This window comes from Siphateles boraxobius, unplaced genomic scaffold, assembly GCF_051911475.1.
Source record: "Siphateles boraxobius isolate OS27281-9 unplaced genomic scaffold, OSU_SipBor_1 11, whole genome shotgun sequence".
Classification (NCBI taxonomy): domain Eukaryota; kingdom Metazoa; phylum Chordata; class Actinopteri; order Cypriniformes; family Leuciscidae; genus Siphateles; species Siphateles boraxobius.
In genome coordinates this window covers 10,569,487-10,857,844 of record NW_027508711.1, presented here as the reverse complement: position 1 = coordinate 10,857,844, position 288,358 = coordinate 10,569,487, and the positions used below count along the sequence as shown (strand labels likewise).

Sequence of the window (288,358 nt, the reverse complement as noted above, 5' to 3'; positions counted from 1 at the left end):
TGCATATTTCTGGACCTACGTGGTTCATAACAATATATCAATCAGGGCTCCATATTAAGCCTTTGCAAGTGCTATATTGTGCAACTATATTGGTCATTAACTTGTTAACTAGAGTAAAAAAGATTTTTCATTTAATTTTCCCCCCAAGGTGTGCGTGATCTTTCATATCAAATTCTAACATTTGATCAATAAATTCAATCATAAAAATAGGACACCATAGGGCTGTTAATTTACACAATACAATTACACTACAATAGCATACAATTACTCTAAAATAATGTATACTTTAATATTACAACTGCAATAAATGATCAATGAATCATTAATTCAACCGATTCGTTCAAAACGCTGTATCGTTCAGTAACCAAACACCGCTGAGTTTTGCTTTGAGAAAGCGCAATAGTTCTTCTGTGATCTTTGTTTGGAACTATTTTTGTTGATGAAATAGAACAAGAACAGTCAATATTGTGTCAAAAATGTAAGTGACTTAATATTAACTATTTGTTTATTGAACTATAAAATCAATGTAACATTTGCAGTCGTGATAATATTTGGCAATACAGCTCCCTTGGTCGTGTTATGTTGCTTGCCTTTTTATCATGTGGTATAAAGAAAAAAATCTCAACTTTTTGAATCTTTACCTCAATATGTTTCTACCTCTACGAAAGTCTCTCACAAAGAGACAGGCAGCACGAACCTCAACAGCGATTGAAATATCAATCACCATTTACACAGAATGTAATAAAATCAGAATCATTCTTGCGTTTCGATGCTTTCCTAGTTATTTTTTTGTCTCAGAAGTTTTAATAAGGAGAATACAAAATTCTCTTTCACTTGCCCCTTCAAAAAATCCACTTGTCCCGGACAAGCACACAAGCGTTAATGTCAAGCCTGTCAGCGTTAAATTTTAAGCAATTTTCATTCCTGTTTGAACATTAAACAATTTCGGTACTTTGTCGGTTCGTCACCATGGTCCTGAAGAAAAACCAGTAGTGAAAGCAGTGGCCTAGGGCACAAGTTTGACCTATCCTTCTTTAATATCTGCAAGCGAGAAGGAAAAAGGAGCGAGTGAGAGAGAAAAAGGTGGAACAGAGGAGAATCTGTTGGCTTGTTATGTCAAGAGTTATAAATGTGCTTTATAGGGCTCATTATCCAAACTAATGGGCTGGGGGTGACATCCTTGAAATGGACTTTCACAACACAATAAAGGGGCAAGAGATTGTCTCCCTCCCCTGACGAAAACTCAGGCCTCGGAATAATCCTCCCCCAATGCCTAGATTGACTGCAGGACAGATCTGTTTATGTAAATGAAGATTTATTTACTCGGAGGAACTAGCAGAGGAAGCGGAGGGTTTCCAATCAATCGTCAGCCAATGGGGTGAAGGAAAGCATTATGGGATACATTTCACAAACCGGCAACTGTAGCAGGACGCTCTTGCTCACAGGAAGCTGCTTCTGAATCAAGTGAACAAACTACGTAGTTATGAAAATTACTGTAAGGCTCAACAATGATTTTAGCCGGTCTAAGAGAGAGTAGGCCAATTGAAAAAACTTTCAGACCAATCTTTTGTTACATGATCATGTACATGTGATTTTATGCTTTAAAACTAAAACGTGTTTTTAATTCTGTGATTTCAGTTACAATTGTATAATTTATTATGACAAATTAAAAAGATGGTCTTATATAAATTGTAGAATATATACGGTATATAGTGAGAATTGTTTGTAAAGAAAAAAATATACAAAATCAACTTTTATTGTATATATTATATGTTTTTTGTCTTTACAAAAATCCTAGCTACAAATAATTCATTGTCATTTGGAATCTGAATGAAAACAAATGCATTTTAACTAAATATAAACTTATTTTATGCATACAAAAATTATGTATTTTATTTGTTGCTAAAAATAAAATGTATAATTATTTTATGGTGGGGTCTGAACTATTCCAACTGTGGGGAAGCAGAAAAAAATCTTTATTGTCGAGTCCTGGATTGGATTTTGAATGTCAATCGAAAAAAATTAAATAAATTAGGTGTTATTTTCGAAAAGGTTTCTTCAATTCGTTGTTTTCTTCTGCGCTCACTATGTAAAGAGTTTTCTATACAAGTGCATAAGTTTCTTCTGTCAGTGAGCATAAAACACTGAATATTGCTAATGATTCCGTTTCACTTGCAACCAAGGCCAGTGTCAGCTTTGTAGATCATCATAAGAGTTCATAAATCGCCTTCATAAACCACGTCAGTGGCCTCTGAACCAATCAGCGTGATAACCTTGCACCCAACGATGCATGCGTTCAAACTCATTTGAATTTTATATACTTCTCTGCAAATCTGCTTTTGTGTAGGCTAAACAGATCATATGCTGAATGACACCATGACGGATATTACAAGCAAGAAGCTTATTTGTCATGGTAAACATTGCATAAAATACACCATTGTTTTAAATCCGTGAAAGAATCTGGGCATACCAGTGTTGTTATTGTTAAAGTCAATCATATAGTCAATCATTTTATCCCTTAAAACTTACCCTTGATCAATGAAATGACATATTTAAACGTTTTTTTTCCTTGAAAAAAAAATCGTCATGCCTTAAAATAGCTTGAATGTAACTCTATACCCTTGCCTCATTTAGTATTCGCGGTTCTATGAATATGCAAATTGGCCCTGCCTCCACTCACTCACACAACTTCAGAGATCCACTGGTTGACGATCACACGTTGACGTGATTGGTTACAAAGGTAGTTTGTGACATCAGAAACACCAGCGATTTTAAACTGCATTTTCGAGACTGTCTTTGGTTCACTGCAGTTTTAAGGAGAAAATATTAATACACATGAAAATACCCATGCAATTGGTTGTAAATGCATCATTATATGACTGCTATAATATTTTTGTATTTTTTTATTTCCCTCTCTAAATTGTATTGAATTGTATATTTGGCACTACTGTTGAATGCCTGAGCCTCAACCAGTGCATTTCAATATACAAATTGTCTTTGACACTTGTCTAAATCTAAATCTAGGGTCTTCTGAGTGGTTTTTCATTTACTAAGCTTAAAGGGGCTATGTGTAGGTTTTTACTTTAAAAAATCTTTAAGACAGAGTTTTCATTTGTACATTTATGAGCCAACCATGTTGTAATAGAAAGAATGACACCTTGACTGTCCACCACGGTTGCCTCTATCAGCCTGTAGGCTCAATTGTGTGTGGAGGAGTCGGGTCCGAATTGGCGCGAAAATTCACAAAATGTGACGTCATGCGCGTTCTCGTCTACTTGGGCTTACATCCGTACGGCAGTGGCAATCGCTAGCAGTAACGTTAGTGTTTCAAATGGACTCTGCGGACGGAAAGAAGCGACCAGCCTCCAGCATAATCCAGACACCCACGGAAACTCCTTGTAAGTTAAAAAAAAAAAAAAGGAGCCTTATCTAGTGCAGCCAACGAGCGTGCGCACCGAGAACGAGCATGAGACTGGCTGCAGTTTCTCTAATGGCCACTGGTGTCAGTAACGGTTAGAAATTTCAGAACTTCAGCAATGCTCCTTTAAGGAGGGCTAGCAATGTTTCTATAACCAGATTTTGTTAATTGGCCCGACTCTCTTAGATCGGCCAGACTAATTGTTGAGCCTTGCAGTAATTTGCATAAATACGTAGTTTGTTCTCTTGATTCAGAAGCAGCTTCTAGTGAGCAAGAGCGTCCTGCTAGGTTAGGTCTGTAAAGCTTAAAACGAAAGGCTCACTCAAAAACTGTCATCATTTACTCACCCTACTTACCATACAAACCTGTATGAGTTTCTTTCTTCTGTTGAACACAAAAGAAGATATTTTAAAGAATATGGGTACTAAACAGTTGAAGGTAGCCATTGTCTCCCATAGAACTTTTTTTCCCTACTACGGAAGTCAAAGGGGTCCATCAACTGTTTGATTACCAACATTCTTCAAAATATATTCTTTTATGTTCAACAGAAGAAATAAATTCATACAGGTTTGGAACAACTTGAGGGTGAGTAAATGATGACAAAATGTTCCTTTTTGGGTGAACTATCCCTTTAAAAAAATGTCAATGGAAACCTGGAAATAGACATAGGTAGCTCTCCTTAAAGCAAATTGTAGAATAATTGCATAAAAAAAATTGTGGATGGAAACACCAAGATGTCATTGAGAATGTCCAAAATGTACATAAATATGGTGGATTAAATTTGTAGAGAAGATGTGCATAAACGACAACACATTTACAGAATAACTTCATAGGCGCGCATCAAAATTAATGAATAATCCTCTCAGATGATTGATTACTACCTCTCAGACTCTTCAAATCAAAATGTATTCATAAATTGCTTTAAAAACCACAGAGTGTACCAAAGTGCTGTACAATAAAAAAAAATAAAAAAAACATTAAAATGCAATAGAAATAACCATTATTGCTCCCAAATGTAAGGCATCTGATGCTAGTGTTTCGTCTACGCACATTAAACTGCAAATAATTTATTACATTAAAAAAAGACATCCTCTGCAGCAAGAACTTCCATTTGCATTGAAATTTTGCAGTGTTTTCCCTGGAAGTGACGATTTTCTTCTTTGGAACACGAGGCGAAAATGCTGCTTTATTTGCAAATAGATTTTCGGATATTTAGATTTTGTGCATGAATTGAATTCGCAACTTGTTTAGTCAATGTAACACATGGCTTGTATTCCTCCTTCAATGCAACTAATCTCAATAATAGTGCTGCTTGTCTTAGCAGGCACCTCCAAAAAAGGGATCTTATCGCCAGTTGAGTTCTGTTGGCGTGTGAAATGAATTTGGACAAACTAATTCGGACAAGTGATTGAGCTGCCTGTCGTGGCGGTGACAAACCGGACAGTGCTGGACAGTCTTCCGCATGGAGTGGCAGGTGGGATTTGAGGGTCTGTAATCCTCTGCTGCATTATTAATCTGGCTCTACCCTTTTCAACTTTATGTCTGTAATAAGAGCAGACATAGGGCGGTAATTTATGATGCCAGGGAAATTAAAATCATTGTTCAGCCTGCCAGACACCTTGCCAGCTTTTTTTTTTCCTTCACCTTCATGAAACTTTTTCAATGGATGATGTATGGCGCTAACCTCCAGCGCAGGGCTGACTCCACATGGGACGCCACTAGAGGAGGGCATGGATGGTCCACACTAGATGCTTTATAGACTGAGCTAAGGGTCTGACGGACACCTCGGTTTGGAGCTCCGCCAGCTCCCAAGCCAAATCCTGACCGGCCCTGGTCAGGTGAGTCTGGGTTCAATCCCAAATTTGGATGAAAGAATTCGCCTTGAAACTTCGCAGTGCTCCAGTTATATGGGGACATTGGTGGCGATCATGAAAAACTTGCAGTAAATTATCAATTAAGGTCATCTCGGTTGTTTTTCGTATGCTACGTTAAGTTGAGGAACACCTTCTGCTGGGCCGCTGAAGTAGAACTGACGTTTGGGATGGCTGACCGCATCCAGGGACAGGCGTCACATATCAAAACTAAACTGACCTCCGTCAAATGGCCTACTAAAGGGAGCGAATAAACAACCTGAAAGATTTGTTGGGAGAACAAATTGTAAAAGTTATACACTTGGTTAAAGAGTAAATATTTTCACACAGGTCAGGTAAGACCAACCGGATTTGCTGAAAGGTAGATGTTGGTAAGCAGTTGCTAGTAGGCATGTGCCGGTATCAAATTTTCATACTGCGATTAATTGAGTTTTTATCACGATATACGGTATTATCACGATAATTGAATTGCACAAGAGAAACGGATGGATTGGGGGGATGTAAAAAAAAAACAACTTGCATCACAATAGGTGTAACTGTCAAAACATTTGGTAACTAAACAGAATTTTATTAAGTTCAATGACCACATGTTACAATGTTTAGATGGTACAATGACTGGTAGGCTACTGTTTGTATTATTGCTTAACACAATTTTTACGATTTCAGTTCAAGTCTTGATTTGATTTCAATCTTGATTCAATATTGACTCATTTGGAAAAATATTAGGTAGGCTACAGTAGATAGCCTACATGTTAAGTTTTCTCAAGAAAAAATATATCTCACATAATGCTGTAAACATACAGAGAGCCCTATCAGCTGGTATTATTAAAGGTTAAAAATAACAAATTAAATATAATGCGGTTTTCATTATAATAACAATTATGTAATGACACAAGTAAAAATATAATAAATATGTAATATAGTGCACATATTTAGCAAAATACTCCTCTCTATAGCTATTTTTTCAAGTCAACAAACGTGCTGGTCATTAAATGGCTTTCCTGAGGTAAATGTAACGTTCTGTAACAATATTGTTCTCCTGCAGGTTTTATTGACCTCTTTCGGTGGTTGAAAAACATTGATTGATCGATATTATGTATGTGGCATATATACCTTTTGGTAAGTTTTTTGCACGTGTTTTGCGCAGCATATACGCAGTGTTTTTTTAAGCAGTTGATGGAAAATAAGCTAATGCGCGTTCTAAAAATCTAAAATTTTGAAGTGCCCGCGATAACAATATCGTGCATATTCATTACAGAGATTTATCGCATTACCGATTACCGGCACATGTCTAGTTGCTAGTCATAGAAGAACTGACACATACAACAGCTGCTGGTCAAGACGCTTCTTTTTCTGTAGCCAGTTACTTTTTGCATTGCAGCCGAGCAAAAACCACCTCTTAAAATATGATTTATTATTTTTCAAAACTTGGTCGGGTTTACAAAATGGCTAACATTACACATTTCCCGACTAGATTTCATTCTAATACACAACCTTTTCATCTGATTCAATTCTGTTTTCAATTTGATTCGATTAACTTTGACTAGGTTTGATTACATTTCTATTAAATTCTGATTTAACTGGGCATATTTCAGTTATAATGTCGAAATATGAAAGAAATTCCCTCTCAGCTTCTGCTGTAAATTATACAAGGACACTTCTAGCTAGGTAAATTATGAAAATATTATAGGTTTAATATTAATTATAATATAGAATTAATACTAGATTTTAATTATATTTTATAAAACATTTATTTATATATACATTTTTATGTACTGTTAACAATATTATAATTATTATATATTGTCTTTTGTTCATAAATTGGAATGCACTGGTTGCACTATGTTTTTGAAAAATAAACAGAACTATATTGTCTGCTGGTGTGGACGCTAATGTAGTTATCATTATAGTTGTTGTTCTTTGTGTGAATGGGCCTTTAATCAGAAAATATATATATATGTCTATATTTTTTTTTTTACCCATTCCTAGTCTGGAGGATATGCCCATCTACTAGTTTACGAGCAATTTATGATTTTATGATAAACGACAGGGAAATACACCTAATTTGAGCGCAGCTGCACCAGCAAGGTACGCAATAGCTTTAACACTAGTAAGCTACTGCTATCACATGTGTAAGTTTTGCGCGCTACATCCAGAGGAATCCAAGCCCCCTGGGTCATTCACCAGCAAGATGAAAGAAACTCAATATAATCGCCAAAGAGAGGGCCAAGGAATGAGAGAGGAATAAAGAGAGAGGGGAAAAAACCCAGATCTAACCTAGTTTATGACAACAATCCACCTTTGAAACTCATTAAAGGCCTTTCTGGTGGGGCCTGACGCACATTATCAGCACAGATTAATCAAGGGAGACGGGAGATGAACTCTCATTTTTTAAGAGGCAGCAACAGAGGGCTTTTTTGTCTTCAGATGAAAATCAATTAGTGGAGGTAAGGCCACGAGGAAAAAGCGGCATCACTCATCGCCGGCCCAAGTGGCAGAGTCTGCGATTTGTCTTCCGAGCTCGGCTGCTTAAGGGGGGCTGGTACCGCTGTCTCCCTGAAAATTAATTTCATATCTATATTCCAAATACACCCCCCCCCCCCCACCCCCATTCACTCATGTGCGCCATCTCTTGGCCTTGTTTTTGAGTACCCCGTACACAAATGGGCTCTGATCAGCCTTGGGATACTGGAGTGGTGTGAATCAACCGGAGGAGGAAGTTAATCTACTTATCTAATTGAATTTCTGAGTGTTATGAGTTGAAAGTTGTTGTTTTTCATCTAAATGTGTGTTGTCAAAGTGCAAGAACAGAATCAGTGGTAAACTACTTACTTGTTGGATCCCTTGTCCACAACCAGGCACTGCACTGAGTGTCGAAGACAATAAATTCCTCCAAATACGGCACACATTCTGCAAGGAGAAAAAAAAAAAAAGTAACACTTTACATACGCTTGCGTTTATTTATATGACATCCAATCTGAATGGAACTGCTAAACACCCGTAATTACAGCTGATGGCATGACATTAAAAAGGGCTGATCACACCTTGTCCACACAGAAAGGACAAAATCCAATGCATTTGACAAGGCAAAAATGTCACCAAGATCTTAAAATTTGAACCTTTACAAGTAAAGCTTTCTTGAGATTTTGTGGTGATAACATATAGCAGCTTAATTCAACTATAAACACAATGACAAAGTGATTCAAATATTCTTAAAAAGCCTGGAGACAAACTCTCTAGACAGAGAGAAACACAAAAAAAGATGAATGGACAGAGAGATAGAAGCTGAGATAAAGTAGCCAACATACTTTGTGTGATTGCACACAGTAACTATTTATAACTTGATGTCCTTTATCCTATTGCCATTTCTGCAGTTTTACGAAAGCAATATAAGCCATTAGAAGCTGATAGTTAGTGACACATTTTACATGATTACACCCTTAACCATAGAAAATTTATATATCACACACTTGGTTATTTAAATAAAATAAAGATGATTTATTTATTTTTTATGATTTATATTTGTTATTTTTTAAGAATAAATGCAGTAGAAAAAAATAAGTCTCTAATTCTCACCAACGCTGTATTTATTTGATCAAGAACGCAGTAAAACATTCGGTAAAAGTATTGTCAAATATTATTACCAGTGTTGGGGAAAGTTACTTTTAAAAGTAATGCATTACAATATTGCGTTACTCCCCCAAAAAGTAACTAAGTACGTTACTTAGTTACTTTTTATGGAAAGTAATGCGTTACATTACTTTTGCGTTACTTTTTCTCACCTGCATGGGCTTGTTTGTTTGTTTTTTAATAATAGCTAAAACAATCTATTTTTGCCAATTGTTAAGGCCCTTTCACATCAAAAGTTAAATGAATAAGCCTAAGGCTGAAGGAAATGCATATTTACTACTGTACAGTAGAGGGCGCCGCTCAAACAAACCTTTCAGCTGCTGCTGTTCTTGATTAAATAACAATAGAACACAGGAGAAGGAAGTTCAACACTCTTATTTCTAAACCTAATCTAAAGTCATTTTTGCTTATTAGTATGGTTGAATTAGATCATTGTAGGTCAGCAGCAAAGACATTGGTTAATAAAGTGAGATTAAATACATAAAGTATATTTGTGTAATTTAACATAGTTAATTATAAAACTTTTTGCACAAAATTCTGAGATTGCATTTGACTGTTTTTATTCATTTTGAGGAATACTGAATGTTTTTGTGCAAGTGAGATGAGTAAATGCATGTTCAATGCAAATGCACACAACACCTCACTTTATTTCTCTCAACATGGTGACAGGAGAGCTGTCAGTCAATAGATGTGAAAAAGTAACTAGCACTACTTATTTGAAAAAGTAACTCAGATATTTTGTTGTAAATTGAAAAAGTAATGCGTTACTTTACTAGTTACTTGAAAAAGTAATCTGATTACGTAACTCAAGTTACTTGTAATAAGTTACCCCCAACACTGATTATTACAATCATATATATTTTTTATTTTGCTTTAATATTTAAAAAAAATTATGGGCAAGAAAAAATGTTAAGCATCATTACTCCAGTCTTCAGTGTCACATGGTCCTTCAGAAATCATTCTAATATGGTGCTGAGATTAGAAAATACATTTTAAAAACAGTTGGGCTGGTTAAAAATGTTGTCGTAACCACGATACATTTTGTTTTTCAGGATGCTTTGATGAACAGAAAACTCAAAATAACCATTTATTTGAAATAGAAATGTCACATTGTTAATGTCTTTACTTTCATTTTTGATCAATTTAATATTCCCTTGTTAAATAAAAGTATTTTTAAAAGCATGGGTGTATGTATATGTATATATGTGTGTGTGTATATATATATGTGTGTGTGTATATATATGTATATATATATATATATATATATATATATATATATATATATATATATTCACATATACAAAGAAATGAAGGGTCTATAATTTTTATAGTAGATTTATTTTTAAAGGATGGAGACAGAAAATCAACCAAAGAAATCCAGAAAAAACCCACATAATAAAAAGTTTATAAATTAATTGGCATTTCAGAAAGTGCTGTCAAGTATTTGACAGAAAGTATTTGATCCCCAAGCAAAACATGACTTCGTACTTGTTGCTTCTGTTGGCAAGCACATAGGTGAGATGTTTCTTGTAGTTGATCACCAGGTTTGCAGACATCTCAGGAGGGATTTTGGTCCACTCCTGTTTTCAGATACTCTCAAAATCCTTATGGTTTCTTGGCTGTCGCTTGGCAACTCGTGGTTTCAACTCCCTCCACAGATTTCTATAGGATTAAGATAGGATTAAGGTCTGGAGACTGGCTAGGCCACTTCAAGACCTAAATGTGCTTCTTCTTGAGCCACTCCTTGGTTGTCTTGGCGGTATGTTTTGGGTCATTGTCATGCTGGACAACCCATTCACGACCCATCTTCAGTGTTCTGGCTGAGAGAAGGAAGCTCTCGTCCAAGATTTTACGGTACATGGCACTGTCAATCGGCCCCTCGATGTGGTGAACTTGTCCTATACCCTTAGCAGAGAAACAGCCCCAAAATAAATGTTTCCACCTCCGTGCTTCCCTCCAAACACAGCGAGTTAAGTTGATGCCAAAGAGCTCAATTTTGGTTTCATCTGACCACAGAACTTTCTCCCAAGCCATCTCGGAACCATTTAGATGTTCATCAGCAAACTTCAGATGGGCATGTACATGTGACTTCTTGAGCGGTGGGACCTTGATCAGGATTTCAATCTATTGCGGCGTAGTGTGTTACCAATGGTTTGCTTGGTGACTGTCATCCGAACTTCCTTGAGATCATTAACAGGCTCCTCCCGTGTGGTTCTGGGCTGATCCTTCACCTTTTTCATTATCATTCTTACCCCATCAGGTGAGATCTAGCATGGAGATCCACACTGCATCCAGATGCACCGACAGTTGTCTCCTCCTCACCAAGCTTCTTGCTGATGGTCTTGTAGCCCATTCCAGTCTTGGGCAGGTCTACAGTCTTGTCCCTGATGTCCTTTGACAGCTCTTTGGTCTTGCTCATGGTGGTGGAGAGGTTGGAATGGAAGATACAGATTCTGTGGACAGCTTTCTTTTATACACATTACGAGCTGACATTAGAAGTACTTTCTTAAAGGGACAGGACTAATCTGTGTTCCGAATGGGCACATAACCAATCTGTGGGAGGCAGAACTCTTGTTGGTTGTAGGGGATCAAATACTTATTTCACTCGATCAAATGATAATCAATTTATAACCTTCATATAATCTGTTTTTTTCTGGATTTGATATTCTGTCTCTATCCGTTAAAATAAACCAAACATTAAAATTATAGACCCTTCATTTCTCTGTAAGTGGGAAAACTTACATAATCACCAGGGGATCAAATAATTATTTTCCCCACTGTATGTATGCATGTATATATATATATATATATATATATATATATATATATATATATATATATATATATATATATTATACACACGTGTCTGTCTGTGTGTGTGTTAAAGTTTTTTTTATTCCTGTGATCAAAGCTGAATTTTCAGCATCATTACTCCTGTCTTCAGTGTCACATGATCCTTCAGAAATCATTCTAATATGCTGATTTGATGCTCAAAAAATATTCATTATTATTATCAATGTTGAAAAGAGTTGTGTACAATTTTTTTTTGCAGGATTCTTCGATGAATAAAAAGTTCAAAAGAAGAGCATTTTTTTTTAAATACAATCTTTCGTAACATTATAAATGTCTTAACTGTAACTTTTGTAACTTTTTTTGTAACTTTTTTATATAAACAGGACACAGTATATAAATATACACTGAAATAAATCCATCCACCACCATGAAGTAACATGTAACATGAAGGGCATAGGTTGGATATTAGGTCACATAAATATTGACATAGACAAAGATGGAGAGATGGAAAAGGACACTTTGCTGTTCACTCCGAGCTTAAACAAGGGAGGAAAAAAAAAAACTTCTGGCCTTGTCTGCCCAGATTAATATAGAGACATGGCATCTTAATAAAGTGCAAAGATTAAAAAAAAAAGAAAAAAGAGAGAGGCTAAATCTGCCAGCAATCATCTGGGCCCATCTCCTGTCCTCCACAGAACCTCATAGAGGCAGCAGGGAAGCCCTTTGATGTCATTAACCCTAACTGACAGACGTTTAAGCTGATATTACTCTAATTAACTGCCCGCTGTCGGCCCCAATGATGCAGTCGGGTGGAGTGCGTGGGCACTGCCATTCCCTCTCCAGGCCCCAGCACTCGCCCTGGCGACATCACTCGCCATCACGGCTAAATTAACAGTTGTGAAAATCCAGTACCCCCACAAGCCCCTGCTCTTTATAGCCTCTAAATGGCATTTCAGTTCCTATCAAGACGGGAATCAGGGGACGTGATTTTTTAATACGGTAGCAAAACAATGGAGGCCATTAATAGCCCGACGCCGTGACAGCGCGCTCACCGATGATTTATGAGTTTGTGTATAATTTGATTATGCTATTAATTCCACTGATTACAGCTGCAGCGAGTGTGGAGAAGGTCACATCCAAAATAAATCTTCGACAACTCCCTCTTTCTCGTCACCTAACACCCCCCACCCCCCCCTTTACCCCACCGACATCACCACAAAACAACTGCCTCCAACTAGTTATTTCTGTAATTAAAAAGTAATGTAACAAGAAGCACAAACAAGCTTCGGGCTCTAATGGCAACATCACGGCAGAGCTTCAAATAAATTGAACAGAGCCCCGTAAGGACGGAAGCTTTTTTCATGCCGCAGGAAATGCAATGCTATGATATCCTAGCGTTTTTAGAGATAACAGGTTGAGATAGCTATAGGCTTCAATCCATAACGAATTTCACTTTGCAAGCTATGATGTTCTACTTTGTGTTATTTATATTGATCCAGAAAAGGGATATTAAGGTACATTAAAAAAGGAAATTCCTAAAAGTTACTTGGTGCTAAGGTACGAGTCTCAATTTGTGCAAAACGTAGAGTACCGTTCAAAAGTTTACATTTAGGGAGATGAAGATACATTTACTTTCTTTTGCCCACTACTGCTATATTTATTTGATAAAAAAATACAGTAAAACAGTAATATTGTAAAATATTATTACAGCATAAAATAACTGTTTTCTATTTATTTATTTTTAATTGTAATTTATTCCTGTGATTGCAAAGATGAATGTTCAGCATCATTACTCCAATCTTCAGTGTCACATGATCCTTCAGAAATCATTCTTGTATGCGGATTTGCTGCTCAAGAAACATTTCTAATCAATGTTGAAAACAGTTGGCTAATATTTGGAAACAGTGATCATGTTTTTTCCAGATTCTTAGATGAATAGAAAGTTGAAAAGAACAGATTTTATTTGAAATAAAAATCTTTTCTAACATTATTAATGTCTTTACTGTAACTTTTGCTCAATTTAATGCAACCCTATTGAATAGTTACACTATCGATCAAAAGTTGTTTTTAAAGAAATTAATACTTCTAAGTAACAAATGATAAATTAAATATAAATTAAGAAATAAAATTAAAGACTTAATAAAGGTGGTAATTTTATTATTAATGAACTTAACCCAACTTTTATGCACAAATGCACACAGCAACTCAATCCTTCATGCACTCTTAAAGTGAAAGCTCTCTTCAAATGGATAGTGAGTTAATTAAAGGGTTAATACGCCTATCCATTTAAATTAGTACTAGACATCTAAATCCTAAAATAGGCAGTAACAATTAGACATTCCATCTTGATAATCTCAAAGTTAAAAAACAAAATGGCCTTTTGACAATTTGTTTGTTTGATGAGAAGAAGAAAAAAAAACACTCTCTTTAAACAAAAGAGCAAAACATTCTGCTCAATCTCCCAGCAGATAGTCAATAATGGGCCGGAATTGAAGCCATTAATCTAAAAGATCTTGAATGCATCCCTAGTGACCTGTTAGATCTCAGTCTATTAAACAAAGGCAAGAAAAGCTTGACTCGCTTGATTAAAGCAACACAAACACAACAACAAAAAAACCTGATGCCACATTTGGACGTGCTTCCTCCTCCTCCTCAAAAGCCAAACCAGGTTTGGGGAAAACATCTGAGCGCCCATGGGAAGCCAAAAAAAAAGAAAAAAGAGAGAGAGCGTTTTATTAGCGTTCTGTGTGTGTCGACAATAAATCCCCTTGCCTTGCAGGAGATGCTAAACAAACAAAATTACCACACGCGGCAAAGACCACTTACCTGTCAGGTTCATTGCCGGCAAATTCGCTTGTAATCTAGGGTGCTGGAAGCCGAGTGGGGGGCTAATGGTTGGCCAATAATTAAAAGAAAACAAAGCGCCATGCTGGCTGGCAGGCCTTTCTCTGCGAAAATTAAATCCTGTTTGGATCTGAATAAATTAAATGTTTATTGCTCCCCGAGAACACACGGTAAAGGGGGGCGGGGGGAAACGAATGACAGAGAGGAAACGCGGCGTGTGAGGGAATGCTGGGAAGACAATCATCGCCTCTAATTAATGCATTTCCCCGTCCTCTCAATCTGTTTCTCTTTGACTGTTGTCTGATTGGAGCGCCGTGATCGCAGGTGCAAATCATAACCTGTCACGGCCAAATGTGTTTACCGGGCTGAATGGATCACGCCGGCTCCAAAAAACATCCCAGCGTCGGAGACGGAGGAACCGGAACGGGGTGCAGAAGACGGAGGATGGCAGTCAGAGTGCCAAAGGTTATTTAGAAATTAAAAAGTCTCCGCTGTCAAAACTTGAGGGATAATGCGGGGCGAGGACGGTAAAGCATTTCATCACTATATTAGCGGAGCTGCTCGCTGATCTGTGAATAACTGAGAGAGTGAGCATTATTGAGTTTGCACCTCCATCTATCCATCTATCACCTGCAAGCAGGTATCAGCGTGATGAATGAACCCGCCTTCCCTCGCTCGTTCTCTCCGTCTGACTTTTGTCTCTCAATCCCTCGCCTTTTGTCCCCTCTGAGGTCCATCTCTTTCCATTTCTCCACAAGTTTTTTGAACTCCTGTCTTTTTTCCTTCTGCCATCTCTCTCTGTAGTGCTTCATTCCTCTAGCGGACTCACCTGTCTGCTGTGAAATTCTACAACTGGATAACTCACATTTGCGAATGGCACATGGTGCATACTTTAAAGTTAGATGAAAAGAAAATGAACCCTATGTATTTTGTAAATGCATGTCATATGGGCCTTGTTTACACAAGATGCATTTTAGTCAATCAGATCACAAGTAGACGAGGGACACATTCCAGTTTACATCTAGTGTTTAATCCGTCTCTTTTGTCCACTTTCAACCAATTCTGTCCAGATTTCTTCGAGGGGAGGGTCTATGGGCGGGTAAATGTATGAGCTGTTTCAGATCTTCTGATCTAACGGATGAAATAAGCTCACGCAATTTACATATGAATGTGAAAGGAGACAGAAACGCATATGGAGAGCAGCAGCTTTCGTTTCTGCTCTGACAGCCGCAAGACCACACCGAACACTGTGAGTGCGTGTTAGAAATCAGGAATGGTGAGAGAACATTGTGCTTGGTATGTTTTTCATCTTCCAACCAAACTTGGGTCTCCATCTGACAATGTTTAAATCCCGTCTGGGTAGTGCGCTTCCCATGATGTTTGTGCATCAGGTCATTAGGCGGAGAGTAAACGGTCTTTTGTGGCTGTTCGAATGCATTTCGACCACATGAGCATCTACACTATGAAAGCAATCCGGTCGAATGCGTTTTCGATTCCCTGTGGAAGTGGTCAAAAGCGGACAAGCTCAAAACGTTTTAGACCCCGTTTACACCTGCATTTAGTGTCATCGACCAAAACACATCCTAATACAAGGTGTAAACAGGGCCATAGGTCTAATTGTGAACAATTCACACATGTATATTAGGGGTGTCGAGATTAATCGTTTCTACGATGCATCGCGATGCAGACGAGGACGATTCGGTATCGGTTCAGTAATAGATCATAACCGATTCTAATGTACTGATGCTTTTCTGACGTTGTTTGTCGCGTATGTGCTTTGTCACGGTAGCATACACTGGCAGAGGGAGGCGAGACGCGAGCAACTACTGTAAAAGCCTACACCTAGGCACATTTCGGCTTTTATGAACAACCTGGTAAGCACGACCTGGAGAAGACACGCGCTGTGTGCGCTCATGTCACGCACAAACAGAATATGTAGGGGGTAATACATTAACTTGATAAACCACGTTAGCCATGTTCACCGCGAGCTGTTAGCGCCTGCAGAGTCTCACTGATTTAGAGTCAGCGGATGAGCTCCAGCATCACCCGAATCTACAGCCAAAAACACATCATCTACCCGCCCCGATAATGCTATCTGATTTAAGTATTCACACCCGATGGTCAAATTGCAATTATTCCCTGTTGTTAAGCGTGATTATAAATGGATGATCGTCACCTTCAACAGCGGACTCGGCGATGGTTGATGCGCATCTCTAGGGTAACATTATACACTGATGAATGAGCGCTGCTTTTAAATGAACATTTCTTTAAAACAAATTTGGAACACAAATTCAGATATTTCGAAGAATGTCCAAGCTTCTCTTTCCCATTTAATAAAACTGAATTGTCAAGCTCTTTTTTTAAATATAGTGCTTCCAGGGTACCTGCAGAGTTTTTCAACTCAAATTAAAGACTTTATATCTTTTTTTAAGACCTGCAAAAATAAACGCTGAATGTCCATATGGAACAAACCTGTACAATCTCAAAATAAGTAATTTATCTCAGGTTCTTTTAATTATTGAACAGGCTGCAGCACACATTCGAGGACTTAAAACTGCTTATCAGCAAAGCAGGGTAACTGTATATAATATACACTCAAGACATGTTATATTTAGTATTGAAATCGGTTTGTGTGCTAAAAACTATTTTTTGGAATTAGAGGTCGACCGATATTGAATTTCTCTGATACAAGAGCAACGTTTTCAAAGAAAGCAATAACCAGATTATTGTGTCAAAACTAATGAAATCTATATTGTGAATATGTTAAATAATGATCTTAGTCTTTCCATCTTGTCAGGATGAATAAACAGGATAATAAAAATTTAGAAAGAAAAAAGAAAGAAAGAAAGAATTTTGCTATAATACAGGCTGTTTAATTTTCAACTAGCCCCAAATACATCGGGAATCTTATTTTGAAATGTCCAAGCTTTACTTCAAGCTGTTCATTTAAAAATATGAGGGAGATAAAATATGCACTCCTACAACCATTAACAACATTTTACATTATAAACAATAATGGAAATACTCTCAAAATTGATCAACAGATCATAAGCAATAGCTTGGCAGTTGCATGGATTGCGAACTGCTCTGAAAGCGTGAGCCCTTAGAACGTACAACAGCTAATCAGAGTTAAACTGATTTAATTAAGTTTAAATCACATTAGACCACATCATGTTTCCTGTTTTTCCCATCCCCAAATTTAAGACTTCTTAAAAGGACAATTAAGACTTATGTATTAAGACTTTTTTATGAAATTTTAGGTTTTTTAAAGGACCATCATCGACCCTAGGTCCATATGACTTCCAAGTCTACTGAAGCAATTAAAATAGTTTTGTAGGCTACTTTTACTGGGGTTTTTTTGTTGTCATCTTGGGTCTCGAAGACCCAAACTATCCTTCACTTTCTTTATACGGAAAAGAGAAGCCAGGAAGTTCTTTTGCGTTCTACGCAAGAAAGGCATACAGGTTTGCATTGACACGAAGCTGGTTTCTTTGTCATTTGTAGCTGAACTATGATTTTATTTACTAAGCTAATTTTGCCTTTCCTTTTGTTTTAAGATGCATTTGACAACATCCATGTTGTACATCACTTTTGACGATTGAAAAGAAATAGTCCTCGATTTTAATAATGAAGTAATGGAGAGAGAAAAAGTCAGCGGCGACAACTGTTTCTTGCGTTCTCTCCACAGATGATGGACAGCTTGCAGGTGGGTTCATGCCTCAGTGCGCTAGCATGCTTATCTGAATGTCAGCAAGGGTGATTAGTGGAAAACTATGGAAATCAAAAATGCTAATTAATCTGCCTCACACACGAAGAGGCACATTAAAATTCGTAGATATCTCAGAAGAGACACATCAAGCTTAAATTGTGAGGTGGAGGGTTAAGTTGCCTTTACTTGGAATAATGATCAAATCGTATCACAGAACATGATTACATAACCTCAGATGACACAAACAAATGATGATTGAATTGACAAAAAATGAAATATTGATATCTATCTGGTGTGTTTACATTGGAAGAGACATTTGGCAATTGCTCAGCCCTCTCAATAATCGATATCACCTGATCTATTTTGGCACATTAGCTTTATAGCCGTATTGACGTAATATGTACAAAGACAGACTTATTTCTCAGAGCAGAGCTCGAACCAGAGATTGGAGTCATATGTGCATTTTAGATAAACACTCGACTGTTCTGCTTGTCTTTGGGGAGATGTTCTCTATAACCTGGCCAGACGCCAGCTCATGGTTTCTGGGATGATGGGGCTGAGGACTGCTCGTCTCTAAGTGCCACCGTTTCACAGCACTGCTCCCAGCAGACTCAAAGTGCTAAAAGCAAACACTCAGGGTCCTGCAGAGCTCTGACCCTGCTTCTAACTGCCAGCTTCGTTCCTTCCCCCTCAGAGCTGAGTGTGTGAGCTAAAACGTTACAAAAAATACACTCTAAAATCAGTTGAAAAAGACTCTAGAGTTAAAGGGATAGTTCACCCATAAATGAAAATTCTGTCAGTATTTCATCTTCAGAACACGAATTAAGATATTTTTGTGATATTTTGAAAAATATCTTAATTTGTGTTCCGAAGATGAACGAAGGTCTTACGGGGTTGGAACAACACGGGGTTGGAACAACACAATTTTCATTTATGGGTGAACTATCCCTTTAAAAAAATGGAATTGGAAAATTTGGAAGTAATTTCTTCTCTACTGTGAGGTACGTGAAATGGCTTCTCGAACTAGACAAAATGTAGGGCGGGACTTGATTTGGTCGATTTTGTTGTTTGCTATTGCTATGATGTCATGTGAGTGACCGGTTGTCCCGCCCTCACATGTCATCAGAGAAGAGATGTCGCTGCAAGAGGGAGGGGAAGTTTTTATAATTAAAATTTACAAGGGCATCTGAAAAAAATAATAATAATAAAAAATCATGCGAAAAAATTTACTACTTAAAAAAAAAGAAAAGAATGGTCACTTTTGATTTCATAGTGACTTTAAAGGGACTTTAAATAGCCCACCTTGTTGGCAGAGGCTATTTACAATAACTCCGCCCACTGACGTCTGGTTGGGCCAGACACAATTACGTAAGACGCTGGATTGTCAGCAATAGGTAAGGTGCGTGGCATAAAGTTTTGACTCAAATCGACCCGTGTTCGAATCCACCTTTTGCCGAACTCACTTTACTCCCTTTTCCCATCACATATCAAATCGGAAAGGCATTTATTTTCAATAAAAATGAAGAAAAAATTCGAAAAGTGGAAATAAAGTGTCTAACGTGTGTTTAATAATCAAGTTCATCTGTTAGGGTTAGGTGGAGGTGTAGGGAGTGTTTTATTGTCCCAATAAGCAGGCATCCATTTCATAATTTTAATAAATATAATAATTTACACTCTGCTATTATTGCATACCATTCAATGTCCAACAACACTGAGGTGCAAATAGTATCTGCCACTATTTATAAGTATAAGTAGCATCTAACTACTATTTACATTTACTGAAAATAAAATACTGCTATTTTTACATAGTGTAAATAGAATCTATTACTATTTTCACTTAGTCTAAATAGCATATCGCTAAGAAATTGCTGATTTCACTTATTCTATTCTATTGAATCTATTGCTATTTAAATGGTGTATATAGCAGGTATCGGCAAGAAAATATGGCATTTACACTAGCAAATAGCCACCACCTTTTATTATTATTTTTCACTCTCTGAATCAAATGGCCGCATTTTGTTGCTGTGCATTTAAGATGCCCTACCAAGTATAATTGAGATTCTATTTTAGTTTTTATAAACATTTTTAAAAGGTTTTATTTTTATATTTTCTGTTTTCATTTTAATTTTGGTTAAAATGTTAGTAATTTTGTTGTTTTTGTCAAGTTTTCTTATTTTTTGTCTATAGTTTTTTATTCATGTGTATTTCAGTTATAGTTATTTTAGTACATCAAGTTAAATTAAATGAAAATGAGAAATGCTACTTTGGCAACTAAAATTCTTTTTCCATATATTTAAAGGTAGCTACACTAACTTTTGGTTTAACTCTCTAGCGGTTAAAAAAAACTGCATGAATTTTGTGGAAGAACATTGTTTTGGTTCAGCTTCGACTCTGTGTCTGTGCGGGAGAGTGATTATCTTACTGCTTATAAAACATTCACTACTATGCTTAAGAGATATAAGCAGTTTAGATTTCAAGCTGACTAGCTGAAGACATTACTGTAGCGCAGAGTCGGTGCCACAGCAGATCTACTGGAGGGGCATTGGGTCATCGGCGGGGGGGGCACCGCCGTTTGAGAAATATTTTGACGCAGTGGCGACATCATAGTCCAACACAGCAGAAATCCTATAAAAACATTTAATCATAGGCGTAATTTTCAGGTGGGTCATGTCCCCACCACTTTTTGCCACAGGCTAGTGAACGCACCAGAGAGAAATGCACATTTCATACGGATTACAAAAGCAGAGAGCAGTCTGTAGTCTGTTTTCTTTCGTTTTGAATTATTCTGTTTAAAAGTAGACATGTCTGTAAGGCAAGTAGGCTAGGCTACCTTATACGCTGAGTTTCGGTTCATTTAGGCTATGAGACGAGCTCCAGTTCACGCGCCGGCGCCTCCATTTCTTATCTATCGTCTGCTATATTTACTTCTTATTTATTAAATCCAGGCAAATGGTTGATGAAACATTGATTAAAATTAAGATACAATTAATACAAAACGAAATTCAGGTTAAATAAAGGTTTTGTGCTTTCTGTTTGATGTCTCTGTGAAAGTTTTAAAGCATCTTTTAGTGCCGCTTTCAGAGCGCTCACGTCCGTAACGGAGAACACGTCTGTAACATTGTTTTTTCCTCATAAATAAAATAAAATAAAATGAATATTTTATGTACTGTGGAAACTGAGAGCCAACCCTTCTTACTTTGGTTTGCGCAGTGTAATTCACATAATCACTAAAAAATATTTTGCCCCCTAAGTTATTATTATTTTATTTTTTAAGAAATCAGAAATCTGAGCTAGCCTACTTTTGAAACTTCTCGCGCCACGGATGTAACAAATACTAATAAACAAATAATAAAAATAAATAAAACATCTCCAGTTAACTAGCAGAGCATTCATATCGTTCGTTTGTTAAATAAGAGACGATCTAGCACGCTGAAATGTGTTGTTTTTGAAATCAAGTGATCAAAGTGCTCGTTGCGCTGCGATTGGTGTGGATACAGACAGCGTTCTCTTGTGGCTTGTGCGGAGACTCTCTATTCGTTCCGGTGATATCACAAAGTTAAATGCACACAAACCCTGTTTGATATACAACCACTGATAAACATAATCGGTTTTAATGAGGAAAAAAAACTATACGAGTGGGGATTAGAACCCAGAACCTCTGACATGCTTGGCAAAAGTGCTACCACTGGACCATTGAAATACAAACAAAACGTAGTCGGATCGGATCTATTTATTTCTTCACGTAAAAATTCTCACCACCAACACATATTAGATCTCGTTAAACGACAAATTAAACACAATGTACTATTTAAATCGATTGCTGTCCCAGCCACTTTTTAAAGCAAAGTTATGCCACTATTTAATATTAAAAAAATTACTAAAAGGGATATTTTATACATATTGCAACTTATCTGTTCAATAAAATACCTTACCGACCTGTCATCTCCAAAAAGCCAAGCCAATGTTGATTCTTGTTTTATTACGAGCTCTGTCTCTCTCCTCTGTTCTGCAGTTTTTAAAACGGGCGATTCCCCAAGGGTCGAGATTTAGCTGCTCCATGTCAATATTTCTTGCCTGTTGTGACAACTAACTTATGCCACACCATACACGTGTCAAAGTAGCCGGAGAAACTTTTCTCTACTTACAGATATGACGAGACACGCATGGGCAAGTGACATATGTACGCAATTTCCCATGAAAACCATGCTAATATATCAATTTATAATATGCTTACCATGGTGAATCAGCGCAAAACAGAGAAAAACTTTTCGGCGTAAATTTTGTTAATTTTCAACAAAAATGTTTCTGTGCATTTAGTTTTAGTTAACTATTATAACCCTTATGTGAAATGACCTGATAAAGTTTTTTTCTGCTCTATTCTGTAACACCATCCTGTACAGTATACCTGCAAAAGCATTGTGGGATTTCTCCCAGGCCGTAGAGGGGGAACAGGAAGGGAGTGTTGCCGTAGCGACCCAAGCATCGCAGGAAGTGCTGCGTGGCCTTTAGTCCTTCCTCTGTGAGGGTTTGATGCGTCACCATAGCGATGGAGTGCAGGACGAAGTCTTGCAGGTTCTCAGTGAGCTTCTTGTTCTTCAGGAACTCACTAAATGGTTTCTCAGAGTAGTCTAAAATAAGGACAATTTTAAATCAGTTACAGTGTAAAAGGACAATATGACCTCCCACTAAGTCTGCCAGGGAGTAAAAGATAGACTACTAGACTGAATGATTGATTTTCAAAGAGGTTATTAAAGCATGTTGCCTAACACTGTAATAAAAGGAGCAATTTACCTTATGTCAGTGTGACTAAATATCACTACAGCTAAAGCTTTAAAGACAACATGAAACAGCACTCGATTTGGTGGGGGAGATACAGACTGGAAAAAGTAGAATTTGTCAACATATATGTGTGTAATTTGATATAGTTGTTCTTCACTATGCCATGGCAGGCCATCCAAAACATAACATTGCATAAAAAACATGAAAAAGTACATGAATAGAAGAAAGCGTTTATCACAAATTTTAAGGAACAAAAAATGCAGTTTATGTGTTTTTTTGAATTATTTGAATTTATTTTGTTGAAATTTACACTTAATTTACATGCATTTTTAAATAAAAATGTACAAATCATGATATTTATATTTGTTAAAATGTATGTGACATTGTGATTAGGGAAATGTTGTAGGGTCACTGCCATTTGATAGGATCGTTAATGTTAGGCAATGATATTATTGATTACAAATATTCCCCCCACCCACAGAGAGAATCTGAAAAACTTTTTTTCTTTAAAAAAACTGATTATGATATCTCAATATTGATTTAAATGTTGCATTCTCACAGAGATTTCTTATATAACCTGAAATCTATAGTACATGTCTGTGACAGATCTCTGATGCTCAAAGTGAATCACAGAGCTGAAGGGAAACAAACACTAGGGGTCATACCCTGGAACTCCTCTGGGTGTTGCTCAAAGTCCAGACAGAAGGTAAGAAACTTCATCAGCATGCGTTTCTCCACCACAGTCAGCTGCTTACTGGCAAACACATCCGCTCGCGAACACGGGACCTTCAGACGAGGAGCAAACAGGACAGAGCAGGTTAAAGTAGTGACTTGTGTATGTATTCATGCAAGTTTGCATAAGTCGAGTACACATATTACACACGTTACATAAACAATTGTTGCTTAAAACAGCTTACCTTTAGCCCTAAATTACTCACACAGATGGATTTTGTATTACAATGCTGCATTTAGTGGAATGAGAAACACCTTTTGCGTCAATACTCTTATCAGGTACATTAGTAAATGGAAATGGATGAATTAAGCAGGAATTCAATTTAATCATATTATTTTTGCGGTATTACTCCAATACTTTGAATCAGAATGCCTTATATCAGACCTAAAGTACAATGCACATGAGAAAAACATGAAGGATACAGAATTTTGGATTTAGACAGATAGATAGACAGACAGACAGACAGACAGACAGACAGATAGACAGATAGACATAGATAGATAGATAGATAGATAGATAGATAGATAGATAGATAGATAGATTATCATTAGAAATAAATAACATTTTAAATTTATTTTATACTGTTAGAATTATGCAAAATATCTGCTCTATACCTGCTCCACTTTTCCATTTCTACAGGTGAGGATGCGGCTGATGTTCTTGAACTCTGCGTAACGGCTCACATTAGATTTGATGAGCAGATCCACCAATGCACCACGTGAATACATCAACTTTGAAGAGGGTCAAAGAGAACACTATAAATTTCATTTCACTGCCTTCTAAGTTCATTTGAAGCTAGGTAGCCGACTGCGATCACTATGTGAGGGTGTTTTAGTAAGTCATTTTAATAGTTTGAAGCATCTATTCACAAATATAGGTGTAAACGTGAAGAGAATAATGGAGCAGTTAACTATTTCCACATCTTTATGTGTTGATGTCTTGGTATTAAAGCAGTTCTTGGTTTCCTGTTATTTGCTCTTTATTTTAAACCAATACAAACCTTGGAGACAAGGTCGATGTTGAATCTTCGTCCTTCTTTTAACAACTTTTGATATGTTATCTTCTTTTCCACCTCCACGGGTGGATCTGCTGGGCTGCTGATTGGCTGCGGCTCTTTCTCTTCCTGTGATTGGCTGGGTTCTGCAATCTCAGATGTATGCTGCTCCTGACGCTCCTCGTTCTGGGTCTTAGCATTTGATTCTGTGGCGTCATCACCTGTTAATGTGTCTTGAGCCTCTGTAGAGCCTCCTCTGGTCTCTTCTGATTCAGTCTCAGCATTCACTGGCTGAAAGCTTGTTAACGGGGTCTTAGTTTCGTCTTTCTCTTCTTCCTCACTATAAAGAACAGGAAAATTCAATTCAATTCACATTTCTTTGTATAGCACTTTTTACAATACATATCGTTTCAAAGCAGCTTTAAAGAAAATGCATGTGTCAACAGTGTCTAAGTTATGCATTTCTGAAATGTACATATACAAATCACGCAGTTAGATAATGTATTAAAGGCAGAAAACAACAAGCTCATAGAAGTATTGAATACATGTTGTTAAATGAAAATGAGTTACACAATAAAAAAAAGCTAATCAAGTAATAATAACAAGAAAAAAAAAAAGCATTTTCTTCTTGGTCTACATCCTGGCAGACATTTTAAAATATTTCTCCGGCCTTGTACACTATGTTTGTACACCATGTAGTCATATGTTTTGATCCGGAGGTTGACCCTCAGAAAAACTTTTTTTTTTTTCAGTCATCAACAATATAATTCACAATTGTTAGTGAGTAACCTCATTTCAAAACATTTAGAGTTGGTATACATTATTTGGATTTTATGAGGAATTGCATACTGCAAATGTATAGCTACAGTGTTTTTTTTTTAATTATAGTTAACTATTATTTTACTTATTATAGTTTATTATTTTACTTATTATTAGTAGCATTTATAAATTATTATTATTGCTATTCATTATAAATTATTTAAAGGTACAATATGTAGGAATTTTGCAGTAAAATATACAAAAACCACTAGGCCAATGTTATATATTTTGTTTAGTTGATTACTTACAATATCCCAAATGTTTCAAACTATTTGTAAATCGTGAGAAAATTACGATTTTAACCAAGGAAACGGGACGTGTGAGCAGGGGTGAGGAGTCGCCAGTCAATGACGTCATATCCGTGTTACCCTCGGTTTCCGCCAGGTTTGCGCTCGTACTGGCTATATTACCCATTGCGACAGACGAGGAAAACCGGGTTATGCCCGTTATGCCTAGCAGGACGCTCACGGATTTGTTCAAACATTATGGGCCATTGCAAGCAGACTTTGAGACAAAAAGAGGACTAAAACGAAGATCAGCATCTTTCGAGATGCCGAGAGCTTCACGTCCGCGACTAACTTCGACTTGACAGAGACGCGAGTGTTGCATGTACTTTATTAGACAGGTGAGCAAATGTACATAAAACTAATCAGTGTTATTTAGTTCAACATAATGAAATGTTAGAATATGATCTGTATGTTACTCTAATGTTGATCTAGCTTAGTTAGTCTCATACAGCCAACACACAACCTAACTAACAACATTCAACACACTCAAATGCGGTTTAATGTGATAGTATAACTGTTAGTGTAAGAGCGCTGCGTTACCTCAAGTTTCATTCTAATTAACTGACCTGTGTGAGTATTAATTCAGCACTTGCATGTAGTTCGGTAGAATGAAATGTCCTTATTCCTTTATATCCGCGGGACTCACGTTGTGTGTGGCGCTGGTATACGTCTAGCAATCGCGCCCTGCTTCATACCACAGTCATGTTAAAAACAATGTATTCACTCAGCCATAAAAGATCCATCAGCTTGACGATAAGATCCATACTTGCGCTTAATGCTGAATATACGTCATCATGGACGCCTTTGTTATTGTAAGAGGTTTGCGACCCCTGGTGGCGAAAATTCCTACATATTGTACCTTTAATTTATCTATTATTAATTATCTGCCACTTTAGCACCTTTTACACACAAAAAAGGTGTAGAATTTTAACTAGAAAGACTGAAATAGCATTTTCTTGTCAAACGTACTACAATAATCTTTATTTGCTACTTTGATAAATAATTATTTAGTGCACTTTAATTACTTTTACTTTAATTTGAATTAACTTAGAAGTCAAATAGTTTCTGTCATGCAGCATGTTTATTATTATTCAGACTATTATTCTGATTATATGCTACACAATACCTTAAAAGGTAAATAACCTTAAAAATGTGCATTTAAGAGACGAAACATACAGGACCTGCCATCATAAATGTGTGCATTTGGCCAATTTTGGACTGTGTGAGTTGTAAGTGAAACACAATTATTGCTAACCTGGCATAACAGAAAACTTCTAAGTTGGAAATAGAGGAGTCCACAGAGCTGAGAGGCATCACATCCTCTCCCTCATCAATCAAGCTTCGCCATATTTGCTCTGACTCTGCGATCTGTACCTCCTGCTGATTCTGAGAACACACATTATAAACCAAAATCAACCGTTGGCTAAAAAACACAAGGTGACCTACATCTTAAAACTGCTAAAAAGTAAATCAGTTTTTTTTTAAAGTTATTCGGTTAGTACAATTCTCGGTTTCACTTTATTTTAAGGTGTCTGTGTTACAGTGTAATTATACAGTGAAAAAGCTAAAATAATTACCTTATATTCCTCGATCCACGAGAGCAGGCCATTGAATGTGAAGCTTGCCCAGTTTCCAGCATAGTAGCTCCTCCTGTAAAATGAAAAAAAGTGTCATTTATTCAACGTCATTCAAGTGTTTGTGTGCATCTGCTTACATAAATCTCATTACATAGACACACTTAGCATCAAATTCCACTTCACTTGAAGGTACAAAGCAGAAACAAGAAAATAGCAAAGCAATCCATCTGAGTTTCAAGGAATCTTCCAGTCTAATATTGTCTTGAGTGGTACCTGTCCAAATGCAGAACGCTCTGTCCGACTCTGGAGCAGGCCGCCGCAATGACAGACTCGGTGAGGCCTGGGAAATGAACACAGACAGAAAGCATTGTCACTGGACCACCATTGCGTCCTCCTGCCCGTCCTCTCTCGGAATTGAATGTTGTTTCACTCCATTTGCAGAATGCGTCCCATTTCAAGCACACATCGCTGAAACAGTGAAGCAGTACGACTGCTTTTACAATTACACTGACGCAAACATAAAAGCATTAAGGCTCGCTTGAGGGATATTCACTGTAACTGCTGTGGATACATCCAGTTAGAAACACACAACTCAGCATGAGGACATCGACACAGCTAACAATACTGTAATTCATTCAAGCTTTCATCTCCCATTTCTAAGTAAAGTCAGTCACTAGGTTTTAGAATTCACACAGTAAGGGTTGAACTGTCCAGTCAATTCGTTCTGTGACCCAGCAGGTCGACTAATGGCAAAGTACACCGCCCGGCCAAAAAGAAAGTTGCTGTTAAGATTTAAATAGGCAAATGCTTAAGAGTCTAAGGCTGGAACATTATTGCGGTGATTATTATGTTTCTTGCATGTTATATGTTTGGCAGCAGTTCTTCTAACCCTAATTGATGGAGTGTGTAGCTTTTCATTTCTTAAACCACCATGTAGGAAGACACATCATGGCCATATATATATAATGATCCAATCATAAAGCATTTGCCTATTTATATCCAAAAAGCGAATTCATTTGAGAAATCAATAAATAAACTGAGGAACTGGAAAATAAATGGATAATTGTATTTAAGAATTCATTATTTGCATGAATGATCGAATTACATCCGTTTATCCACATTTATTTATTTATCCACAATCAGCACTTGATTTTTTAAAGATTTTTCAATTAATTGATCGGTTTATCAGCAGTGCAGAAACTAACGCAACTCAGCAACTAAAAATAAAAACATTAAAAATATTTTGAAATTGAAAATAATTGAAAGGAAGCTGAAAAAAATTATAGATAAAAATTACTAACTGTAAATAAAGAAACGAAATGTAACTAAAACTGAAAGAAAAATTAATTAAATCTAAATAATAAATAAATAATAATAAAAATAATAAGATAATCAGTGTATATAATAAAGATTAAAATGAACACTGAAAATAAAAATATTAATAAAAACCATAGCATATAAATAATAATAAAATAACACTGTTTCTCATTCTCAGTGGATTTAATGATTTATTAGTTGTTTTGATCAATTTCTGGTTCTTACACACAAACCAAAAATCTACTATTATAAAACTATAGAAGAACTATGGAAGTGTCATGACTGTTTTTACATGGTTAATGAAATTGCAAGCAGCACGAATCTGCAAAGACAAAGGCCGCTGATGCTGCACAGTCATTTACGGTGTAAACATTTCCCGGATAACTCGCTGACTATTACAAATAAGTACTCGTACAAGCTCTAGCTCACACACACACACACAAACACGCCAATGGATTCAAATGGTATATTTACATGATGTTTGAGCTGAAGTTTACATAGTTCGCAAAGCCGCAGTAAAAAAGGGCGAAGGAATGCGTGGGGTCCCTGAGAGCAAGATTGAGCAGCACCAGGGCTGAAAACAACTCCATTAAGGCACTGAAGCGTCCCTGTCCCTCCATCTTTCTTCTTCTTCATCTGGCCTTGCACAGCCCCATCTCACACACACAATGGAAAAGTGATTTATTCCGAGCAGGCCCGTCGTATCTTCCCCAGCACTGGCTATTTCACTGATGGAGAATCCTGGGATTCTAGACACCCACATGCTCGCCTACAGTGTGACCAAAAACCCTCGTCCAAATATAATGGCATGATATTTAATTCTCCCTTTTGACTTTCATAATGCACGTCCCTGTTTTTATTATGCCGATATAATATATATATATATATACATATATGTGTGTGTGTGTCTTGTTACAGTGAAATACACCAAATTACAGAATTAAAATTATTTGCATACAGCTAGAAACATTTACTATAAAAATGACTTGTGTAAGGGCCTCTAGTAATTAATCTTTATGGGGATTACAGTGACATTTCAAAAAGTCACCTAAACTGAAGAAACCTTGCCTAATTTTATTTATGGAAAAGTATCCCATTAACTCACTTGGCCTTTTTATACAGATGCATCTCAATTATGCACCTACCAGAACAGCAACGGTCTGAGGTGCCTCAATATATCTGTCCAGATAATACTGAAGATGTTTTTAAAAAGTGTAAATAACCTCTCGCCGCCATCTTTTAATGCCATTTATCCTATCCGGTATTGATTTTTCCACATCATGTTTGCTAAAGACAAACATTACCTGCCATAAAGTTCTGATGCCACATAGACATACAGGGCGATAAATAATAGATTTGAGCTGGCAGGACTTTGATGACCGTGCAAAGCCCAGAATGCTTTCAGCAGGAATTGTATGAAATCATAAATCACTCTTCATTTTAGAGAACATTCCAAATGGATTCTATCTCTGCACCTTGAAAGTCATTTTTCGGTTATTTATAGTCGAGGCTGAGGGAACGAGGGAGGGCTTGTGTGAGTGAGAGAGAGAGAGTGTGTGTGTGTGTGTGTGTGTGTGTCGGGGGGGGGGGGGGGGGGGGGGGGTGCAGGTCACTTCTCTTACACTCCACCCATTTATGTCACCCATCCCTTCTATCTATCTCTCACACACACACACAATATGCTGTTGTATCCTTTCATTCACGTCTGTGGGAAGTGTAAAGGTAAAGTTCAACCATAAATGAAAATTGTCATCATTTACTTATACTCCTAAAAATAAAGGTTCCAAATGTAGTTGTTTATTTGTTTGTTTTTTGCAGTGATGCTTCAGAACAATTTTGGTTCCCCAAAAAAACCTTTTCTACTATAAAACCTTTAGTAATGGAAAGGTTCCATGGATGTTAAAGTTTCTTCATGGAACCAAAGAGTGTTAAGAGTGTACCCTCCTCGTTCTGAACTTGTAAGACTTTTCTTTTGCAAGAAAAACACAAAAGTAGAAATTCAGCAAAAACTTACGAGCTGCTTTTCTTTTCAACAAAAAAGCACCATAAAAGTGGTCCATACATGTTTTGCTCTATCCCAGTTCTTCTGAAATCATATGATGCTCTTTGTGAGGAACAATAACTGAAAATTGGTCCCTATGCCATATATCTCAAATCTTATTCACGTCAGTGGCTACGTTTACATGCAACCAAATAATCCGTTAGTAATCGGATTGACGACTCAATCGGACTGAAAAGCTTTCAAGTAAACATCTTAATCGATCCCATTGAGCTCAATCCAAATGAAATTTAGAAATTAGAAATTAGAAAATCCGATCGAGAGAACATGTAAACACTTGATCGGATTGAAAATCGAAACTGAAAGCACTGGGCAAGTGCAATGATGTAGAAATAGCGTAATGACGTATGATGCACGCAACAAGCTGTTATTCCTGTTGAATAAAGTGTCATAAATGATTGTCCCGTCATTCTAAAACTCTTCTTTCCCTCAGCGTCTGTAAAGTGGAGCAGGACAACTTCCCACCAGTCATTGTTTCGGATTCTCATCCACAGACGACTGGTTTTGGGCGCGGGGAGGGGCATTTTTACCGTGTGATAAATATAAACAGCATGACACAATGGTTCATATGCTCATTGTCTCCAAATTATGACCAGAAATGGATAAATATTAAGCCTGCTGTTTAAAACAAAACAAAAAAGAACCAATGTAGGAGAATGGTTATGCGCAAACAGCGGGAAACTCTGTATATTCGTGCAGTAGTGAGTGCGGATTGGTATAATCTGCGGATCTAGTGGGTCAAGTTATAAAAATAACATTCTGATTAATTTCGGGTGGGTTGCAGGTGGATATGATAAATCATTAGTAACGAAAATATTAACTACATTCTCTAAAATATGAGCATGTCTAAAATTAATTTTTTTCCCGCCAGGTAGACAGGCACTAATTTGCACTCTCTTTAAGATATGCGCTGCGGGGGGGTCTGTTTTTTAAGCAGAAATGGAGCCGGTCCGAGAGCGAAATAAAAAAGAAGAATTAAAAACAAAAGGGAGGCAAGAAAGAAAAGTACCTTGTGGGAGAGTTTTAGTAAAGTGGTTTCAAGGGAGTAAAGCCTGTTTATGCCATTGAGAAAAAACAATTCTGTCAAATAAATTTTGTTTTAAAAGAAATGTTCATTTAAAAGCAGCGCTCATTCATCAGTGTATTAGCCTGTTACCATTAGAGATGCGCGTATCAACCGTTGCTGAGTTCGCTGTTGAAGGTGACGATCATCCATTTATCATCACGCGTAACAACACATAAAAATAATTGTAATTTGACCATCGTGTGCGGATACTTAAATAAGAGAAAATTATTGGTGCGGGTGGATGATTTGTTTTTGGCTGCGGATTCGGGTGAAGTTGAAGCTCATCCATGCATCTCTACCGTGCAGTGTCCGCATGTCAAAAAATCTATTCCGATTTGAAGCTTGTGACATATAAACGTCCATATCAACCCGATCACATGATTAGCGTACATGTAAACACTATGTTCAGGTTCAACAGTTGGTATGAATTCAGTCCGATTGAAACAAAAGTTGTGCATGTAAATGTAGCCAGTGTCCTCAATCTCAGTACCATGTGACTAATATTCTACAAAGGGTGATGAATCCTGACTATAGACAGTAGTGGCCAAAAGTGATGTCCGGAGATGGAAGGAATCAGAAACAGTTCTGTTGTTCTTTGTCTGTTCTCGTTATTTTTTTAGTGATTTCCTTTATCTTCAATGTCCGCCTGGTTCTCCCGCATGCTTGTATCTCAGTTTTTTGTTAATAAAAATCACTGCTGCACTTATATCCAGGCTCAACTCATCCTTTCTTGCAACCGCTGCTGAAAGAAGAACAGACCAAGAAAAATGATTTCCATTACACGAGAGTAGATGTTAAAACTTCATGCTGATTTGTACTCGGCTTTCGCCAAGATAATCACCAACTAAGACGTAGCTTTACAGTAACCTATGCTTCTCCATCCATTTACGCTTCTTTCCATCTGGTGACGTGAATCTTCTGTCTGGTGTTAATACAGTGTATAGCGCGTCAGCACACACAACGGCTGCAACCACAGTGCGGTCCCCCCATAACAACCCTCTGGATTGAGCGGAGTAGGGAACATCTCTAGGGTCTTCAAGTGGGCACCTTCCGTCCTCAGTGTTTCGTCGACTAGCCCACGACACCTCAAGAGGGCTCGACAGTGACTCTGGCGTCCCAGAGTCACCCCCTCCGTCCCCCACTCAACTCAGCCCAGGTTACTGACCTCTACTTCCCTCTTGCTGCTGAGACCTAACCACAATCTCACAATCTCTCCGCAACCCAACCATTCGCGCCAACCCGTTTGACTAAGGCTGTCGAGCCCCACTGGTGCGTTAATATGCAGTTTCAGTGGCAACGGTTCCGTATGGCATACTACCTACCACAAAACACATTATCTGCCCAACCACCCGTCATTCACGCAATATGCACAGGAATGTAATGACTGTAAATACTATACAACCTATACAAATAAACCAACAGTTGCTGCTGAGACCTAACCACAATCTCACAATCTCTCTGCAACCCAACCATACGCGTCAACCCGTTTGACTAAGGCTGTCGAGCCCCACTGGTGCGTTAATATGCAGTTTCAGTGGCAACGGTTCCGTATGGCATACCACCTACCGCAAAACACAATATCTGCCCAACCACCCGTCATTCGCGCAATATACACAGGAACGTAATGACTGTAAATACTATACAACCTATACAAATAAACCAACAGACCTTTCAAGTTTTCAAGAATTCTACGAAACCGTAGCATGGCGGCCTGTACACAGCCAGCTAGAATCTTTCCGTCTCAACCACAGCCAGTTGCTGCTCCTTTCTGCTGCTTCAGATAAGTTCTTTACTGTACGACGCAACTCTTGGCCACTGAATCCGACGTCTCTGAGGAACCGGGTTGTAGAGTGTGCCACAAAACCACGACAACCCACTTCCACTGGATAAACCTGGACTCTCCATCCTCGCTGTTCTGCTTCAGTGGCCAGATGAGCATACCGCAGTTTCTTCCTCTCATATGCCTCATCTACCGCATCCTCCCATGGCACTGTTAACTCTATCAGTTGAACAATGCGTGCTGATCCAGACCACAAAACAATATCTGGTCGTAGGTTAGTGGTGGCAATCTCAGGTGGAAAAATAAGCCGTTGATCAAGATCAACCAGCATCTTCCAGTCCCTAGCAGCTTCCAGTTGTCCTGGGCGAGAATTGGTGTTAGCACCTTTTCTTGGTGGTTGCTCGCCTGGGCGGAGGAATATTGTCTTCTGCGTGTAATGTTTTGCTAGAACAGGCGGCAATTTATTGGTCATACTACGCTTGCCTTCCAATGCTAAAGCCAAACATCAGATTATACAAAAGATTATAATGGATCTACCAGTCCAGCTTCTCTGCCTCACACAAGGGGATCGTTCCCTCAAGGACCATTCCTGTGAGTTTTCAAATCTGGCTCACCTGACCCACTACCCATACAATTGCCAATGCACTTTATTATGTTGGACTCAACACCTCCACTAAGGCCAAGCTGTCTGGGCATGGTCCTCGAGGAAATTTTGCAGATTATGTTGAGTGGGTGCTTGTGCGATGCGACTCACCTCTCACAGTGTGCATTGCTGAGGAGAAGACCACCAGCCCTGAGCCCACAGTGGACCCAGAGCCCAGCCAGCCTTCAGCCACACCCAATACAGATGATATGCCAGGGCCCACCGCAGACTCAGAGCCCGCACCGGACCCAAAGCCAGAAAGCAAGCTAACGCCGGAGGTCATTTTTCTCCTGGAGCCCGAGCCAATAACAGAGTCTGAACAGGTACGTAAGATTTGCTGGCACCGACGTCCATCTTTGAGTGTATTCTAGTGAACTATGATGGCATGGAGTGCAGCCTCGCCCATACACCCACTGGGTGTACTGTACCTGGTCCCAATAAAATGGTATGATGAATTGGATGATCATATCTCAAGGTCTCCAGTGGTTCTGCTCAGCTCCAAGTCTTTTGCTGCTGCTGGTTCCACCCAGCACCAAGTTTCCTTCGTTGCCCATGGTCCCAGCCAGCTTCAAGTCTCCTTCATCGCTCATGCTCCATTTTCAACACACCTGCCGTTTCTGCTGTCTGAGAAACGGGTGCACACGAGATCCCAATAGCACATGGACATGTTGCATAATCCGTTCCACTTCAGTTTATAATAGGGATTTCATAATATCGCAATGTTAACTTATAAAACAAAACGCATGAAAAAAAAAATATATATTAGGGAGTGGAAACGGCTAATAAGTGCTTCTCTGCCGCCATCTACTAGTAATAGTGGTAATTTCATCTTTTTTTATTTTTAAATAAAAGCATTTGTTTGCACGTGTTAATTCTCCTACATCTTGGAACTTTTAGATTTAAGAATTGGTAAAATCTTTGATAGATGATCATGTTCATTATGTTCCCCATGTACATGTTATAGCCTAGTTATTACAATAACTGAGTAATAACTAGGTACTAAACCTGAACCTACACCTAAACCTAACCTTAACCCATGTAGTTACAGTTACAGTACTGATAAATATAAGGTAAGTACACAAGTGCATTTACAGTGTACAGTAAGTTAAAGTGTAACCAAAATAACAATTAAACTGGATAATATTTAGAGCTTTGAAGTGCTGGAAGAAGTGTGAAGCACTTGAAAGTCCTTGAAAAGTGCTCGAATTTCACTCTCATAAGTTTTTACGAACCCTGACATGATACTGTAAAAACATTTGGTTTTTGGTTACAGTTAGCGTTCTTACATTAAATCCATGGTGAATGTTGGTGATTTGTGAACTGAAAAGCCTTTAACTTGTTCATTCATTCATTGCACAGTGTTTCCCCTGGTATCCACGTAAGCGCTGTTTGATCTGATAGCTATGGTTTGTATCAAATAATTCTGCACTGTATTTGAATGCTTCTCAATAGATCTCGCAAGTAGCGATGTTATTAATACTGTGGCAAATTTCTGTAATAACGCCGTCGCAGCAAATGAGCAACACGGTTTCTTTCCACTTTTGTTTAGTTTCTGTTTGATGTTTCTCAGATTTGAAACAGAAATGAGCAGCTCTTATCAGTTGGGAAATGTGTTGGTGGCACCAGTGTGACCTCTAACAAAATTTAGTCGCACCGGCAAAAAAAACTATCGTAAAATGAGACCATCTGGCCGCAGTCTGGAACCCTGAGACTATATACTAATTAAATGACAATGTTTTTAAATATTTTATAATCACACTAGTGACTAATCTATAAAGCAATTTCAGTTTGTTTAACTGTGCAGCCCCATTTATTTCTTTACTTTTACATTCGATTCAATTAATAATTAGCTTTTCATCAACTCAAGAATCCCATTTTGGGAAACCCTGCCATACAAGAAAGTCATACATGTTGAGCGATGAGGGTGAGTAAATGAAGATGATTCCATTTTGTCAGGTAAAGTATCAAATAAGAGTATCAAAGATATACAGAAATGAAAATGAGAAAGAAAAATCTAATTCAAAGTTGACATGAAATCAAACACTATTTAGTTTGTTACTGCACATTACTAGTCTTCTGGTGAACAATTAAACCATGCAAGTTAATACACAGAAAAAAAATATTTGTCGTGGTATAATAGGCTAGCCTATTTAATCAAAATCTGAAAATTTGCTTCCACTCTGGATTGGCGTTCCCTCTCTGATGACGTCAGTTTGATGCCCTCTATTCAATATTCCGTGTTGTGGCAGAAATGAGTCACAAAAATGCTTTTTATGCCCCCCCCCCCCCCCCCCCCCCCCCCCCAAAAAAAGGATTTTTAACTTTTTTTTAAATCATGTTCATCAATGATGTATATTCAAGTCACTGCATGAATTGCATTTTTAATGTATTTTTTTATCACGTCATGTCACTGACCAAAAAAACAACCTGCAATATTACACTATGCAGTAAAAAAAAAAAACCTAAACAAAAAAAACAGACACTGTAAATTTATGTCCACTTAAAATTAAGTCCAATGTCAACATTGGCCAAAATTAAATCAGACACAGATGTCTAACAGACAAGCATTACGTTTCAAAGGCATAAACCCGGTTACAACGATCACTGACAATCTGCAAGCAGTCTGTGACTATGACGCCCATTGGAGGTCCAACTAACAATCAATTCCACAGTAATGCTCAAGGGCCATGAGAAAATCAATCACCTGAAAAGAGCACAGGGATATCTGTGAAGGTGTTCTGTAATCACATGACTGCTAATAGAGGCTATTCAAGCTAAAGGCACATGGAGTCCAAACATGATGAATAGTTACATTAACCCAGGCTCAAAGAACGGGCCAGTGAAATGGCTGGCTTGTTTTCTTCATTGCTGCTCTATTAGCGGCAGGTGAGGGCACAGATCTGATATGAGATGAACTAAACGTGCATCTCAGTCAGGCCTGTCAGCCAATGATTGCTAAGCCTCTAATGATGCTCCACAGTAAAGAGTCGTGTACCTTCACATTGCCTGCATCTTTTAGCCTCTACAGCTGCTGTGCGAGTGCTCTGATGTGCTTCAGTGAACATTTATCATGAAATACTACTAAATGCAGTTACCTTTTGGACGTCTACCAGTTGGCAAAATATGCATTAGCGCATCTAAATGTGTGGGTACGTGTAGTGGCAGCTCCAGAAAAGAGCGTATATCTTATTGGTAGATTAGTGTTTAAATGTCACATGAAGAAAACCCTTTTTGACAAACTCACTTAAACAAAAAAAAGATTTGCGATTGAAAAAAAAGTTTAGGCAGCGGTGTGAAGAGCTAGCCTACATAGAAATACATTTTTTTTGATTCATAAAACAAATGTTGTTTGTGTGAAATTATATTCATGCATGGTGTTTTAATATGCCTTGACCTTCATCTGATCTGATGTATGTGAACTTAATAAAAGAGATTCAAAGGTGAACTTCACAAAAATGCCCAGGACACATTTTAGGACTCATTATTATATACATAAAAATAATGAATTCTATTTTTTAGGACCATTGATTTTAAGCACATTTTCAACCTACATTCTCATTGCCATCAGGATAATTTAGTTTCTCATATTATTCTTGAGAATTCTTCTTACATTTTCATTACTGCAATAATGTACTTCTTTTATAGGGCAGTCAAGCGATTAAAATGTTTAATCTAATTAATTACATGACTTGCTCATTAATCATTCTAATGAATCGCTAATTAATCGCACATTCAATTTGGCAGTGAATTTACCCCCAAAAAGATCATTTAAAGTCATCATTGTGTTAAATGAGAAAATCATCAACATTACAAAAAGTAGTATTAGAAATAAACATTTTCTTTGATTCAACATAGAATTTATTACAAAAACTTTAAGGGCTACAAGGGTCATGATTTTTTTTTTCAAAAGCTGCATCTGAATTGGTATTTAGATATATTTACAGACCAAAACAGTTTGGTTAACACCATTCTTTAAAATGTCTTCTTTTATGTTCCGCAAAAGAAAGAAAGTCATATAGCTTGGAAACAACATGAGGGTGAGTAAATGTAAATAAACAGAATTTTCTTTTTGCGCATCTAAATTGCAACGTTTTTTTTTGTTAAGGGTTTGTTTACTGTGTGTGATTCATTTAATGGAAAGCACATTCACTTCTAGTTGTCTTCGTCCTTCATTCTGCAATGTTTCAGTCTCCCACGTATGGTGGCGAGCTGTACCGCCGGAAACGATGCAAAAAATAAATAAATAAAGTGTCGACGCAAAAATATGGCGTCGACGTAATTTTGACGTCGAAGCGTCAACGTCATCGACGCGCCGCTACAGCACTAGTAATCGGTGTAAGGCTGAACCCCGTGGCCTGTAACTACCACGGCTACTATATTATGTACTCTCATAACTTCAATCCTGGTACATCTTGTCACCAATAAATCATGTTCGAATCGAAACTACAATGTAAGTGTAACGAGGTTCATTGTAATGGAAAGAAGGAGGCGGGAACCGGCGAACATTTAAACATTTTTAATCAACAAATAAAAAAAAAGGATCCGCCAGCAGCCACTCACGGACGACTCTGGCTACACAAAACACAAATAAAACACAGGCCTGTCCTCTCTCGATCATCACAGTCGTCGCTCCTCCTTTATGCTTCCGCTCCTCCGTGAGAGATGCGAGACCGGTGTTTCTCGCAGGTGTCATTCATTAACAATCACGCCACCGGCCTCGCGCCGTTCTCTCACGTCCCTCGGCCTCGTCCTGCTCGCCACAGGAAGATTTTGCCGCTGGACTGCAGGTATTAGGGGTTGCACAGACTAGTCGACTATGCCCTGACGCTTTAAGCTCGATGTCGACTAGTTGCTGATCATGGCCTATAGATGGCGCAACAGGACAAGAAATCTTTAAAGTCCACTTTTACACTATTACGACAAATAAATGGATAATCCGAGAGCGCTCAACAATATGTTAGATTATACTATCTTGATGCTCAAAATCTATCAGGTGAATGCATGTTTTAAACAGCTTATTATACAGGTAAATTAATCGCCGTTCTATACTAATGCACTGCTGCATTGTAACACACACACACATACTGTGCACAAAGCAACCCGCGTTCAAGTTTCAGCACGAGGTTCAGGCTTATTTGTTCATTAATGATATCATCAGCGACTAGTCGGTGTTAACTCAAAGTCGTTCAAATCTGAAGTCGTTCAATCCCTAGCGGATATAGAGGGGTGCAGGGATGACATCAAAACCCGGAAAAAAGAATTCACCGCTGGTTCCCTCAAGATTTTCCTATGGGGATTTATAGGATTTATTTATTCCTGCAAACTCAGCAAGCAATGGAATTCCATTTCACAGGAAGCAGGACGCGATACAAGGTTCACACTTGTGTTCCCTATACAATTACAATTATACACAGATTGCACATATGGCATCATTTTCCCTTCTGTGATGACGAGTGTAGATATCCATTTACAACATCAGTATGCTGCTGATAGGACTGTCACATAATAAAGAAATGAACAGTGCCAAGTTAAAGTGTAAAGGTTTAAGAGTCAGGACATACCTGAGCCTTTTTAGACAGTCTAAAGCTGAATAATTATTTTAAAAGTGTATGCATTTTAAAATGTGTATTCATAACTTCAATGAAACGATTCGACCAAATAATGATACCAGACAATACTAAATAATTATTAATAAATAAACTTAAATATCAATAAACTGCAGCAGTGTATTGATATTTCAGTTTACTAGTTTATTAATTATTCAATATCACAAAGCAGAGCAATGCAATGCAGAACTATATTCTGCAGATTTGTTCCTCTTCATGCTAACATTTTGAAAACTGTCATCATTTACTCACCATCATGGCGTTTGCCAACCTGTATGACTTTCTTCTGATGAACACAGAAAAGTTGGTTGTCAAACAGTTTTGGTAACCACTGACTTCCATTGTATGGACAAAAAATAATAATAATTATAGTAACATGGGCCTGTATTTGAGTCCTTAATATAGTTACGGTGGCAATCGCATTCTATAACCAAACTCAGACCTGTACATTTTCAGGACTCAGAACCACATTCTCGGAAACTGAACTGGACAACTATAGTTGTCTGTTACATCATACAGTGTCTACAGTGTGTTGCAGGTTTTCATGTGTGGTTTTGCTTTTTCAGGGAGCATTTTTTTTTTTTTGCTCACATCAGTTTTGTGTTTTATGCACGACTCAAATGCTCCGCTCTTCATTCAGATATAAAAGATTTCACGGATGAACTCTCAGCTCAATTGGACTCTGGTCCTGTCAAAAGTGATGAGGCTTTTCAGTTTTATAGATATCACCATCTTTGATATTACTTAGGTCACTGTTACTAATGTTACTGATAAGAGAAAACGGGCTTAACTCCCGTTGCATGTTCATACAGTATTCTAGGCACTACTGTGAGTTGCTGTGTGAACGGGACATTCAGAGAATCACATCTGTAAGTAAATGTGGTTGTCAATCCCAAAAACAATGTGAGAATAACCATGGGTGAGTAAATTACAGAATTTTCATTTTTGGGTAATCTATACCTTTAAGCTGCACAATAGGATTCAGGCTTTAAAAGTTTGGCATTCTATGAGTTTACATTGCCTTAGATTTACAGTATAAACTGATACTGATTTTCTACAGCCGATACAATGCAGATTATTTTTTGTTGAAGTGTCCAAAGGTGTTTTTTTTTTATTTAATAATGACTCAATAATAACCAAACAATCATTAGCCTACAAAAAATATAATGTGTAATTAATAATTTCTTCTAATTATAAAATATTTATATCATTAATTTTTTCTCATTTTCTCAAAGTTGTTTTTTTAAATTGGATGATCACAAAATTGTATTTTCCTCTTTGTTTTTGTCTAAATGTTAAGCTACACATTTCTTCACATTTTAAAATGAATGGCTGTTCGGAAAAGTAATCCAACAAATACATTCAATAAGTAATTTTTGTGAATAACATTGTTGGGTGCAAGACCCAATTGTGACCCAAATTTTATAATTAAAAATTGTGGAAAATAATATATGTAAAAACATTTTTTTTTACATTTTTAGTAAAAAATGTATTGTTAAAAATATATTGATAAAAATTATCCATATATCTCTAAAGCCGTGTTTCCACCGAAATTACCCAGAACAATTTGTCCGAGGAACTTTTTTTCCGCCCAGACCTGTTGCTTTTCCACCACAGCTTAAAGTACCATGAAGATTAGGCAAATTATTCCGGTGACGTAGGACGGCACGCACCGCAACAAATTTTTAAAAATATTAGTTGACATGAAATGCTGCGTGGCGTCAACTAATCAAAATGCGGCAGGAACTCAACCAAACAGCATGTTCAGCAACCTAAGGGGCTTTCGCACCGATAGGTCTACGAACTTAGTTCTAGGAACTAGAAAAAGTTCGTCGAGACAAACTTTAAGTTGGCTTGTGAAAGTTTGGACCAGAAAGTTCTAGGAACTAGCCACCAGGGTGGTTCCCCGAGAACTAATGGTTCACATATGAACGTTTTCCTGGTTGCATTCACACCGCCAGTAGGAACTCTGAAGTGACGTAAGCCGCGCTTATTGTTGTGACTTTATTTTGACGGCACTGAGAACGCCAGCCAGAGTCTGAGCAAACAAACAATGCTCGCATTCACCGGGTTCATTAACTGTTAACTTTATTAGATAGAACTGTTAGGCTATACATAGAAAGTAGACAGTAATGTTATTAGCGAATGCTGTGTGATTGATGTCCAGTGTTGCTAGCTGAGCAGAAATACATACATATCGCTTGGTCCCCTCAAAGTTGCGTTGGATTTTCTCCTCAGCGTAAAGGTCAAGAGACCCATCCATCACTGTTTTCCATGTTCGTAGAGTTAGTTTGGTGGAGTAAATATATAGCCTAGGCAATATACTGTTTACACAGCTTTTTTTAAAATTGTTTCTGCCAATCGGCGTAACGTCACTGGTAGTTCATATAGTGCTAGTTTAGACCCTACTCTAAAGTAGGAGCTAAATTAGTTCCTCCAAAAGGAGTTCCTACAACTAAAATCGTTTCTAGTTCCTGCGGTGCGCACACGCCAAACTCCGGGTACTTACGTCAATAGTTCTAGGAACTATGAAAATGTTCCTCCGGTCCGAAAGCCCCTAATGATATGTAGCACCGTAAGTTTCCGAAAGAGATTTCATCTATTAGCCCTTCTATTTGCTCTTTTCTAGGGGTGGGAATTGGCAAAAATGTGACGATTCGATAGTATTGCGATATTTGGGCCACGATTCAATATTATTACGATTCTTAACATATTGCGATACAGCAAGTATTGAGATTCGATTCTGCGATTTATTTGTGATTCATGTCCCCCATATTATTCAAAGGCATTACAAAAAATGAGGAAAATAAGACTGCTCAACTCACTTCAAATGTCACATTTAATTCTGTAAACATTATCTTCTACACAATAACTAAAGTGCATAAACTTAGGAGGGTAGTACTTAATAATCATTCAACCGAAATTTACCCACATTTTCGATTTGAAAGACGACGGAGCGTCGGTTGTAATAGTGAAGCCATTTTCTTTTGAATTTGCGGTTGAATGCACGACAACAAAGCACCGCAACAAGCGCCACCATGTGGATGTAATACGCAAATGTAAATGATCAGAGTTAACTGAGAAAACCAATGGAGAAATCAATATATCGATATAATTGCGTGCGCAAAATATCGCGATACTGAACAGAATGGTTTTTTCCCCCCACCACTACTCTTTTCATTGCATATCTTATATCTCTGTTATCATGAATCCCACAACAACAAACAACACAAACACAGCTCTGATCACTGCGTCCTCCATTCTCTAGTAGTTCACGTTGTTGAATGGCCCTAGAGGAACCACCCTGGTGGCTAGTTCCTAAAAGCCTTAACTCGAGTGTTTTTAAACGTCTTTATACGTCTATAAGCTCCAAGCTAATATCTTAGGTTAATATTGGGATATAACGTAAACAGTTGAAAAACATATAAGAGCTATGCATTCAGTATATATATATATATATATATATAAAAAAGTATTTGTAATACAAAAACAGATTTTTGGAGTCATCCATTGAACCTGATCAGCTCCAGACACCGCACTACACCAACTGCAGCAAAATACCCTGAAGCCTGGCGAATTTCAGTTTGCTGTTTTGTTCTTGATTATTCTATTTCACCGTGGGCCTTTGAGCCAAACAATATAAAAAAAATGAAAAGGTCCACAGGCATCTGCTCCTACCTCAGCAGAGCCTGAGTCTTGACTCTCTGGGGACAGCCGGGTCAGGTGCAGGTTCACCAGCTGACGGGGCGCAACCGACGGGAACGCAGTCCTTCACACAGTCAGAGGGTCTAGCAGGCATCATTATGAGGGCCGCAGTATTCATTAACAACTGCTCCCTGTCCATATACCCATTTGTGCCTGTATCCAGCAGCAAAAAACGGGGGTAACTAGGGAGTCTGGGACAAGCACGCTTGTCTGAGCAACCTTGACACGGAACAGAGTCTGAGCAGAAATAGTCCAAGCTGTGAGTGTCCCCGTGTCACCGGTTGCCTTGGGACCAACTGGCTCTGGTGGTTTTGCATGAGCGGAACCAGAAGTGGGCCAGATATATTCATTTGCACACCATCAATCACAGCACGAGAACGTTGCTCTTAGCAATCGCACTAACCCCTCTTTTCTTTTTTACCCATCTACCTCTCCTCCCTGTTGTGAAGAACAATACCCCGCACTGGGGAGAAACTTCATCTCCCGCTGGCTTCAGCACTGTCCTGAGGATCTGGCCTGCATATAAACACACTTCTGCGCTTTGAATCAGGACACAGGAGAGAACGAGGACAGTATCATTCCAGGGGACTTGAGCTGCACCACATAGTCCAGTAAAGTATCTGAAGCACAAACCTACAATTCACTGCTGGGTTTGAAGCAGGTCACAGAGTCAGGGTCAGCTCCAGTTCCGTTAAACTACAAACTGGTTTGTGTGCACTACTTTAAAGCACTGCTGCACTCAATCAAAGTAGGGCTAAACTCTAGACCAGGCCAGGGAATGTTAAACTAGGACTGGCCACTGTGAAACTCACTGTTCATTCTGGGTTCTGGTTTGATCACTGCAAATTCACAGATTACTGACTAATGCAGGTGTGTGAAAAACTGTAATAATATTGCTAACTTTGTCTATATTGTTTTTTTGCAGGTGTGTGTGTGTGTGTGTGTGTGTGTGTGTGTGTGTGTGTGTGTGTGTGTGTGTGTGTGTGTGTGTGTGTGTGTGTGTGTGTGTGTGTGTGTGTGTGTGTGTGTGTGTGGACGTTTTGTCCCCATAATGTAGGGTTTACCAAGCCACACCCACACACACACACACACACACACACACACACACACACACACACACACACACACACACACAGTAATCCTGTAATAACTGTATTGCCAATTGGTTTGAATAAAAAGTGTATGTAACTTAACTTACAAAAACTGACTAGGACTTCAGTCATCAGAAATTATTATCTCTTTTTAAGCTTGAGGCAACATCGTATTAAATTATCAAATTATAATTAATAATACTTAATGATAATATTATTTATCATTCGCTGTTTGCCCTAACGGGCCGTGAAGAGAAACAATAAAGTTGTTAATTAATATTTGTTTTAAATAACTGTTATAAATCATATGTGTGCATAATAATAATAATAAGAATAACCATTTGCTTTAGATTATGGAAATGTCAGATGTTTTTATATTAAACAATAGATACATTTGTTAATAAAATTATTAATAACTAATTATAATAATAATAAATTTCATTATCATTATTATTTGCCACTTGCATCAGATTTGGAGGATTTCAGATCTTTTATAAAATCAATAGACAAAAAAAAAACAAATTATTAATATTTGTAATAATAACTGTTGGAAATAACAAGTTAATAATAATAATAATAATAATTAATATTATTATTGGCATAAGGCTTAGAGAATTTCAGATGTTTTTTATATTGACAATAGACAAGACACATAAAGTTGTTATTCAAATTATTAATAGGCCTAAGTGTTAATAAAAATGAATGTTCTTATTTTTAGCAATTTGCATCAGATTTGGTGAATTTCAGATGTTTTATACAGTCACAATATAAACAATATAGACAAAGTTAGCAATATTATTACAGTTTTTCTGATTTGCTAAAACACTAAACTCCATTCTCTGAACCAAATAGCCTAAACCAATTTGTCGAATAAATCGCTATTTCTGCAAAATCTTAAACAAGTTCAGGCAGTTGAGTTAGGCACTGTTTGCAAATCTCCTGCACTCTTTTAGCAAAACTCTAAACCCATTTTCACTCATTAAAACACATATCACACTGACAAATTTGTGTCACAAAACACTAAACACAAGAGACAAAAGTCCAACACAGTTGTCATCGTCACACACAACAATTCAAAATGGTTCACTTATTTCTAATGATCTGATCAAACCAACTTTATGAAATATGAGCCAGTTTAGACACTGACTGATGATATGAACAATAGATGGAAACAATCTGAGAGGGATGAGAGGATGAGGATGAGAAAGAACAAGGTGTGGACAGTGTTGTCAAGGCTGGATGTGTCATACTAGAAGGTTTTCCCTTCGTCTGGCATGAGAGAACATTGCCTGTGATGTGGACAGAGCCAGCAGGACGACATGACTTTGAAGCAGAATCAATCTCTCATTGACCTTGATTTTGCAGTTGCAAAACTTACAGTATTTGAGTGTATCGTAACATGCTTTTCATTTAGAGTTTTATTTGACCTTTTTGGCTTTTGCAGTTGGACTGCTATATTTTTACACTATATGCATAGACATTCAATATGCCTACTATTCAATATTCAGTACAATACTACAGTATAATTGCAGTGCATACAATATATTCACCTTACTCGGTTGCAATTACTATAGTATTTTATGTAAATGCAAAAAATGTTGACTGTATACAATATAGCTAATTTTTTTCTGTAACATTCTGGATGCTGTGTTCTCCATTTGTTGATGTAGTGTCTAATGAATGATCTATTGTGCATATTTTATTGACTCGTATGTATGATCTGAAAGCATTGTTTAATTTTCAGTACCGGTAAAATGGTTTTGAAGCAATTGTTTGATCAATGGTTTTGTGAGTTTAGTTTGAAAATTTTGACTATTTTTTATAGCATGTTGAAATTGTCTCTTTTTGAGGGTGAGCAAAAACGTATTGTTTCGTGTTTGTCCCTAAATGCAAATGAGCTGCTGCTTCCGGCACAGAGGGCGGAGCTTCAAGAGCGTGAGCATGTAGTGTGTGTGTTAGCAGCTCTAATTACCTCACGCAGACTGGCACTAATATGTCAGAAACTGTTCTGCCTTTTTTGTGCCTACCAGCCGTTTGTTGTAGTCCTTAAAAAAGATATTTCTTTAAAAGCAAATATCTTCCTTTGCTTTGAACTTTAAACGTTGCAACTTTGCAGATGTTGTTTATGCTCAAACAGCAACATTACACACTAACTAAAGTTAGAAAAGAGAAATCATAATCAACCACCCCTTTAATGTTTTGAGAAAATTAGTGAAGGTTTCAAGAAAAGTGTCTTAGCAATTGTGAAAAACTGTAATATTATTAATTATAACTGTTGATACCGGTTGGAAATAACAAGTGCTCATAATAATAATAATTATTATTATTATTATTATCATTTGCATCAAGTTTGGAGGATTGCAGATGTTTTTATATTGACAAAAGACAATACACAGTTGTTATTAATATTATGGTCACACTTTAGATTAGGGTCCAATTCTCACTATTAATTATGACTTTTGCCTCAAACTCCGAATTTTAATACTTATTAATAGTTAGTAAGGTATTTGTTAAGTTTAGGTATTGAGTAGAATTAAGGGACATAGAATGTGGTCATGCAGAATAACGCTTTAATATGAGCTTTATAAGTACTAATAAACCGCCAATATATCCTAGTAATATGCATACTAATAAGCAACTAGCCTAGTTAATATTGAGCCATGCTGATATGCTTGTGCTTCAGAAAGTGTCTCTTCAAAAACGGCCAACTTAAGATTTAAGCAACGAATCAAAACAGAATGTCACTCAAGTATTATTATCCTCAGTTATAATGAAGTAACTAGACTAAGGAATGACAGTGACATAAAGAATGAACACAGTGAAGAAACACAGTGATGTCAATGTTCCTCCATCACCTTCTGCAACTCTCTGTGATTCAGCATCTCTCATTCATGACTAAGTTAGCCTTTCACACGCTATTCTGGGATTTATTTTCCTCAACCTTTCCGTTTCCATCCTATCACACATTTTAACAGTGAAATGACTGTCAAAAGAAATATATAAATGCCGTTTCTCATCGTCAAAACACACATTAGCTTTAGCGTTCATATGTCGCTGTGTCTGTAGCAAAACTCATAGACTGTCAACCCATTTTGCATAGCGAAACCGGGCACAAAATACACGTCTGGAGAGTCGACCATTAAAAATGATCATATTAACGTAGGCATTTCGTACCTGTTCCGAGAATGACAACATCAAATTGAGATGGGAGATCCTCCGCAGCCATCTTGAAACTACGCATTGTCACGTGACACGCTATAGCGTGACGTACACTTCATTTAAGCACACAGAGGCCAAAAATGTACTCAGTCTTTTTCTAAAGGAAATACTGCATATTCTAGAACAAGCATTCTCGGTTTTTGTTGACATTTTTCATTCATGTGTCCTATTCTTTGATTTCCCGTGTAGCCTATCTAACTTGGCTGAAAACCCTGCTAATTTTTACTTCTGAATAATAAATACGAAGACACTGCTCATGAATATTAAGTCGTTAAAGTGTTTATGTTTTACAACTGTAACAAAACAACTATAGCCTACTACGCAAGTAGGCAATTCTATCCAAATAAACAAATATAAAATAGTGAAGAAAGTTCAAGTACAGTATAATTTTCTTTTAATTCACAAAATGTGAACTAATTAAATATTCCATTATCTTTTTAAAAACTGGGAAGTTCAGTGTTTTAGCAGGTAGTCTCGTTAATTTTCATAAGACACCCCGAGGTAGGCTAAGGCTATTGAAAAGGGATCAGAATACTTTGGGTATGGGAAAAACGAAACTTTTTTTTTTTATTCGCCTATGACTTATGTTACCAGCTGCTGTCAACAACATAATATTGTTTCTTCAAATAGCAGTAGTTGGGAAGAGGTGTTAATGATGAGCTGTCAAAATACCCTCCTGGCTCTCACAGCCACTGACAGCCAGCTATCAAGATGATTCAAACACACACACGCACACACACACACACACACACACACACACACACACACACACACACACACACACACACACACACACACACACACACACACACACACACACACACACACACACACACACACACACCATCTAAAGACATGTAACTGTTCATTATATTAGAGATATAATATAATTAGAGATTAAAAATAATATAAATGCAAGAATACATTTAGGCCTAATGACAAAGAAATTAAAAAGAAACAGTCTAATGCAAAGTTATTTTAAAAGGTCGTTTTGAAGCTTGTGACAGCATTTGAAAGCTTGTCACATTATAATGCTGCCTTCATGTGCTATCGGAACTATCATAGCCTAAATATAGGAGTTTCAAGGAGTTTAACTAGACTTTACTTGATACCCAAATTCCCGAATGGGCGGGCCATAAACTTGAAATATTGCGGAGGGAAGAACGATTGCTGCTGTGATTTTATTAATTTTTTCCACAACAACTACATTTCTTTGTCTTGTCATTAAAGTAGTCCATATTCATTGTTTTATACACTGCGAAAATAGCCTGCATTTGACAGAAATTCCAGGATTAAGAATGGCTAATTATTTGTTCTAATTAATGACCCCTGTTTGATATATTATGATTAATTATTTGTTATTACATCATACAAGCTTATGATGATTCTGAATCTTGTTCATCGAGGCTAATGTCCACCAGCCCCACCCAACATCCATCGTCACGCTGCATCCAGAGCCCAGCCAGCCATCAACCCCAATCATGGATTACAAACCAGAGCCCACCACAGACGGGGAGCTTACGCCCGCCACGGACCCTGAGCCAGAGCCAATGCCCACTAAGGAGACTGAGCCTGCAGCCACGTCCGCCACCTAGACTGAGCCCCAAAGTGAGTCTGACCATGTGCATGAGCCGGCAACATCAGTGGCAGACTGGACATTGGTGGAGCTGGACACTGAGGAGTGCTTGATAGACTGGACAATGGAAGTAATGGTTCCCAAGCTATTCTGTACCTTCTGAACCTTCATCATCGCCGCTGGTCCTGCCCAGAATAATGCCAGTTTCATCGTCTTGTATTCAGAAGGAGTTATCCTCGCTGATCCCGTCTAATCTCCCTCTTCCACCTCCAGTTGCACCTGCATTAGTCAGCAATTCCTTCAGCCCCGCCTTCTCCCCTGACACCATGCCGTTTTGTGGTTAAGCCTCAGATCTTCCAGCACCTGCTTTGTCCAGCAAGTAGATCCCCCGGCTCCATCTCCAACTGCTTATCTCGTCACTCCGTCTTGGTCCATCGACCTGTCAGCTCCCCCTTGGCTCCTCCCTCTTTCGGCTCCAACAGAGACTGTCGTCTGTACGGCTCCACCTGGCACCCTCGTCCCTCCGGCTTCACCTTGGTCAGCTGCCACTCTGCCTGCGCCACGGAATTTCAAGCCATCCACTGCACTCCGTCTCTCCACCCCTTCGGCTCCAGTAGGCTCCACCTCTCTCCGGCTATGCCTTGGTCCTCAGTCTCACCGGCTCTGCCTCAGTTCTCAGGCACTCTGGCTTCCACCTCAGATGTTCGCCATTTCGGCTCCGCCTCGGCCTCCTGGACAATTGGTGTTGGCCATCCCCATCTGCTTTCCATCTGTGCCCTGGGCTCCACTTCCTACGGCTTCATCTTCGTTAGTTGGTCCTCGGGTGTTGTTAGCCAAATCCCCACCTTAGCTCCTCCCCCTGTCAATTCCACCATGGGCTGACAACAACCACTCTGAACCACCACCTGGCCACTCCTCCTAACTTTGCCTCCCTGGCACCTCCCACCATAATTGCCATCCTTGTTCCTTCCACTGGGGCTTCGTTTTTCACCAGTCCCTCGTCTGCTTCCTGAACCACATCCCTGGTTCCTTCCACCGGGGCTTTGTTTTTCACCGCCAGAACCACCTCCTCAGCTATTTTAAGGTGCGAGGCAGCGCCGTCCGGGAGGGGAGGGTTGTCATAGTTATGCTCAGTTTTGGTTTTGTTTAGTCACCTGTTTTCTTTTGTTCCCCATGGATATTAATTTGTTCATCACAACTGTTTATTGTGGCGAGCAAGACGAGGCCGAAGGCCGTGAGAGAACGGCGCGAGGCCGGTGGAGTGATTACTGATGAGCGACACCTGCGTAACACACTGGTCTAGTATCTCTCACGGAGGAGTGGATGCACAAAAGGAGGAGCAACGACAGTGAAATTCGAGAGAGGCCAGGCCTGGATTTATGTTGTGTGTTATTATATTTGGCAGCAGTCGTCCGTGAGGGACTGCTGCCTTTACTTTCGTTTTTGTATTTGTCCATTTATTTATTTATTAAAAGTTGTTGAACGTTCGCTGGTTCCCGCTTCCTCCTTTCCACAACATCTAACCTTGCTACATTCATCATTTAGTTCATCACCATGTGTATAAGTTCCTCAACTTCACTTATTGCACGGCACACTGTTTCAAGTTTTTGGCTTATGTTGAATAAAGACTGTCGTTATTTGTACCTTTAACGGTATATGTTTTTTTTGCTTGTTTACCCAGTCCAGTCCTGAGTCCAGATTGTTTTCTGTGGTACTGATTTTTAAGAAGTATTTCAACCCGAAACATGTAGACATGAATAGGCATCTGAAACAAACTGTGTTGTTTTTACAAAGAACATTGTAAAAGAATGTTGGTTGATGTTATAAGTTCACAGAACTTTCGCCAGTTTTTTTTCTTCCGTCAGATGATTAAACTACACATATCTCCAAAGTAAGCTTCTGAACCAATTGCTCCTAAAACAAAACAATGGACCTTTTTAGAAGCTTAAGGGGTTGCCCACTTATAATTCATATATTTCAAGAACATTCTCCTTATCTCGAGATATGCCAGAATGCACCGGAGAATATATTTCAGAGCAGCTTTGTCTATTCTCTGAATATTCCTATCTGCATGTTCCAGATGTTTCTGCGGCTTTCTTCATCGCCAGTCAAGGGTTTTGAAAAATCATCTTGTATAAGTGTGCTGTGAAGAACTCGCTTTCTATTTTCTGCATTCGGTAGATCTCTAGAACATTTTTTTGTTTGTGGTGTAGTTCATTGGTAAACAAAGAGAGATGACCATATCTCCCGAAACAGAAAGAGGCAGCACTGATAACCCTTGAGACCTTCCTTTTCCACAGCTTTCTTGACTTTAACATCACAGTCTTTGTCACTGATACTTATTTCTTAGGCCGGAATGAGGACAGGTGTTTATAGCTTCAAATAAGACAGATTGGTGACACTTGATCTTCCTTAGTCTGCTTTTTTTAAGCATGTCTTGTCCGTGCTTAAAACAACAGCGGAAAACAAGACAGATGGCTTACAACAGGAGAACTCTTTTTTCTTCTCTTGCTCGCTCTCCCTCTCTCTCATATCTGACGCACCAGGGATGCTTTTAACAAGAGAGTGTCGCAGTGTTTGTGATGGAGGGGTGTCTTCATGTCAACGGCTTGTTCTCTGGGGGATACGGCTCTTTTTTTTTAATCTGAGGGAGAAATGAAAAGCAAAACCTGTGTGGATTGAAATCATTTCGTGTTGGGTTTCATCATGTGCCATCACCCCGTATGTTCAGAGGCATTTAGTTCTGGCTGGTTTTGAAAGCAAAATCAAGGCGAAGAGCGCTACAATGCTTTCCGCAAGAATCAAGCGCTCTTTATCTTGCGAGAGCCCGCACCTTTAGTCATAGTCTTCTGTGAGTTTCTCAGGCTTTGATGCTCGCTTCTAAGAGCCAGTGGAGATAAAGTCCTCATTCACGGCTTCTGTGTTTGGAGAGTGCATCTACTTTTTTGTTGCCCGTTAATACTTTCAGGCCGGGTAAAGATGTCTCCAAGGACGGGTCCAACCATCTCCTGCTTGACTGTTGTATCGTACCAGCACTTTGGAGAGTAAATGTTGATTAAGAAGGATTAAGATTAAGATTCTGACAAGGAAAGAGTACAAAATTCATCAACAGAGTCACTGCAAGGATTACTAGACTGTATAAGTTGCAGGCTTTGCCATCAATGTTTGTTCAAAGATCTGGCATTCGTTCAGTCAGGGATTTCTAAATACTGTGGCAAAGTTTTTCATACTTAACTGCAACTTTGAAGTGGAATTCAAGGAGACTTCACAGTTGATTTCATTTCTCCCTCAGCTCTTTTTGAGGGTGGCCATCTTAGAGAGAGGTGAGCAGTGGCAAAGCAACGCACAATGACACCATCTGTCAGGCCCCTCGTAAACTCTCCAAATGAAACATCCATGAGAACATTATTGCATTATAAATCTCGCCGTAAATATAAATTAAATTAGAGATCAGTTATCAGAGTGTGTCAGTCCGTGAATGCATGGGTGATCCAGAAATGGTCTGATGAATACATATTAGTGCTGATAAAACACATGTAAATATTGTCATGCCACAAGTGCAGAGGTATAATTTTATCTTTTAACATTTTTTAATTGAAACTCTGTCAAGATAGATAGATAGATAGATAGATAGATAGATAGATAGATAGATAGATAGATAGATAGATAGATAGATAGATAGATAGATAGATAGATAGATAGATAGATAGATAGATAGATAGATAGATAGATAGATAATTATTTAAAATATTGCGACTTTACAACAAATCTCATTAATTTCTTTAAATGGTAAAGTATTACATTAAACAGTGCTTGTTAATGTCTTTATTTATGCTGATTTAAAGGGATAGTTCACCCAAAAATAAAAATGAAGTTATTATTTATTCACCCTCAAGTCTTTTAAAACCTGTATGACTTTCTTTCCTCTGTGGAACATAAAAAAAAAATTTAATTTAACTATAGTAAAAGTTATTTTTTTGTCCCTACAATGGAAGTCAACATAACCAACACCGTTTGGTTACCAAACTCAAAATATCTTCTTTTATGTTCTGCAAAAGAAAGAAAGTCACACAGGTTTGGAACAACATGAAGGTGAGTAAATGAGGACAGAATTAACATTTTTGGGTGAAAAATCACTTTAAATAAGATAAAATTTTCATGTAGCCTAATTAGAATCTAATGGGATATTTTTTAAAGAAAAAAAATCAAGAAATATAATACAACAATAAATTGTATTACAACAAAAAAATTATAATAAACAAATCAAAACAAAAAATCTTAATGCAACTAAAAAAAGCCTTCACTCGCTTTATGCAAAATAACGATATTGCATAAGGATTTTTCTTTTTGTTGGAAAACTGAGATTCATCAAAGGAGCATTTTAATAAACAAATCAGGACACCTTGAGATTCCAACAGGCACTTTACTGGACAACAGGACCCTTCTACGTAACGTTCACCATAATCGTAAGTCCACATCACTCATTCAAAGCGCTGAAGACAGCACAACCCTAGAGTTGAAAAACTGAAAGAACACATTTCAGTCAGACCTGACCGAAACAGTTAACCTCCTTTGGCCACTTTTCTCCCAGAGTAATTTTTGTTGATGGACAGTGCCGTACACACAGCCGGTGTGTCTTCGAAAGCACGAGGCTCTCACAAAAAGGTCCAGTCACCCGTGATTTGGCAGCAAGTGTGAGAAGAGTGTCCTTAAATCATCTGTGGTGGCTTTCTCGGAGAAATTAAGTACTTCGAGCATACTCAAGTGACAGCTTGTCTTTTCTTAAGTAGTATTAAAGGGTGATATTTTACGCTAAATTAAGAGTCAGGCAACTTTTTGGCACGTGTCACAGCCCAAATGGATTACTGAACTGCTGATGTATGTAGCAATCCGTTGAGTGAAAAAGATCTGGGAGTGTAATGAATTTAAAATGCTGTAATAGACATAAATATTTATCACGAGTGACAGTAAAATTAGAAACAACATTCAATTAAAATCAGTTGTAATTTATTGTTGTTATTGATTTGCGTGAGGTGTAAATGAATGCAGAAACATTTCATTACACCAAGAGGGCCTGCTGATCTGCTTTTGGCCTCAGTGTAATATTTTACATGAGCATTAAAACACAGCGCCTGTCTGAAACATGAACTCTCTTCCTCTCTGTCTCAACCTTGTCTCATCCATTCCAAAACATTCCTTTGTCTCATCCATGAATCTATTATTACCTTGTTCTTCTCTGCTTGTCTTTGGTTTCATCTTTTCTCTTCTGGTAAATCTCTTTCTCATATTGTATCTCATTGTATTGTCGCCTTTTCTCATCTTTATTCGTTACTATCTCTCCACATGTCTAATTTTTCTGTTTGTTTTTCCTGTTTTTTGATCATTTTGTCTCTTTTGGTCTTGACGCCTAGCTTGTCTCTTCTTGTGTTGTCTCATTTCATCCTTTTTTCTATTCCTCATCTCTTTTATGCTCAACTTCTCTTGTCTCTTCTTTTCTCCTCCTCTTTTCTTGACTCTTCTTTTTTCACCTTTTCTCTTCCAGTATATAGCTTCTTCTCTCGTTGTATCATACATATATGACTCCTTTCCTACTCACTTTGTCTAATCATTATCATTATCGCTCACATCACATCTCTGTATTTCTCTTTTTTTGCTTTTCTATTTTCTTAACAATGCTCAACTGGTCTCTTCTGGTTCGACTCATCTCATCTGTGCTCAACTTGTTTGTCTCCTCTTGTCTTATCTCTTCTGTTTTCATCTTTTCTTGCCTTATCTTGTCTCTTCTCATCTCATCTCATCTAGTCTCTTTTATGCTCAACATCTCATCTATGCTCATCTTGTCTTAACTCGTCTCTTCTTTTCTCATCTCTTCTCGATTTGTCTCACCAGCCTAATTCCATCTTTCCTGATCTTGACTCTTCTGTGCTTAGCTTTTCTTGTCTTGTCTCATCTGTTTTCTTCTCCTCTCTTTCTTCTTGGTCCGTCTCTTTTCTTCAAGTATATCATCTTATGACTCCTTTCCTCTCACTTTGTCTCATCGCTGACTCATCTCATCAACTCATCTTTTCTATAAGCTTGTCTTTTCTTGTCTTGTCTCACCTCTTCTTGTTTTGTTTTTTCTCTTCATATTCTCTCATTGTATGACTCCTTCCCTTTCACTTTTTCTTATCGCTGTCCATTGTTATCACTTCACATGCTTTGTGTCATTAGTGTCTCCTCTCTTCTTTGCTCAACTTTTCACTTCTTGTCTCCTCACTTCTCGATTTGTCTCACCTGTACTCTTCTATGCTCAGCTTGTTTTGTCTCGTTTCTCCTCTTTTTTGCTCGTATCCTCTTGTTTCGTCTCTTCCCTTCAAGTATATCATCTTCTTTTTTTGTGACTCCTTCCCTCTCACTTTGTCTCATCACTCTCCATTGTTATCGATTCAGGTCTTGTCATCATTTCATTGCCTCTTATCTATGCTCAGCTTGTCTTTTCTTTTCTTGTCTCGTCTCTGCTCGTCTCCTCTTGTTTCGTCTCTTCAAGTATATAATTTTCTCTCATTGTATGACTCCTGCCCTCTCACTTTGTCTCATCGATATCCATTATTATCGCTTCACATATTTAGAATAGAATCTCCTCTTTTCTATGCTCAACTTGTCTATTCTCGTGTCTTCTATGCTCAACTTGTCACATCTTGTCTCCTCTCATCTCGATTCGTCTCACCTGTACTCATCTCATCTTTCCTCTTCTTATCTCTTCTCTGCTCAGTTTGTTTTTGTCTCATTTTCCTTTTCTTTGCTGGTCTTCTCTTGTTTCGCTTCTTCTCTTCTATTATATCATCTTCTCTTATTGTATGACTCCTTCCCTCTCACTTTGTCTCAAGGTATCTGTCTCGTGTCGTCATTTCATCACCCCTCATCAATGCTCAACTTGTCTCTTCTCATCTCTTCTGTGTTTCTTCTTGCCTCATCTTTTCTATACTCTTTTGTTCACCCTGTCTTACCTCTTCTCTTCTCTTAATTTTATTGATAATATTACTTAGAAAGCTAGATTGTTTAATTGCTTGACTTTTACATTTAGATTAACAGACGTCAGCTCTTTTAGTAAGTATGTCTTATTTTATATGATTTATTACTAATTGTATTCCTATAAGATATTATATTTAGTTAAAATGTGGATTTCTCAAGTGATAAAGGCTTAAAATCTACCTAGAGTTTAATCTAGTGTTTAAATCTAATACTGCTTAGATGCACACACACACACACACACACACACATATATATATATATATATATGCTCAAAAAAATATTCTTTAAGCTAACTTAATTCAATTATGGGCAGTGGTTCCACACAAGAAAATTATTTTTTATTAACATGAATGAATTTTTTTGAATCTATATAAGGTCCTTGTGTTGTGACGACACATCTGAATGAAAAAGAATTTATGTGAATAGTAATGTCTAGGGGTGGGCGGATCGATCCTGAAGTATCGATACTTTCGATACTGACGTGGTATCGAAAAAGGATCGATCCTCACATAAAAATATCGATCCAAATGTGTTTTTTTTACCAGTAATTTTTAATAATTTAGAACGCAATTCAGTGCGTAAAAAAAGCTTCTAAGTTTAAAAATAAGCGAATGTTAGCGAATAATTGTGTATAATTATTTCTCCTAGTTATTAATTTTGTAGAATTATTTCTCCTAGTCATCTGGATACAAGACGAAACTAATCAATCACAGAGAGCGTTCGATCCTGGTGCTTCTGTCTCAGTGCGTTTGGGAAACGAAGCCTTGCTTAGATGACAGAGAAACAATCGGGAGTTATTTCGCTATAAACAAATTAAAAGTTTACATAATGGTTCAAAATGTTGACGTCAGTAAGATTTGTTTAATGAAATTAATATTTTTATTCAACAAAGGATCGATGCATTAAATTGATCGAAAGTGACAGTCAAGGGTTTTATAGGGTTTTCTTTTATAAAAAAAAAACAATTTCATATAAATGCTGTTCTTTCAACTTTGTTCATCATAATACATTTTATGCACAATTATTTGGTTTCCACAAAAACATTAAACTGTTTTGAACATTGATAATAATAAGAAATGTTTCTAGAGCAGCAAATCAGCATATTAAAATGAATTCTCATCATGAAGGATCATGAAGACAGTCACGTATTTACAGTTTTTACTGTATTTTTGATCAAATAAATGCAGAAGAGAATTAAAAATCTTACAGCCCCCAAACTTTTGAACAGTAGGCTAGTGTACATTAGTGCATTACTATAATTAGGGTAGTTTGGTAAAAGTCACTGTCTAATTACAGGCGAGTTGAGAGCACAAATCACAAAATATTTAGTGGTCTTGAAAACGTCTTCAGATTTAGCATATTAATGATGCATTCACCTCATAAATCATGACACACTGCTCTAGCACAGGAAAGTGCATGTAAGTTCAAGTGCATGCTTTTAAAATTAAAAAGTATTGGTATCGGTATCGATTTCGGCGATACTGGCCCTGTATTTACTTGGTATCGGATCGATACTGAATTTTGCAGTATCGCCCACCCCTAGAATGTCCAACCAAACCAACGGAATTGCTTCCCTGTAAATTAACCCAATTAATTTTAGTGAACATACTTTAGCTTATTTAATATTGCACTGAAAAAACATGTGTTGTAATTACGCAATTAGGTTCAGCCACAGTAATTGAACTTGTGTGAATCAGTCCACAGATTAACCAAATGCTCCACTCTTCTCCACAATGGTAACCCACTGTAATTTAAATGGTTCGAATAATTCCAATGTAATTGAACATTAAACACAATTACACACTATCAAGTCTTCTCATTTTCTCAAAAACACATTAAATAACACTTAATTTCAACATTTATTCTCTCTTAATTCAGCTATATGCAAAGCAACCTGGGAACTAAAAAGCACCGCCCACTTTCAGTTAATGCAACACAAATCATTCACGTAATCCAGCACAAATGGATTAAGTAAATTTAAAATTTACATATATTTAAGCAGATTGAACACAATCAAATTGAGTTTGGACAAAATGTATAGCAATTGTGTTGCTTAAGCTCATTTTAATGAAGCAATTTGAACAAACAGCCAAAATAAAAACGTTTCAGTACATATTAAAAGCATCCCAGAACAGACTTTCCGAAATATTAACAGAAATGAAAGACTTTGCCTTTAGATTAACTTTATATTTTCTTACCTGGCTAATATTCTAGCTCTGCCACCATGCACCTTACCACCTTCTACACACGGCGTCTTCATCCAATATGTTGGAAATCGTCACATCCGTGTTTTTTTTAATCGTGAAATTAAACCCTTTACATTATTTTTACGATTGATAATTAAGTATAGTGGAAAGTTATGCAGGTTAAGTTAATTAAATGCAATGCAATAGTGTTTTGGTGGTAAAAGAAGTATATGTGAGTTTCTTTAACAAAAAATATTTATATATATATATATACTGTATATAAAGATCTATTACACGTGTGTATAAGTGTTGAATATGCATACTGAGCATTGGGGCGGTGCTGGAGGGGTGGGTGAAGGGGGCGGTGTGTGCCTGCAGGGCCAGGTATGATAATCAGGTATTCATTAAGATTAAATATAAGACGAAGGGTTGAGGTGCGATTGAAAGCTAGGTAAAATATGTATCTAATTTTCTAGATTGCCACCTAGCTTTTTAATTTCAGCAGGTACTTGGCAGAAATTTGCATGGCATTTAGGCACTCATTACAATATTAATCTTCCCACAAAAGTTGCAAGGGCTCAAAGGTTAAGCATGATTCCTACATTCATTTTACAACGACTTTTTTTGACCTGTAAGATTCTCATTAACAAAGGTCCTCATTTGCTTCAATAAGTGGTTCATAATGAGAGCAAAGATAAAGTATTGAAAGGAAAAACGTGAATCAAATGTGTTACAATAAAAAAAATGTATTGGAGAGACTGACATTTTTACTGTAGATTTTTTATGTATACAATTTTATGCAGAATGTTGTTTTCAGAGGGTCTGTTCTTCTGTTAATATCATTGAATTAATTTATAAATGTAAAGACGGGGAAATAAACGAAGATAAAACAAACACCATTGGATGTTTGAGAAAACATACTGAAAAATAAGCAGATGTTAATTTGAAGTAAAAATAACAAGAACTCAAATGATGACAAATACCAATTATACTAGTACCATAATAACCTACTAGTAATTCTAAGCAAGCCACTTCACATGTCGCTTCAAATTAGGCCAAATGTTTAAACAGCGGAACTCTATCTACCTAAAAAGCAATGTTATAAGTGTATAACAGCAGAAGTGCTTATTCAAAGCTTAGACAGGTAATGTTAGTTCACCTCAGTTTACCTTTATGTGTTGCATGTTATACAGTTAACAGCAATAATGTTTTGAGTCTTAAAGTCAGTTTGATCACAAATAAGAAGCATAATAAGTCATTTATCTTTCATGTTGTCTAAATGATATTCTCATGCTTGTTATTGCACTGTAATTTTAAAACTGAAATGGAGACTGTCTGTGAGACCATTTAAAACATAATGCTGCAATAATACTATGGTATGGCTGGACAGACTGTGAACAACAGTATATTTAAATGTTGTTAATATTACAGCTGGATATATTAGTCGAAGAAGTCTTATGTTATAAAGGTGTAAGTACATTGTTGCTATTCAGGCCTAAAATGCCATAGCCTACTAATAGAAGTGTTTTATGGTAACTTTCAATAACTTCTACAAGGTCATTATTAAAAAGCATTTTATAAAGTTGAACGGATGTTACCAAAATGATCATTAAAAGCTAAAGAATCCGATGAAATATATATATATATATCCTAACTACCATCTGTCTAACAGCAATCTAAAAAGTTGTATTAGCTTTTGATAGTGAGAGTCCCCGCCCAATAACTTGCAGATGACCAATACTATTTGAAGGCGTGTGCCATTGCGTTCCTTATTGGCTGAAAAAGCTGTCACTCCGGGCTGTAGTGGGCTGGCTAATTGAATCGCTGAATGCGATACACTTCTATCCATCTCACTCGCGAGGAAGGTAGTTGCACATTACCGACTATCTTCAGTGGCTACCGGAGACGCATGAGAAACACCGAGTGAAAGCCGCAAAACAGTGCGAGGAGCCAGCAAAGGTGTGCTTGACTCAAAAAGTACGGAAAGGAGGAAACTTCGCATAAACTATGGCCGTATCAGCAACTCCTCCGGTGCTTTCACCGACCTCCACTCCCGGAGGCGCGAGCAGCCTGTTTCGTCCCGACTCTCTGTATTCCAGCCCAGCCGAGTCCCCGCGACTGACCAGCAGCATGATCAACTCTTTCATCACCGGCACCGGTGGCGGCGGCGGCGGCACGAACGGGAACGGGCCCGGCGGTGTCCATAATAACGAGTGTAAGATGGTGGAGGTGCACGGGGTGAAAGTGGCCTCGTTCACCGTGGACGGTCAGGAGCTCATCTGTCTCCCGCAGGTGTTCGACCTGTTCTTGAAGCACCTGGTCGGCGGACTGCACACCGTCTACACCAAGCTGAAGCGGCTGGATATATGCCCGGTGGTGTGCACGGTGGAGCAGGTGCGGATCCTGCGCGGACTCGGGGCCATTCAGCCGGGCGTGAACCGGTGCAAACTCATCACCCGAAAAGACTTCGAGGCGCTTTATAACGACTGCACCAATGCCAGGCAAGACTTATATCACATACACTTCAGATTTACACCGAGCTGTGGAATCTGATGCTCTTTTCAAGTTCATTCAGAGCTTGCGGAGTTGGAAAAGTTGGCAACACTTTATGATAACTTTCATTATTAACAACAAAAAAAGATTGAATGCACATATACATTTGAATTTATGTGGAAAAATATAAATTAGCCTACGTTTAAGACGTTTTTATTTGAATGCACGTGATCTAAATGAGTTACTTTTTAATATAGCCTAGGCTAAATATTTTCAGTTTTAATTAAAGTTATTATTAAGTGCTACTTGTAGCCTACTTTTCAAAACTAATTAAAACTCCAAAATCAAACTTTTGTCTAAAATAGGTTCCAGTCAGTTTTTATTTCTGCCAAACCACCTGCAGTTTTGTTCGTTTCGAAGCAAATAACTTTCACGAGGAAAATACAGAAGTAATAATACATCATAAAATTAACAGATTTCTCCAGAATCAAGCAATAATCTTTCTCCAAAATCTTTTTGATTCATTTTCCTCGCTTATCCAGTTTTTACGAGACTCCCTTATTGGCTTCAAACATGTTTATTGCAGCGCAAACATGGGCATTTTAGTATCTAAAAACGATTGAAATAAACTAAAAATATGAACTTGCAAGGATATAGGCCTATAAAAATGAATATCACATTTTATTAGTAGGCTATTTCATCTGCCTTTTACTACAATTTAAAATACAAGTTGGTTGGATGCACATTTTAATAAATCATTGCACTAATTGAACTGGTTAGGATTTAAGTTAGGCAAAGATTAATAAAAAAAAAAAAAAAACATCAGCAAGTATTTTTATTTTTTGTCCTAATAATATTTATAAGTTACCTTTTGCTGGAGCTGCTGGATTAAGTCTTCATTGGGACATTTTGTTAAATGACTACATTTACTCCTTAAACTTTAATGATCATTCTACGCTAAGTATTTAGAAACGTTTGGGCTTCCAATATTTGATGTTTTTGTCTTTTAATCTTCCTTATACAACGACAGCTCTTTGGACTAGGGGTCATACTTCGGTTTGCATTTCACTTTCTTCTGTCATTTGCTCCACAGAGTCAGGCTCACATAAATAGACGTCAGTATCATTGCGCTTTTGACCCATGTCATATCCATGGCCAGATATGAATTCTTGTTCGATATCTGTTTGATTCTGGATGATGTCCCACGTCTCATTTGGGATAAGATGCTATGTTGCATAAATCAATGAAGCACCTCTTCTGGATCTGTGGCTCTGTTTGGTGTGGAGATGTTATTCTTAGCTTGTTATCATGACAGATGCATTAGTGTTCTCAGGCTCCTCTAGCAATATCAGCTTGTGTGTGTGTGTGAGAGAGAGTGTGTGATTGGTGTGGTGGGACTCAAGGGAGCAGTAAATAAAGACCTTTATCATCTACTCTCAGAAAAAATGGTACAAAAGCTGTAACTGGGACGAAACCCTTTAAAAAGGTTCTAATATGTACCATTTGGTACTAATATGTAACTATGAGGTACTAATATGCACTCTTTAGACAAAAAGGTGTTCCTTTTGAAAGGGTACAGTGACAGCTTTTGTACCTTTTTTTTCTGAGAGTGTCCAAAGGCAAAAGTCTCTAATTGTATGTTAGTATGTAAACTGCACAATCTTCGCTTTTACAGTCACAATGTTGTGCATATATGTATTGTATACATACATTTGCCTTAATTTGACTTGTAAAAACACTTAAAAAATAATGTACAAATCAATGGTCTCATTTAAAAAAAAAAAGAATACAATAATAATTATATTATATTTGATATTCATATATCTAAAAGTTCAAAACTTAGTACTGCTTATCTGCAACCTCAGTAACTATATGTATTCTTCTCCATTAAGTATTTTGCATCAGGTCCAGTATTTTCAATCTCCTATTTCCATTTCTTACTTTCTCACAGGTAAAAGGTCAGGCATTGAAAATTGTTTGGAGGGAGTAGGTTCAGGAACGTGGTCTTAAATTGCACTTTTGCACAGTGAGTGTGTGTGTGGAGATGCACATGTGTGTTTAAGAGAGCGAGAGAGAGAGAGCGCATATATCCAGATGGTCATTCTGGGCAAGGTTCGGTAATTAACCTTTTAACATCCCCAGCACAACCTCCAGAAGAATCCCCCGTCACTTTATTGGGCTTTGCGCAGTTCTGAATCAATCTGCCGTGCACATCTAATTAGAAAGGAGAGCGAGGAGAAAGTGAGCGGGGGAGAGACCGTTTTACAACATTATTTTGTTTAATTTTGAGTCCAGGCAAAATGGACAATAAGAGAATGAGGTGCGGAGCGCTGCTGCGCTTTTCACTCTTCTTGTCAGATTGCAGCATACGGTCGGATAATGAAATTGCCCGAGCAATGGGCCCCCCTGAAATTGAATTTGCTCTTCGGCATCGTTGCTTTACAGTTCACCTTCGCAAGCATCGCTTTTATAGTCAGATTTAAACATCATCCACCGTCCCGTTACCAGATGGCTGAAACTAATGTGCGTGCTGGCCCCTCGCCTCCTCTCTCTCCCTCTCTCTCTCTCTCTTCTCTCTCCCTCTCCTCCTTCAGCACAGGCTCATTGGGAGAAGGGCTAAGCTGGGACAAATGGGTATCTTTTGCATCAGTTTGTATGGGACAGTCACGGCGAAACAAGAGAGGATGATCGCAAGCCCGGCTGTGTCTCAACCTATAGTGAGCTGTCTATTTAGGGGGTGTTTAAATAGGGCACATTTTTTGTATTCAAATCAGCCAGACAGAGCGCAACGAAATTAAACGGGTCACACAAACACTTACAGAACAAGATGCGACGCAGTGGCCAAGGGCATTCGTCTCATGCATGTGTATATTGACCAACAAAACTGATAGGAATGGGAATCTCAAGGAATTTTTACGATACTGAATCCGTTTCCTCTTAATGATTCCTTTACAGTTCCATTATTGCACGATTCATTTACTGTTACATTGTAAAAAAATATTGTTGGTTTAATTTAAAAAAAGTAAGTTATCTGGTTGCCTTAAAATTGAGTTAATTGAAATTAAAAATTTGAGTTAATACAATGAAGGAGATTGGTTTAATAAATACAAACTCAAAATATTATGTTATCTGAACCACATTAATTATCTAAGTTGATTTGAAGTGTGATAAATCATGAAAATAATTTTTTAAAGTGTAAAGAATACATATTTGGATGAAAGAAATCCAACTCTGAATGCATTTACTGCATTCAGCAGTCATATAATGATATCATATTACAGTTCAACAGAACAGATAAATCAGATGAATTATTGCAAAAAGTGTTTACAAAGACAATTTTTAAAAGTCTTTACACAGACGTCTTAAACGTGACAAAAATGTCAGATAGTAATTGTTCCTAGATTTTTTGAATAGCTAAAGCACGTTTTAAGTATTAACAAGCAAAAAGGAATCATAATATCATTGATTTTTTTAAATGAAAAATATAAATCACTGATTACAACAGAACTCATAGATTGTCTATCTTAACGTAATGTTGAGTTGGACATCATGAATTAACTTATCAGTTCTTCTGCGGGACTGATTCGTAAGTGTTTTTGATTAACTTAAAAGTACTTTAAGTCACACTGCTGGTGCTGCTGTGTGTTTTGATGCACTAGAAAGAACCGACTCATAAAGTCATTCGTTCTGGCTCTAGGTTTTTGATTCACTAAAAAGAACCGGCTCATCAGAATCAATTGTTCAGGAATCGGACTACACTTTTAGAGACCTATAATGCGTGTTTCGTCTTCAATTTTCACAATATTGAGCTGTTTTGAAAAAGAGTCAGTGCTTGGGCTCCGGAAAGCAAGAACGCGTCCTGTATGCACGCGCAGCAAGTTGTCCCGTTCCAAGTCAGCAGCTCAATATGCTGTCTAGGTAGGGAGCTCTCTAGATTTTCAGATAGAACCTATAAATATGCTAGGGGATCTGTAAAACTTGACTGAAGCACAGAAAGTGTCCAAATCAGCAAACGCACGCGGCACTTACGGCCCGCTTTTATGATTTCTCAGCTCGCAATTGATCTCCAGGTTTTAATGCATTCATTATTTATTAAAACGAAATTTGCAAGCTAAACATAACACTAAACTAGTTTGCACTTGGGGACTGCACTTAGGAAATTGAATGGGAATTACATTAGAGATGAACATCTGTGCTTGCTCTCCAAAGGTGGATTAGATTAGTTTAACTGTTTTTTCCCCTCTCCACCAAGTGCAAGAAAATCCAAAAATAAAAATTAGTGCAGAAAGCTCTCGTCCACTAATATTTTTGCACCGCTGACCAGAGAGTTTTTTTCATGCGAATGGAGAGAATCATAAAAAGGAGAGAAACATCCTTGCATTCATGCCAATCGCACTTTAGCTGGAATTGTCAAGTTAAATCATAAAACGCATTACTTGTTCGAAAGCCTGTCATGTTTTTTTTTCTCGTCTCTTGAAGCGATTTGCTTTTTTTAGTCATTAATTTAAAATGTGTCTAATTCCCATCTTTGCCCCAGGCGCGAGCTACCATCACACTGCGCGTCAAAGTGCTGCTTTTCAAAGATTCCCTAAAATGCACAATTTGGCACCTTTAAGAAGCATGTTCTGTAAATCAATTTGAATTAGTATCTTATTGAATCTTTTGATCGATTTTGTCTAATTTTGATGCGCGCTTAAAGTTTGAACACTAAATAAATTTGGGAACTTTAAAACAAAGACACTGACAGACACGTACTGCTGCTAATACACACAATTACCTTCGCATCCCCTGTAAGGAGTGCGCGCTCCGGTGCGTGACCGCGAGCTCCAGTTTCGTGGCGCGCGCGGACGTGCGCGCGCTCGGTCCATATGGACGGCAGCTCAGCGCCTGTGGCTTCGCCCGAGGCTGCGACGCTCAGCTCGGCCTGGGGACACGAGACACCCCGCTGTCTCATCAAATCTCCTCAGATTGTCGCTTTTCCTTCGGCACACCTTAATGTCAGCCATTAATTATACATCCACCTTTTTGGGGGGTTGTTGTTTTTGCAGATTCACTCTTTCCTTTACCCTTTCAGCACAGTAAATTATGAATTAAGACCATTTGAAACGTCAAGAGGAGCTTCAGTGTTTTTATGATGGTATGTGAACGGCTGTCATATCTCATATTCAGTTTTTAAACAGGCTATCATGATTTGAAAACTAGCAGCCTTCTCTTTTGTTTTTATTATTTTTTAAATGAAACAAACTAACATAACATCTACAATCAAAGATACAAATAAGCAGATAGCGCTGTATAACAATTTATATACATACATATTAGTGCTGTCATAAGAAGTATCGCAGGTTTCAGAAAAATATAAAAATATTAAACTGTTTCCATCATTGATAATAACTTAGTATCAAATCAGCATATTAATGATTTCTGAAGGATCGTGTGACACTGAAGACTGGAGTAATGATGCTGAAAATTCAGCTTTGCATCAAAGAAATAAATTATATTTTAATGTATATTAAAATAGTTAACCATTATTTTAAATAGCAATAATATTTCACAATATTACTGTTTTTTCCCTTGTATTTCAAATAAATGCAGGCTTGATGAGCGTAAGAGATTTCTTTCAAAAACATAAAAAAATAGTAATGTTTCCGAACTTTTGACCGGATATATGAATGTATATATGAATGTGTGTGTGTGTGTATGTATGTATATGTATATATGAATGTGTGTGAGTGTGTGTGTATAAGTAATACATTTTTGTGTATATACACATCTTTAAAATAAATACTTGTTAATAACTTGTGTACTGCTACATTCAATTGATTGATTGATTTATTGATTGATTGTGGATTAAGAGTCCACATTTTTGGGCCACCATGTAAGATGGGTGTCTAGATCTAGTTTTATTTGTAGTTGAACATATTATGTAAAGTCAATCAGGCAGCTGGTCTTCCAGACTGACTATTCTGTCCGTCTATGTCTTACTGCGAACATGCTTGAGACGTGATAGCGCTTAACTGCTGACGGGCTCTTATAAAACAACTTGTGGCCATGCGAGTTCTCATTAATGTTGGCGGGTGCCTGTTCCAAGCCACAGCGCTTTAATAACTAGTCCCATGCGTAACCAATGAATTAGAGGCAAAGCAAAGACACATGTGGTCAATTAGTGATGGAAAGGAGCTACTAGAATCTTTTTGGGCGCGGAAAATCACGAAAACAAATTAAGAAGCCTGCTACGTATGTGAATCCCCACAAATTACATATTTACATCCGCATTCATTAAGCGATGTTTGAGGAGCATTTAGAAGCCGCAATTACGAAGTTAGCTCTTAATACACAGTCTCGGTAGAGATGAGGAATAGCAGGTGTTCACTGATGTGCAGCGACGTGGGAGAGAGATATAAGAGGTTAAAACAGACAGATGGATATGGCCTGTCAAGGATCTCACAAGAGGAAAAATGACACTTTCCGCTCACCGTCCGCAGAGTTACGGCAGGAGGAGAGAAAGAGAATAGTGTCATTTTGACTTTGGGAAAGTCTCCTCCTGAGCTTAATGAAACATCTGCAGCCAGGCTATATTTATTACAGTCATGTAGAATAAAATTGATTGTCTCCTAAAATTAATTTTTGCTTTGCCTCTAGCAGTGCTTTAATGGAGGACACTAGGCCCCGCGCAAGAGTATTGTTTAATCACATTAGTATCACAGCCCTCAGGACAGCGGAGATAATTGTACAAACGAACATCGAAATATGTATCTCCAACTCTTTTGATTGAATTATGCAAATGACTTATCTCCTGCCCTTCCAAGCACTAATCATCTAATTAGGACTGATGTTTTAAATGCTTGTTTTTTTGGATGTGGATCCGGGGAGAAGCAGGAAGCAGAAAATTGAATGTGACACTGAAATCGGCAAAGTAGTTTGTACCGGAAGAGCTGGTGTCCCCCCCCCCCCCCCCCATCCCCCGCCCTTGTCTGTCGTGGCGGCGAGAAGGCGATTAGAGTCGTTTTAATAAGTATTTTAAACATAAGCCCAATCTAATCCATTTTCAGGAGTTCATCATTTTTTTCTGCCACTTTAATAGTTTGGTTTAACGCTAAGCGCTAGCTCGCGTGGAGGTGCCGGAGGGGACTAAAGCTGGTCAAAGAAGCGCTAACTAGCATCCCAATTATGCCGATTAATATTTCATGACATGTTCTGCTACACTTCCCCGTTCCTGCGAGCTGGCAGCTGTTGATCCGTTCGCACAAAGCGGTTTGCGCGGCAGAACGGAGAGGTTATGGTAATGACAGGCGAGCTCAAGTGAGTCTCGGAATCCCGTTCTGTAGGACTTGAAAGATGTGGAGATCTGAGGAGATGACAAAGTCGAGCTTTTTCCCTGCTTAGAAGAGTGTTTACAGTTGTCTCCCGCATCTGGAGGCCATAATTTGCCGCATTAACCCCCTTCTATCTAGCTTGGGCTGATGGGTTCACCTGAAGAGCACAATGCCCTGTTAGTTCCCTCAAAGGTGTCTTGCTTGGAAATGAACAGCTCAGTCTTGAAATGACCGTAGATTTGAAATGAAATGAATAGCAGCCCATGGATCTAATGATGTGTTTTATGTGCTTACATGCCTGGCAAACTTTAACATTTGGTTTAGTGTAAATTGAACATTGATGTTGTCCAATTCTGGTGATTTAAACGGGTACCACTTTCTAACTTTGTGTAAACTGTGAGAATGATTGTGAAGCATCAAACAAATCTGCTCCAGTTTTACACCGTACGCCACCGTTCTCCTACAAAAGTGTCTTCATGAATTCGTAGTTGTATTTTCAATTATTGTAAATAAAAAAGCCTAAGTATATTGTTGAAAAATATTTTTAATTGTTTTTATTAAATGAAATATATTAAATATTTAATTACTTATAGTATAATATAGCATATTTAATATATAATAATAATAATAATTAATTATTTAATTCATATTTACTATATATATATATATATATATATATATATATATATATATATTTGTTTATTTATTGTGGATATATATACTAGAGGCCAAGCAATTGAATATTTTGGAATATAAATTTAATAGAATGATAATGCATATAATGATGTAATTAATATGATTATTCAATTTTGAACAATACATAAAAATTTTGTTTTTAAAAAATGTATAAAATAATTATATTTATGTGTTATTTATTTATTTATTGTGGTAAAATAACATACAAGAGGCCAGGCATTTGTATTTTGTGGAAATTTCATGGAATATAAATTTAATATAATTATTTAAATGTACTTCTGAAATATTTAATGCATAACAATACATCATCATTATTGATTGATTGATTGATTGACTGATACAGTGCACACACAAGTGGCCATGAATATAATTATTAATGTATGAATTGTAAACACTAAATTGTGGTTTCTGTCAATGCTGACAAGTCAATCACCAGTGATTTCACTGCATTAAAAGGCTTTGACATGCTGCGAAGGCAGACTAATGTCAAGTTGTAGTCAAACGTAGGAACATCTGTTTGCTCTGGATTATTAAAAGAAGAAATGAAGATGAAAGCAAGGTGGAATGTAAGGAGAGAAAGGGTCAGGGAGGGTGTGGGTGAGTGTTTGTGTGGATGTGAGTCTCTTTCTGTGTCTGGGTTAAATCAAGAAAAGCCCTGCGTATGTGGTGACATCATGGCCGGTTTGGTGCTCTCGTCGGATCTGTAAGGGATTCATTCTGTCTCTATCTGCCCCGGGGCGGCCCAGCTCCAATTACCACCCCCACACACACCCTTCTGCGTACCGCCATCCGGAAGTCTGCAGAATAAGCCTATAAAACTTTTAAAATCCACCCAGGAGTGATGCTCTCTTCACATCATGCACATGGAAATGTAGATCATATTACAAAAAAAGCACAATTATTTTAGACAAATGCAGAGGATATGGGTACCTTATGATGGAAGATGGTTGCCAAATGTTTTATAAGTATCATGTGACCTCCACCTGTAACACGCCACATGACTTCTGTCATTCCCTGCACTGTCCTTTAACAGGTCCTGGATTTTCCTTGGGCCTACTGTAAATATACTGTCCCTATACATACACAATTACACACACACACACATATATGTATATGTGTGTGTATGTACAGTATATGTATGTATAATTTATATATATGTAATTGTGTATGTATGTGTATATGTATATAAATATAATGTGTGGGATTAAATATTGACTTATTTTAGATGACTGTTATACGTTATTTGTTTGAACATGTCTGGAACGAATGCATTGCAAAATGACAGAAACCTGTGTCTTAAAAAAATTTTTATTACAATTTTTAATATTTCAATCACTCGATTATCAGTAAAAAACTGTACATGGTTATGTAATATTTAAAAATTTTTTTTTACAAAAATAACAGCAAATGTACAGCAAACATAACTTGTGATGTTTTTAAGCACAATATAAAATGACTCATTAATGTAATGAATGATTTCAGTCACACCACCAGGTCTGCATATATGGCTTTTGAGTTCAACTCATCCAATCAGAATTAAGATATATGAAAATATATTTAATAGTGACATTTTAACTTAAAGTAAAACAGATGAGCAACCTACACCTCGTCCAAGACGACAGAAAATATTCAGTCTGCTTCAGTTTGCATTGCACTTCATTCGTCTCTGAACGAGATTCAAACATCCCTTTAATGCGAATCTTGGGCATGCTCAATAACAGTTGCGTTTATGCGTTTTCCATTCTCATGTTTTTTCTCCGATGCCCTCATAAGTATGAAGATGGTTTCCGTTAATGGCGGCCCTGGGCCTGATTGGAAACATGTTAAGCATGTGTACAGACTGTAAATTGGAACCACACCAGGAAGCAGGTTGTGTGCTTGGGTTTATTCACCATTATGATGTCCGTGTCTTAAAAGTGCCTCAGAGAGATGTATAAAGACCATACCCTAATAATAACAACTTTTACAGTCCTGTAGATTAGTAAATACAATATATGTCGCAACCTTTTTACAATCGGAGCACATATGTCATAAGTGGCTTGCATCAATCCGGAAGGTTCTTGTTTGGTGTGTTTGTTTGTATGTATGGATGGGTGGGTTAATGTTGTGGATCTTTGTATGCCTGAAACAGTGTAAATATTGTGTCTGTCAGTAGCAATGGGTGTCATTTGTGTGTGTGAGTATGTGTAGATTGGGGGGGGGGGGGGGGGGGGTGTTCCTCTGATGAAAACAATCAGGCCCTGTGTGGTTTCATTACAGGGTAATGTCTCGCCAGATTGTTACGGATAGTTAAAATGAAATGAAGTGAATTAGGGAAACAAGGGGGAGAGCATGCACAACGCTTTATTGCTTTCTTTTGAAGACACACTGACAATGATCTGCCTTCAGTTTAGTGCATGTATCAGATAACATATCAAAAACTGGCTCTGTGTATGTGTGTGTGTGTGTGTGTGTGTGTGTGTAAAGGTAAAGCTTGTGGCTCGTCTTGTGCTGCATTCTGGTCAAGTGAAGGATACTTTGTCTTTCACTTTCCTGTTTCCATCTGGACACAGGTGTGTGTGTGTGTGTGTGTGTGTGTGTGTTAAACAAATTTTCATATCAGTTCTTTCTGACTTTTGGATCATATTTGAATTATTTGATGCTAGATATTATCATCATATATTAAGGGGTTTTCAAATATTTTGATGATAAGGACCCCTCAAAAGGGACCCCCTTAAATGATATATTATAAACACATGTTGTTTGCAAAATTAAATAATCTGCTGTTATTTTGTTACCGTACTGAATTATCTGACAAAATAATGGCTGAATGAAACGGTAATATTATAAAATAAAAATCTGCTTTTATAATTTGCTTTGACAATCCTAAAAATAAATTTTGTCAAATATTTTTCTTTTTTATTATTAAAAATGTTACCCCCACTTGTACACCCTTGCCGCATTATACACCCTGAGGGTCACCGGACCCCATTTTAAAAACTCCTTGTTTAATTAATTCATATTGTAATAAATGGAAGTCAGTAAATATAAGTTCTGTTAAAATATGATTTAAATAATTAAGTGTGAAAGTTATATTAATACCTTGATGCAATTTTAATAATCGATTCATCTGTCAATTATTTTATTTGGGTAATCGCTGTCAAAATTTGGCTATTAAAAAAAAGGAGCAAATGTGTGCTATACATTAGGCCTTATTCATTAAATATGAATAGAGCAAATTTCGGTGTAAATAAAACCATTATCACATAAATTGTCGCATTTAATCTAATGGGAGAAAATAAATATGAAACTATTATATCGATTTACAGTACATGCACGTTTTTTCTGCTTGTTTTTGATGAACAACGACAAATGTGTGCAGAAAAATGTAATGAAACTTTACAAAACATGAGCACAGACCCAACTTGTAATGACATTTGCTTTGAAGTTTATTAGCAATTTTGTCTCAACTTAATTTGATCAAGTAGAGTTAAAAAAGTGTTAATGTTTTGATTTTGAGCTTACGATCAGATTAACTATAATTGAGGAGAATCTAATGGTAGTTTACTGCTTTTTTCTCTTTCTTCACTGTGCTGTAATTCAACAGTACACACACACTCTTCCTTGCTTTTCCCATGGTGCCTCAGTGTGAGATTGCAGTGTGAGGGATGGCAGGCACACCTGACCCGTCTGTTCCACAGGGGCTTATGGGTAATGGATGGGTCAGAGCTTTTTCTGATGTTTTATTGAAAGATCACCACGGCTGTCCTGGCTTTCGCCTGACTATAAATCAGGGTCCTCTGTGGCCGGCTGGACTGTCCAGAGTGTGGTTTATGTCAGCCGGGGCAGGAAGGGCCTCCGATCCCATCACTCCACCTCACCTATATCACACACACACACACACACACACACACACACACACACACACACACACACACACACACACACACACACACACACACACACACACACACACACACACACACACACACACACACACACACACACACACACACACAACCTCACCGGTGGGACCCCTTAAACAATGTGTCTGTCAGACAAACAGTACATACAGGTATCAGTCGCTATGATGCTTGCATGATATATATATTATATCAAGGTAGCATGTACAGTGTTTTTGAGTTTTTCAGCTTTTGTATCGTTTTAGCCCATGATTTCTATGTTTAGGATACTGTCAGTGTTCACAAGATATATACTGTATCAACCTGCAACCGCCAATCATTGAGATCAATAGAAATCGCTGATGAAAATGGTGTACAAGAATGCTTTTTGATTAGTCGGGTATGTGCTTTTTATATGTTAAACCTGATTTTGAACACACTTCATAGCATACACTTTTTGTAGTTTTCAACTTTCACGTTCTTTGACAGAGAACAAGATAAGATTTTTTTTTTTAATCCAACAACAGTTTTCACACTCAATGAAGATTATTTAAAGAACAACTAAATTTTTGCTTTTTAAATCTGAATAATTGATAATTAATCTGAAATTAATATTAATTGATCAATTACATTCATGTAAATTCAAGAATATAAAACTTATATGAAATGAACCAGTTCCAAATAGTAATATTCTGTTTCTAATAGTAAAGAATATAATTTTTTTCTGAAATGAATGAATGATCAGAGTTTTTAGTTTTAGCACTTGTTAAAAGACATATTGGAGCAGCTGTACAAAAATACACGCTTTTCAATCATTTAATACAATTATTATTCGAACAAGTAATCAGGAGACAAAGTGATTATTAAAGTAGTTAATTGCAGTACTAGATAGATCCATAATGTTTTAAGGATAACACTGGACCAATTGTTAAAAAAACATGCTTTTTACTAATTGCTTTGACACTTTTTGTACTTGTCTAATTGATTAATCGAACAAAAACCAGCTTAACCTGCTTATCAAAACAGTTGTTAGTTGCAGCCCTTTATCAAAGTTATACGTTTAAGAACAAATGCTATAAATTATAGGCCTACAGCATTGATATAACTGGCTCTTGTACTTGTCAGAGCTTTTTTTTCTTGATCAACTGTCGTCTTTCTGTGCTGAAAGAATCTGTAGCGTTTGTTTAGCTTGGAGTGTTGATTCAGCACAAACGCTGTGCTTTTCTCACCACTCTCCCTTAATATCGCTGTTAATGAGTAAGTTGATGTAGTTGAACGTTTAGTTAATAAATATGTCAGACTTTTACCTCTCTCTCTCCCTCCCTCCCTCCTTCCACTCCTTGTCTCTCTCTTGCAGTTTCCCAGGCTCGGCGAGAAATCGCAATTAGTTTTAGATTTACGCTACGATGACAGACAGTGGTATATAAATAGAGGTTAAACACACAATTTACATATTAATTTCATGATTCATTTAATCAATGATTTATGTGGATATAGATTGCTTTTAATCCGCCTCTCAGCGGCAACGTTTGCTCTCTCGCTCCCGCTCTTCTCCGCTCTTCGCCGAGCATGACAGAATAGAGTGCCGAGCTCTTTCTTTTCCTCCCTCTATCTCTCTCTCGCTCTGTCTCTCTTTCCTCGGAGCTGTTCAGTGGCTCGGAGTGGAATGCGAACGGAGGGGCTCCAAACTACGCTCCTAATTGGTTTAATTTTTCAGTGCGTGCACCGAACCTGACACTCGTTTACTGTGCGCCGCTGTATCTCCTTTCTCTCTCTCTCTCTTTCAGCATCTCTCTCTCTCTCTCTCACTCTCTCTCTCTCTCTCCGATCTTGCTCTCAGCTCTCTCTCTCTCTCTCTCTCTCCATTAATAAAAGGGTAATAATCGCTCCGGTTAAAGGGATGGTAATGAGAGCAGTGGTTATGGTGATTGGTGGCGGCGGTTGTGTATTCATAACAGATCTCTCATACTGAGGCAAGAAGGCTGTAATTGAGCCATGATTGAGACACATACGCTCCCCTCTGCCGCGGGACCAGTGGGAACGCCAGAGAATTGAACGAAACGCCTCTAAAGGCGCCAAGCAAGGCTAAAGTTTCAGACAATGCTACTTGCGTACAGTACGTATACAAAACTTTGAAGCAAGTACCCATGTTGGATGGTGTAGTGGTTTGGGATAAACCACTTTGAGCTTTTTTAACATTAGTTATGTTTCCATCCACCTGTTTTTATGTGAATTTTGGGATAGTATAGCACAATGCTGTATAGAAACGGCAAGATGCGTATAAATTCTAAAAATGTGGATAAAACTTATGTGCTCAATTGAGGCATATACATTTTTTTTCATCGATAAAAGGACATGCGCTATGGTGGAATGATGTATGAAAGAACGGCCACAGTGGCCTCCCCGATTGCAGCAAAAAAATTTATTACAAATTTTGCGCCAATTTCCCAGGAAGTAACGATTTTGTGCTCTTGAACACATGGGATGTTTTATTCTTTATTCGCAGATGTTTTATGCGATAATTGAATTTTAAATATTAGCTGTTTCCATCCAAAGTTGCATATATAAATTTTATGTTTTTGCCATTAAAAAAAAAAAAATGTCATATTGCACTGCCAGACCAAAAATAGTCGCTGTTTGGATTTAAATTGGCAAATGCTGGAGTCAATAATTGAATCTTTATCGAGGTGATTATGTTTCTTGCATGTTATATTTTTGGCAACAGTTCTTCTAACCCTAATGCTCCTGAGACGCATCTCTCTGTAGACAAGGGCGTGGTTAGCTGGTACCCTCTGACGTCAGAGAGAACCACAACTTCCAATAGGAAAATTCAACTGCAGTAGCCACCTTTCAACCTGAAGAGGGCAGCACTCAGACGTTTTTACACCATATATTGTAGAATTAAAACGCTTCCCAAAATGTCAAAAGATTTACTCGAATCAATGAACAGCATTTATGAAGCTCCATTCTTACAGATCATTAACTACCAAAAGTTGTTTTAGTGTTTAGTTACCCTTTAAGCTTGTTGGAAGACATATCATGGCCATATTCTAGGATGACAATGTCAAGATTCATCAGGCTCAATGGTAGACTTTACAGAGTGCTTGACTCTTTCCATCAAAATGTGCATCATTTTTTGGTCAAGATCTTGTTTTGAGAATGCAAGAGTCCAGCACTCTGTAAAGTCTTTTCCAGCACATCCCACAGACTTTCAATGAATTTAAGGTCTGGACTCGAGATGCCAATTCATGTGTGAAAATGATTCTTCATGCTCCTCCCAACCATTCTTTCACAATATGAGCCTGATGGATCTCAACATCATCATCCTGGAATATGGCAATGATGTGTCTATAGGATTAGAAGAACTGTTCCCAAAACATATAACATGATAGAGCATAATAATCACTGCAATAATGATCCAATTATAAACTCTTAAGCATTTGCCTATTTAAATCCAAACAGTGACTTTTTTTTTGGCCGGGTAGTGTAGCTAGTTGACAGAGAAATGTTGTGAGGCACATTCAAATGTAAGTCGCCTAAATGAGCACCAGTTCAATTGACATTTTGCCTCTGGCTCTGTGATCATTGGTAATGACAGATCGCCCACACTAATTGATCGTCTGATATTTGGTAATTTTGTGTATATATTTCATTTGCTGGATTAATAGTATGCAGGGAGGGCTTGTATGTCATACTTTATCACACTAAAGTCACTATAGGTGTCCGTGTACAGTTCAATCCCTCTGCAGAATCCAGTCCTCTTTAGTCATCAATCCATTTCCATTGGCTGAAAGAAGTTGTTTTAGGTGTCCTAATCTGTGCCTGATTGGAAATGTCAACCTTAACGTTTAATCATTTATGCTGTCTTACCCATGAAAGTGTAATTTATATTATATATGACAAGTCACAACCAAAACAACAAATGATCTAGTTAAAAGTTTAACTTAAATTTTTGCTTGTTAGCATACTAAACAATTAGCCTGTTAAGCTATAACATTTGGTCATGCATTCTGTTGTTGTGCACTGTAAAAAAGTTTTTAATTTTAATGTTAAGACTATAAACATGCAACCGTAATACCAGTTAATTGGTTAACGCTAAGTTCCTTTACTATAAACTGTATGGTGAAAAACAGTAATATATCTAATGGGACATTTAATCTAATTTTTACAGTAAAATACTGTAAAAATATTAGTTTTTTGAAGTGAAAAAGATCAAATCATGTTTTAAATTGATGTTCCAACTCACATTTGATAGTTTTTCATTTAAATAATTTATTATTTTGTTGTTATTATCGGTTGTCCTTATTGGTTATGTACATTACATTATGTTTATTGCATTATTTTAGTGTTTAGTGTGTCACCATGATGGTGTTTTGTAATTGTGTTTGATACTGTGCATAATTAGTATTTACCTCAGCTTTTGGAAAAGCTACTGTATCTTTGATTCTACGTGTATGTAGCACGTTATCGTGATATGAGGTTTGGAAAAGCTACTATATCTTTGATTCTACATGATGTTTGTAGCACGTTAGGGCTGCACGATATTGGGAAAAAATTACATTGCGATATTTTATTTTTCTGCGATATATATTGCGATATGAAAACAATTTCACCCAATGACTTAAATAGCTTTCTTTGGAAAGAATGAATCATCTGAATGACTGGGGTGATTTTGTAAAGGAGTAAATCTGCATAGATTCTATTAACTAATGTAGTTAACTAGAGTTTAATAAATGGAACCTTATTGTAAAGTGTTTCCGATTTGTTATATCTCGTGAGTTCAGTGTTGGACAGATAAGTTGTTTTAACCATTCATTAAAGTGAATCGGTTCAAATGAATCATTAGTTCGCGAATTGGAGGTGTCATTAACGGACCACGGCACACGTTGTGTGATTATCCCGGCAGTTAGGACATCGCACAAGATTGGTCTCAACACAGAAAACATTTCATCACTGGATAGATTTTTTTTGTTTTGTTTATTGAAAGTGTGGTTTATCTGAATTTGTGGAACGCTTTTCAGAGAATATTTTTTTTTAGCACAATTCACAACCAGCGGTAGTTCAGGAAAAAAATATATCCGAATGCTTCACCTGAAACTTCGGTCTTCCGACCTTTTACCATTGTGTATTCTCAAAGATATTCAGTCAACTCAATTCATATGCGCGAGGGAGGGTGAGAGAGCAAGACAGTTTTTAAACGGTGAGAGTGCGCGCGCGACCGGGGCTCTCTCTCTCTGCTCGTTCTCTCAGTTTTGCGCAGCAGTCAGTCATCTATCACTCACCGGTCAAATAAGGCTTTGGCGGGACAAAAATACGCTTTGGCGGTCGCCAAAAATTGTTCAATGGAGGAAGGGCATTCTGACTTTATTTTGAATTCTCGTGTTCGTTCAAGCTCAGAAATAAGAGAAAGACCACTGATCTGCCCGGCTCACAGAAAACAACGCGCAAGTTCCAGTCTTCTTACGCTTGATGTTTAAACTGACAGGACTTAAAAACACATGCAAATGATAAACTTTCACTATATGATGGTTAAACTTTGCAATTAATCCGGAGCTGCTGGCCCGTACAGATCATGAATCACGGATCAACTACTGTACGACTTAGGCCTACATCGCAACATCCTGCGATGTGACTATCGTGGATGCGCACATCGCGATATCGATGCTAAAACGACACATCGTGCAGCCCTAAATCTTGATATGACGTTCTATCTAATCAAAGGAGCTTTTTTAACCAGTTAGCGATATACTAAACTAGCAGGATAAGATTTTAGCTTGCTAACAGAAGGCTAACTGAAATCATAAAGGCATCAGCTTCGGTAATATGTGATGAGTAATTAAGAGTCAGGCACTTGCGTACCAATAAAAGTAGTCTCAGCCAGTGGAATCACTTTGGGTTCTGAAGGTGATAGAATTCTGTAGTTGATCATTAGCATAATTAATAAGTACCTTTTTCAGTTTAAATCTATATCTGTTTTCATGGCCTGTATATTCTTTAGACATACTTTAAGCATTTTGAAGTCATAATACTAGACTGAGTGTATGAATTTGGCGTAATTTTCTATATAAGTGTTACAATAACACACCCACTTTGTATAAAAGACGTTTTAACATCTGTCCCCTGGATAATGTTCACACTTTTTTCTCTTATCATATGCTACATTGAATGAAAAATATGTGCAGTACATCCAAATGACAATCACTAGAGGGAAAAAAACATGTTACTTAAGTGTTTTATCAGAGGATTCAGACAAACAGACCCTTTTTTCTAAGTCGTAAATGAAGATTAAAGCTCATGCTGGCAGAGAAGAGACAAATTGGGATGATTTATTGGAGCTGACATGGACGTGTCACTAAGGGGGGAGACCGGAATAAGAGAGAAAGAGAACGAGTGGGGGAGGAAAGGTAGAATACGAAAAGGCACGAGATAGCTGTTCATCTCGAGGAAGGTAAATAATGGTCTTTAATTATTTGCTGGCGGAGCTGTTGAAAGCTCGGGCTGATACTGTCATTGGGACGATGCAGCTGGTGTGACGTGTGGTTAGGAATGTTAAAGGTGATAATGGTGTGTGTGTGTGAGAGAGAGAGAGCACATTGAGGGAATGTATCTCTATATGCGTATGTGCGTGAATGATGGCTTTGCATGTAACAAAAACCCACTGGAATCAAGCGGCAGGTAATAGGGCTGTGTTAACCTCCATCCATTTAAGAAGAGCCCCAGGTCCATTGATTGGACGCCCATCAGCCACATATAAATCCATCAGTTCAATCAATAAATGACTCATGATTGAATTGCATCATCATTAGTGTTTATGAAACACAATCTCTCCTCATTTACCCTGAACAAAAACACTGGAAATGGACTTATTCAATTGTGACATCATGGGATATGCCAAAATCTATTGCATGCATTTTGCTTGCTTTAACTTGATTTTTAAAGTATGCCATCATCTGGGGCCAGTTGCATAAACATAGCTATTATGGTAATACTGTCTTAAGAACTTGTATGACCAACTAGCAGTTAGTTAGGGGTAATCAGACTTTCTTTTTGGTATTAAATTAAACCACATGTTTATGTAACTGACATAAAAGAAAGGAACTTGTAAAACTATTCTTATCAGTTTATGCAACTGGCTCTTGTTTGATTAAATATCACAGCAGGTATTTTTATTTTATTTTATTTTATTTTATTTCAACTATTAATTTTCTTCTCTGTGGGCCTCGAGTAAGTTCACGAAGTGTAACAGCGTAGTGCTTCTGTGTTGTACGTCACACATAGGCTCACTATTGGCAGACGCTGGTCATGCGAGTGATGCATGTTGAAATTAAAATTAATTTTCATTTTTGGGTGAACTATCGCTGGTGTCACTATGGAGCCTTATCAATGTGAAATGTCTTTCTTCAAATAAGAATTCTGAAGAATTGTACAGTCTGAAGAGCTGTACCTAATTGTTGAGAACACTCTGGAAGAAGTTCTTGTCAAATTTATGTTGACTTCCCAAAAAGTGTAAACTCTGCAGCCCTTTTAAAACTGCTCTGTTTGAAGTGAGAACTTCTGGTTCAACCAATGGCAGGAGTTTGGGATGGGATCATGGGACTATAGGAGGAAGGGCAGAAGACGTGATTGGAGTGTTTAGAAAACCGGTTCGATAACCAACATACGCTTGTGATGCTTGATGCAAATTTTACCTTCACCATGAAACAACTTCATCAGCATATTTGGATATTGTTTGTGGATTACTATATATGAGTACTTACAGTTTGCATGCTGTGAGTGTATGTTTTGTAAACTGACCACTCTGCAGAAAGAAGTACCCTCTACACCAGTGATTTTCCAGACTGGCACCAGGCATGCTGGCATGGGCGCAGACTGCGAGTCAGAAGAGAGCTGTTTGCACACCCTCACCTGCCGTAAAACCCAGCCCAAAAACCCAACCGCAGACACGACCCACCTTTTACGAGCCCCGCGCAGCTCATAACGCACACCGGCTACACATGGGGAAGCATGAGTGTGTGTGTGCAAGTGCGTGCTTTTTTGGCAAATGTGCATCCTGGGATGCTCGCACGACCGTGCTAATATCTCTCGTAACCATTTCAGCTCATTAATTTTCCCCTCAAAGTTTCCTTCAGTTGCCCCTGCGCAGGGTGTATGGTGCCTCTTTGATATTCAGAGTGTGTCGAGCCGTTTGGGTGAGGAGAGCTCTCTGAATAGACATAGCGCAGAGTTGAATAACTCTAAAAGTGGACTGATGCGTTTGGTACAGCGAAACATATGAAGTGGAGTTATCTGGTGTTAACTTTATCTGATCTGGCGTACAATCGTTTATCTCTGTGTCCTAGTCAGCAGTGTGGGAGACACTAGACCAGGGGTTCCCAAACTTTTCAGCCCACGACCCCCAAAATAAAGGTGCGAGTGATTCGCGACCCCTATATCCTCGGAGGTGGTTAAAGTATACAAACATTGCGTGAAACTGTGCACACTCACTAATAGGCATACTTACAACACAAAATAACACAACAGTCAAAACAACCATTATATTATTTTATATTAAATATTAACATCACCTAATGAGATTGGTGCATAGACGTTGGGACAGGGGGGGCACGGCCGACTCCTAAATTTACATAAGTACTAAAAAAAAATACAGTTTGTAAAAAACACACTGATGTTTATGGAAGAGGTAATAATAATCCTTTCCATTATAATTCGACACGTTTTATTCATATCAGATACACATTGTGTAAGTAACTTTAATGTTTACTCTATTCTTCCAGTTCACCAGCCAGCACTTTTAAGTATTTCGGGAGTGGATGTATTCACATGTTGTGATCCTCTCCCATTTCACCTAGGGGTTCTATTTAATTACCATTTGTTCATTTCATTCATTGCGCCTTGACACCAGTTCAAAACTGAGTCCCAAAAGTCCGCGCAAGAAGCATAACTGTACGTTCACACCGCCGCCGATTTGAGCGGCAAAGAAGCTCTGGCCGCTCTGTCGAGGACGCTTGTCAAAAAGTACGGGGAAGCTTATTGAATTGACCCTTGTTAAAGCTGGTTGACGCTTTGGTCGCTCTGATGTACCAGCATTATGTTCGAGAGAAGAGAAGTGTCACAACATGAAATGTAAACAGAAAAACAAGCAATACATTGACACTAGAAACCTTTTATAATGACAGCATTTTTATATTGCCTATTCTGCATCTCAACGCACGCATACAGCTTGCCACAAAGAACCGGCCAAAGTAAGGATTGTGCATTAAACATTTGAATTGTTTATTAATAAACTAGTGTTTTCTGTAAGTTTTCGGTTCATTTATGAGACGCGCTCCAGTTTACGCGCCGGCGCCTCCGTGTCCTAATTATGTTGTCTACTATATTTGCTTTTTATTTATTAATCCAGTCAATTTGTTGATGAAAACATTGATTAAAATGAAGATACAATTTATACAAAACAAAATTTACTTAAAACAAAACTTAAGTAGTCAGGATTTTGTCTGACCCATTCCAAATGTTTTCCGATATATGGTGACTCAAGCACTGATGGACCAAAGAGCGCGCATTGACATTTGCAGTAAAAACTTGAAATATAAATTCTCAGAATATGCATTTAATACAAATATATTGAAAGGTCTGTTTATATAGGCCTACTCCGTTAATAAAGGAGTCCGGACATTGGAAAAATATCAGTCCACAGACATGCGTTTTATATTTAATATGAGGGATATAGACATGCATGCATGCGTGACATAAAAAATCTTTAACCTTTAGGAAGCAAAATATTTTTTAGAAAATTCTACTAGACTAACGTCACTCATAAATCATGAAATTCCACACATCCACCATCTCTTGAGTTTTATTAAAAATCTTTAACTTTTAGGTAGCAAAATATTTTTTAGTTATTCTGTCAATTACACTTCTGGAAATCATCTCGCGACCCCCCCTCGCTGTCTCAAGACCCCCCGGGGGGTCGTGACCCCTACTTTGGGAACCCCTGCGCTAGACTATGCAAGCTTGCTGCATAAACTCTCTTTCGCTGCATCACAAACTTTTAAAGATGCATCAAGTTTTTTTGTTTTTTTTTAGCAAGCTGGACTTTCAGATAGGACGTGAATTGGTCTGAGATGTCTTAGGCATACCAGCATTTTTCAGGATGTCTCCAACACCAAGAAATGCATCAACTAATGTGAATGCACAAACACACATTTTTCAGCATGTCGCATACACTCACGAGAGTCTTACACATTCTCACACTTCTCAGCACAATCAGCCAGAGATGGGTCAAGTAATGTTGAATCTGCCTGATATCATGGCTTACAGATACACTCAAATCTTTCAGCATGTCGGAAACACTCAGAGATGCACCAATAAACATGAATCAGTCTCAGATCTCATACGCACACACACTTTGTCATCACGTCACAAGCACCCAGATATGCATCAGGTAACATGAATCGCTCTCTGAATTATCTCACAAACCCTTTTTCAGCATTTCACCAACAGTGAATCAAGACATTAGAATCATCTGAAATTTCACGCATACAAATAATTTTTTTTATACTGCATTTTGCAAACTGCAAAGTGATGATTAAAAGTAACGTGAAACGGTCTGAAATGTCTTGCGCATACACAAGTTTTTTCAGTACATGAAAATCATTTTCAAATGCAGCAAGTAATGTGAATGGTCTGAAATCTCTTGCATGCATCTCTTCACACACATTTTTTTACTGCATTGCAAACATCCATTGAGACTTAAAGTAACGAGAAATGGTCTGAAATGTCTTCCACTTACGCATTTATCACCATGTCACAAACACCCACTCATGCATCAGCTACCATTAATAGGTCTGAAATATCTTGCTCATAGACACAAGTTTTTCCAGTACATTGAGATGCATCGAGTGATGTGACTCATTTAAAATCTTTTGCACGCATACACATTACACACGCATTTTTCACTGTACATCAGAAACATCCAGTTATGCGTAAAGCCATGTGAATCGGTTTGAAATGTCTTACACTAACATGCTTTTCAGCATCTCACAAACAATCACAGATGCATCATATAACGTGAATCAGTCTGAAATTTCTTGCACAGACACACGTTTTTCCACAAACACTCTGAGATACGTCAAGAAACATATGAATCAATCTTCATAGCTAATGCATATGAATGCATACGTTGTGTTGAACTCACACCTTCTCGACCAACTCCAGCGCACACATACTCAGCAATTGAAGGACACCAGAGTCATAAACATATACATACGCGGCATCACTCGCTGACACATCCCTATGTACGGTATTGCATGGGAATGAAAGCGTGTGTATTTGAGCAGAAGCGCATGGTAAAATGGGCTGGTGAAGAAGCGGGTCAGGGTTAGTGTATACGCAAGGTCACGTTTAAAACACACGGGTTGGAAGGGCCCATAAATCAGCCTGCGCATAAGGCTGCCCTCCGCACTGCCTGATTTAACACCTGCGCCCAGACCTTCCTTGTCAGGCCCGGCATTCTTTATTACCCGTCTCTGCTCACTATAGCAGCAGCACAGATAGAGTTCACCTTTGAAAGAGCTGCAGTAACTCTCTCTCTCTCTCTCTCTCTCTCTCTCTCTCTCGCTGGTTTGCTATCTATCTCCTTTCTCTTTTCCTCTCTGCCCTATGGTCACAGTTCAGGGAGTGGTCAGATATGTGAAGGTAGAAGGGGAGACGGTCACGTACAGGAAATTGACCATTTAATGCTTCCTTTTTGTAAAACCGGAAATGGAATACGACTGTGCCCGCGCATGGAACACATGTGTGGTCTTGAACTGTTACTTGAAAGTTGCTGTTTAGTATCTTTTGTGTTGTTGTTTTTTTCCTTTGCAATATTGAGAAGAAAAGTTTACATTTACATTTAATCATTTAGCAGACGCTTTAATCCAAAGCGACTTACAAATGAGGAATAAAACAAGCGATTCATCGTAAAGAGGCAATAAACATCAGAAGTGCAGGTAATCAAGTTTCAGACATTGTTTAGAATTGTACACTCTAGAACAGGGAGAGATTAAGGAATAGTGAACGTATAGGGGATTTTTTTTCAGGATGCAGTGAAGTGTTTCTTGAATATTGTCAGGGATTCAGCGTTCTGAATAGGCTAGGGAAGATGTTCCACCATCCAAGAACTGTGAAGGAAAATGTTCTGGAAAGGGATTTTGGGCCTCTCAGTGAAGGTATCCCGAGGCGTCGCTTACTTACTGACCTCAGGCTTGTGGAGGAGATGTAGACTCGTAAGAGCGGGTGGAAGAACCACTGGGCAGGGCTCGTGGCCGCTCTATATGCAAGCACCAATGCGAGCTGTAACTGGTAACAAGTGCTGAGAGAGAAAGTAAGGTGTGACTTGGGCTCATTGAAACCCATTTGTGCTGCTGCGTTCTGGATCATTTGTAGAGGGGGAAGTCCAGGCAGAAGAGCTTTGCAATAGTCCAGCATAGATATGACAAGGGTCTAGTCTTGCATAGCCAGTCCTTCAGACTGACAAGGTCTAGACACCATAGCAGCTTTCATTGGCCGAGGACTGGCTAGAGGCCGTCTGACTGACCGATAATAGTTTGTTTTGTTTCTCGTCATGTTTAGGGGCGAGAAAATGTCCCTACCATAACAAACCGGTGTGTAAAACTCTTGGACGTATTTTAAAGAGTCTATGCCGCAAACTTTACATACTTCTCATACTTCTGAAAATCCAGCGTTTAGTTGATCCTGTTAAGCGCTCATTGTCACAGTTGTAAGCATGACAGCGTTCTTCTCGATGAGGGGGTTCGGCATCATGACATCTTTCTTTCCAGTCGGACCGTTAAAGAAATCCACAAACACATCTCCCGGACATCCTGTAGAATTCCAATCAGATGACAACTTTGAAAATCCTTACGTGTATCCAGTAAAGTGTGCCATATGCATCAGACGTTCAGCCAGAGATCTGTGGGCGTTTCGTCTGAGGGCTGAGGCTAGGAAGGGGCTAATCTTCCTGATGTTGTGCAGTGCAAACCTTCATGATCGTGCCGCCCTTGCAATGCGGTCTTTGAAGGTCAGCTGGTCATCAAAGATTACCCAAAGATTTCTGATGGGATTATTGTTGATGAACCTCGCTGGATGGTGAAATGATGCTGTAGAGTCAGAGTGGCAGGGAGGACGAGAGGCTCTGTATTTGCTAGGTTGAGCTGTAGGTAATGTTCTTTCATCCATGCCAAGTTGTCCACCAGGCAGTCTGAGATCCATGCAACTACCGTTGGATCATCTGGTTGGAATGAAAAGTACAGTTCAAACTGCATTTGCTCAGTTGATGACATCCTGCAGTGTGACATGCGATACTCTACGTAAAACAGTTTGAAATACCATTGTGCTAATTATGTATAATTTACCACTTATGCATGCCATTTTTCAAATATATGGAGCGCATATACAGGAAATGGTCCATTTAATGCTTCCTTTTTTAAAGCAGAATGTGAGACTGCGCATGGCATGCACGTGCAGTGTGTGGTCTTGAATGGTTATTTGAAAGTTGCTGTTATTGTTTAGTATGTTTCGCAAGTTTCTTTGCGCTCTCTAGAAGACAAGTTCAACATGCATTTCTGCAATGAGCATTTGACCTGCAATAAGACATGCAAAACTTTTTTGACAGCTTTTGCTAATTGTCTATAGTTATCATCGACCTCATACCAATTTAGACACTAAATAGAGGGCACATGCTGGAAATTGACAATGTCATTCTTCCTTTTGTAAATGGAAAGCAGACCATTGCAGTTGGCATGTTGGGTCGAGAAACTTACTGTAAAAGCGAAATCTTAAGCGATTTTAAACATGTTATTTGTGTGTCGTTAATTTGTCAAACGGCAGAAGTTTTCAGCATGTCTAAATGTATATTTATCAGGTCACCGCTTCAAGCAGTTGCAAATATCTTCCGTCTTTTTTGACAAATCAGGATCTCGGTTATAATGTATGTTAAATAATAGAGCTCACCGGAGGTCGGGTCTTTGCTCTTTTGTCATCTGTAATAGAATCTTCTTTTCCCTCATTCCTTCTGCTGTCGCCAGGCCGGAGAGGCCCGAGGGGCCCTCAGGGGGACAATGTGTAAGAGATGGACTCTGTAGCCAGAGGCCTAGAGTACAAAAATGCAAATGTAGCTTTTGATGAATGATAAAGTTGGCCATAGGATGATGGATCGTAAGAGTTAATAAGGAGATTTAAAAAAACCGCAACTGCACATGATGAGCCGAAAAACTCTTGTTCTTCATATTTATGTCTATTAAAATTACAATTTTAAACCAACACCAGTCCCTGTAATTTAAACATATTTAACAGACAATAACAGTCAAAAATTTGAAGCCTGTTTTCACAGCATTGAAATATTTCATTCCACAGCAAGCTTATGCCGCCCAGTACGCCCACAAAAGCGCTTTTGTGTGTGTGCGTGTGTGTGTTCCTCACTCGACTTGTCAGGTCCTCCCTAATAGCAGCTTTACGAATAAGTCTCAAACATCTGACCACTTTGTCATAATGCGAACGTGCTTGTCAGCAGGTCTGTGAATGTCTTACTGGATAGTTTAATTATAACGTCAGGCCGCGATACGCATTCTCCGTCGACTGACTGGCAGGTACTCGCTCCGCCCGCCGTTTCAAGACTGGGAAGAAAAAGAGAAAGTCGGTACTGTTTGATTACCGTACCTCTACGGTCCGTGGGCAACAATTGTTCTCGACGAAGCAAAATGCGAACGCTACCGTTAAAAGAACTCCGGCAAAATTCCTGTCACAGATGTAGCAGTTTCACGCCTCTCCTGTCAAGAGCCTCTCGCTTCAGTGCCGTTTCCGTCCAAAATGTAGTCCTTAGCATTGTTCGGCATTTCTTCCTCAACAATAGTTCTCAAAATGATGAGTGCTATTATTTGGCTGCTAACACTGACACATAATTGGATGGTGTCTCCCTTAATCTGAGCTGTTAGGCAACAGCGTTGTCAAAACGCTGAACAAGTTATGAGATTAATTTCCTATAGAGTATTGTGAGCTTGTCACTCACAAAGTGCTCATGAATTATTTTAGGGGCACGCAGAAAGTTTTCACGTCACCTCGAGACGAGTTCAGAAAGATTCGGCTTTCAAATAAAGTCGCTCGTTGAGGACAGTTGCCAAGCAGATTACAGTTTGTGTTTTTGGCAAATTGATTATTATAAGGTTACAAGAATGAGAGCGTTCATGTTTATCACAGTGCCTCATTTTTATATTAATCTGAAATGATGTCATTATAAAGTCAGTACATTGTCACAAGCTTAAAATGTAATTTCCAGTCCTGCTTCACACTGTAAAGTTGCTTAAACTATTGAAAAAGTAAGATTTAAATCAGCAAGCCACGAAAAGATGTAGATTTTACCACGGTTAATGGGTGTTTAGGCACAACGCAAAGAAGCAGAAAGATAAAATGCACTGTAATTAATTATGTTCAATACTAATAACCATTTCCGTTTCAAAAGGAAATATGATTGGTGCTTGCCCAAGCAAAATTCCCAAAAAACTCAACATTCAAGTTGAGTGTTTAATACTGAGGTTATGGGAATCACATGGTACCTCATGATACGATACGATGCACGATACACAATACATGGCTCTTGTTGCCGATAATATCACGCTACAGCGATTCTGCGATAATCAATATATTGCTAGACAATCCTATAATGATGCATCACGATATCGGTCAAAGTATGAAAACAATATGCCCGTGAAAAGGTTTTCTCTCTTTATTCTTACCATTTTAAGTAAATTAAACATTTTCAATGTGATCAGGGTGATAGCATTGCAAGTGGCTCTGCGTGTTCGTGGTATTAACCGTGTACTTTACTTCTACCAGGCTGTTTTTGTATATTGCGTACTCTTTGTCTGTTTTGTTTGTCCCATCAATGGTATAAAAGCCGAAGTGCGTCCAGACTTGGGACTTAAATATGGCTAGGGCATCTATTATTTTACTCACACTGCTGTCCGCCATCCCGTTAAAAACCTAATTTCTTAGGCTAGTTAACTTATGTTCACGTTTCCCTCATTCATGTGTTGAGCACCACCACAAGGAACCATGAAGTACTGTAGCGACACTGGGAGCAGGGAAATCTATTTATAGTGCCTTATTCATCCAAATATTGATATTTGGCGCCACCATATCAATTCTCATATCTCATACAACGAGAAATTGTCCTGTAGATATGTTGTCCCCTATGAGCAATAGTGTATACAGTATATATGGCCCTTTTCATATAATTACTCATTAATTGTAATTATTCTCTCATGTATTAACCAAAAGTAAACCTTTTCAGTATTATTTTTGTCAAAATCTAAATGAGCCATATTAATGCACACTCTTGTTTATTTTTGAGTGCACATAATTCCAAAGAAAATATAAATGAATTATGAAAGTATTATTATAACTTTCTCTGCCTCTAAAGTAATTTTCAACCAATATCCAAATAGCTATTTAGGTTTTGTTTTAGAAAACTCGGTAACACATTTTTTTACAGTGTCATTGTTACATGTACTTACCATAGTAATAACAGTAATTTATGCATAATTACATGCAAACCAAATCCTAATCCTATCCTAAAACCTATAGTAAGTACATGTTGTCAATTAATATTACTCAATACTTAAATATATAATTGCAATGTAACAATGACACCTTAAAAACTCTCACAATCCAGTCAATTATCCAAACGATAAAAGCATCTGCTAAATTGATAAATGCAAATGAAAATCAATTGCATGAATTTTCTCATTAAATATCCTGAAATACATCAGATTATTGAAGTTAAATTGGTGTTTTGTGCTGACTTTAAGGTATGTCAGTGTTGAACATTTAATTGACTGATGCTTGTGCAATAAATCAAAATAACATGTTTCTTTTGTGGAATGGCATGGTCTTAAAAAGATTACACACATTATCAAACCACAATTGATCATGACTGGTGTACAGCCCCTCCTCTTGGGAGTGAAGTCAATGGCAGTGCATTAAAGTATGCTAACATTTCAACTTCGATTTAATAAAGTACAATAATGCATTCAAAATTGTACTCATTCTCATCTGGCTGTTTTTCTCTCTCTTTTCTCATGCGGCGATCCACGTTCCTGCGCGTTCCCGGATTCCACACTTCAGGTAAGTCCAAACGCCGTCTCCCTGACACACTCGCCATAGAACCACAATCACACATCACAGAAATCTGATCTGAATCGACGGCCAGAGAGACTTGCAGTAAGGAATGCCGAAAGAGACACAGGCAAGGTCATGATGTCACAGCCTGAAAAATGTGCCATTGATAGGGGTTAAGAGAAATGTCCACTTCACACACACTCTTGCTCCTGAGAGGGCCGCAAACAGCGCTCCTTTTTTTAGAAAACAGGTGCTGCATCGCATTTCTCCCCTCAGGCCTCCTGCAGCAGATAATGCACGCTATGACATTTGGTCCGGCTTAATACACCTCTTTGTCACAATCGCCGGCGTAATTGTCTTCTATAGAGCGGCATGCTTTTAATTAAAGTGAGTGGTAGGCTCTGACAGAAATGATTTATTTCATGCACTCCGCTATCGGGTCGCGGGCAAGCACGCATAAGCGCAGCCACAAACACGCACGCCTCCGAGTGTGTCTCGGCGCACGGGGCAAATTAATTACAGCAAATCAAATTAAACAACGCCACCAAATCACACTGTCTATCTGTGTGTGCCGTGGCAGCCCCAACAAGAAGTTTATTAAAACGAAGCAGGAAAAACGAAGGAGAGAGTGAAGCGTGGAGGAGAAGCGGCGACGGTTGGATGGAGAGGGCGACTCAATTAGGGAATTAATGCGTCGTGTTTGAAGTACGAAAGTGGGAATATCAGCCACTGTTGTTGGGGTGTGAGAGCGAGTCCTTTTGCTCCTCTTGTCAAGTTTGGGTTCAGAGGTTAAAAAGGGTTTCGTTTGTCTGAAGCTCTCTAACAGTCTCCTTTTAGATCATCCCTAAGTCTTTGCATTTTAAATCATTTTTATTTCAGGATTAATGCCTCTTTTTTAAGGTTTAAGCAAAGTCTTTCTAAAGCAGCATTAACACAATTGATTAGAGGGCCGTACGAGATATAGTCCAGCTGAATGCACACCAAATGTTTAATCGTCTTAAGGGACCTAAATTAGCCCAGTTCCTTCCCATAGCTTTGTCTCGGATCGATCTCCGGAAAAAGAAGAACTCGCTAGATGCATTCGTTCCTTCTGACTTAAATATACCTGTTTCTGGTCATCTGTGTTCGGTGGCTGAACAATCGCGCTCTTAAACAATAGCCTTTCTTTGCTCCAACAGTGCTGTGTTTGAAAACATCCTGTTATTCGTTTCAATGTTATAAAAGTTAATTAATTGTCCCATCCTGTCTGCTTGGGAGGTAACAAAATGCACGACTCGGAAAAAGTGATTACAGTGCTGCAGAACAGCATGAAAAACAAACAGCTATCTGTCATTTGAGGTTTAGCTCTTTGTGCGGCGGCTTTTGGTGATGGCGCACGACAGCGATGGTGGAAATAATTCAATTTAAAAGAAGTAATCAAAGTCTTTGTTTGGGAAGGTAGTTTCAAAGTATTAATCTTGGAGTCAAGTCGATCGAAGACCTTAATTTGGCTGTTGTATAAATAAACAATGCTAATTTATATAATTTTTTTAGTATACCTTGTATTAAATCATAAAATAAGACTTTTGCGGCTTGTTATACAATATCCATTTAGCATGATCAATTTCATAAATCTAACATGAAACCTAAATTGCCATAGAGTTCTTATGGACTTGATAGACGTTTTAACATCTATTTTTACATCCATGAATATGTTGTTAAGTGTCTGTGACAGTTGGCTTATAACAAAATAAAATATCCAAGATAATCATTAAATTCACCATTAATGTGGGTCATTTTATTTAGATTCTCTATAATGATATTTTAAGTTTATGAATCAGTTTTTTGGTGTTAACTTATGATAATGTAAAAGTTTATGTATTATAAACTTTTATATATTACGTGTATATAAAAGTTGCGTTGTATTGAACTTCAAACACACTGTTTTACACAATTTTGTTATGAAATTTAATTTACCAAATAAACTGACACATTGTCCCAATACCCAGCTACAAAATAATTATATATTACAATAACATATTCACAAATTTGCATATCTTACAGTACTTGCTGTAAAATAAATCAAATTGTTTTAGTTATGCATTTTAAGTTCTTAAAATCATTTTCAACATTTCTACTTATGGGTGAATTACTCTTTCATATTGTATTCACCCTTATTTTGTTTTCAAAACGGTCTACGGATGTTTTTAATTCATTAGAGTTTGTCAATTACATTGTGATTGATATAAAAATGGAGGAATAAATAAGTAAATATGTAAGATAACATGCTGAACTGGACCACATTCATATTAAACATTTCTATGTAAGTTTAAATGTGCTTCTCAAATAGAGGAGAGGGAGTTATTATTATTTTCACTCCCTCATGGTGAATTTCTCTATTGTTCCTTGTTGCTCTACTGTGTGCACAAAATGAAGGATTCTCTTTTGGGCCACTCCTGTGATTTTTAATTAAATAAGGGTCATGTGTATAGTCCACCTCCCACGTTTAAAGGAATTTAATCTGGAGTCAAGACACAAGTGTGTGTATGTGTGTGTGTGTGTGTGTGCGTCCCTCAGTCTCAGCCATGTCACTCATAGCCGTGACCCACCGTACCCCAGGGCTGTGCGGGTCGGTGTGAATGGAGCCGTGTGTGTGTGTGTGTGATTGAAAGTGAGACAGACTTGCACCTGCACCCTTAATAAATGTAGTCAAGCAGCCTGGACATCTCTCTTATTCCCCCTGTGTGTGTGTGTGTGTGTGTGTGTGTGTGTGTGTGTGTGTGTGTGTGTGTGTGTGTGTGTGTGTGTGTGTGTGTGTGTGTGTGTGTGTGTGTGAGAAACAAACACACATTAGCTGATCTTTTACTGCTCTCCAACTATAACAGCCATTATATTCGAAAGGACACATTACTGGTTTAATTTTTTTTATAATTTTTTTTACTTTTGAGTGAATTACTCTTTTAGCATATTCACCCTCATCCAGTTTCAATCTGTCTTGATGTCTCTCTTTCATAGAACGCAAAAGGAGAAATTTTTAAAAATGTTCATGCTGCTCTTTTCCATACAAAGGAAGCCCCAAAAAAGACAAAATAGTACAATAAAATACCAGTAAATAGTGCACTATATTCCAAGTGTTCTGTATTTATAGAATAGCTTTTGCGACCAGATTGAAGTTTAAGATTATTTAAAACGATTATGAAACTAACTTCTTACAGATAATTTCATGAACGTTTCTATGAACTCTTAAATGCTGAGATATGTTCTATTTTTAGAAATCTTGTAGCATTGTGCAGGTGCCATAAAATTGCAGCTTTTAAAGATTTATGTTCATAACGTCGGTGTAAAGATTTAATTAAAAAGCAAAGACTACAAGATGCATGTAATTCAAACAAGGCAATTATTTCAGTTTTATGCTGACGCCTTTACCATAGAGACCCCCGTCATGTCAGACCCCCCCCAAGTACACAACTACACTCCATTTAGCCTGTAGTTTATGCTGATCAATGGTTGGCAATTACAGCTCAAACCTTTTGAAAACCTTTCAAGTGAGAGAGACACACAGAGAGAGAGGGAGAGAGACAGAGAGAGTATTATTGAAAAGTCCTGAACAAATACTGTGTAATTGGCTCGGGCCAACAGGGTAATTGGCTTGTTCAAAGTGGGGAAAAAAAGGAAAGCGTAACCCATAGAGGAGAAAGTCAGGGGAAATGTTAATATTGCACTATTGCTTAAAAATTATGATGACTTCAGCAGCAAGCAGAGGTAAGGTGAGAGTGGATGGAGTGTCGACTTCTGACAGCAGCAGGTAAATAAGCATATCATTAACAAAGGATTGTTAGCGTGTATTTTTTACTCAGGGGCTAATGTATTCAAAGAGGTGAGCGGAGTGGAGGAAGAAAGGCAGTTTTGCGCTGAAGTGTCACTATTGGAGTGGAGGAAGAAAGGACTAAGTAATATCGCGCTGAATAAGGGCTTCTGCTCTCTCCGGAGGTCAGGGCCTCCCTGGTGGCCGGGTACGAGAGTGGGGGTGGGGGTGGTTGGGGGGGCTGATAGCGGGCTGTGCCATGAAATAATTAGTTAACACTGGATAAACAAAGAGAGGCTCATATACAAACACACACAAACTTTGTACTTGCACAAAAAAACTCAGCCAGCGACACAACAAACTATCGCACAACCTTGTAGACACAGTGTAACACTGTTCAAATATATCTGAACATATTTCTGTATATATATCTTGAATTAAGATTATTATTTTTTTACCCCTCAGGCTACTATTTTCCCCTGTTTAAAGCATAAACAAAATTTTGCTACATTTTTTTTAAGTACATTTATGTGTTCAGATATTTTATTGGGCAACAAAAGAAAAATGAATTAAGAAAATCCCATATTGTATACTTTTTAAAGCTTTTTTTTTCATTTTTGTTGGTTTTTTTTGTTGTCTTTGAGCTCGGTTTTGTTAGAATTAGCAAACTTTTGGGGTCAGTTTTGTCTAAGTCAGCAAATACGCACACCCCAAACCCTCAACCACAGATTTCCTTAAGCTCCTGGTCTCTCGTCAGACCCGCACACGCATCCACACCTCTCATTCATGCATTCGAAGCCGGCTGCACGTAATAAAGAGAGAGAGAGAGAGAGAGAGAGAGAGAGAGAGAGAGAGAGAGAGAGAGAGGGAGAAAAAAGAGAGACCGGGGAGGCTGTATTAGTTTTGACCTCCTCTGGGTGAGCTGAGAAAAAGAGAGATTTGATTAAATGGATGCCCAGGAGTCATGACCCTGTCTAAACACACTGCAGCCCTCAGCATTAATCAAATAATCCTCCAGAAATGTTGACCAGCGCGACACTCCCCACCTTCCCCATGCATATACACAACCTGGGGATTTAAGAGTCTCAGTGTGCGTGTGTGTGTGTGTGCAAGTGTAAACAGCAGCCCTGGTCTAAAAAAATACCACTGATTTATGCCACCTATTTTTCACACAGTCACACCTTTCCTAAAGGAGAAGGACTCTATATTATATAAGGGGGAAATGAGGATTGAGGAGTGTTTATAGCTATCATCTCTGTAGAAACGCAAACGTCAACTCATATCTTATCTCGTGAGGGGGAAAAAGAGAGAAAGAAATATACAGAGGTAGCCTGGGATGTAACAATAGGTTCAAGATTAGGGAGCACCAATCATACAAATATTGTCTTTGAAAAATCAAGCTGCCATAAACAGATGAAACTGTTTTTTTGGGGGGGCTTATTCCCTGTTTAAAAGACACCAAATATATATATATATATGTCACCAAATATATATATATATATATATATATATATATTTGGTCCAAATATAGCCATGCATGCCACCAGCAAACCTTAAAACTGGTCGTTTTTATTGGTTATTATAGTTAATGTTGAACACCAACTTACCAGCATCCCATCCTGGTGACCAGCATCAAAAACCAAACATTTGCAGTATTTTGGCTGGTTTTGTAAGCAGCAGCAACTCAAGATAAAAGAGTCAGTGTTAGACTACATATTCTGAAAAGGAGATGGACATAGGTCATCGTGTGCTAGTCACACAATAGGAATTAGCCAGGCCAAAAATGCGTCCTGATTCTTTTCGCCACTGAGTGGCTTCTGACAATGGATGCTGTCTGCCTGCCGCAGGCCAACAGAAATTAGAGCAAAGACCAGCACTGTCAAGTGTCAGAGCGAGAGAGCCGGACCTTTTGTGATGTTTCCAGTGAGATTAGGGAAAGTGCGCTTCATTGAGACCTCGGATTTATCAGTAATTATCACGCCGCTGCTTCCACACAGACCTAAGCCTTCTGGGGGCGAATGGGGGTGGCGACTCGCTCCCTATTGCATTTTATTTTCATTAATCATAGACATGTGAAGTCTTAACTAAGCCCCCCCGATGCTGGCGGACTATTGGCATTCTCACTGACTGGACCCAAGTATGCGACACAAAAAACGGCGGGGCGGTATGCATGAGAATATTGTCTGTCCGAATAGCTGCCCGATTGGTGTGCATTCATTCTTCTTTTATTTGGAGGCAGGAGCCGAGAGAGGGGTGGGGGGGATTGGGCTGTAGTTATAAGGGCTAATGTGGTTGAATTACGAGGGAAAACCTCTGCAGCTGAAGGCCTGAGAGAGAATGGAAGTCAAGGGGAGAATAATGGCTGGTGTGACAGTCACGCCTGGGGCGATTCGTCTGTCCTCTGTGCATGCCGCTCACTAAACAGTTAAAGATTCACGAGAGGAAGATGAGCGCGTGTGTGTGTGTGTGCGTAACAGCTCCCTGGGTAATAGGACTACGGCGCAATCGCTGGAACAACAAGGTTATTCTTCAGGACGTTATTATGACATCTGTGTGCTAGTTAAACAGCTTGCGAATATGCTGATAAAACTGGGACCTAATTTACAGTGCCATAAAGCCAACTTCACCTTCAGTTATTATCTGAAAATATTTATTACGGACTGTTAAAAAGTCTGAAATTAAATGCTTTACGGCCATTTATTCACAAACGTAAAGCAAGCAGTGGCCCCCTACGGTTATTACGAGACTGCTGTTTGTTAAAAACAAACTGGAATAATATAGATAAGAGCACGGTGTGAGGGAAGGGAAATTTCTGCGCTCTTGGGTAAACACGGCTGCAGAATCAATTCTCTAATCTGTCCATTCTCTCTGATTGAGGCCCGGTGCAGGAAACGCAACGTGTTCACCCTTTCCTGTCTAACCTTTTCTCCTTTCCAGCACTCCGTTTTGAAATGTGTATATATAGAGTGAAGGCGGTTGTGAAAGTCCGAGGTCATTTATGTTTTCCTCAGCACTTTTGATCCCTTAGCAGAGGCTTGAGTACCATCTGAGAACCTCCAGCTATGTGACTTTAATACAGGAAGTAAAGGTATGTTTTACTGTAGTAGGCCAACCTGTAGACTGTAATTGCCTCGAGGGCTTCCTACGTAAATCATCCTTTTTCCACTCTTGTCATCTTTTTAAGAAACCGTAAGGCTTGGATGACTACTCCACATTATTGTCAAACTCTACAAAATTCTCTTCATCGAAGATACGGCTTAAAACACTAATTAAAAAAGAAAGTGGTGCAAATTGAAAGCGATACGAGAGATACCCCTTTGATATTTGCAGATATCAGTTAGTTCTGCCTGCATAAGCTCGCAAAAAAACAGTGCGCTGACTTCTATCTCTGTCTGACAGAGTTTCCTACGAAAGAACATAGTTTCCCCGAACGTGAACGAGGGGGAGAGCGAGACTTCTGTGAAAGACAAGAGAGATTATGCTAATCTGAGCGCTTTTTGATTCTGCGTCCCCGGAGGTTACTCCCGCATGGTTATTTACTTATCGCGCCATCCAGATAACTGGGCAAGATAATGGCCCCCACTACATATCACTGGCTTCATTTCACCACTAATCCTCTTCCCCTCCAGAGTCGATTCCTCTTTTGCCCAAGTAATGAGCTGTAAAATTTAATAATTCACGTTTTCCTCCTTGTGTTGAGTCAATCCTGAGTATGGTTTGATCGGAGAAGTCTTAAACCTGCACTGATGTCGATTGATGGGAATTGCACATTGTTTTAGGTTACAAACTGGATAGGCTTTTTACCATTTGCGAGAATTAGAACTTCTCTTGGATCTCCGTTGAAGACCTTATCGCAAGTAGAGAGTATGTTTTCTCAGCAGATCACTACTGGGTGCTTTTGTTATCAGATGTTTCCGTGTTTTGTTGTGCAGATGATAATGCAGAAGGCCAAGCCAAACTCTTGTTTGTTTTTCAAAAATGTACCTTGTGACAGCCCAGCACCAATTCAAAGTAAGGTTTGATAAGTGACTTGCACCAATGGCGCTTCAGGGGAAATACTAGTTGTTAGAAATTGTTAACTGATGGTATAGATGGTCAAGGCTCGTGGATGTATGTCGACTTGCACTAAGGCGTTGTGTACAAGGATTCTTAATTTGTGAGTTTGATTTGTACAGCCCTTTTTTGTTTGATCTTGTTGCCTGGGACCAAGAATAGCTGTTATGGTCTAATCTGACAGTGGATATCTGGCTTGTGATATATAGTTGATGTCTCTTTGAATGGTTCCTTCTGAGCGTATGGGTTCTCGTTTGTTTTCTAGTGTGATTCAGATCCTCTTTCCAGGCCCATAAACTGATTCTCGCAGAGTTGCTCAAGGCAGGGAGGAGTCATACCAAAGGATGAGAAGTTATGTTAAAAGAACTTATGTTTCGTCCTTCTATCTCGCCTCTTTTTTTTCCTCCGCTAACTTTCCTCTACCCTCACCCCAGCTGTTTAGGCTAAATGGATACCTGTAATTCATCTTTGCACTCTGTGTCGAGAGCGTTTATGTGGATTCTGAGTGTTTCTCCTTTCTCTCTCGCTCTACCCCCCTATTCTCGGCTCTCATTCCAGCTTCTGATCCCAGACAATGAAAACAATAGATGGGAGCCTCTCTTTCGCTCGTCTCTTTTCCCACACCCCACCATTCCCATTTCATGCTCTGCCTGTCGGGACTCTTTTGTGGACGGCATTAATTCCGGCCACGCTGGATAAACTTTCAGCAAAAACAATACAGTCTTGTATTTGTTTATTTATTCGTTTAGTCATCCTCCGCTCTACGACCATCTGCCTGGTGTATTAACATGCACAAAAAAGATTCTTTCTAACTTTCATTCCCATTAGTATTTACATATGATGCTCTCAGTTTGTGAACAAGGCATTTAGTCTTAGTGTTTCGACTCACAGGGTCATTTTTTGAGGGGTTGCGTAGGAAGGAGTGACATCAGTAGCTTTTGTGGTACTCGCTGTAGTCATAGAGCCGTAAATTCCACCCAGAGGTCCACCCTTGTGTTCGGATCACTCAGAGCTGAGGGAAATGGGCTGGGAAAAAGTCTGTTATCCCAGCAGTGGCAGTATAGTTACAAAAGGATGTTTATATGACAGGCCCTGTTGATATTAGATTAAAATAATGGAATTTGACCATCTTATGGAGCCATTTCTGGACTGCATTAGGGACAGATTAGATTTCTGCACAGAATACATTCTTTTTTGTTGAATGTTAAAATGTGCTAAATGCACAAAAACATAGGTGATTTTTTGTTTTGTTCTGTTAATACTTTCTCCTATTCTGTATCAATGTGCAGAGACAAGTAATTTGTTGGGTGATGGACCTGAAAATAGTAAAAAAAATACTCTTTAGGAAACCTGTTTAACTTATTATTATTATTATTATTATTAATATTATTAAGTCATGTCCCTCATATTTATATAGGCTAGTGCTTTATTCAATACAGATGATTTCAACATAGTTTAACAGTGATTCAATGATGCAAACAAAGTTCATTTTGGCTGTACAGCTGCTCAGTTCTCATCCAATAGTGTCAGTGCAGTCAAATCAATGATAGTGTTGATTATTATGATTATGATTATTATTATTATTATTATTATTACTACTACAATTTATTAAGGTCCTTTGGTCAACACTAGTGAACACAGGAATTATATACTTCACTTTTAACTTTTTTTATTATACATAGTAGCTTTTCCAGCAATAAGTTATTTGAGCAACGTGACAAACTGCTACATTACATTTTTCCTTCACATACAAACAAGCAAATTGAGAACGTTGTTAGAATTAGCACTGAGGATCATTGACAATGGTTCAGTTTGAATAGATATGGGCATAAATATATGCAAATGTATTACTGTGTGTAGGTAAAAGTTATTTAAATACAAATAAAATATTTTGTATTTTTTCACACAATCAATGTATCTGGATCTATTCTGAATGCAAAGAACATTTTGATGTGTACAACTGCTTAGAAACTTCCGTTTTCATTTCACTTACCTTTACCACCAACTTTTCTAAAAGACTGGGTTTAAGCTGTCGTCTCTGCGCCATTTATACACTTATTTCTTTCTATGTAATACTGTAGCCTATTACTTGTGGTGAACCCTACTAAATAAATCACATGTAAAACTGTGGGAACGTTTCCTGCAATCTAGCATAGAGTAGGGATGGGCAATACGACCATAAGCTTATATCGCAATATGAGTAATTCTCACAGTCTAACAATATATATCATGATATAGGCTAGTCTTTTTTTCTAAAAAAAAGGTTGTCACAATACCAACGTTTTAGATACCAGTTCTGATACCACAGCAACAACTAATACTAGGCTAACTATAAGTAAATGTCCAATTCTCAAGCAATTATTGAAAACAAGTAGTCAGTAATAAAATAATAACAAAGACACAAATGACAAGCAATATGACAAATAAATACAATAGAGCAAAGATACAAATTAAATAAAGAGCTATGGTTAATGTACGGTAGGTCTACCGAACAGAAGAAATACTAAAGAAATTGAATAAAGTAATCAAATGTAAAATAAAGCACTGCATAGTCTTCACTGAATGAATTAAACACACACTGACACTTATTAAAGCTACAAAAGTGATTCAGTCAAGAGCAATGAGTGATTTTTCTGTCTTTTGTTGTTTGTTCAACATTAACGTCACAGACAGCAGCAGTATATTAGGCTGCTGTCACTTTAAGAGCTAAGCACTGACCCAATTTATTGATTCACATCCAATTCACCCAATTGTTTACTTTTCTGACCGTTTACCTGAATACTAAGATTTTGACATATTTCTTTGTGTATTTGACTGTTTAGCCGCACACAGAAACCTGCCTATCAGTGTGTGAATACTAAATATGATTTATTTTTCACAGCATATTGCATTTTTAATAACTATTTTTAACATCACATATATATCCCGCTCTTTATTACTCATTCGTCCATATTTCTTTATCGCTCTATCGTGTCAATAACTCCTGCCCACTAAAAGCTGCATGGATATATTTGCATAACTGATACATAAACGATATAGAAAAAGTTTACACACTCTTTATATAACCATGATACTATTATATATTGTTATATTAAATAGTCCTAGCAAAAAAGAATGGTTAAACGTATTTGACTAGCTTGTTGATAAAACCAACAACAGATTAACTTTCAAGACTGACCGGCTAACACTAATTTTCCCCTTGCCAGTGTTCTTTTATTCCTTCATGTTAAAGGGATAGTTCACCCAAAAATGAAAATTCGGTCAGTATTTACTCACTCTCATGTTGTTCCAACCCCGTAAGACCTTCGTTCATCTTCGGAACACAAATTAAGATATTTTAGATTAAATCTGAGAGCTGGATCACTCCTCCATAGGCTTCCAAGGGATTGAAACTTGCCAGCCCCGAAAAGTTATTGAAGATATCGTTAAACTAGTCCAAGTGACTACAATGACTCAATCTTAAGTTAATCAAGCGATGAGAATACTTTTTGTGCGCAAAAAACAAACAAAAATAACGACTTTATTTCAACTATTCTCATCGCTTGATAAACTTAAGATTGAGCCACTGTAGTCACTTGGACTATTTTAACGATATCTTTAATAACTTTTCGGGGCTGGCAAGTTTCAATCTCTTGGAAGCCTATGGAGGAGTGATCAAGCTCTCAGATTTAATCAAAAATATCTGAATTCGTGCTCCGAATAAGAACGAAGGTCTTACGGGGTTGGAACAACATGAGGGTGAGTAATTACTGACAGAATTTTCATTTTTGGGTAAAATATCCCTTTAACTGTCTGAAAGCAAATCTGAATGACGTTTTGTTTTAAGCTTAATCGATTTAAGTAGAATCGACCATGACATCCTCACCTTTTCTTATCCCTTATTAATGCAGAAAATCCGCTCACTCAATGCTAGATGTAGCCGCTCAGCTACATGCATGAAAGTTGGAGGTGGGGGGCCTGAACTAGTTGTTACAGGAAATCAACAGCCTAATAAAGAGGTTGACTGGTATTTTATGTATTTTGAAAATACAAAAATAATAATATTCAATGTATTTAAATACAAATTACGACATTTTTTTTTCAAAGGCTTTAAAATACAACGTATTTTAAATGCCTGTATCTGAAATACTGCCCATCGCCGAGTTTGAATTACTGATTTGTTCAGATGGCTCATCATTTTCCTTAAATAAATAAATAAATAAATAAATGTATAAATAAAAGATAAAGATTCAATGACACAAGTCATCACCCAGAAACTACCTCAGCAAAATTTGTGATTTAGATAGTTTTTTGTTGTTTATCACTGTTGTCCTTTTTATATATAAAATAAACAATTTTAGTTTTGTTTTCTGTATTTAGCATGAACCTAATACAGTAGTAATAATAAATAATTTACTTGTTATACAAAGAATGTATAATTCTTAAATTCATTGTAGTTGATATTTTTTTACAACTTTTGTGTGTAGCTAACTACTTTTTCCAAAAGGATAAATTTGCCGTTGTTTAACTTTACAAGTAGCTTGTGGGATAGCAAACAATTTCAAAGCAGCTTTTCCCGACACTGTGATAAAGCGATTACCCCACTGTTTGGTCCTAACCTTTTAAGAACATTGCAAGTTATTCTGTGTTTCCATGCAGCGACTTATTCAGCATCCCGAAGCGCTGCTAAAACGCAGCTGATGGCCACCTCAATAATTCACGACTCTTTCTGTGTTTGGTCATCATTTTCATAGGTGCCTGTCTTCTGGGCTGTTTTCAACTGCTCCATCATGTTAGTATGAATAATACATGTAGTATTATTTTACATAGGTGTTAAGTTACAGAGGGGCCGTGCTGATGTCCTTGGGCTATAATAGGGTGGGACACATACAAAACAGTGACGTGCCCCAGAGGACAGGGCAATTGTCATTGATACGAGGCACACAGGTGGATGTTTTCAAGCTACTTGGAGCATTGGAAAATGCCTATGAGGCAACAGTCTTGCTTTTAGTTTGATCAGATCCGGTGCATAACGACCGCACTTTAGGTCCACTGTTGTCGCTATTTTCATAGACCCGCCAATATTGTTATTGTGACATTTTGTGTCAATTTATGACAATTTCTTTAATCGTTTCATCAAAATATATGAATGCATACATTTGTAACAATATTTATTCATCTTTGTTAACATTAGTTAATATAAATACAAGGTCAGTTCATTTTGGTTAATGTTAGCTCAGGTATATTAAATAATATTTACAGATAGTAGGCTACTTTTGGTTTTAATAATATATTAGTAAATGTTAACATTAAGTTTATTAAATGCAAGTATTTTTCATTGTTGCTTCATGCTAACTTATGAATTGACTAATGTTAACCCTTAAACGCATACCTCGGGTCTTTAGTGACCCGGGACGTCATTCACTAAAATGGAAGTTAGACATGAACCCTCTTAGTATTCCTCAGTCATATATATATATATATATATATATAAAAGGAATATCTTTTTTCCCCTTTTTTTTGTTGCAAAAATTGTATAGGGTCGTTAATATCCAGAGGTGTGTTACAGTGCAAGTATATATTTTTCTGCTGCACAGTATTTCAATCTGTTATGACTGATTAAATGCAATTCAACTTTATTTAACAAAGTGGTAATGTCTGATACACAATGATGAAGTGAAGTTTGACTCCTTGTTAACCCAGGTTGAAAACAAAAGAATAGGAAGTATCATCAGCAAAACTTGAAATGTCTCAGTGATTCTGAACGCAATCAAATATTATAGTGTCATTTTCACTTGATGGTGGATCTGGTGAAGAAGCTGTTAGTGATCAAAATATAGATTTTGAAGATGTTAAAAATGATAGTTTTGAGAATATGTTGGCGAATATGAGCCAGATGCTGAATGTACTGGGAATGAGGTCTGACGACCAGTCGCTAAATACCCGAATATGTAATTATGATTGGCGAAACATTCATGTATTTAAGGGTTTACTAATGAAATCGTATTTTAAAGTGTTACCAAATTTTGTTAAAATGATAAGATATTCAGATTAATTAATAATTAATTTAATTTATCGAACTAATCTCAATTAATTGCATGCATCAAAATGCTGGGTTGTTTCAACCCTTGTTTGGGTCAAATGTAGACAAACCCAAATTTAAACCAATGGTTGGATTTGTCCATATTTGACCCAAACAAGGGTTGAAACAACCCTGCATTTTTTAGAGTAATTATTTGCTGAAAATCCCCCAAATGTAGATAATTTAAAGATATTACAATACATGCATTATTATTATTTTTTAAAGCCCTAACATAATGTATATTTTTAATATAATAGTTACAAAATAACAAGAGAGATGCAGTCTTGGGCATTGATGTAACAGGTGTACAGTTGATCTATATCAACATCCCCTGCCTGATGTCCATCTGTCTGTCTGGTCTCTTTATTCTCCACACCGCTGTGTCCCGCTGACCCCTCCGTGGCTCTTTTCATTACTGGCATTCCAACAATGTATTTGCGTAAAAAGGAATCAATTAAATTCAAATCTTTCTGAAAGCAGGCTTTGCTAGAAAAACATGGGCCGGCCAATGTTTAGTATGTGCAGCCACTGCATCTTTTTTGAGTTTTTTTTCTTTTCTTTTTTCTTCAGCTTTGTTCCTACATGTTCAGGTTGTTATTTTCTTATCCCTTTTTTCTTATTTTCTTATTATTGTTTTTAATAAATGCAATAGAAAAAGCTTACAGTCTTAATTGCTTTAAACAAAAGCGCAGCACAGTCGGACAACAATCAACTCTATTTTCTTTTCATATCGCATCGTTGTTTTTCTTTTCCTTCTTGGCCTCATGTTCTGGGATGACCTCGGGTCGTACTTGCTGAGTAATCCATGCATGTTTGCGGACCGAAATCATTTTGTAATAAGGAAAAAAATCCCAGTAAACAGAGATGTAAAAGTTTGGCCAAGAAAGGGAGTAAGGAAATCTCAAGGCTTTCAATTTCTAGGAGTTTTCTTGCTAGCGGGACGCGGGCTAGCAGAGGGATGGGGGGCATGGAGGAAAAGGAGGGGTGTTGTTTTCCTAATCCATTTGTCCCATTCCTTTGGAAGTGTTTGCAGTCAAAACTGTCTTTGTGTTTTTGACCTGCTGAGTTTCAAAGTGAATCGAACCACATGCTTATTGTAAGGTCATCAGCAGAGCACAAGATCAGAAAAAAAAGTTCTGTTAGTTACGCGCAGTTTTTAAGGTGAAGTATGTGATTTTTGTTGCTAAAATGTGTTAAAATACTTCTTCCTCTCTTAGTTTTACATGTAGAGACATGTGATGTGGAAGTATCTGTTTGTCCAAACAATGGAAGTCAGAGTGAGTTTGAAAAGATTCGTTTGGTGATGCTAGTGGTGCGGAAATGGCACACTTCAAATTTAATTCCAAAGTAGAAATGGTTGTTACGATAGTCCTGTTTGACGAAATAATACCTGAAAGAGTGCCAGTGCAGAACATGTCAAATTACCAGGTCGTTAACTTGAAAAGACACCTCAGAAACGTCTCTCATATGCTCGGCGGCTGTCACTGTAATTTAGAACAAAGGTGTACGAATGTTAATTGATTTTCTATTTATGGTAGATGTCAAGTACTATTTATAATGAAATTTCACAAGCTAAGACTTGCGAAAAGAAGCCACGTCGAGAGCCTCGTCCTCTCCTGCAGGACCGAAGCTGTGGATTTCATTAGCAGCCTCGCACCGCTACGGTTTGATTCTTCACAGGCTCGAGGAAGTTAACGGAGTCAATGAGATATCGCTTTGTAGGGAGGGAACATGAATGGACTTCATTTCCCAGATATCCCTAGCCCAAACATTGGAGAGTGCCGTCCTCCACCCCTCTCCCCGTGTGTCCTTTCAATCACCCCTCTTAACATTTTTCCTTCTATCTATCTCTCCTTCCCTCCCTCTATCTCTCCTGTGGCTTGCGCAGATAATGAGACAATGGCGCTCCAGTGTTCTTGTAAGGCCCTGTAAACATGGAGCTGCGAGGAGTTCAAAGGATTTGTTAAATTATTGACATTTAATTGGAGGTGCTTTTGTGCCAGTCCGCAGCTCAAATGCTATTCGTCAGCCTTGGTGTCGCCATGGCAGCTAATGAGCACAACAGCCATTCAGGCAGTCAGGGGTCGAGGTAGGGGCCTCAGGGGTCTCAAATACTTTCATTGTGTCACACAAGTGCTCCTGGACACGGATGAAACGGGGAGCCATTTTCCCTTTTTTTTCTAAAGGGGAGGAAAGAAGAATGGAAGTGGTTTTAGCGATATGTTGTGACTTGAGGAGGGTAAAAGAGAAATACGATTGAATCGGACGACAGGACGATACCCAGAGGAACTTTTTATTGCTCGGGGATGTTATTGCTCTTTCATCGCTTATGAGTCTTGTTTTTGGTTCCGATTCATCAGCTGGTTCAGATGTTTCTAGCTGAATGCCTTGAGAGATATAAAATTGATGCAATTAGACCAATCTACCTTTTTATGTAACTGATTTCAAAAAGTTATGATCCGTCTTGAAGAAAAAAAATTAGATGACTAACTTTAAAAATGATTCTAAGAATATTCATTCTTATTCAACCAGCCCCATGGCGTCTCTTTCTTAATAAATTAGGAGAATTAAGCAACATTTTCGAGCTATTTTCTCTCCATTTCATTTAGTTTCGGTCTCTGAGAAATTTTATATATTATATATATATATATATATATATATATATATATATATATATATATATATATATATATATATATATATATATCTGTGTGTGTGTATATGTGTGTGTTTTTTTTTATTTTTATTAATTTTGTTTTGTCCCACTTTAAATTGTCTTTTAAGCAGGCTTTATTTTTTTTTATGACCCACTTTATATTAAGTGTCTTTAACTACTATGCATGCACTAGAACATAATTAATCTGATACAATGCACTTGTGTACATACATGATTTTTACTTTTATTTAAAAAAATACTTGTATGCCATTACATCTGTAATGAATTTCTATATTGTTGACTTACCCTTTAACCCTCCCTTAATTCTAACCAGACCACCAAACCTGTCCCTAACCTTACCCTTGACCCAACCCAATAGCAGCAAAAGTGTTTTGTACAACATGAACGCAATAAGTACATTGTAAGTACATTTTGACAAGTACATACCGGTATTAGTTAAAGACACCTGATATAAAGCTGGGACCTTATTTTAGTTTGTTTGTTTGTTTGTGCTTGTAATGGCATCATGTATCTTAAGTGTTCTTTCCAGACGAAAGTCACAGGAGGCCGTCTAGCGCACACCTTGAACACACACTCGACATCCGTCTTCAGATGCAGATCATGCACTACACTCGTCCCTCTCTGCACGCCCCCCCGTGTTCCCTTTCTGCCCCCCCGCACCACTGCCGGCCCACCATGACCTTGCGGCGAACGTCGTGCAAACGTGCCGATAATGCTGTTTACATAGTCTTTAAGTGGGATGACATTACACTGGGGCACATGGCTTGCCAACCCTTAGTGGCAGAGAAGAGCTCATTTGCATAAGCCCTGTCTATGCTAAAAAAGAAAAGAGGGATGGAAGAATGAAAAGAAGAAAACGTGTGCTCGTTTGTGTGGGGAATGAATGGTAATTGAATTGAGCCGAGGTAGAGGACAGGAACGTGAGGGCAAAGATGACGTTCTCTGCTCACCTACACTATGGCAATACGTTCAACCATCTGAGGGTCATATATACTGTATGTGATGATGAGATATGTGTGTGTGTGTGTGTGTGTATAGTCTTAATTGAATGTTTTACAAACATTGCATGCAGTATTTCAGATTTTAATCTGATATTGTATCAGTGATTGTGATAAACAATTTATAAACAAGTTAGATTCTCTTAGATTTTGTGAATTTGTTGTTTAATTTCTTAGTATTCAAGATGTTTCTGTTTACAATGCAATATCACATTGCAATACACTGTGTATGTAATTTTACAATGCGTTTGAGTCCATTCTCAACCATGTGAACTTGGCCTCTAGTAAGGCTTTTACGGTCCTTTTTTTACTAGGCATAGAGCTCTGATTCGAAGGTTTAACAGTAGAGTTATACAAGCCCTTCCATGCAAACAGCACTGTAAAGTTAAAGAACAGGTTATATTCTCAGCATCATCCTTCTGGATAGCAACGATCGAGAACCCTAATGATAAAGCTTTACGATCAAATTTAAAATCGCCACTGATATAATATTGCTTTCTCGGGCAGGGATATCCCACTGCTAACTGGCAGTGAACAAGCGGGGATGAATTAGGAACAGCCTGAGGTTTTGATGCAGTCTTGATGCAGAGCTTTCCAGTTGTTGGCCACATGTGGAACCACTCTGGTGTGTGTAAGACTCTTGCTCTGCTTTCAGTTTATGCCCTTCCTCAATGATTGATAGTTTTGAATTGGACCAAATATGTTTTAATGCATTTAAGAATTCTGGGGTTAGAGGAAGTGACAAAATGGGGCCTCACGTGTCATCACTTAGAAGACAAAAGCTTGCCGCTGTTTGCGGGTTTTACAAAAAATTTGAACTGAATACTGAATACTTGAATACTGAACACATTTAATATTTTACATTACAAATTGTATATAATGTAATTGATTACTTTTAGATTACTTTTGACCCAACTCATTCATCACATTGATTTGAATAGAATAATCTTGTAACAAATTGACATAAAAATGCAAAGAGAAGGAACTTTTTCCACTCTTTATCAGCAAAGTGAAGTGCATTAAACATATGTTAGGCTTTCTCAAACTGGGTTTTAAGTAGGAACTGCAGGGGGTTTGGAAATGGATGAAAATCTAATCTAAGAATTAATTAAATCTTAAAAAAGGTTTGCATTAAAAGAAAAATATTTAATAAAATGTATTTATTTATTTTTTAAATAAAACACTTACTGAAAATATTTTACTTTTTTATGCCATGTGCCCTCTCAATTCGTTGTGAAATCTGTGTGGGGAAATCTTTCGCCTTTTCAATTGTGAATTTCTCAATCGCATGGATTCCTATTGAAATGACTGAATTTCAGCCGCTTAAATTCACCCAACATTTAAAAAATGAAGATAAACTTATATTGAACTTTAATAATTTGATAAAATAATTATATTATAATTTTCATATTTGTTATTAATTGTTATAAATGTATATTTATATTTATAATTTTCAATAGTATCTGTAAATTATGTAAGGTATAATGTACAGTCAGTAGGTCATGTTTTCGCAACAGTGATCTTACATTTATCTCACTTATTTTACATCTACTTACCAAATAAATTGACATGAAATATTGATTTGAGATGGAATTATTTGATTAAGTGAGAAGCAAAAGTCCACAAAGTGCTCTGAGAGACATAGTGAAGAAGACTGGTTACCAGGAACAGCAGTCAGATGTACAGTTCAGTGGCAATTATGCAAAAATATTTGACCACAAAATGAAATAATTAATCCAGAGAGTTGTGTAATAAAGAGCTATGAAGTAACTACGTAAAGGGCATGTAACAGGCTCAAGCTCATGAAGGCATGATCCAAGGTTCTTCTGGCGTTTTTACAACTGAGGACACAAGTAAATAAGTTAAGTAATTAAATTATCCCATACAGAAATGTAATATAATGTCAATATATGTAAATTACATATATAATGTCAGTGCCCATGTATGTCTGCTGCCTAAATGAGAATTTATGCAAAATTCATATATATATATATATATATTTTCATGTAAGTGCCATATATTTTCCCGTATATGCACATAAATGTTAAATATATGTAAGACGCATATATGTATATATGTACTTATTTCAATGCATCAGTATCACATGCATATTTATTAAATATGTGGGATACAAATATGTATGTCACATATTTATACTTAATGTTGTCCATATATACGAGAAACCAATACTATACTGTGATATATGCAGATATATGGTAAAATATATGGATGAACTCAAATATTTTCTTCACATGTTTGGATGCATAAATGTTCATATATGTCGCAGGCATATATTGTGTTCTCAGATAAGTCAAATATATGTATAGATATGTCATGCTATTTAAAATATAAGTACATGGCCACATATTACATTTTTGTATGGGATTTTAGTTGAAAAGGTAGCCTACATTGAAACCAAACTTTTTACAGAGGCAAGAAGCAGCATACATTAATTTTAGAAGTTGCAGTTGCACTTGAATTGCAGTTTTGTAAAAAAAAAAAAATCTATATATATATATATATATATAATATAATATAATAAAAAAAAAAATTCTACGGCAACATGCTAAAGTCTGTTTCATTATGTTGCGCTCCATCTCACTGTTTATTTACGTGTGTACGCCCCCTCATACTTTTGCACATCTGCTCTCTCAACAGCATCTCTAAACTGAATTGACAGCGTAAATTCTACATCGGCCTGATTGGATACGTGAACTGGGCCGAACATCGAACATCTGGGCCTTGTGTGTATAGGAAGCTGAGGACGCCAACTCAGTTCCTCTCCCTCTTATCTAGCTATGCTCAGCGTGATAAGTTGACGTCTCGAGATCTGAAGCTTTCGAGGCGCAAAAGATCTGCCCTGTTCCTCGGCGTCGTGATACAATCTCTGTCGTTGATGGATGCCATTCTAAACGGGGTGGTTTAAGAGATGGGCGCTTCTTCTTTTTTAGCGATCCACTGTGAAGATTGCGCTGATAAGTCATTCCGCTAATTGCTATGAAATTAGTCTTTGCCATCTAAGCTGTAATTACTTCAAACTCACTTTATATTCCTCTCAAGTTTACACCTCTCGCCCACTCAAGCTCCTTCATCTCCTCACCTCCCCGTACGCCACTGAAAGTCTGACATCTCTCGCGTTCGTGCAGCTGGCCGGATTGCTGAAGCGGCACTTTGGAAACCCAGTGCACACAGCAGTCGTTGCAGCCGGGACGTTTATCGGATTGTGAGGGGGGTGCCCTTGCGGGGACAGCGGCAGCGGTGCGGGCGAGATCCTGTCGATCAATGCGGCTCTGCATTTGCATTACAGCGCACGGTTAACTACAGATCTGAGCATCGATCCCATGTGCTAAAATGCACTTTACTAAGCTAGGTGGAGAGGAACGAGAGCAGGAAAGAGGGAGCGGATCTGGATAGATGACACAAAGGCAAAGCCAGTTATAGGCTATTTTTCCGAAGGTTTCCAAATCCTTGGCGTTCTGATGTCAAAAATGGGAAACTTTAACATGACTGCTGAAGATGCATCTTTTTTTGTCAACACTTGACACATTAACAACACTAACACTTACTATTCTATATCTTTTTATTAAAAAAAGAAAAATCCTTGCTACATGTACTGTGGTAAACTAACTGGGACTAGTCATAGCAATTGCATGTTGTTGGTTTGATTTGCTTCTATTGTTCTCCTCATTTGTAAGTCGCTTTGGATAAATGTGTCTGCTAAATGATTAAATGTAAATGTAAATGATTGGCCTTTTTTACATGTCAGTTATGCCTATTGTAACGGTTCAAATTATTCACGGTTCGGTTTGTTTCACGTTTTAGGGTCACGGTTTGGTATGTGCTATGTTCTGGGAAAAAAGGACTACTGTCAAATCAAAATAGAGAAAATAAGAAAAAAATAATCTAACTACAAACAACAGCACAAATAAATACAATAGAGCAAAGATACAAATAAAATAAACAGTGCTTTTCAGGTTTTTAACAGTAGTTTTTAGGTACAGAAATTGAATAAAGTAATCAAATGTAAAAAAAAAAACATTGCATATTTAACTGTATAAAATAAAGATTAATCCGTATTAAAGTTACAAAAGCTATTCAGTCAAGTGCAGTAAGTGATTTCCTTGTCTTTTGTTGTTTGATTAACATTAAAGTCCCTGTAAAGTCAAAATGAAGTATGTGTTCTGAGTTTGTCATATCACAGAAAAATGTGTAATTAGCCACCCAGCCAAATTTGAATGATAAAGTCGGCAAGTACATAAAATAAGCTATCAAAATCTTGAAAAAAGGAGCAGTAGTCTCTGCTCTCAAACGCTGGGGGCTTGTCCGCTGGCTGTGCTGAAACCACAGCCACTCGTGGTAAAGCTGCCGTCGCCACACTCAAATGTCACCCGCTACAGCCGGAATGGATGCTCCTAGCAGCTTATTAGGTTAATTAACATTATAACATAAGCACACAAACTTACACTCATTGGTGGGGACGCACTGCCAATGATGGCACCAGTTGTTGGCGCGACGGGAGGATGAAGCCCGAGGCGGGAGATAGTCGGTTCAGCCCCATTCACCAGTAACAGCGGATTATCGGTGAATCCCAGTTGTCTCCGACGAAAGTTTATAAAACTATCCCGTGTAAAATGATCACTACAGAGGCGGGTTTTCGCGGTGATCCTCAGCTCTCCATCAAAGTGTCTCTTCACAAAATTAATCCACCTCTTCTTGATGTGATCGTTTTTAGGAAATTTAGATAAGGACACCGATCTGTTTTGTACATGATCGCATCCAGGTAGTACGCATTTCCGTGACGAAGACATAACTAGCAAACTATACGCTGTAGTAACTAATAATAGTACTGACAGTAACTCGCGATTGAGCGGCTGATGCGAATGTGCTCTATTTATATTGTTAGCGGATTGGCCAGCCTCAGTGGCTCTAGTGCGTCATCAAGTAGGGGCGTGTCCAGGAGCTCAGGGGCTCCAGTGCGTCATCGAAAAATCCGGAAAATAGCAATGGTGAAAAACGGTCTAACTCCACAATTTAGTACTTCACAGTTCACAGTCTTTGTAATATGTTTTAGCAATACATTTCTAACATTTATAATGTTTAGAATTTTTTTTAAATTGCCTTTACAGGGACTTTAAAACAGACTGCAGGAATATTAGGCTGCTGTTACTTTAAGACACAATGCATTGATGCAATACACTGATACTGCACACATGCGTTGTCTTTCCCGACTGTTTAACAATTATGAATTGCCATAAAACTGACATAATTGTTGTGTGAATTTGTCCAAGCGCAAGACTTGAAAGAACTCAATATTTGTGCTTCGGATGAGTGCACACAAAAATCTTCTCACAGCGTGCGTGGAAGTTCTCATATATGTTTGCAATAAAAACACATGCAAATGATTTTGATTTAAACACATTGTAAAATGTACTGTTCAGGTCTCACCAGCGCTGTGCGCTATCAACACGCGGGTGATGATGGCATAAGTGACTGGTCATATTAGGGCAAGGCAAATGGCACTTTTTTTGATCATCGCTGTTGTAACGTATTGGGAAGCTAGAATGTGTAGGCGTCGACAGAAACATACATTAGCGGAACTCTGTCTGTTTTACACGTTATTATTTTTAACAAACCATATTATAGATGTGTTGTCAGGTTTGAGATTAACCGCGGTGCAAGTGTGTGCCGAACCGCGGGTGGAGAACGGTACGGTCCGAATTTTTTTTTTTTTACAGAGAACCGTTAAACCCTTACTATTGTGTATTCCTAAACACCAGAAGAACTAATTCTTAGGGAATTGAAAAATTCCTAATTTATACATCCGGTGCAATTTAGCGCCAAGCGCGACTCAAGTGTGTTTTGCTAGTGTTTTCCCGACGCAGTTATCATTTTCACGTCCTGCGCCACGTTGTTTAAATAGCAAATGCGTTTTTAGTCAATCTGTTTGCCCATGGGCGTGCTGGTCTGAGGTGTGTTCAGGTGGCGCGTTGCTATTTTGAGGCAACTGAAATAGACTGCTCCTCTCGCACATGCACCTTGTTTTGTTTGCGCTAACTAGTTTGTCCACAAGGTGGCAACACTGAGCTGACCAGTTGTTTCACAGTCTAAAAAAATGCAGCCTTATGTTTTACATGGGGTGAAGAGGATTAAACAATAACAATTAAACTAAAAAGAAACTAAGACGGAACAGCAACTACAAAGTACTGGAGATTGCAACAAAAATAGACGTCTGCATTGACGAGCGCTTGTGTGAGTGGGTTAAGAGATACACGCAACTCTAGTTTAAAGGGGACGTATTATGCCCCTTTTCACAAGATGTAAAATAAGTCTCTGATGTCCCCAGAGTGTGTATGTGAAGTTTTAGCTCAAAATACCCAACAGATAATTTTCTACATCACGTTTAAATTGTCACTTTTTGAGGCTCAGAAAAACGCACGTTTTATTGTGTATCCCTTTAAATGCAAATGAGCAGCTGCTGCCGGCCCAGAGGGCGGAGCCTCACGAGCTCGCTGGACGTGTGTCAGGACAATCTCTCATCTCACGAAATGATAATATCAAAACATAAACTCTCAGTAGCCGTGTTCATTTCGATGCCCACAGATCCAGATAATATATGCTGTATGGAGACTGAACAGGTATAGACTGAGCTGAATAAACACTGAGCTGAATAAACACTGTAATGTTATAAGAAGTCCGCATTAAAGTATTATCCATAAACTCTCTCCCTCTCCCTTTCATTATTATCAACATACACAGCGAAGTACAAAAACACTAGTTACAACTAATAGTAAACAAATATTATACACACCTTTTCAGGGGGTGCTTAATAAACTGGTAAACTGTATATCCGTAAAACAACTCCTATGAACTGTAATAAAGTGCGCGCTCTCACATTCATTACTGCCATGATCAGTAACGTTAGGCCTATCGCTCCAGAAAATAAATAGAGCTATAATGTGGATTAATGCATCCAGCTACACAACACCGACAACGCTTGGGAGACATTCTCGTCAGTGCAGCAATGGCGGATGTGCACAACTCTTAACTCGCTGTGAAGTCGATCAGGGCGGTTCTATGTTAGAACGGCAGGGCCTGTCAACACTCGTGGGCGGGGCCTGTGGCAGTGTCTGTCAACACTCGTGGGCGGGGCCTGTGGCAGTGTCTGTCAACACTCGTGGGCGGGGCCTGTGGCAGTGTCTGTCAACACTCGTGGGCGGGGCCTGTGGCTTTAGTGACGTCACAAAAGCCACATTCTGAAAACAGGTCGTTGGGAGACACTGCTTATGATTTATGGGGATTTAAAAAAAGGAGTGGGTGGATTTTTAGCACTACTGGGTGGTTGTGTACACACACTGCCATCACACATTTATGTCCAAACACCATGCAAAAGTGAATTTTGCATAATAGGTCCCCTTTAAAGAAATTGTGGCTCATAAAATCTGGAGAGAAATAGCTAAACAATAGACAAGGATGAAACTTTCTACTTCACATGTGTCAAGCGCTTACGTCCGTGCACAATATCAGTATTAAGGATTCTCTGTATCCCACAATACCTCTTGACAGTTCAGACTCACTAAATTAAAGAACACTCTTGGCAGACAAGCGCCCACGCTTGCAGGACGAGGGAGGAGAACGGTCCTCACAAGATCTGTCATGCACACGTTAATGAAAAAGATTTATTCATGTTTTTAAAAGTTTTCATTAACACTGTGCAGGATTTTAATGGACGAGAATTTGTGGCTGCTTTCTGGGGCTCGATTCTGTTATTTATGATGCGTTTTTAAAAAAAAATTTAGTAAGGGTGTGGCCTTTAATTGATGCGCTGTTATCTTATTAATATGTGTATGTGCATTTCAATTGTTCAAATGCCACAAAAGAGCCACAGATAGATTTAAATAAAGCCAACGAGTGACATTTTAGCGTAAACCAATTAATCATGCCTCTGTTACCAAGTGTCATTAATTTTGATTGAAAGACTGAAAATCACTTTCATTAACTCTTTCCCCGCCAGGGTTTTTTTTTAGCCACTGCAAGCATTTTTTTCAGAATTTTCTCAACTTTCATGGCACTTTGAATTTTTTGTTGTATGAATATCTGAACATGCAATATATCAAAAGAAATCTCTGCTTTTAAACAAGAAAAAAGTCATTTTATTCTAGCTTCATGCATTCTTTTTTTTATCAACACTTGAATGTGGATTTCATTAAAAAAGCAACATTTTGAAGAAAAAGCTGAGAAAATAGTGTTTTTTTTCACGAGCATAAGCAATGCTTTTATCGCTTGTTTCTGCCTCTTTGTTTTTTTGCATGTTTTGATTGGTAGATTCTGTACTCTTATGTGCAATAGTGCCCTCTACTGTATAACAGTGAAAACATGGAAAGCTGGATAATAGCGGGGAAGCGTTGTCTCATAAATTAAGGAAAATTCCTGACTTAAGCTACGATTTATAACAGTCCTTTACGAATGTTGCCTGTCGGACTGTATGAACATGATCCCCGCTGTAAATCATATCAGTTGTCATTAACATCAGACTGTACGGCCGTCAAAATGCTTTGAAAAGGGCGTTTTACATCATCAATCCGTGACACGTTCAGTGGCGTAAGCTAAATTTAAATGCGGGATAGAAATGGTGGCTAGCAAACAAAAACAATCTCTTGCGTTCCTTTTGATCATAGCTTCTCTTGAAAAAAAACCCCTGAAAAAAAAAAAATTTCCTATATGCAAGTGTTGGCTTGTTGTTGTCTCACTAATTGCGTCATCAGGTTCGGCCCTTCTATTGGTTTTTGATTTGACGGTTGTTGTAGGAGAAGTCACACATTTGATCGCAATGGCCATTAATCGGATGTTTGTGAACATGTCAAACTAGCGATCAAAGGCTTAATTTGGCCTAGGATCTGAGGAATCTTTTAGGATTCACAAAACTTGTCTCAGACGGCCAAATCGTGGCCAAAATCGTATAGTGTGCACCCAGATTTACTGTCTTCTGTTGAGACACAAATACAGATCTTTAAATCAGGATTGTTTTCCATACACTGAAAGTGAATGGAGACTGAAGCTGTCAAGCACTGAATAACAACTTAAATTTCAGTCTATTTACATCACAAACTATTTGCATCTATTTGATTTTATTTAAATATTCACATTTTCAAAATGCCAGCATTCAAATATCTTAGAATCAGCATAAATGAATAATTGACAGACAAACAGGCATCAGATTAAGTTGATTAATTTGTTTTAAGTTGTGCAATCCAAATGGATGAAAATGTTATATGTAATTGAAATACTTGAATGTTCAATTTAGTCCTAAATATTTATTTGAATTTAACATTTCTTTTGAGTTTCACAGAAGAAAGAAAACCAAACGGATATGGAATGATATTAAAGAAGTTCAATATTTCAATGAGCTATTTCTTTAATATGATTTAAGGAGTGCGTATAGGACATGGACAGGTGCGTATAGGACATGTTTCCTAACCGTGGACCTCCTGCCTCCCATCAGGCCATAGCTAACAAAGCACCCCTGATTAAAGCACACCAAGTGCTCAGCTACCTGCACCAAAATAGACCTGCTCTGGATGTATGTGTGTGTGAGTGTTGTCTACATGAGATAAAGCCAGAGAGATTGAAAGACTGAGTTTAAATCCATCCAGAGTGTTATGTTTGACTGAGAGCCGTTACATACAAGGATATAGCGTACACCGAGTGCACGTGTTCTGCGAAGTGCACAAAACGCCTTCTGAAAGTGACTTACACACACACACACTGTTGTCTTGTGATCTTTGGCTTAATGGGGGCTGGAGTCTTTTTCATGTTTCATTGTGTGTTACTTTTACCCACAGGCTTGCTAAGTGTGTCCCCCCTCTCCGCTCCGTTTCCCCCCGCGCTCCACATTCCAGCCCCATGCACACAGCTTGTTTCCTGATATTGCACATTGTTTGGCAACTTCAAAAGGATCCATTTTAAACATGTGTCCATTTAAGACTGTACAGGAATCCATACGGTCTGGTCCGCATTACGTGGGCCTGCTTAACTGTTCACATGTGGCAGCACTAATCAGAACATACATGTATTTACAGTGCAGACAGAGCACATACCTGCGGGGTGCGTAAATAAGGACGCAAGCTGCTTTTAATAATCTGCGCATAAATGCGTCACTGTGTGATACGCCAGTGATAGAATGTGCATGTTAATTTCACAATGTAAGAAGACTTCTATGGAAATCCCTAGAAATGGTGTTATTAATGCATTATTGTAGTTCTTCCTTGATTTGACGTTAATCATAACTGTTAATAAAAACAAAATAAATGTTAAGTACATCAAAAGATTTTTATTTTTAAAGAAATTAATGCTTTTTATCAAGGATGCCTTAAATTGATCTAAATAAATCAGTAATATTGATCAGTAAATAAATATATATAGTTACAAACGATTTCTTTTTCCAAATAAATGCTGTTCTTTTATTGATCTTGATGAAAAAATATCAGTTTCCACAACTGTTTTTACATTGATAATTAGAAATGTTTGTAACACTTTAGTTTAAGGTCCAATTCTTGCAATTGACTAATTGCTTATTAGCATGCATAATATTGGCTGTTTATTAGTACTTATAAATCACATATTAAAGCTTTATTCTGCATGACCATATTCTACGTCCCTAAACTTAACAACCACCTTACTAAGCATTAATAAGCAATAATTAGGAGTTTGAGGCAAAAGTCGTAGTTAATAAATGTTTCTTAAGCACCAAATCAGCACCAATGCTGTTGCACTTAAAGAATATCAAATTAAAAACATAAAAACTAGGATTATTTTGCTTTCTGAAAATTGGTTTTGTGATGAAATTGTTTTATAGCGTACAGTACTGTAATATTTTAGTACAAGTATCCCAAAATGACTGTAAAGGATAGAAGTGCAGTGATCTACTATAGCCATGGTTGCTTGGTTAGTTCATGCAGTGGAAAAGAGGATGTTGGCCTGGTGTGTTTAACCTTTGAAGGAAGTTGACAGGCAGGCCAAACGCAGGGTCAGTTGTTAGCCCTGCTGACAGGAGACAAACTGAAGGGGCCAACATACTAAAGAGTGTGTGAGACACACAGTGTAATTGTGCCTTGGTGCAATAATGCACTTTGAGCGGTTGTGCTTTACACTCATGCATTTCAATTGAACCTGTTGTTCTTTAATTACAAGCCAACTTTATTAAGTAAAAGACTGTTCTGCAATGTGGACAAACCCCATTTTTGCTTCCTCATTAAACAGTGATATGTTCTTCATTACTCCATTTTGGATCAAAGCACCCAGTTTCACTCAAGTCCGTGCAAATAGTCATTCAACAGGAGAAACCATTAGTTTAATTGGTAAGGCCTTCAAAAGAGGAATGTTTCTAGCAAAGTGACGGCCATCCGTGGCATCTTTTGATAGGACAAAAATCCACTCTCATAGCCCACACTATTGATTTTCCACGTCTGTCACAAGCCTACATTAAATTAGAGCGGATCTGGTAGGTGTTGCTCATGAGAGCAAAGTGAAATGCTCGTAATTCAGGCACCGTGTGATCCGTCACTAGTCGGATTTCAAGTGAATCACTGCTAGTCCCTGCGTGTGTTTGCATTCAGCATTTAATGTAATTGCAACTGAACGAGCAGCTTGAGATGTAACACGTTTCAAATCATTGTTCATTCCCAACTTTGTCTGTAACCAACATTAGATGTGTTCTTCAAACATTAGCAATCGCAGAGCAATGCTAATGAGCGTTTATGGTCACTCAGGAAACGCAGGCGAGCACAGGAAATTGATCAGATGGTCATTGCCATGGTGACTGAAAATTAGTGGCATATCATGTCTAAACTTGATAGGGGTGAATTAAAAATGCATCTAGACAATGCAGTGCAAAGTATATTTCACTTATGAATGATCAAATTCAACAAAAAGAAAATAATCAAAGATTGTTGTAAGATAATTAGATGTGGTACCTTTCATTTGTAAACTAATACTTTTAACAAAAACTATAATTTGATTAAAATTACTTGTAATGTGATAGGATTTTGGGCACATAATGAACCTTTTTTGTTATAGTTGCGCTAAAAACATTAATAAACATTATTAAATGTTAAAACATTATTAAAACATTATACGTTAAAAACATTATAAAAATTTTCACCCGCTCATTTTTTAAAGGAAATGCGCGTTTTATAATAGTATCTTTTTGCTAAACGTTTCACTTTTTTCAACACCTCTTTAAATGCTCTTGTTAACTATCCAATGTTCATGCAGTTCCGTGTGTGACTTTGCATAGAGCGGATCATTTAATGCTTCACCTCCATCTCCTCAGTACAGTATGAATGGAGCTGTACACTGCTAAAAGGATCAAATGCATTTAATCAAGTCAAGCTGCTACAATCTGCCTAAAACAAAAGCAGGGTCAGGGTGACCCTCCTGAATGAGCGAAAAGCATTGCAATTCCAAATGTGTGTGAAGGGATTAATTTAGCAATTTATCAATTCGCTGCAACACTCTTTGGTATAAACAATGCGCCATGCGGTATCGGACGCCTGGCAGCTGCCTCTGGAAAAACTCAATAAGGTTACTGTGTCAACTGGGCTTGTGTGTCTTAAGCCGCTGACCTGCGACCTTTCACCTAGGACTTGTAAACAGTCCCTAATCCTGACCTTTGGCCGGCTCTGCACCCTGAAGCTTTCAGTGAGTTGAATATGGTGTCTTGTAATCTGGTAAAATCATTACGGACAATTCAGTGTCTGGAATAGAGAGTTCAAAAAGAGTCACCTCAACTTTTTTTTTTTTTTAAGGTTTGTTTCCATGGTTAAAGAAAGTGTTGGTGAATTAAAAGGTTAACAGGTTATTAGTTTCCTGCAGGTCTGAGGTGGAAATAGACTGATCAAAGTCAGACTCAGTTTTTGTCCTGCACCCTGATAGGTTAATATCTAATGATGTCATGTTTCAGAATAACATGCTCTGCCCTATGTCATACTTGGTCTACGTGAAATTAAAAGTAACCTTTTCTTTCTCTATACATGCTCCTGAACTTATGTGCACAATTCAAGTTTTCACAATATTTATTGCATGTTATTCCAATGAAAACCGGACCAAAGCACAAAAAAAAAAAAAAAAAAAAAAAAAAGCACAGGTTTGGGCGGTCGACAAAGGAAATAATAAAAAACAGAAAGAAGTCGGCGCACCTAAGCTAAAAAAAATGCAAAAAATTAATAATAAACTCACACTGGTTACGTTTGGAGCACGCAGGCTCACCGTCCAATCAATCCATGTTCCACTCAACAATATTTAAGTTTCAATAGTCAGGAATGTTAGTAATTATATAAGTAAAAGGGGTAGTAAATGCCATTTCATGTTGACTTTAATGTTCCATTTTGATGCTAGCATTTCTGTAACTCAACAGGTCTAGTGTGGCGTTAGCAATGCCAAGGTCATTGATTCCCATGGAACATGCACTGTCAATTGTCTCAGATGGAAGTTGAATGCCAAATGCATTCATAAGTTTGTATACAACCTCATGGTGCATTTAAGAGCAATGTTTTTGTCACTTCATAAGACCTTTCGGTCCCACTTTATATTAAGTGGCTTTAAGTACTATGTACTTACATCGAAAAATAAGTACAATGTATTTATTGTGTTCATGTTGTATTGTAAAACACTTTTGCTGCTTTTGAGATGTGATACGGGTAAGGTTAGGGTCAGGTGTGGTGGTATGGGTCGGTTTAAGGGTGGGTTAAGGTGTAAGGGAAGGGTCAAGAGTGTAATTACAAATGTAATTACATAAATTAATTACATCTGTAATTACATGCAGGTATTTTCAAAATATAAGTACAATGTAAAAAAATTGATGTACACAATACATCCATTGTATCAAATTATTAATTTCAATTCTAAGTACATAGTACTTAAAGCCACTTAATATATAGTGGGGCCGACCTTTCTATGGAAAATTAGCTGTTATCTAATATATTTTCTCATGAGAACTTCAGAGATATTTAATCTGTTCTAATCATGTGTGCGGAACATAGTACAGAAGTCAGAATAAAATGCCTAAACCAAAACAGTCGGGGAAAGAAGCCCATCAGCTTTCATCCCCAGTCCTCACATAGACTTGTTAAATTCGGAAAAGTCTCTGTTTGTAGGTACAAGAGCCACCGGCTCCTTGTGTTTACATCTTCCCATGACATTTTCCCTCTCTCCCCTGTTATGAAACAGATTAGGGTGCGGGTTATTAAATAAATGAAAGTAACCCTCTCTCTCTCTCTCTCTCTCTGCGCTGAGTGACAGTAATCCTCAGTGAGACGTCGAGCATCAGGGATAGAAGGTTTGTTCTGCATCTCGCTGAACCCTGTTCCTCCCGCCCCCTGCATGGATTCAGCAGGCGGGTTGATAATGTCAGAGAATTTAATCCGCATACAGCTAAGTGCCAACCCTCACTATTGTCTGAAGGCACCACTCCCCCCCCCCCCCACACACACATCATCCCGCCCGCCGGGTCCACAAAGACTCTCGGTGGAGGGGACGAGTTGTGTCGGCTAGGAAGAAAGCGGATTGCTGTCAGCTTTGGCGCTGAGAGTGGCAGAATTACGGGAAGCAGATCTAATTTAATTGAGTGGGATCTGAACCTGGATACTTGAGAGAGGATATAGGAGAAGTGTGTGTGTGTTTTTGTATGTGTCAAGGTTCAACGGGTTTTGCTATCTTGATTTGTTTGCTTTCAGTCGACCGTTAATGTAAAGTCCTGCCGTAGACAAAGAGCCCATAATCAAGTGATAGTGAGCCACAGTGAGTTTGTCTGAACACAGTCACGAGATTGCACTTGTTGCACTTAAGCTTTTGAGGCAATTTCTGTGTGTTTTTTAAACCTCAGTTATGATGGAGTGGTCCTGAATTCAGAGAGCAGAGAAATGAGAAACATTTATTCTTGTTTATAATGTTTCACTTTATTTGGTTGGATGTTTGTGTGAAAATTTGTTTTTTAATGTTAGTCATAATCTTTTGCTTTTCTCGACTAGTATGTATAGATAGACCAATTTATCAAATACTAATTTCCCAATTTTATGTTACTGCATTTGACTAATAACTCTGTCAAAGCCGATATGATCAATATAGGCAAATAGTAGCTGATATACTGTATCAGTAACTGTACATTCTTAGTGGATTGACAGTCTAAATTTCAAATATTTTTACGTTATTATAAGTGTCGTGTTTTTTTTGTATTTCTGCAAATGTATCTAATAATTAATTTGAATTATTTTGTAACTCTTTTTTATGTACACTGCTGTCCACAAGTTTGGGACAGTACGTTTTTTTATTTTTTTATTTATTTAGCAAGAATGCATTTAAGCGAACAATGAAAATATTTATAATGTTACAAAAGGTTTCTATTTCAAAGAAATGCTATTCTTTTGAACTTTCCATTTAACAAAGAATCCTTAAAAAAATGTATCACGGTTTCCACAAAAATATTAAGCAGCACAACTGTTTTCAACATCGATAAGACATTTTTCTCAAGCAGCAAATCAGCATATTAGAATGATTTCAGAAGGATCATGTGACTGTAGTAATGATGCTGAAAATTCAGCTGTGCTATTATAGGAATAAAGTATATTTTAGAATATATTAAGATAGAAAACAGTTATTTTAAATTGTAATAATATTTGAAAAGTTGATGTTGAAAAATAGACTTTATGATGTCAGACTTTTTTCCCTTCATAATGATGTCACTGATAATTCGTATTACAGAAAAGCAAAAAGGTCAGTTTTGATTTCATGTTGATTTTAAACATTCAAGACTCGCTTTGACAGAATGAAATGCAACACTTATCGAGATGGATAGAGTAAGACTGAGAAACAGGTGGAATGGAAAAAGATATCAAACTTACTTATGCTGCTTTAATACACACTCGTATCAGTCTGAGTAAAACAGACAGCGAGTGTGTGTGAGATAAGGAATCTCTGTCTGTTTTTTCTCACACACCAAAGGCCCCGACAGTCAACAGGCTGTCAGAGTGGGTCTCATTGCTGGGATGCTTTGAATCTATCACATCTTAACTTAAGCGCAGTCGGGCACATTGTGTCCGCCAGCTCAAAAGCGCATCTCTGCTGCGGGTTAAGGGGAGACTGCTGTTTATCAGAGCTGCTATATTTAAGAGCCGCACATTGAGTCGTATCTCAGTGAGCTGTCAAGTGACGACAGCCTCTCCCTCCTCTTTCCCATCCCTCTCTCTCTCTCTCTCTCTCTCTCTCTCTGTCCGTCCATTCCCCCGTGTGGTAAATCACCGGCTCATCATATGTTCAGTGAAGAGTCAATACAGATTCACAGAGATGCAAGGCAGAAAAAAGGAAGTAGCCGTGTCTAAAGAGGAAGGATTAATCTGTGAATTCAGGTGGAACAGATGTACTGATTGGTGTGTGTGCGTGTTGTGTGTGTGTGTGTGTGTGCGTGTGTGTGTGTTTATTCAAGTATATGTTCAAAATGTCCCCATAAAGATGGCAATATCCGAAATCCTTGTCGTTGTGGGGACATTTTTTGGTCCCCATGAGGAAAACAGCTTATAAATGATTTCTGAAAATGTAAAAATGCATAAAGTTTTCTGTGATGGGTAGGGTTAGGGGAGAGAATATACAGTTTGTGCAGTATAAAAACCATTATGTCTATGGAAAGACGACATACAACATGGAAACCCAATGTCTGTGTGTGTGTGTGTGTGTGTGTGTGTGTGTGTGTGTGTGTGTGTGTGTGTGTGTGTTTGTGTACTAATGATGAGGGTCAAGCACAGGTTAGGAGAATTAGATTTCTCTGTGGAGAAACATCATCAAGTCCTTTGAGTATATAGAGGACCTCTTCATTGACCCCTTACAAACCCACTTTATCACACATTTAAATGTACTTGCTCACTGTACTGGGAGATTTTAGAATTGTAGCTGCATTTTCTGCAGTTTAATTAATTGGAGAAATAGAAAAGAATACTACACTTTTTGAACACTTTAGCATTGAGAAATCCTGTTAATTTTTTTAAGAACGGTTCGATCCATCCAATTCTTTTTATTGCCGATAATCGATAAATGGTTATATCTTTATGTATGCTTGTTTGTAAAAAAAGAAAAAGAAAGAAAAAAAACCCTCTAAAATTAGTAGTATTTACATTATGCTAGAAAAAGATTTACAGTATATGAAAAAAATTAAACCAAATTAATATTCTTTATACTTTCACCACAAATATGCTATAGAAAGCAGTTTGTTTGAATAAAAAAACAAAGCTGGTTCACGTATGAATCGTTCCCGTTGGTTGCATTTTCTGTATTCATTTGCTGAATGGATTTTACTCTGGTAAAATGTGTTGAACAGACCAAGGGGCCATGGACGTGTAGAACTTTTGGAATATCGTACATACTAATTCTGTGTAAATCTACAGAGCTTTTCCATGCAGGGCCTGGGGATGTGCTGTTTAGCAGCATGTGTCAAGGCCTTGTTTGTCATTTAGAAATAAAGATCATCTCACTGGACGTCCATATTGTTATGGATATTCATACACACTGGCTCCCATGTGCAATCAAATGATGCGCTCATGTCGTACGCTTCTCGGGTTTGATTGATGGCTGAAGATAATGGCTCACAAACAAACTCTCCCTCCCCCCACCCGCTCGCCCGCCCACCATGAATAAGGCAACACCTCTCTCTCGCTCTCTCGCTCTCGGAGCAGACAGCAGGGGGGAAGACATCTGACATTTATTCAATACCATCAGTAGCTCTGTAGTGGCATTGCTGAGAGAAGGAGGGAAAAATTATGATCGGCGGTTACTTAAGCTAAAAGCTACATGGTGTCAGATGGAGGCAGCACTTAAAGAAATCCACGAGTAGAGAAATCTCTTCTTTTTTTCTGGGTCGGGTCGACACATTGCACCCTTCCCGAAATGGTTGCTTGCGCACAGCCGCACCGGGTTTTTTAATAAAAGCTTGAAGCGGAGGAATTCTCTCAGTTAATAATGCAGAACAAAAGCGACATTGTGAGGGCCGGACAGCATGTGTGTACGTGTGTATGCGTGCGAAAGAGGCCATGCCACATAGACAGGACTCTGTCGCTGTGAGCGCTTGACCTTTCTCTGGTGGCATCCCATGATGAGTCAGCATTTGGGAAAAACACACCGTTGTTTACTGTCATTAGCTAATCTTAGGTTATCTGTTGTGGCGGCCCCCTCGAAAAGAGCAATTCAAAATTTAATAATCCAAATTGGGTAAAGAGTCAGGCCTCTAATTTTCCGAATTTTCTCTAATATACTTGAGAGTTATTGTGTAGGCCTACAAACATAACAGAAGCAGGGTTAACTTACAGACACATAAACCCCAAACTCTCGGTTGATAAACCTAAAACTTTCTTAATCCCAGTGATTGGTTCCAAAAACATTCGGTCAACCCAGAGTATGTTCACGGAGAACACGCAAAGACATTCTCAACAGAGCGTCGAATCCAGGAGTCGCCATGGAAATGGTCGCTTAGAAGCGCGCCATACTACTACGATCTTTTTTTTTGGTTGAAAGACGATTTACATTCTTAGTGTATATCGCCACCTATTGGGCAGTAGTGAAATCATTTTTTAAATCTTATCTTTTAATCTTTAATCAGTTGTTATTACAGTAAACAAAAATCATTTACTCACTTTCAAGTTGTTCCAAACCAAAAATGAATTTCTTTCTTCTGTTGAACACAAAAGATGATATTTTGAAGATTGTAGGTAACCAAACAGTTTTTGGACTCCATTGACCCCATATTTTTCCCCCCCTCCATACTATGGAAGTCAAAGGGGACAAACAACTGTTTGGTTTCCAACATTCTTCAAAATATCATCTTTTGTTTTCAGCAGAAGACACTCATACAGGTTTTGAACAACTTTAGGGTGTGTAAATGATTACAGAATTTTTATTTTTGGGTGTACTATCCCTTTAATGCCATTTTTTCCATCCATCTTTGTTGTTTTTTTTCTTTGGAGACAGATTATTAAACACTTCGTTCATTCTGAAATTCAGCTAGCCAACCGGTTGGTGGTTGGAGACATTTGTCCTAATTTCTTGGCGTCACCTCGGTTGCACCGCCCTGCACTTGGCTTTCCTCAACTCTCCAGCAAAACCGCTAGTTATAGTTAAAAATAGTCTTCGTCGGACAATCGCAATCAAAATAATGGAACACAGTGTGAGACAAGCCTGTGTGGAAAAAACAGCCCTACCACGGCCAAAGCCTTTCCCAAATCAAAAGGATTGGCCTTTAATCTGAGAAATATTGGATGGCTTTATAAGAAAGAGTGATGACTGAACATGCATACCTGAAAATGTCAGGTGTGACCTTGCCTGTACTGAAATGCAGTGAAATTTAAAGGCAATACAAGCTTTACTGACAACATCTGTGGAATGATATCACAGAAAATATTAATTTAAAGTAAATTTTTCTACCTCAGTCTGTAAAAATGTGTTGACAGAAATGCACTTTAAATGGAAAGCTAAGGGACAGTCGCAGTCATAGACTTAGATTCTTTTTTTAAATTTGACCTGGAAGTTTAAAAAATAAAATAAAACATGCACGTAAAATCATTATATATATATATATATATATATATATATATATATATATATATATATATATATATACACTTCTTTCAAAAACTGTTGGATGGTGGTGTATGTCTTATGTTTTATGCTTTTATTTGACATATTTTAGATAGATGAAGTGTTAATGTAACTTTTCAGTGAATCATTTTGCTTCAGTGAATCATTTTGCTTCAGTGAATCATTTTGCTTCTGTCTGCCACATGTACTTCTGGTCCGCTCTATTGTACACTAATTAGTTTAGTTGTACAACACTGAGAGCAAAGTGCAGAATGAAATCAGCTGTAGTTGTCTGACTGTGAGAATGGAGCTTTAGTTGGTGGCAGTCTGAGACCAGACAGCTTCATGCAAAGTGTGTGTGTGCGCGTGTACGTTTGCAAGAGAAAGGATTTCAGTAGTATTGGTTGAATGCATGGACATATGGAGACTAACTCCTCTTGGGCATCAGCGGGTACCAGGAGCCCCATCATCCTCTCTGTCTGTCTCTTTCCCTCACGCTGTCTCTCTCTCTCTCTCTGTCTGTCTCTCTGAGCTGGCACACTGGAAGCTCCTCTCCCTGGGATACTCAAGCCTTTCAAACATGAGTAATTGATGAATTGTATGCAATATGCAAATGTGAATGCATAAATCTCCTGACTGACAGCTTAATTTATGTGAGCCTTTAAGAATGCAGGATTAGATTTTAATTAAATATCTTCAAAGGCACCCTGACTCGTACATTTTTCTCTTGCCTCAGCTGCCGTCTTTGTTGTTGTTTAAACCGTTTTCCATTATAATTTGGGAAATCTGATTTTGTTTTCCCTCTGTGTCCTCCCGACACCCCCTCCGGCCAAGGTCCAACCCTCGGCCATTGCGCCTTCTCGGGCTAAATTTTATTACAAACCGTTCTCGTCAAAAGAGAACAAAGCTGGATTTCTGCGAACAAACTCTTAGACACGCAAGCCCCGCCCACTCAGCCGAAAGGGGTGTGGTTTGATTCACCTACCTCGGGATTTCCATGTGGCCCCGCCCCCATCTTTTCAGCCTCATTGTCTCAGCTAGACAAGCAGGTGTCGCCTGTTCATGAATATTGAATAAGGCCGTTTAAAAGATGACAAGGGCACATTTACGAAGCTGAGAGAGAATAAAAAGTGCTTAGTAACCCAGTTTTCGCCGGTCCCCAGCAGAGCGCAATGCTGTCGCCGGGGATTTGAGCAGAGTGATTGGTTGCGACGAGCGCACTGACAGGGTTTTCTTCTCCGGCGTGTGGAACGTGCAGTAACGTGTGAATGACTTTTCACTGCCATCTGTTCCTCCAGCCCGATGGGATACGGGGAAAGAGAGAAGAGTGTATGCGCGTGTGTGATTGTATACTCACTGCTCTTCACTGTCTGCCGTGGCTGTAGGGAACGCACATGGGCATCATGCCTGCAAGTGGGAAAGGGAGATGAAAAATATTCCCATACCTGGGAATTCTCAGGGTGTGAAAGGCTCCATTACAGTCAGATTGACTAAAGCACTGAGCGGTTCACAAGGAGTCGACTGGATATATACTGACATGCGGCCTTCAGTAGACCTGCATTATAACCGGTTAATCGAGAGAAAGTCAGGACACTCTGATTATGAGTGTTTATAATGTTTTTGCTTTATAAATCCTATTCTTTTATAGTAAGAACTCGAGAAAATGTATATTGTCACCCTCAAATCATTGGATACTTATCAGTATATAATCAGTATTCAATTGTCTAAAAAGATGATATTGCTCTTACTGGTGCAGTTACGTTTTATAAACTCACATTCTGCAATTTTTTAGTTTTATTTCCAGTACTTGAAATTATGGGTACAACAGCTAGTCTATAAAATGTTTGACAACTTTTAAACAGGATACCTAAATTGTCAAAGTGCTAAATTTCATCATCAGTGCATCATCACCTAAATGCCTTTTAAAATGTATAAAAAAATTCTGTAACAGGGTCCAATTCTCACTATTAACTACTTGCTTATTAGCATGCATATTACTAGGATATTGGCTGTTTATTAGTACTTATAAAGCACATATTAATGCCTTATTCTGCATGACCATATTCTACATCCCTTAATCCCACCCAATACATAAACTTAACAACCACCTTACTAGTAAACAGTAATAATGAGTTTATTGAGGCAAAAGTTGTAGTTAATGGTGAGAATTGACCAAAACTTTACTTCATTTTGGTGGCAAACATCTCACAGCAAAGTAGCTGAACATTATAAAGCCATATTATATAATTCTGTATTAAGTGCAGAATGTTCACTTCATTTAGAGAGTATTTCCTTTCACTAAGGAGATTTTCCATTTTCATAATCAATAAAAGTGATTGAGAATTAGCTGTAAGTATCAGTCAGGAATGTGCACTCTTCTATTCGAGAAAATTGTATAAATCTTGTATTTCTTGTACTTTAGATTTTTATTTAATAACTAAAAACTCATTAAATGCATTTACATGTACACCAAAATGCTGCTAACAATTAAAAATCTCATTATAAAAGCCATACAATGCAAACATGAACTAAAACCATGAGGTTGTGAAATCGTTGGATTTTCCTCTTTTTATGTCAAAACGTTGGGGAAGTGCAGAACTAAATCAACGCAAGTTCTCAAATGGTCAAAAATGTGCTGATAAGGTTTTGCTCTAACAGTTTATGACCTTTAACAGAACACAGTTCATGACACTTGCTTGACCTTACGTTGTTATGTTTCTAGGCAAAATCAGTGTAAGATCATGCAATATTCTTTTTGCTATTTATCTGTAAATATACTTTGAATCCAAATTTTGTTGATCTAAGTAGTTCTCAGTTGCAGCACTACGTCAGTACTATATCCTTCTCTGTAGTAATCATACCAAGTCACATATTTCCATACAATTAGAATTCCAGTACTTTTTCTGGAACATTGTGTCAAGTACATGACGACTACCTTTCCAAAAGTGCTCTTGAAAATGAAAGGATGGGTTTTATATAAGGGAAGCACCTGTCACAAGTGAGGAAAGAACTGCTCGGCCTCTAACAATACCCAGTCAAAGTGGAGCTAAATAAGAAAATAGCTTTAAGAGTCCCGCGGGAGTCAAGTGCCTGTTCACGCACAATCGCCTGACTGCAGACTTCTAACGACTCCAGCATGTTGGCTTGGATCTTGTATTTCGGGCACGCCTCGATTAGGAATGCTTAAGTGAGTCAGATGCTCTAAATGAGAGAAAAAAAACTCTTCTTGTTCTTCAACACACGTCGACGTAGAGCTTTAAAGGAAATGGTTTTCCACCTCATTTTAAGCACGACCGGAAGCGTCTGCTATTCTTTTCACTGATGTGCGATTTCAAGTTAGTAGCTGACCGTCTTCAAAGGCGGGATCTTTTGACATTAAGCTGATTTTTCTTCCTGCACTTCATTGACCTCATGGGATCGTTTGCTGCCCCGCCATGCTGTTTTCTAATTTTCTTTCCTCAAAGGAAACGGAGTCGTGTTATCGGAACACTGAGATAATTGATTGTTTTCCAATGTGGCTTTTGTCAAAATGATGTAAACACCAACTTTAAAACAAATCCGGGCCTTTGTGCACAAAGATATTTTTAAATAAATCAATGTTATTTGCAACCTTTAATAGTTTTCTCTCTCACCTGTGGCCTTGTAATTAGCATTAAGCTCTACTCAGACCACAGGAATTTTTACATCTTTACCGATTGTGAAATCTAGTTGCATCACGCACATAAGGAGAATCTTCACACATCATCTTCAAATCTCAATCCTGCACACATCACACACTACAAGATATTCTTAAGATTGTCCCCTCAGATTTAGCCCCTCAAGTGATCTCACGGGTACGCGGATATAAACAAAATGGATACTGTGTCGCGGCAACTTGCTGTACATTATAAAGGCAGTTGTGCCACATTTCGACCACGGACCACTGGACCCGTACAGCTGTTTGTTGTTTCGCGGTCGCCATTTAAAAAGTTCAATTACTTCCATCTCCTTGTAGACTTGTCTCTCATGGGCTATTAAAGTTTTAATATAATCATAGTCGTAATCATCCCGTAATCATTTAAAATCCTAAATATCAAACATGTCTGATATCGTCGGGGTGGCCCAGACGTGTCCGTGAACAGATCAGGAGGTTTGAGATTTGATCTGTAAACACCTCACATTACCAGATAATCCGATGGGCCGAACATCGGAACCGACCAATGCCCTGGACACGTTTTTTCTCTCTCTCATGACGTCACCCGTAGGTTTCTGAAGACCATTTTTGAAGCCTGAAGTCGCCGTCTTGGCAGCACGTCACTCCCTGATAACCGAAAATGGGTGTGGCGTAGCTAATCCCGAAAAAGAGGCGGGATTAGCTACGGTGACGTGGCGGCTAACAGACAGCAGACAAACGGCTAGTAGTGACAGCAGTGGAAATCCACCTGTCATTCAAGTGGCCACACCCTTAATTATGCAGAACTTGAAGGCTTAATACAATTTTAACGGATGAGTTATAAAAAAAATTCACCCAAAGAATTTCATCTATATAGACCAAAACCACTTTTTGTACCAGGTTGTAAACACATTGTTTTCTGCTGTAAAGTGAGAAAGTGAGATTGACACTCTTTTGGAGCCTGTCTCTAGCGGCCAATCGATGAATTGCAGTTTAAGTCACTTTCATGTTGGATTCACGAGAGAGACCGTAAGGTTGCCGCTTGGTCATGTCTCGATCCCCCACTATTTTCTCTGTCAATAAAATCGCATGCATAAAAAGTATGTGTCACTGATAAAAGTCAAACAAAACGAGACTGTAAAGTAGTTTGTCAAACTCTCCCAAAATCAAAGACTCCATTAATTTAATCTGCACTGGAGAGGAATTGTGGTCTGGCAAACTGTGCTGACGGTTTTTTGTTTGTTTGTTTTTTAACAGTACAGTTAACTCCATCGACTGCTCTCCACTTACAGGCACTACAACAGCTAAAGTGATTCATGTTGATTGCCTCTCTTTTCCACCACGCTTCACTGTTCATAGTTTTTAATTAGATTAGTAATGTGATGGTCCAAAGTGATTCGCATTCGCCACAGACCTTGACAAGCTTGTCAACAGATCAGTGAGTCAAACTTAAATATCTTGGAGCAGGAAAGAGAGGAAGGGCCCATGTGGTGACGTATGGACACCTGAAGGGATCGTTTGAAGTTTACCATTGATTCACTTGACTTGTAGTAAAGATACTGTTTATTGACATTGTTTTACTGCAGTATTGCTTCAAGTCTGAAATGAAAGTACTTAATAATACGTATAAGTGCACTACTAATCTTGAATCTGAGAGTGGTGAAAGTACAGTTTAGTCCTGGGGTTGAAACTTCATGCCAAATAACCCCGAATATGACGACAAATATAAAGCATATTTTGCAAACCCACCAAAAACATCGAAGGCATGTGACTTTCAACAGGTAAAAGTAGGCTACTTTCAATGAAAGGTCCTATATATTAGGTATACATTGCGTAATAATAACAGATTATTTATATTTATAACGGATTATAATAATAATATATATTATTATTATTGCCACAGTTTGAGGTGGGTCTATACTATGTTGAAGTAAACAATATGAACTGGAACATGTCTTTCTGAACATGCGTCTGATGATGTTGTATTAAAACGTCCATTGTAGAGGGTTGCCTTGCAATGCCCGTGCGCTTTGACGTGTTCATGACCTGTTCATTCTGTGAAGGTCTAAACGAAGCGGAATTTGGCTCGCACTTCTGTGATCAAAGCTGACTTTTCCCGCTTACATATAGAAAGACTTACACTTATATTAGTTATGAATGGGAGAAAGTGCAACGTGTAATATGCCAAAATAAGTCCTGCCTTCTGAATGAAAGAACCGCCTGCTAAATGATAGTCATTGCATCACTGCAGCTGGCGTTAGAAGCTTGGCTATGATCAGTTTAGTGGTGATTCTTCTCTGGTTTGTGTTTGTTAGCGCTGCAGTATTAATAAAATGACGAAGAAGACTTGCTGCTTGATGTTCTTGGACTTGATCCAATGATATGCAGCAGTTGAATTAGCATTTTGCTTTTCTGGCTTATTTTGCTCTGCCAGCACCCTTGCGCAGGGTTCGAACTGTCATGTACCTGTCTCTTTGATAGCCCCTCTCACAATGAAGTGTGAGAGATAAGTGTGTGTGTGTTTGTGTTTTGTGTTGAATAATTTGTCAAGCGTGTTGTACGTTAGCGGCACATGTTTCTAAGACTGTGCTTGTTCATGCATCTATCATGACAGACAATGATATATAACCGTATGTTTGTTGGTTTGATGTGTGTGTGTGTGTGTGTGTGTGTGTATAAATTGTAGTAACTTGATTCTGCTTTGAAAGAAGGCTCTTTCCTTTTCATTGTTCTGTCTGAAGAAACTGAATTTTCCATAAAATCCCACTTACAGCATTTATTATAAGGCTCATTGACATGAAAGTTTCTGCGATAAAGATAACGAAAAATCTTCAAATGTATTCAAATGTACTCTTTGTATTCATATTGATTTTAAGAAATGCATTACAAGAACAGTTTCAATTTAATGAGTCCAAAAGTATCATGTGATGTAGCCATCAAGGAGAAAAAAAAAACTACATATTTTTCCGACACCTTTAAAACGCAAGAGATCTTAATTATTATTTCAAATATGTTTTAAAACAAATACATTTTCAGGGTAAAAGTTTTTTGTTGTTGTTAATTTCCTTAAGTTTTGGGGAAGTCACACCACATTCCATTTTAAAACCACAATTAAATTTACCTTGTCATAAAAAGGTCAGAGTATTATGTTCTACCACATGACTTTTTTTATTTAAATAATACTACTAAGAAGTGAAGATTTGTTTTAAAGAAGTTTTTTTCCCCCATAAGGAATATTAATAAACACTTATACCAATTATTATCAAGAATTTATTTATTTAATTAAACTTTTGTGTTCATTATGATATCAGAACAGAAAAAATCAAAAGTTAAAATATTCATAAATTAAAAAACATGATCATCATGTTTTGTGAGTGATTGTATCATATAGTATCATGTATTCAAGATATTGTATGAATATTTTTTAGCTTATGTTTGGTTTTCACCAATCAAAACGCATTACACAGTCATCATGTGACCTACATGTTACAGCAAAAATGTAGATGCAAACGTAAACTGAAAAAAAAAAAATGTCGGTCCCACTTTAGATTAGGGTCTAATTCTGACTATTAACTAACTATTAACTATGACTTTTACCCCAATAAACTCCTAATTACAGTTTATTAATAGTTAATGTAGTTGTTAAGTTTACATATTGGGTAGGATTAAGGGATGTAGAATATGGTCATGCAGAATAAGACTTTAATATGTGCTTTACAAGTACTAATAAACAGCCAATATCATAGTAATATGCATGCTAATAAACAACTGGTTAAAAGTGAGAATTGGACCCTAAACTAAAGCGTTACCAAAAATGTTTTCACTCTGTAAATTATAATTTACAAAGAATCGCAAATAAATATATTGCATCACATGTGACATTTTGAAGTAGAAAGACTGAAATGGTATTTTCTTGGATAACATACTTGGTTGTTTTATTTAGTACTTTAAAAAAAAAGAACCCACTTTTTTTAATTCAGTGTATTTCATGTCAATAAAACCCCATTTGCCTGTGTTTTTCCTCTCCAGTTCTCGGCCTGGTCGTCCTCCCAAGCGTTCTCTCGGCGTGGCGATGCAGGACAGCTCTCGTCTGCTTCCTCACGGTGTTCACGGGCTGCTCTCTCCAGGTCTGCTCTCCCCGACAGGTACACCCCCCCCCCCCCCGTCTTTCACCCACCTGGAAGACCTAAAAATACCAGCCCTCAGACAGACACCAGTGTGTAAAACACCACGTATAGGAAAATTTTTATTCCCTTCCTCTGTGTAATCTGGATTTATTTTTATCTGTGCTGTCTGTCTCTTTTCCCATCTCTCCTTTTCTCTCCTCCTCCCACTCTTCCACCTTCTGCAAATCAGTTGGTATTGATTTCCCCCCTCTGTCCTTCACTGGCCACCACTGCGTCTCAAACAGAGGTTAAACTATTGGATTTCTGTAGCCTCTTTGCTTCTTTTCCTGTGCATGCATTTGCTTTCTCTCTTTCTCTCTCTAGTCATCCCTCTTTCATCATTCCCTCCTTTGGAATACAAACCGTTTCAGAGGTATCGTTTGATCGCTTTTAGACCAAAATCCCAAACCACTGGACCTCACCTGCGTGTTTGTTTGCGTATTTTATATTTACGACTAAACCGCATGTTAACGCCGTGTTCTCCGTCGTTCTTCTCCTTGCCTTTTAGCTTCAGTTCTCTAAATTGCTGATGGTAGTGGCAATTTAGCTCTCACAATGGGCAGCGCGCGTATCGACCCGCGCAGCGCGGAGTAGCCGGAGCAGTCCGTTAGCCGGCCCCGCTGATTGATTTTAGATGACTCTGTTGTTATTTCCGAGGTGGGGAGGGGGAAGGAGCTCTTTAAAATGTGCGTCCACATTTCTCTCAATCCCTCTGCTCATCTTGCCGTCCCCAACACCAACAAACGTCTGACTTTGCAGGATGCGATGCGATTTGTAGAGCGACGGGAGTTAATAGGGACACTTATATTATGGTGCCTCATCCATGAAACCTGAGCACAATTTTTGTGTGTGTATCAGTCATAAAATCATTCTTATGTAACCTGAAAAATCATAAAACAAGGTGTGTTTTTTGTGGATTACATATTCAAAAAGTCGCTTAGTCGAACCAAGGGTGCATTTATTTGATCAAGAATACAGTAAAAACAGTAATATTGTAAAATATCATTACAATTCAAAATAACTGTTTAATTGTGTAATTTGTTGTGTAAACAGTGTCATTTATTCCCGTGATCAAAGCTGAATATTCAGCATCATTACATGATCTTTCAGAAATCATTCTAATATGTTGATTTTCTGCCCAAGAAACAATTTTTTTTTTTTTAAATATTATCAATGTTGAAAACTGTTGTGCTGCTCAATATTTTTGTAGAAACCATGCATTTTTTTTTCAGGTTTCCTTGATGAATATAAAGTTTAAAACAAACATAATTTAGATGAAATGGTAATCTTTGGTAACATTACGGTAATAATATTTTGATAATTTTGATGCATCCTTGCTGAATAAAAGTATTCATTTCTTTTCCTTTTAATCGTTTTAATGGTAGACTATTACAGTTTCCATAAAACTGTTTTCTACATTGATAATAATAAGAAATGTGTCTTGAGCAGCAAATTAGCGTATAAGAATGATTTCTGATCATGTGACACTGAAGACTGGAGTAATGATGAACATTTTAAATGTTAAATGAAATAAAGTTTTTATTTCAAACCCAAATCCCTCAATGTCTTCCTGATATAGTTCCGTGCATGACAACATATTGTGAAACTTGAGTAGCTGAACTTACACTGATTATTTAAAGCAAACCATCACTCCTTTCCACTTGCATTTCTTCATTTACTCGTGCAAATTCCAATACGGATAGAAAACACAGTAAAAGTGAGTAAACAATTCCTATAAATCATCGAAACCTTTTATGTAGAAGTTTATTAAGATGTAACGGCCCTCCATTGAAATGAAGTAATGTAACTGCTGAAAATATGAACTTGTTAAATGGGCCACAGTTATCAAAGACGACTACATTTGTGATCTTTCACAGCAAATTACTGGATTTGCAACTTTTTAATGAGGTAAAAATGAATGTAATTAGCATTGGTTGTAATATTAATCTAGTGTGGATTCTAATTACAGTTGTCCCTATTATAGTTAGTAATTATACAAGTGTGTATTTATAATGAATTAATTATATCATAAAATTAAATGAATTGTTTGCTATAAATTTGTTAATATATACTGTATATATACAGTAATATGTGATATAAATGATAATAAGATGTTAATAAAATGATAGCAAAAAATAGCTATCATATTCCTATTTCGTTATGAGATGTCTATATCTATTAGTACCTTTTTTTCCCCCAAACCTACGCAATAAACTATTTTGAATGTGTGACCATACATCAGTACATCACATTAGTTTTTAGTAATACATTTGAGGCATCGTAACTATCGTCACTTTCTGGCGTGTGCCTAACACATCAGCAGATTCTGATCAGACTTGCCATTTAATTATTAGCAGCAATTTGTGCAGTTATTTCCTGCTAACGCCATAATTAGGCAGAAGAAAGTGGCGGCTGGGCTGATATAGCGCTCGGCGGAGGATATCAATGCTCACCCTCATCCTCAGAGAGAGAAAAACAGCCAGAGAAAGATGTCTCTGGAGAAATGAAGCGTTTTTCTGTTCTCTCGAAGCCCTCCGCTGTGATGAAGTGTCTGAATGCGTGAGGGGGGGGGGGGGGGGGGGAGGGGGGGGTGCTAGTAAACCAGGTGTTGATGTGGGGGTTTGTTTTTGCATTTGGTTTCCTGGATTGCTGTTGACAGAAACATTATAAGCCTGTGGCAACGAGTGCTGATATAACATAACTCATATGTACAAGACATTAGAATAACTTGCGTTGTTGGTGCTTCAGACATGAATGATGCCTTAAACCGTGCAGCTTATTGAGAAGAGGTATATATATTACTTTTCTAAGTGATCAAACTAGTGATTTTCACCTGGCAGATGATAAAAATAGATTTACATTGTAGGAGGGACCCAAGCAATATCTGGAATATCAGAATATCAGATTAAGAGACTTATTCCAGGTTTAGCATGAGTTTAGCCCAGTTAATTAAGTTGATTTCCACAAAAAAAAATTTTTTTAACTCAGCCCATGTTATTTTTTTTTGTTTTTAAAGGAAAGAATTAGGTTACGGTGAAGCACAAATTTTTTGATGATTTAAAGACAGAAATGTGCTGGTTATAATGTATAAAGGCACTTACATTTATTCTACTTTTGAGAATACATTTTAGCTGTGAAGTTGTTACTTTTACAGTGATTAAACTTGAATTGAAGTTGAAATAAAATAGAATATAAATTTACTCAGAAAAGGTTAGTAAAACATAGTTAACATCTTGTGGCTATTTGATTGAAATAGTGAGTTTTTGAACAGATTGGTCCCATTTATCTCAATTGTAATTGCATCACTGAAACCATTTTGTTTTTAAAGAGAGACAAGCTGAAAATTTATATTTTTTGGCTAGCAACAATTGCTGTCGCTTGAGGTTAACTTGTATTGAATTGAAATATTCCTTTTAAAGTTTGTCTCTTTTCATTTGGACCAATACGACAGACTCTAGCAACGCCCTGGTAACCACTTACTGAGGTTAGCACCCTAGCATTGTAGTGATAGGATTTTTTTCCAAGAAAACCTATAAAAAAACAAAATCTACAACACTTTAGAATAAGCTCTTTTTCATTAACATTAGTTAATCTATTAGCTAACATGAACTAAAAATGAGCCATATATCTTTTACAGCATTTATTAATCTTTGTTCATGTTGGTTAATAAAAATACAAAGTATAATCCAAAAGTATTGATTAGAGTTCCTTCATTGTTACTTGTGTTGAATTTGTTGTGTCCATGAATGTGAATGTGTTGTGTACATCTGTTTAGCTTGAATGTAACTCTACACCATTGTCACATTTAGTATACGCAGTTCTATGAATATGCAAATGATCCCCGCCTCCACTCACTCGACTTAGAGATCCACTGGTTGACGTGATTGATTAAAAGGTAGTGTGTCCCGTCAGAAACACCAGCGATTTCAAACCGCAATTTTGCGACTGTCTTTGATTCACTGCAGTTTTAAGGAGAAAATACTCAGCAATTGTGCTGACTTATGAATTTACACATGATTTGTCTTAATTTATATTAAAACATTATTAACATAGACATATAAACAACATTTAAAGCTTGATTTTTCACCACAGGGGGACTTTATCAAATTAAACCTTATTGTAAAGTGGTACTCGAAAAAAATCTAGTAATTCTTATATAGTTGACCGTACGCAGGGGTAGTTTGACTTTCACCGACTTCCCAACCCACCGCCTGTTTTTGGGTTCGAGTCTGGGCCCACCGCTGGTAACGGATAACTGATGGGCGGCACTGATACGAAATGTCACTGAAAGGACACTCTCTCTCAAACTCACACATTCCCACACACACGTCCCTGGCCTTCGATCTCATATATACACACTTGTAGAAAGCGTCTCTTACACAAACCTACAGACCGACACACACACACACACACACACACACACACACACACACACACACACACACACACACACACACACACACACACACACACACACACACACACACACACACACACACACACACACACACACACACACACACACACACACACACACTCCGTCTCTCTCTTTCTCTGTGGGTGAAAACAATTGCAGGCCTAGCTGGTGACTTTGATGAATGACATGTCCCTTTGGGGAGCAGTTTCTCCATCTGTTTATCCCCCCTTCTGTTGCCACCCCCCCCCCCTAAACTCACTCACACACACATGTGCAGAAACACACACGGCACTCAGTGCAGGAGTATTTAAAACTGCCGCTCCGTCATGCACCTGTAAGCACTCTCGCACACAGAAGACATCTTCTTTTTCGAGCACCTAGAGTCTCATTGTCGTACGTTGTTATGTGGTTGGCTAATCAAGGAGTTTCTTGACGGAGAGTAGTCGATTGGTCGGACTAAAGGTCAGTCTGAATGTGCATTCTGCAACCCATTTTAATTTCGTCAGTGAAAAGTATGTGAAAAGGTATTAAAAGAAAAAGAAATAAGACAACTTGATTTTTATCAATCAATTTGAAGCTTTAATTAAGATGCGTTTTAGTCGATCGGATCACAAGTGGTCGACGCTAAATGCAGGTGTAAACGGGTCTAAAACGGTTTGAGCTTGTCCCCTTTCTGCCACTTCCAGAGGGAGTCGAAAACGTATTCGACTGGATTGCTTTTGCAGTGTGTGGTAATGTGGTTGAATGTGTTCGAACAGCCGCCAAGACCGTCTTCTCTCCGCCCACTGACGTAAACCTCATGGGAAGCGGCGCACTAGCCGACAAAGTTTAAATCCCGTCTGGCCAAAGACCTAAGTTTGGTTTGAAGATGAAAAACATACCAAGCTCAATGTTCTCTCACCATTCCTGATTTGTAACACGCACTCACAGCGTTCAGGGGGAACTTGTGGCTGTCAGAGCAGAAACGAAAGCTGCTGCTCTCCGTATGTTTTTCTGTCATCTCCGGGCGTGTTCATATGTAAATTGCGTGAGCTTATTTCATTCATTAGATGGAGAGATCTGTAAAAGCTCATACATGTACCCGCCCATAGACCCTCCCCTCGAAGAAATCCGGACAGAAGTGGACAAAAGAGACGGATTAAAACACCAGGTGTAAACGGGAATGTGTCCCTCGTCTACTTGTGATCCGATCGACCAAAACACATCTTAACACCAGGTGTAAACCGCCAAAAAGTAGTTGGTCGGACTAAAGGTTGATGTGAATTTGCAGTACGCAAACCATTTTACTTCCGTAATGTGGCATGATTCTAAGTTGAAGGTATTAATAGAAAAAATATAGGACAGAACTTGATTTCATCAATCCAGAATTCATTTGAAGGTGAAAACTGACATTTTGGCTACATACCAAAAAGTAGTCGACTGGACGGTAACCGTTCACAACCCATTTTACTGTAATGTGGCATGTTTCGAATTTAAAAGCTATTAAAAGAAAAAGAAAAAAAGACTTTGTTTTTATTCATCAGAAATTCATTTGAAGAATTTTGGTTACGAAAATTGACTGTTTACTGCAAATTCAAGCACTGCCACTCAAATCATTTAAAACAAACAAACGTAATACATTTGTAAGAAACAATCTACATAAAGCAGTCGCGCAGTTTTACTCTGTGACCTCTTTGAGGGATTCTCTTCCCTCGTCTGTTTTAGAGCCGGTCACTTGTGTTGCACTCTGACTGAAGGGGTTAAGTGTGTGTGTGTGTGTGTGTGTAGGAAAGGAGCTAGGATAAATAAAACATGGAGATCTGTTTAGTGACATATGGGCCCGTGCAGCCCGTCTCCTGCATCCTAATGAACGCTAAGCCTTTCAAACTGTGTGAGACGAGAGCTTTGTGCTGCCAGGAATATAGATATCAGCGAGAACCACTGTGCGTTTATGTTTGGTTAAACCTGTGATTCATGTGCACGCTTTCTAAAAGTGTGTAAAGCAACACCCAACTTCATTTTGAACTTTTGTTAGGGTTGTAAAACGTCGTAAGGAGTCATGTGTTAACGCCAACTTGAAGTGGCACAGTCGTGCAGATTTAACATATGGCAGTCAATTGACAAGTCAGCTGAAAAAAAAAAATCCACAGTTGAATACAAATTAAGCTAGTCATTTGCAAAAAAAATTTTTGGTGTCAGAAAAAAACTTGTCGGTCTTAAAGTCATTAGCACGTCTGTGACTTTTTGATATCTGACAAAGGTGACGTCTGTGTAGTCTTGGCAGAACTGTATTAACCCATTTAATCCCACAGGTTAAATTTGTGACCAAAATTTAGTTTAAAGTTTGAAGGGTACAGGAGGAGTTATAGATGTATATTACGCAGAGTTCACTGTAAGTGAAATGCAGACTGTCTTGATTTCATATCACAGCTTGATATGCAGAGAAAACAAAAATCCTGTTAAATTTACCAGAAAGATGCTAGAAATGTAATGTAATACAATGATGTTTCAGGTGTTACGGAAGACATTTTGATAACTGTATATCTTACAGTGCACGACTGTATATGTAATTTTAACGTATTAATATATTTGGTATAACTGAGTCAACTTCTGTTTTTTTTCCAATTCAAATATACTGATAGCAAGCATAATAAAAATATATATTTTTAAATGATATTCAAATGTGATGCGTCACAACCGGGGCTTGCAGTTTTCACTGTAATAAGAAAATAAGTTATTGTCTTCTTGTTTTTCTTTAGCGTTTATCCCGCATAGTAGCAGGGTCCGCTTTTCTGGATCGCTGGTGCCATTTGATGCGATTATCGGCTTGATCGGGGGGCAAACCGGTAAGCTTGAGATCGTTGTGCAGCGTGTCGAGCCACCAGCTTCGGTATATTATTATTATTATTATTATACATTAATATTGCATTAGTGTTGTATTGTTGAATGTAATATAGGTGTTCACTGTGGATTATACGCTAATGCTAATTGGTACTATACGGTATTGTATGGTACTATAATCATACATTTTACAAAATTTTATGGTAAAATAACATTTATTTTCTGCCTATTAAATGATAATTTTTTTCACTGTTTATGGTGAGGTTATTTAGTTAACTAATTACAATTTTGGTTACTATATTTTAAGGTGATGTAGTTACAATGTACTTCAGTAAGTACTGAGTAATATTTATTAACTTCATGTACTTACAGTTACGGTTAGGGATTGGTTTAGGATTAGTTAATTTATGCATAATTTACTGTTATTACTATAGTAAGTACTTGTAACGTGTAACTACGTCACCTTAAAACAGTGTTACATAACATTATAATTGTAAATTTTTAGATTTTTTTCCATGAATTACAAAAAAATGTGCATGTATATAAAGGCCCTGTCCCAAATGGCACCCTAAACACTCACGGTGTTCCTACGAGTCTGCACTTTGGTGACGTAACACCACTTTGACTGTCTGCTCGACAAAAGTGCGCATCGAGGGCGCTTATCGACTGCAAACAGGGCACTCGCGAGCACCCTTCTGAAACCCAAAATGACAAATGGGACACACTATGGTCTCATGGACTTAACGGACACGCGTACGCGGCAGCCATTGTAAGTCCACAAGACCATAAGTGCACATGAAGTGTGCCATTTGGGACAGGGCCATATTAGTATAATAATAAGTAATATTCATTGCGCCACATTCACACTGTTTAGAACAAATTTTTGCATAGTTCTCCTGTAGCACACACACACACACACACACACACACACACACACACACACACACACACACACACACACACACACACACACACACACACACACACACACACACACACACACACACACACACACACACCTCAATCTGCCACCAGGTGCATAGGTGGGTGGCCTTCAATCCCTATTTAATGAAGGCTATGATTTGTTTTTGGATCACACAGTGATATGCCTGTCTTCAAACACACTAGCTGGAGATGTCTCAATTGCTCTTCATTATTGCAGACAGAGCCCGTGTAAAAAACAAAAACACAAAGACATCATAACTACAAGAGCACACACAGGCTCGGGGACAGAGAGAGGCTTCAAGTGTTTATTTCCATTGCTCTTCTTATAAAGAGAAGGCTGGCCTCTCTCCGATGGCTTCCCAGTACTTCCTGCATACTCAGCTGAAGTGAATGGACGGGAAAAGGATGATATGCTTTTATCACATTTTTTTTCTTCTTCTTTAAACAGTTTGTCCTCACTTATCACTACACTGATTACATCCACGTGTAAAGATATTATTATTATATCTGGTATCACTCCAGGAGGTTGGAGAATAAGAGTCAAAATCGGCTAAGAGGTAATTAAATGTAACAAATCATATAAAAATGTATCTTTTATTGGAAAATGTAAAACAAAATTCAAACTTTGATAATTGCCTTAATCTTTTAAACAACTGAGAAGATCACCTGTCAAGTTTATAATATATATTACATCATTATCAGAGAGCCAAATTGGAGGACTACATGTCTAGATTACTCATTTAACAGCTCATCTACTGTCAAAATTATGGAAAAAATATCAGTCAAGAATAGAAAATTATTTTAAATATTCAAATTAGGAATGTCAGAATCAGAATACTAACTCAGCAAAGTTTTTCAGTTGGATTGGTGTTTATTCTCTTTAGCATGCAGTGTGAAGTATTTCACTCAGTTGCTTGATTATTCCGGTTTAATTTTAGCGAGTGAAGAACAATTTTATATTTATATATATATTTATATATGGTATGTATTGCGTACGTTATTGTCTCTGACAGACGGCATGTGGAAGGTCAGGCCGCCATTTTCTCTCTCTTTCGGAAAGTGATGTCAAAACATCCGGTAGTGTTTTCCAGGAAATGCTTGAACTCACTGGATCTCTGCATCTCGTAAATACTGCGGTGTATTGTGCACGTTATTTTTTGATAGATATCGATGTTGTGATATTCAAATGATATGGATTTGCAAACGGATGGATCGTTGGGTAATAATTATTTATTTCTTAGCCGGCAAGTATTCGGTGAAGTGATTGATGCCCATGAGTGTGTCGATGTTTTTAGTTCTAATATTACAACCGACAGCCAGTTTTTGACGGACGTAATGACGTGCGTAAGGGCTGAACTATGTTTGATTTTTGGGTAATTATAAAACGTGCTGGAGACACTCAATGCTTTGTGAGTACTTCATTATCTTTATTTTACAGCATGAAGTTTATTTTGTGGCTTAAATAAATTATACGTTACTCCGAGACTGACATGTTTGACTTGTCAAAAATGTTACATCCTGCTGTCGCAAATTCAATAACTTTTAAAAAATCAAGTTAATTATTTTTACCATGAAAGCTGTGGTTTTGATGCACAAAGTTGTTTTTATTGTTTTTTTTATTTAAACCCATGAAAATTCTGATCCTGTTGAAAATGATAGTGAAAAAATGCTTTTTAGAGCTGTTGTTCCATTATTACCCCATAGCTGATTTTGACTCAAAATTGAGAGTACAGAGATAAAACAAATATTACAACGTATAGGATCAAAAATTGGAGAGGGCAGTAATGTTGCATTTACATTGAGACTATTTAGTTACCTTGACAATTATTTACCATGGTAAACCGCTAAAATAGCAGTTACTACAGTAAATGGTTATACTACAATAAACAACCTTTTAAAAAATGTTGTAGTGTTTATAGTATAACCAAAATAACCACAGATTTTTATGAAAACTAACCATGGGTTTACCTCACCAAAAACTAATGTATTTGCACGAAACCCTTAGTAACCACAATCTTTAACTAAAATTTACTTTTTTATTTTTCTACAGGAATGAGAGTTTAACTGTGGTATTTGTTGAAAAAACTTTAATGGAAATGAACTGGTTTTACTACAGGAACAACACAACTGTTGTATTTATTGTAAAATCATAGTAACAACAAGTAAAACACTCCTTTATGAAAACTATAGTGTAACTAGTATTTGTTGTCGTTGTGGATCCGTCAATGCACTTATTTTAAGTGTAGTATTAGTCGACGCTATGCTCAAAAAAGTGAAATTAAACAAAATGTCAAAGATTTGTACGAAGTTTACATATAAATGACTTTACAGTATTAAGAACTACAGCAACATTTGTGTAAGGGCTGTTAAACGCACCTGCAAACTTGATCCGTCTTTATTGGAGAATTAATTGCTATTGAGACGTCCACCTACAGAACTCAAGCGTTATGATACTCATCTGTCTGTTTGTCAGCCGCTGGCCTCCTTATCACTGCACCGCTCGGCAGCGTTAACTCTATAATTAGCCACTTAATTAGCAAAGGGGATTTGATTGACAGTTTGGAGCCAATGACTCACGTTCAGGACAAACGTCTAAGCGTATGTGTGTTGTTGGGGTGTGCTAGCGCCGCCGGCGACACATTAAGACCCACCTTAAGATCAATCCTACACTCATATCCAAAACCTCTTATGTGAGCACAAGTCAATCTGCGTGTGTCAGAGATTACAAAATTGGGATTAGTTCTGGGGAATGATACACATATGTTAATCCCGAATAAATGATGCCGTCTGTGCGAAGCCTTGGAGTGACAAATTGCAGTCAAATGCCTCAGGATGAAAGATTGTACAAGTAGAAACCTGAAGTTGCCTCCCCTCTTATTAATATTATTATCTTATTAATATTTCAAAGAAATGCTGTTCTTTTGAACTTTCTATTTAAAAATGTTCACAAAATTACAGTTTTTGTTATTTGGTGTGCATTAGAGCTTCTTTAAACAAAAAACATGTACACACACACACACACACACACACACACACACACACACACACATATATATATACATACATACAAATTACTCGTTACCTGAAAAAAGTAATCTGATTACATAATGTGTGTGTGTCTGAGTGTGTATATATGTATATATATGTATATATATATATATATATATATATATATGAAGACTTCAGATGCAAAAGCCTCTGTCCATCTAAGGTTTTTTTTTTTTATATATATTAAAATTTTTATCAGGCTCCTATGTTTACGTTTCTACCTATAAGTACGGACATTTCTGAATAGGCTGAGCCTGGGATTTAGAGAGCTTGAAATGAAAGTATTTGATGAATGTATACTATGTGCGGAGACTGAGAGCATTTACTCAATGTTAGTATCTAATTTTTTTGACAGAGGTGGCTTTTAGAGGCTTTTGCATCAGAGGACTACATACATACTGTACAAATATATATATATATATATATATATATATATATATGTATGTGTGTGTGTATGCGTCAAAGCTTTTTATAATTTTTTACTTTGTGCGCTAATAAAGTGTTAATAAGCAGAGAATCGAGCATCAAGAGGTTGTATGAATAAAATGTCCATGTTAATTACTCATCAGGGCACCTGCAGCTAAATGAGCTTGTGCTTACCAGAAATAGTTACTGTTCTCCGTGTGAAGGGCATCATCAAACACACTCACTCTCTGGACAGCTAATACAGAATTTCAATATAGACACACACACACACACACACACACACACACACACACACACACACACACACACACACACACTCAAACAAAAAAGGGCCAACAAAAAACAAAGAGTCTCAGCATCCCACAGCAAGCTTTATTAATTTTGACAGTGCAGTATGTAAATGGCTATTTTAGTGCTTACGTTGCTAGTTAGCCAGGTATCGGCCACGCTGACACTTCTTCCCCTTGTATAAAAAAAAAGAGAAGAAAAAAAGAGAACGTCAATAGCACATCGATAAAGTCGCGCTAATTTTTACACGCTGTCCTCGACTTTGCCCTCATCTGCACTTTTTTTATTTTTTATTTAACATCAAAGTTCAAGATCTGACTTCGTTAATCTGGTATTAAAATGAATAAAAGGGTGACCTTGTCCAAATTAATAAGTCAGTGGCGAAACACGCTTTCAACGTTCAGAAAGGTTACACAAAGGTTAGCCTTCAAGTGCGGCACCAGCATGCCGAGGGAGACGCGGAGAGACAGATGCTCACCGCTTTCTCTTTCACATAGACTCTCGAACTTGCTTTGTTCGTGAGACATGTAAGCTCATCATTTCTTGCTTTTGTTGTGTAGCTTATAGACAAATGCTTCATAAGTCTAAAGATAAAGTGGTTAAGAAGAGGCTGTCTTGTGTCTTGATTGAGATCAAGAGACTGTTGACAGGCTCTTTGCTCTACTGCCCTTTGGTCACCCTCAGGCCCTGTTTACACCTGCTATTAAGATGCGTGTTAGTCGATCGGATCACAAGTAGACGAGGGACACATTCCCGTTTACTCCTGGTGTTTTAATCCGTCTCTTTTGTCCATTTTCAACCTCTTCTGCCCTGATTTCTTTGAGGGGAGGGTCTATGGGCGGGTAAATGTTTGGGTTTTTCAGATCTTTTGATCTATTGGACAAAATAAACTTGGGCAATTTACATATGAACGCGACCGGAGACGACAGAAAAACATACGGAGAGCAGCAGCTTTGGTTTCTGCTCTGACAGCCAAAGCAAATCTTAATACCAGTTGTAAACAGGGCGTCAGACAAACACCCCAAATCCCTTAGTGGGCTGCTTTACAAAACTACAGTTTTGTAAAGCAATACAGTTTTGTACAGTTAATATCACAGGTTTTGCCCTTACTAGTGTCAGCTCCTGAGGGAAAGCCGCTATATTGTGCTCATGTCCACAACTAGGGTCTGTCTTTATAGTCCATAATAAGCACACTTGCCAGAGAAGTAGCTATTTCTATTGCTGTCGCAATGTTGTTTACTTACTATATAAATACAAGTAAAATCACTATATACAAATAAATATGATGGAGTAAAATCAGTTTTGTTATTAACTAATACTATTAAAAATGAATGCAACAAAATATAAATATAAAATAGTAATTAAATATAAATATTAGATATAACTTAAACGAAAAAAATTAACTACTGAAACCAACTAATAACTAAAATAAAATGTTTATGTTGTACTAAAAGTACTAAAATGACTAAACTAAAATAATAAAGCTACATACAATACTAAGAAAATTATTACTAAACTATAATTAAACAAATGAAAATATATAAATAAAATAATTTAAAATAATAATAAATACTATAAGGATATATGAGTAATACTAAAATATCACTGGTTAAAATGTGTGTGATATAAAGACAACACTTATAATTATTTATTCATTTTGATATCAATTGGTTGCTTTATCATTATTGTTATTATTATTGTTAGTAGTAGTTGTATTGTTGTTATTAATTATTATTAACAATAAAATAATATTTTACTCTATTTTCTCTTTACATGATCTAAACTTTTTTTTTTAACAGTTCTTTAGTCTCATTTTATATTTAATAAATGGCTGTTTAGACATTTCAATTTTAGATCCAATCGTCCAGCCTTTCCACTGGCTCATGTAAACACCCTAGACCCTCCGAGAGCCTTCCCATCATGCTGTTCAGCGCTGTTTGAGAGAGAGATAGTGAAGGCAGCTCAACAGGTGCAGTGAACTACAGTATCAGCATGTAAACCTCAGCCCTTTCCTTTCACCTTCCTACTTATCCCTCTTTCTGTCTCTCTCGCTCCCTTTTTCTCCGGCTTTCTCTGGCCACTGGAGTGGATCAGTCAAATTATCGAGTGGCAAAACTAATTCGGCGCTCGGGGGCCGGCAGAGCTGCCACTTCCCATCAGCCCCTCCGCCAGTCAGCGCCCAACTGTTTTCATTTGGGTCCTCTTGTTTCATTTATTATGGCTATTGGAGCTAATCCTACGAGCAAACCCCCGGCCGGCCCGCCTGTCACTATTGTTTCGGCTCTCGGATGCACCTTGCCTTCAGTGGGAGGGCTGATCCAGTACATGCTCCTGACGGAAGTGAGTGTTCTCAGATGGAGAGAGAAAGAGCGGGAAGGAGATCTCATCAATCATATTAAACTCATTTGGACAGACTCGAAACCCCCCACTTTCTCTGTCTCTGCCTCACACTTCTTAAAGATGCTCCATTGTTCCCTTTTTTATACTGTAGTCAAGCTGGAACTATCCAGTCTTAGAGGAAAAAAAATTGTATTTTATGGTTTAAGAGATTATACATTTAATATCTTATAAATTTACACATTTTTATTCAATATATGCATCAGAGTTATGCACATTTAGTAGGTAAATTCAAGCTAGTTATAATTTAATTACAACTTTAATATTTGTATTATATTTCATTACTTTAGTAAGTAATATTACTCTGTAAGACCGACACTGAGGCTGTGTCTGAAATCACTTACTCTCTTGAGTCGGTACTTATTTTGAAAAAGTAATTACTTCACAGCCACTAAAAAAGTATGTCCTATATAGTATGAGTGCGTGTAGTATGAATGTAATTTGGATGTACTACATTCGCCATGTTATCATTATCACGTGACCTACCAGCATCAGTTACGTCGCTTCACTGCCATTCACAAATCCTCTCCTGTGGCCTTATGGGATAGTAAAGTTTCCATCGTATGCACACTACAGAATCTCGCCACTTTTTGACTACTATTTTATGAGTACTGTGAATTCGGACATACTACTTTTGTCACATACTACTATTTAGTAGCTAGGAGGGAAGTATGCGATTTTGGATATAGCCTGAATGTTCAAGTGCAAAATCTGACAAGAAGAAAGTCTATATTTGCTCTCCATTTAATCTCATTAATGTTTAAGATGAACAGCTGAAATAGATCTCATTTGGTGTTTTTTACTGTTCTACAGAAATATAAAATCTGGATTTTTATTGTATTATTTTTTTATCAGACACATACCACTCTTAAAGGTGCAATGTGTAAAAATTTTGAGTATCTATTTACAGAAATGCAATACGACATCCATAACTATGTTTTCAGTGGTGTATAAAGAATTTACCACCGTGAGTAGTGACTTTTCCCTTGTCAGTGGTGTAAAATATGTAGTTGGATTGTTTCATGTAACTTAGTTCTTCTCCCTCGCTGTGTTATGGCTTTGCTATGTGGGGATTAATGTGCTGGTTACGTTCGTGAGACAGCTGATTAGTACTCTTATCATTGACCGTAAAACAGTAACGTTACAGGAATCACCAACCCGTCGATCGCGGTCGACAAGTCGATCTTGGAAGCATTTTAAGTCGATCGCGAAGAGTTTTCAAAATCAGAGAAACAAAGCCTATTGTGTGTAGTAAATGGTGTCTAGGGGATGCGGAGGCGCGCGCGCTGTTACAATCATGCCATTTTTGCCACGCGCACCTTTGGGCTCATGCGGACGCTTCGAGTTTAAACAAGGCTTTACGCTTTAACCAACTCAGCCACAGTAACAGCTCATATTTAGCCAGCTAAACTTTTACTTTCCTGTTAGAAAAAAAATATAGTTGCATAGTTTCATGTGGTTCTTCTCTTCTCCCTGTATTATGGGTTTGCTATGTGGGGGGAAATGTGCTGGTTACGTTGGTGAGACAATCAGCTGATTACTATTATTATATTATATATTAAGACCCTTGATCCTCACCTGACTATTGCTTTGTCAACTTTATCCATGGTGTGGTTTATATTGGACTGTGGTACAGAAACAGTGACAATGTTACACACTCTTGGCTTACTCTGGCTAGGCTATTCTCTGCTGTCTCAGACGACGATATGTTTGTCCCATGTTAGACACCGTAGCTTCTTCGAAAGGGAGGGGTGAGCAGTGGGCTGAGTAGCTCGCAGCCGAACCGCTAGATGTCGCTAAAAATCACACACTGCACCTTTAAAGGGTTTTATATTTTTTCCTATAGTTAAACAGTTTGTGTTTGTAAAATATCTACATCAAATTGATGTTATGTTTACACTGTAAAAAAAGTTTCTGCATTCAATTTAAGTAAAATCAACTTCCATTTCAACTTAAATTACATTAAACTGAGTGCAAAAAGATTACAGGTCCTTCTAAAAAAATTTGCATATTGTGATAAAGTTCATTATTTTCCATAATGTAATGATACAAATTAAACTTTCATATATTTTAGATTCATTGCACACCAACTGAAATATGTCAGGTCTTTTATTGTTTTAATACTGATGATTTTGGCATACAGCTCATGAAAACCCAAAATTCCTCAAAATCTCAAAAAATTAGCATATCATGAAAAGGGTCTCTAAACGAGCTATTAACCTAATCATCTGAATCAACTAATTAACTCTAAACACCTGCAAAAGATTCCTGAGGCTTTTAAAAACTCCCAGCCTGTTTCATTACTCAAAACCGCAATCATGGGTAAGACTGCCGACCTGACTGCTGTCCAGAAGGCCATCATTGACACCCTCAAGCAAGAGTGTAAGACATAGAAAGAAATTTCTGAACAAATAGGCTGTTCCCAGAGTGCTGTATCAACGCACCTCAGGGGAAAGTCTGTGGGAAGGAAAAAGTGTGGCAAAAAACGTTGCACAACGATAAGAGGTGACCGGACCCTGAGGAAGATTGTGGAGAAGGACCGATTCCAGACCTTGGGGGACCTGCGGAAGCAGTGGACTGAGTCTGGAGTAGAAACATCCAGAGCCACCTTGCACAGGCGTATGTAGGAAATGGGCTACAGGTGCCGCATTCCCCAGGTCAAGCCACTTTTGAACCAGAAACAGCGTCAGAAGCGCCTGACCTGGGCTACAGAGAAGCAGCACTGGACTGTTGCTCAGTGGTCCAAAGTACTTTTTTCAGATGAAAGCAAATTTTGCATGTCATTCGGAAATCAAGGTGCCAGAGTCTGGAGGAAGACTGGGGAGAAGGAAATGCCAAAATGCCTGAAGTCCAGTGTCAAGTACCCACAGTCAGTGATGGTCTGGGGTGCCATGTCAGCTGCTGGTGTTGGTCCACTGTGTTTTATCAAGGGCAGGGTCAATGCAGCTAGCTATCAGGAGATTTTGGAGAACTTCATGCTTCCATCTGCTGAAAAGCTTTATGGAGATGAAGATTTCATTTTTCAGCACGACCTGGCACCTGCTCACAGTGCCAAAACCACTGGTAAATGGTTTACTGACCATGGTATTACTGTGCTCAATTGGCCTGCCAACTCTCCTGACCTGAACCCCATAGAGAATCTGTGGGATATTGTGAAGAGAAAGTTGAGAGACGCAAGACCCAACACTCTGGATGAGCTTAAGGCCGCTATCGAAGCATCGTGGGCCTCCATAACACCTCAGCAGTGCCACAGGCTGATTGCCTCCATGCCACGCCGCATTGAAACAGTCATTTCTGCAAAAGGATTCCCGACCAAGTATTGAGTGCATAACTGAACATAATTATTTGAAGGTTGACTTTTTTTGTATTAAAAACACTTATTTTATTGGTCGGATGAAATATGCTAATTTTTTGAGATAGGAATTTCGTGTTTTCATGAGCTGTATGCCAAAATCATCAGTATTAAAACAATAAAAGACCTGAAATATTTCAGTTGGTGTGCAATGAATCTAAAATATATGAAAGTTTAATTTTTATCATTACATTATGGAATATAATGAACTTTATCACAATATGCACATTTTTTGAGAAGGACCTGTATAACTTACAAAAAAAGTTGAAAATAGCGTTTTTAATACCTTATTTTGATGAGTTAGAGCAATGTAAAAACACATGTTATAACTTATCATATCATAAATAAAAAAGCAAAGTATAAATTTGAAAAAAAAATGTAAAAAAATAATTGTATGAATTCTGAGATTAATTGATGTTGCGTGCGTGCATGCGTGTGTGTGTGTGTGCGTGCGGTCTTACCTATTCCCTATTGGAATTTCTTTGTTTATTATTTCATTTTTGAAGTTGTAAATTATTGAATTTGTAGTTGTAGACAAATTATTAAGAAATAATAAGTTAATGTTATTTTACAAGAAAATACAATTTCATTCTTTATACTTAACAAAAATATCTTACTTGATTTTTCTTTGTATTTGTTTGTTAAATTTACTAGCAATTGTGGGGTAGAACTTTATTTTACAGTCATGTTTCACATGTTTATACTGTATACTTATTGTAGTTATTATTAAATGGAAAATATGTTCTAGTCCTGAACCTACCCCTAAACCTAATCTTAAACCATGTACAGAAGTTACCTCATATTATTCAGTATTTTCTTGGGTAAGTACACTGAAAGTACATTGAAAGTGCACGCACTGTAAAACGCAACCGATTTCGTAGTGAAAATTGTTTCCGTTTTTTCTTTAAGTTACATTCTTATCCAGAAACAGAAAAATCCAGGAAACACTGAAGTTTGCCTCTTAGAGAGAGAGAGAGAGAGAGAGAGAGAGAGAGAGAGAGAGAGAGAGAGAGAGAGAGAGAGAGAGAGAGAGAGAGAGAGAGAGAGAGAGAGAGAGAGAGAGTAGGGGGAGAGAGAGAGAGGAGAAGAGATTGACTCTCTTCACCACGGGGCAACATTTAAAAAGAGGTTAAGGGTTTTGTGGAACACATAACACATGCTAGTCAAGGTAAACCGCTGTTTGTTGAAGCCTGGACTCTCTAGGTTTGCTGTCTTACAGGGAAATAAACGCCTGTGGGTCTGAAGAGAGAATTGGGTGGTCTGTCTTTAATGACCCAGCTTCAGTCTTCCTTTGAAATGTGAGGGAGGTCATACCCCTGCGCCTCTGCAATTAACCATGTTAACGAGGCTAAGCCATTAGCGCTAGCACCAAATTTGGGACGTTAAGCAAACAAGCACTTCACTGTTGTAAATTCATAGGTGTTGCATATTTATTTGTCTACACTGCACTAAATCACCCTAAAAGTTAGTACGAATAAATTTAGCTTTGAAAGCCTTTTTGTGTTTAGCGTAGCTATATTGTTTTCAACATAATAGCTTGAGGGTTAAAAACAAAACTGATACTAATAGTTTTCTCTAACTAAATTTACATTACAAATCTACATTTGCCATCACTTCCACATGAATGATACCTCAAATCATGTTGCTTGTGGAGAAGAGGTTCGCAATTACTATTCAAAGTGAACTTACTTGCGATTTTTCGCCTGGCAGATGAAAAAAAAACCCCACCATGTTCACAGTCACATATAGAGATCAGCATATCATGGAGACCTAGAGATCTTTTGACTTAACACCACCTTACAGTCACAAAGAAGTTGCGTCCCAAATTACGCACTATACACTATGCAGTTATACTATGCACTATGTGCTCAACTGTATGGTGTATGCCTGGGGATATTTTGTCATTCAACATTGGAGTCTGATAGCCCCTCCGACAGTTGAGCTCATGAGGTTTCTGACATTCCACACTTCGTTTTTTCGGTTAATTAAGTGCAAAAGCCAAGTACATTAAAGGGGTCATGAAGCAGATTTTTTTTAAATTAAATTATTTTTATATGTTTCTTGAGGTTCACTTGTAATGTTAAAAACAAAACCAAATATATATGTGGAACGTCATTGCATAGGAAACGGTATTTCAAAGTGTTTTGAAAACATTATCCATATAAAACCGTCATTTACAGACCAAGCACTGTGCAATCGTTTATTTACGGTTTTGTGATGCAGCCACAGTTGATACAGTGATCCAACACTGTTGGCTGCTTCATCTGTCAACAAAGTTTTTTTATGAACTCTCCACTACACTGTGCCTCCAAATCAATCTGCTGTCAAATGCTCTGAACAAACATATCCATGACGGCATTTAATATAAACCATCCGCGTGTTCCTAACGCTAGTATCCTTCTGAAGTCTCTACAGAAATGAGCTGTTTTACTGAACTTTCCTTTACGCTTCCATTTACTCTTCCATTTGTCCTGTTGTCGACAGACTCAAGCGCTCGTATACTTCAGAAAGTGAACGTGCATCTTTTGTATCCATCCAGTGTAGACAGTGTTTGTGATTATAATGGGTTGTATTTGCTTTTGACGCGACGGTACTCACATCCAGTGTAGGCTAGTGCCGTAAAGCTACCGAACGCCAGTGGGCGGGGCTTATGGTGCGGTGATGTAGAACTATTTGTCAATGTCTTGCTCTGGAGGCAGTCATATGCGAATGTATTTTCCCGTGTGACGTCACAAATCCCGCAATATCCAAACGAGACGTTTTTTTGTAGCTTGATTTAAGGAAATGCTTAGTTTATGAGGAGGACATTTAAGCTAAGAAACTTGGTACAAAGATCTCTTTATCAAGGTAGAATCTAGGCAAATTAGATTTTCCAACTCTTTGAATGAAATTCCACCTCAAATGTCCCCCCAAATTCAATTGGTTCTGCAAATGCAGCAAATAATAACACCCATTTTGTTTTCTTTCTTTTGCTTTGTTTGATGCCTACAGCTGCAACTTAACTAATCTAGATCAACAACAGTTTGAAGAGCGCACACACACACACACGCACACACACACACACACACACACACACACACTCGTATCAGGGAGGAAAAAGACACGCTAATATCACATTGGGTCCGAGGATGTTTTCAGGTATGATGCCCGAGGGTTTACAGCAGCTCAGTTTCACACTAATCAACACTATCTCTTTCTTCTACACATTTAAACAAGGTTTATCACTACACACCGCTGTATGCGCTTGAGGGCATTTTTTCTGCATCCACGTACTACGCGGTGCAATCCGTCTCATGAAGAATTAGACGTTTGAAGAGTGAAAGTAATAAATTAAATGATCAGGTTTTATGAACTAATAAACATAACCATAGTTTACATTACCACCGTTTACATTACCACACCTCCAGACTGCACTAAACCGATTTGTTTGAACAGGAGCAGGATGATTCAGGTGAACTTTGATCGTCATTATTAATATTAATACGAGGCGAAGCAGTCAGTTGTGAAAGGTGGACCTTGATTTTATTATTTTTTTGTGGAGTTTTATTGTATCCTTATCAAATGCTCTGCACAGATCACACAAGCATGGTTAATGTGAGGTCAATAAAAACGTGTAGATGTAGGACACTGCTCAAATGGAGTCACAAATTGCAGCTTTTAAATCTATTATTATTGTTCACATTGACTTTAACTTACATTTTTTACATATTAACACTTGGATGATTTAGCAGCTGCATGCTGAGGTAGAGAATGATGCATTTGGAGACAAAATAAATGGACCCTGTTAACTAACCCTGCGTTTTGCTGATCATACTTTTTTCTTTTTCTTTTTTTTTGACATGGACATCATTTTTTCATAATGTCCATAATATGAAAGCATAAACAATACCTAAAAGCACCAGTGTTCAATTTTAAAATTAATTTTACTTTAATCTTTTGTTCATTTTATGTTTTTTCTTCATTTTTATTAGTTTTTCTTCTAATATTACTGTTTAGGTTTTATATATTTTAATTTAAATATTCATTTATTAAGTTTTAGTTCAGATTTAGTTTTTATTATTTCCATTTAGTAATATTAGTGCTTCAACTTAAACTTATAACATTTCTTATTTATCTCATATTCATGTTATATTTTTATTTCAGCTTTATTTTGACATTTTTTGTTTTGTTTTTGTTTTAATATTCTTGAGAATAATAATCCAAATAACCAATGGTGTGTTCAGTGAATGTTTTTATATGTGCAAGTGCAATTGAGATTTGAGAGCTTTAGTGGAGGGAAGGATTTTTTTTAGCAAATAATGACTAATTTTGGACTGATCTTCTCACACAAAGCTATCGTATGACATCAGAAGACTTCCAGTAAAGTGCACAGAATCGCATGGACTACTTTTGTGGTGCTTTTTTGTCATTTTGGGAGCTTTAAAGTCTCGGTTCACATTTACTTTCATTATATGGAAAAGAGCGGCTTGGACATTCTGCAAAACATCTCCTTTTATGTTCTACAGAAAAAAAGAAAGGCATACAGGTTTGGAACAACTTGAGGGTGAGTAAGTGATGACAGAATTTATTTGCATGCATATTTCAGTCAATTATACTCAGCCATACTCTGAGAACGCCGTGAGGCATTTTAGACGGAGGGGATGGATGATGTGAGAAAAGAATGTATGTAGAGAGCGAAATTGAGGAGTATGTGAGCCAAAGACATAGCAGAGAGAGAGAAAGAGGAGGAAAAGTGCACTCCACTCACTTTCTGCCCAGTGAGCAGTGCCTTGTTACTCTTTGAACACTTGGCCCATTTATTTCTGCTAAGTCGTGAGATTCTGAGTCGGCCAGTGAAGACTCTAGTGGCTCTTTCCATGAAACATTAATGAGTTCCTGGGGTTAAAGGGATGCCTCGAAATCACTGCTGATTGCATCTTGTGCGTATATACAGTATAGGTGTGCGATTGCATGAATGTGTCCGTATGCGAGCATAACGGGCCGAAATTAATATACACCATTGATAGAAATACATAAAGGGGTGAGCAAAGGTGCGCGCGTACAGATAAATGCACACACTGCGCTCGGGTGTGATGCGTTTTAACATCCTGAGCTTTGTGCGCACACATTTCTCTCCATAGGCAGTCTGACTGCAGGACACAAGGTTATTAATCTACACTGCCTCTGCCACCCACAACCCCGCGCTCCTCCAGGGCGACTGTTGATGACACGTACAGATCACGACGCCCACGGGCCAATCACAGAGCTCATCCTCAGCGCTTCACAATCCTGCTGCAGTCGGCACTGCCCACTAGTGATGGGATTTATGGCTCTTTGAGGGGATCCGGATCTTGGCGATCCGTTCCTTACAAAGAGCCGTTCAAAAGAACGGCTCTTTTGGCTCTTTTTAAATATTTAATCAGTTTTAAGAAGCCAGCTTGAGGGCATCTCAGTTTATCCTGGAAATAATCACTGGGAGGAATGATGAGGTGAGATTTGTAGTCAAATAATTTAAACTCAGATATCACACACCAATATCTGAGTTTGAATTTTTCTGAAATATAGATTATTACCTCATTTGTCATGTGTGGACTATATACCGTAGGGTTGCACAACATCCCTCTGTTTAGAAAGTGACATCACTATTTCGGATTCACCTTTAGTACAAAGTGTGTGTATGTGTAAAGCTATGTTGACTTATGTTATTCATACAATACCTACTCACAAATAAACATAAAAAACAAAGCCGGCTGCAATGAATTTCTGTGCAAATCAGCTTTTACTACAAACAGTAACACTTCCACACAAGAACATTGTTATCACACAAGAACATTTTGATTTAAAAAAAAACGGCTCTTTTGGCTCTTTTTAAATATTTAGTCAGTTTTAAGAAGCCAGCTTGACGGCAGCGCGCACAACTCCGCTCCTACCCAATGACAAAGGCACGTAGGTTTTTTTTTCCATTGGAGTACTCACGTAAAGGATGGGCGCGCATGCACAACTACTATCATCATGCTGTTAGGCAGTAGTACCCCTGCGCTGGGTGCGCCCCTTCCCCTATAACTGAGGAGCTAATTTGTGTGCATCTGTGTGAAACACGCATAGGAAAAAAAGAACGACAGAAAGAACGGCTCCCCTCAAGCCGCGACTCGGCTCCCATCGTTCATGTTTATGAGCCGTTCAAAAGAATCGGTTCGTTCACGAACGTCACAACTCTACTGCCCACTCTACACACTCCACACACACTTCACATTCACACGTGTTTCTTCTCTAGAGTACAGAAAACACAACCAGGTGGAAAGACTGTGCATCTCTTACCAGATAGAGAGCTGCAGTTTAAGTTAAAGGTGAATTTATTCTTAGATGGAAATACTGTAAGAAGTTTATACTTCAGTTTGTTTTTTAATTCAGACTAATGCAAGTATGCATGTGTGTTTTACAGAGTGCTGGTGTGTTTGGGTTAGTGTTTGTTCTTTTCCTTCCTCCCTTCCCCAATTTTACACAAGACAAAACACTAAAACCAATACATATAATTAGCCTATACCTTGTATGATGGACATTTTTCAAATATATCAAATAATATATATTTTTTTATATTTTTTGTCATCAAAACACCTATAGTCTCAGGCTCATGATAAAGAAAAATGTTTCATTTAATTATTTAAAATTATTATTATACATTAATATTTTAGGCTTTTTTATATAAAAAAAAAAAGAAAGGATGTAGGGTTTTAAACTATATTACAAATTTAAATAACCTTTGTATATATGTTATATTATCTATCTATCTATCTATCTATCTATCTATCTATCTATCTATCTATCTATCTATCTATCTATCTATCTATCTATCTATCTATCTATCTATCTATCTATCTATCTAGTACAAAAAATGACCCTGAAAAATGCTTTTAAACAATGTTTTTTGAAAACACTGCTTGTACAGTCTCATGATTGAATGGTTAGGTATAGGGTCAAGACTAGGTTTGATCAGAAATATGGTTCCAGGAACAACACAAGATAATGATCTGGAACATATCTTAGCAAAGTAAGAATACTTCAGATTAAGTCAGATTTAGTCCCTATAGTTGTATGTACCCACAAATAACTCTCCACGTAGAAATGCTGATCTGTTATCAGCTGCATGAATGCAGTGAATTATATATGAAACACTGCAAAACTGACATCAGATCAGCACGAATCGGGACTTCACTATTAGTGAGTAACTTTTAGGTCCGTAACTTTTAGCGCGTGATAGAAGTACGCAAGTTGTGAGACTTTGACCTGGAAACTAGATGTGGGCCTTGCACAAATAATATAAACAAATAAATAAATATAGAAGCGATTACTACAGCAGGGAGTTAATTAAAGGCTTATTTCAGTTTGATAGGAGAATAATGTGCTGTAATTTTACCTTGATGCAATCTAAAACTGCAAGCTGCCACTGCCTCACTGGATAATTAACACCTGAGTGGCCACTAGGACCTCAGCATCTATTAATGCCAAAAAACACACACAATACTACAATTAAAGGCACTGTTGTAGACATTAAACTGGGTTGGTATATAGCGGGTGGTAAATTGGTCCGCTTTTACCTTTAATTGCCTCAGAAATTACGAGGAGGGATTATATTAATGTTTTTAAACGTAATGTAGAGGAAATGAGGAGTGCTGAGGCATAATGTTATGGCCCAATTTGTCTGTTTCGTTGGCACTTTAATGCCGAACAGAAAAAAAGGCTCCTTGCGTCTTGGACTCCATCTCTCTGAGCATCCAGAGGTCAAATTAATATATAAATAATCTTGTAATGTCTGTGGCGTATTGCTGATACACACAAAGACTAAATTAGACATCTCTGTCCTGTATTTCATGTCAGATCTGAATAACATCCGTGTCCCACTTCGCATACTAGATTAGAAGTGTATCCCAAATCATAGCAGTTGAAAATATGATTTGAACCTTAGCAAAGTAAAATGGTATTAAAATGGTTAAAATATATATGTATACATCATACCGTACATCGGTCTAATCTAAGATACATCGGTCTAATCTTTTATTTGATCAATACAGGAAAAATATTATTACATTTTAAAAGAACTGTTTTCTATTTGAATATGTTTTAAAGTAGAATTAATTCCTGTGATCAAAGCTGAATATTCAGCATCATTACTCCAGTCTTCAGTGTCACATGATCCTTCAGAAATCATTCTAATATGCTGATTTGCTGCTCAAGAAACATTTGAAATCAGTTATGCTGCTTAATAGGTTTGTGGAAGCTGTGATACATTTTTTTTTAGGATTCTTGAAGTATTATTAAAAGGAAAAACACTTACTGACCCCAAACGTAAAACCGACAGTGGGTGTGTGTGTATATATTGTTATATATTAAAAAAAAAACGTTTAAGTACTTCTACTATTTTAACTAATATTTGCTTTATGTATTATGTGCATTTTCAAACCAAAGAATTTCCTTAGAAAATAAAGTGAAGTGAAGTTTGATATTACATTTACAGCTGATGTATCTGTGTAAAGTGTTTCTTCGAGGCTTTCAGTGCAGACGGCCTCAAGCTTTTGTGATGCGTCATTGGTCGGTTCCATGGTGTTACATTAAATCTTTCTTTCTGTTCCTTCCTTTGTCCACAACACTCCTCTACCCATCCTCTGGGTATGGCCGTCAATGCCCTCATTCCCACGCTGTGTGTGTGTGTGTGTGTGTGTGTGTGTGGTTGTGTCATCTTTTCTCTGCTCCAATAATGGCAGAACTCCACATCAGCATCTGCCTTCATTAAAAGTAATTACAGTGTTGCTCATACTGGGCTCACTCGCAGACAGAGTGTTTCGGCCCACTTGAGCTGACTCAGGATCAGGGAGACCCCTCGACTGTTCACTGGTCAATAAAAAAGAACGAGCACAGTTATAAAGCTCAAAATAAACTTTGTTGTTTGTTGCTTGTTGCTTATCGCTGTACGACTGTATAAGACACAGTCTTGGTGAACGATTGAGACCAATCCAAATCAATAAATCACAGACTTTGTTTATTTAAAGAATCACCTCAATAGTGTTTGCAAATCAGACTACACTACTTAGGTCAGTGCCAGCGCTAGTGTTTTACTATGGCCATGTTTGTTCACACAGCAACAGAACCTGTCCTTATCAGTCCTGTATTTGAGTCCTTAATACACTAACGTTCACACAGTTAAGTTATTTACGAGAGTGACAATCGCATTCTACAACCGAACTCGCACCCATACATTTTTAGGACTCACAACCGCATTCCCTGTGTGAACGAAACCTGACTGGACAACTGGTCGTCTGTCACATCATACAGTGCGAGAGACGCTGCGCTGCACAGATGCGTGTCTACCGTGTGTTTTCATGTTTGGTTTCAGTAATTTACAGCGATGGAGATGTGAGCTGTGTGTCATCTAAAGGTTTTAGATCCAGTTTACACACGACTCAAATACTCCGATATAAAAAGCTGCTGTCGGTTAACGAAGATTTGACGGATGAACTCGCGGCTCGATTGGATTGTCGTGTCAAAAGTGATGAGGCTTTTCAGTGTTATGGGTGTCGCCATCTTTGATATCACTTTGGTCACTGTCGCTTTGGTTTACTGATAAGAGAAAAAACAGGCTTGACTCCCGTTGCACATTCATACTTGACAGTATTTGAGACGCTACTGTAAGTTGCTCTTTGAACGGGACATTTTGAGACTCACACTTGTGTAAATGCAGTTGTCAATCCCAAAACTGACAGTGTGAACGTAGCCTGTGTTCTATTAACAAAATACAGTGTCAGTAGTCATTTATGTCTGGTATTTTTTTATTTTTTTTATAAACTAGCTTTTTAGCTTTTTCTTTGAAATGACTCTAAACTGACTTCATATATAAATTGATAGTTTAGGTTCATTTGAGCTGTTTGTATCCAACAAAAACACTAGGGGTTTACTGTTGATTCACAAAAATGGAGCAAAAATTCTGACGTTCCCGAATCGCTAATAGAATAGAAATTCAAAAGTTATTTATGTCTGTTTTTTTTTAAATATCTGGTATATTTGTATTACCGTGCAGGTGATTTTTGAAATAAAAATCGGGTATATTTTTAAAAACAGATTCCCAAACCCTAGTTTTTTTAGACGCACCTTCTGGTGCTTTAAAATCCAGACCAAGACTTGATTCGAATGATTGGAAACTGTCAATAATTTGAGCCGTTCGGATCCAACAAAAACAGCCTCATTTTGGAAGTAAACTCTGGTTGGTGGAAACTAATACACAACCTAGATTTAGTTGTACCAGTCCGCCAGTGGGTCACACACAAACAGTGGGGTCATGAGGCGGAAATCTCAGCATTCATTTTGTCTTTTATTTACAACTTCCATTTCGCCCCATTTCCCTCTCTCTTTCTCACCGTTGAGCGCTGAAAAGCAGCAGAGTCCGGTTTCGCCCGCCGGCCATATGCCTTTGTCAGGCGTTCATCTCATCCCTTGTTCCGCCGTTCGGAAATTCCAAAGGTGAATTAAATACAGTATGCCGCCCCCATCTCTCTCTGCCCTCCCTTCTTCTGGCTTTTTGTCCTTTCTCGGTTTACTGTTCAACGTGAAATCGGACAGTAATATTTACTCTACAGTGAATCAAAGGAGATGCTCAGCCTGTCCCCCCCCCCCCCCCCCCCCGTCTTGTGCACAAATCTGATACTTTTCCCCAAGACACTCTGTCAAAGCAAAGAAAAGACACTGTTCCTTTCCTTTTTTATCCATGTTTCATCTGAAAAGGAGAAATGCAAAATGTAATAATGCGTCCGGTTGCATGGAGCGGGGGGAGTGCTTGACTGACCCTCTTTGTGGAAAACATGATCTCTCTGGGCTTGTTCTCACAGGCAATTGTGTTGTTTGGTCTCTATTTCTATCTCTTCCTGCTTTATTCTTTTTTCTGCTCTATTCGCCTTTGTATGCTCACAGACATACAATCACAGGAGCCATTCGTATGTGAGGATCATTGTAAGTGGAATTGGGTTGTACAAGCCTGTTTGGTTGGGGAAGTTTTGTTGGGATAATAATAAATAACACTATTTATTTAATTTCCACTGTACATTTGCACAATAGTTTTGTTACAACTCTTTTGTTAATTTGATATATTGATAATTTCGTCTTGAACAAGCTGTTTGTTAAATTTTATTTCTCTAGCTCAAGTGTATGTACATTAGTTTCACATTCTATTATTGTGTCATTTGAAGTGAATTCTGCCTTTAACACGCAAACTATTTCAAAACGGATAGTGGCAACCCTGGCTTTTGATTGGTCAACACAACGTTCCAAACATGGTAAAACACACAATTTAGCAAAAGCCTTGAAATGAAGCACCTGTGTATATCATTGCACAGCCTGCACAACACCCATTGACTACTGTGAAACTATATCTTCTAGCAGAAGAAATTAATTTAATAGAACATTTTAGTTTACAAAATTGGATCTGTTTTTATTTTAAACTTTTTTATAAAGAATGTATAAAAGCAAAAAGGCATTCGAATCTGAGCTCGAAACCATATATTTCTCATCTAAAGACATTACAGCCTATGAATGAACCAAAAAATAAGGAACATGGACATTCCTGATATTTGCTGACCTGTAACAGAATCCAAGGCCGCAATCTCAGGTGCTAGTACCCCCATGTCTTTTACCTGGGTCTTTAAGGTTTCATTACCGCGGTAAAGACCGAGAGCCTCTCAACAATGAAAAGGATCCATTGATGTAACGCTCACTGACTCTGAGATCAAAAGAAACTCCGTTGGATCAATTTTTTCCTTCGCTTTGGAATCTACCTTTTCTCATACCAGTCTTTAATTAAATGGGACATTGTTGTCTAGGTATGAAAAAGGGCCAATTCAGGCACGTCATCGCAAAGGAATCCAGACCGGCCCGTACCTGACCCCCCCCCAACCCCCCCCCTTAAGACTACAAAAGCCCCCGTCCACCATGCCGGCTCACCTCCTCACTTCCAAACCAGGTGAACCATTAGCGACCGAGATGGACCTGTCAGATGTTGAGAACGAGGGAGTATTGGGCGAGGAAAGGAGGATAGATGTGTTCTCCCCTCCTCGGGACGTGCCCGAGCGCCCTCATTCATGCGGCAGGGGGGGTGATACCTTGAGTGTTTGAAGCAGAGAGACTTGTAGATCTGAAGGGCCAAATGAAAGGCAAACAATAAGCAATCTGTTTGTCCACCCCTGCAAAACGGCACTCGCCTTTCATCCGCCGGCTCCCATTTCCGCGGGTCGCGACTTTCCTCAAACATCAATTACTGTTACGTACGCCGTTTGATCTCGGGGCTTCTCCTTGACATAGTATCGGGAGGCAGACTTATAGTGTGCTAAGACAATGCACCAATTGTGAGTGCTTTCCCCCCTTTCTTTAGTTTTCTACTCTTTATATGTTTAGTTTGCACTATTTATTTGGACCTCACAGGAAATTATCTAATGCCTCTCAACTTTTGCTTATCCAAGAAAAAAGGGCCCTTTTACAAAATGTTTGCTTGATTCGTCTGTAATCTGTCACCACATGCAGTGCTCTGCTATAATAAGATATTTAAAATGCTGTCGTTCTAAAACTTGTACATATTCATTATGTTTTGGCTAATTTTATTATGCCAACAGTTAATATTATGGTGTATTTAACTCTTAAATATTTAAATAAACTATAAAATGTACACAAACATTTTGTTTCTTACTCAAAAGATTTCAACTTTTTATTGTATGGATTACGGTGTAAAAGTGTGGGGTCTGTAAGATAATTTTTAAAATAAATTAACTTTTATTCAGCGCACATTACAAGGGCGAGCAATACATTCATCAAAAGTGACAGTATATTAACTATTATATTTTTTATATTTGTCATAAAGGACAATGGTGTTTTTTTAATATAATGCTAATAATAATAATGAATTAATATGTCGTCTTCAAAAATGAACTGAGAATTGTTTAAATCCACAAAGCTGTATCGCTTAAAGTAGGCAACAAAAAGGAATTTATAAAAGATGAATCAAGCATACTGATTTTTTAAATATTTTTTTCTTTTATTAACTTTATTGTAGACATGCCTGGCTGCTAAAAAGATGCTTGTCTTCTAGTTTTTTGTTTAAATGCATGCCAGATTCATTTATCTCTCTCCAACCCAAGTCCAGCATATCCACAACTTGTATTTTTCAAAGTATGACTAATTTGCCAGTTTATTTGGCTTGCCGGCTGTCGTAGAAAGCAAAACCAGTCGTGCCGTTGTTCATTTTCACCCGTAAGAGCTCATCAGGGGAGCGCACGGCCCTCTGGGGAGCAGAAGTTCCCCGTGCTTCCGAATCCATGCAGAGCGTTTTAAACAGAGGATAAAGGAATTTTCTTCGGCCTTCTTTTCTGCGCTAGTTCACGTATTCCGTTGGAGGCTACATTTTTAATGAATTAGATCAAGGTGACATCCATTGTCTGAACCTGGGGAAAAAGACACAGGACGTGGGCCATCACTTCCTCCCAACCTGATTTGTGGGGAAATTTCGAGAGCGGAGTGCGAGAAGGCATCACATCGTCACTTAATGAATTACTTAATGTGTCCCTCCGTTGTTTAATTGAATTAATTAGGGGCCTAATTGGGCTGAGTGATGATGGCTTCCAGGGCTGAGGAGCCCTTGATGAGCCCAGGGTACAGTTCTGGAAGTGTGTGTGAGACAGTGAGTAACACTGGGAAATCCTCGTGGGACACACACACACACACACACTAGCACAGGACCACGAGCACAAGGCCTTCTGGGAGTAGATCCCTCCCTCCTCTTCCAGAGGGCAGTCACCACCAGTACTGATTAGAGATGTGCAAAACTACAGATTTTCAGTATGGATGTGCTTTATCAACGTTTATTAACACACTGAGGAAGTAAATGGAGCTTCTCTTAGATGAAATCTGGGCACATGAGATGCGTTTGAGATGCATGTAAATACCAAGTGAACAGCGATTTGTGTAGGCTGTTTGTTTGAGATTGGATCTCCCGAGACGGATGTTAGTATCAGGTGTAAAGTATGTTACCAGGTACACTTACCCTGTGTGTGTGTGTCTTTGTGTGCTCAACAGGATTGACAGCGGCAGCAATGGCTGAAGCAATGAAACTCCAGAAAATGAAACTGATGGCCATGAACAACATTCACGGAGCAGGAAGCCAGAACGGTACAGAGTCCGAGAACGAGGAGCTGAACTCCAGTGCAGGTAGATACGTCATACTTCAAAGGTTTACTAACTTTTATTAATTAAAGACACATTAAATTGATCAAAAGTGACAGTAAAGACATTTATAATTTGACAAAACATATCTAATTCGAATAAATACTGTTTTTAAAAAAAATTTTTTTACTTCCCATCAAACAGTCCTGAACATAATGCAACACTGTTTCCACAAAAACTTTAAGCAACACAACTGTTTTCAACATTAAAATATAATAATAAAGAAATTTTTCTTGAGCAGCAAATCAGAATATTTGAATGATGACACTGAAGACTGGAGTAATGATGCTGAAAATTCAGCTTTGATCACAGGAATAAATTACATTTAAAATGTAAATATAAATAGAAAACAGTTGTTTCACCCTTTTAAATAAATGCAGCTAAAAACAAAGTGTGTGCAAAAAAATTATATATAGTTATTATTGATTATTTATGATCGATAATTTTAATGGATTTAAAAAAAATAATAAAACCAACTAAAATAATGGAATTATTATACAGCAGAACTCATTTCTGATGTGCAGACGTACAAAGCCATTAGCTTTGACCAGTTTATGACTCACTAGCTTGTAATCACTTACCAGCGCAGGCCATAGATATTCACAAAATGAAAATAAAGAGCACTGTTAGGATGCGTTCAACAATCTAATCACTTCAACACACGCACGCACACAGGCACGTGACCTTAGGTAATGGGTTCTTGCCCACGCAAGCCTCTCCTTTCTGCTGAGCTTTATTGAGGCTAATGACGTCTTTAATGTTCCCCACCTGACTGTGCATTTAGATTGTGATGTTACCATCACCGCGCACACACAGAGTAAAATGTCATTCTTTATTATCACAGTCAACAACTGCGAGCACAGACACAAACGCCAGCCGTTGTTATTGCCAAGACTAATAACGCTTACAAACACACACACACACACACACACAAACATGAACAGAAACACAGTGCGTGTGTGTGAATATGTAGAGGGAGATATTAATACCAGCAATTCACTCGTCATATCAGTTTGCAAAGGTTTTAAAGTTGTGTTCAAACACAATACTACACATTCTTACCATATAAACTCTTCTGGTGTTTTTTACAGGGCCTAAAATTAACAAGAGTAAAAATCGCTGTTGACCGGTGATATTTTCTATGAATTCTAACAATGCAATATTGTGAAAACATCGACGTGAACGAGGGTCTTAACAGTTGCCGGGCCAGTGATGCATCGTCACGAAAGTTTAAGCCTTGCCAATTTAAACATGCAAGCGCAAGAAGACGTGAAAGGGAACTCGCTTCGTTTCTCGCGCACGTTTTCTGTGCACAAACATCCGAGGTGCTCGCCCAGAAAGCTGCGCTCAGACAGCACTCGATACTGAATTGAGCTCTTTCACATTGTCTTGCACTAGAAAGAACAAATTCACACGCATTATTCTAGTAAACATAGTCGGTTATGTCTTAAGTGAACGTAAATAGTTGAGAAAGAATACACGTGTACAGTATCAGCAGCCTGTATTGGATGCGAGCAGCTCTTAAAGTGACAGCAGCCTAATAATCCTGCTGCTGTCTGTGTTAATGTTAATCAAACGACAAAGCGAAAATCACTCACTGCTCTTGTCTGAACAACCTTTTTTAACTTTATTAAGGATTAATCTATGGTTAATTTATACAGTGACGACTATGCAGTGATTATTTTACATTTGATAAAAAAAACTGAAGTCACCGGCCATTGGCAAAAAGTTATATTTAAGTCCTCATTAAAAATCACAGCCAATCAGAACACTTTGTAATATACAGTTAGATTTGGTCCAATTACATTTAGCTGTAGGTGGGACTATCCAGTGTAAGCAACCAACGAAATGTTTTAGGACTGTTTACAGAGTTTTAATGTAGTTGAAGTAATGTTAAAATCAATTGATGTGCAATCACAAGTGTTACCGCCATCGGCTCTGTTACATTGGTTTCAGATGTGGCTCATCTAGTCAGAATCAGGGAACTATGGCTTAACAAAAAGCTGTTCCTACTGTAGATCAGATCACTTGGGACTGAATACAAATCATCTTTGAATTCGGTCCATGCGTACAGCAGCGTGTGGAGAGAAACAGAGTGTGTGTAGTGACAGAAAGATGATGGCGCGAGAATAAAGAGCAGGAGAGAGGAAGAAGAACCAGTGCCAGGGGTGGAGAGAACACGTCTGTCTCGCACTCAATCACACATCCTCTAATGTACTCTGGCTGCCGATAGAGCTAATGTTGATGATGAGAGAGATAGAGAGAACTGCATCAATGGAAGCTGAGAATCACACAGAGTCAAATTTCACTCGTGTTTGCGGATGTCAGCGTGCTGAGTGAACAACAGTCCCGGGCCGTGAAACACAGTAAGCACAGACCCAGCACTATAGGCGTTTGTTTGTGTGGTGTCAGATCTGATAAGGTTGACACTTCAGGGCTAGATTAACTCTTTCTGATGGATTTTTGATTTTTTTTTTTCCAATCAGGGTGAATTACCATTTGCAACAATTTTTTTTCTTCCATAATGTCATGTATTTAAGAACAAAACAAAATAGTTATTCAGCAAAAAAAAAAGGTTTGTACCTGAATAACTATTTAACTGTCAGTTAACATGATGTAAAGTCGCCATTTCTCCAACAAACAACAAATGACAGACTAGAAATCATTCATTTCCAATGGAGAGTTTTATGGGAGCTGCGTGAAGTAATGATCCAATTTGAGCTTTGGATTCAATAAAAAAAATATTTGAACTTTTGCGGCTAAACCATGTGCGATCGCCCAATCTGATGTGATGTATTCCTATCCAAATGAATTTGAAGCGAGAATTACCAATATTTTTGCACTAAACGTTATTCTTTAAACAACATTTCTGTTAATTGGGCAGTTGCAAATAATTATGTCTAAAATTATTATTTTTATAATTATTGCACAATTATTTACATTGGTTAGCTTTAGAAAACCTGATGTATATGTGAATATTGGAGATGGTGGAATGGTGGCTTAAAGGACAATTAGTTTATTTTTTATTTTTGACGTTACTTGAATACAGTATAGAGTTAAAAGGAAGCAATGAGTTAGAGAAAGTGTGGACCAAATTGGAAAGGACCAAAAGTTGGGACTGGAACTCAGGTCACCTGAACTGCGACTGCTCCTGGTGTGTGTCTGTGTGTGTGTGTATGTGTGTGTGTGTGTGTGTGTGTGTGTGTGTGTGTGTGTGTGTGTGTGTGTGTGTGTGTGTGTGTGTGTGTCAGTTTGTCCCTGTCCATGGTTTGCAGTGTGTGTGTGTGTGTGTCTTCACTAATCACTGCTCCTAATGTGTGTGCTCTAACTTGGATGGGTTAAATGCAGAGGACAAATTCCGAGTATGGGTTACCATACTTGGCCTTCACGTGTCACTTTCACTTTTCACTGAAACTTAACCACGCTACGAGGCTACCAACTCCAACTGCTGAACATCCATTTTGTCAACTTTATAGAGTACTAGCATAAATGTGACCTTTAAGCTCACGGACATTCATTAAAAGCCACACAATTCTAGCACAAGGTCTTTAATGAACAAATATGCAAAAGACAGAACATTGTTAATGACAGGCGTTTGAACAAATGAGGGGGCAGATTCCGTTAATGTTATTTTTAATTGGATTCTCCAAGCCAAAGCTGTGGACTTCTTAGGAACTTTGAGGAACCAGAGAGACATTTGAGAGAGAGTTTTGGACCAGACTTTTAAAGTCTTCAAAAGCAAGCCATACCACCCAAGTTACACTGGATTGGTCATTGGTGTGCATGGTTTGCAGTTGAGAGGCGGTGAAGGGGGGGGGGGGGTGTCTTGGAATCAGATCTAGCTTCCTTGAATCCCTGATGTTAAACAAACACCCTCTGAAGTCGTCCGACAACTTTAACCTCTCTCTCTTTTTGCCTCACTCTCTCTTGTGCGCCGCCAAGACGCTGCTTGCTCGGGTACAGCTACAAAGTCCCGATGGCGCTTTTTCCTGTTCCTTTTTTGTTTCTTTACATTCCCGCAAGATGTGTTTTTGGTCCCCGCCACTCTCGATTTTGGTGGTGAGCCTTTTGCTTTTTTTTGAAGGAGAACTTCAAAGGGGAAACGGCTAATCTGTGCTTTTCCTCCACTGTGTGGATCGTGCCACAAAAAGCCTGAGCTATCTGCAGCAGGCAGTCAGCACAGATAGGCTTGATTTCAATCTCGCTCCTCACTCTGTCCGCTCAAACGTTAACCTCCCCCTTGCTGCCAGAGCGCGCGAAATAAAGAGCATTGAATCAAAAAGCAAAACAACTCGTGACAACAATGTCTTTGACAGGGGCCAAAGAGATTTGATGAAGTATTTGGCATGGAAAAACACAGTCTGCCTCCCCCCCGAGTTTATCCAGTTGCACAAAGCGCACCGGAGTTTGTTCAGCGACTCGCAGTCGGTGTGCAGTTTTGGTTGCGGAGTGTGTTAGGCAGAAAACAATTTTGCGCTAATACGGTTGCAGCAGCTCTAGAAGGTGAAGTGAGTTAATGGGGAATCCGGTGAAATTGTGTCTTTAAATATAAATACAGCTCTGAAAACCTCTGTTAACAAGAAGAAAGAGGGCGAGAGAGAGGGGAAAAAAGGAAAAGGAGTAACATGTGTTTCTTGTCGGAACGGCAGTAGAATAATTGGCGAACGAAAAGGGACTCATTGGTCTAATGGAGAACTGTCAGGGGGAATCACTGTCACAGATGACATCAGGAAAGAACTGATATATTTTTTTGTGGAGCGACTGACAAGTTAAAAGAGAAATCCCATGCATTATTTAAACGGGCTCGGGAATCTGTCAGCCATGTGATTTGCCGCGTTAGCAAAAAACGAGAGAGAGAGAGAGAGAGAGAGAGAGAGAGAGAGAGAGAGAGAGAGAGAGAGAGAGAGAGAGAGAGAGAGAGAGAGAGAGAGAGAGAGAGAGAGAGAGAGAGTGCGGGTCTCAGAGTTGTGTATGTTGCAAATCCCTAACTACCAAAGTGGTCAGCACTTTTATTTCTTCTTTTCTTTGTCTCTCACCTATCCTTTTATTTTGCCATCACACTTTTTTTGCGCATCACAAGAGCTTTTCTGTCATCAGAGAGCAACTGTCACTCTTATTAAATCAGACTGTATTGTCCTAGTGTTGCCACTGAAGACCGACTCACTCGCTCATCTCTTTTTCTCACTCGTACCTTCATGTAGCACTTGCTAAATTCACTGTCCTTTCCGACATGTCCCGAACAAGAGTAATATTTGAAATTGGATATATGTCCTGGATATTTCTTGACAGTTTTTACGTGAGATTCAGCCTAAGACAGACGACTCATCCTTACTTATAGTATTATCCCATTGTAACCGGAGACACTTCTCCCTCCTCTCAGCTCACATAAACGGCATCATCGGATCTCTTCTTTGTTTTATGTAAAATATTGAGCATGTCAAGAGCAAGAGGGATCAGTGTTGATCTTGTGGCCGAGGTGGGGGAGTATCAGTTTCCTGTAACACTCCAGCGGAGCAGCTCTGCGAGAGTTGAGCTCACCTTATGAACTTGGGTTCAGGGTCAGGGATTTGTTAGAAAAAGAGAGAATTTGGAGGGAATGGTACCTAAGTATAGATGTGATTTCACATGCCCTTTCAAAATGGAAACATTTCGTGGGATTCTGAGGACTGAGTATGGATTGACAAATGGTTCGATAATGGTTTGTGGTGGCCGTGTTTCTAAAATTGTATTTTATTTGGGAGACTGATTGGTACAGTAAATTGTGTAGAGTGATGGGACTTTGGCATGTTGCAGGCCAGACTCAAATCATGTCACATGCCACATGAGCACCGTGGCTTAATGCGTCTGGAGTAAGCATCTGGTTCAGTTTATGTTTACAGTTTATTAAACTAAATATTTACATATATATTATTCACTAGTGTGTCATATATATATATATATATATATATATATATATATATATTTTTTTTTTTATACATTTATTCATTTAGCATAACAGACCATTTAAAATGCACATTATTTAATTTTGACCTATGTTTATATTTGTGGGAAATTGGTTATAATGGTCATAATAATAGTATGTAAAATGAAAATTGTGATCATTAGTGACCTTAATAGTTACAACAGTGACTTTGAAAACAGAATTACTTACTACTCTTCTGCCTAAACACATGTAGTGCTTTAAATATAAAGGGCACTTGCGTATTAATTAAGTGAAGAACCTATTTCAGTATTTCAATTAGGGTTTTTTTCTCTGACACTTAGTCTGCTCTAAAACTCCTGTTAATCTTTGAGAAAATTAATTTTTGCATGTTCTAAAGACTGTTATAGTTTGACCTTTGATACACAAAATAATCAATCACAATATATTCCTTTTTGAATTGTAGATACATTTTACCCAAGTAATAAGTTCAGACAGGTCAGAGTAGGTCATTAATCAACTATTATCTTGTACAACATCTTGTATGCAAGGTGACATTCAGAAGTCAGAGGTCCACATTGCCCCATGTGGCCAGAATATTAAAATCATGAACAGAAAGGTGTCAATACTGTTTAACATTCTCATCATTAGAAAATAAATGGTTTAGATAATTCCCAATGAGTAACACAAAATATTTTTTGAGTTATTTTGTGATTTTGAGTGATTTTAAGGTAAATTTTATTTTACAGATAATTATTCAGACATTAGCTTTTTTAGGTGAGCTGCACATCGGAGATCGTCTTCTGTTATCATATTAGTCTCTTTAGTTTGTCATGCTGACTGAAAATCAGAAATCTCCCCCAATATGTCGGATCCAGCTATCCAAAATTAATGTTCCATAAATCATCATCCCCACAGGGACAGGAGCTGCTTGCTGACCATTGCCGGAGACGAGCGCCCACATACTGTATTTCCGCTCGCACTTTTACACTATACACGGAGGCATACTCACATACATAACATGTCAGGTATACCCCATTTTAAAATTGTAATGGCAACCACACACACTCAAGCACGCAAGAAGCTGAACAGCTGAACACTATACCTTCATATACAAACCTGTGGAGCAGAGCTGCATTGATTACCCACCCTGTCCATCAGGACGCAGTCTGTCAGATAAACAGATGGCTCATACAGCAAAGGACCATATGAAGGACCGGCATTATCTTCACTGCCGCATATTCCTTGCACTCCTGCAGGTTAAACCCGCTCTTGACTGCTTCTCCGTTACCTTGATTTCCAGATGACCGTGCAGTGTCACAGAGAATGAACTCCTCTTCTGGCAAAAGAGATATATGTTGTATATATTTCATTTGGGGAAAACATGCCTCTCAATTGCTTTTATTGAGTTGACTCAATTCATAAGGATTTACCCTTTTGTACAGAATGAATAGTTAACAAAGTCCCTGGTCACTATGAACTGTCAACTACGGCACCAGCTCCTACTTTTGCATCCCACAGTAGATAAATTCTCTCGTAATTCTCACCTTCCTCTCATCCAGAAGTGTGTGAACAAGTTAAGAGTGGCTAAGGAGTATGTAACAAAGTGCTTGTGAGTACGCGCTTATGTCCAAAGCTTCTGTATTTAGTCCCAAACCCTCGGTTCAGCTAATGGGAATCCATCCCGTGTAATGACCCACAGTTCCTGTCGGTAATGAGATGTGGGAATTGCCCGTCCGTTCGACTAGATGATGCTGTATTAACGGACTGGGCCAAGCAGGACGGACGGGGGGCTGCCTGAAGCCCCAATGCCCCGCCTCATTTTTCATCCGGCCGACACCAGAGCTGGCGTGAAGGTCCGAAGGGGGATTGATTTCTAATGAGCCTCAAAATGATGTCTAATGAAAGCCCATAAAGACGTGGGGCTCTCCACTCCAAAACAGTAAAATGAGCCACGATCTATCGAGGATAAACTCTTGACGAGTCCTTGCTTCCGGATGAAGGTGGCTACTCAACCTCATCTATGAAATTGTCTGACAAATGTATGCATTCACTGGTCAACACCTATCCTCTAAGCTACATTTCCCACAAGTGTGGTGTATTAGAGTCTCCTGAGCCCCCATCTTCGGTGGCGCTCATTGATATGTAAACGCAGGGCGATATCTAAGAGACATCTTTTCAGGCTTTCTGTAAAGCGAGCACTACTTATGATCAAAGGATAGTCGCCGTAAACCGTTCAAAGAGAACAGAGTTCTCTGATGGCCATTAATGTGTGTCTGTGATAAGGGTAAGTGAAAGACTGTGCCATCTTATGCAGCACAAAAGGCCTGTGAGAAACACAATATAGGAAGAGGCTGATGAGATGTTGAATATTCAGCTGAAGGTGAAGGTATAAATATGACATTCATTATTGAGAGGCCTCTGCAAGAATAGTTACTTATTTAGCAAAGCAAAGAGATCCAGAAGCTCACCTGTTTTTTTTGGATGCATCTTTGTTCCTATGTTCAAACTTTTTGTCACTTGGTGTTCACCAGGGCTCTATCCTTAGTCCATTCTAACTTTTCCTTGTTCAGTAAAATGAATGCATCTCTTGTAAAACTAGTGTGCAGTTGTTCTCACACAGATGTCATCAAATAAGTTCGCACTTAGAGCAATTATTCTGAATTAAGGCTACAATTTAGAACCAAATGAAGCCCAATGCTTGAGAATATTTCTATGTACACTGTTATTAGTTAATAAGACTCTTCTACCAAATTTACTTCACAGAAATGTGCTTTTGCTGTAGCTTTCACTCCTGTCAAGGCAGTGCATCTACTTCAACCTGCTACCTACTTCTCACAGCAATTAACACTTCATTAAAAGAGCTCTTTAATCATTTTCACTTTCAATTCAAACACTTTTACGTCAGGCCTCTTGTGGATTGGTCTCTCATTGTTCAGGGAGGGAATTAGTGACTTAAAATTTATATGTTTTTCCCCCTTGATCGCTCTTCTTCATTATTAGTTCTTTGTTATTCCGTGTAAATTGATTTTTTTGCACCCCAAACTCAAAGCTCCATACTCTCCTATGGGGCTTTGAGCGGAGGTGTTTTCATAAACGTGTAAAGACATCCATGCTTTTGTTTCTTCTAAGTCATCATAACATCATAACACATCATCATAACATAACTCTTTATAGAGCTGTTTGCGAGTGAGTCTCTCTACTTAATGAGATTTACCATTGCTCCACGTTGAATCTATCCAACTGACCTGGGATGGATGTTAACGATTAGATGTGGCGTATTGCATTAGGTGCAACATGAAACAGCAGCATATTTAGGGTTGACTCGTCAAAGTGCTTTCCAGCAGCAGCATAGTATGCTTGATTACAATAGGAAATGTGTCATAATGGAATTCAAAATAGTTGGTATGGAAGTGAATGCATAGTAGTTAGTCATATACTCAGTGGGGTAAGATGTACCGGCCCCTTAATCGAGTAAACATTATTTTGGCCATGTGACCATATATTTAGAAAAGACCCATTATACTGTATAAAACTCTCTACGTTTTGAGAAAAATGTGAACCAAAAAACTTCTGGTCAAAATACATTTTCTACATAACAGGTATAATTAAATTTGTGCCAAAGCAAATTTATCCAGGTCTAAAAAAAATATATCAGACATGTTGGGAAATTGTACATGTATAAAACTGTCACTTATTTGGCTACAATTTAGCCATGAATTAAGTGAAACCCTTTTCCCAAAATGGTAGCTATGTGGTAAAGTGGGCCAGATGTTTTGGGGTGAAATGTGCCGTTTGCTCTTTTAGTTATAGTAAAATAATAATAAATATAATAATATGATATTACAAAATATTGGTTTATGGACATGTAAAAAAGTATCTCACAATGGAATTGTCCATTAGTAAATGTTTTTGCATGTTCATATTTTAATTTAAAACAAAAATATTAATTAAAATGTTTATATTTCCCCGAATTATTCAACTTGTGTCACTGGACTTCTTTAAGAGGTCATATTTTATGGTTTAAAGTCATAGATGCTTTCTTTAAAGTGAGTTGGTAGCAGACACCCTGAAATATTACTATATTAGTTTTACCTAATTTCTCCTTGCATAGCATAGAGGATGATTTGAAAGTGGCACAGCTTACTCCTACTCTGTCCTACAGTCTTGTGTCATCTATTCCAGGGCAGGTTTTGCGTTTGTGTTGTTACCTGCTTGCATCATATCGCACAGCGCAGATCATTCTCATACAGTGGGACTGAACGGAGATCCACGCAGATGTCGCATCGCCATGGCGGCTGAGACTGATGTATAGCAGTGAAGGTTGTCCTCCTCAGGGGGCTGTAGTGTGTGAGGTGTGTGTGGGGACATCTGTGCGGAGCAGGGTGGATTCTGCGGGGAGGGAAGCCAGAAGGGTGTCTGGCACAGTGTAGATGGATATAGAGAGCTCAGCGGGCGCCCCACAAAGCATTGAAAACACGCTGCCACTCACATACGCATCTACGCATCAGCCTCCTAACCTGAAAACCTGTATGAAAGACACAGATCATGTCACTCATAACACTGCAAACTGTGTCTGAACCAGTATGTTACTTATAGACAAGGTACACTTCCAGACTTATGTCAGCTGATGTACTGCAACACGTTTCAATTAAAATCTCTACTGGGGTTAAAGATAGGTGCAACTTGAAACAGGAACTTGAAATTGCACAAGTCCCTCCCACTCTCGGACATCTCGCGAGCAGCGTCCACGTCTCCCGTACCTACCATTACTGGTGATAGCCAGTACGATCATGTTTGCCCGACACCATTTATCTCTGCTGTGAAATTAAAACACTGTTTAAAACATCTCAATACTGCCATGTTAGGCATGACTTGGGCAGTAGCCCTCTATTAAAGGTAGTGTAGGCGATTTTCAGAGAGGCTAGCAATAGCGAACTCGCTTTGCCTTCAGAGCGTCTCCAAAGGCGTCTCCAAAGGCACGTGTCCTTCAAAACGAGAGACGGCGTTAAACTACCTCATGTCTCAAAGCACGTATCATTACAACAATAATGAACATAAACAACTTAAAGAGCTCTGACCTGTACCACCTGAAAAGGATGCCGCTCCTTATGTTTTGTTCTTTGTTTATTTTATTTATATTTACAACGATTAAAGTTCTGTTTAATGTCCACCGTGAACTTCACAATTCGCATTATTTTATTTCATTATAATGAAATAGCCACAATTGCTGAATTACTACTCATGCTTTATCTGACAATTTAAAATTATGGGGTAATGCAGCACTGTTTTACTTGGGCAGAAAAATCATACTAAAAATACATTTGAGTGTGTTGAAAGTTATGTTATAGCATTACTCTGTGCGTTCACTCAGTGGCTGGTATGAGACACTTGTTGCACACTGCAGTAAACTAGATCGATATTAGAATATCATATTATTAAAAGCTGCATGACTTGTTGCTAAATGGCATGTAATTCATTTTTAAATATATTATATGGTGGAGAAAATGATCTATTACTGTTACTACAAATAAAGCTATTTCTGATTTTGCTATGTTAGCAACTTGACAAAATAGTGTCTCTGAGGCATGGTACAAACATGGTACAAACATTGTACTTGCGGTAAATCAAGAGTTTCAAAGAATAAGACTAACCGTGTTGAGCTATATAACAATGATCCGTTTTCTGTCGCATAATATTTATAACAAATTACATAATATATTAAATATATCAAAGCATATTTGGTGTTTCCATGGTTTCTACGGAAGTAAGACCGGATATGCGGATATGACGTCACTGACAGGTGATGAAAATATATAACATTGTTATACAAAAAAATATTGTGCCTTTCATAGTGTGCTTTTAACTAAAACTAACACTATAAAATATTTTTGCTACCTGAAAAGAATAACTGCAGTCAAATAAATTATAAAAACTTAAATTAAACATATTTTATTTCAGCTAGTTCAGCATTCAGCATTCTCATTTTCGTTTTTTTTAGTTTAACTTGATGTACTAAAATAGCTCAAACTAAAATTGAAATAAACTTTAATAATACTATATAGACATAAAAAACTAATACATTTGCAATTTTGTGCACATTTGTCATAAAATCTTATTTTTATTATTTATTTTTTTGTTTAGTTTGATTTATTTATTTATAAAATATATATTATATTAGGGATTTATTTATGTATATCTCAAAGTCAGAGAATTTGTGTGTGAAGGTCACCTGTTTACACCTATAAGCTGAAATCCACACCAGCGAACGAAAAGGCAGTAACCTGTGCTGTGTGTGTCAGCCCAGCGTATTTGTCATTAGCTTGAATTTGCATGCACCTTGTTGAGCACAGGGTGACGTGGGGGTGGGGGGGGGGGGTGATGTTCAGAAGGGGTGAGGGCGGGGGGCTTGAGTTTGGCCAAAAGCACAGCTGTACTGCCTGCCGTACTGATTGCCTCTCCTTCTCTCGCCCTCATTTATCTTCATTTCTTCCCAATTACACCAAATTAGCAATAGTCTCAGTTGCATTACCAACTTAATCCCCCCTTTTTTTTGCGGGCTGCATTATGCGGTGGCAGATGATTCCTTGGCGGGAGTCAGGGTAAACAGCCATGAAAATGCCACCCCGGCAGATGGCGAGGCCCACAAGAAATATGACAAACAGAGTGCCAGCGTGCCGTCCTCTGCCCGTACCCGCTACAAGCTGTTAATGCGCTCCCGGACACTTTGTGTGTGTGTGTGTGTATGAGATTGTAAGGTTTGCTGGCATAACGATATTAATGAATGCGTGTGTGTGTCACACAGTATGTTTAGTTTAAAATAGACGGCGGAACCAAAGCAACACTGTGAGTTTTGTTGCTATACATGGCGAACACGTATGACTTCAGAGGTTTGTTGTTTGTGGTTTATACTGTACTGTATGTTTACCATTGACAGTGTGCGCTGACATGCAACTCAGACAGGTTGTGTTCAGCACTATTATTGCCTTGTACTCAAGATGAGACCTTACACATATCACTACCAAATGTAAAAATTTAATGGAAACTTGTGATTTTGTTTTACCAAAAAAAGTAAAAAAGTGATATCACTAAAAAGTAAACATTGTGACTTGAAACATTGCTTTTATTATATATAATATATGATTCAAATGAATTGTTTTTTTTTAGTTGAATCTGTTCAAGTAATTCTTTTTTTAATAACTCACTGACTCACTGAACTGAGAACTGTGTATTTTGAACTCTGATTCGTAAGGATTGAAGATCAGCTACTTTTTATGAATGGCAAATTGTTTTATATACTAAAAATACATAAAAACATATTTGATTTTTTTATTATTGTAAATGCGAATTATATTGAGGTTGTAAATGGCTTCCCGTTGTCATGAATGGAATGACTGTAACATAGGCAACATATCCAAAACCAAAGCAACATATCCAATAACCAAAGCAGTGTTTTTTTTTCTTTTTTTCTGGGGAGCAGTTTTTGAACAACATTGAAAAAACATTGTTCGAAACAAAACTGATTTGCCGAAATGAGTCGGACCAAACATAGCAACATTGGCCCAATGGAGTTTGGGGTGGGATGTCCTTTTTATCCAAGACCTAGTCAATAATTTCGCATTTTCAAAATTATTGTCACACTTGTCTGGGTCACATTGTGACACAGGTACCAGAATCCTCTCTGTACTTGAGTGTGAGACGTTTCGCCCAGGATGTTGTTTGGAGTGGATTAAACACACGCACACACTTGCTGATTTTTCACTGACCAAAGGCATAAACAGACAGACTCTGTTTACTGACAGACCAACATCAACACATGCGACCGCTCAAACGGGGGCCTGAAGACCCTAAACCAATCACAGGCCCAAACAACAGGGCCGAGAAGATGATTCACAGGCCACTGACCCACCCCCCAAAAAACCACCAGAATATTTGTATATCTCTCTGATCAAAGCTTGCTCGCTCTTGTTTTGATCTGTGTCGTTTTCTGAAGCATATTTTGTGCTTACTAATGACGTGAGGCTTTTAAGACACCATACTTTTGACCTCAGTGCAAATGCACTGGCCAGTGTTATATTATTCACACGCACGCATGTACTTGAGCCTCCAGGCAGTGAACGGTGGGACTCTGTAGGTGAAGGCAGGCTTAGGTGCCAGATGGTGAGTCTGACTGGCCAACAAACACTCCACTTCAGTGGTTTAAAGGAAGAGGAAACATAGTAAGAGTTTCTCCCACGCATAAAGGGTTAGGACTAGTCACTGATCGTTAAATATTGTCAAGACCAATATTTTGGCCGATAAGTTTTCCTTACTTGGATGTTAAGTGTCATAAGAGGGACTACTATTTTGACATCACTTAACAGTTCAGCCTAATGATTTATTAGACCGAAACATTAAGCGCTTTAAAACTAAAAGCAAACTTAGAAAGGAGACGTTATGTGGAAAAGTATTACAGCGTTTGGCTGTAAAATTGTTCATGTTTTGTTGGGTGGTTTTTGTTAACAGAAATCTTTTGGGTCGTTGTTAACAGAAATCTCACAGCTTGCACGCCATTCCATGGAAGTGAAGCCACACAATGCAAACAAATGTGTTCCCACTTCCTTACACACAACTGCAATTTTGGTTTACAAGATAAAACGTTATATGGGACAAATTAGAAACCTGAACCCCTCGTACTCAAAGTTGCCACTGGACCAGGATTTACTTTTCAATTAAAGGGCAATATTTGCTCGCTGGAATTGATTTCCAGGGCATTTTTAAACTTGACCTATTAACTCTTTCCCCCCCAGCGTAAAAACAAAACAAAACAAAAAAACAAGTTGCCAGCCACCACCAGCGTTTAAAAAAAAAATAATTTTCACAAAAATGTAATGGCCCCCAGAATAATTCGTTTTTTAATTAACAATTTGACCATTCAATATGTCAAAAGAACAGACCCTCTGCCTAAAAATCTTATTTTAATCTTATTTTCAAGCACACCTTTTCTATCAATGCTTGAATGTGGGTACGTTTCATTAAAAAAAGCAATGTTTTGAGGAAAATCGCGTTTTTGTCAAAGACTATCTCTGGATGGGATTCAAATCGATGATTAAAACCGATAGAATAGATCGAGTCCATCAACACCCCCAAAGCTTCACAGTCCTACAGCTCGTCCTGGGTCGACATTTCATTCAGTAACATTAGGCAGTTTGGACTTATATGCTGTTGAATGTTGGTGTCTTTGTGATTACGTTATTTTACATGATGCATATGATTACATATGATATAGCTTGTTTCTGCTTCTTCTGCACCGGTGTTTTGATCAGGAGATTCAGTACTCTTTCAGAAGATGCGTTATAGTGCCCCCTACCGCATAACAGCAAAAACACAGAAAGCCGGAAATTTCCATCAATGGCGGGAAAGAGTTAAATGTAAATGAAATGTAATAGATTTGTTATTATCAACGCTGCAAAAAATGCGAAAAAAATGTATCTGATGCCGTGATTTATTTTGGGGCATTGTTTGCCCCCTTATCTTACATTATCTTTGCCCCCATTCATTTCTGACCCTGCACAACTACTCATGTTTGGATTCAGTTACTGATCCATGTGTTTATCCACTGACCTGCGAAAACTCAAGACAGATAGCAGCAGATGTAGGAATGAAGTTATCAAATAAAGTCAAGTTCATTTGAGCGCCTAAATTCACCGTGAGAATGATAGGAACTTTTGGTTCATTTGTAACTGGGAAAAGAGCAAATGCTCTACCACCGACCTGATTTCTGGATCAACACACAACATTGACTATTTATCAAAACAGTAAGGAATCATTCTGAATTATTTGTGCACAACCTAATTACTATGCATGAGCCTTTGCCACTCATGGTGTTCAAACCAGCACATCTGTGCAAATAAAAATAACTGTTCCTGTAGCTCAAATGGCAGAGGGAAGTTGGAACACACATAGTGATCAAATACCTTGAATGAACCCAGAGAGTGTGTGACTGCGAGTGTGAGTCAAATGGAAGATGTTTTCGGAGTGAGTTTGATCATTGACATGTTAATGATTTTGACAAAAGTGCTTGATTTTGGTTGACATAAATAGCAGAAAGCTCAATACGTTGAGGGCAGTGGGGAACAGTGTATCTGCGCACGTGTCCATAGATGCGTGTCGCAATTACGGCAGACTTTTTAAAAAGGGATGCAGTTAACCAGCTCTGTCAGCATGTGGTTAAGGAGCATCACGGTGATGGACACATTCTCAAAGCATGACTGACGTCTGGACGGGATGCCGAAACACAGACACTCTCCATCTCTCTTGCTTGCTTACTCTTCCTCTATCTCTACTGGCTGGCATCACTTTTAGGCTAATTACTTTAGCAGCCAACACTGGAGGAGCTCTTGGACTAAACCCAAATGGGCCATCAGCACCAGAGCTGTGGATAGTTCAACTCCACACTCGCTCTGATATACTGCATGCTCTCTCACACACAAAGACTCCACTTCAGTTAGCCTGTTACAGAGGTCACAGCGCTGAGTTGTGGGATATATATAATAAAACAGAGAAATGGTGCTTTAGATGATGTCTTCTCTGTGTGATCATTATGAAGCCCGTTTAATGATGTAGTGGAACAGAGTGAGACAAACTCACGCATACATGCACATGTGTTTCTTTACGTGGATGTACTTTTATGTCCCAAGGGTTGAATTTTGTAAACGGATTTCTTTACTTTCCTTTTTTTCTTCAATTGAAGGTCACTTTAAAATGGTCTTGGAAACTTTTTATTGTGCTTTCGTTGTTTATTTCTGTTACTTTTCAAATGGCTTTTATAAATTGTATTGTTTTACCCTCTCAGACACAGACATTAATTGTTGAATAATAATGTCCATCATAAAAATATTTACCGTTGCTCATATAAACATCGATTTTTATTGGATTTCTTTTCATGTTTTTGAAAGACGTCTCTCATGCTCACCATTGGTGCATTTATTAGATCAAAAACACAGTAAAAACAGTAATACTGTAAAATATGATTTGAAAATAACTTTCCTATTTTAAAATATAATTTATTCCTGAATTTTCAGCATCATTACTCCAGTCTTCAGTGTCACACGATCCTTCAGAAATCATTATAATATGCTGATTTGCTGCTCAAGACACATTTATTACTATTATTATTATCAATGTTGAAAACCGTTGTGCTGCTTAATTTTTTTTTTGTGGAAACCATGACACATTTTTTTCTGCATTATTTTGACTAAACAATACATTAATGCATTGATTTGAAATATAAATCTTTTGTAACATTGTAAATTTACTTTACTGTCACTTTTTATACATTTTATGTTAATGCTTAATACAAGTATTGTTTTTTTAAACTTGCTGACTCCACCTTTTGAAGTGTATATACCATAATATTTTCACACATATTACTTCCCTCATTTGTGATCTCCTCAAACTGTTTTAATATATATTTTTTTAATGAATACATTGTTTTTTATGTATGTATGTATATATCTATTTCAATCCGTAAAATATGGCTCAAATTCACAATGAAATGCTAGATATGAAACCTTAGCAAGACAAAGTTAGCCATTTTATTCCAAAAAAGAATGTTGAGAATGTATTTAAACACAATACATCATGTCAGATCTGATGGAAATGACACTGTTGTGGAAACATTCATGACTTTTAAACAAAAAGTCACAGTTCTCCAATGATTCATGTATATGCTGTTGGACATTAGGCACTTAAAATAAACTAGTAAGAGTGTAAAAAGCGTGTTTTTCAAGAGTTTATTTTCTATAAGTCCAGAGGGCTAAAAATGGCTATAGTTGAAGAAACATCCGTTGGCTATTTAGCACCTAAACTGCGGGACCTCTGAGCTCTGCTCGTATGTTCAGATATTAATTATATTAGACAAGAGCAAATATAGGTCATGTGGAATTTGCAATGCAAACACTTTTGCTCTCTGTCCCTCTTCATCTATGTCTCTCTTAAAGGGACAGTTCACTCAAAAATACAAATGATGCCATCATCTGCTCATCATCATGACAATCCAGACCAGACTTTTTTTTTTCCTTCAGAAAACCTTTCACTTTTCTTTTGTTTTTTCCTTAAATATATTATATTTCTTAAAATAAAACTTGACTTCTGAATAGGAATATTTATAAAAACATGAATCCCATTCTAGGAGATTAGAAAGCAATTTAGGAAAATACAATGTAGACACGGTTCTGGTTTTGCATTGAAACGTTCAATATTTACATCATGTTGAAGGGATACTAAAACTGATTACAGTGATATCTATGCATCATTACGCACTGATGGGCCTCACAAGTGGCCTCAGAATTCATTCGAAAGCAGTTTACATCCTATTACGACTTCATTACACAGGACACGTATTGCTTATGGATTGTGTATTGATATCAAATGGCACGAACGCACGGGGTCCTCCCTCATCGTTTTGTGTTTCATCAGCCGTCCGCCCCACTCATCTCATCTCGCACACACACACACACGTGTACGCGCTCTCTGCTTCGGCCTCAGGTGTTTGGGCATAGCCATTACTTTATCAGGCTGTTTTTTCCTGCTCATTCAAACGACTCCCCGATGAACGGCGCCCCCGCGTTCTACAGAGAGAGATTTTAATTCGTATTATTATTAAAAGAATCACTCACTGCAATCTGTTGCAAAAACACCATCTGCTGGATCACTCGTAGGACCTCCGTTGCTTATTAGGCAGAATTAGACAATGATTTCCTCTCCTCTGCTTTCCAATCTTTCTCCCTCTTCTCTCAACTAATTCAACTTAAGTTGTTTTATGACACTTAGCAGCTAGCTTTTCTGCTGCATTTCATTCCACCGATTAATTCCCAGATGTCATCCGTTCTGGGATGAGTTTCGAGTGATTGGCAGAGGGGTTAACTCTTCAACAGCCTGGGAAGAGATGGGATTTTGTGCAGGAGTTGGGTCTGAAGTTGTGGAGGCAGTCAGACTCGAGACTTAATAAAAGTGTGATCGTGCTCACAGGAACATATCGTATAGGGTTGAATCACGCTTCACTGTAACGCGTTCCAATCCCCACTGCACTTACATGTTCTGTCCTTCCTTTACTGTAATATCCTTTTAAAACACCCTCTATAAGTGTTCTCTTTCCCTTCAGCCTATTTTAGGATGATTTTGTTTTGCATTTTTAAAAATAAAATAGATTATATATTTTTAAATGTTATTTACACATGCTTTGTGGTTTTTCTGCCTTTAAATCCTGCTGATTATAATTACAGTTTTTTACAATCGCTATGACAATTTCAATACTTTTAACAAATTTCCTAAACTCTTAACGCACCAACACACCTACAATACACAATTGGCAAAACAGTTAATTTCCTGCTCAAAATCACACATTGTAAACTAAACTCCAACACTAATTTTCAAAATACAATAATACACTAGCAACAATACACTATGTCTACCAAAACACTGCAAACATGTCTCAAAATCAAATCATTTTTCAAAACACTAACATATGTTCTCGTCCAACAGGAAGATTTATTCAATCATTGCACAATGTTATAAAAACACTAACATCAGATGGAATTACAGAAACTGCATTATTTTATGTGTCAGGTCTGCCCTTATACAACAGACAGTATATTGTATTGATCATAGATTGTGTTTTGCACTGCAGTTTCTTTTGAAGCCTCTCTACATTTTTGTTTTGTTGTGTTTAGGTCTTTTGCTGCAGAAATTCAATAAAAAAGACCGATCTCAGAGTGCTTTATAATGTACGGTTTACTGTAATGAAAAAACGAAGACAGAGACAGAATTGCTGCAATAAATAAAATAGATAAAAATAAATATATATATTTGCATAATTCAATCAGCTGTTTCTCAGTAACAATAGAATAAAATACAGGGGATATATTTGTGTTTCAATTCACAATATAAACAGCTGTTTACTTGACTTTAGTCTGTAAGGTTAGGTTTAGAGCATGGTGTTTTCTGTTCTGACATACAGTGTTAAAGCATTGGTAAATTTGCCAGTAAATATCCATTGTTTTGGTCTTGTTTGAGCTTGTGTGTAAAAGAAGTTCAAGCATTTTAAATTTGTGTTAATTGTATGCATTTTGTGTTAAAGCAACAAGAAATGTGTTAATAGTATAACTTACACAGACTGATGTAGTGCTAACTGTGTTAAGAGTTTAGGAAATTTGTTAAAAGTATTGAAAAAATTGTCATAGCGACTGTAAAAAACTGTACAGTAAAACATTATCTCATCTTTTCTATAATGTAAAATTTTGCATTACAGTAATGAGAATTACAATAATGTAAATTAAACTCTCTGCTTAAAATAAATCTTCTTTTGAAATTTCTATTCATCAACAAATCTTTGAAATGAAAAAGTGTCACAGCTTCTGCAAAACTTTTACCCCTAAAATCCACTGGATCCGTCTACGGCGCGGAACGTCAGCGCCACGTTTTAGCTCAGCGTCAAAGTCCACTGGAAGCGTCTCAGACGTGTTTCAGCAGCAGCGTTGGTCTCCACAGGGTGATTTATTTTGAAAATCGACCGGATCCTCTATGCCGTTCTGTGTCTGACTTCCTGCCCTGTACGATGTACTCTGTGCTGCTTGATGCGGCAAGCGGCGAAAATAGACCTGCTACCTATTCTCTGCGGAGCGGAGCGGAGAGACGCTTCTGGGACGCTTCTGAGACGCGCTGCGTCCGCAGCTGGTGGACTTAAGAGCATTGACTATAATGGCCGCGATTAGCTCCGGCATCCGCAACGCTGACGTTCCGCGCCGTTGACGGATCCAGTGGATTTTGAGGGTTCAGCAGCAAAAACTGTTTTCAAAATTGATAATGATAAGAAATGTTTCTTGGCCACCAAATTAGCATATTATAATGATTTCTGAAGGATCACATGACACTGAAGACTGGAGTAAGGATGCTGAAAATTCAGCTTTACCATCACAGCAATAATTTGTATTTTAAAATCGATAATTTTAAAAATATATATTTTAAATTTTTTGAATATTTCACCGATATTTCATTACCGTTTTTACGGCATCTTTGATCAAATAACTTTGGTCTTTTCTAATAATAAAATATAATTCATGGTCTCATTTTCCATCCTCTTTAATGACTTTCAGCATTAAACAGACTACTGTAACTTTTAGACTTGCTCTCTTAAAAATAAAGGTTCTTTATTAGTATCGACGGTTCCATGAACCTTTAACATCCATGGAACCACTAAAGATTCTGCGTAGGTGAAAAAGGTTCTTTAGATTATTAAAATGTTCTTCACTCTAAGAAAAAAATAGTTCTTTTAAGGACTGATCACTGAAGGGTTCTTTGGGGAACCAAAAATGGTGCAAAAATTCCCTTTTGGAACCGAGTGAAATGATGTGAAGGCCAAGTATCGTAACCCATACTTGGGATTTGTCCTCTGCATTTAACCCATCCAAGTTAGTACACACACTCACACACACACATACACACCTGGAGCAGTCGCTCCAAGGGAGAAATTTGTGGGTTAGGTGCCTTGCTCAAGGGCACAGGAATCCTTCGGGTTACAATTCCAACTCTCTAACCGATAGGCCACAACTGCCCAACAAAGAGATTATATGCAAATGAGAGTATATGCAAATTAGTTTTTATATTACACCAGGTTGGACTTAGGGTGTTTGAGCTCTTATAATATTTGTGCATAGTGCAAATCCAACATTTTATTTCAAAAGAGCAAGGAAAAGCTTTCAATGTTTTTTTTATCCGTATTCTCCAGTCTTGTCTCTGTATTTACACCTGGAGTTCTGGCTCTGTATAGGGATCTAGACTCTCAGCCAACCCTCCCTCTCTGTCTCCAGGCGGCAGCGAGTCGTCCTGGGATAAAGAGAAACTCCAGTCCCCCTCCTCCGGAGCCCAGCACGGTCTGGCTCACATCGGCCTCTCCGCTCAGCACGGCTTGTCAGGGTCTCATCTCTCTTCCCTACAGCAGAGTCATCTCCTGGCTAACCGTGAGTCATTCATTCATAACATCCACTCATTCACGCCAGCTCCAGTTGCATTGATTCTTCTCGGCCCCATTCAGTGGTTTATTCTTTTGGTTCGCTCTTATGTTAAAAATAAGGTGGATAGTGTATTCATGACTATCAAATCATTTTCATGTTTTCTTATACCACATTTTTTGTTTGTTTAAGGACAGTATTTGAAGTGCATTTGACTTCTTTAAACTTTGAGTGAAACTAAGGGAAACATTGACCTTGATTCTGTCCACTAGGATTTTATTGGATTATGAAAAGTGAGAATTTTTGGCTATAGTATTATTGGCCTACACAATCTTGGTTACATTACCATAAAAGAGAAGTCATTTCAAAAACAGAAAAGAAGCATTTTAAAATTAAAAAATTATCAATGTAAAAATTTTGCGTAAAAAATCTGCATTGATTAATCAGTCAGCACTGACAAATCAATCTGCAGATCATGGCCAGTAAGAACAGGAACATTTATTAAAGGTGAAGTGTGGAATTGTAAAAATGATGAGTGTTTGAAACATGTTTCCAGAACACCCCCATCCTAACACTGATAGTCCTTCCCCAAGCTTACGCCATTGGTTGAGCCAGTGTCACTGTGTCACCCTGGTCAAATAGAGTATTTTAACATGACCTTTAAAAATAAAAATAAGTATTCATGTTTCCTGTATTGCTGGTTTCTGCATTTTTGGCTTGTCAATTTTCCATCTCACCTCTCAAAAAAAGAAAAACAAACCTATGTGAACAAATTACAAAAAAGAAGTTATACAGCACCTGCCATAGTATTTCAGTCACTAAAAACAGTGGGACATAAAAAAATCCTTAATGTGAAAAACAACTAACGCACTAAAACCAGTGATAATTAAAGATCAAATTCAATATACATTTTAATGATGCTGCATACCATATACAGGAGTGACGACGAGCATAGAATATAACTAAATTGCATATTTAGTGTTTTATTTTTAATGGTTTTATATGGGAATATGGTTAATGTGAAGCTTTGCATATTGCACTCATATTCTGGGTTCATCTGCTTGTCCGTTTTATTAAAAAGTTACTGAAAATATCACTGTCTTAATGCATTAAGAAATCTTATAATGGTTTTCTATGGTAAACTGCTTAAACATGCAATTTAGTGCATTGTGTTCATATTTAGGCTGCATCCGTTCACTTGTACACAGTATGCATCATCAATAAGGTTTGCAGAACAGAAAAATTTCCATTTAAAATAAATGCTGTTCTTTTGAAATTCTATTCATCAAAGAATCTTGTAATAAAAAAAATTACATTTTAAAAGTTATAATAAAAATGTCTCATGACCTTAAGCATTAAACAGACTACTGTAACTTTAAGACTTGTGCAAATGAGTTTCCATATGACATCAGGATAGACTAAGGTGTATTTGGTGTTTTAATATCATTAGATTTGCTCTCCAGTTCCTATGAAAACTATGAAATATAAAGCGAGTTAAACCGAAGGGATTGCTTTCTCTCTCTGTCGTCCTCTCTCAGGGCTGGACCTGCCGTTTATGATGATGCCCCACCCCCTGCTGCCCGTCAGTCTGCCGCCTGCCTCCGTTGCCATGGCGATGAACCAGATGAACCACCTGAACACCATCGCCAACATGGCCGCAGCTGCTCAGATGCACAGCCCCCTGTCCAGAGCAGGAGCGTCCGTCATCAAGGTAACACGCACAAGACACAAAGTTGAGACTTCACTGGCCAAACGCAGAAAAGTCATTCATTAGGACTCTCAGCTAGAGTCAGCTCATTTTCACATCAGCTGCAGATCCCATCGGATTGGTGTCTTGCTCCAGTGACACGTTAGATACGAGTCTGTCTCGCTCTATGAGCCATTTAACACCTGGGACAGAGCTGTATACCAAACCGTCTTCATTTCTACAAGAGAGAGTTTGATTCCAAATACTCGGAGGAGGAATAAGAGAATAAATGTTCGGTTGGGTCCGTGTGGAGCGTGTGTTAGGGAATATTAGATGCAGGCTTTTAAGACAAACACTATCTGTTATCTTACTGCCATGTTCCCCCTGAGAGGAGAGCGCAAGTCAATTTACAGTTGGAGGAGGAAACTTGTGTGTTTCTCTGAGATGCAGAAATGGCCCGAGGCGTACAGTACACACACACACACACGCACGCACGCACACTTTTGCATAGATATTCACTGCCACACACTAAATAGCAATAGCTTCTGTCTGGGTACCACAACAGAATGTGTTTTTACTATGATAAAAGAAAATGTTGGTTGATCTTTCATTCCTCTAGAAGAATTTACTTCTCTTGTTTCATTTAAGAATTAACTCTGTTTTCCCTAAAATTCTTTTGGGAAAAAAAAAGACAAAAATGAGGCAATTGTTGACGTACAGTAAGAGTACAGAGCTATAGAAACGAATGTGACAATTTAGTTAATATCTTTTAAAAATATCTGACTAGCGAATCTGAGCACAGATTGAGATATTGTTGAGATCTCTGAAAAGCATGCAAGGGCTCTTTTCCTCAGGAAAGAAATCGACAAGTAGGAGACAAGGACAAGTCTCCATGTTACCTCATCGCTGTTTAGAAGAAACAGCTGAGATGTCAAAGATATTTTATTTCTGCTTTTTTCTGTGGGAAAATCAGATATTGTTGATGGAAAAATTTTAGTATAATGTACTATTATAGTTTTTTTTAAGTTTGAATATTTGATTTTTTTTTATAATATATATATATTCATATTCACTTTAATTTAAAGGTTTTAGTAATTTTGTCGTTTAAAAAAAAATTCTATGTAGTATTTCATTTTTATTTATTAGTTTTTAGTTTATTTAGTACTTCGACTTAAACTAAATGAAAATGTGAAATGTTTCCTTGTCAACTAGTTGAAATTTTGGTATAGTTGTTTTATGGTTTTAGTTAACGATAATATCGCTGAATCATACAGTATTATGAGACCCAGTTTTGTTCAGTTAAAATGGAAGGCCTGTTTGAGTCCTTTGTAAAGAATATGTGAACTGAATCTGTGTGTGTGTGTTTCAGGAGTGTGTACAGGACAGTCCGTCTCCTGCTCCGTCTCTGGAGGAAGCCCCTCGTCCCGGATCACAGCCCTCTTCCCACCCCAGCAGTAGTGTGTCCAGCTCACCAAACCCACACACACAGAGTCCCGAACGCCTGGGTCAGTACAGACACACATGCACAATTAGTTTCAATGCAGACAATCCATAGACTGAATGTTTTTATAAAGATAAGTATAATGACCACAGACTAGCCTACCCATAGAAAAAAATGACAAATGACAGTGTTCCCACATGCTCTCAATGGGATGTTTTGTCAGAATTGCATGACTTCTGGGGACAACCTTGAGGACTCTTTTTAAACCTCTTTATATCTCTTAACAGTTTTGAGCCAGACCGATGGAGAACTGCAAGAACGAGACTCCGGCATCAATATGAAGAAAATCCTTAAAGAGAAAGGTTAGTTCCTCAATGTATCACACTAAAACACTCACTTTGTAGACATTGTGTAAAAGTGCAACAATTTTTGGTGGGAAAATAAAGTCCATGTTAGTGTAGCAGTGCACAGTAGTGCACCACTTACTGTACACAAGAGTCAGTATCAAACCAATCAACTTTCTGTTGGTCAACACGATATATTTGTGTGAAAAACTTCTGTGAGTTGAAATTTTTCACCATACTGTATATGCGAAATTCCCAATCACATAGATTCCTATTGAAATTACTAAATTATGCCCACAAAATTGTGTACCTTAAAGTCAAAAACCAAATGACTGACAATTATTTGTTGCTTTTGGGTCTCATTCACTAATGTGCATATGCACAAATATGTAAGTGAAATCTGCATACAAATGTTTTCATGACCAAATCATGATTCATCAATAACTTTTGTACTAAAATGTATTCTAAATTTTCGGAAGAAAATGTATCGACTAAAACCACATGTATACTCTGGGTGGCCTTATAAATGTGTTTAGATGAAATTTATACATAGAAAATACATTTATAACATGTATACCCCTTATGCAGCCCCGCCCCTTTCCGTTGCGTTCTGTCTTCCGGTTTGTATTTCCACAGCGTGACGGTAAGATCTTACGAATTTATGAATGAACGTTTTAAAATCTTCCCGGTCTACTGACATTTATTATGACATCCACTTCAAAAATTACAATGCTCATGATAATTTTTGTTAGCTACCATCCACAAGTAAATCCACGTCACCAGCTCATTACTCTTGGACAACGATTCCTTTGAAATATACGGAGCTGCCGCAGAAACGGAAGTTCAAAGACAAAATTTTAAAGACGGCTGCAGGCTTGTTTCTCTCTGTCTATACATGTCTAAATATTATTAGAATGAGGTTAAGAACAAATTCCTCTACATATAAATGCAAATAATCCATGCGGTTATTAGTGAATGTATTGTAGTAACAATGCAAAAGCCCATTCGGAAAACACACCACTCACATGTGAGATGTAGATCAAGTTTTAAACAGCGTCTCAGGAACAATGTAGTAAATTGCAGCTGACTCCTAGATGATGTCAGTTTAACGCTGCTGAGTGTATTGACACCACGCACAACATTTTAATGCAGGCCGATGCTCGTTAGTTAAATTTACACCTGTTGGTTTAGACTTGCAGTATATTAGCGTCACAACACTCTTTTAATTAATGACTTAATTAGGAGCTTAACTGAACATGTATGAAGTTCATATTTATGGCCTGTGTGTGTAGTTGAGTGCAAGAGAGCTGTTAGAGCAGCTAAGTGTATCATTTATCATTATAAGAAAATGCTTTTTTTCTTTTTCTATGACACAAAGATATAGAGGTGTGTGTGTGAGAATCTCAGATGTCGTGGTGTGTGTGGGCACGGTTTCTGGAGCGTAACTTGCGCGCGAGTGTGTGTTGGTACAGCAGGTGGCGGCCCCTAACGCATATCACACACAGGGCTGCTGGGAGGAGACAATGCAAAGATGCCCTGAGGCTCTCTTAAAGAGATTCAGTGTGCACCTGGCCTCCGACCATATTTTATTAATGTGTCTGGAAAAGAATCTACCCCAAACACACACAAATGCGTGAATACCGCTCTTGTTTTTGAAAGTGCATCATGTTGCATTTACTGCAGGGATGAAAAAAGAATGCAGGAAATTTAGGTCACTGACCACATACTTACACCCGATGTCTTTCTTTTTTATCTCTCAATATCTCCTGATCATCCCAACAGATTCCAAACTCACCGTCACACAGACTTTATATCTTCAAATACGTATCAGTAGACTTCTGCACTACCATTTTAACCTACACACACACACTGCAGCGGGTCTCTCTTGAACACCTGAGAGGATTGACTTGGTTAAGATTGGCCATGATTATATCAAATATGTCTGCTATAGTTTACTTCTGCGATGTGCTGTCCAAGTGTGCTACATGCTGTTATGAATTCTGTTCATGTTATTGTGTGTCTGTTTATTGACCTTCAGTAATTCATCCCCCTTTTACTTCATATCCTCTGTCTCCAAGTGTTTTTTAATTATCTTTAATTTTATGTATTTTTAGTTTTATGTATTAAAACCACTTATATGACATGCAACAGATTTTAAAATCTCTCTTTTTTTTCTTTTTCTGCTGAAAATGTGAGTGCTGTTTGCAAAACTTGCCACCACAATACTAGGGTGTTCTGGGTGGTTGCCAGGATGTTGCTGTGCAGCTGCTAGGATGTTGCTTATTGGCCTAATTAAAAAAAGCCATCCCTATGGCTACGTCCGAAATCGCATACTCTCGAGTAAGGACTTATTTTGAATAAGTAATTACTTCACGACAGCTTAGAAAAAAAACAGTCCTTTATAGTATGAGTGTGTGGAGTATGAATATAATGAATATAATAATAACCTACCAACGTCAGTCGCGTCGCTTCACTGCCATTCACAAATCCTCTCCCTTGGCCTCATGTGATAGTAAAGTGTCCATCATACGCACACTTTAGAATCTCGCCGGAAGAAATAGTTGATCCGGGCACTTTTTGCCTACTCTTTTTTGAGTTCACGGACATACTACTCGTCACATACTGTTTTTCGAATGCTATATAGTAGGGAAGTATGCCATTTTGGATGCAGCATACTGTAAGTCTCTGATATTCTGGCCCCTACATGGTCTATCGGACTATTTTGCCTGACAGGTGATAATCATAAATCTAATCTCTCAGAAAAAAAAAATCAGCTACTCAAAAAGCAGCTTAATTTGAGGTATACTTTATATTTATATACGCTAAAGTTTAATCCCTAAAATTGAAATCTTACTGTAATATCCCTTCATTTTGGTAATATGCATTGTCAAAAGTGTAGTGATGTTTGAACCGCAGCTCACAAAGTCATTTTCAAACCATTTTCTGTTGATCAACATGGCAAATTTGCCTGACCAACGTGATCCCGATGGGGAAATCTCTCGCCCTCAAACGTAATTCACGATTGCATGGATTCCTATTGAAATGACTGGATTTTGCCAATGAAAATTCACTGAACAATGGTAAATATGACTGCACCTCAACCACAAATCTACGGATCTAAAGTTAAAAAGATCAGACGCTCACAAACGTAGATTATTCAGGGCCAATTTTCCCGAATCTTCACGAAAGGGCCATTGAATTTTAAGCACTGTTAGGCCTCTGTGTGTGTGTGTCGGTGATGATAAACAAAGTGACGTGGTGGTACGTGGTGATGAATGGTGAAGCCCGGGGCCAGGAGCACTGTGTTTCAATGGGACTTTAGTGAGTGAACCCCCTCTCTAGCTCTCCATAAATCACTCGTTCTCTTTACCTCTCTTCCTCTCTTTCACTCAGGGCTGGTTGAATGCCAACAGGAGCTGCTCTCACTGCAGGCAGGGTCTCTCATTTCTTCCATTAAAGAGCAAAAGGAAATTCTGATATTATGTGTGGTTTTGGTTCATATGCAAACCATTTAGCACACACTAACATTAATCTTACAATCAGGCCACTAAAATTGAAAAAAAGTGTAACGAAGCCATACAGTGCATGTAAGAATGATTTATTCTTGTTAAATAGTACACCCTACACTTTTACACACATCAATGACACTGTTTTATCATTAGGTGGCCTATTATTGTTGTTAATTGAATCCCAAACCATTGAACAACATTTATGAGTGAAAACCAAGCGACCAAGTTTACATGGGCTAATTTTAACATATTGTTTGTTTAGGAGGATAATTTAAAACCACATTAGCATAAAATTAAATTTTTATTTGGAGTGGACGGAGAACGATAAACTGTAAATGTTGGATGGGATCTGTCCAGTTTAAACAGGAAATTGTATTATTGACATGGTATTAATGGTAATTTGCTAAGCAAACATAGAATTCAATCATATTTACAGCCCATTTTAATGTGATTAATGGAGCATTCAAGTCAAAAAGATCTAATTTATGAGTCGAACACCATAAACGGCACCACAAAGTTGTAATTACGAGTAGGAAAATCTTTGGAATTCTTTGAGCACTGAGATTTTGAGTTGTGTCATGCGGAAAACATGACGGTTGCAATTAATGTAGCATCTATATTGAATTCAATTTGTTAAGTTTAATTGCTACAACCAAAGTGATTTGAATGCAGCTAATCTAGTGATTACGACTTCCTAACACGTAAGTATGAACTTCCCAGAAAGAGCAATATTTCAAAGTATATTGAGAAATACAGGGCAGGGCTTGATTTTGTCCATCAAGAATTGATTGAATGGTGAAAAGTAATCTCAGGTTGTTGGAGGAGTTAAATAGTTCAAACTAAGATTAACCCAGTAGACTTCCATTCATGTTGCCTTAAAAAATAGCCACAGCACTAGGATCATTTCATTTACACCTTGATTGGGATGAAATATAGGTCCTATAAGAAACAAAGAAATATGGATGTCTGATTTAAATTTGACTTATTCAAATGACAAATTGGCAAATATGCATAACATAGACCTGACAACATGCTATGCAGGTGCCACCGTGTTTTTCTTTGATTTTTGCTTCTCAGAAATCACTTCATTGTACACTTAAAATCTAGTCCAGAGTCTATATGTGTTGTATGATAATGTGCTAATGTATCTGGCTTAAGCTGATGTGAAGCACTTTGGCTGTGGAAGCACTTAGTGTACATTTGTGTGTGCGAGAGGGAGCATGGGTAGGCCGAGACTTGTGCTGCGTAATTGCTCTGTCCAGTTTTCCACAGAGTAGATATGTAGCATCTGGTTACAATCAATGTTTCCTCTGCTATTATGAAATTAGCTGCGCGGAAATGATTTGAAATGGCCTGTAATGATTTCTGATAGAAATGTGCGCCATTGTTTCGCCCTTTGAGATAAGCGTGCTGGTAAATAAGTCACAACAAACGTAAAAGGAAACCGAAGCGATCGCTTTACCTCGTTCCAAGTCCGGGATCTGTCCTCAAACAGCATATGCTTGGCTTTTCGAGCCTTGTATTTTAATCTTCATTTTTGTTTGTTTATTCGCAAGCCCCTCCTTCAGATATGTGCAAAGGGGACCATCCATGGGCTTTGAAGACCCTTTTTGATCATTAGGTTGATTGCTGTTCTAAGCGTGTTTGTGATGGTTTAATTAAACCAAGACCCTTTGCGGGGCTCCAGCGGCCCTAGAGAGCTCTCCGGCTGGAGGGTTAGAGGGTCTCCTCACGGCGCACGTTTTTTTTTTCTTTGTGTTAACGATGAGGAACAGATATTAGGTGAGGGAAATCAATGACATGTTGGAAAAGAAAAAGTAAACAGTTAGCAATTTGGGGCAAGGTTAGCACGGCTGAAAGTCACCCCACAAAAACGACATTTTTGGACGAGAACACAAGTGATAAATGATGTGCGCTCTATCTCCTCTCTCTCTCTCACACACACACACACACACACAGTTGAAGGCAGAGAGGAGGAGAAGGGTGAGGACAGGTGCTTGTGTTCTGCTCTGGTTCTGAGGGAAGAGTTGGAACAGGTTTTGTCTCTCAGGCTTGCACAGTCTCCTGTGTGGTGTCACTATCACATCTGAAGGAACGCTGCCCCAAGGCGGACAGAGATACTCGCAACGATAAAAGAAAACAATACACAAACCAGAAGTAAATAATTCCAACTATCAGTTTACAGGGAAAACAAAGTGATGAGCATATAGACCTGCATGGTTTTAAAAGGTTAGTTCACCCAAACATGAAAATGATCCCATAATTTACTCACCGTCAAGCCATCCTAGGTGTAACTGACTTTCTTCTTTCAGCCAAACACAATCAGAATTGTATTAAAAAATATCCTGGCTATTCCAAGCTTTATAATGGGAGTTTTTTAATGGGATTTTGAAACCCAAAAAAGTGCATCCATCCATCATAAAAGTAATCCATACGGCTCCGGTTGGTTAAATAAAGGCCTTCTGAAGTGAAGATGTTGAGTTCCGGCGGAAGAGTGACCTTTGACCTGACACATGATGTATTGATGAATTTAATAGATGTTCATTATGATATCTTGTCCGAGCTAATTAGATGAGCTTTTTAACCACTTAGCACTATGCTGAGCTATAGGCTAAATTGTTAGCTTGCTAACCAAAGATGCCGACTCTTTGGACTCTTTAGACTTTGATACAAAAATGTTTTACGGACACTGCAACGGTTGTGATATGATGTCACACTCCATGCTGTTTTTATTATAAACATAAATTTAACATATAACAAATAGTTAAAAAATATACCATTTACTCAACTTTACAGCAAAAATATGCGTTCTTTTAATGCAGCCAAGAGGTCACGACGTGACGTATCGATCTTCTGCTGGTCACACGTCTTCACGTAATGCTAATTCACAGTTCAGAGTTCACCAGACTTGAACTTTGGAATGTAGCAAAATGCAAAACTCTGCGTATGAGCTTGCGTTTCCGGTCTGATGCATTCGCGTGCACATGAATGAAAGTCAATGAAAGGAAAAGTGTTTTGTGACCATCCCTTAACTGATTCCAAAATTACATAGTAGGTACTCAATTTGAATAAAAACTTTGCGACCATTAAAAAAAAAGTATGTTATGAATGAAATACGGGCATTCGTAATCCCGATGGAAGTAGTAGGTAACTTTTTTGTCCTACTGCTTTATTAATACTATGGATTTAGACACTACTCTTTTCACGTTCTGTTTTTTACTTGCAGTATATTTGGATGCAGGGCAAAAGTCCAATTTACTACCTGTTAATAATGCTGCAAAAAGAGAAGAAGTCACAGAGGAGTTTACATTTCCAAATAAAGAAAATGAAAGAACATTGGACTGCATGAGGAAAACGTTCTCGTTGGCGTCTCGGGTTCTTGTCCCTTGAGACGTGTTCATCTCGCAGGTCCATTCCTCCTGCACGCAGGTTAAGGGCTGCTGTGTTGACCTAGTATTCTTCTCATTTAATATTCCACCTTCTGCTCTTCACACGCTAATTGGGGGAGAAGGAAATGCTCATTAAGGCTCATTTCATGTACACATATTCATTAGGCACCGGGCTGGAGTGTCAGGAAAACGCAGCCAGGCCTCTTTTCTAGTTTGTTTACTTTTCTGTTTATTTGCAGGTGTATTTGTTCGTTTAAATTGCCCTTTCCTGTAGTCTCCTGTTGACTTAAGCGAGAACGAGCCCAAATTAGTTCTGTTTGTTTTTAGTCTATGTCGTTGTTTTAAAGAGAGTTTTATACTTGGTGAAAGTTAGAATATTTGTGGGTGCTTGTGGATCTTAAAATCCTTAAAAGCCTGGCCTAGTCTTGTGGTTCGGGACATATGCTCTGACACATTGAGCGGTGGTGCTTGCTTAGAAAACAAAGGTTTGAGTCCAGTTCATATTATTTCCTTTACCCTTACCCACATCATTTCCTGTCTACTTATACCAATCAATGAAAGTGAGAAAATGCTCAAGTCAAAATGCAAAAGTCACTGTACTGTTGATTTCTAGTTAGTTTTTCTACTATACTGATACAGCAAGTCAATGCAGTGCCACTTTTATAGCTCTCATTGCACCATTTAGTCTTAACTATTCTTTCATTTTGCATTCCCACCATCCTCTATCTTCCAGAACAGCCCAGACGTGTTCTGCGGTCCAGCCTTCATATGGTTGTTAAAATGTAATATACACTAATACCCCCTCATTCACTTCCTCCTTCAACCTATTACTGCTAGGGCTTTTTATTGTCCTGCTTTCATCTTTTTTTCGTGTATACGTATGTATCGTGGGGGTTAACTAACGAACATTGGTCCTTTGCTTTGGTTGAGCTCATTAAGTGCTTTGTGCATTTCCTTTTAGGGGGCCTGGTTTTAATGTAGCTTGTTATTCTGTGCTCTAGTGAATCAGGGGCCCTGTAGACCTCAAGTTTTGGAAGTGTAACCCCTGAGAATTATTTGAAGTCGAAGAACGAAATTAAGAGGTGATAGGGAGTGACTCGTGCACTGTATCATTTTCATTGACTTTCATTTACTGTGCCGGTAATATAGCCTGCGGTTTGGTGGTAGGAAGTTTCTGTGCTTTGTTGAATTTTTTTTAAAGCAAGTCAACAAACCAGAGGATCTTTCTGATTAGTAACTTTAAATAGATTTGTGCATTTATGAAGAGAATGGCAGTGTTGCATGGGCCACCATAAAGCTTGAGTGCTGTGAATGGTTTTTAAATGCGTTCTTATGCAGTTGCTAGCGGTTGTAGGTGGTTACTTGTGAGCAGTGAACAGTTTTTTTTTGTGTGCAATTTTTGTTGTTTTTGTTGGAAATTTTGCCTTTAAAAAATAGCTGTGTATTGGTCAGCACTGTGAATTCACATGAACAACTTGAAAATTAGCCAAATCTTCATGGGGAACTTTTTCGCCCTCATGCAAAACTCCAAACAATTGTGAAGACCAGACCTTTACTGCACACTAGGTTACCTATTTTCATGTAAATTTCAGGTAGTCGTGTGGATTGAGGGCTGTCCAATGTTTGTGAATTGGTGAGGTTGTTCATCTAGGAGTTTGTTCTGTCGTGTTACTCCTCTGTGAGTTGGGTCTGATTGGACTGTGTCTCACAGCTATAAATACCACCCTGGCGCTTGAATTCCCATGCTTTAGGGCTCCCCTGGTGCCTCCTGTCAAACACTGCCATCTTGTTGGGAATAAATGTCTAACTGGCAGAGGGGTGATCTGTCTCTCTCAAGCTTTTTGTCTCCAGCAGGCTTACGCTCCTTCACAGTTTGTGTGCCATAGCTTCGGCGAGAAGGTCTGATCTCCTCTTGTTCGCCTTATTCTCTTAATCTCATATTTGTAAACTTACTCCTGTTTTATTTCTCCTGTGTTCTCCTTTTTCTTCCTGATTTCTCTTAATCACTACTGCAAACTCTTCTAACCATTGCCATCCAATCATTTCCCCAGAGGCACAAACTGTTCAGAACAAGTGTTTTGTGCTCATTTAGCCTTATGTGATCGACAGATGAGACGGACTGATAATGAGGCTATAATGATAACGATTATGATAAGGAAGCTTATTTTAGGACAATTAAGATATTTCGTATCCTCACATTATTTGTTAAAATTACCCTCCAAAGCGCATTGTAGTGATGCAAAAAAAGACAAATTTTTATTGCTATGATTCCAAATAAATTCAGTCTTAAAATGCAAATAGTAAAAATAATATATTATTCAAATGTTAAAATATTTATACATCACATTAGTATCTATGTTAATTTGAATGTAAAATAAAATCATTGTATTACATATTAAATTATTAACTACCTTTTATATTACTTAATATTTTATGTATACCTAATTACATTAATCTCATGAGGATCACCATTGAGAATAGTGCGATTTACATCAATAATAATAAAATTAAAACATCCGGAAATTATGAATTGAGTAAATGTGCTTAATTGCCATTGAAATTAGAATCGCTATTCACTGCACAGTCTTAAATGGTACTTAAAGGCTTATTTTCATTTTTGATTTAGGGGTAAAATATAAGACAACTGAACAGCCCTCGTCCTAACCGGATTTCATCAAAACAAGGCAAAGCGAATAGTAAAGTCAGCAGCTACAACTTTTTAGTCAGAATGCATCATTATACACACTTGTCACTAATTTCCTCTCTCATGACATTATTAATATAGTGCTAAAAAGGACCTCACAGTTCAAAACAACCTCAAATAATTAGTTGTTGCCCATCTTTTAACATTTACTCTGGCAATTATGGTGATTAGATGTGTGCCTTGATCTTCATATGTAAATCTTTGTGTAAACAAACCTATATTAGTGTGCACGCGGGTCCGATCATGTGCGAGTACCTGACAAAAACACTGTGCCGTAGATGCACACTAAATTACCCCCTAATTGGATCCCTTTGAATATTCAAGAGACGTCCCCCTCCGACACATGTACAAAATAAAAACTAACAAATATGTGGGGGCAAGAAAAGCACACTGGGGTTAAAGGCGCGGAGGGAGAGAGCCTTCTTTCTCTCGTTCCTGTCCCCGGCATCTGTTCATCCATATGGAACAGGGGGCAGAATCCACTGTCTCTGGGAAGGCTGACATTATGTCAAGCTGAAACCATCTTTAGTAGAAAAGTTCGAGGAAGAGACATGAGGAGAAAGCGTTTACGAATTTGATGAGGTTCTAGTTCAATTGAGAACACTTTACATGGATGATGACTAAGTTGACGCACTAAATAAGTGTTAAAAGAAAGATAATATAAATATATATACACACACACACACATATATAAATCTTTGAAAGCTAAATCAAGCTTTTCAATTTGTGTAAATCTCAAAGCTAAGCTTCTGTACCTCTTTTTTATTTTTTTACTCTGGTGGCCATGGTGGTACTTGAGTTTCTTTGTTTTTGACCAGTAAGAAAGCTTTTTCCAGAAACTTCATATTGTCTTTATTTTTAGTGGACAGCAAATAAAAGGTCTGATTGATGAATAATTGATTGCAGTGGTCAGTTAAAAGAAAAAAGCACTTCCCTTCTTTTTGTTAGTTTATTTATTTATCTGTTTGTTCACTTTGTACTCTCGTCTGGCGGTGTTTCGTAGGGTTGAGTGGATGGATGTGTTTTGTTCGGTGGGACAGGTATTTTTTGTGTTACATGCGTCTTTTAAAAATATTTACATTTGCAGAAAATGATTCAGTATGGTCTTCTGCCGGGAACCAAAAATACATTTTTATCCAACAAACATTCATGTACAAACAAACAGATCCCATTGTGCTTGGCCTAACACACACACATACTCTCTCTCTCTCAAACACACACAGTATCATTACTCGTGCACATTACAGTGAGGGGAGACAGAACGGGGGCACTTTGTAAATGTCATGGGCCGAGGGCTCTTCCACCCTCTTTGCTGGATGGAATAAAATGAATTGAAGTGAACACTATCAGCAGCCGCAGCAAGATAAATCTGTCGTTTAAAAGGGACTTGCAATTAGGTGTGCACGGGCCAGCAGGAGGGCAGGGCTTTCAAGAGCCTGCTGCCATTAACCTCCTTTCTACTGCCGCATTGACCTGGGATGTGTAGTTTTTAGTTCCCTAAGCTTGAATTTCAGTCATCTACGTACCAAAAAGAACTACAAAGAGGTTGATGTTGAATTTTAGCTCGTTCATGAAACAACATTGGAAGCCCATGTTACTAAGTAAAACTGAATGAAGGATAGGATTTTGATAAATTTAAGTGACTTAAATCTTTTCATTCAATTCAAGATTTGTTTCCTGATTTGTTCAGTGACCCTTTATTTGCAAGTTACATCGTTAAACCAGTAGGTGGCAACAAATCAGTCTTTTTGTGAATTATGAACGAGTCACTGAATCTTTAATTTAACAGAATATTGAAGCAAAGTCACTTTTCATAATATTTTTTTCAAATTGTGACGAAATAAAAACCAGGCAGTTGAGATTTACTATACAGTATATATCGCTTAACATGAGTGTACTCTATGTATGCGAATAAAGTTGGATATAATATATAGTATATATATATATATATATATATATATATATATATATATATATATATATATACAGCTTTATATATAGAGCTGTGCTATTTACATTGGCTACATTTTGCAATGATATAAACAATCAGCCGAAATTTGCTATATAGGATATATACATCGCTTTGTGTTTTGTATGTATGCAGGTAAAATAGGATGTACTATATAGTATAGATACAGACAGTATAGATACAAATAATCTTTGTGCAATGTTGACTTTAAAGCCTACACTGTCTGTAATTGAACACAGGGAACAGATGCACGGCCGTCACTGATAAACACACACCCTCTTGCACTTTTAAACATTTCTGCGGTCTTCACCTCCAGCTTTATCTCACAGTTCACCTCACACCTCTCTCTCCAGCGTCCCCTTCCGCTCACCCCTTTTCTCACCCTATCCTTCTTCCTCTCGCACGCTTTCCTCTTCACACTCTATCTGCGTGACCTTCATCTGCTCGCCACTTTCAGCCGGCACCAAAAACTTAATCACACACTGTCAACCTGTAAGGAGAGGAGGAGGAGGGCGAATTCTTCCCCTCTTTCTCTCGGCTCCTCTCTTCTTTAATGCCCTTTGCAGTGGCGAGTAAGGAAGGGGGGAAATTTATAGCTGGTGGGACAGGTGGGGTATGAACAATGGGCAGAAAGCAGTGCAGGGTTATCTGGTGGGGCGCGGGAGAGCGTGCGGCAGGGAAATCGATGTGACCCGTGATACACTGTCATCACAATTCCCACCCCAGCCGTCCTATTTGTCTTGCGTAGGGAGCCCTGGATGGGCCGTGTCAATGTGTGCTGAGAGAGGCCCTGGCCAGATTAGCCGGGGTGAATCATGACTGCTCGCACTCTTTCTTATTCAGCCCCAGTTCTATCTGTTATTGCTGGTGCAGTGGGGCTATAGTTTGTGGCCTGGCACTGTGGGTGGGAGGGGTTGCCTATGGGGTTTGTGGATAAAATATGGATTGTGTGTGTGAAAATAAGAGATTAACAACTATATGGAGGTTTAGACACAGCAGCTTTCTGTTTCATCAGAAATACACGGCGAAGTGCTCACTCGGTTTATATTTTCCCCGCTGAGTGATATTCGCATTTACTGGTTCTGAGTGTACAGTCTCGCTTTGATCGTAGCCAGTTCATCCTCTTTGAAAAAAAAAGTATGCTGTATGTAACTCACTTTAAGGTGAAGTAGCTTCTTTTTAGATTAAAGTGCATTCTTCTATCCCAGTTTGTTATGCAGAGACTAAAAGTGGGCAATTTGTAGGTTGATTTTATAACCGTGGCAACATTAAAATATTGCTCTGTTTGTTCGAGGGATCTGACCGACAGCGCAACAACTCAACCAATGGTGTGAGTTTGGGGGTGGAACAATGTGTTTGGCCAATGGTAGAGAGGGGGAGTACTTGAGAAACCTGTCAGTAAACAATCTTTTTAATTCTGCTTGGTGACAGAAATTACAATTTACTTAAAATCTATGAATTTCATTGCAATAGGTTTTGCACTAAACTGATTTTTTTTGTGTGTCTGTGTAGAAACTATTTTCATTAAGAAATTGCTTCACAAACAACAACAAAGAAATGGCAAGTAACACTGAATTAAACGTAAAATGTTGAAGAAAAAGTGACATTAATTGTATTTTCTTGTAAAACGTACTTAAATGTTTTATTTACAACTTCCAAAAATAGTTTTTACAGTTTAGTAGTCAACCGATAAATATCGATAAAATGTACACACATCAGTTTATAAATTATTGTTAATAAATTATTTTTTATTGTTAAAAATATTAGATGATATACAAATAAGTTATATAACGTTTGCCTTTTTCCAGATTACTGTTGGTTATAGTGTTTACTTCCTTTACTTTTAACAATTTCTTTATTTTTGAAAAATACTATAATAAGATTACAGAATCAAGAAGTTTAATTTCTTTAAAGAAATCTGTTTATTTTATATTTATTTTTTGAAATCACGTTCCAATCATTGTTCTCATTATGATTAATTTTTAACTAATTTATTTCTAATTTTGTAAATATGTAAAATAGGTATTAATTTATAATTGTTGTTTACCCGCTTTAAATGAAATACTCTTATATCATATATATCATCTTTTAGCCATCCTGCTCTAAACATTCGGCAAAACAGTTATGATGACAAACTGAATAGTAATAAATTAAATGTAATTTGTAAATGCTTTAATCATGCATTAAAATATAAAATTGAATTAGGCACATGTTTTAACAAGTTAATGTTGACAGTCATAAAATCACTGGTGTGACTATTCATGACGTATATTATGTTGTGTTTTGCCAGATGAGGCTCAGTTAGCTTTGCCCATGCAGAAGCCAGGGTTCGAGAAGCTTCCTCTGGGCACTCAGACTCTTCCTCCAGGCTTCCCCGCCCCCTTCCTGTTTGCAGATGGCCTCTCTTCAGTGGAGACATTGCTCACTAACATCCAGGTACATCCAATGTGTGTTTTGTTTGCGTATGTTTGTAAGGAATGGTTCAGTCCAAAATTAAGTCAGTTCATATTTAATCATGTCTGACAAGATTACCAGTGAATTGTTTAAATTTCAGTGTGTTCCTCACACAAATCCTTTGTATAGCTTCAAAGGCTTATGGATGTGTATATAAGTATAAAATCTTATTAACAAAAACTGTGAGAGTCAATATAGGTAGATTGATTGATTGACCACAATTTCCAGAAGAGCCACAATGTTCTTCAGTAAAAACAACATTAAGGAGGGGAAAAAGAAATATGATTTCAGTTTACATCTTGATTGTAAGTTTTGTTACAACTAAGTTATCCTGCAACCCCTTTGGAAGTTTGCTGAGGATCCCTGATGGGCCCCGGCCCCCTGGTTGAGAACCACTGCTTTAAAGTATATACAGTATGCATGTTGCATAAGGTAACTGTGGATGTTTATCTGTGTATTAAAATCGACTGTGTCTTGTGTTCTGTTGGCGGCTCAGGGGCTTCTGAAGGTGGCTGTGGATAATGCCCGTGTGCAGGAGAAACACGTGCAACAGGAACGCAAGGAGTTAAAGATGGAGCTGTACAGAGAAAGAGAGATGAGAGAGAGTCTGGAGAGACAGCTCACCTCTGAACTGCACAGCCGAGGTACGTACACACACCTGATTAAACTGGAGGACGTTAGGCTGCTTCATAATTTAACAATCAGCGTCACACGCTGAAATAAATTTGGTGTAACAATTTTCACTCAGAAATTCCTAGTAAATTAATTACAAAGAGGAGACAAGTAAAACATTGAATTAAATGTGACATTTTGAAGTAGAAAGCATTTTCTTGCAAAACGCACTACAATAAACTTTGTTTTATTTAAAACTTTGAAAGCATTGTTTTTTTTACGCTATATACTACTTAATATAATAGTTATATTTTAGGTCCAGAATTCCTACAGTAATAGAAATCGTAAAAACAAATAATGGAAAATTAATGGACTTTTCTAAAGTAATAATATTCCTTATTTTAAGTAAATATGTTATCATTTATAAATAAATAGTTATAAAATTATGTAATTATAATAAATATTTATAATAATTAAATAGTATTAATTATTTAGTCTTATCCTGTTTTCACTAATGACTCATGGAAATCCATTGGACTTATGATCATTATCATCATTTTCTTTTAGTAAACACATTAACGCATGACGAACACTAAGAAAAAGCTCAGAGTGTGTGCCGCCAATTCTCTCCTTACATCGCAACCAAACCGTGTCACTAGTGGATTTACTGCCAATTCAACTGCCGTCGTTTGCGCCAAGAAATTAAGCCAATTATTCAGCTGGATAACAACTCTGACAATATGTACAAACACCTCAATAATTTATTAGCCATGGCTGTTACAGCATTTCATGTTATTTTAATGCGCACTGTTATATGGTGGATGATTTGGCCAATCAAAGGCAAGTAATTAGAGGTGCGAGGAGGAAGGGACATACATTTAACGCTGTAAGCGAGTGAACATGCCGAGAGCTTGTTTAAAGGTCTTCTGCCAGAGTCTGAGTCTTTCAAAAGGCTGTTAATTGCTGTGAATCCACATATACACAGAGTTGATTATGTTTGCACATATTCAGAGATTGTGTTGTGTGAAAACAGTGCTGTGTGAACACGTGTTGGCGTTAGGTGTGTGTACAGCTGTTGTGTTGTCCTATAAATGTGAATTGGTTGGTTAAACTTGTTATTTTATTAGTAGTGATAACCAAGACAAAAAAAGGGTTATTTTAAAGGTAATTCTGTCATAAATTACTCACCCTCATGTCGTTCCAAAGCCGTAAGACTTTCATTCATCTTTGGAACACAAATGAAGATCTTTTTGATGAAATCTAAGAGCTTTCTTTCCCTCCATTGACTGCTAGAAAACTGACACTTTCTCACTTCAAAAAGTCCATAAATAGATCGTAAAACAAAAAAGGGTGAGTAATTAATGACAGAATTTTCATTTTTGGGGGAACTATCCCTTTAAGAACTAAAAGGTTCTTTGGGAGAACCAAAAATTGTTCTTCTATTGCATCGCTATGAAAAACCTTTATTTTTTAAGAGTGTAGGGTTAGCGAATATGAGTAATACTAATAGTGATGCCCTAGGAAACACCACTAACTAGGCCATATTTCCATTAGTTTATTACTTTGAACATCTAAAAACCTTGCAATTTTACATATCCTTTCTGGAAGCTGTTGCACGTAGCGCACCGTATGTTTTTGTTTTGCTAGTGCTAATGAGCACTTTCAAGTCTCTAATGTGTGAATGCGAGTCTGCTCTGGCGTCTCCGTGTGTTTTCAGACACCATGCTGAACGAGCGAAGTGTTTTACGTTTGAATGTTTGTTCAAACCTCTTTCTGGTCTCCCTCAGCTACTATTCAGAAGCGTCTGAAGAAGGAAAAGAAGGCAAAGAGGAAACTGCAGGAGGCTCTGGAGTTTGAGTCCAAGAGGAGAGAGCAGGTGGAACAGGCTCTCAAACAGGCCACATCTCCTGAGAGTCTCCGCATGAGTCTCAACGGTGGGCTTCTGCTTTTTGATTTGACACAATAAATGACAAGCCCACAGTCAAATCTCATTGGTCCAAAATCCAGCTCCATATAGTTATGAGATCAACAGGTTAAAAACATTCCTGAAGAAAGTCAAAAAAATTTCTACCATGAGCTCAAAGATTGTTAATCAATGATATTTGCTAAAACACTTGTTTGGTTTTAACATAGGCCTATTTACAATATAATATTTACACAATAATATTGTTGGAATTTTTGACAGTATTTAATTGTCCAGGTAGAAAAAAAACCTTACTACACATAATCCTGAAAGAAAGATCCACCAATCAATTTCACTGTTATCATGGAAATGAGAAACATGCCAAAAGAGCTCAGCAGTGGTCGCCCACTCCCATGAAGCATTGCAAATGTCAATTTGAGACAGTTTCCCTACACTTATATATCTACATATTTAAAAAATCAAATATATTGTTTTTAATGAATGACTTTCATTCAGACGACTATATGGTACAGTTGTTTGTGATTTAGTTCAGTTATCAATGCTTTATGGATTGAGTAGCCATCCCACATATAAGAATTTAGGTTTTCTACCAGGGCTTGACATTAACACCCACCACCCCACCAAATGCGGATGGATTTCAGCAGTGGCGTGTAACGCACTCCTACTAGCCACTTTGGCGAGTTGAATGTTATATATAACACACATTTTTCAATTGCGGTCTTTTAAAAAGGCATTTGAAATAATAAACTAAGTAATGTCAAAAATATAGATTTTTCAATATATATCGATACCGAAATATCTGAAATGCTTCCATTACTCATTTTCCACAGAACAAATATACAACAAATCTTTTTCATATTTTCTTATAATATATAAATACACGATACCAGATCTTTTCTCTCCGACAGCGAGTTACACACAAACCTGCCTCGCCTCACTCCTTTCATTTGCTCCTGATGAATATAGTTTCTGTTACAGGGCTTGAATTTCGGTGTATGGTTTCGTGTGGTGCACATAATTTTTACTCATTCCCGCAGATTTTGTGCTCGCATCCAAAGTGCACGCACATAAAGCCTCCTCTTAGTACTAAATTGAGTTCTTTTTCGCTGCTTATTGCGCATAAACAGTCAAATACACACAAAATAATGTCTACACTTGGCGAGTATTCATGTAAACACAGTCAGTTATGTTTTAAGTGAACGTAAACAGTATAATGGATCCGTGCGTCAGGTCTTAAAGTGACAGCAGCCTAATATACCTCCTGTCAAATCATGAGATTACATTAAAAAATATCTTTATGGCAGTTTCTTCTCATGGTCTCAATGTCAAAAACGTGGACAGTGAAAAATGCTGAGTGGCTAGTGACTTTGGAAAATCACTAGTCACAGTGGCTGGTGAGCATAAAAGTTAATGTCAAGCCCTGTTTTCTACCATTCTCCTTTCATATTTTTTTATAATTTGCTTTTTTGTTTAAGGCTTAAACCAGTTCTTGAGAATATATTTATTTTTTAAATATGTATGGAGAAATGAATGAATACTTCCAGAATCACTGAAAAAGGGGGTGGTCAATTGTTCAGTACATTTTATTAAAAATCACGTGTTATATTTGGCTGTGATTGTTGCTTTCATTGACAACAGAATATTGACTTAACACCGGAAACTCGTGTCACACCTTGTTTGGACATGGTGTAACATACACAGACATAGGCCTCTTTACAGTCTATCCTGTGATACATTCACACTATTTTTAAAGATCTGCCTATTCAGATCTTTTTATCTGTTTGTCCATCAATATTTCATTCAACCTTATGTTCGTTCTCATATTTTGTTAATTGGTGCTGATATTGGTATTTCCGTCCCAGTCATAACTATTAGCGATGCATTAGCGTCATAATCTCAGCTGAGGAAATGGAGTCTGATGTTTATCATAAACGCTTTAAATGCGCGCACTTATCAAGGCCAAACCATTTCCCTAATCGCTTGCTGTTGTTTTGATTACACTTTTTTAATTGTGAATATCTTAACAGAAGCAGAATTTGAATAGATAAAAAAACAAAAACGTTTTCAAGACATCTGCAAGTATTTTCTGCTGGGGCAATTATTAGGCCAAGGCTGATTAGACGGGAATTCATTAGGACAAATGCCTTTTGTTTTTGCCTTTCATCTGCGGGCAATGCTAGAAAAAGATCCCTATTGTGTACGTCTGCTGTTACGTCACATCTCTCCTCAGATAACGCTACTTCCACGTTTGTTTATCCGTGGGACGCTGCCTTTGTTGTGGAGATTATTTCCAAATGCAGTTCAACTAAACTGAGCTAGGTAGACAACATGAATTAAAATAAAAAAAATCTATTTACTTTAATATATTTACTACTACACACTACCATTCAAAGGTTTAGGGTTGGTAAGGTTTTTAAAAAGTCTGCTCACCAAGGCTGCATTTATTTGATCAGAAAAATATAATGTAATAATATTTCACAATATTACTATTTTTAATCTAAAATAACTTTATTTGAATATTGAATTCTCTTTGAAATTTAAATGAATTTATTCCTGTGATCAAAGCTGAGTTTTCAGCATCTTTACTCCAGTCTTCAGTGTCACATGATCCTTCAGAAATCATTCTAATATGCTGATTTGCTGCTCAAGAAACATTTCTTATTATTATAAATGTTGAAAACAGTTGTGCTACTTAATATATTTTTTTTTGTAGAAACCATGACATGGTTTAAAATAAATCTTTTGTAACATTATAAATGTGTTTACTGTCAATTTTGATCAATTTAATGCGACCGATACTGATTAAAAGTATACATTTTTCACACACAAAAGTCACCCAAAACTTGAATAGCACTTAATTTTAATATTTAACTTTTTCCACATCTGATTTCTTTCACCATCTAATTAATTCCTAATGGATACAATCAACCTACATTTCGTTTTTGCTGAATATCAGGTTACACTCAATAATATGTAGTATTACAAAATCAAAATGGGTCACCGACGCTTTTTCATGTTTACTTCAAGACCCACTTTTAAATGAGGCTTAAAGATAAATAGGGGCTTTATACATTTTCAAAAATTAATGTTATTGGGGAGCATTAAATAAAGATAAATAAAATCTTGGTAAGAAATAGCTGTGAAGCTTATAAATATTTGAAATTTTGAACACCAAATCAAAGTCATGTGGTACAACCAATGTACAGAAACATGCAGAAAAAAAAATAAAACAGAAAATATTTCTGTTTTCTGTTATATTGGAGAGGACTCCAGAAGACCCTCGTGATTTTGTATCAAGCTCAATAAATCGATCAGTTTGTAAAATGTCAGATGGTGCAATGTATAATTATATAATTTTTGTAAATATATTTATTTGAGACAAGGGCATGTTTTACTGATAAAGAACATGTAGCGAGAGCTCTAATTGTGTGAAGTATTTGGTTTTAGAGGCAGTGATACCAGAGGTGAAGTCTGAACATAATGGCAACCAGCAGGAGAACTCAGCTGTACAAGGTAAGAAGTTACACAAACTGTATTTAAACTACGTGTATAACTACAAAACTCGAAAATAAAGACCTGACATGAGTCATTCGGTATTTGAATGAAAAGAAGATGCAACCAGCCATGTGCTGTACATATGGTCCAGAGGCCCCCCTGTCTCCTGGGGCCGAATCCCAGCAAAACTACCAGAGTAAATCCCTGAACTTGCCTTACATCTCATTGGGTCCCTTTGAAGATGTCCAACTCTTTCGGGAGTGAGATTACAAACTGATGTTTTCATGTGCCTTTCACGCTTCCGTTCCCTGAGATCTATTTGCGCTTTACAGCGCTTCTGCACACACTCATACAGTTTCATTCTTATCCCTGTTCCATCTGTCTTTCCCTCCTTCCCTCCAAGCTAGCCTCCCAAATCTGGCCAAAAGTTGTGGTTGATAAATGGGACCTATTATCAACACGTCTGACGGCGAATTAAAGACCCGCTGCCGTACATCTTATTGAAATGTGGGGCTGGGGGAAGGTGAATAAATACATATGTTTACAGAAGATGCAGTAGAAATGGGCTGCAAAGTGCTCCACTGAAAATGAGCAAAATGTTTTTCCCCTATATAGCCAATTTCACAGTCTGCAAATAAAGAGACTTCAATTTTTCTTCTGGCTTTGACAGCGGCTCTGTAACCGAGCACTGCTGAAGCGTTTGCAGAGTAGATGATTTTTTTTCTTCTTCTTTGGGGCGGCACCAGGGTTCATTCGCAGTGTAAAGGGGTCATCCCCGGGTGATTGTAGGTTTTTCGGGTTGAATCAGACAGTACTTCACCCTAAATCTGTGGCCCATCTCAAGTTTCAAAGTCTGTGACTTTCAACTCCAGGTCAGATCTACAAAACCTGCAGATCAAAGACAGGCAGCCTTAGACTAGACTGAGAAATACATCAATTGTTATTTTGTTGGCCGACATCTGGAGACAGAATAGAGCATGCTGTTGTTAAATCTCGTGAGACATCAAGTAACTCATGACTCGAGAAAACGGTCTTGAAACTAGATCAGTTGTTTTGCACACACAAACCTGTATTTTTATAGTGTACAAAAGTAACAATCGTGACCCACCAACTGAGAAGCACTGATCTTGAAAACTTACAGAGATCCGTTTTGCTGTACTTTCAAACACTTACAATCAGGCCTAAAAATTGACTAAGAGAGCCAATATAAAGGTCAATTTTTTGGTAGAATATTTCTGGCGGTTTGGAGAGAGGGGTGGGCTGAATCCTAAAGTTTCCCTTGCAATGAATTCAACATTTATGGAGCCCCTAAATAGACATGCGAGTGAACACAAACTTTCTCTAGGAAATGCAAAACATTTGTGAGAGAACGCAAAAGCATTGTAATATTTTTTTTTCAGTCAGACCCACTGATTGCTCATTGTGTTCAGTTTGCATATGAATTAAGTATTATTTGTATGTATTGAGCTAGTTATTTATTTTACCAACATTTTGAATCATTTACTGTACAGTGTGTTACTGTACGAATAAAAACAGTATTAGGCCTATATAAGAATATAATTACATAACTACAGTGAACAGTTCATGACAAATAAAAAATTATTTTCGTGCCTTACAAAGCATAAATCTGTATATTTAGATTTCAGAACAATCATTTTGACATTTGTAATACAAAAGCTGAGGTGTCTTGTCCGTCAGCTGTTTTGATATTTCGCGACTGTAATGAAGATGAACATAACTTTTAATAAGCCGGGGAAATTCCCAACTTTAAACAAATAACCAATTAAATGTTTAGGACGTTTGTGTTGCAACTTCAGATATAAAAAACGTTGACTCGTTAGGTAATGTTTCCAAATTAAAATCAGATGATTTCCTATTGATTGAATAGAATGTGAGGGAATATTAGGGAAAACCAATATGGCGGCGCAGTGGCTTCACTTTTTATGATGTCATGAGCAATCCAGTATTTTATATAGATCAGTGATCAGACCACTTTGTTAAACAATGACAAATAATATTTTTGTGGAATGTTTGATTTTCTTTTTAGAATGTATACCATTTGTTACAACAAACCTCTGTTAATATGCATCTTTAATTATAAATTCCAGTTCCTGGCTCACTTTAAATGAGACACAACTGAAATGTTATTAACTACTTTAGCAATATTTTGTCGCATTTGCGACCATTTTAGTTGCAGTGTGGAGGCATGCTTCCAGTAGATTCCCATATAGCCTGCTTTACCGGCCTGTGCCTTGAGTTTAGGCGTCACTAATGTGAGTGTTACAGCAGGGATTAGTGTTAGAGCTCCGTCACAACGCCCCTGACCTTTAGAGCAATGAGCAGAACCAGGAAACGGGAAGATCAGAACATTCCCCCATAATGCAGTGGCTAATACGAGGTGCAAATTAGGCTCTCTACGATGGGGCCGTAATCGCTCTGACTCAGTTTTAGGCTGTTCTGCACTTCATGAGCAGTGATCAGCACACTACAACAGAAAAAAACAGCCTTGCATTACACTTTAATATCCATATCTTAAAGGGAAAAAACATCTTCAATATAGTTGATATAATAATTCAGTTTAAGGCTGTAAAATGAATCATATATTCTTCTGTTGAGCAAGCTTTTAACTATCGATCCACAAATGCATGTTTTAATGTCGTTTGTGATGGCAACGAAAATTCTTATTTAAAACAACTAAATTTGCAATATGAAGGGAAATATTCAGCAATAAAAATACATATCATGGCCGTAGATTACTTATTCAGTGTAAACAACAAATTAATAGTAACAAACTATCGAAGAGCGTATCCGATCAGTTCGCTAAGGAATGCTGTGCTTTGTTCAGGAAGAAAAGAATTCCAAGATCATAATGATCCCGTCCTCTCTCGGATGCACGGATCATCACTTTATCTCTACACTTTTTTATCTAGAAGTTCTATCAAGCTGAAAGAGGAAAGGTGTCTGTGCAATCAGCTTACAAAGTCTGGCAGCCGCCCCACCTGGGGAGCTTGTGTATGAAGTCTGTTGTCCGCTCCACCCCTCCCCTAGATCCCGAACCTCACCACATTTATCCATTACAGCCGGCAAAAATCTAATTAGCCCGTGCTTCTCTCCCAAGTCGGACTTCACAGTTTTGCAAGCTTAGCAGTGACAGCTGATTTCATTAGGTTTGATTGTCCTTGCCGAAATCCCACTCGTCGGGCTAAAAGCTTTTTGCGCTTTCTCAGGTTCCACCTCTATGTTGGGCCATTACGATGACCCGTGCCTTTTTTTATTAATCAAGACAAGTGGCGCTAACAGAAAACTGCTGAACACAAAGGAAGGTGACATCATTTTACAAGCCGATTAAGAGAAGTGTGGAGTGGTGGAGGGAGAGAGCGAGTGAAGAAGGGAGGTGAGGTGAAAATGTAATTAAGGAGCAAACCGAACTCAAAACATTGGAGTCACACTCAACGGGCGTCATTTCAGAGAATTCCGTACATGTTCCAACAATCAGCACGGAAAGTGTGCAGATTTCGTATGGGTCTATCTGAACACACTGTACTTCAATATACCATTCATATCCAGTGGTACATTTTCTTCAAGCCACTAATTGGTATCGTGCAGTGATATAATGAGTGTGAATAATCGAGGATGAGGCAGTGGTTTGTGTTTCGAGTGAATAATTGAGACCGTGGTTATAGGAAGGGGAGCAGTGTTAAATATGGAGTGTGTTGGTGAGGAGGAGGTCCCAGAGGAGGACCACCCTCACCTCCCCATCCATCTAGTTACAGAATTCTACATGTGGGGCAAAAGAGCCAAAGATGCATAGGGTTGACCTCATCGCTGGAAACAGTTACTCATTTACTGAAATACCGATATAAGGAGGAGAATGAAATATTTAAACAGCTGCCTTGAATACAACTTTAAATATTTGGATGTTTTAGGTTAGGGCTACAACACCTAATAGATAAAAATCAGTAAGGTAAAACATAAAAGTATAAAAATGTGAATATGAAAATATTTTGCACATTGAAGAGCACATCTTGTCCAAATGTGGAATAACATACTTTTCAATGCTGAATATAAAATGTGCCTTAATTAGAAGATGAAAAAAAAATAGCTTTCACAAGTTCATTACACATATTTTTACAAATAATATGAGCTCATTAAATAAAAAATGTGCAAGATGCAGATTAAAATACTTTTAGATGGAGTTTAGCAGTGAAACATTCACAAAAGAGAAATTCATATCGTTAAAGCATTGAATACTGGTATTTTGGCCCACCTCCCGCTTAACAAAACGGATAGTGTCCCGCTCTGTCAGGTCTCTGTATTAGGTGTATGAACTATTTGCTCCGGTGTCTCCTGGGTACAGCTTCATCATGGCAGATTTAGTCTGCTGTCAGCCATAGGACTCAATTAATTGCACTTCAGGATATTACTCGTAACTCATATTTCAGAGCAAGTGAAATACCCGCCTTCTATTTATCTCTTCCAGCGTCTCTCCCTCCCTTTAGCACCAGCAGGCCTCAATGTGGCATTCAAACATTGCAAATGGTTCATATAATATATGAATGTCATTTGTAATGTTTATATAACACATTTATTATTCATGCTCCATGTATGCTTAAGAACAAAGAGGTTTGAACACGAGAAAGCATTTCAATTCAGATTTCAATCGGCACTTTCCACGAATGGGATACAAAAACAGGGCCTGAAATTCTTTCAACTAACATTGAAAATCAGTGCTTCAACTTTAGAAACTTTTAGGAATTAAAATTAGATTAAACAGTTTTATAGTTGAAACCCTGTTACCAAAATATGGGATCTCACAGTTTAAAAACCTTAATTTGTGTGTTCTTATTTTATAGTAATATACACAGATAAAATTAAGATTTTCCCAAATTGACTGATATTTGGCCATGATGAGATTGAGATTATTGGCCAATAACTGCTTGTCAGTTCCAAAATCTGACAACCTTGTCAAATGAAAATTATTTATTTATTATTATTAAACACGCACACAACTGTAAATGCAATAATTTGTGTGAAATTCCATAAAGGTAATTTGTAGAAAGGGCTCAAATGTAGTGAAGTCACTCACCCAGTATCCCAAATCAAAGAATGTTACTTTTTTTTTAAAAAATTTCTCTAATGTAGGTAAAATTAATGACTAACCAAATTTGACATACAGAGATACAAACATTTTTGGCAATTATATTTTGTAATTAAACTAATAGAATTGAATAATTTCTAATATATTTCATTTTTACTCCAATTAAATATATACCAAATTATATCAAAATTGTTGAACACGTTCAAGACTTCTGTGGAAACCCCAGTTTGTGGAAAATGTCACAAATCAATGTATCTTTTTCACATAACCCCTGGACAAATGTCATTTTTTTCCATGTCCAGTTTAAAAGTTGACAGATTTGGGGTGGCCTGTAGATTATGTGAGGGGAGTAAACATGCCCAGTTTAACATCTTGCTCTCCCTCTCTTACGCTGGCTCGTCGTCCATGTACCTTGACAACTGTGCTGTTTTGTTTACATCCTGCATACATATTAGCTCATCTGTTGGTGCTTGCAGAAACGAGCATGTTGAACATGTAAAAGCACTCGAGTCCTAATGAACTGCTTCCTGTGTGACGGTGCGCTGCGAGCTCTTCGATTAACATGCATCTGCAGCACTCCTGCCCCTCAACCACCAGCTGTTTCTCTCTGATCTAGTGCTTTACGGCCACTGCAAACATAATTCATTCGGAAAATTTGTTACATTTTGCTGTTGAAAGACACTGTCTTTGTTTTTGCTCCTTTTTTATTTATGATGCTTTTGATTCTCTTGGGGGTGGTGGAACATTTATTTTAACACAGTTGTGCTAAAAGTAATAAAATTGTGTTTATGTTATTGGGTTTTAATAGATACAGCTCTAAAATCGTATTGGACATAGTAATATTGTTCAGTCATTAAAAACTATAGATGGTGCAGGTTGATAGGTCCTTTATATGCAATCTGCAAGCTACCACAACCACGTGGAACAAGCTGATTGGCCTTTGCAGATTCTGAGATTGCCAATGAGATTGCTTGCTCAACATTTAAATAGTTGATTCAGTGTTCGCTCTAAGCGAATCAGAATACCTCTGGAAACCCTCCACCTGTCTAGATTGCTTACAGAGGCATGTCTGTGTATCTAATGGCATTAACATACCAAAACTACTTGGAGTTGTCATGACTGAAATATATATAATATCACTGTAATTCACTGCTTTTTTCCCTTCATTACAGAAAACAGACCCTACTCCAAACCACCCATCATGTACTGAAGCTTTGTATCTTTAGTCCCACAACCACGACAGACGTCTCCACCCAGAGATGGATGGGGCGATGCAGAGAGGGGCTCATGGGGCTTTTTTCCGGTGGAAAAGTGGTATGGGTGACCAGTCACCTGAAACCCTTGTACAGGACTTGAGTGTGTATGTACGTGTGTGTGTGTGTGTGTGTGTGTGTGTGTGTGTGTGTGTGTGTGTGTGTGTGTGTGTGTGTGTGTGTGTGTGTGTGTGTTGAGGTGCAGTGCGTTTGGGTCCTCATGAGACTAGCGTGTGTTTCTGAAGCACTGCTTGTTGCTGACCTTTCAACACCACACACACCGATTGTAAAAAAAAAAAATGTCTTTCTCTCTTGTTTTGACTACTTCTACATCCCTCACTTTTTTGAGATTTAAAAACAAAACGTTTTTTTTCTGGATTAAAATTTCATTATCTGATGAATTATCTTTCCTTATGTGAAGCACACAACACCCTCCTCTGAAACCTATCTCCAGTTTATTATTATTATTATTATTATTGAGTGTTATCTGCTGATCCCCCATGATTCTGTGCACCAGTGATTCTGAACAGCACAACTGTCTTGACGAGTCTGTAGAGAACTTTTTCCACAGCATCTCTACATGAAGGGACAAATTAGACAAATATTATGCTGACAGACTCCAAATAGGACACGTGTGCTTCGTTAATAAACATTGTCTACAATTGTTGTTTTGCCTTTCAAGAAAGGGATTCTATATCAACATTTTTCTTTCTTATTTGATGTATTTTTTTTTTGAAAGTGTAAAAATATTTTTCCCATGTTGTCGTTTCCCTGCCTTAAGTTTATTATTCTGTTGTTTATTTTATTATCTGGTTTGTTGTTTTCCATTGTATTTTAATCAGCATTTGAAAAGGATGCTTAAGTGATCTTGAAACAACATTCTTTGTATGTCTTTGCCGTCTTTCTTTGCCCCTTGAAAATGTTTTCTCTATTGCAACTTAAAAAGAAAAAAAAAGTGTTAATTTGATGTTGCTATTAACACAGTATTACAGTACTCCCCCATCTGTTTTTACCCGTTTATAAAGACTTGTAAATGCTTTAGCGTTTGCTATCCTGACGTTGTTATTACGTGGATACATTTATAGTGACACAAAAGAGATGAGAAGTACCCTTCTGCACATTCAGAGCGAGCATGCTTGTAAATACAACGGTGAAAAATGACACTTATCGATTGAAAATAAAATGCTGCCTCTTCAAATCTATTTTTAAACATTTCTAGCGACTCCGTAGGTAACGCAATCACAAATCGGCAGCTACCAATGATGTTGAAACTTGTTTTAAAATGGCAACAGACATTTATCACAGCCTTGCACATGCCACAATGAATAAAAACACCCCTATGGACATCTTGGTAGTTTTTTTTCTCTTTTCTTTGATTAATAAAATTAGGATGGAAACATTTGCCTGGTTTGTCTCTGTTTTTTTCAGAGCTGTTTTTTCAAGGCTGCACAATAAAAACAGTAATGTTGTGAAATATTATTACAATTAAAATACATTTTCTATTTGAATATATTTAAATTGAATATATTTATATTTCTCCAGTCTTCTTTGGTTCTCAAGGAACATTTCTTATTATTATTATTGTCCTGTGTATGTTTGTGGAACGCTTGATACTCCCCCCTCCCCCCTTTTTTGGGAACACTGTAAAATCTTTACTGTCACTTTTGCTGAATTTAATGCATCCTTTCAGAATAAAACTATCAATTTTTATCTTTATATGTTAGCTATTTCCATATATTATATTATAATATATTATATTATATTATACACCCCTCTCTCTGACTAGATAAAAATACTGACATCAGACATTGCAAAACCATATCGGTTAACCAGTAGTTTGAATGGTCCAAACATTAGTTCATCTTTAGAACTGGTTCTTTATGATAATGACTTTCATGATATTTTTCCCTGATTGAGGTTGTGGTAATCAAACTTATTCTTTAAAGCTGAGAGTTTTTCTAAATGCACACATGGGCTTTGCTTTTTAAAATCCTGAAACTCATTTCACCCCAGCAATCCATAAAAACCTACGGCTCTGAAGCTCCATTGTCCCGGAGGTGTTCAACACGCAGCAAACATGAGCAAGCACCTCTCACCTGCAGCTGCCAGAGGAACTGACCTAATTAGTCACCGCAAGCCGTCGAGTAACAGACCACATTTCCCACTCTTCATCTGTTGTCCGTAGCTGCGTGGACTTCTGGGAGTTGGAAAAGAAACAGGCCTCTCGACAGAGCCCTGAGAGCCGCTGCCTGAATTAGCCCTAGGTAACGAAAAAAAGAAATAGGGTCCGTTTTTGCACTTCAATTAAAAGACGAGTCGTTTGATCTACTCTTGATTAGCCCCTCTCCTCCCTAACTGGCTTTATGTAAAGTAGTCAAAGTACTTCATTTATGATTAGTGATGTTTTTAGGGGTGGGATTGAGGTGAGTGTTTGAAACACAATTGCTGCGGTGGACTATTTGATCAGTGGAAATAAGATAAAAACAGAATCATTTGCATATGTTCCATTAAAAACATGGAATCTGATTAAGGCTAACAAGAAGGCAGGGATTAAAGGAGAAGGCGAATGGAGAGTCATACAAGCTTGACATCAGAGCCAGGTGTGCACCTCCACAGTTTCTTTCTCTAGCCTATAATCCATAACAGCAGATCCATGTCAATTAAAAACATCGTTCTTGGAGTTGAAATATGACACGTGGCCGGGATCGATAACTCTCAACCTTTTCGGAATGGAGCTGTTTGGATAGATTATGCCACCGTGGCCATGAACGATTGACTGTCATGAAAACATTGCAACACTGCAGGATGTCTCTGCCTCTTAGAGAGAGGGGCCGAAATATACAACAGCTATATACACTACATCAGTCAAAATCTGCTAAGGGGTAATAATAGATGCGTTTAAATAAAATATTTTTGTTATAAGAGACGATAAAAATAGCTTTGTGCATCAAAACCACTTCTTCCCTGGTAAAAAATAAATAAATTTTGATTTTCAAAAGCTTCAAACAGCTTAATGTAACATTTTTGACAAGCCAAATATCAAATGTCAATTTCTGAATAACATGTAATTTATTTAAGCCACCAAATAAACTTGTATAATGAACTACGTAAAAAGCATTGAATGTCTCCAGCACGTTTTATAATTACCCAAAAATCAAACATAGTTCAGCCCTTACGCACGTCATTACGTCCGTCAAAAACTGGCTGTCGGTTGTAATATTATAACTAAAAACATCGACACACTCATGGGCATCAATCACTTCACCAAATTAGAAAGCACTTTGCCGGTTAAGAAATAAAAAATTATTACCATCTGTTTTCAGATCCACATCATTTGAATAGCACACCATCGATGTCTATCAAAAAATAACGTGCACAATACACCGCAGTATTTACGAGATGCAGAGATCCAGCGAGTTCAAGCATTTCCTGGAAAACACTACCGGATGTTTTGACATCACTTTCCGAAAGAGAGAGAAAATGGCAGCCTGACCTTCCACATGCCGTCTGTCAGAGACAATAATGTACGCAATACATAACGCACATAAATATAAAATTGTTCTTCACTCGCTAAAATTAAAATTGGAATAATCAAGCAACTGAGTGAAATACTTCACAGTGCATGCTTAAGAGAATAAACACCAATCCAACTGAAAAACTTTGCTGAGTTAGTATTCTGATTCTGACATTCCTAATTTGAATATTTTAATTAATTTTATATTCTTGACTGATCTTTTTTTCCATAATTTTGGCAGTAGATGAGCTGTTAAATGAGTAATCTAGACATGTAGTCGACTCTCTGATGCTGATATATATATATATATATATATATATATATATATATAATAAACTTGACAGGTGATTTTTATAAAATGTCATTTTAATACTATCTTCTCAGTTGTTTAAATTATGTAGTATTTCTTTTAATTATGTAGGCAATTATGTAGTATTTCCGTAGTAGAAAACAGCCAAGCAAATTCCTTGAAATTTGATGTACTAATAGTCTTCCTGTTTGTTGCTTTTCCCTTTGATCCAAAATAGTGATTTCTTTTTACAAGGAAGCCAACACTTGGCATCCCACACCTTGAGTGTACGTACTCAATATTACAAGCAAAATCTTCTCTCAGACACAAACACACACACACAACACACACAACACACACACACACACACACACACACACACACACACACACACACACAACACACACACAACACACACACAACACACACACACACACACACACACACACACACACACACACACACACACACACACACACACACACACACACACACACACAAAATCAGCACAACAAGACTAAAAACCCAAACACAGGTTGGTGTTGGTGGTTAAAGTTGGAGTATGTTATTGTAAAATGAATGAATAGATAAGTGAAGGCAGTTGAAAGGGAGTTAAATAGCTCACTAAAGTGGCTGTCTACTGGGGAATCATGGTATATTACCTACAGGCTGCATTTAACAATTCAAACAGCAGTAAATTTCATTGTTAAAAGATAATAGTGAATAATAGGTGTCTGGATGTGGGTTTGTGAAGACAAAGCAGTGTCTAGGAATGTTATAGTCTATTTTCCCCTCCTCTCTCTCTCTGAACAACTGAAGTAATAACTAGAAACAACTGCAACAAAACGCTGCGTTTGCGACTGTTAGTGGAAATGCACCGTAGAGATTCAAATGATGAAGGTTAATGCTGTTTACAGAAATGCTAATTAAGAATAATGAATTTCTGCAGAGACTGTAGTTTTGCAAAGGTAATACTGTACGCTGAAGACTGCCTACTTATGCCTCTACTGTATATTTCTGAAATTATAAGGCTCATTGCAATTTAAAGAGCCCATGATATCACTTGACAAGTGCAGTTTTCTTTCCTGTGTTCACGCATTTACTATTGAATTAACTTTGCCAGAGACACTTTACATTTTTGCTACATCACAGTCACAAACCATTATGTGCTATACTTGCAAGTCAGGTGCTAATTTACAAAGAAAAATTAACTAGTCAGAAAGATTGTTTTCTTTCTTCTTTGAGGCATTGATGAGTACATGTTATTTTAGACTACATAGTCTTCCCTTTTATATTCAGAAAAAAAGCACTACAGAGTACTTACACTATACACTACTTATGACCAACTCTGCCCAGTACGTTGTTAGTCATGACTCATGACATGTTTAATATTATAACTAAAAATATGAAAGCATTGTTGAAGCAGTGGTGGTTTGTGGCAGACTCATTGAGAATGAATTGTTTGCTACATAGGATTTTTGAGCAGCTTTCTCTCCACAATTTAACTGTTCTATTCATTTAATGTATTATACGTGGGGGAGTTGGGTCTGACACCAAGTGAAAAGCCAACATTTTGGAGAACTTAAAAACATTTTTTTTTAAATAAACAAATAATTTTTTTTTTCTTGATTTGCTAGAAGTGTCTACATTTTGTACAATAACGTGTATATCTGCATAAGGTTTATTTGTTAACTTTTAAGAGTATGTATGCATGTATGTGTATATATATATATATATATATATATATAAATAAATGAATATATATAAATATATATAAATGAAAGCTTTGTAGCTTCTAGTTCACACACACACACACATATATATATATATATATATATATATATATATGAACTGTACAAACTACAATGCTTTCATTTATTTAAATAAAAAAAATATCTTTAACAACATTTACTACATGATGTGCTTTTATTATTTTTATTATTATTATCATTAGTAGTAGTAGTAGTAATAAAAAAAGGAGTAAAGAACAGATATGCATCACCTAATTTTAGGCATTAGTCATATGACCTGTGCAAGTGGGTCAGGGGACATGAAAACACTTATAAATAAGAAATGATCTACATCACACCAAATGTCAACCATTTCTGCTCACAGATGTGATTGTTTACTTATTTATCAGTTTCCTTTATCTTACCAAGTAAGACTTTGAAAGTTGCTGTCAGCCGTATGTGTGTGTTTAAGGGTTGACTGGAGCAGTGGCATCATGGCCATATGGAGATTTTGGGGAAGGTGAGAATAGCAAATCACAATGAAGCCTCCCACCCCAGAGACAGATCCACACATGCTCATTCACTCATAGCTGAGGTGAGCAGGCTTATTTTTACTGGGTCGGGAATAGCGTTGGGAGGCTCACGTAATGAAGCATGGAGCCAGAACTGGGCTATGCCACAGCAGGAAAATGTCAAGTCGCATCTTGCTGCACTGAAAATCATAAATCACCACCTGTACTATTTGCTTGAACCTGCACACACACATCCATGTAACAAAAAAATTGAAGGTCACAGGAATGTGCCCTCTTTCCATAGTTCACCTCTACACGGAAAAACTCCTGCAACATCCTCATGATGCATTTGAACCTTCCCTCCATTTTCACCTGATGATATTGAGTACCCCAAGGGTTTATTCTAGGTCTCCTCACACGTTTTGCCAAGACAACACAGAAAGCAGGCAGACAGCATGTTCTTCAAGAAAAACATTAAATAAATACAAAAACTGTGTCATCAACTTGTGCATACATCTGACTGTGGAGAATCTCCAGTGTTTTTCACCCTGGAAGTCCCACAGGCAAGTTACACTAGTCGTTCTGCATCGTGACGTCTCGTTTATGCATTATCCCAAAGAGCTGAGACGGCGGGACGGTGAGTTGAAGTGGACCGCGTAGCGCAGCACTTCACAAACGGGCTGTCAGCACTTGATAAATGGCATCATCACAGAAAAACCAAACAGCACCAGCGGTCCCTCCAACCAGCCTTCCCAACATATTAACACATTTATTTATTTCTGTGCCGCCGTGCCGTAAATGGGAATGTTTTAAAGCGGGGCAGCCTCAGATGTCTGCAGGCGATAATGCTGGTCAGCAGCTCTCTGTGTTCTGTCCACTGCTGCCGTTTCTCGTTGGATGTGCGTTTCATTATTTAGTGCTGCGAGCAGTTGTGTGTGTTTTGTACAGGAGTTTAAGTATTTTCTTTAAGCATGAGAGGTTCTTGAATAAATAACCTCTGTTATGTAGTGCATGAAAAAATTGCAGTAATTAAATGTAGTTTGAACTTGTATTTTCTATTGTAAACTGAAACTGACTATTAAGAAGATATCGAAGATATCAAAATATCATGAATAATACCCTGAGATTGCTCTTTCAGAGCTTAGGAAACTGGTTTTCAGTTGTCTTTTATTTAAGTGTTAGATACTTCTAATGTTCTTTAAAATTGGACAAAAAAATTGACAGTTGATGACAAAAAATAAGAGTATACAGCCATAAACCTGAAAGAATTTAAATTTTTCTCATTCAATTCTTCTGACCAAGGGTTGTGATTTTATATTAAAATCTCTCACTTTTAATTGGAGACTTTGGCATCCTGGGAAATCTGAGAACAGTTTGGGACATTTCATTTCTTCTCAAATTAAAGAAGAGACATGAGATAATTCTATCAGGATCCTTTTATGAAGGGGAAAAAAGTCATGTTAAAAATGTAATCTTTATAAACAACTGAAATGTAATCGTTTCCTAAAGAAAACTGAATAATGGTGAAGCGGGATGCATTTTCCGATCGCTTCCGCAAGTTCCACTTCAAAGTACATGAGAGCATAAGTGCAGACTCAGGAAGACACACTGAAACATGAGGTAAGACTCCCAGACCCAGGATCCATTTTGTTCTCCCACAGTTGGTCCAGTGATCCTGACAACTGATGGATTGTTTTAGTTTTCCTTGTAAGTGGAGCAGAACTGGTGGAAAACACGTTGTTCTTTGTTACAAAAACACAGAGACACAGAGAGAGTGAGAGTTCACACTTCTACAAACACATCTAGTGGTTAAATGGATAAAAAACCCTCACGCATGGACGGGCAACATTTGGTGGTGTCCAGTGTTAAGGAAAGCAACTTTGCAAGTAGTTAAACACGTCAATCTATACTTAAAAAAAATAGTAAGCTGCACTACAATCGAACCAGTATAGAACAAAACAAACAAAAAACTACAAAGAAGTCTTAATCGGCAATATATTTAAATTATATGAAAAATCTGATTTAACACCCTTCAACAACACGTTATGTAAGGCTAATGTTTACAGATAAGAGACAATATACTGTAGTTAAACGAATGGCACTTGGAATGCACATTTTTGAAAGGATTTGTATAGCTTAAATAAACAAATGCTAATTTCTTGTGTGGAGAAAGTTAGTACACCCTTACATTTCAAAGTACATCAAGCCTTAATTATTAGAACCAATACATCAAGTTATTATTAGAATCAAGTATGATGAGTTGTCACTAAATATTCTTTTCCACAGAAGGCAATTGAATTTCTGTATCTAAAACTGTTGAAATTTCAGTGAAATTTTCAACACAGGCTCACTGGAAATATTTACCTGTGGGAAAATTTTTGCAAAACGCAAAATACATACCAATACATACATCACTGCTGTTTAAAACAGAAATCAACACTAGAGGCAGTAAAATAGCAAGCAATTTTAATTGTTTTTATACACAACAATTAAGTTTTTATACACACTTGCTCAAAGAAAACAAGCTAAATTTCCATGGTTACGATTGTGTTTCATTTGCTTTTGTTAACACTATCTGGTAGGTTTAGGGTTTAGTGTAGGTGTACGTTATTTTAAAATGGAGCATTAAGCTTTTAGCGCCACTCGCCGGATATTTCAATTCAGAACCGCGATGATACGTACCAACTCCAACATAATAAAACATTGCCATATTCACGTTCATCTGTTCCGGAAAAAACAAAACACTTTTAGCGCCACTTACTGCACATTTCACTTTGAAACCGTTGTGAAATGTGAAATTTTGCTAAAATGTTGCCACAGGTAAGTTTTTCTAATCAGCATGGACTGAACATTTTCAGTGTTATTTTTCTTCACCATTAATCCTATCCACATAAAAAGTTCCAATATTGCATGTTGAAAATGGCCAAAACTCTTCATGGAATGTGCTAACATTGTTTACAGCACTGCTTGTTTACAGCACTGCTTGTAAAGTTTTTTCAAAAATAAGTTATTACTAAAATATTACTGATTGTATTGAGAAAGGTGATCATGGTAAATCAGTTTTACCGTGGTACAAATACTGCAGTTTGTGTGTGGGTGCGAGTGAGTGGCATCTGCTCGTGTCGTCGTGGCGACAGAGGATCAGTTCTCAGGACCATCTGCTAATGCTGCGTGTCTGGCAGGCAGGTCCATACAGGGCTCATCTATTATTGATGCACCCCTCAAAAACATATACACACATACACATGCAGACACACCGTTTCCTCAGTTAGGCAGTGTTTATGAGTACATTTGCCCCGTGCTTCATATCCATAAGATGGAAAAGATGGCTGATGTCAGTTTCAGCTTTGATGGCATGAGTCGTAAAATAGACTGTTCTGGCTTCTCGTCTCTCTTTACATGTAGATGAACCCTGTACGTGTCATCTAAAATCACGCTGACACAAGTAAATCTCCTGTATGCTGGATATTAAAGAAATGTAGTCGCTCAATACAAGATCTGTCAATTTCAAAAGAAAATTATTTTGACTAAATTATTTTGCCTATATGTAAAAACAAGCAAGAGAACAGTTATATGCTTATAGCTCCAGTCAATTATTTGTTCAGTTCCCTGCACGCACTGAATTATCTGAAGCGGTTTCTCACTCCGAGTCGTAAATAGGAAATTTAAGAATATTAAGAGCGTTGGATGAAGTAACCATGGACCTACAGTCAATTAAAAGCAAATGTGCAAAAGCATCCCATTGTTGGCAAGCGATGAAGGTCATTATTGGTTGAACATCTACATATGCTGTCTGTGAACGAGTTACATTCGATTTCATTTCATACAGGTAATACATTTTGCAACCAAACAGTTTTGAACATATGCCTTAATTTATACATTAAATAAGCTACCATTGTTCACAGAATGTGAAATGAACACCCACCATCCCGCTGTAATAATCCAAATGTAGTTGTATAAGTTATTATTATACAAACCAAAGGACATGCAATGATTTTCGGGCAACAGATGCCAGAAATAATCATTGTCTCTTCTGTGTTTGTTGCAAAGACAGCCTATCGAATTATGATGATAATGAGCATTTAAATGAAATACCTATTAAAATTAAATATCTAATGTTATTGACCGTTATATGCCTACATATGATCCAAAGTAACCAGTAACTAGCTACTTTCCTGTAGCTCAAAAAGTGGTGCTTGCAACGCCAAGGTTATGGGTTCAATTCCCAAGGAAAGCAGGAACTGCATTTCAAGGTACACATTTACATTCTTATCGATATAAGTCGCTTTGGATAAAAGCGTCTGCCAAATGCATAGATGTAAATGTACTTGAGTATTTTTTTCATTGGATACTTTTTTACTCTTACTAAAGTAACTATTACGATTATTAATTCTATTTTGAATAAATATTTCTATAAGTTCTTGTACTTTTACTTGAGTACAGTTTTTAGATACTCAACCCACCTCTGCTTCAGTGTCACATGATCTTTCAGAAATCATTCAAATATGCTTATTTGCTGATCAAGAAATGTTTCTTTCTTTTGATCAATTTAAAGCATTCTTGCTGAATAAAAGTATTAATTTCTTTCTAAAAAAATATGTTGCTGATCCAAAACTTTTGAATAGTAGTGTGATTGATAACATCTCGGGTCACAACTTTGGCATACACATAGCACATTATCAATTTCTATTATTCACATCAGTTCAATGATTAGGCTGCATAAATTAGGTCAGCCGGAACCGGGAAAACTTCCAAGAACACCTGATGTGTAAAAAACGTAAGAAAAATGGCATCTACTCTAATATTAGTCTGTCTGTCTCATGCTTATCCCAAGGTTACCGTAGTCAGTCGGATCCAATCCGTGTCCAGTTGAGATGATGGACCAGCTCCTACAACCACAACACAGCCCTGAATGTCAGCAGAGTCTACTAGACAACCCCCTGTGAAGACCTTGACACGACAGCCATCAGCCCAGATCCTCAGCAAAGACCACAAGAAACAGACAGGTCCTCCGCACAGACCCTATGGCCAGCTTCGGGTCCATTCCGGCGTGATGAATCTGATCTTCAAGCAAAAGGAAATGGACTAATATGTGAATGCTACCGATCCCGATCTGATTTCTCACGTGTGATTCAGCCTAAATCATAATAATCACACCATGTTTGTTCGTTGGCCAGAGGAGAACTGGCCCCCCGACTGAGCCTGGTTCCGTTCAAAGTTTTTTTCTTTATTCTGTCACCTGATGGAGTTTGGGTTCCTTGCCACATCTTGTCGCCTCTGACTTGTTAAGTTGGGGACAATTAATATTCAACAATATTATTGATCTGACTGTACTGACGCTGCTGTATGAGAACTGAACTGAGATGGACGATGACATTATTCTTTGCACAACTGCTTTATATATGAAATTAACTAATTTAATAATTGATGATCTTTACAACAGAACTGAATCAACACTGAACTGACTTCAGCCAAAATACATACATTTTCCTGTTATCACTGTAAAACTGCTTTGAAACAATCTGTACTGTATAAAGTAGGGGTGCGCCGATCCGATACTCAGTATCGGTATTGCTCCGATACTACCAATATTTGCCGGAACGGTTATCGACCAGACGAGACCATCCAAATCCCTCGGGTACGACAGTCAACACCATGAAACTCTCTCCAAGATGATTCAATGTTCCAATTATTATACTTGATCTGCAGATAAAGGTCTATGGTTTGAATAAAAGGACTTTAACTTGCTGGAGTTTCACATTTTACTTTCTACCGGGTGTCTGTTAGATCACAACACTGGAGTAGAGAGCGATATAATTGTTCTTCACCGCATATTAACTGAAATTTAAAACTGTTAAAAGGCTCAAACTAATGAATAAATAAATAAATGTATGTATGTATATCTTTCTTTTGTGCTTTGAACTTTTCAATGTGAAGTGCTGCGCGCCGTCACTCCATGTTGCTTCAAGCGCATCATTCTGCGCACTGGCAGTTTATTGATAGCCTTAGTTGTTCTATTCAATCTATCATATGTTGCTGCTTCATTAAAAAGTTGCGCTTAAAATTTTAAAAGAAATGTCTCTTAATTATATAGTACATATTTTGTCTGTATATTGTTTTACAAAGTAAGGAAAATAATGTTTAAGTCAAGCTTTGATGCCTTTAACAAAAGAATAATCACAGTCTCTTCCCCACAGTGAGGTATACAGATACAATTTATTAGGTAATTCGGCACTGTTTATTTAATTATTATTTTAGTATTGGATTGGATCGGTGCTCGGTATCGGCCAATACCGAGTCCCAGGTATCGGAATCGGTATCGGAGGCAAAAAAGGCGGATCGTGCCACCGCTAGTATAAACGCTATATAAAGGTGACTTGACAACTATAACCATGGTTCCCTGAGAAGGGGAACGAGACACTGCGTCTTGGATCAACACTATGGGGAATAATATCAGCGTGACTGGTGTCTGAAGCATGCGTGTAAACACGACAACTTTATTGGCCCCAACGGTCTATGATGTCACTACCGGAGCATCCGTGAGAAAATTAGGGTGCATGCAATGTACATCATCCATTTTTTTTGCGTTAGCCACATGCATCCCAAGAGCAGAGCCCTAAGGTTTAGCTATGTCAGATTCTCTTGCATGGCATCAGGAATGCTGTCCCAGGTAGAACATTTTAAACTATGACATCAGCCTACCACTACTTTTAGGGGGAGCATAGATAGATCACATATAGAATAATTATTCACCGCCCTCGTAATATAGAACTCCAACCCCTATGGGGCCAATACATAGACAACAGAGGAAATATACACATGATGATGAGTGGTAAAACAAGCTGCTGCATCGGCAGATATATCTGCACAATGATGACATAGACAGAAGACAAACCATATGTGCTGCTTTTTTTTTTTTTAATGGGACTGCATCTTATACTATCTAGTTTTACTATCCTTGGAAATCCAAGGTTTGCCCAGTGGAAGTCGGCTGCAGAGGTTTCGTGGGCAAGTCAACCATCATGCTGCTTAAGGAATTGGGAGTGTGAGGCCAAACCCTACGCAAAACCATTAAAGCCCTCTCGGGTGCAGCAGGAGAAGCAAGTCGATGGCTATGGGTGAAAAGGGGAGACTCCAACTGGGCCCCTAATAACACCTGTGGCACTGAAGGGTTGAAAGCAGAGGCGGGCACTCTGGCTCTCTGCCGATGAGCCCCCTGGAGGTGTCGTGGGCTTATCATTGAAACACCAGAGAAGGAGGGTGCCCACCTGATGACCGCAATGAAGCTTAAAAACCCCCATTCTCATCCCACTCATCCACCACCACAGTGGGGAAATCATGCATTGTCACCACTCATACCTCAGGTCTTAAACAGGGGATTGTTTCACCTAGTCCTAAAACATAACTCTTGGCTACCTTGCCGACCAGCTTAACGACTTAAGGCTATGTGTGCCTTGGCTACCTTGCCAACTGGCTTAACACTAGAAATGTATGCTATGTGTTCTCGTGAACAATATCGATGCAAGCTGATGAGATAAGAACCCAGCAGCAACCATCCGATCAAGTATTATCAATACGTAATTTGATAATGATTACAAATCCTTTATACTCTTATTTGATAAATAAAAAGCCATCAGGAGTGATAATAAATGACAGGAGCGTGCTCTGACGCTGCATCAACATGTTAAACATAGAAAATGAAAACATTACCCCTGAACACATTACCCTTTTTACTTATTTTACTTTAACTTTCTCATCCAGATCTTGGACAGAGTATACTCAGAGATACAAACAATAGACCATTTGCGGCTTCATAGATAAATCAATCCACAATACTATAAACCGACGCTTAGTTTTACTGGTTTGATACTTCATTTAGCGCAAGTAGGACACACAAGTAGCCTAACTGAATCAACCACACACATTTAGCATAGCTAATAAAACCATTGCTCTTGGAAATAAATAAATGGGTCATTAAAGTTACACCATTAAATTTGTGATCGCCATTTAACGTAGGGCTGGACGATTTTGGCTAAAATCATAATCGCAATTAATCGAACAAGTTACCTCGATTACGATTATTGAACGATTATTCAAAAAAAAATCTTTCTCATGTGTCACTGGCAAGGCTTATACTGTAAATATGTTCATCTTTGTGATTCTAAAATAAGGAAATGCACAGATAGCTTTTAATGCTTACTCAAACAAAGCATACAATGCCTGAAATAAAAACGTCTTATAAAAAAGTGATTAAGTTTTAATGCAAAAAGAAAGTTTCCTAAAAATGTAGAAAATAGTTCTTTTTGTAAACAAAATAAATTATTGTAAATATTGCCATCTTAAAAGTAAAATATAACTTGTATAAAACTAAAAAAACTAATCCTTTTCATATTGTGTAGCATTTGTAAATGCTTGTGTTATCGAAACCTGCTTTGTGGAGTGGAGGCACGTGTTGCTGGGCGTTTGTCAGTCTCTCTCTTTTTTCGCGTGTTCCTTTGGTACAAGCGGCTCCTGTTGCTGAGTTGACTCAGTGTTTGAGTTCCCTTTCACACAGAGATTCCGGAAAATACACGGATAAAGTGGCCCGGGATTTGACCCGGGTTCGTTTGACTTTGGTTCATTCACACTGCCAGTGATTTTCCGGAATCAAGAGAGTGCGTTCACACAGACACACACAACCCGCAAAGACACATGACATGTCCCAGCGGCGTCTATAGTTTGCTTATGAGCTGCGATTTCTCTCGAGAAACCACGTTTGTGCATTTTTTTTCTCTGATTCGATCATAAACTAGCGCATTACAAACCGTTTCACGCTGGCGAACGATCCCGGCTTAGCGCCATCATTACGACACGGCATTCATTATGGCTTTTGTTCACACAGCGCGTGTTCCGGGACTTAACACGGCAATGTTACTATGCCCCCAACCTGGCATCAATCCCAGGTTGTGATTGCATTCACACAGAAGGTGTTTGTTCTGGCAATTTCCCGGGATCAACGCGCTGGGTGAAAGGGGCTCATGTTGCTTCAATGTCGCAGACTGGACGGGGTGGAGTTACGTGACTACACACGCGGTAATATGTTTTAAGGGGAAAGTACATTAACACACAGTGGGCGGAAATATTAATAGGATTAAAAAAACTAAATAACCGACATGGTAAAATTACGTCGGTTATAGGCTCTGAATTTCGGTTTCGATTATTTTTAGATTAATCATCCAGCCCTAATTTAATGTGCAAATGCTTATATCACTTTAACTGTCGTCATATCCATGCTAAGTGCTAATAGCGTATAAAACAGCGATGACATACAATAGACCGCTGCTGCTACATGCAGTAAACACTGCTGCTTATATGCTTCAGTGATTCACTCATGCACTGTTGAGATGACGCTAGTTTTAAAACATTTCTAATATAAAGCTAGTTTAAAACTTGTAAAGATTGCTCCATTTAAGAATTAATAACCGGACCACACAATATGCGCAGAGATGTTAAAACATCACTACACTTATCTTAGATATTTTTTTGTTTGTTTGTTTTTTTACTTACCTTAGATTTTGATTCCAGATGTGTTCTGAAGCCACAGCTCATTGGATGTGATGCAACAACCACCAATCAGCTGTGCTAGGTAGATAATGACGTTAAAGACCCATATGCCTGCACCATCTAGTTTCATGCCAGAACTATAGGTATATACGTGTGTGTGTGTGTGTGTGTGTGTGTGTGTGTGTGTGTGTGTGTGTGTGTGTGTGTGTGTGTGTGTGTGTGTGTGTGTGTGTGTGTGTGTGTGTGTGTGCACACATTGTTTTCATCAAAAACCTTAATTTCTTTTCGACTGAAGAAAGAAAGACATGGACATCTTGGATGACATGGGGGTGAGTAAATTATCAGCAAAAGTTTTTTAAAAAGTGAACTAATCCTTTATTGTGAAGAATAAGAGATTTAAGAACCAAAGATGAGAGGAATCGATCCCTGCACCATCAGCTGAATAAGTGTGTGTGTGTGTGTGTGTGTGTGTGTGTGTGTTCGTGTGTGTGTGTGTGTGTTCGTGTGTGTGTGTGTGTGTGTGTGTGTGTGTGTGTGTGTGTGTGTGTGTGTGTGTGTGTGTGTGTGTGTGTGTGTGTGTGTGTGTGTGTGAAAATAAGTGTGCAGTGGCTCGTCAGGCTAATCCAGATAAAGCAGTGAAGGGTGAGTAAACAGCAGCGGGGGAGGACTGGCACTGTAATTAGCGGGTGGCATATGCCAAAGCTGTCAGAAAGCGTTTGAGCGCAGTGTTAACGTGTGCGTCGCTGCCGTCTGTCCCTGCAGAGGAAGAGGACACAGAGACACTGCCACACCCACACCACACACCTACTGATGGCCACAGACCATAGATACATGGGATACTAGGGTACTAAAAGAAAGGATACTACACTCTATGCTATTCATGTACCAACCAAAGTACCACAGCATGTTTTTCTAAATCGAAATGTCTTTTATGTAAGCATTATAGTTACAGAAGATTAAAAAAAAAATGCGAAATAATAAAACACACAATTGATAAGCTAATAGTAATAAATTAAAGAATTATTAAACAAACTGAAGCGTCGTATAAACCTAAGGGTAGAGTTTTCATTTCGCATGAAACTTGGCTCAAAAATTTGAGGCAACATGTGACCCCTAGACTGACGTTTCTGGGTTAAGGGTTAATCAAAACACCGATATGCAAAATAATAACGTAATTTTTACTGATGTTCATGTTAACCCTCTGAGGTCAGCTATCGTGCGGGCGCGATAGTCTCGCTTTTTTTCTTGTCAGTGCAAAAGAAACTCAAAATACTCTGTTGATTTTGATCTTACATATTAAGTGTTGTACATCATTAGATCCTGATAAGTGTCTATTTTTTTGTGGATACTCACAATAAAAATAGTGTTGTTCTTGTCGCCAAATAAAGAAAAAAAACATGATGCGCGTTCTGCCTTCTCTCTGTCAGTGAAGTCCATTCTGAAATGCGTCCAAAAATTAACTGTAATTCCGCGAATACTTATCATACAGGCACGAGTGTCTTTCCATTTTGAAGCTTGAAATGAATTAAAAAGCTTTTAAATGAATTAATTTATATAAAAAAACAAATATTCTCAGTTTATGTAATCTGTATGAAAAGAGAGAGATGTCAGTCTTTCCAGGTCATTATACCTGATTACGCGTTAATGTGCCACGCCCACGGAGAGCGCGCGGTATTCAAACGCAAATGATCTAAGGCAAGCCATTCAAACATGCCAACGCCCACCAACTGGATTATAAAACACATCATGTTTAGCCAGTATCTTACTACAGCTGTGTACACAGCGTATCCCTACGCTGTGAGCAATAATACTATCTAATAACCCTGGAAAATGTACCAGAAGTGCTGGTAGTTTCATTTCGAAGAGCAACGGATCCAGCTGATGTAGTAAGTCATTTATTCTTAAGTGCTTTGTTCTAATCGCAATATTGAATAGTGTCTGACTGTAAACCGCAAAAAAGACTGTTTAAATATGAATTGCATGTCTGTGTGTAGGCTAAATGATGAATGAACGGCACAGGCGCGCGCGCTTTGTTTACTACAGTTATACAGCGCGTGTCTCTGCCGTTCATTCACTCTCGCACCTACATTAGTAAACGTTATGTTTACATGAACACATCCAAACTATATTGCTATAGCCTACTAAGATAAGTAAAAATAGATTATAAAGTTTTGACTGTAAAAAAAGACTACTGTCACATTAAATAGGTATGCTTTTGTTCACCAATTTCTTCTCATAGTTAAATATACTTTAGTATGATGTTTTGTCAAAAATAAAGTAGGTATATTGAATTATCAACTATGATGTTATTATAGTGTTTGTTCCAATATTCAAACTAATGAATCCTCACCTTTTTTAATACGAATGATAAAATGTATACTTTTTACAAAGAAAGGATACACTTGAAATATTGTTAAAATTGTAATTGTTGTTGTAATTGTAACCTATTTGTAATTGGTTACAATTTCTAATTGTAAAATATGTATATATAGATCATTTCTTTTGTCCTTGCATTCTTTGGGACCCTGTGACACTCCTGTGTGAATGGGCTAATTAATATGCAGCTCATTATGTATGTGGCACATTATCCCGGCCTTTGTCTTCTCAGGTGTCTCAGGTGTGAACACGCCTCCAAGCATATTGCCTTTCCAAACAAAAGGTGTCTTATAAAATTTAAATCAATGTATTGTTTTGTGTAAATGATTAGGCAGGATAATTTTCAGATCATTTTGAAGCAAAAATTCTAGGCAACAACACTCAGTCAAAAGTCTTGTGGACACATATTTAGTATGTGTTTTGTGGCCTTATTTCAGACACTTTAAGTTTTAGTTTTTTCAATAACCACGCATAAACATTATTCTCTAAAAAATACAAACATGTACATACATGTTGCTCACATATTACGGTAGCCCCGTTTGTGCTATATAGAGTGAATTTACACCTTTGCCATTAACATGTTTATAAATAACTGAAAAAAGCACAAATGTCAGAGCATGTCAGAACACCTCAAGGACCCCAAAAACCCCTTAGACCTCAGAGGGTTAAGCACTTCTTTTAAAGCTCACTAATGACACTGCATAATTCATTGGGTAGTAAAATAAAAGTAGTTGGTATGTCTTGCTAACATACTTAAGTGAATGAAAGCAAGCTGGACAAAAGAAAGCGGAATAGCTAAGGCTGCGTTTACACTTGGCATTAACATGCGATCACCGTGATCCGATCAAGCAGATCAGATCATTAGCCAATCAGGACATGGAGCGTTTACATTTGTTCACATTAAATAGCCTCTGTATCTGGAGAATCGATCGGAATTCTGTTTCCTGTATAATATTTAAATTAGGTCTGTGGCACGACACCAGATTAAGAAGATGATAGCAATTAAACAATGTACCAATTGCTTTCACTCACTCACTTTACTTTCCTGTGCAATCTCCAGTCTTAGATCAAATTAATTTTTTTGAACGAAGGAATACTTCCAGAGTTGATCATACAAATTTAACTGGGTTGATCATGTTAAACAAGTCACATCATCGATCATCTGGGTTTAACCCTTCGGAGTCTTGGGCTATTTTGGCCGTTTTTGAGTACTTTAATTTTTTTTAAATTTTGCAACATAAACAAATGTTTACCATACCAATGTTTGGTATATTATTTTTTAGCACAACATCACCTATATGATCAGACAATTAGTTTTTCAGTTTGATGTACTGTATCAACATACTGGACCCAAAATCACACAAAAAACACAAAATCCGAATAGAAAAATTATAGCTTTTCTACTACAAAAAACACAAACATGCTCAATGAAGCATTTTAAAAGGTTTAAAATGTAAACACAAGTTGTAAATGTCAACATATACAGGTACAATTCAGATATAATCAAGCTATATACAAAAAAATATGATTTACAAAAAAAGCGGGTGTAGCCATAGGCTTTTTTTCTTTCTTTTTAGCTCAGCCACTTTTAAAAAAATGTTGTGCACACAATTATTCAGAGAGCTATATTTAAGGCCTTGCATTCCCAGAGTATGAGGGTTCGCAAATAGTGCTATACAACATAAAAAATGTAAAATTGAGATAAAATTAAACTAAATGCAGCAAAAAGCAGGTGTGGCAATAGGCGTTTTTTCTTTTCTTTTTTGCTTAGAAACTCTACAAAACACTTCATGTACAATTACACAGATAGCTACATTACAGGGATTTCATTCCTTGAGTAAGAGGGGTTCCTCATTAGTGCAAATATACCATACAAAAGGTAAAATTAACACAAAATCAAATTATACATACAACTATTTACAACAAATATCAGGTGTTTTTTTATTTTTATTTTTTATCTGTGCCACTCCTCAAAACAGTTTATCTAAATCAGTGGTTCTCAACCTTTTTTGGCCCAGCGCCCCCTTTCCAAGATCCAGAACCCTGACCGCCCCCCACCACCACCAAAAAAGGGCTAAATGTCTTTATTGAATGTATGCTGATTATCATTCTGTTATAATAATAATAATAAAAACAATAATAATGTGTATGATTGACGTCCTTATTTTCTTCTTAAAATTATAATTATCATTATTATTATTATGAAATCCGTAACTTTAAGTATTTAAATTGTGAAACATTTATGTATTGAGTCAGTATATCCATTTTCAAAACCGTGCTTTTGTCTTATTCTGAATTACTAAAGTACACCTAATAAGTGTACATAAGGGCCGCATCGTTTTCTCCTTTCCACAAGCGCTTGCGCTCCCGTCTGTTGTTGCTAAGAAAGCATGAACTGCGCTCTCCATGACATGATGACGAGGATTCATTGCATTTGATACAAAGGATTGATTGATTTCTAGCCCTTGCATTAGCTTTACTAGTAGATATATTTATGGAGATGAGAAAAAAAAAACCTGCCCTGTACAGCTTTGATCAGCTGTCCGGCCGAGCGTTCGATGTTGTTACGGAAAGGCCGAAGCTGATCAGATGGGTTTTGTCATTATGACTTGCTGTGCACTTGCGGCATTCTGAAAAGTTGAGATGTTTTCAACCGAGGCGTCGGTTAACATATTATGTCTTCAGTTAACTAATTTATAGTTATAAACGCAAATAATAATAATTACCATTATTACCATTATTATTATTACATTTGGGCTATGTAGAAGACGCTTTTATCCAAAAAAAAAAGAAGAATAACAAAGCAATTCTTCAAATGTCTCTCACAATACAAGTTAGTAGTTAGTAGTAAGATTATCACAAATAAACACAAGATGTTTACGCATATCCAAGTGTGTGTGCGGAGTGTGGCGCTTGCTGCATGCAGGCACGATCACGTGCATTTTCCTATCAACAGTGGAAACAACTGAAAATACTAGCTATATAATTTCTGGTCATACAAAAAAAAAAAAAAAACATAATTTGCAACTTTTATTTAAACTCACAATAACAAGAAATTGTGCTTTTGTAAATAAAATCAAACTATCAGGCGCACTTTGATGAACTGGAGCGCGTCTCAAATATGAACAAACAAAATATAGCCTACCTATATTGAAATGTCCACTTTTAAACTAAAAAAATCTGATCGAAAGCAAATACCCGTATGAAAGGTGCATTTCTCTCTAAAGGCGCATCCGCTTTACAGCGGAGATGGAGAGGTTTTCAGCCGACAGCGATCCTTGGATGCCTTATCCGGGTGAATTTAAGTAAGGTGCGGTTTCATTGCCTCGTTAGAAAAAACCTGCTGGCAAAGCAGGCACATAGGGAGCTGGATGTTCGTGGGTGAGGGAATAAATCCATATTTAATATACTCGACACTATACTGTCTGCACTTCTTCTTGTTTTCCGCCATGATGTTTAAATGTGTTTTGATGTCAAAATTGTTTTAGTTTACGTGATTGTGTGCATTTTGATTGGACACATTAATCTTAAACCGCGAAGCTTGTGTACATTTTGATTGGACACATTCTTTCTACCACTCTGCCGGCTGCGGCATTTGTTTTTAAGCGTTGCCATGGAGATAATTTGCCGGTAACTAGCCGGGACAAGTCTGAGTGGGCTACTAGCAACATTTAAATATTAATTAATTAACACAGACATAATTTTATTTTACATTAAAACATGGACGCTATGGAATTATGTCGGACAGAGACGCATTCGGAAGGGCATTTTCAAAAGTGCGAATGACTCATTCATTCTTTTTTTTTTCTTTTGCGCAGGTAATGTTTTGTAAGACGATGTCTTGTAACGTTAGCTTACTGATGTAAATAAATAAAAATGTATACAAAGATGTGATGATGTCCTGATTCACTTTCTTTTTTTTTTCTCTTTTTTTTTATTGCATAACAAGAACAATAACATACACATACGGAGGATCACATAGTATTATATCTATTACATTCATAATAGCATCAAAGAAACAATAGACAGAAAGAAAAAAAAAACTATAAGGGGAAACATTACAAAAAATTCCAAAAAGAAAGGGATTCAAAAATAGTATACATCCGTTTCGCTTTTTTATTTCTTACATCTTTTAGGGAGACTTTCACTTTCCGTAACGGACTGAAGTGCGCGTCCGAGTGAAGACAACACATTTCAGCGCTAGATCGTCTCTTATTTAACAAACGAATGAAACGAATGCTGCTAGTTAACTGGATATGTTTTATTTGCATTGGTACATCCGTGCCGCGAGATGTTTTAAAAGTGTTTCAAAACCGCCCTGTAGGCTAAATGACGCCTAGGCTACTATTTCATATACCGGTAGGCTACATGTTCTACGATATGATATTTTATATTAATATTCTCATAGGAACCTGAGACTCGCGCTTGGGACTGCACGTGCGTATTGGATCGTCTGGCCTGGTGGGACTCCGAATGAAGGTGGAATGGATTTGAGCAGCAGCGTGGAAATCAATGCTGTACCTAAAACGCCCATGCATTCAAATTAACATTGTATGTGTTGTCAGAGGCTTAAAAAAGTTGTGATAATAACAGTGAGTATATAGTGCCACAGTCAGACATAACGCCCCCCATTTGTGCCTGAGCGCCCCCCTCTCAGCTGCCTCGTTCCCAACGCCCCCCGACACTGTCCAAACGCCCCCAAGGGGGCGGTACCGCCCCCGTTGAGAAACGCTAATCTAAATCTACTCCTAAACTACCTAAACTACTCCTAAACTATCTACACTACTCCTAAACTACTCTCAAAATCTACTCAAACTCTTCCAAAAACTAGCAATAATCTCTCTCTCTATATATAACGTATATATGTCTATCTTTATCAACTCCGTAAATCCTCTGCCTTCCAATTTCGCGTCTTTGCTCAGTTGGCTCCTCCTCCATTCCCTAAAATGTGCAGCCTGAAGAGCAGAGTCAGCAGATTCACACATTTTTCTCCGTTTTGTTTTATGACAAAAACCGACGAAGTTATTAGAATAAATGCAACGCCTGTCGCATCCCATCTGGCGTTCTTCTACGAACGCGTCAGTATTTTTTTATATAAAGTTTAAATGATCATATCTCCGTTTTTACTTGGTCTATCAACACAAAACAAAAAGTAAAATAGAATTTCAAGCCTGCACTTTCGACAGAAGTGGACGACAGCGCTCAACGTGACTTTGTTTTTATGCTTCGACGTCTTAAACTGGTCATGTAACTTGATCACGCCGGCGTGATGGGCGACCCCGAAGAGTTAAGGTTATAACGTGCAAAGACTACATTGACAGAAATGGGAGATTGATAAACATCCTGAAACAATAACATTCAACATTTTAAAACATTAAAAAATTCAGATTCCGATTATTCCTCTGGCAAAGCAGCGTGCAGCTCTTCATTAAGATCTCATGACTGACTGTGATTGTAGAGGCGATCGCCTCGTTCAGATAATGTTTGCACATGTTGCACAATTAAAATGAAAAATGACACACATAGAATCATGTAAGTCTAAATAAACTGTTTTAAAGATTGACGTTTATTGTAAGGTTCAAATAAGTTTAATTTCTTGTCTAAACTGCGTCTGTTCATTATATTCTGACAGCCACCCGGGGAGATTGGGCGGGGATTTATATGACGTCCACCTGTAAATGCAGACACGATGGCTGGATTGCGTTTACATTACACTGAGATCCGATCACAATGCGTCCTCGACTACCTCCGAACCTGGACACGCTGATCGGATAAGATTCTGATCAGAAGCCATTTACATTTGTCTTTTCAATGTGTATGTGGACAACATCCGGATACAGGACGCATGTTAATGCCAAGTGTAAACGCAGTCTAAGATCAGGCCTTCCAATGTTAATGCAGCCCAAGAGGTGGTGAAATCAACCCAGGTATCATTGGGAAAAAGTGCCTCTACTGTAGCTACATTTTTGAAAAACTTTAAAAACTATATACAATTCACTGGAGTTTACAGCTGAAATGAGCACTAGAGACAATAAGACCCCAAAAACTTTTATTCCTGTTCACACTAATTGTGATTTATTTGTGTGTGGTTCCTTGTACAATACTATGTTATGACCCTTAAAATGCTTTTACCATAGAGTGTGATTTGTAAAGTAATATTTTTTGAGTTTTGCATCATATAACCAGCTCCATTTGTATGCTTTTCTGATGTAGTAAACACTTTCTTGGTAGCTCACCAGACATGTACCAGGTATTGCGCTCGGGTCCCATGAAACATGAGTCACAAAGAGCTCAAAGACTTGTAGAAGCAAGCTAAATTGAAATATATATATATATATATATATATATATATATATATATATATATATATATATATATATACACACACACACACACACACACATCTCAAAGTTGTTTTAGTTATCACTGTCGGCTAGGTTTAGGGTAGAGTTTAATGTAGGTGGGACCCCAGATAGCAACAATTTCGGCCCAGATCCGTACCAGATGTGGCCCGGATCTGGGCCGACACTATGTTGCTAGGACATTATTTTCAAAAGCAATAGAGCATTCAGCTTGGATCGACACTCACCGGGCATATCATTTCCAAACCATGTAACAGCGTAACAAAGTAACAAAGATAAAACATTGCCAGTTTCTAGTTTGTCTGATAAAACTGAACACCCTTTATGCACAACTCACTGGACATTTCACTTTGAAAGTGTCGCAAAATGTGCAAGAAGCAACTTAATTTTTTTTGCACAATTGTTGCCATGGGCACATTTTTCCAATGAGGCTGGGTTGGGTGGATTCATGAGGCCAAACGAGAGAGATTTTTTCTATTTGGGAATATGAATGAGACAGAATGTGTCAATCAATCATTGTGATGACAAGATAAGAAATAAATGTGCAACATTGATCAATGTAAATTTTCTAATTATTAGAGACCCGAGTTTACACCGATCAGACAAGGAAGAATCACTCAAGTGCACTTGACAAAACCTTAGTGATCAGTGTTCAATAGATCTGCCTGATTACACAGGGGAAACGAGCCAGTCAAAGAGAACAGTTGCTGTACGGAAACAATTACCACTTCAACTCAGCTCAAAAAACTGGAGGACTGTAACATACAACATACTGTAGATAAAGATAACAAACAAACAACATTAACGTTGTCCTTTTAAGCCAAAAGTCAGTCTTCGGAAATGTATGACAGCTTTCCGTTGCAAATTACCTCCTTTTTTTGCAGTATGTCTTGTGTTTTTTCCTTACCACATTCCACCATTTATACACCAATTTATTTAGTTTGTGTTTCCTGCTATCAGCCTAATTATGGAAAAGGCATTACAACGCGGTAGCTTTCTCACGACATGGATAAACATAAAATCCGGGCCTGTGAGGGAGAAGGAAGTGCTTTATTCACTACAAAAAAAACACTTCCTCCCCCAAGGCAAAAGAAATGATCTCATAAGCAGCCATTCCAGGCATAGATATATAAATATAATACATATAAATATAAACATTTAGTGACTGAGCGCACCAAGAACAGCAAGAGAGAAAAGTACATGCCCAACCCCAGTTTAGTTAATTTGTCACAATGACTCCGCTGAGGTGAAAGAGGGGGCAAACCAGGAGCAAAAAAAGCCTACATTAATCAGTATCTTGTTTTCAATAGAATACATTTAAACAAGATAAATTTACCTGCTATAGCTAGTACATTCACACTGGAGGGAAAAATCAGCTTTTGTTTTCATAAAAACTTTATTTTGCGACCAACTCAAACTGCAAGTTACAGTATATGGGGCCAGATCAGTCGACCATAACAATGACATTTTTCTTTGTTCCATTGACAAATGTGTTATTTTTATATTAAATTTTTCTGTAAAGACTTCACAAACAAGTGCTGTCATATCAAAGGGCTACTTGCTATTGGTAGTTACTGGCAGGTGAAATAGGGGGGTGGGACAGTCTTATTCTAAAGAGCATCTGATTGGACAATAATCCGTGCAGAGCAGGATGAGTCATCAACATTTCTGGGCTGTTTTCCTCCACAACAATTTTAAATGTATATAGCTAAAAAAATTGTGAAACTTGTTTAAAATTGAATTAAATGAGAAATATTTAAGTAATAGTATTTTCTTGTTAAGCAACACATATTTACAATGTTGGTTTTATTTTACACTGTAGGAATAGTACAAAAGCAGATGTCCTCAAAACTAACTCAACTAAATGTGATGATTGGCTTTAACAATAAACCTTACTTTATGTATCATTTTATTTCTTATTTTATTTTAAACACACACACACACACACACACACACACACACACACACACACACCAGACTGCGTTTTCTAATATACTGTGCCACAGTGCCAGACAACATTAACACAAAATAAATCATGACTTCATGACGTCAGAGCAATATGGAAGCTTGTTCAGTCTTTCTCCATAAAGTTGGACTTTGTAACTCGCAATTGCGAGTTTATATCTCAAAATTCTGAATTTATAACACACAATTGCGACTTTATATCACGCAATTCTGACTTTATAACACGCAATTCTGCCTTTATATCTCGCAATTCTAACTTTACATCACGCAATTGCGACTTTATAACATGCAATTCTGACTTTATATCACGCAATTTCGACTTTATATCACGCAATTCTGACTTTATATCACGCAATTTCGACTTTATATCACGCAATTCTGACTTTATATCTCGCAATTCTGACTTTATAACACACAATTCTGACTTTATATCTCGCAATTCTGACTTTATATCTCGCAATTCTGACTTTATATCTCGCAATTCTGACTTTACATCACGCAATTCTGACTTTATAACACGCAATTCTGACTTTATATCACGCAATTTCGACTTTATATCTCGCAATTCTGACTTTATATCTCGCAATTCTAACTTTACATCACGCAATTGCGACTTTATAACACGCAATTCTGACTTTATATCTCGCAATTCTGACTTTATAACACACAATTGCGACTATATATCTCACAATTCTGACTTTATAACACGCAATTGCGACTTTATAACACGCAATTGCGACTTTATATCACGCAATTCTGACTTTATATCTCGCAATTCTGAGAAATAAAGAATTGCGAGATGTAAACTCACAATTGTGAGGAATAAAAGTCAGAATTGTGAGATAAAAAGTTGCAATTACCTTTTTTATTTTTCATTCTGTGGCGGAAACAAGCTTCCATAGAGGAAGAACAGGAAACTACGTTCACAGTTCTACGTTCAGTTCAACAAGGGTTGCTGGCAGTGGCGTCATGCCCATTCAAAGTGAGGGGGCACGTGCCCCCTCATATTTTTCCTCCCTGATAATTTTTTTGATTCCTATTATGCTCCATAATTACCAGTGCCTATAACGACTCAAATGTAGCCTATTCTCAGGAATGTGATTTTTCCGGATTTTCCGATTTGCCGGAGTGAAAAGGAGAGGAGATATGAGGACATAACAGGCTGACGTGCGTACAGATTTTTTCCTTCCTTTCCAAGTATCAACAAGGACGTATTTGCGTTCAGCTTGTTCACCTGCTCAATTTCGTACCTCAGTCGCTCTCGCGCTACAGTGGTATCGTTGTCAGTTGACAAAAATATCGCCGTTAGGCCACCAGTAGGACTGGCCGATATCGATATAAAAAATATATCTATATATTTTTAAATGTGATATGGAATTAGACCATATCGATATAGTTCAAATTTGCGCTATGATCCTTGCTCCAAACAAGCTGCTGACTGCTTTTGTAGAAATATATATCGTGCATTCTATCAGTTGCAGTTCTGGCGCCTCCGTCTCGTCAGCATTAGTGTAGGCTACAATGCGACAAATACTCATATCAAATGTTAGCGCAGAGGAACGGGACACATCAGTTCAGTGAGTTCACAAAAGTTAATTATTTGCATGTGCTTTAAAGCCTTGCCGGTTAAACATGTCATTCACTGCAGATGCGCTGTTCTAACATGCGCTTAACTGAGCGCGAACACCCGATGTGCACATGCACTAAAAAAGCCTGTCTAACAGCGCCTGGTTACTGGACTAAGTTATCTTTCGAGTCTTATTTCGCTAATACTCTCAAATACACACAAGGTTACACACAAATACATAAGGAAAGTTGGTTATGTCTAAACTGAAAGCAAACCGAGAAAATTGAGAGAAATCTGCTTGTCAAATTAGACGCGTTGCGTACAGGTCTTAAAGAGACAGTAGCCCTAATAATAAACATGCAGCCGCTTGTCCTTAAAGGGATAGTTCATCCAAAAATAAAAATTCTGTCATTATTTATTCACTGTAATGTTGTTCCAAACCGATATTAATTTATTTATTGTGCTGAACACAAAAGAAGATATTTTGAAGAATGTGGGTAACGAGACAGTTGCTGGTCCCCATTGACTTCCATTGTGAAAAATATACTATGGAAATCACTGGGGTACATCAACTGTTTGGTTACCCACATTCTTCCAAATAACTTCAACAGAAGAAAAAAACTTATTCAGGTTTAAAACAACTTGAGAGAGTAAATGATGACAATTACATTTTTTGGGAGAACTATCTATTTAATGTTAATAAAACAAGAAAATCTGTATATTTTCCTGCTTTTTTGTCCTTAGCCATTCACATGCCTGATTCTTCTGGATGTGTAATAAATCGGTCAGCATCAGCCCGCCCCTTTTTCCTAATATGGTGTCTGTGTATATCAAATCAGCGCTCTAGAATCTTTGCTGTGTATGTTCAAGCAACACACTCGTCTCGCACGTTGAGCTGGCAATGTTTTACATATGGTCTTGAAGTGGTAAGTGGGCAAAGCAACAATCGGCATTTAATTAGTTATCGGATGATATTAAAAGGTAGTGGGATTATTTGTGGTTGACCTGGAAATTTTAACTTGATCAAATAGTTATGGATTTGATATTAGCTGCGAATTCAGAGCATTAACTTAAGTTGTGTCAGTGTAACGTTATCGATAGCTAGCCTAGTCTAACCGTCAGAAAAGAATTGCCTCAGATTGTGCCCCCCCCAGAATTTTGGCTTGCATGACGCCCCTGGTTGCTGGTGAACATATGCATGTTTATGACTACTATGTTTATTTCTTATCTCTCTCATTCTCTCAGCGCAAATAGTGATCGAACAAACGGCAACATCACAACTACACGATTTACGGAGGGAAATTATGATGGAGATTAGCTGTAAGATCTTATGTTGTTTTTGTTAGTTGACCATTTTCTTTATCATCAGACTAATTAAGATTTAGTGAGGTGCAGTGGAGATTAATAACCTAAAACAGGCCAGTAAAAACTCTTTCTGTGCTTTTGAGACAGTCAGCAGCACTGGCCCTTTGAAGTGCCTCTTTTTTCCACACAGTTTTAACAAGACTCGGTAGGAAACTGAGCAGAGTTTAACTTTTTTTTTTTCTTTGAAGTAAGGTAGAAGTAAGCTCTGTCTGCTTGGCCGTAAAGGGGCTTCTGGGTAGAAGAGGATGTGTGCCACTGTTTACACTTCCTGAATACTCACTCGCTGTAAACAAAAGTAACAATAATGACCAAAACAATCACAAACCGTCACCATGGAAAGCAGAACAGAAGAGTTAATGACCCCAATGCAACAGTGCACATCGTAGCATGCGGAAACTACCGGCACGTAAACACAGCAGATTCTTACATCAATCTAACTCGACTCATCATGCTTTTAAGTGAATAAGTTAATAGCACCCTCACAAAAAAAAGCAATCTCTCGCACACCATGAAGAAAGTTAAGGAAGGAATGTGACAGCAACAAATGAGTGCAGACGTTAATTTTGCTCCCAAACCCTTTAACATCAGCAAAGGTCATTCATTAATAATGGGGCAGCACTGGAGCTTTGGGGGCACATGCCTGTCCCGGCACCAGCGACGCATTAGACCATGGCTCAGCGCCCTGCTCCTTTGTCATTGCCGCTAATTATCCAACGTGCCCGTGTGCCGTCTGCGCAACCTTTGCGTTCAGAAGCACTCATTTATAGTGATACACAGCCACTGTGATATCACAGATGCAACAGTCACACAATCAATGCTCATGAAAAACTGCATAAAAACGGTTTATGTATGCAAACTGACTTTGCATTTGGGGTCACGTCTTTGAAGGAGGTTCACAGAAATGGAATTCAAAAATAAACTGCCATCAAAAAAATTAAATGGAATAGTAATTTGCTCTAAATTTCAAGTCTAAACTAAAACATTGAATTGCTCAAAACAGTTGGGCTGTGACATGTCATCTCTGGGTTGTGACATTCTTATAAATTTATCTTAAGTCCAAACATCCATTTTGTTTAATGAAAAGTTTATGGAAACTGTTCCATTAAAAATATTAAAATTTTTAATTAAGTTGATTTCAATTAATGGTTCTCGCATGTGGCTTCGTCTGCTGTTGTCATTCTATAATTTAGGGTATATTTCATGTCCATAGACATAATGCATACCATAATGCATACATTAACCATTTCAGTCATATTCGACTCTTGTCTAAATACCTTAGAAAAATTGTGGACATTCATTAATACAATTAATTCATTAATAAAATATAAATGTGTGTCTTTAGCTACACATCATGCATAATAGCTACATGCCATATAAACAACTAAGGCAAGTAATCCCAACATAGTGGGCAAGTGAATATATTCCCAATCCCAAAACCATGTGACCAGCATTATGTGATGTAATTTTTTATGGTCAATGTCCTCACACAGTAGGGTCATAACAACTAATGATAATGAATTATTTGCTATAGATTAGTTTTTAATCATAATTTAACCCTATATGTGTCAGAGGAGACAAAGAGTTTGTGTGAACGTCCATGAGTGTGAATCAAGATGAGGAAGGATTAAAGGGGCATTCGGGAACTAATTCAACTTAATAAAAGCGTTTAGAAATCATTTGGATGGTTTAATAACCTGTTCTGGTGAGAATGGTGACTTTCCCCGCTCCCCTCAGCATTCCCAGGTGGAAAACCAACCTTCCAACATGGGGACTAACGTCCCGGTAAGTTGGAAATAGGAAGTCTCGTGAGAAGCGAGAACGAGCGAGAGACACAAACTGCTTTATTGCAATTCGACATAAACACACACGCCGCCCTCAAAGTGTATGATGTATTACCCACCTCGGTAATAGACATAGCTCCACACGATAAAGTTGGCCGGCTCCGATAATAACAAATGCACATGAGCAGCGGTAGAAAGGGGGAGGAGGGTGCCACAAGTGAGTTTTTTTACGACATTGTTGTGTAATATACGCCTCACAGCTGTAGGGGGAGCTCGCTAAGAAAACATGCGACAACAAAAGTGAAAATCAGTGCAGAAATAGCTAGAGATCCCGAATGCCCCTTTAAGTGATATTTCAATAATTAACAATGTATTGTTTATTTTCAATTTTAAACATCTTCACATAAAAATGACTTGGCTGCCATTGTAACAATGAGTCCAGTCAACTGTTACTTGCGTCAACTACAGTATGTTACTTTCATTGTCAACACAGGCATTACTTGCCTCGGTTGTTTATATGACATGTAACTATTATTCATATGATGTGTAGCTATAAAGACACACATTTATATTTTATTAATGAATATTGCTAAATTCTGTTTGTTTAGCATTGTCATTTAATTTTAGGGCCAATTATTGTATTGCATTTATGCCGCCTGCCACTAAGACTGCAAAAATGTATTTTAAAAAAAGTGTTAACACACCTTTTGCAATAACGGTTTCAAATTCATTATTTAAATTGTCCCATCAATTTGGTACATCAACATTTTTACAATAACTTAGGCTACTTCTTTAAAAGTACTAGTTATTTTAAATGGAACCAGAATCATTCAATTTCTTTACGATTCCCATCCATAAAAAATATTTGATAATATGATCTGAATGTGCTGCATGCAGTAATAGGCTGTGACACAAACTACAGCACGAAACTTGAAAAAGGGACTTGATACATACTCTGCCCTTATGAAATATTAATCGCTGGCTCTTCCAAATAAAGAGTTTTATATCTGCTTGTTTATTTTTCCATTCACTTTCTCCTTTCACTCTCAAAATCATTTGTAATACCCAGTCTCTCTACTTCAGTCCATTACAGTAAATTGGTGAACCTGGCAATCGTAAAGGCGAAAGTGGCCATGAGATCTGTTAAAAAATTCACCAGCCAGCACGACAAAAGTGTCTGTTCAGCAAAGAGTTGGGGACAGGATAAAAGCCGTATAAACACGTGTCAGAGCAGCACTCAGAGGAGGGGCCGACTCAATCCAAACGCCAATCATGAATTTGCTTTAAATAACTTATTTACACGGTGACAGAAAAGAGATGGCAAAGTGACCTGTATCCATAAATGGAGAAAAGAAATATAGCGATATTGTCAGTAATGGATGAAGTGAGAGAAATAGAATATGAGACAACATTTCTGCAAAAAGTGAAAAAGTAGGCCAAGTAAGAACTAGCCCCTCTATCTGTATTACTATAACGCTAAGTGTGTGTGCTAATAATTGACAATTTAACTTCTCAAATCATATTCAAATGAGTCATTTTCTGTCAATTTTATATTCATATAAAACTTAAAGACCATAATAAATGTACAAGCCATTAATCTAAGGTAGAAAACATGATAAATAAGATTAACTTGTACATTTTTTACCGCTTCTTCTGTATTTGATAGGCAATAATAGTTTATAATAACAATTTTCAGGTGGCCTTCAGGTGACATGAAATACCCACAAGTCTATGTATTTGTGTAACTATACAAACAAAAAACAGTTTGAGGTATGGTTGGGTTCAGAAGTAAGCGTAGGGTTAGGACTATATAAGGGTTAGAGTAATTTGGGTTACAGTTAGGGGCAAAGTTTACAATGTAACACCAAATGTTAATTAAATGCAAATACTTTAAGGGGCTGTTACACAACACCGTATGTTAACAAAACACGTTTGAGTTTTGGCTGTTCAAATACACGACAGCAGCGCTGTAGGGGCCTGAAAATGCAACGTGTTTTGAGACACTGAAAAAAAATTGTTGTTTTAATTAAAAAAAATTATTAAAATGTTAAGTTTAGTCAACTCAAATATCCAAGTTGTCTAAACTTAAAATGAAGGCAGCAGGAATACTAACTTTAAGTTAAAACAATTATATTATTTACAGTGCAACGTTGTCGTCTAAACACGAAAAATGCAATTCCGGTTTTAGTACATCGTTGGTACAATTGGTACATAGTAGTTAAGGCCACATTTAGAATGTGACCCAATTTTCTGATTCAGTTATAAGTATTGATTTGTTTTTATACATGTAATGAGGAAATATGGCCTCGTAAAGGTAAAAACAACCCTTAAAACCTGTTAAGCAATTAAGTTTCTAAATCTATCATGCAATATTTTTTCAATGTAGGACACCTGGATATGAAATGTATTTGTTTCTGCAGCTTATTCCAGCTTCCTCCTGTGCCACGCAGAGACGGACAGACTGCAGCGATGTCAGGGCAGAAATGGATTGTTTGACCGATGGGTATGTACAGCGATTCTGAGAGCTTTCATTTGGCCCCCACTGGCTATCGTCTGGTTCAGGAGTGCATCTCTTGCTGTTTTTTTTTCCTCTTTCCCGCGTTCATCTGGTGAGGCTCCAGCAAACGCAGAGGTGTTTCAATATCACAGGCATAAGGCAGATTTGGAGCGTGTAAGCACAATGTGCTGTGAATCGAATTACGCTGGTGCTGTGCTACACGTTCTGTGGTCAGATTAGCATGGTGTTTGCAGAAGCCAGTGGATGTCACAAAGACTGTCTGTTATTACAGTGAAAGCAAATCAGCAAAGTGTCATTAAAAGCAATCCCATGAGCACCTAATGGGGGGAAAAGATACATCCGTAGTTTCTGGAGCACGAATGCAATTTAACAGCATGTCAAGGTGACCAAGCGCGTACTCGGTAGGGATTTTATTGCAGTATTAGCGTGTTGTAAGTGAGGCAACTTAGATAAAAGAGGAACACTAAACAAAGATGTGCGGCAATGTCAAGCGCTCAATGGTACCGTAGGGAAACTAGCTTAACTGTTTTTTGGAGAATTTGCATGTTTTACTAAATACCCATTGATAAATACCTTTAAAACTCCCTCTTAGAAAATGTGCAATGTTTTACAGAATAAATAACAAGAATAGCTCACCACAGGGGTTTAAAACCATAAAACTAGCAAAAGCAAGCTTGGTTATAATGGAGGAAAGCTCATGTCTGTGGCCTAATTTTGATCGCAATAACAATCAATGTCCAATTCACTGCTCCTAAAGGCAGTAAAAGTTTGTGATGCAACACATAAGACTGAATTAAAACTAACTTGTTTAAGGTTATCTGCACTTACTGTGTGTAAATGACACTTTTCCAGAGCAAGAATGTAAACGAGATTACAGAGAAGGGTCAGTGACGTATAGGTGTCTATTATTTCTAATTATTTCACAGCTTTATATAAAGTTGGATATGTTATTCAACTTCATCTGCATACATAAAGTACACTCACGTAAAGTGATTGGAAAAAATATAAGATTTTTTTTTCAATTATAAATATGATAATTATTAATTAATTAATTAATTAATTAATTAATTAATAGCAAAGGTTTTAGGGAGTAGCATCACATGACAGTTTACAACCTTGACTAACCTTATGTTCATAACCTTAGTTCATAAAAAGGTAAATGTATCTAAAAATTACTGGTCTTACTGACCATGACATGTCTTCAGATTCATTGATATCATTTCCTGTTTTGCGTGTTTTTCTTTCACATGACTTTGATGTCAGACCAGTTTTCAAATATTATATAACTTGTTTAAAAAAATTAAAAAATAAAGTCCAATAACCATGACTGCATTTTTGACCGAGTACAATTGTATTATTTGTTATTGAAGAACCTCTTCTGGGGCCGTATTCACAACACATTTTAAGGCTAAAAGTAGCTCCTAACTGGCGAATTTAGGAGCAACTCCTAAAAATAATGGGCGTGTCACTCGTAACTTTAGGACTCCTAATTTTTTTGACTAAGAGTAATTCACGAAGCATTTTAGCCCTAAAAGTAGCACCTAAGTCTGGGACAGCTTAAAAGAAGTCGAGAGGACTCCTAACTCACTAAGACCTATTCACAAACCGCTTTTTGTGGCATTTCACGTTGCGATGTTTTGAAATGCGTATGCGGCGGCTACAGGAGCTTCCAATCACGAGGGAACAATTTTGCATTGTAGGCATAACTAGGGATGCAACAACGCCACCAACAACAACCAAAACTACTCACTGCATGTAAACTAATTGTAACATTTCATTGTGAATCAAATTAAAATGTTCTTCTCTTTGCAAACGTAGGCAGAGGCATATAGTGACAGATTAATTCAATAATGTTGCAAAGATATTGCATCAATCCATATGTTTCATTAGGCTACTAGGCTATTTGTTTTTCCTTACTCTTTATTCATTTAGGCTATTTATTCAGTTATTCATCATCTTCCGTCCTTCGCACTACTTGTGTAGCGCACGCATTCTCAGACCTGTCACCTGTCACTCATCATCATAGGGGAGGTGTTTGGAATCATTCCCGCGTTACAATCATCAGCCAATCAAGGTGGTCACTTCAGTCAAGCTCGTGCATGAGTAATGACGTCATCCATAGCAACGAAGACTCACTCTTAGTTTAGGAGTTGTCATTTTTCTTTACTAAGAGTAGGTCTGAAAGGCGTTGTGAATAACTTTTAAGAGAAAACTCCTAGCTAAAATATTTTAGTGCGATTTAGGAGCACTACTAGTGGTAAGATAAAATGCTTTGTGAATACGGCCCCTGATCATGAATGTTGGGGCACATGTCGTCCTCAATGTCTATGGTGGTTTCAGCTCAGATTCATTTAATTGACGTCAAAGCTTAAAGCTTTGCAGTAATACTGAAAATGGCATTGTTGTATGCTGATCACTTGAAGAATCACCTTATCTTTTGTGGTCCATCACATCCTCTTCTGGATCTCAGCTTGTGAACACAGGATGGGCCGGCACAATCTCATCATCAGAGAGCAGAAAACAACCTGCCAATAAAGACAAGATGACATGAAAAAGTGGAAAGGAGATGCACTTTGTAATGGACAACATTGAGATATGAAAGACTACATGTGAGCCAAGCGTTCTTCCCTGGACCAATTTACATATTTTTACAGTGCAGTTTTTTTTTTTTTTTTAAATGTGAATAGTTTATTCAAATAAAGGGGAGCTTTTAATGTCCACCTCTGACAAACGGCATTCAATAAAAGGAGCATACGCTCGTGCGGGGCGCGATGGGCCACTGCCAAATATTTTTGAAATGGCCTGTGCTGGAGCAATCTGAAGATTAAAAACATCTCTTGAATTACAATGACACATCACAAAATAAAATTAATGCAGTATTTTCATTATAAGGATTGAGTCCCAGAGTGTTTGACCATCCATTAGTTGAAGGGGGAAGGGACGACACCACGATACTACAATGATTCTGGTGTCAAAGGGCTTTTAGGCAAATATACAGCATCTCACTCCATGTTCTCAGTGAAGAGAGGGAATACAGAAGACTATAGATACACAGAGAATCAAAATAAATTACACTGCCAAAGAACATTACTATTAATAATAATAATAAACCACAAAATAATTTACAACTTAAAAAAATAAATAAAATAAAATCACCTGACTAAGGAGTCCAGGTCTAGTTGTCATATAATATACACTTGTCACGCTATTGAACATTTACACAAATAAATGGTGAGAAATTAATTTATATACTGGATGAAATAATTTTTATCTGATCTATACAATAGGCTATGTGACTTGAGAAAATACAATTCGTCAAATGTCTGTCAATTTTACTTTTGTCTGTGAGCTGTTGTGTATTGACTATTATAACAACAGCGAGAAAGACATTTAAACTATAAGTCAACTATTAAATTTACATGTCCGTTTCAGCTATTTTAAAAGATAGCCATAATAATAATAAAAAAATAAGTTGTATACTTCTTTTCGTAGACATTAATCTAGCTACTGAGGCAGGACGGTGTGACAGTAAACGCGAATTATCAAGTGATTCAGACAAATGCTTAAACAAATGCCTTGCCTTTTAGCCTATCATTGTTTTTTTTTTTTCGTGTATAGAAGAATTATATTACAGATAGATGCGACAGTAAAAGACGTAATATTAACCAAAAACTATGCATACTACTGATAACATTTTTTTAACGTGACTGAGATCTCGTCTCTCATCACGAGCTTTGGCGCCACCGTGTGGATACTCTAAAGACCCGCACTTTAAAATGAGGTCAAAATTTAGCCTACGTGTGAAATTCAATACATTTTATTGGGTGTTGGAGTTTTTTATCTGCATAAAAACTAATTATTGTGCACTTCATCTTTTATTTAGAATAAGAAAAAAAGAGAGATAGGCTACACGCCTATATATATATATATATAAGCAATATTTAAAAGACTTTAGTCATTTTTTTAAACTATTTTTAAAGGTGCTTATTGATCTTTCACCTCAAAGGAGTGCGAGAACATTTTACGCTCATTCACACATCTTTTAAAAGACTATTACACTCACCTTTCATCCAAAACTAATCCAATCGTTTAAACAACTATCTTGATTTCACGTCTTTCCTGCAGCATGACTAAAGACACTACATTGACTAAACTAACCAATAAGAGAAACTATCAAATGTGATTAAAGATTCAGGGAAAAGAACTCTGCTCTAAAAAAATGGTTCTAGACAGTAAATTAGGGTTCTTCAGCATTTTGGTGTAGCCTAATTGTGTGGCTGTTTCTCTCTGTAGATAACTTAATGAGGTAACTTAACGTTAGAGGGACAGTGTGTCTCTTCCATTTGTTTATGTAAAAATAATTGCGTTTATGAAGGCCAAAAGTAGCAACAACGGGCAGTATGTGAACCCTTTACAACGTTAAAATGGAAAAAAATGACATAAAAAGTGATGGGATTGCTTTAATGTTTTTTTGTGCTTGTAAATTTTTGCATAATAATAAATAAATATATCGCTATAGACTATTATCTAACTATATGGATCATAAATTCAGAGCTGATCACATGTTCTATTATTGGTAGGAAACCTGATAGGCTACAGTTTGAAATTAAAATGTATAGACATTTTAAGAAATAAATTTTCATCATTTAGCCTACCTGATGAGAGTGTGTTGAATGACAGTCTGTGTTGAGCTCCAGAAAAACAGTAATGACTTTAGTAACTTTATTTAACGGTTACAGATTTGAAAATCAAAAAGGCGGGAATAAAGAACCTAAAACGTTTTTTTTTCCCAGGATGGTTCTAAATAGAACCCTAACTATGTGTAAAGAACCTTTAACTATTTTTAATGCCATTCTTTTACAAATAAAGGTGATTGACTAAATAAATAAATAATAAAATAGGCCTATTTTACCACAAAGGTACAGTAAGTGTCTTTATAAATAGGCCAATACATTTTTCCAAAACATTGGCTACCCTTTCTTACAATATTTTTACAGTAAAATTAGAATATATTTTTGTCTTTTAAAACTCGATAGAATTTATTAAAGCGTGGCAAGTAGACTTACAGTTAATCAGTTGAGTTGTTAAAATGGGCTCTAGCCTACCCTGAACGATCTTTTGTTTAAATTAGGCTACATCCAGTTTTTACAGGGTGTTAAGGTCACATGGTCCATGTTAGAGATGAAACAGTAAAAATTTCACATCATGTTTAGTGACCAAAATAATCACAGTTGTCAATAATTATCACTGTGTAATAGTAGAGTTCCAGGCGTTGGCTACACACTGACTAAACACTGTAAAAAGTAAATCTTACTTGCAAAAGCATGCAAACCGATTGCCTTGGGGGGGAAAACAACAAGTAAAGTGAAATAGGAGTTGTAGTACTAACAAGTGCCTGTCTAGTAGTGTACACTTACAAAAGAGTTCCAGTAAACTAATTTGTATTAGTATACTTGATCATTTACTTTAGTAGACTACTCGGAATTACTATTTTTAACAACTAAATAATTTCAAGTAAAATACACTTTGTGAGTATTCTTAACTACTCGTTTAGTTGTTAAACTCTGATGTTTTCTGCAAACAACTTGGAATTACTAAGTTTATTTTACTTCAAAAGCATTCCAGTTCACTTGTTGAAACCATGTAAACCAATCTCCTTAAAAAGAGCAAGTATGCGTTACTCCAATAACTTAAGTGTTTTCAATCATCTATTATAAATCATTGAGAATAGTTTCACAATTTTGCAAAGATAACATTTACAACTGGACAAATAAATTCAAGACAAAAAACAGTAACACTTTATAATAAGGTTCATTAGTTATCAGTTAGTGAATTAACTAACATGAACTAACAATGAGTAATGCAGTTGCTATTGTATTAATTAATCTTTGTTAATGTTAGTTAATCAAAATCCAGCTGTTCATTGTTTGTTCAAAGTGCATTAACTAATGTTAACAAATACAACCTTTGATTTTAATAATGTATTAGTAAATGTTGAAATTAATATTAACTAAGATTAATAAATGCTGTAGAAGTATTGTTAATTCTTAGTTCATGTTAACTAATTAACCTTATTGTAAAGCGTTACCCAAAAACCTTTTACAGTACAATATAAATGTATAAAATCTGTATAAAAATCATACCCAGACTCTAACACATCCTCAACAAACAGCTTTAACACATCCTCAACAAACAGCTTTAACAATTCAATAAATAACAATTACTCACTTCTTCGGAGACCAAACTTGCTATATAGAAGTGCAAGAAAAGTGGCTACATTCATTAAAAAATGAAAAAGCAATGCCTCTGACACACACATACATTAGAAATGAATACGCTGACAGCATCTTAAAGGGTTATTCACCCAAAGATGACAATTGTCAGTAATTACTCCCTCATGCTGTTCCAAGCCCGTAAGACCTTCGTTCATCTTCAGAACACAAATGAAGATATTTTTGATGAAATCTGAGAGCTTTCTGTCCCTCCATAGACTACAACATCATAGCAACTTTCAAGGCCCAGAAAGGTAGTAAAAATAGTTAAAATAGTCCATGCTACTCACGCTCAACTCATTCTAGGTGTATGACATTCTTCTTTCAGACGAATACATTTGGAGTTATATTAAAAAATGTCCTGGCTCTTCCAAGCTTTATAATGGCAGTGAATTGCCGTATATTTTTTTTGATGGCCATCAAAATGCATCCATCCATGATAAAAGTGCTCTACGTATCTCCGGGGGTTAATAAAGGCCTTCTGAAGTGAACTGATGTATTCGTGTACGAAAATTATCCATATTTAAAACTTCATTGACTAAAATAACTAGCTTCTGGCAGACGGCCTACGCAAGTCGACTTATGCCACAAGAGTAACACTTGATGTACAGTCCCCTCCAAAAGTATTGGAACGGTAAGGCAAATTCCTTTGTTTTTGTTGTTCACTGAAGACATTTGGGTTTAAGATCAAAAGATGAGTATGAGACAAAAGTTCAGAATTTCAGCTTTTATTTCCTAGTATTCACATCTAGATGTTTTAAACAACTCACAACATACCACCCTTTGTTTGAACCCACCCATTTTTCAAGTGAGCGAAAGTATTGGAACATGTGACTGACAGGTGTTTCTTGTTGCCCAGGTGTTGCCTTTTAGTTTGATTATACACACATTAAATAGCTCTGCATGACTAGTCTAAGTTTTCATACTTGGTTCAAACCTATAAACACTGCATTTCCTGTTAAAGAAGATAAACCAACATGAAGACCAGAGAGCTGTCTATGGGAGAAAAGCAAGCCATTGTCAAGATGAGGAAAGAAGGAAAATCGACCAGAGCCATTGGACAAACATTGGGCATATTAAGCACAACAATTTGGAATGTCCTGAAAAAGAAAGAAACTACTGGTGTACTGATTAACAGACGTCGAACAGGTCGGCCAAGGAAAACAACAGTAGTTGATGACCGAAATATTGTGAGAGCTGTGAAGAAATCCCCCAAAACATAAGTAAATGACATCACCAACGACCTCCACAGTGCAGGGGTGAAGGTTTCACAATCCACTGTTCGAAGAAGACTCAGAGAGCAGAAATATAGAGGCCACACCATGCAAACCACTCATCAGCAGTAAGAATCGGAAGGCCTGATTGAAATTTGCAAAGAAGTACAGAGATGAGCCGCAAAAGTTCTGGAACACAATCTTATGGACTGATGAGACCAAGATTAATCTCTACCAAAGTGAAAGTAAAGCCAAATTGTGGAGAAAGAAAGGAACTGCTCTTGATCCGAAGCACACAAGCTCATCTGTGAAGCATGGTCGAGGTAATGTCATGGCTTGGGCGTGCATGGCTGCTTCTGGAACAGGCTCATTAATATTTATTGATGATGTAACTGATGATGGTAGCAGCAGAATGAATTCAGAAGTTTACAGAAACATTTTGTCTGCCATTTTACGGAGAAATGCATTGAAACTAATCGGGAGAAAGTTTATCATGCAGCAGGACAATGACCCAAAGCGCACTGCCAACGAAACAAAGGACTTTAACAGGGGAAAAAAGTGGAAGGTTTTAGACTGGCCAAGTCAATCACCTGACCTTAACCCAACAGAGCATGCATTTCACCTCCTTAAGAGGAGACTGAAGAGAGAAACACATGCACTGAAACAAACATAAACTGAAAGAAGCTGCGGTAAAAGCCTAGAATAGAATCACAAATGAAGAATGCAACAGTTTGGTGATGTCGATGGGTCGTAGGCTTGAGGCAGTTATTGCAAGCAAGGGTTATGCCACCAAATATTACATGTTATTTACTTTAAGATTATTTGTTCCAATACTTTTGCTCACTTGAAAAATGGGTGGGTTCTAACAAAGGGTGGTATGTTGTGAGTTGTTTAACACATCTAGATGTGAAAACCAGGAAATAAAAGCTGAAATTCTGAACTTTTGTCTCATACTCCTCTTTTGATCTTAAACCCAAATGTCTTCAGTGAACAACAAAAACAAAGGAATTTGCCTTACCGTTCCAATACTTTTGGAGGGGACTGTACAGGTCCTTCTAAAAAAATTAGCATATTGTGATAAAGTTAATTATTTTCCATAATGTAATGATAAAAATTAAACTTTCATATATTTTAGATTCATTGCACACCAACTGAAATATGTCAGGTCTTTTATTGTTTTAATACTGATGATTTTGGCATTCAGCTCATGAAAACCCAAAATTCCTGTCTCAAAAAATTAGCATATCATGAAAAGGGTCTCTAAACGAGCTATTAACCTAATCATCTGAATCAACTAATTAACTCTGAACACCTGCAAAAGATTCCTGAGGCTTTTAAAAACTCCCAGCCTGTTTCATTACTCAAAACCGCAATCATGGGTAAGACTGCCGACCTGACTGCTGTCCAGAAGGCCATCATTGACACCCTCAAGCAAGAGGGTAAGACATAGAAAGACATTTCTGAACAAATAGGCTGTTCCCAGAGTGCTGTATCAAGGCACCTCAGTGGGAAGTCTGTGGGAAGGAAAAAGTGTGGCAAAAAAGGCTGCACAACGAGAAGAGGTGACCGGACCCTGAGGAAGATTGTGGAGAAGGACCGATTCCAGACCTTGGGGGACCTGCGGAAGCAGTGGACTGAGTCTGGAGTAGAAACATCCAGAGCCACCGTGCACAGGCGTGTGCAGGAAATGGATTACAGGTGCCGCATTCCCCAGGTCAAGCCACTTTTGAACCAGAAACAGCGGCAGAAGCGCCTGACCTGGGCTACAGAGAAGCAGCACTGGACTGTTGCTCAGTTTTGCATGTCATTCGGAAATCAAGGTGCCAGAGTCTGGAGGAAGACTGGGGAGAAGGAAATGCCAAAATGCCTGAAGTCCAGTGTCAAGTACCCACAGTCAGTGATGGTCTGGGGTGCCATGTCAGCTGCTGGTGTTGGTCCACTTTGTTTTATCAAGGGCAGGGTCAATGCATCTAGCTATCAGGAGATTTTGGAGCACTTCATGCTTCCATCTGCTGAAAAGCTTTATGGAGATGAAGATTTCATTTTTCAGCACGACCTGGCACCTGCTCACAGTGCCAAAACCACTGGTAAATGGTTTACTGACCATGGTATTACTGTGCTCAATTGGCCTGCCAACTCTCCTGACCTGAACCCCATAGAGAATCTGTGGGATATTGTGAAGAGAAAGTTGAGAGACGCAAGACCCAACACTCTGGATGAGCTTAAGGCCGCTATCGAAGCATCCTGGGCCTCCATAACACCTCAGCAGTGCCACAGGCTGATTGCCTCCATGCCACGCCGCATTGAAGCAGTCATTTCTGCAAAAGGATTCCCGACCCAAGTATTGACTATTGAGTGCATAACTGAACATAATTATTTGAAGGTTGACTTTTTTTTTTTTTGTATTAAAAACACTTATTTTATTGGTCGGATGAAATATGCTAATTTTTTGAGACAGGAATTTTGGGTTTTCATGAGCTGTATGCCAAAATCATCAGTATTAAAACAATAAAAGACCTGAAATATTTCAGTTGGTGTGCAATGAATCTAAAATATATGAAAGTTTAATTTTTATCATTACATTATGGAAAATAATGAACTTTATCACAATATGCTAATTTTTTGAGAAGGACCTGTAGATGTAGGAGTAGCGTAAGCTTTGACGCCTCTCGCGGTTCAAACAAACAGGGCTGGGCAACAACCTCAAGCTCCTCCCTCATTTCTCTTTAAAAATTGTCGTTTTAGATATTCGTGACTGGTGTTTTGTTTTGCTCTATCCACTGCGCTTTCGCGTTGTGCGTCAGGTCAAGTGTTACTCTTTCACCGTCAATCTATGTGTACGGCCATCTGCCTGAAGCGAGTTATAAATAAAGTTTTAATTTTTCTTACACGAATGCACTGCTTCAATTCAGAAAGCCTTTATTAACCCCTATATGGAGCACTTTTATGATGGATATTTTATCATGAATGGATGCATTTTGATGGGCTTCAAAAAACATACGGCCATTCACTGCCATTTTCAAGCTTGGAGGAGACGGGACATTTTTTATATATAACTGATTGTATTTGTCTGAAAGTAGAATGTCATATGACTTGAGGGTGAGTAAATCCTGGGCAAATTTTAACTTTTGGGTGAACTATCCCTTTAAGTATGCAAGGTATTGAATTAAAGTTACAGTAAAAATATTTTTTTTAGTTACTGCACCTTAAGATTTAAATTCTGCCATTAATTACTCACACTCATGTCATTCCATACTTGTGAGACTTATGTTCATCTTCAGAACACAGATGAATATATTTTTAATGAACTGAGAGCTTTCGGTCCCTCAATAGGCAGCCTAGGCATCTAGCACTTTAAAGCCCCAGAAAGGTAAGAAAGACAAAGTAATCCATGTAAGTCTAATGGTATAATCTTAGTTTTATGACGCAATGCGAGTACTTTGTGCAAATAAACAATATTCCACGTCATTTGCAAAATAACTGACCTGCAATGCGTGTTCACGAGGACATCATAAAGTATGTGTGTTTTGCTAATACATGAGCAGTTGTTGTTCTGTGAACATTTGATAATATTTAGTAAATAAAGTTATTGTTGTTCTTGTTTTTACAAAAAGGTTAAACCACTGGAGTCACATGAGCTACTTCAATGATTTCTTTCAATGCTTCCTTTGGAGGAACAGAAAGGACTCTTATTTATTTAAAAGTGTCTTCATTTTTTGTTCTGAAGATGAAAAAAAAAAGTGTCATTTTAAAAATAATAGTGTAATGCTCTTGTGGAATCACAAACGTAGGCGAAGCTCCAGAAAAAAACGTAGGCAGTCTGTCAACGTCTTTTCACATCTGCCAAATTGGCGCCAAAATACACACATAATATATCATCAGAGAATGTCTAATATGGGGAGAACTTTCACTCAGTAAACTTCCGGCTTCTGAACTGGTTGCAGTTCCACTCTGGTTCCATATGAGTGCGCTCACAGGACGAGTACAGAATGAATGGAGGTCTATGGAGCTATACCCCTCAAAATCCACTTTTCTCAGGATATAATTTTTGTCTAGTAATTTGAACGTTGTATTCGAAAGGAGATGCAAAGAAATTACTCATGGCTTGGTGTTAGATTTTTTAGAGTCACTCATTTGCTTTAAAAAGTCTTTTAAAATGTCAATGACGTCATAAACATTGTTCCACCAGAGATACTGCTTTTACGGCAATCCTTCAGTCACTTTGGTGCTTTCACGATCTGCACTTTCTTTTCTCTCGAGGCATCGACAACACCGCTGACACAGGTAAATACACGTGCTAGAAGAGTTTTTGTTTTGTTGTTTAAAAGACCACGCCGAAAATACACACACACATTCTGGTCACGCTTCGGATGCCACAATGCCATCCAAGCGGTATCTTTGGTCGTAATCAGTCCTTCACTGACCAATCAGAGTTCATTAGCAGAATGCTAGCGTGTAATGGGCAACAACAACTCAACCTGTAAGAAATCGAAAGGACATAAGTACTCGTTCATTCAACTTTCGACCTATAACCCATGTTCAACTTGCAAAATCTACAATCAAACCTGAGATTTCTCAATGGCAATTGGGTGAAAGAGACAAATTTAGCCGTCTAGCTCTATAGACTCCCATTCATTTTGCACTCAGGGTGATCGCCCCCCAGTGGAACTACGGTGGAACTACAACCCAAATTTGGTACAATAGGAATTAATAAGGAGTGGCCAGGCTTTCCGTAGACGGGCTTTGATATTGTGCATGCTCTCACAAGTGCCACTGCTTCTTTGTTTTTTCTGCACATTAGGCACGCTTTAATGCACTGCTGCCTCTTACTGGTTCAGTAATGTCATTGCATCCTTTGTTGCAACTTGCTTGTTTCAAGCGTCACTCAAACGATTGAGTAACTTGTTATTTTCACCCTGCAATTGACTATAACTCAACAAAACCTAGTAAGATGTATGCATTTTATATCACTGAGTAAAGTTAAAGGACAATTACGGCCAAAAATTTACCTAGGGCTAAATAACACGAGTAAAATAACACATGGGTACCGAGTAGACCGTTCTCTGTGATGCATTTTCATGATCATCGAATGTACCCAGTTTTAATGTTAGTTTTAGTTTAACCACCTTAAACTAGCTTATACCACGAACGCCGTGCTACGTCCTGGTCGATAGTCACATTTCAGCTCACGTAGCACGGCGTTCGTGGATCGACTGGTCGAAACTGTTTTCCAAAGATGGCTCCTGCCTATATACACGAAGTGTACTGTCTTTATAAAGTAAATCCTTATTAAACTGTCTGTACACTTACAAAGTTCTCAATGCTTCGGTTTGCAGGTAGAGACCCTAATTATGCTACCGTGTTAGTGTGGGGCTATTTTGAGCCTTGTTGGTATTAACTAGCATTTTTTATTTGTACTTATTCGATGCCCCATACACTAGCGTTATAAGCTAATCTGCAGTTAAACTAAAACTAACGTTAAAACTGGGTACATTCGATTATCATGAAAACACATCCCAGAGAACGTCGACTCAGTACCCATGTGTTATTTAGCCCTAGGTTAATTTTTGGCCGGAATTGTCCTTTAACTAAGTATATGTGAGCCAGGAAAGCTATTGACATTTAACTGAGTTTTTTTGTTTGTTTTATATAGAAAACAAACAAACAACAAATAAAATTAGCAGCACTATGAATTCTTTGGTTTTCATAAACAATAAAATAATAACATTATCCTAACTACGACGTTCGGACTTTAAAAAAAAAAGTTGGTTGGGTGACTTATGACATACATTATCTACAAATATGAACATAGGCCTACTAGACCATGTTAAAATAAAGTTATAACAAAAAGGTTTTATAAAATGATAAACCTAACATTTAAGCCTTAAACCATTTTTAAGAAAAGGGATGTGTCAAATTTATAAATAAGAGTTAGCCTAGTAGCCTAGTCTGTAAATCTTATCCAAATTGTTTAGATAGTATAATGCACATTATTTTTCATAAACTGGTCAATTTACCATAGTGCATAAAAACAGATCATTTTTCGCAATGGTCTGAACAAACGCGGTAGGCAGGAATTAACTCTGACAGTAGATGGCGCTTATGAAAAAGCAAAAAAATATAGCGGTTTCCCTGGTAACGGCTGTACAATAGTTTATTATTACATTATGTTTTAAACGGAGGATAGGATGAAAAGAAAATGGCATCAAAACTTTTCTGAAGACAGTCGTTGCCTTAAAAAAAATACATTAATATAATTAATTCGTTCACACGTAGCCTACGTTCACAATTTCCCTCAGCACTTGTGAGACTGTTGCTAACTATGCTGGACAGTATTTAACGTGAGTCTTTCAAATTGCGGTAATCAAATATGGTCTTCAGGTTTATTAAATATGAAACGATTTTATCATGGGTTTAACGTCAGACCGGTAACAGTATTATGAATCTATTCCATGTTTATCCCCATGTAAATCGCAAATGTATGAAAGCTTAATTGTTTCCGCCCTAGATTAACAATTAGCCTAAATAAAGGCAATTCGAACTTTTTATCTAGCAATTCGTACTTTATAACTCGCAATTGCTAGTTTATTTGCTTCAATGATAATTGCAGATAACCAAACTGTAACCTTGTAACAGCTATAGCCTACGACAAGTCCACCCTGCAAGACATTGTAAAAATAGCTCATATTTTTAGTCATTTTCATTCATTTATTGTTGTGTTGTATTGAATTGTATTTTAATTGAAACTGATGAGTAGAGCACCTACCTAGCTGTTGAATGCTGAGGGAGTATCACCAAAGTCCACTGAAATTAAATAGACTGTATGAATTATAATAATTTGGGGCCTAACGAGTATTAGCAGACATCCTCAGTGTCACAATACTATTTTAACTGTTAGCTAAAATCTCTGGGCTTCTGTTGTCATATAAACCATCACTTCTGAATCTACCATCAAAGTTTTTTAAATTTAAAGTCCCGCCAAACGACAGTGATGCGCTGCAATTAGGCTTCATTTGCAGCACCTGTTTCATTCTCAAGCCGAAAGGAAACTTTCGACCTTCACTGTTTTTTCGTTTTTAGTCGGAAAGCCGTGAAGCTCTGTATATGTATTGTTTTTTATTTATGATTTCTTGAAGATGCAGAAACCCTTGAAGAAATATTTTGTAAACATGGACGAGTATCTGGCCAGCATCGGGCTCTACCGAAAAATGATGGCGAGAGACGCGTCCTGTCTGTTTCGAGCTGTTTCTGAGCAGGTAATTTCCATAAATATATCTTAAAATAAGCTCAAACTGTACATTTCTGTGTCATAGTCAAAGGTTGTGAATGTAGGAATTCTTGAAAACCGTGTACGCTGTGACATTTTTACGATTTCACCTCTTCACTTGTCCGTTTTTTTGTTTTGTTTTTGACAATATGCTGCTGAACTGATGTTTTTATTTTGTCATAAGCTTTACTACTCCCAGAATTACCATCAAAGAATAAGAAAACAGTGTGCCAACTTCATGAGGGCAAACAGATGTAACTTTGAACCTGTGAGTGAATTCAGACTACATCAACGAAACCTTAGTACAAACTGTCATTAAATTTAAACATTTATAACATGTTGTCTTATTGTGATACCATGTGTTTCAGTTTGTTCAAGGATCTTTTGAGAAGTATTTGGAACGCTTGGAAGACCCCACGGTTTGCATTCAGGGTCTTTCCGTCTTCACAAAATATTGATATTGCATATTATGTGTTTTACTGTTGTCGTTTAATGATCGGGCAGGTGTTTACTGTGTCAAAAACTTAAATAACTGGCATATGATTGTAATGTACTGTCTTGTAATATATCCAAATTTCACAGGAAACCACAGGACAAGTGGAAATAAAAGCACTGTCTTTAGTGTACAGGTATGCTTTATATCTACTTCTTAATCCAGAGGCATTTTTGTGAAACAATACTTTCTATTTTCTCTTTGATTTACTGTTTTTTTTAAAAGAAATGGTTGACACAAAACGGAAAAGGGTCATTACTCACTTTCATGCAATTTCAAACCTACTATTTTTCTTCTGTGGAGCATAAAAGGTAAATCTCTGAAGGATATTCTGGCTGCTCTCTTTGATATGCTAAGAGGCCCCAAAATGACAAATAGGTCATAAAATTAGTCTAGAAGTCATGTGATAGTTTTGTGTGGTGAACAGGCCAAAAACTGTTAAAACTGATAATCTTACCATCCACCAAAGATCAATGGACTACAAAAAGTACATCATTACCTAAAGTCAGCTGCACTACAATGAATATTTTCAGTGAATAATGATTTGTGTTTTGGTTTGTTCCACACACAAAGCTGCCATATGATTTTAGAAGATGTGGAATAAAGTCCTCAAGTTGTGTGGACCGCTTTTAAGAGATGGGTATTTTGAAGCTTTACAGTCCTAGTCCTCATTCACTCACTTTATATTGAAAAGAGGATCTTCTTAAATTCCCTTTTTTGTGTTCCATGGAAGAAAAAACACATAAAATAGCCCTAAAGTAAAAATGAGGTAAACTATTCCTTTGTTTTGTGATGCATCTGAATTATATCAGTTTGAATCAATTTAAATGTAATTTAAAATGTGTGCTTTTTGTGCCCAAATTCTCATATGAGTGGTTTTCGGCACAGGCGGTGCTTTGTCATTTACAGGTATCCAGGTAAGCCGCCAACTGAGATTGCAGAGGAAGATGATTTGCCTAAGGTGAGGAATGTGTTAACTCTCTCTGTTCACATTTAGAGTTTAGTTCTAATTCAGTTTCACTAATCTTGCCATGAACCACCTATTTGACCATGAACCAACTGTAGTTACTGTGTCACGGAAAGCAGCATGCACTGTTAAGTTTGTGGATTTGTTTTCTTTCTTACTGCTATTTGAACATTTATGAAAGATTTGATGTCATGAACCTAAGCTACAAGTTTCTCTCATTGTACCCGGATGGTAAGCTGGACTCCAGAATTTACTGAGTGATCATCCAGTGACGGATGATTCTGTTGGAATCCAACAGCATTAGTTATTTTAGTATATAATGGCCTGGTTTCACAGACAGGGCTTAGACTAAAGCCCAATTTATATTTTTGTGTTGAATTCCCGCCGTAGCTACATCGTAGGCTGTGTGTAGCACGCGTACCCTGACGTGCACCTCTCCAAAAATGTAACAACGCGTCAATTCTACGTGACGCAAGCGCTGTGATTGGTCTGCTAGAACCCCTCCCTCGGGTTTCACATGCTCCCTCTGCATGTGTAATTGCGCATCAACGTGGACAACGACACGGACGTATAAATGAGAACCAACGCGTAGTGTATAGCGTAGAGGCCCCGGCGTAAGTCCGACGCAGAAGTATAAGTCAGCCTTAAGCCCGTGTTAGGCCTTAGTTCAAGTAGGTTTTTTTTAATGTTAGAAAAAAACATTACTGGTGTGCCTCTTGAGACAAAACAATGGCAGACTTGTTTTAAGATATATCAGTACAAGTTGCTTTCAGTTAAAACAGCTGAAACATGCATTGTATTCTGGATCTAGCTTAAGCCTTGTCTGTGAAACTGGGGGAATATGCACCACTGGGTGGGATGTTTGAGGCTGAGATCAAATTTTGGTTGGCAGTATTCATGCAGATTCGTTTCTGCTTCCATCCACCATTGCTTTGTTGATAAAGTACTGTGTAATTTCTGCAGCATTTATTATAATTCCCAGCACATTTATCATCTTGAATTCCACCCCACAGATTTTGCTGTGTTGCTCAAACAATGGCCACTATGACATTGTTTACCCCAAGAACTATCCAATGGATGCTGCACTATGTCAGGGTGAGTTAGCAGTTCATCAATACAAGATTCCTTGTGTGATACATCATGAACAATCACAAATGGTGAACATTTTGTTCTGGATCCTTTTTTTCAGCCTTGTTGTATGAACTGTTATACTCTCGTGTTCTGGGAGTTGAGGAAGAAGAGCTGCAGGTGGCGCTGGAGGGATTCAAAGGAGGGGGACGACGATACAGAAACAGCCAGTCTATGTGCAGTGAGGACGCTGGCTACGACACCCCAGAAGACCGGCCTCAGAGGTCTTCTCTTGTTTCCTGACTCTTTCGTAGCACACTTGTCTCCTGTCTTCCCTCATCTTTCTCTCTCTATCTGTGTTCAAAATCACCCCATACCCTATTTAGGGCACTATTTGAGGGAACAGCCATTTGTAGTGGTGTCTGAAACCATAGTGGATTTTATCAAGTGCACTCATTTAATCCAATAATGCACCACAATAACAAGTGTACAACAGTTGTACACTCAACAGCTAGAGAATACCCATAATGCACTGAGAGTCACACTGAATCAATTCCTGCATCTCGCCAGACGATGGTCCCGCAGCTGAATCATCCGTCCATCCATTTTCAAACCGCTATTCCAATGTGGCTACAGCGTAATATCTTACAGATATAAATTCCTTTATAATTCATTATTAAATGGTTTAATTAATGTTTATACATAGTTTCCATGACTAAATATTTTCATTACTACTAGAGCTGCCAGTTTAAGTTTTAAATATTATTAAATGGCAAGCACAAACTATGCTAAAGCTGCAGCCCTTCTGGTGCACTCTGTGTCTGAATTCGCTCTCATTTTCATTCACACCCTCAAGTGGCCTAATGTAGGGTATAGGGGGTGATTTTGACTTTTTTTTGCTGATTATCTCACAAATACAAATTGGTTTCATTATGGGAAAATGTTGACCGCTCACATGCCTTGCAAGAATAGATTGTAAAGAAATAGTACAATTTATCCACGTGATGTTCAGAAACACAAAAAGGAGATGTTTAGTAGAATGTCTGAGCTGCTCTTTACTATAAAATGACCTACAGTAGTCCATACAACTTGTGCAATTATATTTCTAAGGCATGTGAGATCCTTCCAAAATAAGTTTAAAAAAAACTCATATCTTGAAAGTAATTTACTACGTATCCAAAAAAAGGATTATACGCTTTTGTTTTTTTAGGGTTAGTTATTTTTTTGAGAATTTCGAGTAATTAATACTTCAATTTAATGCATATTTCCTGAATAAAAGTGACATTTAATAATGGCTTGTTTACATTGTTGCAAAAAAATTGTTTAAATTAACGCCGTTATTTGAATTTTATGTTCAGCAAATATTCCTGAAAAATGCTGAAAATTCAGCTTTGTCATCATAGAAATAAATTACTTTTTAAATATTAAAATAGAAAAGTTATTTTAAATTGTCATGTTTCACAGTATTACTCTTTTCACTGTATTATTGATCAAATAAATCCAGCCTTTATATTTCACAAACCCCAAAACTTTGAATGTTAGTTTACTTTTTTTTTTTTTTTAGAGTTGTTTAATCAGGTTACAGCAAGTAGCAAGTAGCTCCTCCAAAACTGCTGGTCACGATGCCAGAAATTTTATAGAAAAGAACAATGTAAACGTTCTTTAACATTCCCACAAGAAAACCATTGGAGTTTTAAACAATATGAAAATGCACTATTCTTCTTGTTACTACTTGTGCAATTGGACAAACAATTAAAAAAAAGGTGGATTTTTATAGTTGCGAAAATGCCAGTTTATGTACTTTGCATGACTTTTGACTTGTTCCAGAGAAGAATGGGAGTCGAGTGGTCACTGCCGCTCAGAAGACAAATCCAGAGCTGGAGCTGAGGACCAGAAGGTGGCCAAGACCATAATTTAAAAGATTAAGATGTTAAACTTTCATCAGTATTTGACATACACTCTTTGCTCCAGGCCACAGAAGGTTCAGGAAAACTGGTTCTGCCGTACAAGGTACTAAAGGCCTTGGAGCCAGAGCTGTACCGCAACGTAGAGTTTGACGTGTGGCAAGACAGCCGCAAAGGTCGGTTTACTTTACTTCAGTTAAATTTTAAGAGCATTAATGACTCTTACACTAAATTAATACTGATTCCCATGTTAAACCATTCAATAGAAAGCACTGCAGATGTAAAACAAAAAAAAGTATCATAGTAATGTTTTACTGAATGTAACACCATATTTTTTTCTTGGTGGGGGATGGATTGTGCTAAATGGGCTTCATGAAAATGTAAATTACCAGAATGACTTTACCGGTAAATGCACAAATATGCTGTTCACACAAGCAACGGCGTTCCCGCTTTTTACTGGTAAGACACCTTTCAGCTCCAAAATGCTGGTAAATTCTGTGATGTCTCGGTTGGGTCTCGAGCACGACAGCAACACGTTGAAAGCTGCAAGACGTGGCGCAATGGTCAAAGATGATCATCTTGCGCATATTTAAATAGAAAAACTATTAAAAAGCTTACTGTAAACAGCGCTGAGTAATCACGTCATCTCCAAAAGAACTTTATGTTTGGCCCAGAGCAGACTTTTTACGTCAGCACGTTTTGACTTTGTATGTGATCAAACCAGTAATCTTCATTCCGCATTCACACAGAGCACATTACTGGTAATTTACTGGGAATATTACAACTTCCCGTACTGGTAATTTGCTGAAACGAATTTTCCTGTAACGCATGATGTCTTACCGGTAATTTACCAGTAAAGACTATGTTTGAAAGGGGCTGATGTTTTATGATTCACCCCAAATATCCTTGAGAATATGACCAAATACAAATTTAACGTATAATTTATGAGCAGAACAGGTGGTTTGACTAAGCTAATTGATGCCATCTCTAACATGTATATCTATCTTCCCTTTTTTTTCTTTTTTTAAATCTGTGCAGTTTTATTGTGATGTGCTTTGTGATAACCCTGTGTTATAGAGCTACAGAAGACTGATTACATGGTGTTTGCTGGCAGACAGTACTTTTTAGGAGATAAGTGTCAGGTGGGACAAAACTTTAATCAGGTTTAAGTGTTAACATTATTGCAAATTGGAGTACCATTTTTATTGTCACACCTCATTTGATAAAACAAACCCCTGTTATGTATTTTTCAATAAGAATTAATTTCCCCACAGCCCCCATCAATGTTTTTTCCCCCCCCAGGTCCGCTTGGATCCAAAAGGGAAGTACTACAATGCTTTCATTCAAGAAGTAGGGAGTCACACCACTGCAGTGACCGTGTTCATTGAGGAGCTTGCAGAAAAGTAAGCTATGTTCACCTGTGCTTTCTCACAGGCAAATGTCCCTGAGAGTCTCTAAATATCTTCTTTAACTCTAGGCACCTGGTTTCCTTGAGTAATCTGAAGCCAGTGAACCCTGTGCCAGCCTGGAACATCACACCAAGCAGAAAGGGAAACTCCTACAACCATCCAGAGCAGTACACTGGAGAACTAGGTCTGCCTCTTTCCAACTTCATTTGTGTTGGGATGTACACTCCTTGAGTTTTGTCATTAAGTTGATTTCTTATTTTGAGTATTTGATCGTATTAGATGTATATCAGACAAAATGGCCAAATATTGGCTTGACATATACTGTGTATGTATAGGTCTATTACTGAGTTATCAAAAGGACACATGGACAGATCATGCCAAGTTACAGATACAGTAGTCAACATTTGAAGTGGATTAAAACCTTTCATCAGTTATACATGAATTTTGAACAATACCCATTCTTGTTTTAGGGGAACTTTTTTGACTTTTTTGTATATATTGTGTTTTTCACAAGCAGCTTTACTGAAAATTGTGTTAGTTTATAATATATTTAGATTAGTCTTCCGATTAGAGCTGTACGTTAATAGTATACATTTTGTGACAATTCAAGCAGTTGAGATTTTCTATATAGTATATCATTCTTCGTGAGTTTTGCAAGTATGTGAATACAACTTTATATATTGAGATGTGCAATAATACAGTTTGCGTTTTTTACGCTGACATAAACAATCATGCAGCTGAGATTTGCTATATACTGTGTAATTGTCCGCATGAGTACAGTATGTATGCATGTTAATTTGGATGTACTATATATATACACAACTTTTAATATATCGCTGGGCAATAATAGTTTACATTTAAGCAGTAGCTATACAATACACACCGATTAACGTAATATACTATATGTATCCGGGTAAGGTTACTTACTGTATAGTAGTTGCATATTTTGTTGTTAATTATTAATTCGTTATCTGGTGATTTGAGAATGAGATTTTGTTCCAATTTATAATGATTTGGTGTAGTGACAACAAATCAGGTTATGAATGTGTTTTTTTTTTTTTTTTCTCTCTCTCTCTCTTTAAAGACCCCGAGCTGCGTGGACGCCGAAGGTTCTTCAAGAAGCCTCGTGGTAAGGAGATGTTGATGGCAGTATCTTTCAGTCGTCCTCAGCATGGCTTACCTCCCCGTCTGCAGCCTGGGCCAGGAAACATTCATCCTGTCCGTTCTCCAGGGGTGCACGGTCCCGCTCCACCACCTCCAGGCCTGGCCTATGAACACTACCGACCCCATCCTTCGCCTAGACCACCGCGTGGGTACGGACCACCAAGGTTAGACACTATTCTTTAAGGGTTCTTTGTTTATTGTTGTACCTTCTAACCAAGTCATGTTCCTGGATATCTACCTGCAGTTCTGATCCAACCCTGATCAGACACACCTGTCTAATTATCAAGTTGTTCTGAAAATCTTAATTAGCTGGTTCAGTTGTGTTTGATCAGGACTGGAGCTGAACTTTGCAGGAAGAAGATCTCCAAGAATAGGATTGGGCACCCCTGTTTTAACCATACATGTGTATCATAAGTCCTACCCTTACTCACTGCATGAGTCTGTTTTTTGTGGTTCTTTTGCCACACATCTGTTTTTGTCAGAAGTTCGGGCCGATTCCTGAACCGACACCATCTTATTGGACCTGACATGGCTTATTATCCCAGTCCTAGCAAGCGCTGCTACCAGAGTTTTGATAACTACTCTTTCAGGTCACGGTAGGAAAGCATTCACTTTAACATAGTGCTATAAATGAGACAAACTACAGTTTCTCCTCAATATAATCTATCAATCTATTGTGTAACTGCATGGAATATTTTTTTTTTCTGTTTCCAAAAAAAATGGGTTCTGAAAATTAGGATGTTTACATGCATTTCCTGTTGAAATAGGAATTTGGGGGTGACTTTTTAAAAAAATATATATATTTTTTTTACCTTTTTAAAATTTTTACCTTTTTAGTTTACCTCACAACCTGCCAAAACCACATTTGACCGCTTGTTGCATAGAAAACAGCAAAGACGACATTTTCAAATGATTTACTTCCAGCTTTTTCCTTTTTAAATCAATTGGTTTCTCGGAAAAGCATTGAAGTATGAGTGACTGCGTAATCCAGCAGAGTTTAGCTCTGCAGGAAAGTGGCCCTCCAGTAGCAGGATTGGACACCCCTGGCATAATCGAATGCTGGTTCTCAAAGCTTAGGCAGCTGTTGCCTGACTTGCCTCACTACCCAATAAATCAATGACTTCTCAGGCAGCATTTGCATTCAAAGGTACCTCTTAAAATTGATTTTGTACTGCTTTTGAGTCAGCATAATGGTCTGCAACAAAACAGAAAGAATATTAGTGATAACCAACCAAATATTTAATTGCCAAAATACTCAATTCTTGAAGAATTTAGAAATTAAGTCAAAAGTTGAGAAAATTGGGCAAAACATGCATTTATACACAAACTAACCACCAAATACAACTTTCAGACAGAGTATTTTTTTCTTCAGCTCAACTGTCACGGACCCACACGCATAGGAGTGTGGTATAATACATCTATGCTGCCTCAATTGATTCGATGAAGGTATCTCAGTGGATAGGATGTGACACAATCTTCCTACCTTCAGATTCTGCCTGTGGGGGCAGCATTTTTCAGGTTTCGGAGACGGGCGATGAAATTGTTGTTTTATTGGACAAATTTGTATATGTGAAATATGCATTAATATTTTTGGTCCATTGTCCTGAAGAGAGATATTAAGTTTTAAATGCAGTCAGGCCAAAATTGTATTTATTTTTAATTTGTCAGTACACTTTATTGAACACTCAATTTATCATTTTTGTTTTTTTTTAATTGTCTGTTTACTCTATAGCATAATTTTCAATATTGCAAGATATTTCAGTTTTGTTTTTGCTCCGAAAACGTATTTAATTCAACTGCTAGCAAAACGAGTTAAAATTGTTTGTATAGAAGGAGTCGAAGGCAGATGCACTCTCTGAATAAAGAGTGTCTGAGTTGTGTTCCTGAGCCAGGAGAGGACAACCAAGACATGGAGGGAAGTATCACCTTCTATGAGATTGAGGAGACTGATGAGAGTGCCTTCTCCCCAATACCGGTGAGACACCATTCTACTTTAGTAACAGTTGGGATTTTAAGACCATTCACTCCTATAATGATAATCATATTAGCGTCCATACCAGTGCACCATAACATTGTTTATCATAAGCGCACTCTTCTGCTTTAAATGCTTGAATTTGAGTGAACTTTTTAAAGTTGAGAGTGATTGGCTAGAGTGTAGAAAAGGAATCCAAAGATTTAGTTCCTCTGCCATTTATTGTTATCGTTGTGGTGTGGATTTCACTATCCTTGTAGAATTGGAATGATCATTAAAGCTTTATAGTTATTGTCCTTGATGCTAAGATCACTATTCTGTCCGTCTCTCTGTGTGTATCTGAAGGGTCAAGCAGTGTCCAGGACCATGGTTCCAGGGGCCACTGCTTACTGGGTGCCAAGAGTTCCCAGTCCAATCCCTCCTTCAGGCAAACAGACCATGACATCATCAGAGGAGGACCCTGATGAGAGGAGTACTGTTGGTGACCAAGGTACAGCCAAAACCTTGCCAGTGTAAAGTCGCTGCATATGCATGTGGTTTGGTTCTGATTCTGAATACCCCATGCCTCTGTCAGAACTCACTGACAACTACCCACATGGTCAGTTTTTCCTACCATCTCTTTTTTTAAATTTTTTTTATATATATCATCACCATGTCTCCTTGGGAGCTTTGGGTACATTCAAAATAAGAGTGTAGGGAGGCAGAGTGAGTTTGAAACGCATCTTTTTATGAAATTCCAAAAACTTCTACAGCGGTGAGCTAACTTTTTCGGGTGCAGTTAGTGTCTCGCTTTCGCTCCGACATCAGATTTTGTGCAACAGTTGTAGCTACACACTGCTCTTTCATATGATGGGTGCCAACCAGAGTTAAGGTGTCATACTGCCACGTAATAGATTGTAGTGTCAGTCAGTACAGACGCTGGATTATTTACTAGGGGTGTAACTTGGCTCGAGAGGAGACAATGCACAATATTGGGCTCTTTTTTTTTTAAGAAACAATAAATTTAAGCTATCTTCAATGACAAAATATGACTTAGAAAATAGTGTTTTATTCTACAGAAAGTCACAAAATCCAAATCAATGCAGGTGCATTTTACTTATCATTTAACTAATATATGACTGTCACTAATGGTTATTTTGTAATTGGTAAATTATTTTGCCACCTCAGTTAAAGTCCATGAATAAAAAATGCTCTCATATATGGGATATACTAGTCATAATGTTGGTAGAGATTTTTACATTTAAACCAACAATAATTCAGCAGAAGATTCTTTACATTTGAAGCTTTCATTTGTGTGGAAGCACACACAAGTTTTTACTGGCTACAGTTTGAAACAGCCTTTCCCTTGGAATTAAGTCTATGATGCCCAAAAGTGCAGTCTTGGTTGACATGCTGTCTCACTAGGCTTTAACACAGCCCATATGTTGTGTTATGATGAATGATGGTTAATTTGAACTGTTTGTCTTGACTAGGTGAATACTCTGAGGAGTACATCTACTCTGCCGCAGGTTAGTTCATTAACGGCTTAGATGCTAGAAAGATTTCAGCATTATGCTCTTGTCATTATATCCTGTGTGCTTTGATATTAAAACATCATGTTTCTGTATTGCAGAGGCAGGATATCAGAATCCATCAGTGTATGCAGCAGCAGCAGAGTCTACCACCAATCTGGTACAGTCTTCTAGACTTCTTCATTTGTCAAAGATGTCCACCAAAACGCTAATACTGTGGCTGACATGAGTTCCAATGAATGGGACAACATGGAGTAGATGTGCTCTGACAGCTCTGCACAATCTGTCCTAAACCAACCTGTATTTGTCCTTTCATTTGAGAATATAGAAAATGGGACTGTCATTAGATTGTTTCTCTGCAAAAAAATGTGCTCTCTTATAATTCTTAAAATCAGAGTTTTAATGGGAGATTATGTGCTGATCAGATTGAGTTTTAATGTGTCTTGCAGACCATTCAAGAAGGAAGTTCTCGTGCCGGGTCGCCACAAGAGGGTGTCGCCACCTACAGTTACTCACAACAGGCATGCATTGTTCATGATTTTCATAAAATTGTTACAGTTGTCCCACCCAAAGAGGATGAACGCATGTGCTGAATCTTTTCAGGTGGTTGTGAAGTCATCTGTCCTCTCCTCTTCTCAACAAATCAACTCTGCCCCGGCTGCAATCTTCACTTCAAACTCTTCCTCTTCATCCACTGGGAGCTCCCAGACCCCCCCAAACCCCCTGCAGCCCAACAGCATCCTGACCCCGGGACAGCCGCCACCCCAGAATGTTCTGGGCAGGCCTGGTATACAGCTGAGTTTCTGTATTTTATAACAGAGGATAACAGTTTTATAACAGTTATAAAATGTTAGCCAATATGATGAATCAAGATGCTCTTCCTCTGTATTTCCAGCAGTTCCGTGGTTTGTGAATGAGCTGGGAGAGCCAGTCGCCTTGGCACCACCTCCACCCTACTCGTATGACCCCAATGGCAGTGACCTTCCAAGAGGTCAGAAGGAACCACCTCCTTGTTGAATTATATCCTGCATAATTATTTTTTTTTACCTTTTTTCTTTTTCTCCCTAGATTGCAAAGTGCTTCAGTACTACTACAATTTGGGGGTACAGGTGAGTTTTTTCTTTTCTTTTTATCGCCACATTGTCAACTCTAGAGAACTATAGCTTATGTAATGTCCCTCACTAAATGAGGCAAGGTTTATGTGCGTTATGGTTAAAATGAAAAACATATGGCATATTGTGGCTTTTATAAAGCAAAAGCAGCATAAAAGGCTAACTATGAAAATTAACCATTAGTAACTATTAAATAGTTCATTCTTATGAGCCTTAGAGGACAAGTTCGGTATTTTACACTTAAAGCCCTGTTTTAAGATCGTTTCTGATGAAATAGAACGGTTAAGATTGGAATTTGGACAAATCCCCCCCCCCCCCCCCCCCCCCCCCCCCCACCTCCACAATGGTTTCATAGGTGCACTGGAACAATCATTCATAAAACGCATTAAACTTTAGTTTACAAAACATGAAACTCACCGAGGGGTCTGGGGTGTTCACTGATATGCTCACACAAAAATCGCTGCAAAAGATGCTTTCCAACAGGTGTTTTACCGTTCGTTGTAAAACTGTGGACCTATTTTTCCAAACGCCTCACAACCGCGGACATTCTTCCGTTGAGAGCTTGAATAATAGACACTCCAGCCTAGTTGGTGGTGATAATGCACCTTTGCCAATGTTTGGATAGCGTAGCCTACGATACCGCGACTCCATAACCACAGAAAGAATACAAACAACCCCATTTCCGTTTCCGGAGGCGGAGTAATACCGTACCTCACAGAACATCCAATACAAGTCAATGGAGTTGGACAAAAACTACGATAAAACCTGTTGGAAATCATCTTTTGCAGCGATTTTTGTGTGAGCATATCAGTGAACACCCCAGACCACACATATGGTATTATGAATTATTCTTCCAGTGCCCCTATGAAACCATTGTGGAGGTGGGGGGGTGCAAACACAAAAACCTAAAATTCTCGGGACAGTAGCATTCGTCCAAATTTCAATCTTAACCGTTCTATTTCATTAGAAACGATCTTAAAACAGGGCTTTAAGTGTAAAATACCGAACTTGTCCTTTAAGGCGAGACACTACAGGTGAATAGGGAAATTTTTTTAACTAGCAGATATCACCATGAAACTTTTCCAGTTGATTACCTACATTAAGATGAGAAAAAAATGTATTACAAGTTTTCTGTAATTTAATGTTTAAATATGCAAATCAGGTATTATCTAATTAAATATGCACTAATTTGCATATATTTTAAAAAATGAAATCTGAGTATTGGATAAAGCCAGGTTCAAAATTATTTTTTTTAATTGTGTCCACATATTAGATGGGGAAATAATTACAGAGGGATTTATGGATATCTACTTTTGTTATCCTGTAAATCAGAATATACTGTCAATAGCCTTAAAATGATTTTCACCATGTTTTTTGGAATAAAATTTTATATAAATCAGGCTAGGAATAACATATTTACAAATCCCTCTGTAAATATCTTCATAATATAACTAGGTACAAGACTGGAAAGTTTGGTGGAATTTAGTGGAGATTTCAGACTTAGAGTATGAGAGAAGTGTCATTTTGAGAAAACGGGCTTTAAAGATTTATATTGTAAAACGAGATTGCGCATTTAGAGTTAAATCCCCCCTTTCACATTCACGATTGGTAGCTGACAAAAAGGAAATGACCATATTTGGATCCGACAGCATTGTACAGAAGAGAGAGAGCTTTCTAGCGGTGTGTGTGATGACAGGGTGCCGGCAGCAATCGCGGAGGCAGCGGGATGATTTAAAACGCCAGCTTTTGATGAATTTAGACGAAATCTACAGACGCAAACGGACAAAGTGTAGTCAAATAAAGACCTAAATGTGTATTTCTGACTTTTTTTCACCACAAGTCTAAAAGAAGACATCTTATTGAAGACAAATATCCCAAAATCTCAAAATTGGCCAGTGAAAAAGTTTTTGCCTGTCGTGTCTCGCCTTAAAGGTAAAGTTCACACAAAAAATGAAAATTGTCATCTGAGGCCACAATATACTTCAAATGAAATTGAAGAACAAACAGGTTTAACAATTTCGATCAAACTCAGGCCAAATGTTGTCAACCTGTATGACTGACTTTCTTCTGTGGAACACAAAAGAAAAACTCAGGTTACATATGTAACCCGGATCCCTGAGAGGGGAAAGAGATGCTGTGTTATGACGTTGATTCTGTCTACTCCTCTGCATGAGCCGGTGTCTGAAGCAGGTCTACACGCGCCAATCTGATTGTCCCAAAGTATGCAAGTCACGATACAACGTAGTGCATCACCAAGTCCTTGAATGTATATTTGAAGATGCTCTGGCATGGCAATGAGATGCATCATCTCGTTCCCCTGTCAGGGAACCAGGTTAAATACGTGTGACGTTCCCTTTCAAGGTGAACTCGATGCTGTCATGATGTTGACGTTATGGGAACTTTATATTTAATGTGCCAAAACTCTGGCCGCGCCGCTCTCACTGTGGAACCGGCAGGTTCTGAAATTTTAAAGGTTGCCTTGAATAGTTTTGGCAAGTTGAAACACTAAAATTTAAACTGGAAATCAATCAGCTAAAACTGAAAAAGAAATTAAATTTAAACCTAAATAGTAATATTAAAAAAGAAGAAACTAATAAAAACAAAAATCAGATCTCAAAGTTACAAAAAGTTAAATCAGATCTCAAAGTTACAAAAAGTTAAACTAAAATTAAAATAAAGGTAATTAAAAATATTAAAATCTATATTAGTATAGAAATAACACTAAAACGACACTGGTCAGCAGAGACCGAATAATGTGACTTGTACTTTAAATGTGACCAAACAAGTTGTTTTGTATTTCTTCCAGTGGTATCAGCAGAGTTACTGGCACTCTATGGTACAAATGCAGCAGGTGTATCAGCAGCCGGCCGCAGACGCTCAGTTCCAGCCGTACTCGAGTGCTATTCCTACCGCTGACCACACAGTTCCCCAGACCTACCCTGATCCTGTCCGCACGTGCCCCCATCCACAAGGAGACGTGCCCAGCAACGGTCAGCGTCCCTCTATCGTTACCACCACAAACCTCCACACTCTCTGCCTCGAGCTTGTCAAACAGTCTACTCTAATCTACACTGTAAACTCACACCCATGCCCTCCTCTCCTCAGGCACCTCTCTGGCTATGGAAAACCCTCCCACGGTGGTCCCCGGCACGGTGTTCTACCCCCTGGTGCAGGAGCAGTGCGGCCAGCTGCCCCTTCACCCCAGCTATGAGCCCTACGTGCCCGTGCTTTCCACTACATATCACTACCTCACTCCCTGGAATCACGGTGCTGGCCCGCATCCCCGCATCCACCATGCCACATACTGCCCCTCTTCCTCTCACTCCCCGGTCAACTACATCACCCAGACCCACCCCCACCCCACCCATATGCCACACTCACAGTTTGTCTAAGTATCGTTTACCAGCAGAAATGTTCTCGCTTATGTTGTTCAGTTGTTAGTTCTGTATTGTTTTCACAGACGAATGGTTATTCAGGGATCCTGCAGTGTTACTCGGTACATGAATAGAAAGGCAGGACAGAGTAGATGTGCTTTACCACCCTGCACGTTCTCTCCTAAATTAACACCGTTTCACCGACTTAATAAGCATATATTGGATTCCCCCATTCAATTATTTGTGGATTTTAAAAAGTGACTCGATTCTAAATGTAATTAGAATTCACTTCTCATTTGTTTTTACAAATGTTTGCACGCTTCCAGAATGTAGTCGTTTAGCAACACACCAGGAGTTCAATCCTAAGGAAACCATTGTCTGTTTTTTCTATGTAAAAAAAAATATATATATATCACTTATTGTAGCCGCACAAATAAAAAGGATACTACATCAAGTTGTTTCCAAATCCATTTTAAGGTTACAAGCTGGACTGAAAATAAAATCAAATTTATGTATGCACATACTGCTGCACTACTGTACACTAAATACTATTTTATTTAGAATTAAATCAATATTTTTATTTTCGATGCATTAAATTGATAAAAAATGACAGACTTTTACATTGTTAGATAAAAATCTATTTCAAATGAATGCTTTTTTTGTATATTAGAGCTGAGCTGCGCAGACTGATCGGTGTACAACATCAAAAGTACATTGAGAGCGATTAGTGGGCAGACAGAGCTGTATGCTCTCGAATCACTCTTACTGCACTTTGACGTCATACACCGATCGGTCTGCGCGGCGCCACATCAAGTCGAACGCACCTAACGATTTCTGAAGGATCATGTGACACTGGAGTATATGATGCTGAAAATTCAACTTTGCCTTTAAAGGAATAAATTACAATTTAAATTATATTAAATGGGAAAGGTATTTTAAATTGCAATATTTCACATTTACTATTTCTACTGTATTGATCAAACAAATGCAGTCTTGGTGAGCATAAGAGACTTTCAAAAAGTAAGCAGTAAACCTCTTCAGTACTAAATAAAAAAATAAGCATTTTGTATGATCTCTTATTTTGCGTTTTAACACTTGCGTTTAAAAAACTTCTGTTAGAGCAGTGGGGTAAAGTATTTGAGTAAATCTAATTAGTAGCCAAAAAGATACTCAAGCACAGTAACTAAGTAGTTTTACTGAGTATCAAAGATATTAGCAACTTTTACTCCCTAATTATGGAAGCTTATGTGTAGCAATATTCAATTTGAAATGTAATATGCAAAATGATGATGCAATATGTAAAATGACAATGCAATATGTAAAATGGCAATGCATTTCTCTATTTAAATTTACATTTTCCATTACATTTGTGCAACGTTTGGTGCAAAATGAAAATGATAATTCAATTATATAATTTACATTTGCCATTTCATACATATGTTTTAATATGTAAATTGAATACATATTTTAACGCTTTATAAGTTGCAAAATTAAAATGAAAATGTATTCAAGAAATTATTAGATCTGTTTAAAATGTTCAAGCAAAAACTGTAGCAAAATGATATTTTAAATGTTATTTTTCTTAATTGCATTTACACTCACAGTTAAGACACTTGCGATTGCATTTTCATTAAATGTCCCGCAATGAATGTAGCAAAATTCAATGTGCAAATTGAAAATGCATTCCGAGCCGGTCACGCCCCTGCCCCGCCCCCTCCCTCCCGCTCTTGTCAATCACTGCGTGAAGTTGGCCCCGCCCCCACCCAATGCAAAACGTCGGCAAAATAGGCTCAATCGTTTTTACTTCATTTGTGCTGTTACTTTGCTTTATTGTTTGTGCTGCTTCAATTTTTTAGAGATTTAATAGATATTTAAAGAATATTTACAGGTCATTCTGAGGTCACCCAGCCCCACATCCTCCAAATAAAATAGTCTCGTTCGTTTGTGCCGGTTAAAGTTTTGTTTGTGCAGCTTCGGTTTTTTAAAATATTAGACCAATTATAGACGATGGCATCGAAACCCATCTGATTCCGTGATGGCCCTATATATTTATAAATATCTGATCAATATGCTTTATAAAATAGAAAAGGGAGATGGTTAAACATCAAATGAGTCACTTTATTGAAGATTACATTCAGATATGGTGAAATAAAGAGCGGCCACATTTTCCGGTATGAATATGACCCGTCAGATTCCGCGACACATCTAGTATATTTATCAATATATCTAATCAATATGCTTAATAAAATATAAATGGGAGATGGTCGTACATCACATGAGTCACTTTATTGAACATTACAGTCAGTTATGAAGAAATAAAGAGTGGTCAAATTTTTTGGTAGCTATGAATTTGACCCATCATATTCTGTGATCTCAGAGTATTAGGCCAATGCATGTGTAAAGAAAACCTGTAGGATCTCCAACATTATTTGGTAATTATAGTTAATAGTAATAAGAATAAAGTTATGCATATGTATCAGACAATGAGGATATTTAATACAAAACGAAATAATCATTAACAGAGTCCTGCATCAGACAACAACAGCGCAGCATAATGTTGACATCAAACGGGTGATGAGGCAGAACATTCTCCCAGACGGTCCAACAACGCACTGGTTCTATCACCTGCAGACGCCGCGTAATAATCTTCGGAAACACTACAATTTCTCTGTTCACGATCTGCCAGTAAATGTCCGCTCGTACCAGCTCTGCCGCCGCCATGTTTCCTTCCAACACCTCAAAATGTTGCCGAGCCCCGCCTTGATGCAGTGATTGACAAGAGCGGGAGGGAGGGGGCGGGTCAGGGGCGTGACCGGCTCGGAATGCATTTTCAAATTGCTCATTGAATTTTGCTACATTCATTGCGGGACATTTAATGAAAATGCAATCGCAAGTGTCTTAACTGTGAGTGTAAATACAATTAAGAAAAATAACATTTAAATGATCATTTTGCTACAGTTTTTGCTTGAACATTTTAAACAGATCTAATAATTTCTTGAATACATTTTCATTTTAATTTTGCAACTTATAAAGCGTTAAAATATGTATTCAATTTACATATTAAAACATATGTATGAAATGGCAAATGTAAATTATATAATTGAATTATCATTTTAATTTTGCACCAAACATTGCACAAATGTAATGGAAAATGTAAATTTAAATAGAGAAATGCATTGCCATTTTACATATTGCATTGTCATTTTACATATTGCATTATCATTTTGCATATTACATTTCAAATTGAATATTGCTACACATAAGCTTCCATACCTATTTGACTTAAAGGGTTAGTTCACCCAAAAATGAAAATTAAGTCATTAATTACTCACCCCCATGATGTACCAACCCCGTAAGACCTTCGTTCATCTTCGGAACACAAATGAAGATATTTTTGATTAAATCTGAGAGGTGGATCACTACTACATAGGCTGCCTGAGGGAATGAAACTTGACGGCCCAGAAAGTCATTAAAGAACATGTTTAAATATTCCATGTGCCCACAGTGGCTCAACTATAAGTTTATCAAGTGACGAGAATACTTTTTTCCCGAAAAAAAAAACATAAATAACGACTTTATTCGACTATTCCTTTTCTTCCTTGTGGGCCTGAGACGAGAGTTCGAGAGATTTCCACGACGCATGCGCGAGAACTGAACAAGAAGTATTAGAAGAAGAACGTTCTCTTCTCAGTTCTCGCGCATGCGTCGTGGAAATCTCTCGAACTCTCGTCTCAGGCCCACAAGGAAGAAAAGGAATAGTCGAATAAAGTCGTTATTTATGTTTTTTTTTTCGGAAAAAAAGTATTCTCGTCGCTTGATAAACTTATAGTTGAGCCACTGTGGGCACATGGAATATTTAAACATGTTCTTTAATGACTTTCTGGGCCGTCAAGTTTCATTCCCTCAGGCAGCCTATGTAGTAGTGATCCACCTCTCAGATTTAATCAAAAATATCTTCATTTGTGTTCCGAAGATGAACGAAGGTCTTACGGGGTTGGTACAGCATGGGGGTGAGTAATTAATGACTTAATTTTCATTTTTGGGTGAACTAACCCTTTAAGTTTGTACTCTTTACTCCAATACATATGTGATGGGTGATTGCTACTGCATGGCGCGTAACTTTTTCTGCAGTGGTTCATTTCTGCTACAAAAGAAGTGATATCGCCATCTACAGGGCAATGAAGGTGCTATAGTTGTGCATTTTACCCTTATTTACCCAAACATTTCAACATGGCTACTTTACATGATTGCGAATGCATTAGCAGGTAGTTGTGATCGCAAATGTTTCGTTTATGATATGAGGTCATGAACTGCAACCAGTAAAGAGACAGAAACAGCACGTCCAGTGCAGGTTGGCTTTTATTTATCCGTCATATTGAAGATCTTTTGAAGGATATGGGTTTACTTATGCCCTTGTTTTTAACACTTGAGTTAACTGACACTTGTGTTTAAAGACGTTTTGATTTTGAGGTGTTTTGATTTTGATTGCTCTCCTCACAATAAAGTGCATCTTTGAGCCTACATTCAGTACGAGTAAAATACTTCAGTATACTGTTAAAAACAGATACTCTAAGGCCAGGCATAGATTAAACCAGGATTAGGCCTTAGTTTAATTTAGGACATTGAAGTAGCTTTTATAAACGTGCCTTAGAAAAAAAAAAATTACTATTGTGCATCTTGAGACACAACCATATTTTAAGATATGCCAGTGCAAGTTGTGTTTATGCCGGGCGTACACCAAAGGATTTTCACAGTCCCAGACTAAAGACCGGCAGTCTTTAGGAATCTTACTGGATATCGGCACGCTCCCGTCGTCTCGATCGTTAAATGTGAGCTGATAATCTGTAGTCGGCGACCCGATTTATGCCAGTCTTTCTCTAGTCTTTCATATAAAACATGTTTGATATTATCGCAAGTCCTTAGTCTGAGACTAAAAACTGTGAACCCAAGTCTTTAGATGTGAGCTGATAATCTTATAAAGTCTTTTCTAAATCTTTTCAAAGTCTTTAGGTGTACAGAAAGCATTCGTTAAAGCAGCTCGAACATGCATTTTAGTCTGGGACTAGCTTAAGCCTTGTCCGTGAAACTGGGGGTAAGACTTTAACTCAAGTCGTATTGCAGTTGGTAACTTGTAATGAGTCTTTCGCTGTAAATTATCTGTATATTTACTCAAGTATGGTTTTTAGGTACTCTTTACACCTCTGTTTTTTAGTACATCGTTGGCATGTAAACATACCTTAATTTAACATGAATGGCTAACACGAAACGTTGAACCTGATAACGGCGTCTTTTTTTTGATAATCAAAGTGTTTTCCGTCCAGGTTGAATTCTTCATGTAATCGGTGTAATTGTAGTGGCCTTTTGGTCAGGCTTTTTTTGCAGTGTTTGCATGCTGTAAAACGGGGACCTTTCCTTGGGACACCAAGAACCAGAACTATCCCTGGGAAATGGGCATGTCTGGTCACCCTGCTTCAAAGATGACTCCCAGAGCAGCAAAACTGCACTTTTCAATCATTACAGATGATAACCCAGATATGATTTATTTAGTGACCACACATAAAAAAGAAATGAAATAGAAAACCACTGATGCTTCTATTGCAAATCAAGGTATAAAATTATCATAGTTCTACATTGTGCAACAATAAGGTGCCTTTATGTCAGAAAAAGAATATAGAAAAATAATTTGTTAAAAAATAAAGCTTACAAAAAAGAATTTTAGAATTTTTTAGAAGTTTAGAAAAGAACATAAATTAATGGCATGATAAAGCAACAAAAGTGAGAGATTATCAGCCCAAAAGAGAAAGTGTAGAATGGATTTGTGTTCGCTCCCAGTGATCAACTTCCACATAAACTAAATATTAGATCATGCGTTGGGTTTTTTTAGGAGCCAACTCCCTATTTAATATCATTTGCTATAAAACATTTGTGAAAAAACAAATTCAAATATATTACCAGTCCCATAAATGCATAATTTTTGTAGCACATTTTAAGATTAATTTGAAACCATTTGGTGCACTTTATATGCTAAATGTAGACGCAAGTGTATTACAAAGATGCATATATCTTAAGGTCTCCATCCTGTTACCTGTATTTTCTGATGCTAAAAAATCACTTCATGGTCAGTCAATAAGTGACATTATGTATCAGACA

General features: G+C 37.7%; 3 protein-coding genes across 14 annotated transcripts in view; 2 read left to right on the top strand and 1 right to left on the bottom strand.

The window, feature by feature from the left end:
- Positions 1-47,978, bottom strand: part of chm (CHM Rab escort protein) — a 70,943-nt gene extending 22,965 nt beyond the window's left edge. Inside the window, exons 1-9 of one of the 2 annotated variants that reach the window (XM_077196396.1) lie at positions 47,896-47,978; positions 27,728-27,794; positions 27,455-27,527; positions 27,133-27,263; positions 24,778-25,111; positions 24,392-24,508; positions 23,710-23,830; positions 22,671-22,893; positions 8,122-8,199 (exon numbers count right to left, since the gene is read on the bottom strand). In XM_077196396.1, coding sequence (XP_077052511.1) covers positions 8,122-8,199; positions 22,671-22,893; positions 23,710-23,830; positions 24,392-24,508; positions 24,778-25,111; positions 27,133-27,263; positions 27,455-27,527; positions 27,728-27,794; positions 47,896-47,962 — 1,211 coding nt within the window. In that variant the 5' untranslated portion in view covers positions 47,963-47,978. The remainder of the gene's footprint in view (positions 1-8,121; positions 8,200-22,670; positions 22,894-23,709; positions 23,831-24,391; positions 24,509-24,777; positions 25,112-27,132; positions 27,264-27,454; positions 27,528-27,727; positions 27,795-47,895) is intronic. The other variant, XM_077196404.1, reaches the window with a different exon arrangement.
- A 12,449-nt stretch (positions 47,979-60,427) lies between these two features.
- On the top strand, positions 60,428-220,358 carry dacha (dachshund a). Of its 4 annotated transcripts, XM_077196415.1 has the most exons (13): positions 60,557-61,214; positions 135,113-135,228; positions 167,025-167,156; positions 188,940-189,089; positions 190,619-190,791; positions 192,137-192,272; positions 192,496-192,570; positions 205,636-205,683; positions 206,414-206,559; positions 207,074-207,221; positions 208,977-209,123; positions 212,561-212,626; positions 218,879-220,358. In XM_077196415.1, exons 1-13 carry the CDS (start codon positions 60,721-60,723, stop codon positions 218,914-218,916), a joined length of 1,869 nt encoding a protein of 622 aa, XP_077052530.1. In that variant the 5' UTR covers positions 60,557-60,720; the 3' UTR covers positions 218,917-220,358. The 4 variants fall into 4 exon arrangements, with proteins under 4 accessions (XP_077052544.1, XP_077052530.1, XP_077052537.1 ...); XM_077196429.1 differs by lacking the exon at positions 205,636-205,683 and having other exon boundaries at positions 60,428-61,214; XM_077196422.1 differs by lacking the exon at positions 205,636-205,683 and having other exon boundaries at positions 60,564-61,214; positions 206,414-206,560; positions 207,066-207,221.
- A 46,429-nt stretch (positions 220,359-266,787) lies between these two features.
- alg13 (ALG13 UDP-N-acetylglucosaminyltransferase subunit) lies at positions 266,788-282,662 on the top strand. 8 transcript variants are annotated; one of them, XM_077196237.1, is made up of 25 exons: positions 266,939-267,223; positions 267,419-267,502; positions 267,603-267,653; positions 267,817-267,863; positions 268,616-268,688; positions 269,708-269,789; positions 269,884-270,046; positions 271,590-271,659; positions 271,734-271,842; positions 272,744-272,808; positions 272,969-273,069; positions 273,144-273,259; positions 274,160-274,204; positions 274,307-274,403; positions 274,725-274,835; positions 276,073-276,214; positions 276,557-276,701; positions 277,684-277,719; positions 277,824-277,882; positions 278,172-278,243; positions 278,326-278,509; positions 278,618-278,713; positions 278,791-278,831; positions 281,641-281,824; positions 281,940-282,662. In XM_077196237.1, exons 1-25 carry the CDS (start codon positions 267,104-267,106, stop codon positions 282,224-282,226), a joined length of 2,580 nt encoding a protein of 859 aa, XP_077052352.1. In that variant the 5' UTR covers positions 266,939-267,103; the 3' UTR covers positions 282,227-282,662. The 8 variants fall into 8 exon arrangements, with proteins under 8 accessions (XP_077052315.1, XP_077052305.1, XP_077052322.1 ...); XM_077196218.1 differs by having other exon boundaries at positions 274,722-274,835; positions 276,070-276,214; XM_077196227.1 differs by having other exon boundaries at positions 266,940-267,223; positions 276,070-276,214.
- The last annotated feature ends 5,696 nt before the right edge of the window (positions 282,663-288,358 follow it).

Bases quoted from the DNA above. Each gene is read 5' to 3' on its own strand.
- dacha (XM_077196415.1), top strand. From the start codon at position 60,721: ATGGCCGTATCAGCAACTCCTCCGGTGCTTTCACCGACCTCCACTCCC. The intron at 190,792-192,136 runs GTAACACGCACA...TGTGTGTTTCAG, and splicing joins CAGGAGCGTCCGTCATCAAG to GAGTGTGTACAGGACAGTCC. The intron at 209,124-212,560 runs GTGGGCTTCTGC...ATTTGGTTTTAG, and splicing joins TCTCCGCATGAGTCTCAACG to AGGCAGTGATACCAGAGGTG.
- alg13 (XM_077196174.1), top strand. From the start codon at position 267,104: ATGCAGAAACCCTTGAAGAAATATTTTGTAAACATGGACGAGTATCTG. The intron at 271,660-271,733 runs GTGGCCAAGACC...TCTTTGCTCCAG, and splicing joins CTGGAGCTGAGGACCAGAAG to GCCACAGAAGGTTCAGGAAA. The intron at 276,215-276,556 runs GTGAGACACCAT...GTGTATCTGAAG, and splicing joins GTGCCTTCTCCCCAATACCG to GGTCAAGCAGTGTCCAGGAC.